The sequence below is a fragment of the Mytilus galloprovincialis genome, chromosome 10 (assembly GCF_965363235.1).
Source record: "Mytilus galloprovincialis chromosome 10, xbMytGall1.hap1.1, whole genome shotgun sequence".
NCBI classification, from domain to species: domain Eukaryota; kingdom Metazoa; phylum Mollusca; class Bivalvia; order Mytilida; family Mytilidae; genus Mytilus; species Mytilus galloprovincialis.
In genome coordinates, this window is record NC_134847.1 from 79,203,460 (window position 1) to 79,432,304 (window position 228,845).

Here is a 228,845-nt window from a genome sequence, read left to right on the forward strand (position 1 = left end):
ATTCAAAGTTTTGACCTTTTTGCATTGTTTCCATGGTAACTACAGATATTTTGGAAATTCCAACGCCAAATGCCACATCTTCCAATGTTGCTCATCGTTACTGTGAAGTTTCATGAAGTTTGGAGCATTTTGATATTTTTGAAATTTTTGTTGTAGTTTCCATGGCAACATAGTAGGTCCAATGAGTGCCAAAATCATCCAACACCTGTATATAGTGGGCACCTACATTGTATTAAAATATGGTGATTCTGAGTGTAAGCATATTCAAACAGTTCACCAAAACCAAAAACTAGATTTTTTCACATTTGTTCTGTTTCCATGGAAACGGTAGCCATCTTGAACCATTCCATGCTTACTGCAACTCTGCACGTGGGGGTCCTTATTATAGTAGAGTTCCATCGACATTGGTCCATTGGATTTCAAGAAATCCCCTGGACAAAATTTGTTGCAAGAAGAAAAATAATAAGAAAAAAAAGAAACGTAGAATAACAATATGTCACCCCAACTCCGTTGAGGGTGCCATAAAAATAACTAGATTTGTAATTGCCAGCAATAACGGATGGCACCCTTCCCCAATTGCCATGACAACGGCAGCCATTTTTGAAATTCCAAAGTCAAAGAGCACATCAGCACATGCCATTTACCATTTTTGTAATGTTTTAGAAAGATTGGAGCATTTTGAAAATTTTGAAAATTTTCACATTTTACCCGTTTCCATGGCAACGGTAGCCATCTTCACCATTTCAAAGTCAGAGGGACAACTTCACATGGTGGTCAACATTATATTATAGTTCCATCAACTTTGGTCCATTCTATTCCAAGAAATGCTCCGGACAAAAATAGTGGAAGAAAAATAATAATAAAAAAAAGAAAAAAAAGAAACGTAGAATAACAATATGTCACCCCAACTCCGTTGAGGGTGCCATAATAAGAACTGACCAAAAACAATAAGTCTCCAAACTTTGTTTGGGAGACTTAATAAATAAGAAACAGCACGAACTTCACTAAAAACCGGGAGTGAAATAAGGTGCTCAGGAAGGGTAAGCATTTCCTGCACCGTATACGGCACCCGTTGTGTTATTTCTTTCGGTAATGATGGAAGATTATTATGACTGAGGAAGAATATCAGATATGATTTCTGACACACTTTTGTTATAATAGTGACCAATCAGCTCATGATGGCGACCGTAAAATTTCTTGAGTGATGACATAATTTGATTGATTCATAGCCCTGTCTTAGCAACTTGTGAGAAAGCAGTATTCCTCGTTCAACAAAATCAACGCACTTTGAGCTAGCTCTAGAGTAACGTATCAATTCAGACACATATACTCCATATGCTGGTGCCAAAGGGATGTTGCTATACAGAAATGGAAAGTTGACTATAGGAAAATTCAAATCATCGCGTTTGTTAAATTTTGGTATTTAACCTACCATCAGTAGTTTTTTCGAGAAAAAGGTCTAAATATGAAGCCAATTAATCTGATTCGGTTGTATCTTTAATTTCCAGTTCACTTGGATATATTTTCAATGTAAGTGATCACTGAATCTATTAATATTAAGAGACAGTGCATCATCAATATACCGAAAGGTGAAATTAAAAGACTTGGCTAATTTCTTTTCTCCTTTCTGTACAAGCCCTTGGACAAATTCTGCTTTATAGGAATACAAAAACAAATCTGCAAGTAGAGGAGGGCAATTCGTACCCATTGTGATTCCAATAGTCTGTTGGAAGACCAAACCTCCGAATTCAACAAATATGTTGTCAATTAAAAAGTCCAGCATGGCAGTGATATCCTCTTCGGTGTATTTTTTGCTTGACTCTGTATGATTTTTCACAAAGTAAGCTGAATTCCTACCCAAAAAACGTCTAGTGCCCTCTTTGTTAAAGAAACATATGCTAACGAGTTCTTTCAGTCGAACTTTAAGCTAAGTATTTGGAATAGTGGTATAAGGAGTTGAAAAATCAAAGATTTTAATGTTGGTACAATTTTTTAATGATTGAGATTGTAAATTCACCAATAGCTCTTTTGGATTTTTCGGTATCCACATCTGATAAACACCAATTCCTGAATATACCATTTCGGAATATTTCTGAAGTCCTAATTTAACTGCAGTGAGTATGGCAGTAAGAACTTTAGAAAGGGATTAAGTGGAACACTTGGAAGAACCTGCAATATACCTTTTCTTATAAGGATTCTTGTGAAGCTTAGGAATCAAATATTAGGATGGAAGATCCTGGTCTTTATCCTTTAGAGTAACACCAAATGAGATTAGAACCGATTTGTGGTTTTCAAGGATCTCATGCTTCGTAAGCGTACTTAGTGTATATGTAGGATTTCCAGGTGTGTTATTTATCCCGAGTTCCTTAATCAGGAAGTCAGTGTAATGTTTCTTGCAAACAAACCAAAATTGTTTGAGGACTCGTCAGCTGGAACGACAATATATTTGTCATGGAGGCAAGACAACTCCTCTACGACCTGAGCTTTGGTGCTCATTGACCCTAATAGCTTACTAACTCTTATCTAAATCAATGACCTCACTGATTTTACCCACTCTAAAAGAGTGTCAACTTCAACCCTTTTTTTCTGTTTGGCCAGTCTTTTGCATAATCCTCAACAGAATCCATTAGTAGTTTGAAGTTCTGCTACCAATTAATTGGCTGTGGCTCTCTGTATTTCGGACCCTTGGACAAAAGTTGTCTCAACTTGTAGTTATTCACTATGTTTAGGTCTCCAAAAATTACATGGCCATCAGGATTATACACGAAATGGGAATGTGAACAGGCACAATCAGGTGGTTTAGCTTTGAGGTCATCAATATTTAGATTCTGCAACACTTTTTTGTGATTATTTTTTTTTTAGATGCAACAGGGTTGGTGTAGGAATACGATACTATAGGAGAAGAGTGATCCTTTAAGTAAGAAGGGATAATGCTTTTTACTCTTTTATGGTGACGAATATTACTTATATTTATAGCATCAATACTCTTGCTTGTCAACTTCAAATTGAAGAATGAACGTTTTTGAAGTTCCTCCAAATGTTCAAAAACTGGTTTAAATAATCTATAGTTCGCAATATCCATCATCATGACAACTATTTTATACTTCGTAGATCGACTATCTGTAGCTTGGCATTCTTCACACGCTTTAAATAGAGAGTTCAGTCTAGAAAGCGGAAGGGAGTACAGTTTAGAGCGAATGGGATGAATTCTAAGAGGTTTATTGATATGTTCGCCAAAGCCATCTATAGAAAGATCATGCATATCAGGTAGATTATAGCAATGGCTCATAGGCCGACGAAGAAATTCATCAAAACTACAGATAGGGCTACTCAATTTACCTACAGTATCTATTTTATCGTTACATCCATAAGGTGTTGCAGTAGCTAATTCTCTGATCCAGTACTCTTCTCTTTGTCTGCGAAACGGTGTACTTAATATTGGATTATTGGTGTGGTGATAAATTATTTTTTCTAAAATGCGAACTTTAATGGAATTTCCTGAATTGTCAATTTGATGGAAATGTTGGTTAACGATTTGTTTGTTATGAATATCGTTCACACTTGATTTATGTCCATTCATTCGGGTGGTTAATCTGCTCTTTGTATTGCCTACATAAATAAATACACACAAAGTACACTCAATTCAGTAAACAAGATAAGAGGACTTACAATCCAAACCATCATGACTACGTGTATTATAAGTTTTGTTAGTTAAATTACTGGTAAAACACGTGTTCGTTATTAACATGTCACTCGTTTTACAATTATATCTAGAATTACACTTAGATATATTACAGTGTTGTTCGTTGTCATTGAAATGTAAAACGCCTGTTAATTTAACAGTGCAAAAAAAGTAAAATCACAAAAAATACTGAACTTAGAGGAGAATCCAATCGGAAAGTCCATAATCACATGGCAAAATCAAATGACAAAACACAAAAAAAACAAATGGGCAAGAACTATCATATTCCTGCTTTGGTACAGGCATTTTCAAATGTAGAAAACGGTGGATTAAACCTGGTTTTAAAGCGCTAAATCACTCACTTTGATGACAGTCTCATCAAATTCCGTTATGTTTACAATGATTTAAACAGACATAATAAATAAAATAGTCAAAATATTAGTACAGCAGTCATCAACGTGTAACAATTTTAAAAGGAACAATTTAACAAGACTTTATATTGAATTGACTGTAATTTTTGCTCGAGAGCTGAATACTTTGTAATTGTGAAATGGCTTTGATAAGTAATTTCTCTTCTACTTGTGAGTTAATGAAGTAAAAGTTATTTCTACTAATGAACGCTGAAGATATGTTTTTTTTTTGTCTCCAAAAGTATATTTGGTTTACAAACTTTACTTGATACTTTGTATGTTTATACCTTCGAATGGTCACTAATTATTTACATAGCAAAAATGAAACGTTGTTTTTCGAAAAGAAGTAAAAATCTATGACAATGAGAAATGGTTTTAAAGATCTAGGAAATAGAAGTAGACAAGTTGAACTATATCGGAATATTGTTAAAGATAATTGGAAAATATTACTTGTTGCGGCAAAACAACTCAGAACAAGGTAAAAAAAAAACCTGAAATATAAAAAAAATGAATTTCACAACACTTTATTTTTATCGCAAATCATTTAATGGTATATGTGTGATTTCAAGTTAACATTTTGATTCCGGGTTCTCATTTCAGGAAATAATAAAGTTACCACATAGATTGAATCTTTTATTTCATTTATATTATCCAAAAATGCCACTTTGAGAAATAGGCTTTCTGTAAGTGTAGTAGCAAAAATGTAGAGTAGGATCACTGTGACTATTCCAAGTACCAAAAGGATGAGAACCAGAAGATGAATCGTGGTTACTGGAATCTTCTGTATCCATTTTGAAAACTTCCTCAATAACATCCATGCTATGAACAGTTGGACATTATCCTGTATGTCTCATGAGATAAAACGGTTTATCCACAGGAAGCAAAATAGGTCTATTGCCGTCATTTCTATAAACAGACAGTATCGACATTAATTAAAACAACTAAATACAATACCGTTATAATATACGTCTTGAACATACACAAAAAAGAGTCTCCATATGCTTTGTTTTTCAATTATAGTGTGTGATAACATTTTCTGAGGGAATTCGATGTTTGTTATTATTTGACAAAATCTATAAGAATTGACTGTTATGATATAGTATTTTTACTGAAGGTAGACTTGCTACAATTTCCTTTCCTTTGTTTCTTTTTAACTAAATTATGTTTACTGAAAACTCCTAGTATTCTGATTGCCCTTGCAGATGTCGGTATTATGGTAATCTCTTAGTTAGAGCAGTAAATTTGCAACGCCTGAACAAGGAGTACATATCTCCGATTTGATACAGTATCCCGGGCCTGTATTTCCTATCATGATTTCCTTGTTAGAGAGTTGCTGCTCAAAAGGACGCCATTAAACCAAGAATTCCAAATGGTGAAGTTGAAATCATCCCTTCGTAAATTTTACGGACACCATCACGAGATGGTTGGCGTTATGGAATATCCGTTTCACACATAATATCAGATATGTTCCTCGTGTCGTAACTACAATCCCGTTACCTTTGCACGAATGTGACCTACCGAATGATACTAATTTCCGGGGTTGTTCTACATGTTGAACAGGATCTGCTTACCCTTCCGGAGCACCTGAATTCACCCAATTTTTTAGAGGGTTCGTCTTGAATAGTCTTTAGTTTTCTATGTTGTGTGTTGTGAACTTTTATTTGTCTGTTTGTCTTTTTCTTTTTAGCCATGGCATTGTCAGTTTATTTTTGATCTATGAGTTTTACTGTCCCTCTTGTATCTTTCGGTGATCCCGTGCTGTGGGACAGGAAGCAAGTCTATACTGAAGGCAATGAAGCATTATTTTCTACAATTATTGGGGTTTTTTTTAACTTTTTTGGATTCGAGCGTCACTGATGAGTCTTTTGTAGACGAAACGCGCGTCTGGCGTATATACAAAATTTAGTCCTGGTATCTGTGATGAGTTTATTTATTGGATACTTTCTCTGCTCGATTTGAATATAAATTAGGCATGTTTTTAATGTTTGGGTTGTTTTACAGTAATCATTTTTTTTCTTTATAGCGGCTTGAAAATCGTTCTGTAGCCTATGATCATTGTTTTCTTGACTAGATCGTGACTTGGATGGATAGATTTCTCATTAAATACTCCTACCTCATCTACTAACTTATATATACAAAGCACGATTTAGAAAACCTAAATGGGCAACATGACTGACACTAAGATCCTGGGGACTTAAAAGACAGTAGCTGTTCAATACAAATACCTCGTAGGTATATTTTGAGATGAAATAACTTAGAAGTAACAGACGGACTTCATCGATGGACAAAAGTATTCAAAATATGCTAAGATATTATTCGTCCTTGCTTTTTATTGCACATTTTTTTTTTAGAATAATGAATGAGATGTATCTTTTGTTTTTATCAGATCCGGATTCAAATTACACTTACAGTGCAGACAAGTTTGTGTCAATCGTTCCAACACATTTGGAACATACTTGAAATTAAGTAGTGTTTTCAGTACCATGATATTTGTGTTTTTTTAAAATACGGGTTTTAAAAAGCGCATATTTTTTTTTTGTATACTGGACAGTGGTCACTTCATTGCAAATTTTAATGTTTCACGTAGGCATGGGTACAATACATATCAATGGGCAAAACATGTTCAACTATGTTAACAAGGCTCAAAAAGAAAGTCGAATTATGAAGCCAGTAAACAATGTTTTTAATCTGAGAATTCAAATTGAAGATTATGTTATATATTTTACATAAAACACATTCTCCGAACTAAATATTTATTATGAGAGTTCAAGTCACTTTACTAGTTGACAGTTTTTCCACTGATTCCACGTGTTTTTAAGTTATAGTAAACTCGTAGTAGCCCACAATGAATTGTAGTTCCTGAGATGATTTGTCAGTTTTTCAAGGTCATGTTTACCTTTTATTTGAAAAATTACTATGCAAAATTAGGCTGACGTCAGGAAATCTGAACTGTTCATGCACGTTCTAATTAAACAGGCCAGGAACTCTAACCACAACTGTCCCGTTTATCAGAAGGGTATATTCACGATTAAAGGTGAATTGTAGCATTTAAGAACAGATTAAGCAGCTGGACTAAACATTCGGACAGCGATGGGGCCGAAAATGGCACCGTCTCACACCAATAGTTTCATGGCAAATTAGGGAAACAAATCATTTCAACACCGTTATCGAAACCTCTGTACTGGTTCCGTTTCATCGATGATGTTGACATGAAACGGAACCAATCAAAAAACAAATTGGATTATTTTATAAGACGTGCTAACAACGCCCACCAGTCAATTAAATCAACATATGAAATGAGTGTTGTTCAACTGTAAGATGATGTAAGTCGTGTGGTAAAAGATGATGTCTAACTTGCCAACAAATACTGAATACTCAAACATTTACTTGTCCCTCTACTTGGTCTGTGTACACTATATTTTGCAATGTAACTTGCAAAACTCAGAATGTTCTATACCTTCTTCAGTGTCGATGTGGCATGCAGTATGTTGGCGAGACAGAATAGCCATTCAACAAACGACCTGCAAGTAAGTCGTCATTTGATATCACCAGGGTCACCCAAGCTGATTTCAAAAACCTTACCATCACAATCATCGTCTACAACGAGGGTTGGTCAAGGGCCGAAAGACTTCCTCGGGAAAAGAATGCTTCTACTTTGTAGTGCTAAAATTAATGGCAATGCGGTCTCGTGCATTTTTTTTTTTTAATAAACAGTTTTGACAAATTCTCCCACACAATAATTGTACTACAATTTGTAGCTGTAACCATTTCAATATGTCAATCTAATATCATGTTTCTTTTGATTAAATATCTTGTTTATGTATTACCTGCAGCAGAAATCCATTCTGGTGTTACTTCCATATGAACCATCTGGTAGCGTTCCTCCATGTCCGTTTGCATTTCTACTGTCTTCGTCATCCCAATAGAGCCATCCACTGGAAAAATCTACAAGGAGCATAATTAAAAAAATGCTCATCGTTCTTCAAATATTTTTATATAGTCAGTTAATATGGAATACTTCATACACGGCAAACATTACCGGTATCATTGTTTGACAACTCAAGTCAATAATCGAAATTAGAAACTTCATTTTTAAGATAAACAACTGTTAAAATTGATTAGTAAATCATAGTTAGGTCTTACTTGATGAACGATACTAAATGAATATTATGAATTTAATAATAAAGAAGCCTTAATATGGCTTCGTACAGAATGACCATCCGATGATTTCTATTTCTAAACATTTATAATTATTTATAAAAAAAAAATAATCTCACATGGAGACCGCAAAATTTAAAAATTGTATGAATTGAGTGTTTCACAAAATGAGATATTTTTAGGATTTTGTAATCTTTTTTACAAGTCTGCAGTAATTTTCTTAACAGTTCATAAACGGTCCAGTTTTGGCTTTACATTTTAGTCCCGTCATGTTATAATGTTGCTAGAAAGTTCGCATAAGGGCATGTTTCCATCGATGGAAATTAGTACACAATCGGGAAACATATGTGTGGTCATCTGTTTCACAGACATTTAACAACGACGATCTAGAAAGAGCTATGATAGTCTAATTCTTACTTGATGGACAGTTTCCTTTCTTAAGTATGCAGTAGTCCCCATCTGGCCAATTGAAATAATATCCTGTACTTGTGTCTTCTACATTTTTTATGCAAAACTCAAATTGCGGCTTATTATGCTGTAAAACTCCTGCAATATACGTTTAATATAATCAATGCTTACCTCAAAATTCCAAATATAAAAGTAGAAGATAAAAACAAATCGAATTGGTTTGATCTATTTTAAGCAAAATGCATAAAATTTTGTATTTTGTATTTTGTAATTGAGATTATCACTCCAATGATAAATTGTCCGTGTTATTATATTTAGGCAAATTAAAAAATTGGAAAACCATCGGGAGTACTTGATATGTCATATATTCCATCATTGTCTGGCTGTAACTTGACTGATCCTAGAGTATATGAGAGTCTATATGCATGCTTCGTTTACCATCTCATGTCGGATTAAATCGGAAATTCTCTTATTCAATAGAAACATCAAAAGCTCAAAACATCAAAACGGAAAACAATGTTATATTCCTGACCTGGTGCAGACATTTCCGCATGTAAAAAAAATATGGATTAATTTTAATATTATTTTGACAACATTCTGCATGATAAGTGAACAAAAAAACAGCCGTTATAGGTAAAAATGTCAAAATAGGGTAAAGCAGTCAACATTGTGTTATATAGAAGAGTAACAAAACAAGAGAACGATGCTTATTTTATGACTTAAATGACCGGCATAACTGCAGACTGAAAAGGATTTTCAGAGCTAATACATTAATCTTACTTTTTTACCCGGTATATGTCATTTCCCACGGGCAGTTTTTCATTAAATAGAAATAAAAAGACAAAGTGATTTTTTTCTTTCAAAATGCAACATTACCAACCGTTTCATTTTGTTTCGTTTAATAGTCCATCACACTCTTGGATTGGTATATTGATGACGAGTTTAGGTACTAATGTATATATATTATAAAACTTTGACTTCTCCTTTTTTGCTTTATTTTTGTTTGCTTTCAATCAGTTTTAAGAATATGCACCCTGTTCTATTTGGTGGTAACATTGTTTGTTAATTTACATGGCATCGATATCTTCCAAATTTGTCTCGCTCATTAAAGATTCCTTGAATATCATCTCATGTTAAACTTCACTTTATACAGTTATGTGACTTCTCCAGCTTGTTTTTTTTTTCTAATGAATATACATTTATCGCGTAATTTTATATACAATAAAACTTTATGACCTTACGGATTTATTTCCTCTGACGATACGATGAGGATTCACTTTAAACTTGTAAATTGACGAATCCCTTCGTAAATTTTACGGACGCCATCACGAGTTGGTTGACCGTTATGGAATAACCGTTTCACAAATAATATCGGATATGTTCCTTACGTCGTAACTACAATCCCCTTCCCTTTCATGAATGTGACCTACCGAATTAGACTATTTACCGGATTTGTTATCCCATAAGCAACACGACGCGTGTCGCATGTGGAGCAGGATCTGCTTACCCTTCCGGAGTACCTGAGATCACCCCTAGTTTTTTGGTGGGGTTCGTGTTGTTTATTCTTTAGTTTTCTATGTTGTGTCGTGTGTGCTGTTGTTTGGTTGTCTTTTTCATTTTTAGCCATGGCGTTGTCAGTTTGATTTAGATTTATGAGTTTGACTGTCCCTTTGGTATCTTTCGTCCCTCTTTCAGAAATCCAACCTAATATTGTTAGTAATTTTGGCATTTACGTATGTTAGTTTTGGTATTTTTGTATCACAGTTTAGTTCAACAATGCTTTTACAAAGAATTGACGGTTCCATTTGTTTTCAAAAAGACATTTCATCGTGTTTTCTTAAAGTTAAAAAGACATTTTGTCTAACAAAGAAAGTTAAATTTGAGCGAATAAATGTAATTCCCGGCACGAATCTACGCAAAGTACTCCACTAATGCTGGCATCCTCGCCAGCTTTTTTTTATATATCTTAGTCTGTTCATTTCTTTTGAATTGACTGGTAGTGTGTTCTGCTAGCCTAAATTTAAGAACGCGACAAAGTTCTACATTTTACTTAATCGGACGAAAGGCTCCAACAGATATTAAAATTATCTAAACGAAATTGAGAAATAAAGTCAATTAATGTTCACAAGTGTTTAAAACCAATGCACTTTAATACAGGGCTTTTTCTGTTATTTTCTCAACTAAGCAATCCGATAAAAAATGATTTAACGATGAGTTGAATGTTTTACATGTACGAGAAGGCTTCTCCTTGCCTGTTTTATGTTATCATTGCAGACTTGCTTGTGCATAAAAAATATATGTTGTCTCACCAATTTTGGCCAAATATCGGCCTACTTTATCAGCAGAAAACAAGACAAGAGATCAAGTATTGAGTTCAGTATTTCACTGATTTCTGAAGTCTTTAAGCAGCTTACAATTGATATGGATAGTTTATGTTTAAACCTTCAATCGTGAGGGTATTTATTTCTAACTACATGTACCTGACGACAAGATGTCTAAAGTCTTGGCAATAAAAATGTATACTACATTAAGCAACTGTCTTTTTATACCATTGCATCTACAATAAGAATTAAAACTACACCATGAGTTTGGATAAAAAAAATGTAAACAACAATCTACATTTCCTTGGCTTCCGTGCATGATACTCGGATATACATAAATATTTCAGTTCAATACATTAGAAATAGGTAAAATGTTAACATGACTTTTTTTCTTATTCACATTATGGTGTTGCTGCATTTGAAAAAGGTGTTCATATAATATAAGCGGGAGCTTATTAATTTTGACATTAATATTGAGACAACTGATGGTAAAAAGATTATTCATTCTAGACTTATGGCTGTCTTTCAGTAGAAAACAGCGCTTTAAACGCTATCATAATTTCCTTTGAAATCTAACTTGAACTAGACAGATCTCTGACGTTTGATGATTCTAATAGCAAACAAATGAAAACTACATTGTAACCGACAAGCTTATGCTTATGGGGAGATTTAGTTTTGTTTTAATAAAAAAAAAAGATACTTCGGACAGTTCTTATATATATATATATATATATATCCAACTTATTTCAAACAAAACGTAGATCCAATACCTTTTTCTGCAGAACACACTGACAAAGTTTTTTTCAATTCGAACCAAATTTCACAAATGGCCATCAAAATGCAAATTTTTATATACGTTTCCATCTTATGCACCAGTCACCAAAAATAGCAACAGTTGATTATACATAGCACTATGCAGTAATGTTTGAACATGTTAGCAAAATAGTGTCCAAAAGTTTGACCAGCAATTGCATGCTGATGCCAAATAAGAACTATAGTCTATGGCAGACATTTTATAGTTCCACATTATAAGAATATGAGAATTTCATGAGCTTCTATCTTTCTTTTATAGAAGGTAAGTTATTAACTTTAGCTGGACTATATGTCATATGTGTTGAATCTGCAGTATATGCTTTAAAAAGTCAACATATTCTCATTTTGGTGGGGTGCGTGTTGTTTATTCTTTAGTTTTCTATGTTGTGTCGTGTGTGCTGTTGTTTGTTTGTCTTTTTTCATTTTTAGCCATGGCGTTGTCAGCTTGTTTTAGATTTATGAGTTTGACTGGCCCTTTGGTATTTTTCGTCCCCCTTTGCGAACAATCTAATCGTATGTTTCTAGAATTAATACTGTCCTATGATGCTAACAGGGTTCCCTTTTTCTCAAGTATTTTTAAATTATAGAGAAGCATAAACTGTATAAAATTCATTGAAACAAATGTTTTGACGGCGTTCCTTTACCGCCGAATTTCATGTTTTGTCCTGCACTGAAGGCAATGATGATTTCTTTACTGTTTATACGTTATAGAGATCACACATTCGAGTGAAGAATTGAGAACAACACATACCGTGTTTCTTCAAGATACTTAAGTCGTCATATTTCCCTCAATACCTTTTTATATATAATGAAGAAATGCTCGAAATAAAAGTTGTGTATACAACACACAGAAAAATAAATAGGCAATTGGTGAATACAATTTTTTTCAATTTGTCTCGAAAGTGAACTGCTATTGTTTATTTTTTCGTTTAAGGAATAATGTGTTGCCTATTGTACAATTGATATATTATTTCCTGACTTTTAATAGCGCATTGGGATATATTTAACGCTAATTGACAACTTAACTTTCAAACTTTGGACTCAAATTTTACAAATTTGCACAATTGTTCGATTAATTTAATTCTTTATTTATTTAAAGAGGATTGCCAACAACGACCATGCAAAATTTTAATTCTCTCAACGTGAATATATAACTTAGCTTGCAGTAATAAAAGTTGAAATCTATTGGCTTGGTAACCCATTAATAGTCTTAATAACCATAAAAAAATTGTCAACAAAGAAAAACTTGTTGTACTGTAGTCATTTTCTATATTTCTCATCTCAAATTTTTACTTATAAAATAAAATTGAGAATGGAAATGGGGAATATGCCAAAGAGACAACAACCCGACCATAGAAAAAAAACAACAGCAGAAGGTCACCAACAGATCTTCAATGTAGCGAGAAATTCCCGCACCCGGAGGCGTCCTTCAGCTGGCCCCTAAACAAATATATACTAGTTCAGTGATAATGAACGCCATACTAATTTCCAAATTGTACACAAGAAACTAAAATTAGAATAATACAAGACTAACAAAGGCCAAAGGCTCCTGACTTGGGACAGGCGCAAAAATGCGGCGGGGTTAAACATGTTTGTGAGATCTCAACCCTCCCCCTATACCTCTAGCCAATGTAGAAAAGTAAACGCATAACAATACGCCCATTGTCTATATGTCATTTTGTTGATCTGTTTGTTTTGTTCACACATTGATGTCAATATGATGGCCTTTTCTGCGATTGTCAAACAAGAAGGTTAAGTTGGCTATAAAACCTGGTTTAATCACCACTTTCGACATAAGAAAATGTCTGTATCTAATCTTGAATATGTCAGTTGTTTACCATTTATTTGATGTGTTTGGAATTTTGGTTTTGCTGTTTGAGGGTTAATATTCTTAGAGTTTCCTATCTATAGTCCTTAAATTATCTAGACCTGTTGGTGACCTTCTGCTGTTGTCTGTTCTATGGTCAGGTTGTTGTCTCTTTGACACATTCCCCATTTTCATTCTCCATTTTACTTAAATGAACTATAATTCATTTTACATTTTCAATACCAAATAATTTGAAACTTGAATTGGAATATAAGGGCCTTTGTAGCACAATCCTTTCAGGAAAATCAACACAGATTCGTTAGTGAAAAAAAAATATTATTTCATCTCCAAATTTAAGAACATGTATCTGTGCAGGGTCTTTGTTTTCTAAAATAATTTCTGTGGTGTATAATATTTTGTTATTGTTTAAATGAACGAATTAACTTTTAAAAGATATGAGTTGCTCCAAATGAAAAACATGAAAACTTTAATATTGACAAGTAATGTTTCAATCTTAAGAGTATGCTGTGGGATGAAGCTAGAACATTTTTTTTTCGTTTTCTAATCAATGCTTATTGTCATCTTCCATTACATTTTGATCCCTCATATATTTTATACTTAGATTTGAATTAATCGTAAGGCAATTTGTATATAAGTAAAAGGTTATATTGCTAATTAATTTGTTACTTTCAAAGTTTTGAATTACATTCATCATGCATTGTGCTTCAACACACTTAGCGACAATGAAAATTTTGTTTTAGAAACTGGTTATGATAGGTATACTGATGTAAATATCAAATGTTTTATTTCCTACGACTTTGCCCCCCCCCCCCCTCGCAGAGCTATAGAAAAACAGTACATTAACTGGTGTTACACGGACTCTTTTTAGACGATACACGGACACTTTTTAGTTGTTACACGGACACCTTTTATGAATAGAATCACTTGCGCATGATCAGTGAGTTCATGGGCACTGTAACTTTAAATTAGCATTGCACTTTTTGGTTCATCGACTTATTTTCCGTCTTTGTATTGAACAAAACATTTTCGTTCGCATCAATATCCTTCAAACATTTCTTGTTAAATACTATTCATTTCAGTACACTAAGGGATTAAACATTTAACTTCAAAATGGGGGTATGGTTTTCTCCTAAAATAGATATTTTGATCCCAAATTTAATGAGAAAAAAAAATATTATGGTCAAGCAGATGACAAATTAATGTTTTCCATGATTCCTGATTTTCCGAATACCGTTAATAGTGCTAGTTTAAACAAAAACATTTGGGTGATGGCGTTGAAAAGTAAATAGTTAATATACTCAAAAAAGAACATACCGCCCCCTTTATGAAGCAAAATAATCGGTCAATAAATGTTTTCTTCAATATATGGACATGAATAGTATTTTGGAATATGCTGAAAGTAGCGAAATGATGATACCGACGTTTATATTTCAATAAACATAAGACAGGAAATAAGTTAAATAAAAATCAAATCTTATCAAAAGATAAAACCCCTATCAACTCACCAATGCACGATTGATCCTATAAACAAAATACACGTCCAAATAATCAGCAAATCTAGAAGAAAATCATTCAACTTTATGTCATCAAGTTTGGGTAAGCTGCAATTGGATCATATATTAACACATATTTAATCCCGATCAACACTTGCAGATCTAGAGACGAGCATGAATTTAAAAAAAATCAAAGTATATGCCTGAATATATATAATATTAAGACAAAATCCATTTTTTCATAAACATTTCATTCACTAATGAAGTAGGAAGTTCATTCTTTTGATACATTTATATATGTTGGCGGATTCAGGTCCAAATCCAGGACAAAACAGGGGTGGGGGTGGGGGTCCAACTGTATGTCCCCATTTAAATGCATTGATCGTCCAAAAAAGGGATGTTCCAACCCCTGCGACCCCCACCACTGAATATTAGATTCGTGTATTTGGCAACAAACGCGCGATTTTTACGATTTTTTTTTAAGGTGGAATGGGGGCACATCCTGCATTTTTTCATCAAAAATAAAGATCACAGCCTGTTTCTCTTAAAATGAATTAACCTTCCACCTCTCCGCTTTCCGTTTCATTCATAAAATTAAACGTTATCTTGCTAACCACTAAAATATTTCTTTAATTTATTACTTTTTTACGAAGTTGCATTTTAAAAAGTCTTAAATGCGTACAACATTTATCTTTTACATGAAATGGTTCTTTTTTTTATCAAATTATTAGATTAGAATCTCAGTTGAAGGGAAATAAAAAAAATGTGTTTATACTATAACTTTTGTTTACTGCTTTATGGCTATCTAAGTGTCTCAAATGTTAAGTCTTGCTAAAAGTATTATAATTACTTTCTTGAAACGTCGTACAAGTCAGATAAAAAACAAAAGAAACAAGCCGGTTACAACCAGCCGAATAGTTTTTTGACTTGTTGTCAGGTCAACCTGACTACTCGTGCAGAAAAACTATCCGGCAACGGTTGTTACCGGCCTGTTTCTTGTTACCTTTGTATTTTATCTAATACATAATCCGTTCGTATAAGGCATTACGTAGATTTAAAATATCATTCCATATGTAACAAATAGAACAGTAATTACTATTGTGATGATCCTCAGCATCCTGGCGGCTCCACCCCTCCAACCATGTAAATGGGGACATCGGGCATCCGGATTTAGGTTTATAAAATCCATAACTTCCTTTTGGCCACATAAGAGCGACTGTTAATAATGATTCTAAAATATATTTTTGAATATGCAATTATACAGAATAATACAAAAAGGGCGAAAGATACCCAAGGAAAATTCAAACTCATCAATCGAAAATAAACTGGCCACGACATGTCTAAATAAAGTAAAAGATAAACAGACAAACAGTAGAACAGTAGAACACAAAACACAACATAGAAAACTAAAGACTTAGCAACACGAATCTCGGAGCCAGTACATAAGGTACTTCGTTCTTCATATATTTCCTGTCAATGAAAAACGGTTAAATTGAATTCTGAAAGTGTGCCACGTCAAAATATAAAATAAGTTAAATCACAAAAATACTGAACTCCGAGGAAAGTTCAAAAATGCAACATCCAGCAAATGTAATCTATTCCTGAGGTAGAAAAGATTAAAGTTAGTATTTCAAAAATTAAAAGTTTGTAAACAGTTAATATATAATTATGAACATGTCAATGATAAATCAGGCGAATACAGACGTGCTCACTACTGGGCTGGTGATACCCTCGGGAAATTAAAACTCCACAAGCAGTGGCGTCGACCTAATGGTTTCAAATTATAGTTTCTGGAATTAAAATATCACATTTGCGCCAGATGAACGTTACGTCTACAAATGATAGTGCCGATATAACAGCATTCAAATACATGTACCTAATGTTGATTTTAAATTGATATCATTGAAAAAAAAATATGTAGGACTCAAATCTATTGTGAGCTCCAGATCTATGGCAGATTATAATCTATGATAAACCTCACGTCATGTCATCCCCTATTTATAGCAGTTTTTTAAAGCCTTATCTTTGACAATTTTTCCGTTTACTGATCTATGGCGTATTTCCAGTTTTCAGATCTAGATTAGAATTTCTTAAAAATGAAGGACCTGTCCGTACATGTCTGACCAATGATTTCAAAGTCGCTTTAAGCAAGTCAAAATGGCCAAAGATAGCAGAATGCTGCTTTCATTTGAAAACATTTTCTTCTCTGATCTTGGTACCTGTTTTAACCTTCATTTATCCCTCAAAAAGCCCAAAAAGCAGTTTGATTTTTTATAATATTTATTGGGACATTGATATAAATATTTTTTTACTGATGACGATTTAAGTCAAAGTCCTACAATCAACAATGACTAACATCAAACACTTAATTTCCTTTAAAAAAATCCTTATTTCTCCAATAGTACAGCTATTCGACATACGTATAGCGGAAAATCATGTAAATATTCATTAGAAATCTATGATACATTTTATTTGGTCTCCAAATCTCATGAAAGCTTTGCTACAATAACACAGGTAGTCACTGTTTTGTTGACAAAATGCTATTGGTTATGTTACATCTAAAAGAATATTAAAAGAGATCAGAGAGTTAAGAAAAGTGCAAGAAACTACAAAAAAGCAAACCGAGATGCACAGTAAAAACTCGTACAATTAAGGCATAGGGCATCACAAGGAACACAACACGAAAACAAGAAAATGATGAGCGGAAACAAACACAATTCTGATATCAAAATTACTTATGGATTACGGTCCTTAAAAACTGGCTTTTTCTTTTCTTCTGTGTAACTAAACCGTCATTGTTAGCGGTAGATTGAAAGTTATCTGACGTTATATAATTGTGACGGCAAATTACGTAATATTCAAACCTGCCATTTAATTGGAGAAAACCAAAAACTGCCATAGATAAGTGAGTGTATGGCATTTGTGACGTCATATTTATCATAGTTTATGAATTTGCTATTGCTCTGAAACTTACATTATTACCCTAGCTTTAGGTTTGACACCCAGATTTGAATATGCATTCCACAAAATAGAAAAATTTCAAAACCAAATACTGGAATCTATGAACGAATTTAGAAGAATATTAGTGTAATTCATTTGAACGAAATCTAAGACTTAATAATCTTCCGGTAATTAATTTAATAATGCATTCATTCATTCATTCATTCAATTTATTGATACAAAATAACAAGAAATTAAGTACAATTGTATATGTTTTTTTCATCAACTTTGCTATTGTGTCTTTTGATTACTAAGTAAGAATATCATTGTTTAATGTTTTGTCTTTAGCCTTTTTTGGCAGTTGCAGATAGGAACAGATTGACAATTATACTTCTCGTTTTTATTATTATTACAGACTTGACTATGCTACATTTTAGAGAGTGATGATTGGTATATGCAATTAATATTTGAGGACCAGGTAAATAGACTATACGTAAACCCACAAGATCATCTATCAAATGATAATTTAATACAATACCATTCTTTGAGAAAACTGTTGTCAAATTTTGATAATCAATTATTTGAGATTATTTTCGTAGGTTTACAAATTTGTTCAAAACTTAATTTTAAACATTGCATTAGATCTGTACAGCTTTTTTACATATATTGTCAGTTACAATATTAATCCAAGCAAACAATGTTGTATGAAATCTCTTAATGTTTATTGCTGTTTAAAAGATATTCATGTATTTAGTAATCACATTGATGATTATGAAATGTTACCTTTTGGAGGTGATTGTATTCCATACAGTCGTGGATACTCTGATAAAGCTTTAATCACGTTGGACTGGAGACTACTCAAATTTCGTGCCTGTCCGCTACAAGTTTCAATATTGATGCCATTGTTCCAAAATGAGTCATCAATAAAATAAGCAATGGTAGCTAGCTTATATGAAACAGGTTCGGGATCGCTTTCCAGTCCGACCTTTAACGTTCCGACTGATTTACCTCCTTTTAAATTATGCAAATCAATATTGTGAATTTGCGTTGGATTCATTATAATAACGGTTCCATATCCCATGTAGTTTTTAACAACAGATGTTGCTCCTGCTCCTTCCTGCAAGTTATATCGCCACTATAGACTCGTGCATTACTGTGTGATGTTGATTTTTATGACAATCCAGTTCTTATACATATTATAATAAAATTTGCAAATGAACGTACTTTCTTAACGTCATCATGTAACCAATATCGGCTATTATTTGTTCCAATGCGTTTTGCTCATTGCTTAAGGACTTCGTCGTCCGCATGATTGTCCTAATATGTTCTGATAATTTTTTTTTTTCCACTAATTGTTTTATAATCAAAACAACATTAAACTTAAAGCGTATTATCTATTAACAAACTTTCAATCATTTTATATACAAATGAAATTTAACTCAAATCAAGTAGAAGAAAGACAGAAAGATACAAGGCAAAACAATGAAAGACAAAAATAGTCTAAATTAGTTTGTCTTTCACTAAATAATTCAAAATTTGGTGACTATGTGGAACGCATCTATCCAATCGAGCTAGAGATAAAGGATACTACAGATACAGTTAAGTCGGCCTCATATCTTGACTTACATCTAGAAATTGACAATGAGGGTCGGTTGAAAACAAAACTTTACGACAAAAGAGATGATTTCAACTTTCCAATTGTGAACTTTCCATTTCTAAGTAGCAACATTCCAGCTGCACCTGCATACGGGGTATATATCTCCCAATTGATACGATATTCCCGTGCTTGCATTTCCTATCATGATTTCCTTGATAGGGGGTTGCTGCTCACAAGGAAGCTATTAAACCAAGAGTTCCAAATGGTGAAGTTGTAATCATCCCTTCGTAAATTTTATGAACGCCATCACGAGTTTGTTGACCGTTATGGAATAACCGTTTCACAAATGATATCGGATATGTTCCTTACGTCGTAACTACAATCCCCTTCCCTTTCATGAATGTGACCTACTGAATTAGACTATTTACCGGGTTTTTAATCGCATAAGCAACACGACGGATGCCGCATTTGGAGCAGGATCTGCTTACCCTTCCGGAGCACCTGAGATCACCCCTAGTTTTTTGGTGGGGTTCGTGTTGTTTATTCTTTAGTTTTCTATGTTGTGTCGTGTGTGCTGTTGTTTGTTTGTCTTTTTACATTTTTAGCCATGACGTTGTCAGTTTGTTTTAGATTTATGAGTTTGACTGTGCCTTTGGTATCATTCGTCCCTCTTCTTTGTCTAAGTCTTATGTAACAAACAAAAAAAGACAGAAAAACTTCATAATGTTCCGCCATTTGTGGTAGTCCTCATGAATTCTTGTTTTTAAATATGTAGTCATCCTGCTCCACATACGACACCTATCGTGTGGTTCATGGAAACTACATATTCGATGTTGGGACTTATTTGGTGTTGTCACTATATAGTTCACGTAAAGTTCAGTCTACTTTAATACTATGAGTCATTGGTTTAAGAATTTTCTTGTAAGCAGCAACTACCTTTCAATTATCATTATGGAAATGGAAGCTCTGGGATATCAGATCAATTGTGAGAGATACATTATATAAGAATGTGGTATTTGAATAATAAAAACGGAAAGTTAAATCATCTCTTTTTGTACACTTTCTACATGGCAAACTATGCTTACCCGTATAGCCGTGTTTGCTAATTCTACCATTAGGCGGTCATATCTGTTTACCACTTTTGTTCCAATTCCTACGCTAACAATGACATGCTGTAAAATAAAATTGACAAACATTTGCATGTCTTTAATCGATAAACAGTATTTATTAAAAAAAAAAAAAAAGCGGTGTGCCAAAAACTCATTTGATGCAAAAGGTATATAATATCAAAATTTAAAACAATTTAAAATGTTAACAAATATTTTAATGCAAGGAAAAAAATCGAGTTTAAGATTTGTTACTGGATTTCAGATGAAGAGATTTATTCGTCTGTACATCTCAATTCCAATAAAAAACCTTAGACTGGAAAAAATGTGTCCATGGAAGGATGACTATTTGACAGAAAAACTTAATAATGTTTCGCCAGTTGTGGTAGTCATCAGGAGATAACGAGACCCAAAGTTCTTGTTCTTGTTTTTAACAGGTTTTATTCTGGTGACTTATTAGTTAAACTGAAAAAAAATATAATGTGTCCACTGTGACCTACAGTGTCTGCTTACACAGTTTATACTGATTTTATTTAATTTCAAACAACAAAAACCACTTATCTATAATACTTAAATAATGAGGTCCAATCTGTCAGCCATCATGGGGAAAAAACGACAAATCAAAGAATTTAACTTTATATATATCTAAAATAATACAATTGTAATGATTAAAAATTACACCACTCCAGACCCTTTAAATTTTGTTTTCAACATAATTAATATTGCCAATAATTAACAAGTTCCAGGTCGAATCCGATACATATACCAATAGTACATTCACCTGTTACCTATTACCTTATCTGTGCGTTCTGCATCTGACAGGCGCACCGCCAAACACTATATTTAGGATTTTGCTATATACACGGGTTATATTCACAGGGTTGACACTGCTAAATTCAATCATTGTCACATTGTTCCCTATTGTAGTATTTAAATCAGTATAACTTTCTAAGGTGAAAATACTAATACTAAAATTCTAGACTTAAAATAAGGTGTATAGGTACAGTTTTCAATTTGTTAGGTGGCATGACTTAAAACAGCGAATCAAAGAATTCAACTTTATTTATAACTATCATAGGACAATTGACTGGTTCAAACAGAAAGATTTTGAAAGCAGAGAAAACTGTGCATCTTATAATCGGCATGACTTTATCAGAAGACAATATCAATACTAAAATAAGGCTTACGCATAGTTATATAGTTTAATTCAGTCACGGCCCCGCGATATCACGGATGTGTTCTAGTGTTTATATATATATGTTTGCATTGTAAGTGTGTTTTAATCTGACTCATTAGAAATATTGGAGCAAATCGTACAAAATTAACCGTCTATTCAAAGCGGCAAGAGGAACATCATTCCGCCAAAAAATCAAAGTTTGTGAAATGTTTGCACCGTTTCGTGTTTTATATATAAGTCCTGAATATATATTATATGTTGCGAATTATGTTTGATACCATCGGATTGGTGATAAGATGGAATATCTCATTTAACTAAGCTTAGTCAACCACATGTATATTTCCTAAATCAGGAACCTTGCCATGCATATGTAATATGTTGAATTATATAACTCAATTTTGCCTGATGGCCTATCTTTGGTAGTTCTTGTTGATACATAACTTGTTTTTCTTGATTCTATATATGAGAATAAAATAACCCGTGTTATGCCAACAACTGGTTTTTGAATAAATGTGTTTAGTTCCGATGCAAAGACCCTATAAGTGAATCAATATTAACGCCAAAATATGCAATCTTTAATGACCTGACAACATTATCGTAACTATATCTCTTATGTTCATATTTGATTCTACTGGGAGTTGATAAGCTGAAAAGTTTTTCAATTTATTCTACTGTATAACTCTGTATAATTTATCTTTTTTTAATATAATCACCATTGAAAATATTATTTTTTGTCCTAATAGACCCACATAAGAATAGTTAAGCTATGTACACGTATGCTGTAGTAGCAAAAGCCACTGTGAATTCTAACAGTACTCTTTTACTTACTGTTCCCCAATTATCTAAAAATCGACGGTATGCATCTTGGTTATACTCCACGGGTAACTGACACACTGCACTTGCAAACTCTGGGGATATTTCGTGCAGATAAGGATACGTTGGTGGTAGGATGTATCTGGTTTGTCCTTCGTTACATACAGTTATATCATCCCTGTATACATCTTGTTTGTCTTTTGTCATATGTTCCATATCTTTGAAAACTATAATTAATAAAACAAACGTATTAAAAGTAGTTATCTGCCTTTTTTTTAAGTTGGTAGAATTAAAGAATTAATTGCATGTTTCTCACCACCAGCACACACCCGACACCTGAATACTATGATTATAAGCGTCAGCAAACACAAGAAACAGGTTTGATTATGCATTTTCTACATAAGGAAATGTTTATTTCTTGTCAGGAATAAAATAGTTTCTATTCGTTTAATGTGTGTGGGCTTTTGATTTTGTCATTTGATATGGGACTTTTGATTTTCAATATTCCTTGAATATTCCTTTTATGACAGCGAATGTAATATTATATTTTCAAATTGTACTTATATGACAATAGTCTGTAGTCTGTAGACGAAAATCGAATGGATTAAGAAAACATGTTCCTTAACAATTATAGAAGACATGAATAATCTATATCATGGTAACACCTAGTATATGTATTGTTAAGTACTACCGAACCTTTACATAAGTATTGACTTTATTTTGGATTACCATACATTATTACAGTTCTGAATCCGGATGAAGAAAAACGCAATTAATCTAAGGAGTACACATATGACAACTTTGTGATAGACGTTCCTACATCGAATACACTTTGGTTATTTTGGGCCATATGTTTCACCATAATTTATAAATATTTCGTCTCAAAATTTAGCCAAACAATGTAAGATCGGCATATTTGTGTTAGCAATTTATTTCAGTGGGATTGGAACCCCTGCATTTGAGACATTGTGTGTCCAGCGCCTATATTTATGTTGAGATTTTTTAACATGCTGGCTAACTTGAGAAGTGCATTTTTTAAATATATCACATTATGTCTATTGAAGTGTTTGATGAAAGTTGAAACCAAAGATGTTTCGCAAAGATGGCTAGTTATTCAAAACACAAGAAATCCTTTTATATATTCAGTTATTTTTTTATTCGAACAGTTTGTTCTTGTGATTTATACGTTACGTTTTTGAAAGTCTTGTGTTAAAGCCCAGTCTCTTAAGGTGGGTTTCGATTTGACTCAGTCATGCTTTAGGGTTTTTTTCTGTGGCTTTTTGGGAGGCCCTTAGTACAATTTGCAGGTAGGAACCGTTTTTGGAACAGTTATTAGTGAGGTTCAGTGCATTTTTAAATGAAACCTATGTTATAGCTGATTTTTGCAATGACAAATAATTTTTATGGTGTTTGTTTACGGGAACAAATATATCTTTATTTATTTTCATATGTAATGGAATGTAAAGCACAAAATGAATGGTCAGTAAGCCTTTTGTTTGAGAAGCCGTATTATACAGTTTGGGGAATACGAATGGATTAATATTTTAACAAAAACAGAAGCACTATTTTAACATAAGCAACTGTAAATCTTTTGTTTGGGATTGAACTTATGTTGAGATTAAATGTAAATAGGTTAAATATGTCTATTGAAGATTTGATAAAAACCGACGTTTATGTGACGATATATTAGTACTTTTATATATTGACATGGTAAATGTAATGACTAAAATCCAAAGAAACATTTTGTTCAAGTTCTTAAAAAAAATCATACATTTCGTTTGAATTTCACTAATTTTTTTCTATCTATTTAATTTAGATAAAAACAAAATATTGACATGGTGAATGATATCTTTGCAATCATAGCACATCTCCTTACTTTTATATTTCATTAAAGAACACTGTGTCATATTCTATTATCGTGTCTTTAAATGTGCAATTTAAATATATAAACGTATTCTATTTGAATCTTTAAAATGCTATTATACTACTCCTAAGAAAATATAACCTACGATTAAACAATTACTAACATTTAAACTTTTACTTACATAAACTTGCTGTGAACGCATAAGGCATAATAGAGCTATCACCGGGACCTGAAAGTTAAACTCTTGATAAAAACATGCTTGATCTTCTTTGTTTTTGTCTTAAATAGCATGCCGGGCAATACACGACAACATAAATATATGCAATTTATATTATACCTATTACATGCATTTTTTCTTGCTTTCAATTTTGTATGTCATAACATAAAATGAAGTATTGTTACCTATGTATGACTATTTCTTAAAACTACTTATCTACCTTATGTCATCTTTATTAGCAACATCTGGCATACTCTTAATTTTTAATAGTTTGAACTGGTGCATCAATTTAAAAGAGACACCAATCATCGCAATGTCCATCTGGTGTTGTAAAATAAGAATCATGCGTGTAATTTTTTTTTTTTTTTTTTTTAATCTTAATTTCAGTGAAATCTATCGATTGGAATTCGAATATAAGGCTAAAGCGAACGCCAATGTCAAACAATATAAAATGCAATAAATAATCTCTGAATACATGTTGTTTCCGTCAATTGACCTTTCTGACTATAAACAAAGTACATTGTAAATTTGTCAGTTCTTCGCCGGCTAGATTCTTTGTTGTGTAAACGTTCAGGGAGTGCTATATATTACATGGGGTAATTCATGCTACGAATATACACATCTAAACAAACAGTTTTGAATGCAGTATACGAAATTATTACCAAACGTTACAAAGTCTCCTACAATGTAGTAAATACTTTTGGTATGATTTAGCATCGTAGAATACTGATTTGCTGGTGTGTGTAGTACAATGTGTTCTACCATCCATCTCAATCAGCTGAGAAGCTTTGTCTGGTGTCAGTTTAAAAATATGTCTGGTACTTTTTATTCCAACATCTATTCCAGTTTGGGAATGATCTCCTCCATCTGGATTTCCAATAAGAATATTGTAGCCAAGTCCAATAAACCTGGTCCCATTACCATAGTGGGATGCACAAACTGCATATGATGTCAGGATGGTTAAAAGAACAACGGTTTTACATCCAATGACAAGAACCTTGAAACATAAATAGCTTAAATTAAAATAATGGAGAGTTTACAACAATACAGGGTTATCTCGTGCTTACAATATCAGCCAAGACGAACTTTCACAGCTTAAAGAGAAAAAGGTCAACAAAAGAGTTCCATTTTAGTTGATTATTTGTCATACCTTATCTGTGAAAACGTTCAGGACATTTCCTGGGCAATCCATACTGGCTTTTCGTAGTCCCAAAAGCCTGAAAGACATGTTGCTAAGAACTGTTGTATCATCTTCACAAGGCTATTTCTCAGTACGCTCTAATGATGGTTGTGGGAACAAACGATGCCCAACTTGCAAGTGAATACCGTACAAGCAGAATTTTTTAAAGTCATTTGACTGATACGACACACACTTTATTTTACAATGTTATTTGTAATTGTACCCACACTGTGTATGTTCGCAGAGTAAATGTGGCATAATGTCTGTTGGGGAATCAGAATAACCATTTCACAAATGTATGAAAAGTCATACATCCCTGCCAATCGACATGTGAGAACCCATGATCCCTATAAGGCACATCGACGCCGGGATTCCAAAATGTCGTATATGACTTTTTTTGGCTAAAAATACTTTTTGACACCAATGGTCTGGGTGGGAGGAAATCGTTGGTAAAACAAAATAGCATACAGTTATACCAATCAGAATGTGTGAAATAAGACATAAATTTTGCCAATGTCAGTTGTTTGTAAAGTTTGCTTCAAAAATGTTGTATGAAAACGTGAAAATCGTTGTAGAATGGCTTTGGAAAACAAATAATTGTACATTTCTTTATTTCTGTGAAAATAATTTAAGTTCTTGGATAAAACTTTTTATGAAACTTTTCGTTTTTTATTCTATCTTTACTTTTTTCAGACGTTTATTTTCTTTTTTTTTTATTGTGTACACTGTCGTTCTCTATAACGACTCCATACATTCGTAAGGATTATTCTAGGCAACTTTTTAGACGCTTTCGAATAATTTATGATTTAGCCGTATGATGAGTGAGTAAATAACTTTCAATTTCTTAAAACAATTAAACTAATAAAAACAATATTAGACTTATTAAATGGATTCACACAAATTTAAGAATAACCAATATAGAACTTCAAATATTGTTAAAACATAAAGGTAACCATAAAGACAAGTAGACAAATATAATATACTGTAGATTCATAAACAGGGTACGGATGGAGGAGTTAAAATGCCTTATGAACCATCAAAATTATTGATTAACGCTTCATCTCAAAATTCAACAATAATATAAAAACTAGTAAGTGTTCACCGTGTGAAAACAAATCTTGGAGTGAAGAAAAGGGGTATTTAATTTAACAAGCCAATGAAAGTGAGTAGAATTCAATTGATATTTCAATAAGAAAAGTTATGACAAACATAGGATGACGAAAATTAAGTAGTTAAGTAGCAATTCAACAAATTTAAATCATTTAGAATATAGCAAAGTGCTCTCGACTAATAAAATTGTAAAATAAAATGTCTCTGATGGAATGTAAATCATGTTCTTAGTAAAGAATAACTCTATTATGTAGGCTTATCTACAGTTCAAAAGAGAGTTTCTATATTTGAGTTACAACTGACCTGAAGCACATTTATCAGATAGAAATTACTTATCACAGTGATTGAAACTAACTAATAGTTGAATTTTGAAACAAACCAAAAATTCTGAATTAGTTGAAGTTTAATGGTGCAGTAAGATTTCTACCTTTAATGTAGTTATGAAAATATTAATAACTTCAAACTACATTGGAATTAAACTATTTGAAAGCAACTCTAAAGAAAAAGGTTTCAAAATAAAAAAAATACCTAAATCTCTAGCTTTCCAAAAACTCTGTTATAGATAATGCATAATATAAAGTTTAAAACACACCTCGGGATGTCAGGATTTCCTAGGGGTGTTCTACGACAAGAAAAACCTATTTTTATTAAGATTTGCAAAATTTACCAGCCTATTTTACCGACCACACTAAAGTGGGATATTCCTTTCTGATGCGTTTAGATTTTAATACGCCCTGCGGCTCATCAAGAATATGAAATAAATTCACTAATAAATCTAGATATAAACCTTAGAAATTATTATCCATACACAATAAAAAAAAATATTACTGTAACTGCATGAAGAAAGGCACAGGTGAATGTTTACCATCCGATAACGGTATTTGAAAAATACAAGTCACTTTGTTAGTTATTCATTGTACCAACTTAGTTTATGGGAAAAAAAGGGGGTGCTATGTTACTATTTTTTCTATTTTTAATGACATATCTATCGCGGAAAAATGATTTTTTTTTCAACAATTATAATTGAATTGAAAGAAATACTCAGAATAATTTTCTTTTGAATAAAATTACAATTTGTTTTTCAGATTATCATAATATACTTTTATTCCCCCCGTAGCCCCTTCCCCCCCCCCCCCGCCCCCCAAACTCGACCTAATTGTGAGGTACGTGGATGTTATTCAATATAGTATATAAGAATATTTTATTAACTGATCATTTGATAGAGTAAGAACTGGTTTACACTTGTAAGAAATTGAATCGATCTTAAAAACATCAGTTTGCGTTTACATTGCACAAGCAATATCGATCGAGATCGATCTTATTTAATCAAGTCCGTTCACACTGACTACAACATAAAAAGTAACCGATATTTCGTAAACAAATAATCCTAAAAATAGAATATTAAAGGACATTTTGCATCTCGCATACAAAATGATGTAGAAAATAGTTTACTTGTTTGGGATTTCGTATGGATTTATTCATTATAATTTTGGTTCATACACTACAAGTCATTACACAAAGATATATGTGTGGACTTTCCCTGAAAAAACAAACGGTCAATGTGTTTGAAGACGAGAGTTTGAAGCAGAGAAATAGAACTTATCGATTGAGAAGATACATTTTGTGTTATTCAAAAACAGCGGAATCTATGTTTACTTTTCTTATGCCATCCATCGTTTTGAAACACGTGTGTTTTTGACGCCGAACATGCGCAGATTTATCATATCTAAAGATAGCCTTGACCTGAAAAAAAGGTCGATCGCGATCAATCTAAGCGTTTACACTAAAAGACAAATCGATTAAAATAAGATCGATCTTTTTAAAACCCCCTCTGGAGGTAGACTTTTAAAGTCCGGTTGAAGATCTATCTTTCCCGTTTACATTAGACCAAAGATGGATCTTTAAAAGATCGGTCTCAGTAAAGATCAATATATTTTGCTAGTGTAAAAGGGGTCTAAAAGGTATACATCAATATTAAGAACAGACACATAGAGATCACGAAATCGTGATACATGTACATGTTACACGAAAACAAATATCAATACATGTAGGTTACAGTATGATTTCCTATTCAGTGCAAATCAATAAGATTTTCCAAATTTCTCCCACAATATGTAATCTGGCTTTTTTTATTAAAAGTGTTATGAAAGTTTTACATCAATCTTCATCTCAAATATATGATAATATTTTTGTATTGTAGCGAGAAATTAACAGAACTTCTCATTATTTGTTTGTAACATTTAAATGCGGGCAATGACATATTTTGTTAAGCCAATCATAAATTGAACTTGAAAGGGACACTAGCTACGAGATATATAAAAAAATCTTATATATTATTGTTTTTACTTAATCATTATTGAAATGCTAATAGTAAAATAATAATTCGCTTTAAGCAACTAGTATGGTTCAATTTTGTCAAAATAACCTTAAAAACGTGATTATGAATTATTCACTTACAAGTGAATAATTCGACCTCATTGAATCCGTATTCATGTGAACTTCAATTTAACACATGATAATACATGAATTACTTGTGTCAAGTTATTAAAAGGAAAAGAATGTCTATATTGAAAGTGGAACAAAGGTGAATCATTTGATTGACTGACTCGATCCAAAAACAATCATTCTTATACTGGTAAAAATGATGATAAACATTTATTTTGTATCTAAAATATGAAATGAAATAGACCTAGAAATATTCAACAGCATGAGTTTGCTTAATCTATGTATATCTATATTTATGTTAACTTTGCATCGCTTATATGGTTATCGGTACCTTTGATAACTATTTACACCACTGGGTCGATGCCACTGCTGGTGGACGTTTCGTCCCCGAGGGTATCACCAGCCCAGTAGTCAACATTTCGGTGTTAACATGAATATCAATAATGTGGTCATTTTAATAAATTTCCTGTTTACAAAACTTAGATTTTTCGAATAACTAAGGATTTTCTTATCCCAGGCATAGATTACCTTAGCCGTATTTGGCAAAACTTTTTTTGGAATTTTGGATCCTCACTGCTCTTCAACTTTGTACTTATTTGGCTTTATACATATTTTGATATGAGCGTCACTGATGAGTCTTATGTAGACGGAACGCGCGTCTGGCGTACTAAATTATAATCCTTGTACCTTTGATAACTATTTAGAGGTCAAATTGATAGTTAATTAGATGGCGCCTAAACTAAAATAAAAACAAAACGAAGTTACATATTTCATACCCGTGACCTATTAATTGTTTATTTCATACTTTTAATAGTTTGGATAAATGTTTTACATAAAATTCCCAAATTTGAAACAAAAAACTATCAGACGAATATAATTTTGAAGTAAATTAAATTTTGCATTTTTATCAAGGAAAATAATGACCTTACACATGCAAGTCATTATTTTATGCCTTGGAGCACGTTTCATTGGAACATGGTATTGTCCGGGTTAATTCTTTGAAAGAGTGACCTATCGTTCTAAAAGAAAATATCTATAATACTTTTAAAATAACGAGGTAAAATTTGTCAGCCGTCATGTGGTAAAAACGACAAATCAAAGAATGCAACTGTATATATAGCTAATATAGGACAATGGTGTTGATTAAAAACTACACCACTACAGAACCTTTTGTTTTTCACATAATAAATATTGCCAATGATTAACATGTTCAGGGTCGACTCCGATAACGATACCAATAGTATATTCACCTGTTACCTATTACCTTATCTGTACGTTCCGCATCTGGCAGGCGCACCATCAAACGGTATATATCGTCAACCGTATAACCCTGGAATACTTTTATTTAAGACCCTAGGTCCTAACTAAGAAAATGAGGTCAAGGTCAAAGGTCAAGGTCAAGTTCTCAATTGTGACGTTTTGCTTGTTTTTGCATTTTCTCCGACAATTTGAAAGATACATATAAAAGAACAAGTGAAAAATGTTTGCTTTATTGTAATGAAGATATGTTACATTTGGTCTGATACATTTTAAGGGCATCTAATAGGAGTTACTGTCCTTGAAATGTCTTTATATAAGGTTATATGATTATGACTTCAACTAAGTTCATTATAAAACCATATGACCTTGTACAAAATATTAGGTGAAAAATGACAACCGGAAGTAACCCTGAGAAAAGCTTTTTTGGCGCTTTTTTCATATAAAAGTACTTAGAATCGATATTTTTTGTAATTTACATACATTTACTTATCACTAAAGACTAGAAGTGATTTCTGTTAATCGGAAGAGGTCAATTATATCCGGGTTTACAGGCAAAAGTATATAAAACTATATATTTTTGGAATCAGTGTAAAATAAGCTATCATTATTTACAGTGCTTATATAGCGCTATCTAAGCAAACATTTACTCAAAGCTGTTTACAATGCATAAAAAAACAACGATACAAGTATATATAGTATATAAAAAAAATCTATGTGTCAATGTTTCAATTAAAACAAAATACAAACCTTAAAACAAAAGTATATGAAAATTAAAAATTATTTATCATTGAGAAATATTAAAAGAAAATCAGCAGAAGTGTAAAGGAAATACAAATGCAATAAAAAGTAAGTAATATACATCTAAATATATACTGAGATCGAATAAAAGTATTATATCGTCCGAATAATAATTATGTGGAAAAGCCTGTCTGAGTAAATAATTTTCATCGTTTTTCCTGAAAGCATTCATACATTCCGTGATTGGTAGTTTTTTCGGCAAGTCATTCAATAAAACGGCATGCAGCCGCTCTATCAACTCGTCTTTCACTGTATGTTTTTGTTCTAACTGGTGGTTTGACTAGAATCATGCTGTTTTCGGACCGAAGAGTTCTTTTTGGCTTGTAAAAAGTAAAATCACAAAAATACTGAACTCCGCGTCGGAAAGTCCATAATCAATGACAAAACACATCAAAATACGAATGGACAACACCTGTCATATTCCTGACTTGGTACAGGCATTTTCAAATGTAGAAAAGGTGGATTGAACCTGGTTTTATACCGCTAAACCTCTCACTTGTATGACAGTCTCATCACATCTCGTTATATTTACAACGATGCGTGAACAAAACAGACATAATAAATGAATAGTCAAAATAAATAATAGATACATGTTATCTAGTGTTTGCACCTGTCCTAAGTCAGGAATCTGATTTTCAGTGGATATCGTTTGTTGATGTGGACCATAAGTGTTTCTCGTTTTTTATACAGATTACACCGTTGGTTTGCCACTTTGAATGGTTTAGAAGTGAGGGATTTAGCTAACTATAAAATTCGGTTCGATCCACAATTTTCTACGTAAGAACATTCTTGTACCAAGTCAAAAATATGACAGTTGTTATCCATTCGTTTAATGTGTTTGTGCTTTTGATTTTGAATTTGCCAATTTGATTATGGAATTTCCGTTTTGAATTTTCCTCGGAGTATTTTTTTTATTTTTCTTTACACTGGTCATATTGGGCCTTATACAGCTTGCCGTTCGGTGTGCGTTGAGGCTCTGTGTTGAAGACCTTACAAACACAAACATAAAACTCAAGAACATGCGACACACCATCTAACTAAACTTTGAAATCACCGGACTATGCAAGTATGCACTGATAATTTCAACCAATTAAGGATCTTTTGTGAACCTGCATTACGATTGTCTCCTTCCTGTATTCATGTTATTGTGAATGCTTATGATACGGAGGGCTGCAGAGTGTACTGTCGTAAATTGTTAAAATAATAAGAAAGTAATTCTAACTTCAAATAAAGAATTATTTACCATGTTTCCGTCTTTGCTGGAGACGTCCTTCGATTCTATATTAAGATATGTTATCTTTAAATATTTGGCTCAAAAGCTATCGTATTCATCACCTTTCTGTACGCATTTTGCATGTTTTAATCTATTAATATCTCACATGTCCAATTCTTAAACAAGCTATAATATCAACAAGAATCTAGCTCACTTTTTTGTTTTTATTTTTGATTTTTTAGGAGGAGGCGGGGTGTGTTAAAATGATGCTTATCACTTATGCCTATGTCGCCTCAGTCGTCTGACTACTTAATGAAGAACGTAATTATTACAAACAAAACGAATTAAAATGTATTGCAAGAAGCTCATAAAAGCAAACGAATGCTTTCACACCTTTGAAAGTCCTTGATTTTCCAAGGAAAACCGCAAATATGATCCGGAAAACAAAAGAACAAGAAAAGAGAGTCGAAATATATTAAAGGAATATTCAAGCATTATATCTTATAAGTCGAAAACAAATTGACAATCCCATTGCAAAATACGAAATTCGACAAAAAAAAAGACTATGCAACACAAACCCTACCATAAATCAAGAGATTTCAGGTGCTCCGTTAGGGTAACCAGAATCTGCTCCACATGCAGAGTACAATGTTATGATATGGTAAAGTTTTGAGAACAATTAAATGAATTCTAAAAAAATCAGTTACTTGCAGATTAAGGCGAAGTGTACGTAATTAAACTACACAATGGATTGTTTCAAAATTTTACATGTAGATTCTGCTTGTAAAAATAAATCGGAAAATAAAATAAAAAAAGGGGGTAACCGTTTTCGTTTTTGAGATACGAGCTGTTGAAGTTAACAGCATCATACACCAAAATTACAAAGGATATATAGGGAAAATCGTGAAATTCGGCAGGAATTGTTACATTTCCAAGATTTTCTATTATTTTAGACAATCGATTTTTTAAAAAATTTATGAGACGATTCTAAAATGTCTGAGGAATCGATTGGTGCAAAGAAAGTCCTTAGCAACCGTGCTACTTTTCAAGCTATACCCTGTTAAAGTTGAATCTTGAGTTTAAAAAAACAAAAAACAACGACAACGTTATTGACGTCGCCGTAACAGTTACGACGCTTCATATAGTCCTATACTTGTATGAAATGTATACCGTTTTGTTGGAGTTCGTGTTGCTCGGTCTTTAGTTCTTTATGTTACGTTTTGTGTCCTATTGTATTGTATTTGTCTATTATATTCGGGTGCGTGCGGAGATCTCCAAGCTAGAAAACGGTTGACATTTTCTTCATTACGAACTAGAACTATTTTCGACCTTGGTGCCTTATTTTTTGTTAAAATCTAAACACTGCGACGTGTTTTCAAAATCTTTGTTCCCATAAAACTTCATTTCATCAAAGTCTCTTCTCAGAATATCAGCCATCTGTCTGGCACAGGATAACAAACCAATAGTTAAGTAAATTTAAGTTGCGTGGTAATTCTTAGTACATTTGGGTAAATTAATCTTATCTTTGTGCCGCATAAAGCATCTCTATAATTCAACACATCCCTGAGGCACGACATTATATATTTTATGCATTGCATGCGCTTTTTTTATCACAATCCAGACCGGCTAGTAACCGTTGTATAACTTTACACGTCTGAAGAAGAATATTTGCGTGAAACATTTTTGTATGATTTTTATTTCTGGAAATCAATCTGAAATCTACAACAGTACATTTCCGAAAGTCGGGCTGGACCTTTACTTTTATGTGCATTCGGGATTTACACAAATTGTAACCCGAATAATTCAGCCGTATTATTCAGCTGATGTACGAATGCTACATTTCTCAGTCGTGTGGAAGAAAATCGGACATGGAAAGGGCTTGAATTATTCGAGTCACTCAAATTGAAACTTGGGAATATATTTCTAGCTGTTCAGAATTCGCGGAAACAAATGATTGTTTTTCGGCATTACGGTATTGAATCAATAGAGATACCAATTATTTCTTTTAACAAATTCGAATACCAGTCAGTTTATAGGACTTAAGTTTGAAATAGGGGCGGCAATCCATTCATTTTATCCAATCGATTGGAAAGGGGGGAAGGGGGGGGTTCAACATTGACAGTCAAAAAGCCTTGAAATATTCGATAAAAAACGTTTAATGTAAATTATATGAACTCCAAAGTCTCATATTATAAGACTAGTAAAACACAGGCTTCTCAATTCTTGTATGATCATGAACTAGGTGAAAACCTAGAGCTGACCGAGTGCGAGACCCTCATGGATAATCATCGAGGTCGTTAAACACCCCTTGCAGTAAACTTTGGTTAAATTTAAAAAAGAATCGAAATGTAATAGTCTGAACACATTTCACCTCTCATTCCACTAAATATTGAATTGCAGTTACAAGTATCACAAAACTTTCCTGACCTCTTTTCTTTAACCATAATAGAGGGAGGAGGGAAGGAGGGATCCAGATCCCGAAATCCCTGGCTTAAAAACACGAAATCCGGCGAGGTCCCCAATTAAAAAAAAATTAAATTCCGACTACCCGAAATTCGGAAATAGAATTCCCGGAGTCCGAAAGGGTCATCCCGAGCTTAAAAACAGCCGATCTGGGAGTTCCGATAAAGGTCCTACCCCCCCCCCCCCCCCCGTTATTATATATTCTATTCATTCATAATCTTGAATTGAGACTTGATACTTCAAAATTACATTCTCTTATTTTGAATGATGCACACAGGCACAATAAAATAAAACAGATTTCGCTATATCTCTTTGAAATTGGAATTGGTGAAAGAAGAAATGACATGTTATATTTTATCTTACATGTGTACTTTCAATTTCACATATGGTTCTAAATTTAGATTTAGTTTTCCCATAAATTGCGGACGGAATAGAAGACACCTGTTTATTTTCTGCACATGTAGAAAAAGTTGAAAACTGGGAGTTGAATGACATAATTTTTACTTATTTTAAGATAAATGTTAGAGTGAGACAAATTTTAAGTTACTGAGTAATTTTTGGGGCATAATTTGTTTATTTTTTGTTTGTTTTCCGTCTTTGTTCTTCCGACTGGTAAGTTTTGCACTAGTGGTCAAATTATTCTCTTGGTATCGTCTGATTTCTTATATGAATATAAATCATGTCCTTAAATTTTCAATTGCACAAAATACGAACATTTCAACGTCTTTTTAAAATTGTAAAAACAATTAAATTCACACGTCTTTCATTAATTATTTGTAACCTATTATAAAACTTTACATTGAGTACTGTGTTTTTCGTTCAAGACTACGGCTTTTTAAAACAATATTGTTGGGTCAGGTTTCATTTTAATTAATTTGATATCAATAGAAGAAAAATTGTTACATGTTTATTTGTTTATTTGTTTATAATTTTGTTGTGAGGCGTTTTTTCTTTCTGTTGATATCATATACACGAAATGCCTTCTCCTACGCGTCTAAAAAACCCTGTGTTTTTAAGTCAGGCTGCAGACAGAACAACGTACATAATGCTGTGATTTCTAATTGGAGTTATTTAGATAATTTCTATGAGGTTTAAGACAGCACAGGCGTGCTTGTTGGATTCATTATAGACCGCAGAAAGTAGTTTCTCTTTCGTGTGTCCTTTCTTGGAGTAAGGGAGATAACTTGCGTAACTAACGACGAACGTTTTTAATCCCGTATTCCGCTAGAGGCGTGCAATTACGTACACTTCGCCTTAAATGAATATTTGTGTGACTATCTAGAACACCCCTAGAATAGCAGAAATTGTAACCTTTGTTCTTTTGGAGGAAATGGTTGTCAATCTCTGTGTGCTGCAAATATAGATTTGTTGTTTGTCGATATATAGAAAGCTGGTTTTAATTGTTATCAATGGTCTGTCTGTGTTTTCTGAAAGTACTGGGTTATTTTCTGTTAAACATTAAAGGTTAGAATTTTTTTATATTTCTGGCGTTACTCAAACAAGTTTGAAGTTATAAGTACTTCCATAGTCTATAATATCGTCAGTGACTTATATTTTACATTTTCTTCTTACAATAAGAATGTCATTAATAATTAACTACACAATATCTTTTTTGAAAAGAAAGTTTGTCCTGGTTTTCGAATTTGATGTCTGGACTTTTTTGGAAAGGATGGACCTGGAATATCCTCTAAATTTCCAAATAAAGATGCAATGGTTTGTTTCTCAAAATGCACAGGTACAAAGTTCGGAATTCTGTTGTACTTTTGTACATGAATCAAGGTAGTTTCTTCCTTGATTATTTGTCTTTGTTTTTCTGCTGCTTTAAAATCAACAACAGCATTTTTTGAATTTGAAGCTTCCATGAGGCATCTTTTCTGTGTCTGCAATTCTTTTTCCTCTTCTTTAACATTATTTTCATCGAATTGTATTGGCCTGATAAGGTTTTCCCATCTTGCATTAAGTTCGTTGTGAAGTTCCCCAGACTGTTCTTTTATCATTTTGTGTAGCATTGATTCCTGATTACGAAGTCGTTGTTTTTCCATTGAATACTTGGAATGTTCTTCTGTTCTAATCTTCTGCAAGTTCAGCATATTTGTTGTTGTTGTCTGCAGATTCTGGTCTGTTCTGGAACAACTTTCTAATAAAAACTGATTTGTCCATTTGAAACCTTCACTTATTTCAGTCATTGCATGCGTATTATGAACTTTAGTATTACACAGAGGGCAGACAACTTCCTGACAAAATTTACAAAATAAGCAGCATATTTTCCCGATGTGTTTGTCACATTTAATGTTATTGAAATCATTAAATTGTTCCCATTGTTTAAGCTCATATGGATAGTGTCTTATGTCCACAATTTTATGTTGTTCGGAAGATTTGAATTTCTCATGGATTTTTCTGCATTTTTCACATATGAAGAAATTACACTGTAAACATTTCCATTGAATTCTATTTTTTTCTTCACACATCTCACATGGTACAACAGTCTGTCTTATATTTGAATATTTTGAAGAAGACATCCTTTGTGCAACTTATTATCACAATGACGTTTGAATCAAAATATACAATGAATGTTATCGATAATTATATGCCATATTTAAATGTATATACGTTTGTGACTAACCTTAAACATTGAACACCATAAAATAAACAGTTTTGTGTACAGAGTACAGTAGATACGTTTTTTAATCTATCTTATCTGAATATTGCATGATATACTTGATGGGTAAAAATTGGGACAGTAAGGGTTAAGATTAAAATTAAACTATATCATTATCTTTTCTAATGTTTGTATAAAAAAAAACTATTAATTTATGTAATCTGTGATGTTAGCAGGATTATTTGTCAAATTGTGTTTTATTTTACTTTTGACAAATCCATTTCTTTTACATGTAAATAAATAAACTCATCATAAAGATAAAGCAAAAACATTGACCGAATGTGTATCATTGATAAAAGGAGATTTTCTAGAACTCGTGTTCAAAATATTTTTGTGTTTTCTGTCAGATGCAATTAATTTTTTGTCCATTCTTTTGTTTTTCACATATATTTACATTTTACAAGACAAAACAGACCTACTTTTATAATTGACAGGCATATATTGCCGTGAGCAAGGTAAAAAGTTTATTGAAATCAATTAAAGTACTTAAAAATGTAAATAGAAGAATTAAGGTATTGAAAAACTTATCTCGTTATTAAAGTTAATTGAAAACCTTTGAAATTCAGCACAATACGCCCCTAAAAATATTATGTAAACTTGTTTTGTCCAACATTAACACTTTTAAAACATTTTCGATTACACCAAAAGACAAATTTTAATAAATGTTTGGCTTAAATGACTTTCAGGGAGAATTGGTTTGCAATTAACGTTGAGAATGGAAATAGGGTATATGTCAAAGAAACAACAACTTGACAGCAAATACCAGCATAAGGCCACAAATAGGTATAAACGCGGGGCTGAACATGTTTTGTGAGATCTAAACCCTCACCCTATACATCTAGTCAATGTAGAATAAGGAAACGCACAGTAAAAATAATTTTAAAATAAGTCCCGAGTCCGATGTCAGAACAGGTAACAAAAGAAACCATGCAAACTGATAATGATACATACATTAACAAAGGGCTTCTAGCAGACACTGACATGCCAGCTCTGGGCCTCAATTAAACTGGTTAAAAGATTGTTTTCATCATAGGAATATCAAGTACAATGCCGTGAAGATTGTGATGAGTATGTCTTCATCATATGCTTGTTCTTCTGATGGAAGCTACAATGTTGTAAATCATCCGATTTCTCAAACAAATGTATATCTGATTACCATACCATATAAGGACAATATTTTGAATTTAATCTATGTGGTGTGTACTTTTAGGTACAATTTAATAACAAACAAAACCAGTTCCTTGGAAAAACTCAGCTGATCGATTTGCATCTCTTTATGGTAAAGATTGTTATAATTTTTCTTTAAATTATGTTATAAGGTGGTATATATGGGAGTATAAATCAAACAAATAATTGTTAATGCTTTGCCAAAATGCAGTATATATCTTAACTATCAAAATTGTCTAAACTTGCATTTAAATAAAAACAGGACAAAATATCGAAACTTAAATTTTCTTTTGAAAAGTGTATTTGCCAAAAGAAAACAATATATAGCACTCTATTAACCTATATGAGTTTTATTTTATTTTATTTTAATAAAGGATTATTTCTACTTTTGTTCATTTATTTTACTTGAGTCTGTATGTGTGGTAATTTTCCATGGAAAAGTGCTTGCATTTCAACCATGACAAGAGTTTTTATTTGTTTGTTTACAAATGATGTCATATGAAATGATGTGGAAAGTTATTATAATAAAAGTTCATTCTATGATTAATATTTTGTTCCTATTAAAGTTTTCAACAGTGTTCAAACTAATTTAACCATACAAGATATATTTGTTAAATATATTTTACAGACGTCTATGTCAAACAAACGAGCGGTTAAGATAGCTCTAAAACCAGGTTGATTCCACCATATTCTACATGAGATAATTGCCTGTGGCAAGTCAGGAATATGACAGTTGTTATCCATTCGTTCGATGTGTTCGAGCTTTTTATTTTACCATTTGCTTAAGGACTTTCCGTGTAGAATTTTCCTCTGAGTCCGGTATTTTGTAATCTTACTTTTTGATAGTATATCTTATTTCTTTCTAGTTCATCGATCTTTCTAGTTTATAGCTTGAAATTGTAGAATGGTGTATGTTGTTGAAAACAGTATATGTAAATCGGCTTCTACTTTGGATACATGTGGTCATATAAAAGACTTAGGGATGACAAATTTTTTAAAAAATCCAAGTGGAAACAACTGCTTGCATGCTTTATGGTAATGGGTAGGTTATATTCCCACTTTTTGTGTCAGTTGTCAATTGTGAGACTGTCATAGAAATCACATAGTCATTGCTCTGTTCTATGGTATACTTATATTTTAAATGTTTGATTCCTCAATATAAGTTACGACATGTATGCTATCAGGCTGGAAGTAGAAAAATAAATAGTATATCATTTTTAAATCTGCTTTACAATATATCATATTATTTTTTATATATTTTTTTAATATATCATAACTTTGATACAGTTCTCCGTCGTCAATTGCCATGTTTTCTCTATTGAGTGTACACTAGTATCATAGATTGAAGGTTAACCAGAAATGTGAAAAACTTATTACCACATAAATTAAAAACACAGAACTACTTAACCCCGTGGAATATCCAAACCGAAAAGTCTCTAATCAAATGGCAAAATCAAAAGCTCAAACATATCAAACGAAAGGATTACAACTGATATATACCGGACTTGGTTCAGGTATTTTCTTATGTAGAAAATGCTGGATTTAACCTAGTTTTAGAGCTAACTAAACCGCTCACTTGTATGACACTCGCATAAAATTCTATTATATTGACAACAATGTGCGAACAAAACAGCAGACACAACAGTTGAAAATATCAAAAAAAAGGCGACAGCAGTCAACATTGTGTTACAATCTTAATCACTATAAAAACTAACAAATACATAAGAACGAAGCAAAACTGCATATAGAAAAAGCACATTAGCAGAAATGAAATACAAAAAAAAAACCATAGCACAATAACAAAATGACGGGATGTATAAGTACAGAGCCACGTCATATGTAACAAAGAAATACGAAAAGGCATGTAGAAAAAGCACATAGGACAGATGGTATAGAATTGACATTGTTGTACGTATCAGTCATTTATTGTGATGCTTTTCTACTTAGATATATAAATCAATAACGCAAAAAACAAACGTTTTATATTCAACGTATGACAAACATTTGTTGTTCACATTCTTTTATGTTCTATATATTTATTACTTACTTGTATTTTCCAATATTTCGTGGGCATCGTGTAATATAATATGTTATTGCAATCCTTTTAATAATATAAACGGATCAAACTGGTAAATATTTCATACCATAACTAAAACGCAAAGGGTCATTTTGCCGCTTGAAGTATTCACGATGTTCAATCGCAATATGAAGCTTGTGTGTTTCATATTAGTTACGTGTGCTATCCGAGTTATAAATTGTGATATGGATCTTAGTTCTTTAAATAGTCAGATTCTCACAAAAAAATCTTGGGGATTTTACAGAGAAACTTACTGTTTCATTAATGGAAAATATTATAGGGTTACAGCAACCATTGCTCTTGTTTGTTATCGAAAACAGAAGTGTAAATGTATCCACTCCCGCACACTTTGGAGCGGGTGAATAGTTGTGATTGTTTCCTCACTATGAACAGAAATCTACTTTACCAAATACAAAATATTCATTATAATCAAATACATATGTGTGAGCCATCAACAATATATCAATACATGTACAACGATGACAAATTCCCTAGCATAGAGTTTTACAAAGGTATTTGTGTGAACTATTACTTGTTTCATAATCTTCATTTTAAAAAAAAATATATACGAGTCTTTTATAGACGCAACATCGTCTGTTGTATAAAACAATAAGACTGGTATCCTGATGTGTAAACAATATATTCATATTTATTTATATAACTGATAGTTAATAAACACTAATTTCTTGTATTTTTGACATTTTTGAAAAACACATGTATATAAGACAAGTTATCGGTATCGTTATAATTGGCACAACGTTTGCATTAGTAATTTTTTATAGTCTCGGAAATAGTGCTCTTTCCCATTTAGTAAAATGTATTTGAAATATGTGATGATCTATATATTTGGCAATAAAAGTATAATTGTTCAAGAAAATCGTACCAATGTGTTATTATTTTAATATATCGCACATGATGTTTTGTTAATTTCTATTGCATTTACGCTTTACACTGTTCATGTTCATGTCATGGAGGTTGCCATGTTGTAAATCATGTTAATAATATGCAGATTACCATAAAGAATAATAACACTAATATGTGAACTTATATTTTGAAGTTAACCACGATTACATGCAAACAAAATTAGCTCTCTTAGAAAACTCACATGATCAATCTTATTCATTTTCTGATTGATTGATTGATAGAGTGTTGGCGTTTTAATGCTACTTTTGAGCACCGCAATAGGCTATTTCGTGCGCCACATATATGGTGGAGGATGACGGAGTGTCCGGGGAAAACCAACGAACTAAGAATAGAAAACTGACAATCCTTGTCAATTAATATTGGAGTCGAGTGCACACGCGTGAGTGGGGTTCGAACTCACAAATGTAACCAATTTTCAGGTTATGAACAAACAAATACATATTTTGTTTGGTTATAAAGAGATTAGGTGAACAGAAGGTAAACTGAATACATGTATTAGATTTTCGAAATAAAATTGTGTCGTGTTCTTATGTTATAACAAACCTGGTAATAAATCTTATTTGGTTGGTCAAATACGGGAAAAGGGTACGGGATTGTAGTTACAACAATAGTAATATATTTTTATCAACTGTGAAATGGTAATTCTCTCTCGATTAAAAGTCAAATCACAAAAATACTGGACTCCAAGAGAATATATTAAACGGAAAGCCACTAATCATACTTGGTACAGGCATTTTCTTATGTAGAAAATGGTGGATTAAACCTCGTTTTATAGCCAGCTAACATCTCAATAGTATGACAGTCGCATCTAACTCTATTATATTGACTGACAACGATGTGTGAACAACACAAACAAACATGATAGGTAAAAATGTCAAAAATAGGGATACAGCTGTTAACCATAACCATAACCCTATAAAACAAGCAAATGTGTATCAACGAAACTCAAAAAGACAAAGGACAGTAGCAAAAAGCAAAATGAAAAACAAGAATACAAGAATTATCATAGAACAATAACACAATGAAAAGATATACTTACAGAGTCACGTCAAATGGATATCACAAAAAAAAACAACCTTAACAGTAAAAGTAATATTCATAAAGATAAATAAAAGAATAAGCAACTCATGATGATTTCCGTTAAACTTCGCCTATTGGTTTAATAGATTCCTTAGATAGCAGCAACCCTCTATCAAAGAAACCATGATAGGTAATACAAGCCCTTAAATATCGTATCGAATAGGAGAAATATACTTCATATGCTGTATTTATGCTACATAGATATTATGGATAAATGGAAAATTTCATTGTTAGGGAGCTGATATCATTTTTTTTTTTTTTTTTTTTTGTTATAAAGTTTTGTTTTCAACAGACAATAAGTGTATCCTTTATCTCAAGTTCGAATGGATAGATTCGTTCAAAAAAGTCAACACACTTCGAATTATGTAGTGAGAGAACTTCATCTATATAGCGGAAACAAAGGTTAAAGACTACTGCTAACTTATTGTTCCTGTATGGAATAAACTCATCATAGATACCAGGATCAAATTTTTATATTTACGCGAGACGCGCGTTTCGTCTAAAAAAGACTCATCAGTGAGGCTCGAATCAAAAAAAATTTAAAAGGAAGTCAGCTTCATATAAAGAAAGTAACAAGTCGTCTAAAAGAGGGACACAGTTTTTCTCCATGGGAACGTCGATTGTTTGTTTAAAAACACGACCTCCTAACGGTACAAATATGTTGTCAATCAAGGAATCAACCATCTGAATAATTTCGTGTTCAGAAAATGTCTTGTTAGAGTCAGTGTGTCTTTTTTTTAAGGAATTCAATCATAATATCAGAAGAAACACCCTGATGTTTTACTGCTGTAACTTAAAATAAAATAACAATATGTAGATTCCTTTATATTTCAGACTCATCATCTCTTAATTTACTAATTTACCAAAAATCAAATCAAGAAAAAAATATTTTATTGTTAAAGAAATTATAATCTTAAAGGTAAAATCCAATTATTTTATTCATCCAATCAAAACCGTAAAGGCATTATTGTAGTTAACTTTTCTGAATTCAAAAGGGGACCTATTATGATCTGCAATTTTACAATTCAAGATGGCGAAGCATACCCGTATGATATTATTTTGATGCTTCCAAAAACACGTTACATGAGGGAAGCGTTTCTTTGTTCAAATTAAAAATAACGTTCTGAATAAATATCCCAAACTGCGGGTCAATGGTTCAATCGTTTCCGTATTTGGTAATAATATCGACAGAAATTAGTTTGTCTATAATAATGATACACGCCCTCCACGCCCCCGCCCTAATACGCCCCTTCATTAAGAATATAAGTTATATGGTTTGCTACTGACCCCCACAGATCCATATAGAGTTAGTATAATCCAAAGGGATTAAGGCCGGAGACTGAATCCAGTATGGATTTTATTCAACCTATATGGTCCGCTATCGGGGTCAGTAGTCAACCTTATATCAAATTTATCGCACGCTGGACATTTTCTGCTGCGCTTTGTTGAAAAAATAAACAATGAAACTCAATATATGACGTCAACATTAACAGTAAACGTGACGTCATGAACACCGTACAGATCCAAAGGGGTCACAACGTAACACTTTAAACCAATCAAAACATGTTAATTTACCCGGGTTGCGATAAGTTACAATGAGGGTTGTAAACAAAAAAATCTATCACTATAACACTTCTCTGTCGTTAATTTTCATAAATATATCTCTATTGAGTTCAATCGGAGTATACTGTTACATTCCGTGGTTTTCAAGTCATGATACATATGATACTTATGTGGGCCTCTGGTAAAGGAAATGACAATAAAACCCAAAATGGAATTTCATGGATTCTATTATTTTCTGCTTCAGTAATATACAATACAATAAAAATAGTGGTTCATTAAACTCATGAAAAGAGAACTATATATCATATGTGTTCCTACTAGCTCTTGGAAAATCTAGTTGGTGTATAGAAAATAATTTGGGACCCTGCTTCGTGCAGGTAGTATAGATGATTTAAATCATAATTTCTTAAGTATACATAACAGGGTAATACTTAAATATTTAGACGCTTGAATAAAAATACCTCATATTGCTGATATTTGTAAGAAATGTCATAATAAACTGAACACTATCTTGAGGATGCGACATATATTACCTAGATTATGCATTGAAAAATTATATAAAACATTTGTTCGTTCATTGCTAGATTATGCAGATGTCATCTATGATAACTGCACAAGCGCCGATTCTGCAAACATTGAACATGTACAGAGACGTGCCTGCATTATATCTACTGGGGCAATCAGGGTCACAAAACATGTCACTTTATTGAAAGAGGTTGGTCTTGAGCTTCTCAAAACACGCCGTCAAGTTCATAGACTTACATACTTGTACAAAATTAAAAATCATCTTGTCCCAGATTATCTTTGTAATTTTCATCCATTGTTCCATCATAATACTGAAAACTATAACTTAAGACGACATGCTAACCTGATACCCATCAGGTCAAGAACAGTAGCATACTATAACTCTTTTCTTCTAGCTACGATTAGAGACTGGAATAGTTTGTCAGCTGAACTAATTACAGCAACATCTTTGGCGAGTTTTAAAAGGTTGTTAAAGAAGAATCTCAATTTGTGTAGTAAAAAAATATATTCACGAGGACATGGTTATGAGAAAAAGATTCATACTAGATTACGCTTAGGGCTAAGTGCTCTTAATGACCACTTGTATAAATATAATCTAACATTAAATAGGTTTTGCGATTTCTGCCCAGGTAACTGCATTGAAAACACTGAGCACTATTTAATTCATTGCGCCCGTTACACGAACTATCGGATTACTCTTCTACTTGGAATTAAGAATCTGCTTTGTCCAGATATAAATATAACAATGTTGCGGGATCTATGTCCCAACTATCTGAGCAAAATATTAATAGAAGGTAGTGATGATTTGTCTGATGATACTAATTTAGAGTTGTTTGAGTGTGTGTTTCGATTTATTAAATCTTCGAACAGATTTTCTCGATAGCTTAAAAACCTTTTTTGACCTGATTGTGCTCAAAATTGTCTTTCCATAATCACTATTTTATATTACTGAATCATACATGTTTGTTAATTCGTGTGCATGTGAGTAAGAATGAGCGAGTGATTGGATGGGTGTGTAGTATTTGTATGTCTTGTCCTGTACATATTGTCTTGTCTTGTGTTTAACATGTTTGTATTCAAAACTTTGATAATTGTGAATCTGTATATATCTATGTTGAGGAGATCCACGCGTAGCTTCTGGTTGTTGGCAATCCTCTTTAAATAAATAAAGAATTAAAAGTACCTTTTCAAAAAAGAATTTCACTTGGTGCATCATCGAACAAATCTGCGTGATGCTAGCCTGAATCAAACACTGATTACGCAGCTTGGTGCAATATGGCAAATGACGGAGTTTGGGGTAGCCTTCGATTAATGAATTGAAATAATGTTATCATGTCTAAAAATAGAGGAAGATCAATTTCTGTCCAAAACTAATATGATTGTGCGTCATTATACATCATTTACTATCTTTTGCTTGGTGCAATGTGATTTTTTTTTCCTAATATTTAAAACCGAAAGACGTTATCCATGTGTGGGGTAAAGCCTAATCGGTGCATGCATGTATACGTTTTGCTCAGCCTACAAAAGACATAATGCACAACATAAAAAATAGTGCCGGAAAAGTGAACTTAGCAGAAATATAGACAAATTCACCTTTTAAATGAAGATGGTACATCTATATAATAGCATCTATTACAGGAGCACTAGCTACAACATATAGAAAAAAATAAAATTGGTCTTGTTTTTGTTAAATCATAAATGACAGTGAAACAGCAAAATAAAATTTCGCTAATGGCAGCCAATTCGGTTCAGTTTTGTTAAAATAAGCAAAGAAACATGGCTAATGGGTTTTTTAATTGCAAGAGACTAATTCGACCTCATTTAATTCGTATTCATGTGCGCTTGAATTGTACTACTTAGTTAGAGATTTGTTACACATGCACAAGACGTGTTCAACTTTAGATAAAAGTGAAACAAAGGTAAACCATTTGATTGACTGAATCGATCTACAAATACTCATTCTTATACAGGTAAAAATAATTATAAAACATATTGTTATAACAAATAATATGAAATCAAACAGAACAAGACAAATTGCGCATTATGTTTATTGATACAGACGTATCAAGTCAGAACGTATTTCATATTAATACTGAATCGCAGATTTATTTTGACGCTTGAACCATTCACGATGTTAAATCGTAAAATGAAGATTATGTGTTTCATTCTTTTTACAACTGTTATTCAAATTGTAAAATGTGACAAGGAATTTAGTTCTTTAAGAAATCAGATTATTACAAAAAAATATTGGGGATTTTACAGAGAAATTTTCTGTCTCATTAATGGAAAATATTATAGTGTTTATAATACCATGGCTATTGCTTGTTATCGGAATCATAAGTGCAAATGTACTCACTCTCCAAAGCATTGAAGATTGTACCTAGTTGTAATGTTTCCTCGCTAATACCAGAAATCTACTTTACCAAATAGAAAACATTGATTATAATGAAATACATATGTGTGAACTTTTAAGCACAATACAGTGCATGTGCAAATATGGCAATTAAATCCAGCAAACATAGACAATAACAAGATTGAAACATACCAAACAATGAATTTGTGTGAACTATTACTTATTTCAAAACGTTTAGTTTTTAAAACTTTTACAGGAGTATTTTGTAAATAGAATAAACTCATTATAGATTCCAGGATTGAAATTTTATATTTACTCCAGACGCGCGTTTCGTCTACAAAATACTCATCATTGACACTCGAATCGAAAAATGTTAAAAAGGACAAATAAAGTACGAAATTGAAGATCATTGAGGACCAACAATTGAGATACACGCAACTGCTGTACACAATAACAAGTCTTGTATCTTCAATGTGGGAACAGTATCCATATCTATCTATCAATAAGAAAAAATGTGACAAACAGTTTCAATAAAACCTAATTTCGATGCCTTTTCGACAGTTTCAAAACATGAATGTGTAATAGGTTATAAATAAACACATTGTTTGCATTAGTTTGTTTTGTATTTATTTCATGAGTGGTGGTAAAAGTTTTTTTCACACTTACAGACAACTTTTGATAAAAGTAAGCAAAAAATGTAAAGATCTATATCTTTGACAATAAAGTATGTTTGTCACAAAACATCACCGACAATGACTCTCATTATTTTCATCAACTGCTAACGATGTTTTGTTGTACCCATATGTTAATGTATTCATGAGATTTTAAAACAAAACAGTCAACTAGCGTTACCTATAAATTACAGTGAAATTTCTCAAATAAAAAAGAAAAAGAATTTTTTGAATGAAACATGTGTCGTCAAAATTGAAATTGGGGTATTGTATTCTATAAGAGTTGTCCTTCCGATTAAAGAATTGTCTACATGTATGCACATTAATGCTGTATATAGATGGAAATCGTTTGTATATTAATTTTTTCACAGGTAAATTAATGTTTGATATGAAGTATCTGATGAAATGATATATAAATAAAAACTAAACTTACAAAAATTATTCTAACGCTATTCATCCGCATTTGAAGAGAAAACAAAAGCTTGATGTTGACCAGATTTTGATGAAACTTATATAAGACTAACACTTCCATATGTTACCGTTGTTTTGCTAATGTAAGTACCAAACTGGTGGTAGTTCTAATCATGTGTTATAGTTTTGTTTTATTTGTGTTTGTAAATTGTTGGTAATATCAATTTGACGTATGCATTCCGTCATTGTGTTATTGTGCTATGGTTCAGACATTTTTACATTTTATGTCTGTTTTTTTGTTCACTCATTGTTGTCAGTTTATTGGAATTTTATGCGACTGTCATGCGACTATTCTTATCCCTTATTAGTTTTGTATCCTCTTTTCTATCACCAAGTTACTACCAAGAGCAACAAGTGCCATATGTAGAACGGGATATGCTAAACCTTCTTTTAACAGAAAATGAGAGCAACCTCTGGTACTTTGTTTTTAAGAATAGTCGCCCGATTTTGAATTAATGATTGATTTCTTTTCCCAGTTTTGACGTTTTTACTGAGTTTATGATGCAGGAGACACGTACCCTGTGAGAAGAACCCTTTTTGAGTTCATACGATTCCCTCAGTTTAGGTTCCCTACCTGTTATGCATCTTTTTAATCTATTATCAAATTTTAAAAAAGGATCAACAACTAAATATATACGTATTTAATTTCGGATTACTACAGTCATTTAAGTGTATACATAGTTGAAGGGACAAAGCGTAAAATCACAGGCATGTCTGATTTTTTTACTCGGAATGTTTCATTTCGATTTGATATCAATTGAGATCAAAGATTGTAAATTATGTTGACAGCTTTCCAATTGTAGACTATCTGGTGTATGATTGGAGGAAAATAATATAATTGTTAGCGTAAAAATAAATGTCTTGTTAAATATTACGTCATGTACAGCAGGAGAATGTTTAAAATGTGCATCTGAAATCAAATCTATCGTATAACAGTTATATTATCTAAATAATATTCTGGATGGCTGAGAGGTCTAGGTACTTTATCTAGGTTGCAGTCTTGTAATTGAATGCTCCATAGGCTTACATGTTAAACAGCTGATCTTCAAAAAAATTTTATTCAAAAGTGCTACATAGAAAACATATTTAGTCTACATATCATGCATTTAGTAATGTTATATTATGATTTCATGCAAAAGAAATGGCACCTTGCAACGAAGAATAAAAAGTTAATCAACCTCAATGTCAAAACTCTCTTTTTCTACTTTCTGTTTGCTGTTTTCATCCGACTGCACCACTTCTAGTAAACATGAGATCCTTCCACCTTCCTGTTTTAATTTCTGAAAAAAAGATGACATATTTTTGTTACATTTAAATAGTACTTTCAATTCATCACAAAGTTTTAATCGAATAGTTTATAGGCATTGCAGAAAAAAATTCAGAAAAATTGGGATTATTTTATTACACTCCATGTTTTGACATGCACCGGAAACTGAAAATGTAATACAAGACTGGTACCTACAACCGATTCAACATTGCTCGGAAAATTACCAAAAAAAATTATTTAAGAAAGAAGAACCATATTCTGACTTGTATGCCAAATTATTTTTGTATTTCTATTAAATTGCGGCTAAAATTACATTTTTTAGACTTGTACCCTTTTTTAATTACTGTATTGTAAAAAAGTTGCTTTTTATCAAATAAAAGTTAGATTGTTTTCTTGGTGTTAGTTTTAATTCTTCATAATTAGATGACTCTGTGTAGCAGAATGTGTGTACTAGATTCTTTTGACTGCTTGATGGTTTTATGGTACTTCACACCAAGGTTAGAATTGGGTCTTTAATGTCATGTGGTGGAATTCTATTGAATTGTCATTATCATCCCTAAAGTTCTAAGAGGCTGTAATATCTGGCATTTATATGCAATCAGTTGCATTTTTGTGGTATTTTGACTTTTGACACAGTTGATTAATGATGTTGGAAAAGTATAAATTCAGAAGTATTTTCAAAATAGGCATCAGAGTTCAAAGATGCCATATACAAGTAAGTCCAAAAGTGTTCCGTTTAAGAAGGGAGGTGATGATAGGAGACTAATTCTTGTTGTTGAGTGGGATAAAAAGACTGAAATAAGGAAGAAATATGTCAGGCCAGATGCTGCCAAGACCAAAAAAGAAAGTTTGAATGACAAAGCCTTGACAATTTTGAAGGAAAATGTAACCAAGGTAGATAACTCAAAAGTAATATCTGTACTGAGACCACAGCCTGGGGAACCCAGTGTGTTTGAAAGATATACAGACAACTTAATCAGAGGAGATAGGAACACCTATAGGTTTTTGCATGCAGATAGAACCTGTAAACTATTCACCAGAGCCTTTCATGAACATTTGGAGCAGTCACCAGGCTGTCATGGGAACTTTCAATTTGATTATGATACCGAAGAGCAGAGAACCATGTGTTGGAGAGAAAAAGTGGTTTGTACCTTGTGTAATTACAAGTCCTTGATGTACCCCTTGTATGAGGAGATAGAGGAGGAAGGAAAAAAGGGCAGGAAAGCAGGTGTTCCCAACAGCAGGTTGCAAATTTGACTTGCAGATATAGGTATTTCAAATACTGCATGGTGCCAATTAATGCGTACCGTTAGCCATCAAGCTCCATCAAGGACCGACATGCAGAGACAATCCAATGAATGTGGTGATATGTTGGTCGATATGAACAGGGAAGATATGAAACAGCAACGACAGATTGTAAAGCAAGCATTGGAGCGCTCAGGGTTCCCAACCGACACACCGATACCAGCAGAATGTGACAATCGATACAACAATCCGCTGTTTGGATCTCGAACGAGGACCCCGTTTCAACCTGGGACACAAGCGACAACCACCATTGTTGAAAATGTGACAGCTAGGAAGCAGATCATTGCTGTACATGGTGCAAATAAGCTCTGCAAAACAGCCAGCTATCTAAGGTCAACTGGGGAAAATGCAATTTGTCCGGGACACCAAGGCCACTGTTCTGCAAACTTAAATCCATGGGACTCTATTGGTAATGAGGAATTGTATGGTGAATTACTGGCAGACCAATTAGCAGAAGATGAACATCCTCTAGTTATTGGGCAGTTAACAACAGATGGGGACAGCCATGCCTACAGAGGTTTCAGCAAGAAACATAGTGAAAGTGTTAACCTGACACCAGAAAACTTGCGGGACCCACGACACTTGGCGTCAACACAATTGCGGAGCATTGATAAGGCAGCTTTTAGTGAATTCATGTTTGACGGAAGGAAGAAAGCAAACCGTGAGAAGATTCACAGGAGATTTTCCTTGGATTTAACCAACAGATGCACTGTATAATATAACTTTGTAATCAAGGAGGCTGCTGGGAAATTGGATAAACTTGTAAATAGACTAAGTTATGTAGCTGATTGTATTATTGACTGTTACACAGGACATTGTGGAGATACATGCCGTGCCTATTCATATATTTGTAAAGGGACAGAAAGTGATTTCTGGGGAAAAGAGTTCTTGCCTGAACATGACAGATGCCTATATATGACAGAGGATGATGAAAAACTAGTGCGTGACTGTATGAACATAAGATTTGGGAGGAAAAACTTGGAGAAAACGCGATTCGGAACAAGTACCCAAAAATGTGAAGCTACAAACAGAGGATATGATAAGTCAAATCCTAAGGATATTACCTACCAGAGAAATTTTCCTGCTAGAATTCACTCCACTATACATAAAATTAATCATAGACCTGGAGAATCAGCTGTTTTAAAATGTGAAGCTCTTGGTGTACCACTTTCTCCAAATTCACGTCCGATTCATCAACTGAAAAGGGAAGACGAAGTTTATGAATACCACCAGTTGCGTAAAAAAAATCCTGTTGTTAAACATGAACGAACTGTTTCGAAACTTGAAAGATTTGAACTTTACGATGAAAAATCTGTAGAAAAAGAGACATATCAGAAAGATCTGTTGGATTCAGAGAAGACTTTAACAAGTAAACGGAGAACTCGTGCTGATCATTCTTATACAAAGTGATATTTCTGTATTTTACTTACTTACTGCAACTAAATTGTGCATTCTGGGTACATTCCATGTGTCTGACAGGTTTGTGGAACTAAATGTTTACATACTTGTCTGCTATTATTTATATTGGGAGGTTCTAGAGACAAATGTTCAGGATTTATACACAAACTATTGTGACATAGGTGCGAAACATGTAAATTCGCAGCCATCTCTGTTAAATCATTTTGTAACATAAACATAAATCTATAAGCCATATAAAATTTTGTTCTTCCATTTGGCCACTTTACTTTAAGGCGACTATATTTTGGACCACGAGTTGAACCCCTTTCTCTTTGATTGACTGAAAATACTGTCGACCAAAATTGGCAACCCTTGGAATTTTGGACATTTTGATCAATTTTTGAAATTAAGCCTGCAAATTGCACAACTTTCCACTGAGGGTTCATTTTAAAAATACCATGAGGTAGTATAGTACCCAGAATATGTAAATCAGTTTCAGCATCCTGGGAAATTTGCATTTTTAACATGAAAAAAAAATTCCAAAAAACTACCCAGGTTGCAGTCTTGTAATTGATTGCTCCATAGGCTTACATGTTAAACAGCTGATCTTCAAAAAAATTTATTCAAAAATGCTACATAGAAAAAATATTTAGTCTATATATCATGCATTTAGTAATGTTGTACTATGATTTCATGTAAAAAAAAAATGGCACCTTGCCACGAAGAATAAAAATTTAATCAACCTCAATGTCAAAACTCTCTTTTTCTACTTTCTGTTTGCTGTTTTCATCCGACCGCACCACTTCTAGTAAACATGAGATCCTTCCACCTTCCTGTTTTAATTTCTGAAAAAAAGATGACATTTTTTTTTTACTTTTAAATAGTACTTTCAATTCATCACAAAGTTTTAATCAAACAGTTTATAGGCATTGCAGAAAAAAATTCAGAAAAATTGGGACTATTTTATTACACTCCATGTTTTGACATGCACCGGAAACTGAAAATGTAATACAAGACTGGTACCTCTACTTTATCCGGCACTGAAAGGTGCATTCGAACTTCAACCTTAATTGACGAGAATTGTCAGTTGTCCTGTTGAAGATCATTGATTTTCCAGTTTTTTTAACAATAAAACTGGCCATTACGATATATCTGAACATACAGAAAGTGGAGTTAAAGCCCAATATAAAATCAATCATTTAAATTTTTTTTTTTTTTATCAAATAGCTCCTATTCGAATGGAAAACACACTCCAGTCGCAAGTTCAATTTAAACTATACTTTACGAATGTCATGTGAATCAATACTTGTTGCTGGGTCTTACAGATGATATTCATTCACATTCACCAAAAAAAAATGTTCTTATTTATTTTTTTGTCTCTAATGTATTATTACTTTGCGTTTTTGGTTTGGTTTTGTTTTTTTTTTTTTGTTTTTTTTTTTTGCCATGTATTAGTATTTCCTTCTGTCATTTTTCCCCTTCTTTATCATTATTTTTCAGACTTTTGCCGTGAAAATACAGTTATCAAATAAAATGACAGTCAGAAAATTGATAGCTTCAAACCCCAGCTGCCATCTGATTGCAACGTTAATGTTTGGTTCAAGATATTATTTGTTATATATAAGGTTTCTTCGAAGTCAAACATATGATTTTATTGATTCACATTCACATATTAGTAACATGGAGTTAAATACATACCTTTTCCAACATATGGCCTGTGATTATCCCATGATAATCTCCGTCGCCAGGGGAAACAAAGTAGATAATTTTTCATTATTGAAAGTATACAGTTACATCTTTTCAATGATAACTGGGTACAAAATAGTGTGTTTTTCCTGTAAAAAAAGTAAAATCACAAAAATACTGAACTCCGAGGTAAACTCAAAACGAAAAGTTCCTAATAAAACCGCAAAATCAAAAACATGAACGAATGGATAACAACTGCCATATTACTGACTTGGTACAGAATGTGAAAAATAAAAAAAAATTAAAACAAAACTCTGATATAGTGTTAACTGTGTAACAAACAGTAAGATAAACACGCCTAGTAAACTATCAAATCTCAACCAAATAGTTCTGCGTGATAAAAGTTTACTGCCACTTCCTGTTGAAATTTTCTGGTACAAAATATCAAATATAAAGTTAGGGTGGGCCGTTTCGTCATTTTTTGACACTCAATATTGTGTTGAAATTGAGATTGTCATGCCATAGATAACTAACAAGTGCTTGTCTCGTTCGTTACTCGGACAATATAGATTAATATGACATCGGAATGACTTTTCTCCCGCAGATAAGTGCGGCCAGTTCAGTGAGGTTTTTTTAAAAGGATAGAGTTCATCAATACAAAACTTATATATCAGTATATAAGTGTTCTTCTGTATCAATATAGTTTTTATTTTTTACGAATTTAATTTTATGAGGATGAATATGTTATGAAGTATGCCGGGTTTAGATTGTCTGGTATCAGTTGTGATATTCTAGAACAATATCGAGATCAACTGTTGAAGAAACTAGTAAAAGAGGAGCGAAAGATACCAGAGGGACATTCAAGCTCATAAACTAAAATAAACTGTCAACACCATGGATAAAAACAAAGACAAACAGACACAAACAATGATACAAAAACACAATATAAAAAATTACAGCAACCACTCAATTACAGGCTCCTTAATTGGGACAGGCACATCTTCAATTTTCTGATGTAAACATGTTAGTGGGCAACCAACTCTCCCCTAAACAACCTAAGATAGCAAACAAGCCTAACAATTAAACAGATATAAGAAGACAACTCTCCATTCAAGTCCCTACTTGTAAAAGTAAACCATTATAGGTCAAAGTACGGTATTTGACACGGAGCCATGGATCACACCAAACATCAAGCTATAAAGAGCCCCCAAAAAGACCCTTAAAACTAGGACGACGTATTCATTGTAGTATGGTCATTTTAGTATTCTTGTCTTTTATTTTTGCTTATATACCTTGTGTATAGTGTATTTGTATGCCTTCTTGTTTTTCTTTGTTTGAAATGGATTCTGTTTTATAGACGATTGTAACACAATGTTGACTGCAATATCCCTATTTTGGACATTTTCCTATTATGTCCGTTTGTTTTGTTCACGTATTGCTATCAATATGGTGAAAATCTATGCGACTGTCATACAATTGAGAGTTTTTGTTAGCTATAAACCATGTTTAATCCGACATTTTCTACATGAGCAAGTATTTGTACAAAGTTAGAATATGACAGTTGTTTTCCAATTGTTTGATGTGTTTGAGCCTCTAATGTTTGCCATTTGATAAAGGATTCTCCGTTTTGAATTTTCTATGGAGTTCGGTATTTTTGTTATTTTACTTGTTTAACAATATTAATTTGGTCTTTTATATCCGGATCATTAGATTTTTTAGTTGCATACATACGTAGTATTATTCAACATCAATACTAAACTGTATGAGTACTTCAGAGAAAAATATAATTCGGGGTAAAATTTAGAAACTGAACATAAGCAAACAAAGTTAATTACACAGACTTTAATGACACCATGCGGGTCGGAGAAAAATGAATCAAATATAATTTTCATATCTGCTTGACAATAAATCACCCACGATTTATATGCAGTTATCTGTCATCAATTCCATTGTTCCCCCTATTGAATGAACGGGGGTTGTATATTCATATCCATAAATGTGAACATCTCACTACAAAAGGACAGATGGTATCGAATTGAAATAATTTAACGTATTAATCGTTATAATTTCCTAATAAGGAATATATTAGTATCGCAATATATATATTTAATATACAATGTATGAAAAACATATTATAATACACATTCGCTTTTGTTGAAATATCTATTAGACATGGCTGGATTCTTATGCATCCTGCCATTGTGTTTTGGTGCTTTGACACATTTTGGTACTGTTACCTTTCATTTTTGTTAATGTTATTTGTCTTTAAAATTTTCATTGTTGACATCTTTGTTTGTTTTTATACACAATGCGGACTTTTGTACAAGGTGGTTTTTTTACATTATTACCTATCTTGTCTGTTTGTTTTGTTTTCATATTGTTGTCAATATAATGCAATCTTATGAGACTGTAATACAAGTGAGAGGTTAAGACAACTATAAAACATGGTTTAATCCGCTATGTTCTTCATAATAAAATACCTGTACCAAGTCAGGAAGATGACACTTGTTATCCATTCGTTTGATGTGTTTGAGTTTTGCCATTTGATTAGGGACTTTTCGTTTGAATTTCCTTAGAGTTTGTTTTATTTTTTGTCATTTGACTTTTTCGGTAGTCACAATCAGGAAAGAGAGGACGTTATTGTGATTACATATAAGTCGTCATCTGAGAAACAGATGTTCCATAACGTTCAACAATCTCGTACTGGGGTCCGTATTTGGTGTTTCTTTTTTTCAATTTCACCACTCTGGACTAATAGTTCAAAAGCTTCATCGTATGCAGCATTTCTCTTTTAAAACAAATATGATAAGAAATGCATCAACCGGAACATTGTCCCAACTCTGACATATAATATGCAGGTGCAGCTGAAATGTTGCTATATTGACATTGAAAGTTTACATTTGTGGACTAAACTCATATCTTTTATTAGTTTATTATCATCGTCTGGAGCTACAATCCCGTGACATCACCGGAAAACTTATCACGTACCATGACTAACGCAACGAGTGCCAAATGAAGAGTGTGGTCTGCTTATCCTACGCACACACCAGAGCAACCCCTGTTTTTATATCTTCATTTCTAAACAAACCAAATTACATTGATATAGAGATAGAGTTTTTATGTATAGTCATCTTATTTGGAATGCCAATCGTTTCTTATTCCCAATTGTATCATTTTGACTTAGTGTGCATAGCAGGAGACGCGTACCCTGTGGGAAGCACCCGATCTGGCTACTTTTTTGTAGTTCAAACAATTCCCTCAGTTTTTGTTCCTCATCCTGATTTGTATATAAAAAAAAGAAGATGTGGTATGATTGCCAATGAGACAACTCTCCACAGGAGACCAAGTGACACAGAAATTAATAACTATTAGTCACTGTACTGCCTTCCACAATGATGAAAGCCCATACCGCATAGTCATCTATAAAACGCCTAAAAACACAATTCAAACACGATAACTAATTGCCTAATTCATGTACAAAAAATGAACAAATAACAAATATGTAATACATCATCAAACGACAACCACTGAATTACAGGCTTCTGACTTTGGACAGGCACATACATACATAGTGTGTTGTGTAACAGTACAACATAAGAACGAACTATAAAAATCAGTTGAAAAGTTCTAAATGGTTAACTTTAATGAATTGTGACTTGTGGAGAGTTGTCTAATTGGCACTCACACCACATCTTCGTTTATCTATTAACTCATCAGACGGATACAAATAGAAATATAGCATCTAAAAAAACACAGAGAGGACTTGACCGGGTACTTCCCAACAACAAAAAGACACTAGAAACAGATCTGAGAGTACTCGCAGTTACTGAAAGCTGGTTCAATGCCACTAACAACTAATAAAAAGATTATTCATCTAGTAAGAGTATCTTTTTTAAAAACGAATTATTTGATTCGAAAAAGCGATCAACTACTTTAAAATTTGCGTAAATGCCCTAGTATACATATTTAACTTCTGATTACTACAGTCATCTTAGTTTGTACATATTTGAAGGGACATAACTCAAAATCACAGGCATATATGATTTAATCCAGTAGGTATATTTTCTCTTTGGTATCATTTGACATCAATGATCCTAAATTATGGTAATAGCGTTTCCATTGTTGACTTTCTGTTATGTGGTTGGTGTTAAAAAATACGTCTTTTTTAATATTTCGTGATATACAGCAGGAGAATGTTTATAATATACATCTGAGATAAAAATAAAAATAAAAAATGTGCGTATCACAGTTATATTATCTAAAATGGGGGTCTGGGTTGCTGAGAGGTCTTATAGTTTATCCACTGTATCAATGACACGTGAAATGTTCATTCGAACTTTAATCACAATTGATACCGAATTCCATGTGAATTAAGAAAGTACCGAACAAAGTTATATTGGTAGCAGGGTCTTACAGAAAGTACATTTTCACACTAACGAAAATGAATGTGCAGCCTGTAAATTAGAAAATTACAGTTTTGTTGGGGTTTTTTGTTTGCTCGTATATGTCAGGTAAGTTTTCGTTGTGTTTTTTTTTTTTTTTTTTAGGGGGGTCTTTTTTTCTTTTGCCTTGCAAGTGTGTTACACCTGCTATTATTATTTTTATATGATTTGTTTCATTCTTTCATCTATCATTGTCAGACTTTAGCCTGTCCAATTTACCGTTATAAAATGTAATATAATGAAGTCAGAGCAATGGATAGTTTGAAACACATGCCATTTGAATGCAACGGATATGTTTTGTTCAAAACATTACGACTTGTTATACATACTGTTCCTTCGAGGTAAACATATGATTTTATTTATGCACATAAATATAGTTTATGACATACGTTGTGATATTTGTTTTTATTTTAAAGATGATATGCCAATATATAAACAGAGACCTATTCGTAAATATGTACCCTTCCATAAAATTAACATCAAGACTTTTCCAATCCAAATGCACCTATCACTCGGTCGAAAAAAGATCTGGATTTTCGTTTAAAGTCTATAACCTCCCTACATAACTGGAAAAATGCATCAGTAACATCCTTTAAATCTTCTGAAGCCGATGTTTCAACAAGAGAACATCCAAATTCTTCCGCCATTTGTTGTCCTGTAAAACACATTATCAAAATATATTACTAGCCATATGTGTAGGTATTATAGATTTACTTAGTTATGAATTATATTATAAGGAAAAGTCGTGGTTTTTCTTTTCAATAAGACATTCACCCATGTCTGTAGTGACATGTTCTACTTCAATTACCCTTCTATATATAAAACAAAACGATAAGGAAGTATGGGATATTTCCAATCCATTAATTTTCAAATAAGGTGGGTGAAAGCAATTACAGGCCTTTTTGCATAAACTCAAGTCGGACCTTTAGCGGTTTACAGATGGTACGTTTTTCGGTCAGTTACAAATACATCAATACCGTAAAATTCAAAAAAAAAAACTGTCAATAAAGGTTTTTGGGTTAACTATTTACATAATTGTGTATATTCAAATTCAGATTTCTAAATGTGAAAAAGAAAATAAAAGAACTTAACCTTCTTCTCGTGTAACTTGGCGCATATGGGCCAAATCACATTTATTTCCTACAACAATTATTGGAACTGTAGATCCCTTTTTTATGTCGTCTATCTTCTTTTTTAATTCATATAACGAATCAAATGACTTCCGGCTAACAACAGTGTAGACCAGCATATATCCATCCGCCCATTTTAAAACATCGTCTCGACCACCACAATCATCCTTCTGAAATATACACAGGTCTACTGTTTATTACATATACATATGATTACTCAAAATTTGGTATCCTAACATTTTCTGTATTTATATTTTTAAGTTTTATACGATTCTAGTTTTTATAAAGACAGAGAAAAAAACTTTAAATGTTCAGATTTGTTGTTTATCACGGCTAAATATAACGATACATTTTTATCAATTTTGAAAAACATAAAAATTTTATTTTTATGGGTTTTTAAAATAAAAGTCCAAATGTCAGTTTAAAATCGCCGACAAAATGCAGAAACTAATTTTAATGCATATAAAGTCTCTTAAAATAAGATTTTAAGACAACCTTTGAAAATAAACATTGATGTTGTATTATGTAAACGTTCCTGGATTATACTTAAAGTTCTTGTTTATTTTTGATAATTTTTACGAGGACGTGTCGACTGCGTTACTTTATTTTAAAATACGTGCATGGACGAGAGATGTATTATATCTGAATTCTTACATTAGGATAACTAACTTTGAAACATATGTTTACAATTTGTTTGAATGTTTTGCTGTTGCAAAAGCTGTCCTTGGAAGGGGGTAGGGATATGGTTGAGCTCTCACAAACATGTTTTACCTCGTCATGTTCTTAATCTGCTTGTACCACACCAGGAGACTGTAATTCCGAGGTCGTCGCTGTTTGATCTTGGCCATATTTGATATGCGTTTATTGTTGTAAGCATAAATAAGCATTTTGGTTTTAAAATTTTTCCATTTTGTTGTCTCTAATAGCTTTCTGTACGGTATTTATTTTACCTATATCTGAAGGCTGAACAATGTCTATGACTGATAGTTGTTATTATTCTCGTCTGATAGTTGTTTAGTTTAAACATATTCATTTAGTTTAAACATATTTATTTATAGTGGATTGGGAAACAAGTTTGTTCAAGTTATATTAATCCCTTTCCACTTTGCGGGTGCGAGTGCTGCCTTGTAGCGGCATTAGCCTGCTCTTTTTCGAAATCTACAAGGGAGTCTTTAAGGAGGCTCGCGGGTTTAAGATTTTCAGAAAAAAATAAACATTTATTTTTCATTACAAATTTTATTAATTACCTTTAGTAGTTGTTACTTTATCATATGGTACAAAAATAATCCCAAAAATTCGTGTTGGCCCCAGATGACTTTTAAAATGTAGATATCATTGAAAAAGCTCAAAATTATCTCCCTTTGGTGCAAAAATGCCATTTTTTTTAATTTTTTTTTTTTTTTTTTGCCTTACAATTGAAATATCTTTTTCAACTCATCGGTGACCTATATTTTTTATTGTTGTTTTCGAATAAGCTGTACATAAACTAAATACATGTAATTGTAAAATTTAAGCGATTTCTGTAATTTAATTCTTTTTTTATTTCGATATTACCGCTTTTTTTACTGTTAGTTCAACAGAAAAAAGGACATTATCAAAAATGTATGCTTCTTTCGAAGGCAGATTGTGAGCGTAAATGAACGATGACCCCATTTTATTGTTTCATTTTTCTATATAGTATAAGATAAAGTTCATTTACAGAAAAATATAGCGAAATCCTATACTAAATTAAAAATTGGATTTAGACCCGCGAGCCCCCTTAAGCGTGCAAGAAATTTGACTCTCTCTTAACACGGGCCAGCCATTTATCGTCCCCTTCCGACGGACTATCATCGTTTCCTCAAAACAATACTCGCAAATGGTGTCAAGGGAGAGCCGAAAATTCAGTCCCTGAAATTTTCATCCCGAACGGAAATCGAACCAGGAACCTTGGTGTCCGATGCACTAACCACTACACCACGGGTCTCATACTGATAGTTGTCTGGCTGGCAATCATACCACATCTCTATATAAGGAAAACGAGGACAAAATCAACTTCCATCCTATTAGTATATGCAACGATGTATCAACAATTGTGTTCTTACATCACTGATAGTATCTAAGACTTCTATCGTCACTGTTTCTCCGTCTATTACAGCACTGTATTTGTATTTCGATTCTACAATGAGACAAAATATTATCATAAGTATAACATTAACATTTATAAGATTAATCAAATGAGAGTTTCTTGCTTATTGTTAAGGAAAATAATGCAGAATCTTGTTAAACTAAATATTGATATTTAATATTTATAACTCTCTTTTGTTCTACGTATACATAGATCGACTTAACTTTCAGTCGAATTTGTTTGAACTTAGATTATACAGCAAGCAGAAACATAAATGAGTTTGATACTCTATTTTGAATTGTTTCACGTGCTTTTATGTCGGTACCTATTATGGCTTAGTTATGCGGTATGGGTTTTGTTTCAATTTAAAGGCAATATAGTGACATGCAGCTATCACATCCTGGTCTATATTTGATAGTTGTCTCATGGACAATTATTATATCCACTTCTCCTTAGTTTTTTATTAATATAAAAAAAAATGTATAAGATTGGGATAAGTAAATGCTGCTGATCTTCCTCGTTTAAATGCTTAAACAAAAATCTTTTAAGTTTCTGGTTTAACCTTTTATAAGCATATATCAATTTAATTATTTCATATGGCCAGACATATTTTTTCCATACATTCAAACCTAGAATCTTATTTTTCAAGATTGTCTGCTTATGTAATTACAGCGGAAATAGGCGCTAAAAATTATAATATACTTGTGAAACAAGTCATGCGTACTATAAAATAAATCGAATATCGGCTATTCTGTATCTACTTTCACTGCACTAATGCGATGGTACGTATCCGTTGTTTTATTCATTTTTTGCCAATTGTTTATTTGATTGCAATATGTATCTTTTATACTATACCCCTTCAAAGATTGAAGAATCTTATGTAGTAGTTTTAATGAAGAAATAGAACATTAGAAAGAATAGCTATAACGATTCCTGGTGGCAAAGCCCGCAAAGACAATTACAAGAGCTGAGGCCTTTTTGTGGTAAGTTTATAATCTTTCAAACTAAATAAAGAAAATTATTCAAGATTGTATATTGTCAGCTGAGGTAGAAGGAAACTTTTGTGTTAACTGTATTAATCATTTGTACACAGAAACAGTTAGATTATAATTCTTTGTGCAACCGAGTAAACAAAATCCAAGTAGACTATGATTAGATAAGACCATTCGAATGACGAAAATGAATACTTGACCGGCTCTTATCTGACATGGCCAGTCTACTTCTTGCTTACCTATTGTTTGGTCATATTCCCCAATAAATCGCTTCGTCAAAAATCTAACAGACAGTGCTGAAATAGAAACAAAACCATGGAACAATCATTTAAACATTTAGATTTAAACAAAGCATAAACTACAATTACATCAGCGCTTTTCCTTTGTACTTCAAAGACAATGAAATTACTCGACATTCCCATTGGACAGGTGCTTTGAAGGGTTTTTAATTGGCAAGATTTATAACGATCATTAAAGATGAAAATGTTTCCATGAAGTGTATTCCTACTGTCTAAGGTATGTCTAATTCAATGTTTACTTAGTTACGCACACTCATGACTGCCAATTCAATGCCAGTTCCAATGTATAAAACTTTAACCGAAATAATTCACGTTTGTAGACAAGATATTAGAATATACATTATGGACATCAGAACGTTTCTAAACACTGTGTGCACAATTTTTACTAATTTCATCATAACATAGAGCACCTGTTTAAACAAATATATATGTCTGGTTCATAACCTCAGACTGTCTTGTATGCCATTTTCATAGCTGCCAGCTATATAATTAGAACAGAACATTATCTACTCCGTGTAAGAAGGTTTATGCAATTGTTTATTTCTGTTTAAACAACTATAGGTCATAGTGTCCGAACTATTACACATTTATTCAATAAAACATTTGCTTGTTATCAGCTTCCTATTGCTGCTTTATTTCTTGTTATTGTATCCGAATAGATTTGTTTCTGAACTTTTAGGAACATGCTCCATTTTTCTCAATCTGTTACAATATAACCGAACAAAACAACTGCATGATCATAGAATAATTATATGAACATTTGGAATAATTTTAACTTTTTTTCAAAATCAGAAGATCAGTACAAAAATTAGGAGACGTGGTTGACTGCCAATGAAATAACTATCCATCGATCAAAAGACAAAGATGTGATCACTTCATGGCCTTAAAAATTGAGCAAAACCCATGACGTATAAAAAGCTGTAAAACACTTTATGACAGACAAACAGGCAACTGCAACCGGCTTGGAACATTAAAATGATGAAAAATGTGGAGGGATTTTAAATATCTTTTGGCGTTCAACCCTTGCTTTTCCATTTACATTTCATAAAAGAAAAGACTTCAAAGGTGCGATCGAAATCAATGTGGTCGAAAAAATTAGACGTGGAAACAAAACAAGGCACATGAATGATCAAACAACACAACAGTAGTGTAAAAAAGCAACACGATGAGACAAAATGATTCAATAGTGTGATCAAAACAACACAAGGAGACTAAACAAGTGAAAACAACAGTAGAGCCAAAACAGCACGAGTAGACAAACACACGTTAATAAAAAAAGAAAACTCTAGTCTTGCCTATACAAACTTAGCTGCGAAAACGTAGTTCTTAAGGTCCTTTTGATGATTTTTGATATTTGCGGACCATTGATCAATGTCAAAAAAAAATTCAAAGGACAATAGAGCTACGTTTTCGCAGCTAACACAAACTATTTCTATATCCTAGGAGAACTCAAACGTACACATCAAAAGTAAATTGATCCTGCACGTCTAGTGACACCCGTTGGATAATTAACAACTATCAAAATCATTGAAGTCATATACAAGAATCATGAATTTACCATTCAACTATACATTCCATTTGTTATTATAACTTAAAGAAATGTATTTCATAATATTCACTATTACGACATTGAAATAACAAAAAAGTGTAAGCTTCGGTTTCATGTTACAGGGTGTACTAGTATGTGACTATAAGCGTAGTTCATTTTGCCGTTTTATCGTGTACAAGTATAGATGCTCTGTTATGAACAAACGCACTTTATTCTTTCACTTCTACCGAACCAAGTAACAAATGTTAATTTGAAGACTGTATGACATCTTGATGCCTTTTTGTGTTGTGTTTCTGGGTCGATAAAAATACGTCCGACAGGTTTTTAAAAAGTATGATTTAAAAGTTTGAAACGCCAGTGATCTTGTTATTTGCTTCACCATTAACAAGTTTTACACTTAAAGTTCTCTTATCTGAAGATCGATTACATGTCATTAATATGAAGCACAGAAATACAAAATGTGTTTCGGTAAACGCTTTTACAACCCAATAAAATTATGAAAACAGAAGCAATCAATTCTTATTAAAGATAAGGATGGTTTTAATAGTCATCACTAGTGAAACGGTTTTATCAATTTACCTATATGTTATCAGCATACACATTATTTTAAACTTTTCTTTGACTGTATAGAATATCTACAGATCATACTATTTATGACAAAAAAATCTCATTGGAAATCAGGTTATTCTTCGAAAATAGTTTGAAACACATAATAAAAAAAACCTATCGATCAATATTTGTAAGTAGGTGCAATTAAAACTGGTAAAACAATTTACCCTAGGGTATAGAACCGTGATGGTTGAACAAGTAATGCATCGTATAATACATAGAAACGTATTTTAGGTAATACCATTCTGATGATTTCTAGCTTTAGATCTAACGTTCCTTTTTTTCTACAACACCTGTGATGAATGGATTGGACAAATAAAAAAAATCTAATGGTTTTGTATTACGTATATTGTACAATGTCTTTTCTTGGCGAATAAGAGTCTACAGATGTCAAAATAAACATAGAAGAGCGGTGAAGGAGAGGAGAATATGTTATACATAACAGATGGTTATCTATTTAGATGCGTGCTTCACTAACGGATATTGATCTCAAGAGCCTGTCTGTCATTCAACGCAACATTACTGCTAACATGTGATGTAATTCAATACTAATTAATACAAATAATCTGACAGAGAACTATCAGAAGGTTACAAGACTTTTTTAAAGGTGCTGGCTTGACCAAAAAGTCGATAGACGGACAGAGTATTGTCAGATAATGTCAAAAGCTCCCACTTGTGTTTTCAGCCTTGATTTAGATACGATCTGACAGAGGAAACGGAGAACATATAAAATACAAGAAAAGCCAGATTCAATAATTTTTCTAAAAGTGTTCATATGATACAAAACAAAACGGGAATGTGGTGTGATTGCCAATGAGACAACTCTCAACAAAAGACCAAATGACACAGAAATTAACAGCTGATTAATATAAGTATATTTGTGGAAAGATAGAATGTCAATATGCATGCTTGATTTTTGTTTTACACGTAAATCGCAAACTTGGTGTATTATTTCTGTGTGGTGGCATATTGCAAAGGAATAGCGGTATAGCATGCGCTACGACAAGAATTTTGACAGATCGTATTTGCATCACACATTATATTAAAAGGAGCATTACAATGTATAAAAAACGTGAATGAACAAACTACGTATATCAAACTTTATTCTTTCAATTAAACAACTGTTACATTCGAATCGTATTTTGATTTTTATCAATTGTGTTTAATATTAATTTCACGGGAGGATCTCCCAAATAAAATAATATAACATCCCAATAGGAAACCGATTAGTCGAGTACCATTTTGGTAATCGGTACTCGGTACTACCGAGTGATACTCCAGTACTCGAGTACTCGTTGACATCGCTAGATGTTAAGCGAGGTTTTATTGTATTTAGAAAGTTGAGTGGCTCATTGATTTCCAGTTTAATCAAATTTGTAATCTCTGACGAGAATTTGAATTGGTTACTATATTTCGAAAATTAAATTTCAAACCATAAACAAATTAATATACTTGGTCGTATTTTTTATATCTTTTTTTTTATATAACACTTCAAGCTAATGAGAGACTTTAAAACTTGACAACAAATAAACTATTATATCCATTCATTTAACTTCATATTACATATTTATTTACAGTTAAGTAAAAACTGTCTTGATTTTTTTGTCCTTTTGTCCTTCAGTTAAAGGTCTACGAGATTATATATATATTTATATATATATATATAGGAACTTTCTTATACGTTGATAAATTCTAACTTTTTTTTCTTTCTTTTTTTCTTCAAATTGGAGTTGCTAGTAATTCTATTTATAAGAAATATATTTGTATCCACTCACCACTCTTCCCCACACCATGTTGTCCTAGGACGGCGATTTTAGTGTCTCCAAACGATGACTTCTTCCTTTTTATGTAAGGCCTAAGAGTAGAACTTCCTCCTGTTGAGGGGTCACTAAGTCCCCCTCCCGAAGTCATTACGCGTTAAATCCGGGGTTTACATCATCACCTGACACAAAACAGAACTTGTACGTAGTAATTCCTAAATGTACATTCATTGAACATATTGACTACACTTCTTAGACAATTATCTTATTTATATATAGATCATGTCGATCAGTGTATTATTTATGTTGTTTTCAGATACAATTAATTATTTCCATCTATACAGTTTAATGAATAAAAATAATAATTAAGTAATTTCTTACTTTCCCTATCTCTGCCAGATCGTTATCAATTGTTTATGTATATTCCAATTGCTATGATAAATTATACAGGTTCGCTGTATGATAACGATAATTGGTTTCATTCATGCTGCTGCCGATAATAATTTATTGAACATTTGATTGCAGTAACACAGCACAGAACACATACTTGTAAAGTATTATCAAAGAGAAGTTTTATCACATAAAGTGTGGGTTTTGCCGTGTTTCCAATAGATATAATTTAATACATATGTATTTCTGCAGATATGCTTCCCCGCAATTTTGATGTGCTTTTAACTTTTTTCTCTCTGAAATATGCAGTTCGAGTTTGTCTGTAAATTGAAAGATTAATCCATGCAAATTTATTCGTAGTCTGTAAACAAAAAAATGCTTGAACAACTCATGATACAGAATTCAAATCACTTGGAATATCTTAGTAAAAAAAACAAGAAGATATGGTATGATTGCGAATGGGACCATTCTTCACAAGAGACCAAATGACAGAGACATTATCAACTAAAGGTCATTATACGGCTTTCAACAATATGTTACATCCATACTGCATAGTCAGCTATAAAAAGTCCCCGAAATGCCAAATGGAAAATATTTCAAACAAAAAAACTAACGACCTGATTTATAAACAAAACAAATATGACATACATCAAAGTACCACAATTTTACAAAAATAATTCGAAGGTATTATAATATCTGATGTTTTTTTTTTTTTTTTTTTTTTTTTTTGTAAATAAAGATCTACTCAGAGTTTTATCTAGATTTCAGATTTCATACAAATGTAATGAACCAAAATGCCTAAAATGCTGCTCATTTTCAAACGTTTTGACCGTGACAATAGTTGACTGGAAAATGTCGGTCTTTTAATAGAGACAAATCTTCCTTAGCAAATCTTATTTATTAAGCTGAATTGATGCAATTGTTGTATTACATTCTTCGATGGTGGCAGGAAAGTTTTGTATGAAAAGTAGAAGTGATTTTGCATCGCGTTTAGAAATTTTTATATCACAGTTTCTGAAACATTAAATATTGGAGAAAATTACCCTGGGGAAAGCAAATTCTTGTCACTATAATAACAAAGATTAACGTTTGAGTTCAAAATCATTTCGAAAGAAAAACTCAAAACGGTTTTATATTTTCTACGTTAGCATGTTGTCTGTCAAGTGTTTTTTTTTTGGTGGGGGGGAATTCTACCAAATGATGTTTTATCATATATATAAGGAAATTTGAGACAATAGTATAACATCACAACATAGAAAATCACACGATAAAATATCAATTGGACGGCTTAACTACGGAAGCGTATTAGCGCCACACATTTTTTTTTTTTTTTTTATTTTTCTTCCTATGTTTGCGTTATAACGCAAACATTTGTTTTATCTTATTTCTTATTTAAGATTCAAAGGAAACAGTAGTTATTAATGGAGGAGGCCGGATATAATAAAATTTATCACCTTTGTAGTAATTGCAAAGTAAACTGCTTGAATAATTAGATCATATCAATGACTAATAATGAGCAGAATAATATAAGAAGATGTGGTATGAGTGCCAATAAGAAAACTCTCCATCTAAGTCACTATTCGTAAAAGTAAACCATCATAGGCCGAATTACGGTCTTCAACACGGAGCATTGGCTCACACTAAACAACAAACTATAAAGGTCCCCAAAAACGATATCCAAGTTACTACTAGTATATATATTACAAAGAAAATTGAGTAAATTGAGGTTATACCTAAGAAAAAAAAGTTTTGATCCTGTATTTACAGTTTGATGAAAATTTCCGTATAGGCTAGTTTTTGCCTGGTTAAATCAAATATGTAATAAAAAATATACCTTCATGTGCTACTTATTGAGTTAAATGAGGTCGAAATTTCGTATATTTGCTCAAAATTCGGATTTGTGGCCGTATTTTCCCTTTCGAAAGAAAGCCATAACTTTTTTGTTTTAAAAGATAAACACAAATTGTTTTTTGTTAAATAATTTGTAATTTTTGTATTTTATAAGTATCCTAAAAAAATATGCATTTTTATTCAGAAATAACTCATATTTATCAAACGGTCATGAATTAAGAAAAAATCGCATTTGTTTGCTGTATATTTATCAAAATTAAAAAAATTCGTCTATTTACAGTTTTATAAAATTTGGTCCACATAATCTCCCTGCAAATTGAAACAAAATGTCGTTTTAAAAAATAAGGGTCCATGCACTCGTTTTCAAATTAAATCAGTTTGAATGATAAAAAATAGTCGAAAAATGCATCTTTTCCCGATATGTCATAGTTCGACGTCGCGAAAATAACATTTTACGTTAGCAACGTCATTACCTCCCCTGTAACTGTATCGTATGCCCTTAACATAGGACCCTATGGGAAGTACATACAAATTTCTTTTTTCAGAGAACCACTGAATAGAATGAAATCAAACAAAGCATGAATGTTCCTGATGAGATGCTGACCAAGTGTTGTTACTTTGTAGCTGATCCATCATCCAAGATGGCCGTCAGCGGGGGAATGCATTGTATGCATTTATGGGAAATGCATACAAAAGTCTTCTTCTAGAGAGCCACTAAATTTAATGAAACCAAACAAAACATAACTGATATGATTTCAAAAACCCAAGTAGAGTCAGGTGAGCGATACAGGCTCAGAGCCTCTAGTTTTTTTAGCAATTGTTTGTTAAATACATCGGCGCTGTACATAACCCTCTCCCTGATTATATTCTTTGAATACTTGTAAATATAATAACCAATTGTTGATCATTTAGTCATCTGTATATGTAAGATGGGGTGTTTTATCTGTTTGTAACAGACGTTTTGTTTTCATAACTTTACCCCCCTTTATTTCTCCGTTTGCAGTAATATTCTTCTGTAAAGCTAAACAAAGAGCTTTATATACAACCAATTAGACATTTCGAAACAAATCAATGATATATACACTTGTACACTCAATAACAGAGATTTGATATCTACCTAGAAATTGACGAACACCTTACTATAAAAAGACGGGAAAATTTCATTTCGTTTTCGACAAATTATTAAAGTCAATATCTAACAAATATCTTTAAATCCTACTCTAAACGAATTGAATATTAAATTTTCAAATTTTGAAATTGAAAAGGGTGAAGTTCACTGTTATTCCACAGACATTTAAAAATTTAGAATTTACACCCTATAGGTAAAGATTTTTTTAGATAACACAGTTAATCTATTCATTTTTCATTTGAAATATCTCTCTCAACTTATTTAAGACCTATGTAGCCGAATGGTTTTAGTAGGTCATCTGCATCAAGACTAATGTTTGGACCCCGCCCGTGACAAGCGGTGGTTGTCTCTGGTCATAATTAATTAAGATAGTCAGTGTTCCTACCGCAGGTCAGTAGTTCTATAATGACACTCCTACTACCCCCACCTATAAAACTGAGCACTGTGATGTAGGCCACATTTTGAAAGTAACGTTGAACAAAATTAATCTATCATATAACTTGTCAATCTGCACTATTATATCGTTTATCGGTAAATATAATACAACAACCACATATACTGTATACAAAAACAAAAATGACACTTGTGCACTGATTATAGTGAATTTATATGTAAATTCAATATAGAAAGAAAATAGAAGAAACATTTGAGATGAGGTTCAAGTTACCTGGAATAGCAAACTGATATTCATACCATCCAAATGATAGAAACACATGCAATGATTCAACAAATTTATATAAGGATGATATTGTTGATGCCTGGTAAAAGTAAAGTTCCGATCGCACAACACCCTTGCATCAGCTCCTCGGGAGTCCGAAGGACACTTTTTTGCAAAGTAAAATTACTGATCGCATCAAACTTATGCCTTCATGTTCCAGCGGTTGCTCATATTAGCAACCATTCATCTTGTTCATGCTGCCTTTCGCAACGTTTTAGTTGTTACTTAATGTCTGCCCTAAATATGCCTGAGATATCGCACTTATTGTTTTACAACTGTTTGATATCTGCAATACGTCTTCTAAAACTATTATGTAACAACAGTATTACAAGTATAGAAATCCGATCCTTCAACATGTTCAATGCAGAATTGTGCATTTTTACAACAGAGAAATAAACTCTACGTAAAAATGAAACATTAGAACATTACCAGCAGGTTATGTTTTATTCATCATTCTTACATTTCTAGAAGTTTGTTGACCCCGTTTTCTTATTGTACTACTTTTAACAAAGGTCTCCTTTACTGAATCGACTGACCTTAAACTCCAATCTGTCAAACTTTACAGATCTGTCACGAATTAGATCATTGATAATATATATATATCTTAAAATTCAAGTCTATCTTATCTAAAGATGAGGGTACTTTTTCTAAAAATGAGGGTACTTTTTATATGGCCTTCCAAATACCGTTTCGATCCCTAACATCACCGAAGAGACATTTATTGTCGAAATCCGGATCTGGTGCACTAAAAAAATATTGACACCGTATGTTTGTGGCATAACATCGTGGCCACAAGTTAAAATTGTTTTCTGTTTAGTATTAAATTTATATTAAGATCCATTTTGTTACATCTTATGATCAATTTTATTTGGCAATCGCCAATGGCAGTCAGCAGGGTTAAAGAACATCAGTTGTTCGACCTGTTAGTCAAATGCGTTCTGTTTAAATATTCTTTTTCAATTTTTTGGTTTTTGGAAAATGTTGTTTGTGCTGTTTTTAGACCCTTCTACAACAAAATTTGTTTTACATACACACGTATAAAAATTGCGGTTTTTATCCAACGCAATCATAGGTTTGAACGTAGTTTTTAATTTAGACTCGTGTGTGTGTGTATATATATATATAATGTCTAAAAATAGCAACAATCAACATTCAATCTATTTAAGCGTGGATCAGTTTGTGAAAATAAACTGATACAGTTACTGAATTAAAATTATATAAATGTCTAAGAATATAACTTAAACACACTAATTAATACATTAAAAAGTTCTATTAGATGTTAAATAGAAATACGCAATATTTCGCTAAACAAATTAGCTTCATCAGGCGTGTGCATCTCTCAATGTGAAATCGGATGCATGACAAAAAATATTTTTGTAGCTTAATCTATACAAGAGTTGAGGAAAAGTTTAACATATTGATTGATGTTGCATAAAATATGTTTGTAGCTACAACTACATGAACTTGGAATAAAAGTTTAACACATTTATAGATGTTCGATTAATTGTATGAATTTCTATAAATTAATTTGTATGATTTCAAGATAATTATGGTTTTGATTTGTTTTTAAATCTTTTTTTCGTCTCTCTCATTGAGTCCATCAGGTTCAAGAGTTTGTAACTGGTGCATCCAAAATCTCTCTCTTTTTTGTCTTCCTTGTGTATCCCAATTTTGATTTTTCTCAATGATTTGAAATGTGACGTTTTCAAAATCATGTCCTGCTCTTAAAAGGTGTCTTGTAGTTGGGCAGTTCCTTTCTTTTGTATAAAATGACCGATGGTTATTTAGTCGGATGTTAAATGGTGTTTCTGTTTCACCAACATATTGTATTTTGCAAGTTCCACACGTTAGAACATAAATGCAATTTTGCGTTTTGCAATTTGATGTTATGAATATGTTGTATTTTTTCTTTTCTATTGCGTATTTCTATTTAACATCTAATAGAACTTTTTAATGAATTAATTAGTGTGTTTAAGTTATATTCTTAGACATTTATATATATATATATATATATATATTACAAACAAGTCTAAACAAGTGACAAACCATACAATATACATGTCCACTGGATCTAAGAGTGATATAGATACAAGGTTAATGCAAACATTTATATAAGTCTGAAAATTACACCAAACAGTGTTAGAGTTAGATTTTATACTGACAAATTTTTGTCCGTCCCTCAGCGGGATTCGAACTCACACCTTTGATACACTACAGCACCAATCGCTTAGCCTCATGTCCAGCGCTCTAGACCACTCGACCACATCCGCTATATAAAAATATAACTTCAATAGTCGTAGTGTTACCTTGTCACGGAAGGTGAATCTAGAGATAGACATGAGACACGTGTTTTTTAAGCGTGTGTAGATGTTATATTATTATTTTCATACACAATGTATTTATTATTTGTCAGCAATCTTACTCAACAATTTTTATATATATATATATTTCACTTAATGCTGGGCTAATCCAAAACCTTTTCCTAATTCTAATCAAATTGACTTATTTACGTGTACATGTTCATAGTTCGATAAATAAAAGGGAGGGGAAAATTGTAATTAATTAGTAAACAATTATATTTAACAAAAGGTTTTGACAACAGGCAACATCTGGAGGGAGAACACTTGAAAGTATTTATAAAAAGTAAAATCACAAAAATACTGAACTCCAAGGATAATTCAAAAAGGAAAGTCCCAAATCAAATGGCAAAATCAAAAGTTCAAACACATCAAACGAATGGATAACAACTGTCATATTCCTGACTTGGTACAGGCATTTTCTAATGTAGAAAATGGTGGATTGAATCTGGTTTTATAGCTAGCTAAACCTCTCACTTGTATGACAGTCGCATCAAATTCCATTATATTGTCACCGATGCGTGGACAAAACAAACAGACACAATAGGTAAAAATGTCAAAAAAGGGTACAGCAGTCAACATTGTGTTATCATCTTGATCACTATAAAAACAACAAATGTAACGAAGAAGCACAAAAAGGCATACATCAAATTTAACATCCTAATTTTGTTTATATTATACGATTTCATTTATCTATGTAAAATGCACCCATCAAGGATGGAGGGTTATAAGTACTGGTGTAAAATTGCGCGTTTGAAATTCGCACAGGTAGACATGAAATAATTTTGTCGTTTAAAGTAAGACGGGATACAAAAATACAGTCACGTAAAATAGATATAACAAAAACTAACTTAACAGTAAAAGTAATAATAATAAATAAAATAATAGTGTGGTTCAAAGTATGACGGGATACATAAGTACAGAGTCACGTCAAATGTTTATCACAAAAAAAAGACTTAACAGTAAAAGTAATATAAATAAATAAAATAATTTTGTCATTCAAAGTATGACAAGATACATAGGTACAGAGTCACATCATAACATAATTTTGTCGTTCAAAGTATGATGGGATACATAAGCACAGAGTTACGTCAAAAGAATATCTAAAAAAACAGACTTAACAGTAAAAGTAATATTAAAAAAGACAAATAAAAGAATAATATAATACGTTATTAAGATGATAAACAACGTCAGTACGCAAAATCTATATTCCAAGACCATCGTGTATTATTTGTGAAGTTAATACGGAATATTTATCAACAAGTTCTTGGTACCTCCCGATGAACTTTTTTAGACAAAGGACGAGACGTTCTTTGACATACCCCTGGTTCATCAACTTTCTGCTCAGACACTAGTGACGTTTTACAAAGTCTGAGTAGGAGCTGCAAGCTCTTGAATACCGAATAAGTTGTGAAATGTATATTCCATATGCAGGTGAAGTTGGAATATTGCTACTAAGGTGGGGGAAATTGATAATTTCAAAATCAAAATCGTCTTGTTTGTCATAGATTCTGGTACTGAGATGACTGTATATGTCAAATTCGAGGTATAAGTCTAAAAATGAGACAGAGGAAGCCGTGTCTGTTGTCTCTTTTATTTCCAGTTCTGGTGGATATATTAATGGAATCCAATCAGAAAAGTTCATGCTATTTGTCTAAGAAAAGCTACGGTACATGCGGTTCAACCGTCTTAATTATGTAACCTGCATTTTCAAGTTCAATTTAGCCCAATTATATCTGTAAAATATTTTTGACTTAATGTGGACCTGCTGGTGGCATATTATTCCACCGAGTATCATCCGCCCAGAATTTTGTAGATGATACATTGCATGTTTAAAATCCAGTTCATAAACTATGCTATTGTGTTAAACCTAACGATTTTGCTCCCTCGTGAAAAGTTGACGGTTTGGATATTTTGTATAAATCATTTGATTCTTTTTATGTAAGTGGTGGGGGGAGTGGTGTAAGTGGTGGTTCTGGGCTACTTTGTCTAATGTTAACCCTATGGGGAAATTTTAGCCTCCTTAGAGGTAGCCTCCCGATGTTTGTTTTGCCTACACGATGAAGGGTATTCCAGAAACATGGAGATTTATGTTTTTCTTTTGTCAGCATGTGGTTTTGGTTGGTTTCTATTTGATATACGTATTGTGTTGTTAAACCTTGAGTACGATTCGATATCCAACTTGTTCAAGCCATAACGGTTAAGAGCAACGGTTAGTTGTGTGTGAGATGCAATTTGAAGTCGTGTCGGTCTGGTACAAAGCAGAGTATTTTAAAATCATAGGTCTGTTCTGTGTTCCTTTGGAATTTCAACCAAAGATGAAGAACTGGATCTGCCATCACTGTATTGGATACTTAAACTACATAAGTGTCCTTACAAGCAACGGTATATTGCTGGGTCTTCCAAGTGCTCCACGAAACCCTTTTCTAAATTATTAACATCTATTTTATCAGCAATCAAAGACGGGCTTCAAAGTTATTGTGAAACTGCCTATTCTAGAGGGGGCGTGAATCAGATGTGGATACTTAAAAATTCCAAAGATCTTTTAGAGTACATACAATCTAACTCTCTTTCATCTTGTAACAGTATTAAAACATTTGACTTTTCTACTCTGTACACTAGTATTCCACATTCCAAACTAAAATACAAATTGAAAGAGTTGGTATTGCTTTGCTTCGTAAAAAAGAATGGCCAACGTAGATACAAGTATCTTGTCTTAGGGAGGGATAAATCCTACTTTGTAAAGGATCACTCTGATTCGAACAAAAAATTCTCTGAAACTGATATTATCAAGATGCTTGATTTCTTGATTTACAACATATTTGTTACGTTCGGAGAACGTGTTTTTCAACAGACTGTCGGCATTCCAATGGGAACAAACTGTGCCCCTCTACTTGCCGACTTGTTTCTTTATTATTATGAGGCTGAATTCATGCAGGAACTTCTTAGGAAGAAAGATAAGAAGTTAGCAATATCCTTTAACTCTACTTTTCGCTATATAGATGATGTTCTTTCACTAAATAATTCAAAATTTGATGACTATGTGGAACGCATCTATCCAATCGAGCTAGAGATAAATAATACTACAGATACAGTTAAGTCGGCCTCATATCTTGACTTACATCTAGAAATTGACAATGAGGGTCGGTTGAAAACAAAACTTTACGACAAAAGAGATGATTTCAGCTTTCCAATTGTGAACTTTCCATTTCTATGTAGCAACATTCCAGCAGCACCTGCATACGGGGTATATATCTCCCAATTGATACGATATTCCCGTGCTTGCATTTCCTATCATGATTTTCTTGATAGAGGGTTGCTGCTCACAAGGAAGCTATTGAACCAAGAGTTTCAAATGGTGAAGTTGAAATCATCCCTTCGTAAATTTTACGGACGCCATCACGAGTTGGTTGACCGTTATGGAATAACCGTTTCACAAATGATATCGGATATGTTCCTTACGTCGACACTACAATCCCCTTCCCTTTCATGAATGTTACCTACCGAATAAGACTATTTACCGGATTTGTTATCACATAAGCAACACGACGGGTGCCGCATGTGGAGCAGGATCTGCTTACCCTTCCGGAGCACCTGAGATCACCCCTAGGTTTTGGTGGGGTTCGTGTTGTTTATTCTTTAGTTTTCTATGTTGTGTCGTGTGTGCTGTTGTTTGTTTGTCTTTTTCATTTTAACCATGGCGTTGTCAGTTTGTTTTAGATTTATGAGTTTGACTGTCCCTTTGGTATCTTTCGTCCCTCTTTTATGTAGCATTTGCCGTAAAACGTTTATCCGATAACAACTAACTAATTAAACGGATGAAAAACACTGTTCACGTTTCACGATCCTTTTATCTCTTCCAGTGATTTCCTGCTGTCACTACGGTGAATTCAATTGGATATTAAGTGTTCCTGTTTTACTATTTCGTATGTATTGCTGTCTGTGTTACAATACATGTAGCGATTGTAGTGTAATAAATTTTGCAATCGTACACTGCACAAAAAGATGTTAATGTGATGTGTTTTATTCATAAATATAGATAAGAAATGCGGTGAGAATTTGTATGAATGTGAGAAAATTTGAAAAGTTCACCTACTTATTCCATTCTGAGAACAATTACAGACAAATGCATTTGCCTTTGAAATTGAAGTGTTTTTAACATTTGATAGTTTATTTTATCTGTTGCGGCCGTCAATCTTACAATTTATTTTTGTATTTTTCTCGTTAACTCAAAGATAAGAACCGTACAAATTCCCTGATAAAAGTTTACAAAAATGGGATTTTGATATTTAGAAATTGAAGTACCTGACATCACGACACCTAAAATTATGTTAAAACTATTCGGATGACGCCAAATGGTGCAATTGCTGTATTTTTAATGCTTTATTAAATGTAAGAATGTGTAATGGCAAACGGACGCAATCCAATGCATAAACATCAATTACGTTTTACATGCATATTTAATAGAAATAATATATGATGCATTGATTATATTAATATATCAATTGCATCATTCAGATTTTTCTTAAACATACAATTTCTTTGATATTCATCATAAGATATATCACTTAATTTTAGACAGAGGCAAAGAATTATCTAAGACGGTATTTTGGTTGCAATATTGAAAAATGTGATGTTTTAGCCCAGCAGTCAGCACTTTTTGTGCTGGCATGAATTGTCATTGATATGGTTATATTTATAAATTTACTGTTTACAATTTTTTGAATTTTTTGAAATACTAAGGCTTTTCTACACAGGCATATATTACCTTAGCTGTATTTGGAAAAACCTTTCGGAATTTTGTTCCTCCATGCTCTTCAACTTCGTACTTTATTTGACCTTTTTAACTTTTTTGGATTCGAGCGTCACTGATGAGTCTTTTGTAGACGAAACGCGCGTCTGGCGTATATACTAAATTTAGTCCTGGTATCTATGATGAGTTTATTTATGATGGCTTTGGACCGCATTTAGTTTTGTTAAAGATTTGTTTAATACAATATTCATGTCACACATGTGTAGAAAAATAAAGACAATAACAAGTATCGGACGATAAATGTCGGTACCAATTATATTGTCGGTATGTCATTCCTGACCAATGATTCGTTTACAAACAGGACACTGAAGATGAGTTGTATTTACCAAAGGGATATTCAAACTCATAGATCGAAAATAAATATACAAATCCCACAAACCCTACCATAAACTAAAGGTGATCTCAGGTGCTCTGGAAGGGTTAGCAGATCTTACTCCACGTGTGGCACCCGTCGTGTTGCTTAAGTTATTACAAACCCGGTAAATAGTCTATTTAGACAATAACGAAAACAATCAATACCAAACAAATATAGACGATGTAATTGAAATACGTAGTATCTGTATCATTCAAGTCTAAGTTCAGCAATAACAACTAAAACTAGATTCATAGTTTATTATAATAACAACTTAACAAACGAATACACCACTGTAACTGTTTGGTCATAACTATTTATTGTAAATATGTTAGTTCTTATAGATATTGTCTTTGTATATTGTCTATTTGTCATAAATATGTGAACATTCATTTACCAATACTTTATCATCAAGCCTGAAAAATTTCATTACAACATCAGCTTCCATCAGCTTCCTGCCATCGACGTTTTACATTTGAATCACTAATGTAAAGATGAACATGGTAAAGGTCGGACAATCTATGCTATGTTTAGATAAAACAAATATAACATTTCATTGATACAATGAGATAGCTACGTGTGTCACACTACTTTTAACAGTGAGGTATGTTACGTATAAATATATGATAATGTATACAACAAATACTTCCGGAACCTTTCTTACTTGATGTGTAGTGTTCTAAACAAATACGTATTGACTTCCTGTCCATGCAAATAATATAAACATCAAAATAAAGTTGAGGTGGCTTGACCTAGTAATCCTGCAGACATATTAATGGCTGGACTGTGCAAACTTGAGGACAAAATTGCTCTTATCACTGGTAAGTAGAGATTTCTATGCGCGTTGTACTTGACATGCTTGATAAGCCATCATTTCATATCTGATTATACATGCATAAATACATTAAACATAAAAGTAAGGCGTTCATTCTACAGTAGGCTACGGTGAACTAATTTGTCCGGTCACTCAAATCTGGTGGTCACATCCGTCATATCAAATATTGTAAAATGTACAAACGTGCAAACGTACTTGTCATACTTTTTCGTATTTTAAAGGTAAAGATATTATCAAAATTATTTCAAATCAATAACATCAGGGGGTTAAATAACCAGTTTTTGACAGTAGCTATTAAACAAATATCAGTTTTTAATGGTATTTTTTATCTTTTAATTATCTGAAAAGTCTGTATAAAATTATTCACATTTAAGCTTTTCAACAAATTGTTCGATATACCAACTGCGGTTAATTCAGTACTGTTAGACATTTCGATTATACACATTTAGACAATTAAATACAGCATTAGCTTTTATGATAATCCAGCGTATGGCGCAAATATAAATTTTTAATCCTGGTTTCTATGATGAGTTTTGATAACTTATTGCTCTGTCTTTTACGAGATGTTCATATCTAAATGACTGTTTCAGATCCACTCTGAATTTTTGCTGTAAACGGAACCCAGCCGGCCTTTCAGATGTGTTCCTTAATACATGCATTCTAAAAATCATCCTGACTTCTCTTTTATTCTAATGAGTTTCGTTTAAAAGAATTATATTAATTAGTCAGAAGAATCTTAAACACGGTTTTTCGTATCGCATCATATGAAAAAATATGCAGAATATCTGTATTGTATTTAAATATCCCGAAATATCACTCATTTGGTATTTTTTCTGTAAATTTAATTTTCATAGAATGTTAAAGTCTTTTTGAACAAAGTTATAAGGCCCTACTGATACGTTTGCGTACATTACAGTATTGACATGTTATATTGTTTTTTTAAATAACTAGGTGCCAGTTCTGGAATTGGTCAAGGAACTGCGATCTTGTTTGCAAAACTTGGCGCGAAACTTGCAATCACAGGTAGAAATGAAGAAAATTTGCGGAAAACATCTGATGAATGTGAAAAACAATATGGGCAAAAGGTAAGTGGTAGCATTAAGAAAAGAAAAAACTTGTCGTCTTGTGAGTCTTAGTGTTGATTATATGTAATCTTGAAAAGTAGCATAAGATGTTTGGCGGTATATACATGCAACTGTGACCACTACTGGGAACTTTAAAATATCGAATCCGTGCCCAAACCTGGCCATCTTTAGGTGTGACAATAAGCAAACTTTTATTTACAGATCAGGTGATGAACGATTAATTGTGGGTATTATGTATGGCTAATTTTTTTTATAAAATCTTGACATCTTTTCAAAAACAGAAGAAGATTCATATTCAACTTATTATAAATTTAGGGTTAACAAAAGAATCAAAATATGTTCAAATACAACATTACAAGCGGGCATCGATATTCCGATATGAACTTTCCTCCGCGATTGGTATTTTTGTTATTTTACTTTTTTAATATAAAAGCTTATTAATTATAACTAAAAGTCAAATCTAGTTTCTCTTGAATATACATCGAATTTTTTTTTTCGAAAAGATATTTCTGTATTAGATTTTATTTTGTATTGAAGCCACTGATGATAGTAGCAGATCTTGCAAAGGAAAGTGAAATACAAAAAGTGATAAACGATACCACCAAAGGCTACGGAAATATTGATATTTTAGTAAGTTGTTTCTAGTACATATATGTAAAAACCCTATGTTGTCAATAAACGTGTTGAATACGATTTGAAATTGCATTATAATGATTAAAATGTTATCCATCTGAAATCGAATAAAAAAAGATGGAGAAATATAAGTAAAAAAATTGAATACCGTGGGATGGAAAGACACACATTTGTACGTTAAAATATTCAAATTTTAATTTAAAATTGACCAAAACAGTCAAACAATATATCTTAATATTTATCTAATCAGAAAAAAATGACAAACGATGAGCATTTTTTTTTTCTTCTCACATTTATCACCTGGACTTTGTTTTAATGAAAATAGTACTTATTTATTTCTATTACATTATCTCATCCTTTATATATGAAAATAGTACTTATTCATTTCTATTACATTATCTCATCCTTTATATATGAAAATAAAACATAATTTTAGCTTCTTTGTATTTAATATTTAACAATACAGTTTCGACGCATATTGGTAAGATTTGAAAATTGTTGCCTAACGTTTATGTTTGTTTTTGTTTTCATGTATATTTTCCCGTTAATGGTATGATTGAAGGGTTTGAAATCTTTAATCAAATCAACAGTATGTTTCTTCTGTATTTAGGTTAATAATGCTGGCATTGGTATGATGGGAGGGATAGAAACATTGACCCCTCAACAGTATGATGAAGTAATGAATATAAATACAAGGTGATTTAGTATTGAATTAGTTTAATTACCAAAATATCTTAATATGACCATCAGACAAACTTTGTAGGGGAATCTAGGTTTTTTTCAAAACAAAACAGTAAAATGAGCAAAAATACCGAAATCAAGGAAAGTTCGAAATGCCAAGTCCTTTATCAAATGGTAAAATCAAAAGCTCAATACAACTGTCATATTTTTATTTTGGAACAGGCATTTCCTCATATAGAAAATAGCGGACTTAACCTGGTGTTATTGGGCAGCTAAATCTTTCACTTGTCAGAAAATCTGAAAGTGGTACTTGATTACGAAATGATTGTCGAATAACTTACCTTAACCTTAACCTTACTTCTCTCCGCGCCAGAAGTCGCATAAGGCCTCCACGCTGCTTTTCCACCCTTTTCTATCTTTTGTCGCTGTTCTGGCTACGTTCCAACTTGTCCATCCTTGTTTGTTCCTTTCTCTCTCTGTTGTTCTTCTCCATGTAGTTTTTGGCCTTCCTCTAGTTCTTTTCCCGTCAGGTGCCCATTGTAGAGCTACATAGTTGTTGTTGTCTCCTTCGTGCCTTAATATATGTCCTATCCATGTCCACCGTCTCCTTCTGATTTCACAACTGATGTTTCTGGTGTTAGCTATTTCGTTTACTGTTTTGTTCGATGTTTTACTTTGCCATCTTATTTTTAGGATCTTTCTTAGGCATTGGTGTTCTACGGTATTTAGTTTCTTTTCTTCAATGATTGTTAGTTTCAATGTTTCACATCCATACAATAATACAGGTCTAACTAATGATTTGTATAGGTGTATTTGTGTTTTTCGGCCGATTCCTCTTGCATACCATATATTTCTTAGGCGATGGAATGTCCCTCTTGCTTTATGTATTCTGTTTTTGATGTCACATATACATGTTACATATATATAAAGGAAACAGCAAAGAATTAAAAATTGAGCAACTCGGACACCACTAAAAACTGGGGTGGTCTCAATAGCTCAGGAAGGTTAGTTTATCATATTTATGATTTCAGATCGATTTTCCTTCTTACAAAGCAAGCTGTTCCGCATATGAATCAGAATGGCAGTATAATTAATGTATCTACTAATGTTACAATTGGTCCGGTAAGAATACTTATAAGTGTTCTCCGTTCTTGCTTTTATGAGTTAAACTTATTGCATATATATCCCTAAACAGACGATTGTTTGGTGAACTGTGTAGATCAAAAACACAAAATACGATTACCATTTCGTTTACCAATTTACAAAAAAATTAAGTCAGACTGATTAGTAGCTGCAAATATTCATTGTTTGTTTATATTAAGGGGAACTTTTTAGATTGAAATAACAGTTCACTGACCATGCTGACGTATATCATGTTTAACCAGACCAGTATCTGAAAAGGACCTAGTTTTAGAACATTTGGTTAAAAAAAGACACAGTAGGCTCGAAACTGTCCATTACAGTCAGATTCATAAATCAAAGGAAAGCTGACAATACAATTACACAAACTAAAGCTGAAGAAAAGCGACATATCAAACAATTCACAAAACATTACATAGAAAATTAAAGACTTAGATATATAATTCCACCAATAATCCTGAGATGATCGATTGTACTCCTGAAGTTTAAGTGGATTCTGCTTTATGTGTGGCAATTGTCGTGTTGCTCAAGTACATGTTTATTGATGTCATAATTGTAGTGGAAAAGAGGTTATTGTGGCAACGACAATTATAACACATCCTTGATCATCTGTGACACATATATTCAGTAACGATTCAACTATGAAGCCTTGATTAAATAACGTTTTTGTAAACAGCATATCGCTATATAGGAAATAATGAAAAAAAAACCGCAAGCTCTCGACTTTCTCTGTTACACATTCTCAGGTGCTGCCTTTTGGTACCCCACCGAACATCATAGTTGTTTTCTATATACGAGGCAAAGTAAACAACATCAACTTTATTTGATGAGACAGAGGCGTTCCAACGTTGAACTCTAAGTAATTGAATTCATATTTGAAGCGGACAGTGAAGTTTAAGGATAATGCTAGCTTTTTTAAATTGTTCTTGATATACAATGTCCTCCAAACAATACAAATAAGATTTCAAACAAAAAATATCAGGTATTTTAATGATTCTTGTTTAGAATATTTTTTGGTTGAAATCAAAACAGTTTACTTTTACAGAGAAGGGTGTTTTCCTTCCCTAAAGAAAGTATTTCTTCCTACAATAATCTAACAGAAAATTTGTAAATTGTGAAAGACTCGTATATATGCCAACGTCTTTGAACATCGATACACTACTGTTGCCAATATTTAAGTGCTCTTCTTAATTTTGGCGAGTCTATATTCATGACATGTATGACGTCTTATTATTGATGTAAAGACTAGATTTACTAAAACTCCAATTCAGCTGACATTAATATCAATAATTTTAAGCAAATACTAGTATACATAATTATGATACAAAATTAGTAAATTAGTGCACCTGGCAGATGTTTTATAAATTTACAAACTGCAAAGTTTTATATTTGTGTCTGTTTTAGGTTCCTTCGTTATTAGCATACGGCATGTCTAAATGTGCATTGGATTATTTGACAAAAAATGTAGCAGTAGGTAAGTTATACAATAGTAGTGGTTTTTACATTGATTACAAATGTAGCAGTAGGTAAGTTATACAATAGTAGTGGTCTTTACATTGATTACAAATGTTAATGAGCACCTGAGATCACCCCTAGTTTTTTGGTGGGGTTCGTGTTGTTTATTCTTTAGTTTTCTATGTTGTGTCATGTGTGCTGTTGTTTGTTTATCTTTTTCATTTTTAGCCATGGCATTGTCAGTTTATTTTAGATTTATGAGTTTGACTGTCCCTTTGGTACTCAGCTTTGGTATCATTCGTCCCTCTCTTTTAATGAGATTCTAGCTTTTTTCCAGATTAATGGAAAATGAAAAAAATAACACTAGTAATGAATCAACCAGAAGGGGATATAAACAACTACAACAAACATTAGGTGAACTTAAGAAACCGTTTCCATGCAAAAAGTTAAATCCTAATATATTACTTTTGTTGGAATATGACAAAAATATTTTTACTGATCTGTAAAACGATTCAGTTCGTAACGGCAGAAATACTTGATTTCAGCAAATATATATATATATGTCAACTTAACGAGCTATTTTGGAAATACATAACTACTGAATTCCTTGTTCTTTTGTGATTCTAGAAATTGACTTGAAACTCCGATATTTAGGCCTTTGTCTAACAAATCTCTTAGTAGACATTTGTGGAAACTGTCATACGATTATGATTACAATGTGTAAAAATAAATGTAACGATAATGATGTTTTAACTGTAGTTGAACAACGATTTCTTTCTAATATATTTCTAGTCTCGATAATCCAGACGCTCCATATGCATATGTAGAGTCTGGATTCAATCGGTTCGAATGACTGTAATGAGAGGGCGTGTCCAAATATGCAAACACAAGCGTGAGATATTTTCGAAATGTTTCTAGACTTATCGTTCCTTTGCGGTAAAACTAGATAAAAACAAACGGAGGAAGTAGCAAACACCATGCCTGAAATTTGCAAAGCTAGGTAATTATATCTGAAGTTTTGTGCATTTGTAAATATACTTTGAAATACTTCATTATATCTAATAAGAACTAGGTACCTTTAATGAAATAAAACACTGCATACTCAAGTACATGCATTCATTTTTTTTTAGATACGTCTGTTTGTTATTTACAGTCTCCTTTATCATTTATGTTATTATGATCCTAAAAACTCAGTGCATTTTACAAAAAATGAGATATTCATATCTTGTTGAAAAAAATTGTCTAACAAAGCAGCACTTGGGAGAAGTAAAACTGAGAATTTATGATTAGTGCTTGTAAAATCAAAATGCAAACATACAGCAGTCTTCTAAGCTCAGTTTCTTTCGTCAAGTCTACAAAATGGGTCAAAGACCATCACTAAACAATTTAAATTAAATAGAGAAGCAATATGCAAAATAAGCATAAGTGCACATCCTTTAATGATTGAAAGGGGAAGACATCATATAAATATTTCTATAGAGGGAAGATACTGTCCTGTCTGTAAAGTGGGTCTCATTGGGGTCTAAGCGTGACGCAGGATTGGCGATTATTTGTAAGCGTGACAAGCGAAAGTCAAATTATTGTGCTGTGAAAACGGGGAATGAGGTATTGCGGGACCCGCGAAATGACAAAAAAATGAGAATTGCTTACGTATATAGTGTAAGCGGGATATATGGGAATCTGACAAAACAGTAAGTGGGATCCGGGATCGGAACCCCCCATTAAGACCCCCTGTTAAAATGGGGAGATTGAGGATGAACAACAATTCTTATCAAAATGTAAAAGATTTACCTCAAAGCGAGAAATATTAGAAAATAAAACAAATGTTATATATTTCAAATACAGCGTAACATTACCGTTGATGAAAAAATATCTCTATTGGTTAATTCTAGCGAATCCGGGTCCGTTCGCGCCCATTCACGTTCGCACCCACTCATGTTCGCCCCATTTCACTTTCGCACCCAAAGTCTGTTCGCACCCTACATGTTCGCGCCCAATTCTAATTGGTTTTGTATTTAATAACTTTGCAATTTTGTATGTGTTGAATAAATCTTAATCATGTTTTTGAGAGTGTATTGTTTAAAATAATAATATTCCTTTCTAATTTAAGTGGGAATCTGTCAACGTTTTATTTTGTGTTGGATAACACTTAATCATGTTTAACTTTTGTTTAGTGTATTGCCTATAACTTTATTTCATTGATTTGTTTTAAAATGAAGTGAGATTCTGACTACGATTTTTTTCTTGTGAGTTGAATAAATTTTATCATGTTTTAGTTTATATAATAGTGTATTGCTATATTTTATCATTTCATTGTTTCAGATCGGACCAAGCTGTTAAAAACAATTATCTTTTGGGTTTTTCAGTTAAAATATTCAATCTTTTACTCATACCAAGCTATAAATACATTCAGTATTTACATCAAATCAATTAAAAACAACAATCCAAGGCCGTAACTACCATTGAGGTAAGTGAGGCAATTGCCTCACTAAAATTTCGACACTGATTTTTTTTTATGGTAATTAAATACGAAACTGAATGGTCATTTGTTGTTCTGTCTCAACCTTAATTTCTATAACTTGTCATTATTCCTTTTAAATTAGTTTTCCTTGATATAACTCAGCATCTCAACGGGTGATGTTTCTCGATTACATTAACCTAGTAACGATAACCATCATGGATCGCTGGTAAAACGGACTCTTGTAGAAAAAGGAAAAGCGATACTGAAGGTAAAGAAGGAATAGTTCTAGTAAACTAATGGTGTTTGTGATCACAACAGGGGTTAAGAGTCTGAGTACTGAATATAACTTCATTGAAACTAATCCAAAAACTATAAATTGACTGACAAATCAAGCACTGGGCATCGCAAGGGGCATATTCTCCGTTTCACCAACTTTACTCGTTCTCTTACATATAAACAAAATATACATAATATGAAACATGCATGGATTAGTTTTTATCCATGTTTCTTTAACCTTATACATTGAAAGAACATCCCGTGTTCCATTTTGACATTATTTATATGTTGTCTCTTCTAAATCGGGACTTCGGAATTTCGTGTCATTATATTCGGGTTTCGGTATCGGACACCCTAAACCCCTAAATTTATCGATTCTTGAACTGAAAATATCTTACCACTGACTATTTCCAGAAATAATTTAAAATCACGGAACTATATGGAAACGGCAAAAACACCAGTTTTATTCCCCTGTTCCCATATCATACAAGTCAACTAACTCTAGATAGAATCATCTATACATGTATCTTATCTCATTCTATCCATGCATAGTTTGTTTACTCTTTGTCAGCATAAAAGCGAGTTTGAAATTTGTAACAACGACTGTATGATGGTGCTTACAGGAAAGCTTAATTCCCTTTTGCAAACAAAACTGTTACTACCGATGCTGCTACCGAATTGCTGATTGAGAAGGAATCGGAAGAAGATGTCAATCATCATGATCATTGTGTTGATGATAGTGAGCTACCTCTAGAACGACAGGCTCCCCTGAAACGACTGAAAACTTGGGAATAGGCATGTATGAGTGGCAACAGATTGTGCTGTCTTCCCATGCTCAATATTCATCGCGATAAGGATGTCAGCAGACCAAATATATTGAAACGATTTGAAGAAACCGGCCATAAAAAAATTGGCAAACTTTACTGAATCGATGTTTGTTCTATGTTCTGGTGACACTCAAATTGATATTTGGATGTTTATCTGACATATAAATCTAAATAAAGTTGTAAAAAATTTGGTGTTAGTAAATGTCTTTAAATATGAAAAATTTATATAAAAAGTGTCCAAACATAAAACATTGTCAAACTCTCTGGAAATGCCTAGAATGCAGGATTTTGCACCATTCATTCCATACCCTCCCAAAAATTTTTCGCCTCGCTTCGCTCGGCTCAATTATTTTGCCTCACTAAAATATTAGGTCTAGTTACGGCCTTGCAATCATGATTTTCCAAATATTCAACTGGAATTTGAATTTAAATTGGGCGCGAACGTGTAGAGTGCGAACGGACCTTGGGTGCGAATGTGCGAGGTGCGAACGTGTAGGGTGCGAAAGTATATTGGGCGCGAACGGACCTGATACCAATTCTAGCTCAGCATTATTACTTAGACTGTCTTCCTCTTTCATATCAGAGTGTCTAAATATAAGATATAGTGAACTTATATGATACATCATTTTGTAACTTTTCATAATTTAGTATGATATGTTATCATGGAACCTTTCATTCTACCATGTCAATTATTAGTTATATGTAATGCCATAGGTCTTAACCATTTATTGTTAATGAGTTTGTGCCAATAAAAATATTTGTATTTGTATTTATCATTATAAAAGTTACAATTTTGTCATTTAAAGATTAAATATTTATTTTAGATCAATTTTGCACATCTTAGAGAGAAATTAAAACAAATGGAATGTGGCAAAGTGATGAGTGCTGAATATGGAAATTGTTTGAACAGCAGTTAGTATACAACTGCATGTTGCCTTTATTTGATAAATTTAATGATATGATGAATCGTTAATTGTTTATTTTAAACTGACTTTTAAATAACCAAGAATTTCCAAAACAACATGTAAAAATGTACATGTAGTTTCTTTCATTTACAAGCTGATTTAATCATTTATAATGTGATCAAGCACAGAATCCTATATAAAGTGGTGGTCCAAAGATTTGAAAATCAAATATTTTAAAGGACTGATATATGACTTTGCTTATTTTTTTAATAGAAATTATAGATCATTATAGTAAGGACCAGCAGGTTTTCTTGCAGGACCATCAGGGGAAAATATTTTCAAGATTGAAGAACTATATCGTCTGCAAGCATGCATACCACAACTCACTGGTCAGTGATTTTTTTGGTATTTCAGATCATAGAAAATTGCCAGATATTATGATGATCTTATGAGGTGGGATAGGAGGGGTCCTGATCCCGAATTCCCCTACTTTAAAAAACGAAATCCCAAGGTCCTGAATTTAAATAAAGTAAATCTTGACGTCCCGAAATCCGAAAAAAAAGATTCCCGGATCACGAAAGGGTCAATCCCGAAATCCCGAGCTTAAAAAAACCCGATCTCGGATTCCCGATAAAGGTCCTATCCCCCCTGTCTTATCAATAAAAGATATATTACGGTAGTAATCTTTTATTTTGTTCTAACCACAACCATATTTGGCAATGAGTGAATATAATTTTATCAATTCATAATTGCTATCAACATGATCAATATAACATGTATTATGGCTGTGAGGTATTATTCATTATTTTGCAACCCTGCAAATTAAAACAGATCTAGAGACATTGTTCATTGTATACTCATTAAAATTTACCTTTTATAATGATAAATTGTTACTCATAAAATTTGATAGTTTTTAACTAATGATTATTCCATTATTGTATTTTCTAGCACTTCCTTTTAACATGATGGAGTTGCAAAATTTACCACGGTTCTATGGTCAACTAAAGGAGACTAATTTCATTTATCAAAGGACAGGAGACTTTCCATGCCTCAAGACTTTAAAAGCTGAAATTGTAAGGCTTTAAGGAACTAATGTATATGTATATGGTATTATCTTAAGTTTCCATAAAAAACATTATAAAGTATAATTTAAGTCTTTAACTTTTTTATTTAAAAACTTTGTTCAATGCATCTGCTCTATGGTCAGGTTGTTGTCGCTTTGACACATTCACCATTTCCTTTCTCAGTTTTACTTTTATAATTTCTTCAATTGGAAGAAATAAAGCACATAATTTGTACACAATAACCTTTTTGATTTAAGCTTTCGTATGAACCTTTCTTTTAGATCATTACATGAAGCTTACACTGTTTGAAGAGATGTGGGTATATGCCAATGAGACAGCAACTCAACTACAAGAATAACCAAAGGAACAAATCAAGATACTTTTTTAACTGTCTAATCAAACATAATGCTCCCTACAGTCAAATACCAAACAATTAAAAGAGTAAATGCATGCAGTAATTCTTTAAATACATAATGTTTGTCTCCAATTAATAAAGCAGTTGTCTGAATTTGTGTCATATCTTTGTAGGGAAATAAGATGCAGAGAACCATTCATGAAGTGTATACATGAAACAGATATTTACAATGTTCTTTAGAGCTATAACTCTAGCCCTTAAGATTACATTACACTACTATTGCTTGCTAATTCTACTATCAACAGTAAAAGAGAGAAGATTCAGGACTAAGAGTGATTTTTGCAGTTTGCTGTGGATGAAATTTGGATGTATTGATGAAATTAATACAACAATAACAGTTAATTCTTTGAACAAGAAAAAGCTGTGCAATGGTGCAAAACAAAAAACTTATGAACCATAAAATGATTAAATCTGTGTTGAGTTTTCAATTTTTATAAAAGTGACAACATTTACCTACATGTAATGAAATATAATAAACCCCAAAGATGCTTTTATTTAGATTGATTGTAAAGTTTACATGTCTGGCTGGCATGCATCATCTGTCTTTGTTCATGGTTCAAAAGTCAGTGTAACTTTTCAAATGGTGGATACTCCTCTAAAATATTAGAAACAAAATGTCTCTAAATGTCTATTTGGTTTATGGAATGATTGTATGGTGAACAAGTCTGCCAGGCTTGGTTTATCTGTCAGACCTTGACCTCATTGTTATAACCATTTAAAATATCTTTAAAATTGTAGTAAACTTTTATCTGTTAAACGAATAATATAAAATCATTTAAGCAGGAAACACATTTCAGCTTGATTTAGGCATCAATCTCTTGGTGAAATTTCTTACAAGTCTTGAAAAAAGAATTTCTTGCTTCATTGAAGACCTGTTGGTCAGAGGGGGATTTAGGGGGGGGGAGGGTAGGCCCCCCTTTTGGGGAAAAATTTGGTTGCCTATATAGGGAATCACTGAAGCGTGACTGGAGCGGGTCCCCTCTTAGGTCAGTCAGTGGGCCCCCACTTATGAAAATTTCTGGATCCGCCACTGTTGGTGACCTTCTGCTGTTGTTTTTTCTATGGTCGGTCTGTTGTCTCTTTGACACATTCCCCATTTCCATTCTCAATTTTATTCAGTGCAGAATATTCTATTTCAATAACAACTAAATGTGACCATATTGCTTTCAACAATGAGACAAACCAACATTGCATAGTCAGCTATAAAAGGCCACAAAATAGAAATGTGTAACAATTCCAGAGAGAAAACAAAGTCTGATTTATGTTAAAAATGAATTAAATGCAAACATGATATACAGCCACTGAAGAACAAGCACATTCAGAATTCAATAGTGGTTGGTCAGCGCCAAACCCCCTTTTAACCTGGGACAAAGATTTAACAGTACCATAGATGAATTTGAACTAGGAAAATCAGTTGATTAGGACAACTTGTTTTGTATTTACTGTCAGTTACCGAAACAACTTGTAAAAATATCTGTTTCTAAAGACTAAAGTATCAATCAGCACACATCCAATCAATTTAAGTGTAAAGCTGTCATTAACAGTCTAATTTATGACTGCTGTTATGATATTGTAATTATTATGTTTATTTATGTTGGCCTAATTTGTGTTGTATGGCCTGATAGTTGTTTACCAAATAATCTTATAACTGTGCAGTTTAGGAATCACTGGAACAATCACAGAATGATTGGAACTTTCTAGAATGATCCTTATAAAAGATGCGTAATTTAAACTTCTACGTTATTCCAGAAACTTCCGTTGTAACTTTCCAGGATTTTCCACAATGTTCCATTATAGAGTGTTCTAGAATTTTCCATGACAACACTATATATACAGACACTAAAGTTAAACTCTTACTCTTGGACTTGGACTTAGACATCGATAGACATTATCATTCACAGCATTTGGATTGACACTTTTATTCTACAAGCAACATCATACTGGATTGTGACCGTAGTAGTGAACGTAATATTCAGATTGGATTCCGAAAGATATCCGGATACAGACAAAGATAAAAGATTGGACTCATATTTTGACAGTTAAGTTGACAGTAATATTTGTGTAATACTTCTTGTAAACTTTTGTATAATAAATATTGTTAAATTTTATTATTGATTTGTGTCTTTTGTTGGCTACAATTTAAAGGCGATTTCTGGCCGTAACAGAAATTGGGGGCTCGTCCGGGATCTTAAAAATATTTTATTCATAATTTGTTTAGTATTTGTATTATAACTAGCCAACAAAATTCTACAAAATGGCATTTGATGCTGGTAAATTTTTGAAAACGCCAGACCTGGAGAGTTTTGATAATTTAAAGAAAGAGGAATTAGTGTTGCTTGCTAAACAACTGAAATTAGTTTTTAAAGTATCTATGAGAAAACAAGTTATAAAAAATTTGGTTATAGACAAATTAGTTGAATCAGAAATTTTAGGTAAAGAGGCTCTTGATCTTAAGGTTGAAAACGTTGACGCCTTTAAACTAAAACAGCTTGAATTAGAACATGAACTCAAATTAAAAGAACATGAATTTAAATTAAAACAAGCAGAACTGGAAATGAAGGAAAGGTTGGAAATAGAGAAAAAAGAAAAAGAAGATGAATTTAAATTAAAAGAACTTGAAATGAGAGAAAGGCTAGAGATGGAAAAACTGAAAATTGAAATGGTCAAAGAAGAAAGCAACACTAAAGTCCAGTCGAAATCAGAATATTTTGATGCAGCAAAAAATATACGTTTGGTTCCCAGATTTTGTGAAAAAAACAGTCGATAAATATTTTCCACAGTTTGAGAAAATTGCTCATAATTTGAATTGGCCAAAGCCATATTGGACTACAATGCTACAAAGTGTTTTTGAGGGTAAAGCCGCTGAAATATACTCCGCACTTCCATCAGAAAAAAGTTCCGATTATGACACGGTGAAACAGGAAGTTTTGAAAGCTTATGAGCTAGTACCAGAAGCATATAGACAGAAATTTAGATCTTATAAAAAGTTTGATTCACAAACCTATGTGGAATTTGCTCGGGAAAAAGAAGATCTATTTGATAAATGGCTTACTTCAAAGAAAACAGATAACAATTTTGATAACCTAAGACAATTGATGTTATTAGAAGAGTTCAAACAATGTGTTCATTTAGACTTAAAAACACATTTAGACGACAAAACTGTTGAGTCAATACATGATGCAGCTGTTATTTCAGATAATTATACTCTTTCACATAAAAGAAGTTTCAAGGGTCAAAATGTTAATACTTCCAGTGGAAATTACAAAAATCAAAGCACTGAGCATACTGATAGTAAGCCTGTTCCACAGAATAAGAGTCAGTCCAGTTATAATATGTCTAGTCCAAAATTTGATACTTTTGAGAAGAAGTCACTGACTTGTGCTTATTGTAAGAAGATTGGTCACCTGATGGCTGATTGTTTTAGACTCCAGAAGAAGAATGAACGAGATAATAAGCCAAAGACCAGTGCTTGTACGACACCTTATATTACCAGTACATTGGAATGCCCTGCGCGTCAGGCTTTTAAGTCCAGTTTTTGTGATTACATGGAGGAATACAAACCCTTTATGTCTGATGGGTTTGTTTCTATTGTTGATGATTCCACTCTTCAGCCTATTAAGATTTTACGGGACACTGGAGCTTCTCAGACTTTATTGTTAGAAGGTGTGTTGCCTTTGTCCGAGAATACTTCTGTTGGTGCCTCCGTTTTGTTACAAGGTGTAGAGTTAGGTTGTATAGATGTTCCTCTCCATCGTATTTATCTGAAGTCAGATTTGATAACTGGACCAGTTGTTGTAGGTGTTCGTCCTAATCTCCCTGTTGAGGGTGTTACCTTATTGCTAGGAAATGATCTAGCTAGGAACAAAGTGGTTGCTGAACCAATTGTTACCAGTGAACCGGTGGTGGATGTTAAATCACCTGAAGATGATGCTGAATTGTATCCAGCTTGTGTTGTTACTAGGGCGATGGCTAGAAAACAACAAAATGAGAATTTGCAAGAAGACAAGTTTGATTACATGGACCTTTCTGACACTTTTATAGCTGATATTGAAGATCCTGGTAACTCAGAAAGATATCCAGATATCCGGATACAGACAAAGATAAAAGATTGGACTCATATTTTGACAGTTAAGTTGACAGTAATATTTGTGTAATACTTCTTGTAAACTTTTGTATAATAAATATTGTTAAATTTTATTATTGATTTGTGTCTTTTGTTGGCTACAATTTAAAGGCGATTTCTGGCCGTAACACTGCAACAAGAAATATTACAGAAATCCACTGAAATTACTGGGTCAAGTTAGAGAAATTTGTAAGCATCAAGAATGTTCAGTTAAGTACTATCTACTAACACATCACCATCACCAAAACACAATTTTCTCATGAACCCATGTGTCCTTTGTTAGATATGCACATAGACCAAGGTGAGCGACACAGGCTCACAAGAGCCTCTAGTTAAAATTTTTATTCATTTGGTTATGTCGGATCTGGTTTAGACTAAACGGTAATAATTGTGTTCATTGATGTCGTATGGTGGGCTACAATACTTAAACCAAGGACATTTCTTAGATATTTGTGGACCGAGTAATAGTTGAGCCCTTTTTCAAATATCCGTAAAATTTTCTAAATTTTCCCGTTTTTCTATGTCATGAATTAAAATATACTACAAATAACTTTTTTTGCTATTTTCTATCAATTTCAAGTTAAGTTTCCACATCGGTCATACTAATTTATTTGACCTTGTTTATTAATTCCCTACTCTGCCTTAGTGGTCATCATTACTTTTTCTCTAATTTTTTTTTTTTTTGGTTAATCACTACACGCATATACAAACAAATGGACAGCGCTGTTTTCTTCTCAAAACCAGTGAGGCCGTCAACAAGGAGCAACATTGAACAATTGGATCTTTTTCGTGCGATGATAAATCCATTCCCCCCTCTTTCTTCCCAAAGATATAGAGAGGGGCCTTTACCATCGCATGAAACTATTAGCCGTGTAAAACAGCGATACAATGTTAGCTTTTAGAAAAAATCTCTGTAAACTGAAAGACTTACAAAAATTGAACTAGAAGTGTTTTATTAAATCTTGATATATGTCAATGTGAAAAATATTCATTTTATTAATTTCAAATGCAACCCACCTCCCCAGCCGAATTATTCTAACTTAATTATATACAAAAAAAAGCACCAGGAAGTTTAATTTTAAGTATACATGTAGCAGTTATGTCCAATTCTACCGTGTCAGGATAATAGCAAAACGGAAAACAAAATAAAGTCAATATGATTAAATCTATGAGGTTTAATTATTTACTTAGAAAGACCCTTTCCATTTTGGAGAGAAGATTGATTAGTTGTTAGGAAAATAGTGCATGCATTTTCCAGAAGGATAGAACACAACTCCTTGGTTTAACGTCACGGTCAAAAGTATACAAAAGAAAGAAAATAAATAAATCAGGTAAAACATTATTTTTTATATCAGTAATGAACAATCGGTATAGCTGCTTGGCATATACAGCTTGCATCCTCTGGAAAATGCATACAGGAACTATTTTCCTAACAACAAATCAATCAGCTTTCCGAAAATGGAAGGGGGAGTAAAGGCACTATCATTAGTTGTCAAGATAAACACAATATTCGATATTGTATTGATACTGACAAATCAGTGATTTGTGTACCCATTAAAACCCCGATCATTTTTGTTGATATAATACACAAAGCGTGAATGCTTGTCAATATACATGAAGTGGTCGTGAGTTGCGTATCTAAAAAAAATCACCGACTGTCTTAGAGGGGCCGATGCAGACTACTGTGGTAAGGCTATTCCCTATATAATCAGCCCATATATTTTTTCCGCATTAAAAAAAACGAGAGTGGTGCCAGCAATAGGCTTAATTAAATCTTGCTTTTAAAAATAGGGTCAATAATTCATCTTTTGATGAGGTTGAGAATGGGTTCGAGATTTATAATGCTTCTTTTATACCAAAGGCAATATCAGAGACATATTTTATATGTCTTTGGCAATATATATATTATTTTTAACCAAGGATTTATATGGAAATACTTATAGAATGAAAATATTTTGTTCATCTTGCTTTTAACACAAATCATTAAATGCATCTAAATAAAAGTCAGATAAAACTCTCCTCTTTAAAATAAAACATCACGATACACGTGCTCTTCGACCACGTTGTTGTTATTGAAGTAAGGGAGGATGTTATTATTCAACATGTAAATACCATCCAATCGCGTATTAGGAAAAAAAATCTTAAACTGAAGGCGAGGCTCATGAATATAACATCCATCTCTACAATTGGATCCAGACGTTATTGTAGGCTGTAGGAACGATAACTCTGGTGCATCGAGACTAATATATTTCACGGTAGGCATAGTGTCCGGTTAGGATCGTGGTTTTTCGAGTGATTTGATCGGGCTTTTTCGAGTGTGACCACTTTTTTTTCGAGTGAATATGATAAAAAATGTAAACAAACAGACTTCTTTTCTAACAAGACGTGATATAGAAGCTTCAGTTGGATAAATAAGGTTGTACATGATATGTTAGCATTTGAGATATAAAGATAGTATCATTCTGACATTACTTTTCGTTTAAAATGTTAAATTTAGCCTTAAAATTCTTTTATTCCAAAGTACCGAATAAAGCCATTTTCTTACACATACCAATGCAAATGTCGACGGAAATGCATACATGGATTCTATGTATCTTTAGATATACAGACACTTTACAAAAATTATTGTTATTGCATTGAAAACGACATTTTGAGAGCAAATTCAGTCATGTCCGGGTTTTTTTTTTTAGAGCAGTCCGGGCTTTTTCGAGTGTGTCTTTTTTTTATCGAGTAATTATACACATTTCTTATAGCTAAAAATCTTATGTGTTTACGTTTAAAAACTATAAAATAAAGGCTTAAATTAAGTACTTTCAAGGCACATGGTGTATCAACGTTTTATCATGAAACCAGTATCGTTCATTTGCATATACTATATTCATTTTCTCAATCTTATAAATTGTATGTGCAGTATATATCCGTGATGTCAACAATCTAATGTGAGTGTTCCGGACCATATAAGTATTTGGACCTCATGGGATGACTATAACTGAACAGCAAAATGTCGACTTGGAAGATAACTTCCAAAAATATCTTAATGAACTATTAATCAAGAGTTCAACTGTTTTACTAACTGACAAAAAAAATCGATATGATAAAGAGTCTAATAATTGATACTAGAGACGGAGAGAAAACAGATACACCCAACTTAAGACAATTAATTGAAAGACAATGGGTTTCAACTTGTAACTCGTGCCGTTTTGGGTAGCCTTTGAACTTTAAAATAAATACATTTCTTGTAAACGTCATTGTTATAGATAAGTTTACTGTTTTATTGAATCGTTTCTAATGTATAAAATTGAGAATGGAAATGGTGAATGTGTCAAAGAGACAACAATCCGACCACAGAACAGACAACAGGTCTTCAATGCAGCGAGAAATTCCAGCACCCGGAGGCGACCTTCAGCTGGCCCCTAAACAAATATATATATACTAACAAAGGCCAGAGGCTCCTGACATGGAACAGGAGCAAAAATGCGGTGGGGTTAAACATGTTTATGAGATCTCAACCCCCCCCCCCTATACCTTTAGCCAATGTAGAAAAGTAGAAAAGTAAAAGCAAAACAATACGCACATTAAAATTCATTTCAAGAGAAGTTCGAGTCTGATGTCAGAAGATGAAACCAAAAAAATAAACAAAATTAAAATAGTACATAAATAACAACAGACTACTAGCAGTTAACTGACATGCCAGCTCCAGACTTCAATTAAACTGATTGAAAGATTACGTCTTCATCCTTTGAATATCAGGCAAAATTCTTCCCGTTAGGGGTTTAGTATCATACCATCATAACATATATGAGAAGATATACCTATATATATATGGTTCCAAATTGGGGTTCCCCTTGGGCACTTATTTTTTCGCCACTCTTTCGCCAAAACAATATGTTTTTCGCCACTTCATTACTTTTTTCGCTAAATAACATAACTATATCTTTTTTTTATTTTTTTCTACCCCACCCCACCCCACCTAAACCGTTAGTTTTCCCGTTTGAATTGTTTTGTACTAGTTTAAGGGGCCCTTCATAGATTGTTGTACGGTGTGAATCAAGGCCCCGCGTTGAAGGCCGTACCTTGGCCTATAATGGTTTACCTTTATAAATTGTTATTTTGAGGGAGAGTTGTCTCATCAGCACATATACCACATCTTCCTATATCTATCATATGGTCCGACCATACGCGTACAGTTTGACCATACGAAAATACGCATATGGTCGTGACCGGTTCTAAATTTGTTGTAATACTTATATGGTCCGGAACATAATCATAGACAATTCGAATTGAGACGAACATGCTTATATTGTATAAGATGAGATGTATGTTCTTAAAAGAGTATACATCTTAGGATATATTTTATGATCTATTTGTCTTGTATCTTGTATTATTTATTCTATTGTTTAAGAAATGGAAACCGAAAATGACTAAATGCTACAATTGTGAGGAGGAGTCTGATTATACAAATATAATAATTGGTATACAGCAACTAAACACCATGATAACTCCCTTGTAATAAAAGAAAAGTGTCTAAAAAGTGGAAAATATAAATATTAATCAAGACATTAAAATGTTGTTCCTGGTGTCGTTCGATGCATTGGACAATCTTGCTGGTGATAGCATATGATATCCACATTTTGTATTTGTCTATCATTGCTAAAGGATCATATTTAGGCTAATGATCTATAATTCATTTCATTGTTGATTTTATCTGAAATTTTATTCACATTTTATGTTCAATGGCAATAAAAATGGGAGGGATTAAGTGTGTGTGTCTTTTTTTTTTATGTTTTTTTATTAATAGGTGTCTTTTATTAATCTTCGGAGTTCACCACAAGAAATAGTATTAACTGTAAAATCAAAAGTAGCATGAAATGAAGTTAAAATGAATATGAGACCCCTGCATAATGTTCTAGACACTATTTAGTTAAGGATCAAGTTATATCTAAATGAACACTGGAAAGTAGTTGTGTAACGCTCTCCAAACAGAATATTTGCCTTAAATTGAAAAAAAGATTCATTTTGATATGTTTTTGATGACTTATTGGAAATATGATATTGTCCTTCACTTAATTACAGTTATAAACTAGAAAAAATCATTTTTTAAAGCCTAGAATACCTTCAAATTTTCTGTAAAAAAACCCGGACCATTTGTCTAAAAACCCGGACGAAATCACAGTTGCTCTCGAAAAAACTTGGACAATAAAAAACACTGATTTATTAAATAAATACAAGGAAATTGAGATTCTTTGTTGATCAAAACATATATAGTACAGTGGCGGATCCAGAGGGGGGGTTCCGGGGGTCCGCACCCCCTCTTTATTTTGGCCGATCAATGCATTTGAATCGGGACATATGTTTGCACCCCCCTGCACCCCCCTTTGCCCTGGGCTAGCACCCCCCCTTTCGAAAATTCCTGCATCCGCCACTGTAGTATTCAATATAAGATGGGTAGTAATGTTAAAAACTGTTATAATTACGAAATATCCGTTAATTGAACTTATCGCATGTTTTATCACTCGAAAAAGCCCGAACTACACTCGAAAAAAATGGACCAAATCACTCAAAAAACCACAATCCTAGCCGGACACTATACCTACCGTGTATTTGCACCAATAATTAATTATTGTATACGGTGTTATCCGGGTTGAAAATGCTGTAATTGTACGATGTATGATAGAATGACCTAAAATTATATTAAAATAAATTTAACATGAGACACACGAAATATTGCAATTGTTGTTGCAGTAGCTAGATTGGGACAATTGCTGAAAATAAGCCAGCAATACTTTATGATAGGAAAGGTGAAACCAACCATGAAGCATGTTAGCATGTTTATGCTAAGAAATACTTTGTCTCTTTTATTTTGTTTAAAAAGAGAATGAGGAGATACAGCGGACGGATGTGTTTGAGCTACTTATTCTTCATGAAATTTCACTTGCCGTTCTTTTATTTTCCTGAATAGGACGAACACTTTGTCTACGTGTTTGGTTTCAATAGAAAATAAATCACAACTACAAGAACAAAAGCAAAAAAAAACAGTTATCAACGAACAGCGGAAATATATGTTAGACTGTTCGCCAGACTCAGTTGAAATGTAAAAATAGGTGTACTAAAAAATTTAAACCTTTGCTATCTATGTTTTCAACAGCAACATAATAAAAATGACAAACGAGTTCCAAATTCTTCCATGCAATTATTGTAATAGAGATCTTCGGCATCATTAAGTATGGACAGTTTTTTTCTCGATGTCGATAATTATCCCCCATGAACTATGGGTGGGACTGGTATGCTCAAAACATGAGCTTTAACCCCTGTTCCAAAACTGGCACTTTTTTCATGGAATTGTAACATAGAGTGCACTGACGACACAGGCGGAGATCTTGCAACTTTCAAAAGGAGATTAAACCCAAGGTAAAAAAAGGGGGGTCCGACCATATGTCCTTATTCAAAAGCATTGATCGGCAAGAAAAGGGGTGTGACAACCCCTGGAACAGCCCGTAGTCTCTCACTGGTACGTTGTTAATTTCAACACATAGGTTATACGCAAATCTATCCAATTGATTTTTATGGACAAAAATGCAAAAGTGTAGCAGACGAGAAGAATTTCTTTAATTTGTTTAAAAAAATACAATCTATTTAAGTCGGCTAGGCAACAGTTGCGGATACAAAGTTGTAATCGTGCATAACAAAAATGACACCAACATTACAATTTCAAATGAAACAGTTTGCAGAGAACAATATTTTTGCTGGTTTTCGTATACTAAACATTGCATTAAAAGTACCCTGTTTCGCGAGAAAAGTCTATTGCTCCTGTGGATAATATATCAAATATCTATCTACACCTTCGGTCCTTATAAGTCCTTATCTTCAAATAGTCGGCTTTGTGCGGTCCTGATGGTTAATCCAGAAAAGCGCCTCGGACACCTGCAATTTTAACGTGTTCTTTACATCTTTTTTTTTTATAGAAGACACCCTCTGCTGTTTTGTATCGGTAGTGTTGGTTTGTTTGGTTTTCTTTTTAGATGACCCCTTATTTTTGTCACCTGTAATCGTAAGTCTAAAGCGTAATCCTAGGTATAGAGCTAGTTTCCGCAAATGTCTAGTTATTACTTGTTTACAATTCTAAGACACCGGCTATATCCGGACCAGCAGAACTATATTTGTATTTTGACAAGGGTTTTCGATAGATTTTGATGTATTTAACTTAAAATTAAGTAGAATAGCAAAAATACAAGACTCCGAGGGAAATCATCAACGGAAAGTCAATATCAAAGCAAATGGCAAAATCAAAAGCTCGATCAAATTAAAGAAATGGATAACAACAATCATATTTCTGACTTGGTACGGTCATTTTCTTTGTTTCGTTCTTGTCTTTCGTTTTTTGCTAATGTACTTAGTCTATATAGATATGTCTTTGTGGCTTTTTTTGTGACATATTTATTTGTTTTTATAGTGATTACTATTATAGTACAATGCTGACTGTACCCTTTTGTTTACATACTTACGTTTAGTTTGTTTACGCATCGTTGTCAATATATTGGAATTTTATGCGACTGTCTACTTAAGAAAATATCTGTACGAAGTCAGGAATATTTGTTATCCATTCGTTTAGTGTGTTTGAGCTTCTGATGTGCGTTTGCTTTAATAGGGACTTTTCCTTTAGAATGTTTCCTAGGAATTCGGTTATTTTTGTTATTATACTTTTCACACGATATATTTTAGTAATTTATGCGCTCTTACGTTGACGTATACTACACCCCGTTTACGTTTAAAAATTCTTTAAGTGTAGCCGTTTATATCTAATTATTTTCCGTTTGACTAATTATAAAATAAATTTTATTTCAGAACTTGCACCGAGGAAGATCAGAGTCAATAGTGTAAAGTAAGCGAACAAATGTATAGATACTTAACTTCTTGGTACTTTGATTCTTGCAGTATGAAAAGCTTTTATAATTTAAAACTCACATTTGGTTTTTATTTTTGAGTTTTGTGATTTAACCATAACATTTCAATGTAGTTCTAAAACTTAAAACTGATTGATTAAAGGCAATTAAATATCAACTTTATAAAACATTTCATAACATTTCAGCCCAGGTGTAATCGTAACAGAAGTCCATCGACGAATGGGAATGGATGAAGATACCTATCAAAATGTATGTTTTCTTCATTCCCTGCTTTATATTGAAAAAAATTATTTCTGGTATACTCAAAACGAAATGTCCTTTATTAAATGGCATAATGAAAAGCTCAAAAACATCAAAGAATATAAGTACTTTTAAGCAGTATTATTTCGCACTGTTCGCAAGACTAAAGCTATGAATACCTTTTTTATACGTCAAACTACTTTACCTAATTTTCTGATTACAAAAAAAAAAAAAAAAAATAAGACAGATAACGAAAAACCAAGGGGCAATCAAAAACCTTAAGAAAACCTACCAATGGCCAATAGATACATCAAAGGGCAAAATATTAATTAACTAGTTATTTTATTTAAGGAATGACTGTAATATTTTTTCTGTCTATGAAGAAATAACATTAAAAATTTGGTGCACACTGAATAACACGCGTAGCGGGTTATTTAACAGTGTGCACCACATTTTTTATGTTATTTCGAATAGACAGAAAAAATATTACAGTCATTTCTTATAATTTAATTCTAAATTCCATTTTAAACCGTAGAAAACCATGAAAAAACGTTGATGACGTCACGGTCACAAGACTAAATTATGTCTATGGGCTCATAACAAAATAACGTCAGCCAATCAGAAGACGCATTACATCCAAAATTAAATTATTCAAAAATGCTACATAAATTAAACTCATCGCATATATCAGGGTAAAAACTTTTCGTTTAAAAAAAGAAAGGCAAAATCAGTGACCCTGGAATCCAAAATGAAAAAAAAAAAGCAAACGAAACCGAAGATAATAATCCACATTTTTGATAGGTTTTGCCAAATATAACTGCAAGGTTGTATATGTGCTTGGGAAAAAATCATGAGTATTTTGAAAAATAACCTTTTGATTGTAAAATAGCTCTACATAGATATCAGGATTAAAATTGTATTTATTAAGATCCGCTATTATTTGTTAGGGAACATGATATTTACTGAAGATTTTAAAATTGTTTTCAGCAAGTACTTGGTCGTTGTCATAGTATAAATGCCTTAGGAAGACCAGGACAAGTCACTGAAGTGGCAGATCTAATAGCTTTCTTGGCTTCAGATAATGCATCTTTTATTACCGGAGCAATCATACCTATTGATGGTGGAGCAAATATTATTACAGCGTCATAAAATTTTGGAATATCCTTTTGTTCAGTGTTCAACATGTTCAAGCTATACCGTATGCAGACTTTTGTCATATGTGTGTGATGCGGAATATTATATGACTAAAGAAGTTATTGCTAATTAGAGTTAAATATATTAACAAAAACGGGTGTTCTTTCATTAAATATATTAACAAAAACGGGTGTTCTTTCATTTACTGTTTTAGTACATGATTAATGGATTTGAAATTTATTCATATAATTTTTCGTTCATAAATGACAGTGCCTCATAAACCTCTAAACGCTGGTTGGTATAAATATAAATGTTAACTGACTGCTTATGTTTAAAATTGTAATATATCATATTTCATGTATATGTACCAAGTTGTACTTTAGAATAAAAATATCTATCTATCTAGTACTTCAAAGGTAAACGAATAAAACTGAAACAATGAAGATTTAAACAAAACAGATGATTTTCTTTAAAAGATACATATTGTACTTTTTTTTATTGTTGTGTCTCAAAACAGGAGCTAATGGTACTAGTAAAATGAATATGTTGGTCAGTGTTATTGTTTTTATAATAAGCTTATGGTCTGTATATGCTACATATTACAGAAAATGTTTAACTGATTTTAATAATCATGTTTTTGTATTCATCTGTTTTGTTTTCTTTCCTCTCAAAGATAATGAATTATTAAGCACATTAAAGTCAGTATAGACATACCCATAAGTTGAAGGTCAACAAACCACTTCATTGCGAAATATATTAAAATAATTGACAGAAAGACATGCGAAAGTATACAAAAATAAATTTGACAACTAAAGACTAGGATACACGAATCCCAGTTTTTTTTTCGGAATGGTAAGAATATCTTGATCCACATGTGGCATCGTCATATACATGATACAGTTTTGTCCATACCAATGTTCGGTACATTCAGGCAAAGTAATGCTGAGAGCTTACTGAATACAACAAGACAAAAACAATAATAAATGATTTACAACTTAAAGATAGATTTGGCTCTTTCAAGTAAGCTGAAAATGTCGACTGAAGATAATATGACATATTTTAACATTCTAGACACTTAAGCATAGACGTGAGTGAGTAGTGAGTAATTTTTCAATCCCAAAATATCCAAAACAACTTTATTTCCGATATTTGGGAAGACTTTATAAAAACAAAAGCTATAAAGTAAAACACAAAAATATAGAACGCCTAGAAATTTTTTAAAAAATCCCAAATTAAATGGCAAAATCAAAAGCTCAAACACAACAAACGAGTGTATCTAATTACACAATTTATCAAATAAACAGCAAGTCTAAATTTGTACACAATTTTGACAGAAAAGAATGGCCTTACTTTGCTGGATCTAAGATACTAGTTTATTAAAATAAATCAGGCAAAGTAAGGCCTTTATTTTCTTTCAAAATTGTGTACAAATTTAGACTGTTACTGTTTATTTGATAAATTGTGTAATTAGATACATACAAAGGATTCAACTATATAAGACTACATGGCATGGATTTGTACTAGTCTCGAATACAGGTCCAGTCTCCTGCAGGGTCAACCAAAGAGTACAAAATAGATAGCATTGTTACTGCTTCTCAACAAAGCCTAAGTTATTAGGCAAAACTTGTTGGCACATAAGCATAATTATGTGTATGTCTAGCTTAGTGGAAGATATTAGCAAGCAAAATCGAGGGAATTGTGCAAATGATGATACAAGTATGAAAATGACCACAAAGCATCATTATTATATACTTTGTAAGAAATAACTGCTGGCCATTAAAAAAAGTATTTTTTTCAAGATGGCCACGACCACTTTCTAAAATGGTTGTTTTCTTTAGTTTGAAAATACTGATTTTTCTCGAAAACTTTTCTTTGAACTTCTTGTAGTAAAAACCAATTACCAGTTTTGGTGGCTACCTTCCTTACATCACATATTTATAAAAAATGAATATTTGACATATCCAGTATTTGCGCATGCGCAAAAAATGTAACAAAATTCTTTCAAACACATTTGAACTATTTACTATATATTTAGTGTTTTTGGATTTCTAATGATATTATGAATTGGTTTAATAACATTTTTCAAGGTTATGATACACGTGTTTCACACTTTTGCGCATGTGCAAACTATTTATAAACATCAAGAGCGATTTTTATGCACTACCAGGCAATTCTCAGGTATTTGATGATTAAGGCGAAAATGTGGTTAATTCCGGAGAAACAACAATTGTAACTGCAGATCAGCCACTTTTGGAAATGCCTAAGCAAATTCAGTGGGAATGGCCTGATTTGTAAGGAAAATATAAGTGTATCGTCATGTTTGGTGGATTGCACATTGAAATGACTTAATATAAAACTCTGGGTTATATATTGCTTGATAGGGGATAGACATGTTGTCTTACTGAAGCCAATATTGCAACACCAAGAACGGCAGATTATTTTTATTTATGTTCAAATGTAAACGTACCTAGGACTAGACAGGCGCATCAGACAACTGCATGTATTTTGATTAAAAATTGGTAATTTCAGATTATGAAAGCTAAACTCAGAATAAATATTTATATCATGACTCTGTGACGTTCAATGATTTAAAAGACTGGTGTAAGAAAATAGAGTCATCTCGACCACAGTTTAATTCCTGGCGTTCAATTATAAATTAAGAACTTCTTCTGATTTTGGTATTAACAATGCATGCTCATTTCATGAGTGAGATTTCGTATTTTTCAAACAGTTCATATTACATGTATAAAGCATGATAGCGTATTGTTTTAGGTCTTGATCGTGTAAATTATGCTCGATCGTTACCGACTCATCTCCGAGATATGACTTCCCTTCCCGAACATCACCCACAGGTGGCAATGGAATTTGAAAATGATAATTTCACTGTACGTTAAACCAGCAAATTTCTTTCTTGTAACACAATTGATCAGGCGCAAAAACAGAATAATGCAATTGATGAGTGCGATGTTGGTGCCATAGGATTAACCGAAGATCCCTTTTAGACAAATGGATGGTAGCTGGACCAGGAGTCAGTATACTAGAAGATTAATTTGAAAGATCTAGTGGTTTGGGTCATTCTAAAATAGACGAACGACATAATGAACACTCTACGAAAACACAAAAAGATTTTTTTAAACAGCTTTAAAGGCTTTGCAAAGTGATTTACGAGTTTGGAAATTCATTTCTAGAAGAGTCGTCAGATTTGTATAAAAAATACACCATTTAGGAAATTGTTGATTCGGAAACAAGTAAGATATGTAAATAAACTCCAAGATATTGGTCCAAACAATACGAAGATCTGTTGAAGCAAATGCAGAACCTGCTTTTTATAACCAAATAAAAAAGAACAACTTCCTATTTTGGCCGCAAAATGAAACTGGAAACGTCTTTGTCAAAAACAAAGCGGGAGAAGCTTAAAAGTGATTGCGAATCTTTTCTATACTTTTCATTTTTTGTCACAGTAGACAGTTTTACTTGGAATATTTCTTTATCCATAGAAACCAAACTGCTCCTCCGTCTTTATCTCAGGATGTCACTTGAAATAGTGGTATTAAATCGTTGCAAATGGGTTTACTTGAAACATTCTGCGATTTGCTGATCCAAATTCGGACGTATTTATCGTTGGTGGGGCATCAATAGTTAATTCCAGGTCACAAAGGTAAAAATATTTGATGATTATGCTTATGATGTCATACTGCCTTATATAAAATCTTGCATCGATAAGTATTCAAAAGTAGACATTGTATTTGATGTTTACTAAATGAATAATTTAAAGGATGTGACAAGACAAAGGCAAGGTTCTTGTGCCAGATGGAAAGGTGTTGGTTCTGGTAGAACACCAAGAGTATGGAGTAGTTTTCTCTGTGAAGATGACAACAAAACAAAATTGTTCAAGTTTCTTGCTGACAAAATTGCTTCTTAAGAGACTTATAAGAATGTGTATGTTACTCATGGTGAAAATATTCTTTGCAATTTCAATAAAGATACTTCCTATCTATCTCCTTGTAATCATGAAGAAGCAGATACACGAATGTTTTTCCATGTTCGGCATGATTATGAAAAGTGTTGTAAAATGTAATTTTAGGTAGTACTGACACAGATGTAATAGTATCAAGAATTGCAGCAATAAAAAAATTAGGTAGAACAAATTGTGGATAGGTTATGGAAGGAATAACGACTTTTGATGGCTTCCTGCTCGTATATCAAATACGTTTGGTCCTTGCTCTTCCTTTCGTCCATTCATTTAATGGATGTGACACTTTGTCGAATTGTCATGAGAAAAGCAAAAGGTCAGCTTGGCTAACAATAGAAGGTTTTCCAGATGTAAAGGACGTTTTTGTTTAGGCTTAAGTAAGAAGCGAGGCACGATGTGAAGTATTTGCCAGGAAGCAGCGGCATTGTTAAGCAAATCCGCCTACAAGAGGTTCTTTTCCAGAGCACATCAAAAGAGAAGTATATCAAAGAGGAGTTGTTTGGGCTTAGCCTGATTCATGTATTCGACAGGTACGTGTTCCAAGTCATGGACACTGGGGTTGGATGAAAGAAAGAATCAATGACAGTTGGAAACCAAAACGGACTTCTTTGACTGCCATTGCATCCTCGTGTCAGAAAATTTTGAAATGCGGAGGCGAAAATCCTGCTGTCACGTTGGTAACTGTAGATGCTACCGTTCTGGCCTTCCTTGTACGGGTTGTTGTTGTATAGGCAACTATCAGATAATTATAAAATAAGCAACCTGTCTTTCTAACCAAACTAGGCATTTAAACGTAACAAAGAGTGTTAACACTTGTTAAGTTGATGGAAATTATAAAAATATTTTCTACATATTTGCCGCCATTTTGGAACCAGAAGTCACTATTTTTCTTCATTTATGTGTTGTTTTGTCGTACTTAGGAATTTTTGTTAACGTTTTTACATTGGATTATACCTATAACACATCTTTCAAGGATTTACATCCCTTGTGAAGTTGCTTGAAAGTATAAAAATTGAAATTTTTTTTTGCCGGCATTTTGAAACCGGAAGTCACCTTTAGTTTCATTAATGTATTATCTAGTCGTAATGCAGGAACTGTCATTTACTTTTTATTAAATCTAACATTGGATTTTACATATAACACACCTTTTAAAGGATTAACGAATAATTGTCAATTTGTAATGACGCCATTTCCGAAATGTGTGGTGGCCATCTTGAAAAAATGATTTTTTCTGGCCAGCAGCGGATTTTTTTTAATTATCATTTAATCAACCTTTATACCAAATTTCATGCTTGTATCACGATTTGCACAATTATGTCCATAATATCCCCCACTAGCTAAGGTGGTGTGTCTTCCTTCAGACTGTCAAAAGTAATTTCGGTAATTTGCATGTTTACCTTTACTTGAAGTTCATCTTGGTGTACGCATTAAACATATTGATCCATCTTTAATTTTTTCTAGGAGAGCACATTATCCATATAGCAGAACAGTTAGTTATTGTGAAACTGCCTATTCTAGAGGTGACGTGAATCAGATGTAGATACTTAATAAACAGCTGCGCCATGAGCGCATGATACGCCCGACGTCTTGTGTGGAAGTTTTATGCAATAATCATAAATAGTTTCTGAGAAAGGATTAAGCAATAACCATATATTGTGTTTTAGACACGGCGGGACATGTGAAAACCTCCAACCATGTTTTTTTTTATATAAAACTAAATATCACTAAAATAAAATTTTGAATCAGAACCAAAAAGTATACAGATCATTAGATTAATATAACAAAGAAGTGTGTAAAGTTTTAAGCAAAAATCATAAATTATTTGTGAGATACGGCGTGACATGTAAAAAAAACCTTCCCTGTTTAACAAAATACTCAACTCAAAAATAAAAATTTTGAATCATCACCAAAAAGTATACAGATCTTTAGATTAATATAACAAAGAAGTGTGTAAAGTTTTAAGCAATAATCATAAATTGTTTTTGAGAAAAGGCACAACATGTAAAAAACCCCTCCCCCTTTTTTACAAAATACTAAATATCTCAAAAATGAAATTTTGAATCATCACCAAAAAGTATACAGATATTAAGATTAATATAACTAAGAAGTCTTTGATGTTTTAAGCCATAATCATAAATTGTTTTTGAGATATGGTGCGACATGTAAAAAAACCCTCTCTTTTTTACAAAATACTCAATAACTCAAAAATGAAATTTTGAATCATCACCAAAAAAGTATACAGATATTAAGATTAATATAATTAAAAAGTCTTTAAAGTTTTAAGCCATAATCGAGAATCGTTTTTGAGATACAGTGCGACATGTGAAAAAAACACACCCCTGTTTTAGTTACAAAGTGCCGTAACTCAAAAAGTTTAAATCCGCATTTTTGCGCCTGTCCCAAGTCAGGAGCCTCTGGCCTTTGTTAGTCTTGTATTATTTTAATTTTAATTTCTTGTGTACAATTTGGAAATTAGTATGGCGTTCATTATCACTGGACTAGTATATATTTGTTTAGGGGCCAGCTGAAGGACGCCTCCGGGGTGCGGGAATTTCTCGCTACATTGAAGACCTGTTGGTGACCTTCTGCTGTTGTTTTTTATTTGGTTGGGTTGTTGTCTCTTTGACACATTCCCTATTTCCATTCTCAATTTTACATTGTCTTAGGGAGGGTTAAATCCTACTTTGTAAAGGATCACTCTGATTCAAACAAAAAATTCTCTGAAACTGACATTATCAAGATGCTTGATTTCTTGATTGACAACATATTTGTTACGTTGGGAGGACGTGTTTTTCAACAGACTGTCGGCATTCCAATGGGAACAAATTGTGCCCCTTTTTCTTGTCGACTTGTTTCTATATTATTATGAGGCTGACTTCATACAGGAACTTCTTAGGAAGAAAGATAAGAAGTAAACAATATCCTTTAACTCTACTTCCCGCTATATAGATGATGTTCTTTCACTAAATAATTCAAAATTTGATGACTATGTTGAACGCATCTATCCCATCGAACTAGACATAAAGGATAGAACAGATACAGTTAAGTCGGCTTAATATCTTGACTTACATCTAGAAATTGACAATGAGGGTCGGTTGAAATCAAAACTTTACGACAAAAGAGATGATTTCAGCTTTCCAATTGTGAACTTTTTTTACTCATTTTTGTTGAGCCTGCCATTGACATAAAAAGTGGGCGAGACTGGATTCCGTAGAACCCTTACAATTTTTTCTTATCATAGAGAGTATGTATTTTTGAAATCTATATTAAGTTTGTTTTTCTTTTCTTTTTTTCACACGTGTAATCTGTGCTTAGTGGGTATTTATTGTTGTTGTTGTATGAGATATACAGGTACCCAGCCATGTCCACTCTGTGTAGTATTTCTGATTGTATCCATTGGATGAGTTAAGCCTCTTTCAACTGATTTTCATAGTTCGTTCCCTATGTTGTAATGTGACACCACTGTCCCAGGTTAGGGGAGTATTGGGATCCTGCTAATATGTTTAACCGGGCCAAATTATGTATGTGCCTGTACCAAGCTTGTCATTCAATGGTTGTCGCTTGTCAATGTGTTACATATTTTTTTCATTCATTTTTGTACATGAATAAGGCCGTTAGTTTTCTCGTTTGAATTGTTTTACATTTGCCATTTCAGGGCCTTTTTAAGCTGACTTTGCGGAATGGGCTTTGATCATTGTTAAAGACCATGTGGTGACCAATAGTTCTTAATTTCTATCACGGTCATTTGGGTTATTGAGGAGAGTTGTCTCATTGGCAATTAAATCACATCTTCTTTTTTATATTAGTATTATTATTCAGACACACGACGAACGCAGAGTAACAACATAACCTAGCATGAGACATTGAGCTGAACAGCTTGTTGCCACTTAAATACTGACTACTAGTGACAAAGTCGTTAAAAGCAAAAATAAAATAAAACCCTTCCACAATTCAATTTGAAAATAAATCATGAATAAAAGTTGCAAAAGTAATATCATATATTGGAATTATAGATTTAACCTATTAGATCAAAGTAGAAGCACATACAACTCAAAGATATTGTGTTGTACAAGTTATTATCTTTTTCTCATCAAAAATTGTACAAGTAATTACTGGTACAATTATATTTGTACCGGTAATTACTTGTATGATGGCATCATACAAGTAATTACTCATACAAAGTTTTTGTACCAGTAATAACCTGTACAAAATAATAAAATGTACACGACATATATATAGTTGATTCACATTGCCACAACAGAAGGTTTGGCACCTATTCAGTTAGTTGGTACAAAGAACTGCTGTTGATCACTGTGTCGTTAGGGGTCACAAAAACGTTTTTCGGTCAAAAAATAGTCTGGTGACCCATATTTTTTAAAATTCTTTTTAAAGCTTATTGTTTTGACCATCTTGTGTCAAATTTATAAAAATTTCGTCCCTCTTTTATAAAAATATTCATTGGACCATTTTTTGGAAATTTAGGAAAAATAGAAATTTTTTACAAAATCTGTGTATTTTGTGTGGAGCAGTGTTGATGAAATTTGAGCCGAAATTGATAAATATAAATAAAACTGCCTTCATTTGTGTTTTATTTACATTTTTAATAATAATTTTGTAATAAATGAAGAATAATCCTTTCAAAAGACTTTCAAAGGCTTGAAAAAGATCCAGAGTTTCTACATCAGGTATGTATTTATGCATACACGTGATGTACCAACTTTGGTGACCATTACCATGGAAACGAGTCTGGTGACATACTATTTCTAACTCAAATTTTTATAGAGGCCATTGCATAGTATATGTATGCAAATTTTAAGAAAAATTCAATGGTGAAAAAAAAATTGCTATATCTAGGGATCCACTTTTAATTCAAAGACTAGGGTGACCATCAATGAACATTTGTGTCACAGGCAACAATGATAAGGTGGAATTCTTTGTAGCTATGATCGATTCCTCCTTTCGTCTTTTATAATGTGTCAATGAATAAACCCATGCATACTTAAGTTTTCCATTATGAGAGCCACTTTTACCAGTAGCAACTAGTAGATGTCACTTTTCTGAAGTACCTGAAATAACCGTCAATTTTCGGTTGGAACAATATTTTATCAGTAAATCTGAATTTTTCTTTTTTGTGAATTGTCTTCTCGCAATTTCTGGTATGTCCAGATTGTAGTTTAACCTACAATTCTTTATTTTTAAGATTTTTTAAGAAATTTAGTGTTGACGGGTGATACTATATAAAGGTAGTATCTGTAAACTTTATTCTTATCTAGTCTGGATTTGGGCAATTTTTTTTTTGGCAAATAATGTATACTCTTGTTTGTTGTAAGCCTCTAAACATCATGTCTGACTTTATTGTGTAATCTGTTTGCTGCCTCATTGATGTTGCCACAAAAGTCAATTTATACCTTTGTACTTTTAACATAGCCTTTGAGTACTATTGGTAATAAAAGTAAAAGATCCTCCTTTTGTGGTAGGCTATAAAATGCCTGATATTAAAAAAGAATATAAATTAACACGTATTTTATTGAACCAGTAATAAATCAGTTGAGCAACATGTAAACATAACAAATTAATATATAAAACACAGAAATAAAATATAAACTTTGGTTTTAACTTGGTATAAATTGTCCATTGAATGGTTAATATTATCATAAAAATAGAGATTTTGATCATGAGAAAGAATATAGTTCATGTTAGGAAATTAATGATTAATCCTATAAAAAAACATATTTGAGATGTTTTAAATTAGCAATACATCAATTAAATAGACTTTTGCTTCAGATCATAATATTATTACAGATAAATACTTTTTTTTCAGACCAGAAAAATTAAACATCACATATATGTGAACATTTTCAATAAATATATCATGTTTGTATACACATTAATCCAAATTAATTCATTGTCACCCAAAAATTAAAGATATCTGCAGTTTTAATTTTATAAGTATAATCATATGCTATTAAAAACTACAATTTTGAAAATATAAATAGATTTTTTCCATTTATACCAGTTTACTCAAGATAAGAATCTAAAACAATTCATGATACAGGCCATATATACAATAAAATCATTTAAAGTGCTTATTAACACTATAATGGTGGTAAAGATTACTTTGATTCTGCACTGTGAAATAAATATTGCATTGTATTAATTTTAAACACATATTTGTGATATATCTATAATTTGTAATAACTTGCCTGATATTGGGATAAGTATATCATTCTAAGTGTTGTGAACGTTAAGTATCGCGGCAGTACCTTTTTGTAAACGTAACGTCGTTCCCGGCAAATTTAACAGTTGCCGATTTAACATTACGAAATTCCGCCAACATGTGGCGTTCTAATAACATCTTTGTTTTCTAGCTTGTTATGAATCCTACATTTCTTTAGTTACTTGTATTTACATGCTTTATATTGTTGAATCAGTATCAAGACTTATGACATCGTGCTTGCTTTCTTTATAATTCATATTTATTTACGCACTGACAGTTATTTACATGATAAACCTTGACCGGCAACTGACTATATTCTTACACGCAAGGATAAGACATGCTAAGAACTATAAAAACCGGACTTTTCTTATAACGAAAGGATTTTGAACTGAGCTTGAAAGAATCCAAGAGGTAATAACGCATACACGAAAAACACATTCAAACGTTTTAACATATTGTATTTCTTTAACATGTATTTATTATTATTGACAATAATAATCTCTGATACTTTTAAAAGTTGTTTAGGCCAAATAAAAAAGTATGTGTGGTTCCAGTTACATCTGAAAATAAGTTAGGGTAGGTAGGCAGGGATTTTTTTTTATTTTATGTTTTTTTTTTACATTGAGTCTATGGGAGTAACATTCTGACTTTAACAGTGATTAATGAAAAATGACAATAAAATCTTTAGGGTAGGCTATTTTCAAGCCGAAAAAGTAGGGACGGTAGGGTTACTGGAACCACACATATATTTTTATTTGGCCTTAGTCATTATTAATATCCAGAAACCAAAGATATTGTTTTAAATTAAAGATTGGCAACAATCTTTACACTAAGCATATACACCTCAGTACCATGCTGTTAGTACTTGCAAAAATTGCTAGAATTATACAAACCCAAAACATATATATTTATCCCCGGCTTAGTATATATCTAGGATTTTGATTGGTTAACGCACGTCTTTACAAAACCCATAGCCCCTGGGTGTTGCTAACCCATATCCCCGGACGTTGCTAACCATTATCCCGGGGAACTTCACGCAAGTTTTCCTTAGTTCCATGATTGCTCCTTGTGAAATATTGAATTCTGTAGATTATCCATGATGTTTTTAATTAAATATTTAATTCATTAACGATTTTGTCCTATTATGCCGATCATTTACACTCATTTCATTAAATGCATCACTTAACTGCCACATTTTCTAGGAATGGGACTACTGACCTAGCTATGCAAATGACCCACGTTGACGTCACACTATCTATGACGTAACTCTCACAACATTGAGCGCCACATTTGACTCAATCCAGTTTCTCTGTCTCTGTATTAAAAACGTCTTATATTTGACTACCTGTAGGGTTCTACCAAAGGTAGTACCCTACACCCGTAAAAAATATGTAAAATTTCCAAATTTCAATAAAACTTTTTTAGAAAATGAAAAAAACGTTGTTTTCACGTTACACTTTGTATGCGAATTTCCATAAAACTCGCCCGATTCGCACTAAGACCGGGGATAAATTCGTTATCTACGTTCATATCCGTAGATATGGATATTTTAACACCCTTCAGTACCCTGTACACCCTTCGGCTACGCCTCATGGTATACTGGGGTACTTCAGGGTGTTAAAATATCCATATCTACGGATATGAACGTAGATAACTTATAATCAGATTTTTATGAAAATGTCTGGATACGATGATGCAACACTGTTCACATATTGCACAAGGAAGGAGATTTTGCTTTTTCTTTTTATTCCCTTACTACTTGAATGAATGTTACTGATTAATATCGAAATATGTGTACAAATATAGTATATTTCCCAATGTTTTATACAGTTAATTTCTGTTTTGAGACAAGTGCAGTATGTAATCCATCAGTGATTATGGGGATTTTATTGCACTTAGTGCAAACTTTACGAGACAATGTACCAAAAATATGGAATGCAATTCAAACATTTAATTTTTACTAACTAACTAAAAGAATGCAAAACTTTAGCAGATTTAAGGATGTACTTAGGTGAAATTAAAAAAAAAAAGATTTAATATTGATGCTACAAGCCAGAATCAGTTAAGGAACAAAACAAGCTAAAAATATTGATAGGTCATGGAGCTCCTTTTCAAGATATTTGATTTTTTAAATATGGCAGGAAAAGACTGACCCAACTTTTACCTTATATTTGCAAAATTGGTCTTATTTGGGTCTCAAATCAAAAAAAGAGAAATCATGAATCTGCTTAAATTTTGGTAAATTACCTTTTATGAGCCATCAAGTCTTATATGAAAATAGTCTTATATCGTGTATATGAAAATATAAATGGGGTTTATGGGGCAAAATATTTTACCTTGTATGGTAGAAAAAACTAAGTAAGGAGTCCAAACATCTGACACAAATAACAAAACCTCACCTTTGTACATCTCAAAACTTAAACTTACTAAATTTACACGAATTAGGTTTTTACATAATATATGTATATAACAAATATAACAAAATAACAAAATAACATTGATAAATACGCAACAGAGTAAAACAGTTAATGCTCATTTTGGAATGCTCACATATCAAATATATAAATGTCAGGAATATGAGAAAAATTAACAAATTCTTAAACTGTTCACATAGCAAAGCAGAAAACATCAGTCAAATGCACATTTAAAGCAACTAGCATCATCAAACTTCAAAGCTTAAGGTGAAGTTACTAAATTACATCCAATTTATATATGACAAAATGAAATTATTTAAGGTGGTACCTAACACTACAGGGAGATAACTCTGTAAAGTCAGCTAAACGTTTTAATTACGTTGTGTTGTAAAAGGAATATTAAGCTTCTCAATGTTCAAAATTTGTGTTTGTCAAACTGCTATATAACCAGTGTAATTTTTTACAAAACAGTTGGTTCAAAATTTGTGAAATTTTCATATTTTTGTTTTAGGGTCAAAATAAATACTTTGACAAAATTTTATGAAAATTAAACGAGCCAAATTAATTTTAGTGAAAGTGTTGGGTACCACCTTAATATCTTTTTCTGGCTAAAAGATCATAATCTTCATTTATTCTTTTTAAGTTCTAAAGCTGAAAACAACCTTGTCCATAAGTTATGTAACAAAAATAATTAAGGTAATGAACAAACAAAATATTCAGTGATCATTTTAAGTACAATAAGAATTTTATTATATAAAGATAAAAAACTTTGATTTTGATTTTAAACAAGATAATGAATTGGGATAGCATTGATGCAGTTTTTATATAAAGCTATGCTGTCTTCCCCCCAAAAACACTATTTGTTGCCACATCCATATAGATGTTAAAAGAAAAAGATCAAATATTTCAAAATATCAATTATGCAAACAATTGTTTTTTTGCATAGAAAAGCTATGTTTTGCTTAAAACCCAAATAAACTGTGCATTGATAACAAAATCAGGCATAACTTTTACATAACTGATATGGTAAGCCTAAAAAATATTGAAATATAGAAAAACCCAGTTTAGACTGTACATGGGCAAATGTTACTTTTTTGTCATCAAAAGTTGAAAAGCTGATTTATTTATCAATTTAGTGCAAAATGATAAATAAATATCATTAATTTTTTCATGCGTAAAATTATTGGGGATTTGATTTAAACCTCATTTAATATACAGAAAGTTTTATTTTCAAATATATTTGAAAAATAATCAAACTTTTGAACAAATTTAAATATGTAATGTATAATAGCTATCTTCTAGAAGTAGCAATAGTAACAATGATACCAACAGCACACACTCCTAAAGTAGCAAGAGTTCTGATGCTAAAAAATCTTGCAAACATGTCAGAACTCTCATTACTCGACTGTGTCTCATAATGATAGTGTGCGTGATGGTCACCATTGAGTGATATGTCTGAAGTTTCATCATATTCTATCATCTGTTCTGGAGGTATATCCCCATGCTGAGTTTGACTTTCTACAGTCTCCTGGTGAGATGTGTTATTGTTAGAAGAACTATTTCTTTGAACAAATAAGACAGTACTATCAGAGTCTTCTCTTTCTGATGCATCATAAATATGAGAATCATTGTCAGAAATACTAATGTTACTGGCATCATAATGATTGCTGCTGGACGGGAGATCACTAGAAGAACAATTGCCATTATGCTGAGACATACATTGATCATTTTTCGGAGGTAAACAAGTACTTTGATTAATATTGTGGTCTGATTTGTTCCCTTGGCTTACATCAGGACTAGAAACTGTATGATTATCTTTGTCTACTAATGGTTTTAATGAATTATTGTTTTCTGTATCATCAGTGATTCTGAATTGAGCACACTCGTCCATGGGTGGTTTAAAGGTCACATGACAGTCAGCTGATCTATCTGATGTTTCACCAGTTATTTGATTATTTTCTTTATGATCAGAAGATGAAAAGGTCATAAGTATATCGGCCAATGATACTGTTTTGTGCTCATCGTGAGAATGATGATTTTCATTAATGATTTGATCACATGCAGACTCATCTGGTGGCGGAACAAAAGTCATATGATCTCCAGAAGATTTATCCTGCACAGAAATCTTTTGATTTACAGACACTTTGTCTTTTCCAAAAATAACAAGTTTAATCTCTTCTGTCGTTTGATCAGGCTCTTCCCGAGGTGAAGTGTTTTCCGAAGAACTATTATGTGGACTGAGAGAGGATGACAGGCTGGAATCATACTGCATTACAGCTCCCTGAAGAAGATTAAGCATTAAAATCATCGTACCATCTATAATTCTCATTACATACATGTACATTGACATATGAATGATCCAGGTAAACATGTAAATCCCTTGAATAAACATTCTAAAAGGTTTTGAATTCAATACTGTAATTATATATTTAAATATTGTTTTTATTGGTATAAAATATTGATTTTATTACCAATAAATTAAAACAATGCTAAATATTATTGTTTACACATATGCACTGCTATGCCACTACAATATGTTGATACCTGTATTTTGGCATTGCCCCACAATGTCATGTTTTTCACTGATTGTCAATGACATCTCTACATCAAATCCATGGATTTTGGATGTGTTCAGATTGATGTATTAATCTTAGAAACAGGATTGTTTTACTTGTCACAGGCTTTAAACTAACTGGCAGTACTGTTTGATATTTTGGGGATGTATAAATACCCTTCCACGTCTGGTCTGTGTTGTTGTTAGATGTTTTTCTGATTTGTATTGATCTGTTGAGTTAAGCACTTTTTAACTGACTTGTATAGTTTGTTCTTGTGTGTGCTGTAACACCATTGTTCCAGGTCATGGGGAGGGTTGAGTACTCACAAAAATGTTTAACCCTGTCACTTTCTTCCAAGTCAGGAACATGTACATGTAGTTCAGTGGTTGTATTTGATATTTTCCCATGTCTGCTAAATTTGTTTTTCATAAATTGTTTTGTCATAAATTAGGCCGTTAGTTTCCTCAATTGAATTGTTTCATATTTTTCATGTCTGGGCCTTTTATTGCCAACTATACCGTATGAGTTTTTCTCATGGTTGAAGTCTCTAAGGTTGCCTATCATTGCCTGCATCCAGGTCATGAGATATTTATTGATAGTTTTTTCATTGGCATTCATACCATGTAAAACTAAAAGAATCTGCATTTAATGACTTTAGAATGGATATTTATTAATAGCAAATACATATCATGGAAAAGAACCTAAAAGACCTTATTTTGGTTATTTACATATTCCAGGCAAAACAATCTGAAATCCCTAAGGGCAAGGGTAGTTATTTCCACTTACCCATCCTCCTTGTGATGTGATAAAGTCTGAGTATAACTCTGAGATCAATCGGACTGTGTTGTTTACCAGGTGTCCAAACTCTGTGTACCCAAACTCTGCTACTCTCCAGGCTATACTTTGTCCATACACCAACAATAAAGCTACCTAAAAATGAAAAAGTTTGTATTGTTATAAGGACAAAACAGGCATTTTTGTGTGTCAGTTGAACAATAAACATTCAATTCTTTACAAATGTCTTTGTCCATTATCATGAATATATTAATAATTACAATAAGTTATTATGTGATTGCTGTATGTCTGCTTTAAATGAGAGGCAAATAGTGTTTAAGAGAACATACGTGTACAAATAATAAATTCAATAGGAAGGTTTTACAATATGGGCAAACAGAGGTGCAGGGCAGGGAAACAGATCTAGAGATGCAACAGGTAGAATAAGAGGATATGTTGGTTAGTGGCATCAAATTTGACATGGAACAGGCCATATATGGGTTGTTTATATATTTTGAAAGGGATGTTCTATGTGTCGAGAGCATTGTACCATACCTACACGAGGCATAAAACCATTCCAGCAATTGCAGTTAGTCATGTTAGTCCCCTAGGTTTTTAATAACTAAGTGGAAATTGTTGACAGTAAACATGCTATTTCTACCTGTTGTAAAAATAAACTTAATTGGCAAGTACTTATTTATTAGAAACATAGTTCAACATCCAACAAAGCCAAAAAGACAACTTCTAAATAAAATTTTGCTGCAAGACAGATGTCACAATATTACTATAGCTATTCATATATCATGTATATTTGACCTTTTTAAATATAAAGCAATTTTAATTAAATATAAAATAAAAACATTGTTTGATTTCTTTTAAAAATACTATTTATTTGGAAGGCATATATATGCAGTCCCTATTGTCATGATTGTAATTACTTAATCTGTGTCAACTTTTTCTTTATTTGTTATTTCAAACTAATTTTTTCTTCTGACATAGGACTTTAAATTAAATATCAAGTAAAACTAAATAAATGAGAGAAAAGGTGAACGGGTAAAAAAATTGAGTGAAACAATGGACAAGCTTTTGAATATTAAATTAAATTAAACAAACTACTATACCTGTATGTAAGATACTTAAACTACCAAAACTTTGAAGAGACTAACTAACAAGAGGCTCTCAAGAGCCTGAATCGCTCACCTGGTAAACAATGCCTTATTGAACATATTGAACCATGCCAGGCAAACATGTACAGCTAACAATTCTTCAATATTACAAATATATATGACTTACTGTTTATAAATAAAGAAAATGAGACCAAAACACAAACACTTAAAACTTAGCAATGGACTGTGAAAATGAGGTCAAGTTCAAATAAAACCTGCGTAACCGACATATAGATCATAAAATATTTTCATACACCAAATATAGTTGACCTAATGCATAAAGTATTAAAAAAATAGACCAAAACTAAAAAATTTAACTTTGACCACTGAATTATGAAAATGAGGTCAAGGTTAGATGACACCTGTCAGCTAGACATGTACACCTTACAATCATTCTATACACCAATTTTAGTAGACCTATTGCATATAGTATAAGAAAAACAGACCAAAACACAAAAACTTAACTATAACCACTGAACCATAAAAATGAGGTCAAGGTGAGATGACACCTGCCAGTTGGACATGTACACTTTACAGTTCTTCTATACACCAAATCTACTAGACTTATTGCTTATAGTATCTGAGATATGGACTGCTGATCATTTTTGCTGTTTACAGTTTATCTTTATCTATAATGATATTCAAGATAATGACCAAAAACTGCAAAATTTCCTTAAAATTACCAATTAAGTGGCAGCAACCCAACAATGGTTTGTTTGATTCATCTGAAAATTTCTGGGCTGATAGATCTTGACCTAATGAACATTTTTAAATGCTTCCGTTTTTGAGATATAAGCCAAAAACTGCATTTGACCCCTATGTTCTATTTTAAGTAACGGCGGCCATGTTTTTTGACGGATCAAAAATCGAAGCACACACTTTGTGCAGGATAATCTAAGGAACAATCATTTTAAGTTTCATTCAAATCCATTCAGTAGTTTCAGAGGAGAAGATGTTTGAAAAATTGTTATCGACGACAGACGATGACGACGACGACGGACGCCAAGTGATGAGAAAAGCTCACATGGCCTTTTAGGCCGGGTGAGCTAACAATGTGTTTACACACCAGTGTCTGAGCAGAAAGTTGATGAACCAGGGGTATGTTAAAGAACGTCAAAAAAAAAGTTCATCAGAAGGTACCAAGACCTTGTTGATATATATTCCGCATCAACTTCACAAATAATACATGATGGTCTAGGTGTATAGATTCTGTGTACTGATGTTGTTTATCATCTTAATAATGTGTTATATTGTTCTTTTATTTGTCTTTGTTCTATTATTACAGCCTTCACAATTATCTTTTGAATCCACAAGCCATAAGCTCAATTTTTTGAAAATTTTAGTTCGATTCTGTTGGCTTGTAAAGTAGAATTTTATACGCTGTAAGCAATTTTACAAGCCTGAAAGCAATTTTACAAGCCCGAAAACAATTTTACAAGCCTGGGCCGTAGGACTGGTGGTTAAGCATGAAGACTGTTATAAATATTACTTTTACTGTTTGGTCTATATTTCCATAATACCCATTTGATGTGGCTCGCTACTTATACATCCCATCAATGTGTTTTGTACATTTTAACGTCCCGTCAGTATGTTTTTGTTCTATTAAAATGTCATTATCTTAATGTTCTATTATGATTTTTAAAATACTTTGAACTACAAAATTATTTTATATCAATGTGTTGTTTGTAACATCTATCATTTTTGCTGGTGGGCTTTGTATGTGCCACTTTTTGTGTTTCTTTGGTACATATGACGTAGTTTTGTACTTTTAACATCCCACAAGATATGTTATTGTTCTATTATAATGACATTATGTTATTGTTCTATTATAATATTAAAAATACTTTGAATGACAAAAATTATTTTTATATCTCTTCCTGTGTGACGTAACGTTCAGTAACATCAAACACACAACTCTCTACTCCAGTTGATGTGAACCTTGCCATGCAGTCATTTGGGTTGATTTTGAATACATCTATAAGTAGCAATGCATGTAGTTGTTGAATTTTATATTTCCTTCTTTGTGCTTCTTTGTTATGTATTTGTTTGTTTTTGTTCTATTGAGATTGCGACACTGTGATGATGGCTGTATCCCTATTTTGACAATTTTACCTATTATGTCTGTTTTGTTCAAGCATAATAGAATTTGATGCAACTGTCATACAAGTGAGAGGTTCAGTGCTATAAAACCAGATTCAGTCCACCATTTCCTACATTTGAGAATGCCTGTACCAAGTCAGGAATATATGTCAGTTGTTGTCCATTTGTTTGATGTGTTTTATCATTTGATTTTGCCATTTGATTAGGGACTTTCTGTTTTTAATTTTCATAGGAGTTCAGTATTTTTGTTATTTTACATGTTAGTATACAGAAATTTCTATTGATAGTGTTTGTGTTGTTGTTTGACATAGTTATACATACTTGTCTCCAGCCTGGAACTTCTTGGTCAATCACAGAACAAGCTACACATCTGAAATTTTCATAAGAGACAACAGTTTGTTCTTCTGTACACAGCCCTGCCACTGCTGTAGTCAAACGGTCACCATAGAAATCCTTAATCTCATCACCAATTCTGGCTAAGGTCAGGGCTGCTTCAGTATGAGGAGACAATGGGGCAATAAAAGGGGATTCTCCAGGGGTAATTAAATGTCTTCTGATAGCTGAAAAATATCAGTTATGGTTGGTTAAATATCAGAGAGAATAAAGTCATGTATGATATCATTTCTAGTCAAAATATTATGCCATGTTATGTACAAATTGTTGATCAAAGTTTAATTTCAACAGTCAATAGTGATATAAAACTAGTTTTATTCCCTGAAGAAATTAAGAAATGAAAAATAAATAGAACTACATGCTTTTAAGATCTATTTTATCTTGTTTAATCTTATTTCGATGAATTGAAAAATTCATTCTCAATTTGGACTGGAACATATACAAATGATATATTGGTGAATATATTTTTGTGTATCCTGTATCCTGTAGGGGCCACCTCTGGGTGCAGGAATTTCTGGCTGCATTGAAGACCTGTTGGTGACCTTCTGCTGTTGTCTGTTCTATGGTTGGGTTGTTGTCTCTTTGACACATTCCCCATTTCCATTCTCAATTTTATTCATCAAGTTTTATCTTATATCATCATAAACTTAAAAAAAAGGGTTTGCTTAGACTATTTACCCTCATCTACTTCTGATTCCAAAAATAGCATCTGTGTATTGACTTCATCTTGTACAGTGGAAAGGACTTGACGAATCTCTGTTCTCTGTTCTTCTTCCCATTCCTGCTGGTCTCTGATAACTAAACGTAACTTGCTACGATCAGCTGATCGATCTATGGTACCACTACTGCTACCAATACCTAAGGATACACTCTCTGATTCAGTTACTCCTAACCTTTCACTACTTGATGGAAGATTTTCTGTAGGTGACTGTAAATTTTCTGGTGCTTGATTGGAATGCGTAGATAATTTTCCCTCATTTCCAATCTGTGCTATGCAATATTGTTCTTGTCTAAACATAGGTTGTTCTTCCTGAAAGATATCATCTTCCAGACCAACTCCATCAGTAGAAATGTCACCAGCCACTGTGCTAACATCTGTTTCCAATTCACTCTCACTCTTCACAATAGACAACCTTTGATCTCTGCTCCCACGCCCACCTGGCTCAGTAAAACTGCTAAATAAACTGGATGTAGTAGACTCATACTCATCATCAGCATCACTAGTGTAACTTAGATTACCTACTTCACTACTCAACTCGCTCTCTACTCTAGATCGTCTGTAGTTCAAGAAGGGAGTACTTCCAGAAACAAATGGCTTATCAACATCAGTAACTGGGGAGCTATCAGATTCCTGAAAATATCGGCCCTGGTTAAGACCATGATCAAGGGAGACAGATTTAAAATGTCTTTTATCATGAATTTTATCAGCAGATGATGATTTGGTAGGTTGGCTGTCACCTAAATGTCCTTCAAATGGTTCTACGGATGGCTCATTTAACTTCTTGTGTTCCTTCTTATATTTATAGTTTACATTGTCCTCCGAGGCATGAAATGATGAATCTAAATGACCTAGTTTATGTGTTTTAACTAGTTTACGTGGTGATGTTGGAAAGGACTGATGACCATTCTTAGAATGAAAAGGAAATGGATTGGAGTCTGATGCAGCACTTGATGTGGTAGATGAATAAACACAGCCAGGATGCCTTTCGTGTGGATTCTGACCAATAAAATTCAGGACAATAAATTTGGTTTCAAATGCAAAACTTTCGGGTGAAGGACTGGAGGTATCAGTTGATGGACTGAATGATTTGTTGGAATGATGTAGTTCCTTGCTTGCCATGGTCTTATCATCATTCTAATCCTGTAAAAATAGACATACATATATGCAAAACCATTTGTATAAACATGATAAAAAAAAATGTATTTTGGTAACGTTACTAAGATCATGAAGATGGGCCTTTAATAACATTCATCATTGCTAATCTCATGATTTTTTTTCCATGATGGATCAATTATCTTTTGAAATGCTAAAGGGCCATTAATCTTTTATCTAGATCCTGAAAAATATGCTATTTTGTACCCCAAAAGCAATTATTATATATATTGCAACCTGTAATTGAGTGGTTGTCCTGGTTGTCTTTGGTTCATGTCTGTCATACTTATTTTCTTAAATTGAATTGCTATATATCAAATCATTAGTTTTCATGGTTTTCTTGTTTGGAACTGCCTCACATTTTTAATGTCAGGGCCTTAAAAAGCTGGCTTTAATTAACTTACAGTACGCCTTTTCTAATACACCTTATTGCTATTTGTTCGCCATTACTGGACATCATAAACAATAATAAAGATTTCCCTAAAATTTTGACAATCAAAAACATCTGACACCACCACTGTATGACGTCAATAGTTCAAGAGGTGCACATTCTCGGTCAACCATATCAGATTTCCAAATAGTGATAATGTCTATTGTTGAAGGCAACCTTATCACTATTTGATTGTTTAATTTAAATAGTGGACATTACAAAGGTTACAATACCTAATAATTTAAATGTTGCAATAGAGAATGTGTGACGCCACAAAGGAAAAGAGATTGTTACATATGACGTCAATAATTCAAGACTTGAAGTTTCAACGATTCCCAAATACTATGATACTGAATAAAATAGGACTATGGTATTTTTCAAAAAGCTGATACTAAACGAAAACCAATAGCTATATTGTTCAGGACAAAATATAAAGCATAACTATTAACAGCCAAATCGTGGTAAATTCAATATAATTTCAAGCCCTAATGCATAAACCTTGTATCGTAAATTAGTTTATTTTTACACTGTCTGCAGGAACGGGAAAAAAAAATGACAATTAAAATCCAAAAAACATTTCTTTCTTTCTGATATATATACAATCACATTAAACTTTTAAATATCTAGTGGATGTCAGGCCTTAAAACTTTTCAAACTGCACAGGTAAGTTTTTTTCTGTGAAAATACAGCCATATTTTTTACCATTTGTTATGAACCTTAAAGCCTTTAGACTGTCAGTCAGGGGTACTACTTGTAAAAGTAATTTTTATTTACTTGAAGAAGTAAAAAAATAATACTTATATCATGTATATAAGTAAATTTGTAGGATAATATACAAATGAATTTTATTTACTTATATAGGTAAAAAAAAATGACTTAGTTATGTCCCTTAAAACATTCAGATTTTTTTACTTATATAAGTAAAAAAGTGGGTACTGCTATTTTGCATGTTGCATGTTGCATGTTGCGTGTTGCGTGTTGCGTGTTGCATGTTTGCGTGTTGCGGTGTTGCGTGTTGCATGTTGCATGTTCCATGTTGAATGTTGACTTAAAGGATAAAGTTAATTCTTTATTTACTTTAACATGTTTAAACAATACAGTTTATCAGTATAATATGCATAAATATACAGTTTACAAGTTGTATAGCGTTAACATACACATAAATAACAAACGTCAGAAATATCAGTCACATATTATACAGTTTGTGAGTTTCAATAAAATTGAGAGAGGAAATGGGGAATGTGTCAAAGCGACAACAGCCCGACCATAGAGCAGTCCACAGCCAAAGACCACCAATGGGTCTTTAATGTAGCGAGAAACTCCCGCATCCAGAGGCGTCCTTCAGCTGGCCCCTTAAAATATGTATACTAGTTCAGTGATAATGGACGTCATACTAAACTCCAAATTATACACAAGAAACTAAAATTTAAAATCATACAAAACTAACAAAGGCCAGAGGCTTGGTACAGGCGCAAAATTTTGGCGGGGTTAAACATTTTTGTGAGGTCTCAACCCTCCCCCTCAAACTACATATAATAAACATAGGTCTAAAATATTATTCCTGCACTTAAATGCATAGAGTAAGTACTTTCCTAAATTACAGAGTTCCTTAGTATTTTCAACAGAAAGCAATAATTTTGTACTAATTTATAAGTTGACGGTCCTTTAATATTTCTTGATAAACTTCTTACGCATATCATTATAATTTGTACATTGTAAAATAAAATGAAATTCACCCTCTACTACATTTTATCACACATTATACACATTCTACTATTTCTACTTATTCCATAACAACGACCAGTTTCAATGCATAGATTATGTGAGGACAGGCGAATTCTCGTTATCCACTTACAAGCTATTACAGGAATACATTTTTTTAAATAAAATTGTAATTCTACATTTGAAACAATATACTTATATATTCTACCCTTTGGTGATGTTTCAAGCGTGAAATGCAACTCGTGTTTAACTTGATCATATATCCGTTGTTTGGTTGATAGTAAAAAGGAACTATCCAAACAAAGTACCCATTGGTTGTCCCAATAATAATTCATTCCAAGATCATATAAAATTGTTTTACTGTGCTTATCCAGTGACCTTTGGGGTATCACAATAGCAATGGCCAAAACAGTTTACCAAATTGCAGTTAGATTTCTTCTCCAACTAACTGATCAACTGGTAAAATATTTTAGCAGATTGCTCAAGTGAAATGTTGTTAGTATGAAGTGAGTGCTGTAAAATCAAAAGTAATACTTACCATCCAGATCCAGTTAGTTGATATCTTTGTCATTTGTTTCAAACACAAAAATGACTTACTTATATAGTATGAGTCACTGAATAAGAAGGTCTAATTTTGACATGGAAACTTCTATCATAAATAGATTTTATAAATAAATAGTTGAAAACATTGTTTTGTAAGTCTATGATTTATAGCTCCGTTTTCCAACAACAAGTTAGTGCATAATTGTAATTTGGATTTTTTTTTCTAAAGCAATTACTTATCTGCTACCATTAAAGGGAAATAATTTACATTACTGAAAATCAGCAAAATGTTGTCACAATTTTTGTCTGACAAATATCAACTTTCCTCATTTAATTTGTTTGTAACATTACTTTTATGATTATTAAACTTTTATCCTCTGTTTTGAAAAGAAACAATGAAATTTATTTTTAAGATGATTAAAATTTTAAAAAAAATTGTAGGCAAAATCAGAAGCCAGGTATCATTGATTAATTTTTTAGTGTATAATAACTCAATAAAAATTATTTCCCTTTGATGCCAGCAGATCAGTAATTTGTATAGAAAATATTATACGAATCATAATTACACAATAACTTTGTCTTAGAAGACAAAGCTATAAAATATACATCTACAAAACAATGGTTTGAACTATTTATTTATAAAATCTATTTATTATAGAAGTTTCCATGTCAAAATTATACCTTCTTATTCAGTGACTCATACTATAGTTAGTCAATTTTGTGTTTGAAACTAATGACAAAGATATCAATTACTGGATCTGGATGGTAAGTATTACTTTTGATTTCACAGCACTCACTTCATACTAACAACATTTCACTTGAGCAATCTGCTAAAACATTTTACCAGTTGATCAGTTAGTTGGAGAAGAAATCTAACTGCAATTTGGTAAACTGTTTTGGCCATTGCTAATGTGATACCCCAAAGGTCACTGGATAAGCACTGTAATACAAGTTGCCCAATTTTTGCATTTTTTTTACCAGTGTCTGTAAATTTAACTTTTTTTATGTTGAAGTACATGAAGTAACAGAATCTAAACTAGAGGCTCTAAAGAGCCTGTGTCGCTCACCTTGGTCTATGTGCATATTAAACAAAGGACACAGATGGATTCATGACAAAATTGTGTTTTGCTGATAGTGATGTGTTTGTAGATCTTACTTTACTGAACATTCTTGGTACTTAGAATTTTCTCTATCTATAATAAACTTGGACCTTTAGATACAGTGAAAAATATTTTGTAAAAATTTACAAAAATTTACCAAATTAGTGAAAATTGTTAAAAATTGAATAAAATGGGCAACAACTCCTTAAGGGGTCAACCGACGATTTTGGTCATGTTGACTTATTTCTAGATCTTACTTAGCTGAACATTATTGCTCTTTACAAGTTATCTCTATCTACAACAATATTCAAGATAATAACCAAAAGCAGCAAAATTTCCTTAAAATTACTAATTCAGGGGCAGCAACCCAACAACAGGTTATCCGATTTATCTGAAAATTTCAGGGCAAATAGATCTTGACCTGTTACACAATTTTACCCCTTGTCAGATTTGCTCTAAATGCTTTGGTTTTTGAGATATAAGCCCAAAACTGCATTTTACCCCTATGTTCTATTTTTAGCCATGGCGGCCATCTTGGATGGTTGGCCGGGTCACCGGACACATTTTTTAAACAAGATACCCTAATGATGATTTTGGCCAAGTTTGGTGTAATTTGGCCAAGTAGTTTCAGAGGAGAAGATGTAAAAGATTACTAAGATTTACGAAAAATGGTTAAAAATTGACTATTAAGGGCAATAACTCCTAAAGGGGTCAACTGACCATTTCGGTCATGTTGACTTATTTGTAAATCTTTTTTTGCTGAACATTATTGCTGTTTACAGTTTATCTCTATCTATAATAATATTCAAGATAATAACCAAAAACAGCAAAATTTCATTAAAATTACTTATTCTGGGGCAGCAACCCAAAACCGGGTTGTCCAATTCATCTGAAAATTTCAGGGCAGGTAGATCTTGACCTGATAAACAAATTTACCTCATGTCAGATTTACTCTAAATGCTTTGGTTTTTGAGTTATAAGCCAAAAACTGCATTTTACCCAAGGTTCTATTTTTAGCCATGGCGGCCATCTTGATTGGATGGCTGGGTCACTGGACACATTTTTCAAACTACATACCCAAAAGATGGTTGTGGCCAAGTTTGGATTGATTTGGCCAAGTAGTTTCAGAGGAGAAGATTTTTGTAAAAGATTACTAAGATTTACGAAAAATGGTTAAAAATTGACTATAAAGGGCAATAACTCCTAAAGGGGTCAACTGACCATTTCGGTCATGTTGACTTATTTGTAAATATTACTTTGCTGAACATTATTGCTGTTTACAGTTTATCTCTATCTATAATAATATTCAAGATAATAACCAAAAACAGCAAAATTTCCTGAAAATTACTAATTCAGGGGCAGCAACCCAACAACAGGTTATCCGATTTATCTGAAAATTTCAGGGCAGATAGATCTTGATCTGTTACACAAGTTTACCCCATGTCAGATTTGCTCTAAATGCTTTGGTTTTTGAGTTATAAGCCAAAAACTGCATTTTACCCCTATGTTCTATTTTTAGCCATGGCGGCCATCTTGGATGGTTGGCCGGGTCACCGGACACATTTTTTAAACTAGATACCCCAATGATGATTTTGGCCAAGTTTGGTGTAATTTGGCCCAGTAGTTTCAGAGGAGAAGATTTTTGTAAAAGTTAACGACGCCGGACGACGACGGACGACAGACGACGGACGACAGACGACGGACGACGGACGCCAAGTGATGGGAAAAGCTCACTTGGCCCTTTGGGCCAGGTGAGCTAAAAATAAAGGCTAAACATTTTAAATATTCATTTGTTAAATGTACACGAGGTTCAATTTTTAGGTTTATATTATAACTAAATGTGTATGAGTCAAATTTATTCTGCACTATATTATGCTTGGTAACATAAAATGGACCATACATGAAACTATCTGTTGACATAGTGGATACTTCAATTCATTTGAAATTTATAATTAATCTATCAACAAAAGTCATCAAAACTTGGATTCTGGAGACTGATCTATAGTATTAATTAGATGATATGGGATAATTTGATAGAATTTTATGACCTGTTAATTATTTTCAATGACAGAGATTTTCTCTCAACATAGAGATTTTTTATATTCGGCTAACAAAAATTTAAACAACTTATCAAGCTAAAGGTGAAATGATCAATTGTTGTATGGGGTCATACAACAATTAAAAACAATTAAAATTAAGGAATGCCCATGTGAAATGGTTTATTTTAAAAAGAAGAAAAGCGAAAGGAAGACAAACTTAAGCTCAATGACAGTATTTTAAACTTTAATTAAAAGACAGATATTGATAAAAGTGCAGACTCCATGATGTATGTCATAGATATAAGGGTGAACATACAATGACTGATAAAAAAAAAATACAAAAAGTATTTGTATATCCAAAAATTCATCCAATTTTACAAAAACTGTAAAAGAAATAATGGAACATCATGCAACACGCAACATGCAACATGCAACACGCAACATGCAACACACAACATGCATACTAGTCAATTTCTAAAAAAGTCATCTTATCTTCATTTCTTAAATTCTTAGGATTTTTTTGCTCTAATATAATTTTAATGAGTCTGCCCACTGCAGATGTCTTTACTAATCATTAAAGTGTTATTTCATGGACCCATTTGTCTGTTACATGTATCTTCAGAACACTGGTCATTTACAAGCCCCAAAGGAGCAATTTTTGAAGGCTTTGCCCAAATACTTCAGATCTTTGCACATTCAGTTTCTTTGTTGAATTAATGAGATGAAACATTGAACTCTAATAAAAAATTATGAGCTAACCTGGGATAAATCAATAAAGGCATGATTTTACATCTCAAAACTTGAGAATTTTGGTGGGATTATAAAAAAAATTTACTTACAGTACAGTAAATTTTTGAGGAAATTAAGGGGAGATTATTCACACATTATAATTTACTTATATATGTTTATTTTTTTTACTTCTTCAAGTAAATAAAAATTACTTGTACAAGTAGTACCCCTGACTGAATGTCAATGACTGTTTAGTTTTGAAACGTGGATATCACCATTTGACCTGAGAATTTGTACCTCTTGAACTATTGAGGTCATACAACAGCCTCTATTCCATTGTGGCACACAATATTTTCTTATAACTTCAAGATTTTAGGGGTAAAGTTAAGTAAAGTAATCTTTATTTAAAGTCGGGTTGCATACAATGTATATACATAATGACAAAGAACACAAGCTCTAAGAGCTCTTTAAACCGACTGATATTAATAAACAAAACATACATGTAATAACATCAGATACACATACAAGGAAGCAAGTTAACTCGTACCACCGAAAACTCGTACCATGTTAACTCGTACCAAAAAAGTTAACTCTTACAAACGTAAAGGTGTACCCTGGGAAGTCGACTCGTACCATTAAAAATATATTAAACAAGAATGTGTCCACAGTACACGGATGCCCCACTCGCACTATCATTTTCTATGTTTAGTGGACCGTGAAATTGGAATAAATTCTCTAATTTGGCATTAAAATTAGAATAATCTTATCAAAGGGAACATGTATACTAAGTTTCAAGTTGATTGGACTTCAACATCATCAAAAACTACCTTGACCAAAAACTTTAACCTGAAGCGGGACAGACGGACGAACGGACGCACAGACCAGAAAACATAATGCCCCTCTGCTATCGTAGGTGGGGCATAAAAATACGAATGTTTATTTGATGGTGTTTTTTCTTTGTAAACTTTAGTAAAAAAAAAGTTGAATTACTTGAATTTATACTGGATTTTAATGAAAACTTAGACAAAAATTATTGTATTTTATAACATAGACACTAATATAAATGTAATTTCTTAATTATCCAATACACAAGGAACATTAGCTACAAATTGGTCATTGTACTTTCAAATTATATACATTTTACAGACTTAAGAGGTACATTGTATTGAGTGAAATAACAGTATACATTCATCATTAAACACCAATCAAATGCATTTAAATAAGTTGGTACTAGTTTGCATTGATACGAGTTTTTTTTTTAGTGGTACGAGTTGACGTTGGTAGGAGTTTACAATGGTACGGGATAACTATAATTCCACATACAACAAAAACATACAGACAGACAGCACATATATATATATATTAATACATAGATAGCACATGCAGAATAAAAGCTAAGCAAGATATATTAAAACAAATGTCTAATATCAGCACATATAAAGGGGGAACCTTTGAGATGTCCTAGTGCATGTAGTATACACCTTATTGATATTTGTCCACCATTACTGGATATCACACAGCTTCCCGTAAAATTTTGACGTCACAAAACAAAACATCTGACGCCACAATGGAAAAATGATTGTTGTATGCATCAAAAGTTCAAGAGGCTTGTTCAGCCGGGATTAGCGATAAGGTGTATTGGCGGACAAATAGATAAGATGAATTATTTCTTTTTAAAACTAAAAGTATCAGAAGTTTAATTTACACATTATCAAAATAACAACACATTTTGTTTTTAATATTTTTATACCACCAATATATCTTATATGGGAACGGAGTCCCCAATAACAGTAGAAAATTCAATAAAAAAAAAATACAGGAAAATTTCCCGAATTTTTCATTCAATGTACTAATTAACTCAAAATCGTTCAAATTTTTTTTGTCGTGTTTTGAAATCCCGGACCTGCGCAGAAATGTACAATGTACTTCCTTTTTCCGGTCTCGTTTGTATGAAACTTTGAGTAAAATATATATTTATCAGTCCAGTATAAAATAGGAAGGAACGCGCAATACCCATTTCATTTTTAATAATTCCTTGATATGAAAAAACGTTACCTGATGATAGCGTTTCTTTGTTTACATTGCATATGACGTCATAATTTAAATAACGTCACAACTAAATCCCTAACAACAGAACCAAAATGGGAAACGTTACGGTATTTCCGTTTCTTTTTTTTTAAACAAATATTTAAGTTACAAAAAAATAATTCACACAGACTTCGTCTCCATTTACAGGTAATGCCTGCCTCATATTAATCTTCTAGATACTATAAAGTTATAATCATGTATGTTTGTCAACCGGAAACAAGTTTTACCAGCAAAATTTATATAGTGTTACTGGGTTGATTCCAAGCAGTATCAACAGTGTGTGCTACCCATTTAGAAACTTTTTTTTAATGTGCAAATTTGCGGTAAAAAATCTACCGGTATTTGATTTATTGTCTTTACCGGTGATTTTAGTTTGTAACAGTCTCCATTCTCATCGTCATTTCAAGCAGAATACTTCTCTTTCGACAAAAACTTTCGTCTGTTCTAAAGCGGAAGTTCCAAAATGTGAAATACGTCATAGTTTTTGAGGTCGACTGCAATCACGAGATTTTAGACGACACATTAACCGAAAAGGAACTGAATTTCTTGGTTTATCGCTGGTAAAATGGCTCTCAGTGATGCAGACGTCCAGAAACAGGTATGAACTGTTACTTTGTAGAGTTAATTTCAAGTATACGTTTCTATTTGTCGTCAACCTCGATTATTAAGTTAGATAAGCGAAAAGGGGTACTGCTAAAAATCATAATTTTATTAAATTGTTTTCAAACCCTGCCTGGATAAAACAATATTGTGAGACAATCATTGAATATACTAGTATTTTGAATTTACTATGTAGTTTACTACATGTATATATCAAGTTATGAGACTGCCAGCAGTCTTCTGTGGTCATCTAGATAGTTATTTGGATGGTGTCTAGACTTAAAATTCTGATTTATTTTATCAATTACATGCATTGTTTACTGTTTATTTCAGACTTATTGTAATACATGTAATAGGGCTCTTCACAGTTAGTCCTCAGGATTTTACCACCAAAATTTTGCAAAGGACTGACACAAATTTAGCATTTTTCAAAAGAAATAATAGTGAGGACCAGTAGATTTTCTTCAAGGACCACCAGGGAATAAAAGATTTCACGAACTCAGACGGAACTCTGGTTCAGACATATTTGATAGGGGCAGATTTTTTTGAAAGAGGTGAAAATAAGTATCAAGGTGTGGGAAATCCTATGCCTGTTTCCAAGCAACTGCTCTGTTTTAATGATGTTTTCCCATATTTTTCACACCTTTTTTTACCTCCATTATGAAAATCTGCCCCCTGTCCAACATGGCTGACCTAACGGTGAAGAGTCCTATTTGACAGCTAATGCCCCTTTAAATGTAGTAGCTATTAAAAGAGACTAGTTCTAGGATACCTGACTCAACCATGAAATGCTATTTGTTCATTTTCTATCTTTTATGTTAATTTCAGATTAAGCACATGGTTGCTTTTATAGAACAAGAAGCAAATGAAAAAGCTGAAGAAATTGATGCCAAGGTAAAGTGTTCTCTTAATCATGATTATTGTCATTCATCCATACTATCTATGCACAATGCAATTTAAGATGAATAAGAGACATACACATGTACATTATGTACAACCATCCTTTGTTAGAGCTAAAATGCCTATTATATACATGTACATTGTACCTTTGTTTCATCATGATCATAATTGATAGTTCAACTTTGAACTTTGATAGTCAACAGGTTGACACTTTTTCACCCCCCAAAAAAGTCATGAATTTTTCTGTTGAACTTAAGTTGATTTTGATCGTAAGACATTTGATAAAAATAGTCACTGGTTTGATTTAATTCATACACGTCAGGCCCCAAAAAAATATATATGTCATGTATGTCTGTTTACGGTTACCTGACCGACCTTACTTTTGAGCGCTGTCCCCAAGTCATTTAATTCCGTCGTAAAGTGAAAAATAAACTGAACTTGTGTCAAAATTGAAGTTAGTGTTGCCAATAATATAAATCAATTGCCTGATACATCCAAATGCTCACAATCTTGAATATGATAGCTGTTTTATGGAAATTCACGACTCATGTGATGAAATAAACACTTTGCCGCCATTTTTTTACAACCATGAACAAAAGGAAATAATCCAATCATTAAAAATACGAGTAAACTTGGTCCATGATCAACTCGGACCACAACAAGACGTAATGGCATGACTCAAAATCATGTCACAAAAAATAAAATGAAAGAATAAATTAAAATGGAAATACAGACCTACTTACCCTGTTTTTTTAAAGTATGTAACCTTAAACAGACAAATATTTGTTTTGGCCTCATATATATTCAGGCAAATTAAGATAATACCATGTATACTGTGGATTCATTCATTTTAAAAAGTACCAATTTTGGTTCAATGGGGGAAATGGTAATCCATGATGAATATTCATGATATTTGATTTAAATTTGTGGTTTTGTTAAAGTTTGTATACTACCCCATATATGCATGCTAGCCTGTATAAAACCTTTACTTTGTTAATGATTTCAATTCCTGGTGTACACTGTACTATACCTAGCAAATCCTTGAATAAAAATGAATACATGGTTGTTATCAAAGATTAAGTGACAGTTATGATTTCTTTTGACAAAGATAACCAAATTACACACAAGCTTAACATTACATTTTAACTTAGATTCACAAAAAGTAGAAAGTTGCAAAAAAAGAGTTATACCCAATAACTTTAATTTTATGATGTATTTACAGGCCGAGGAAGAATTTAATATAGAAAAGGGAAGACTTGTACAGCAACACAGAGTAAAGATCATGGAATATTATGAAAAGAAAGAAAAACAAGTAGAACTACAAAAGAAAATGTAGGTGGACTTTTGACAACAGATCATCCTTTAATTAGATATAAGAAGATTTGGTATGAGTGCCAATGAGACAACTCTCCATCCAAGTCACAATTTATAAAACTAAACCATTATAGATCAAAGTATGGCCTTCATACAGAGTCTTGGATCACACCAAACATTAGGGAATGAATTGTATATATGTATAAACAAACATACAATGAACATGATATAGATGTAAGCTACTATACAAATTTGATGTGAGTGTAAACATATGCACAAACAATTATAAGTATACTAACTAACATCTACACATGAACATCATTGAGCAAGCTTACCACATCATAATTTGGCTTTAAACTTAATATTAAAATTACTTACATGTAGAGCATCATTAAAGAAATGAAAATACTAGCAAAATTCAGACTGAAACTTATATAAAAAATACAAATATAACTCACCTTGTATTTATGGATTGCATGTACATGTGACTTTATTTATAGGAAACAGAATGCTGCAGAATTCGTTTTTTTACCCAGAGAAATGATTAGATAACAAAAAAATATCAGTATAGAATTGTACAATGGTTTATTTTCAGCCAAAACTCCAACATGCTGAATCAGTCAAGATTAAAGATTCTGAAGGCAAGAGAAGATCAATTAAAGGTAAATATTCAGTGAAACTGTATTAATCTCAAATTATTTGGAAAATCATATGTGGCATGAAATATTTTTAAAAGTTCTTAACTCCTTAAAACATGCATGTAGAAGAAGATTGTGCAGTGTCTTTGGTTCTATTTGACCAGCATTACTCTGGATGATAATCTGTAAAATGTAAATACTGCATAATTTGGTTTTCAACATGTTCATGATACAAATGAGTAATAACAAATTGCTTAGACTTTATACAACTTCTCTTTTTTAGTAACTGAAGAAGCACATTGTATTAATCATAATTACATAACTGCATACATAAATAGTCAACCTGAACTTGCAGTAAGATTTGGGATTTTGCTCAGAGTTTTAACACCTCACTACAACTATTCAAGAAAAGAAAACAAAGGAACAAGTGCTTTGCTTGTGAACTAGTGCATGTAGTAATTTCATGTCATTGACTTATACTGTGCATCTTGTCCTTTTCGTTTCATTCTTAAATGCATTTGCTTATCTGCATATTCTTTCAAATTGTAGGTTTACGTATATTGGGTAGTTAAACTCATAAATCATGTTAACTCATAAATTTCTTGAAGGACTATAATATTCAATTAACAAAAGAATGTTACAGGCATAGAACAATAACATGATATTCTCTAATTTTCTTTCAGGAACTTTTAGAAGAAGCCAGAACTAAACTACACAATATCACAAAGGATAAAGCTAGATACAGGAAATTATTGGAAGGTCTGATCACTCAGGTAAATTTACATATGCAAAGAGTTTAAGACTTTATTGTATAAAGGGATGAACATTTTAAAATGCTAAATTTTGAACATTTTATGATTACTGCATTATTAACATGATTAAAGAAATAACAGTTCTTTGTTTGAAAAGTTTCCACCATTAGTTTTGGATTTGAAGGTTACTAATATCCATTTTACTGATTTGGGTACAGAAATTCTTAGTGCATTGGTTATTGTCATTGTACATGTTAAACAATGGATAAAAATGTAAGATAGTCATTGCCATTTCAGGAAATCACTATTTATATATTTTATTTGTGACAGCATTTCTTACAATTTTCTAATAATAAATTTACAGAAATGTCTAAAATTTATAGTAAAGCAACATTATTTTTAGCATTGTATGTATATCTTGCTTCTTATACGACCTCAAAAAGATTTTGCGGTCGTATATTGGTATGGCGTTGTCGTCGTCCGAAGACACATTGGTTTTCGCACTATTACTTTAGTTTAAGTAAATAGAAATTTATGAAATTTAAACACAAGGTTTATGACCACAAAAGGAAGGTTGGGATTGATTTTGGGAGTTTTGGTCCCAACAGTTTAGGAAATAGGGGCCAAATAAGCATTTTTCTTGGTTTTCACACCATAAATTTAGTATAAGTAAATAGAAATCTTTGAAATTTAAACACAAGGTTTATGACCACAAAAGGAAGGTTTGGATTGATTTGGGGAGTTTCGGTCCCAACAGTTTAGGAATTAGGGCCAAAAGGGTCCAAAATTAAACTTTGTTTGATTTCATCAAAAATTGATTTTTGGGGTCTTTGATATACCAAATCTAACCGTGTATTTAGATTCTTAATTTTTTGTCCGGCTTTCAAATTGGTCTACATTAAAAAATTAACTTAGTTTGATTTTAACAAAAATTGAATTCTTGGGGTTCTTTGATATGCTGAATCTAAAAATGTACTTAAATTTTTGATTATGGGCCTAGTTTTCAAGTTGGTCCAAATCGGGGTCCAAAATTAAACTTTGTTTGATTTCAACAAAAATTGAATATGTGGGGTTCTTCAATATGCTGAGTCTTACCATGTATTTAGATTTTTAATATTTGGACCCGGTTATCAAATTGGTCCACATTGAGGTCTAAAGGGTCCAAAATTGAACATTATCATGATTATTTGATTTCATAAAAAATTGAATTCTTGGGGTTCTTTGATATGCTGAATCTAACCATGTATTTAGATTTTGGATATTGGACCATAATAGGTAAATGACCAATTTAAAAATTTCAAGTTTTTAAGTTTAAGTTCTTAGACCACATTTATTCTGTGTCAGAAACCTATGTTGTGTCAACTATTTAATCACAATCCAAATTCAGAGCTGTATCAAGCTTGAATGTTGTGTCCATACTTGCCCAAACTGTTCAGGGTTCGAACTCTGCAGTCAGATAAAGCTGTACCCTGCGGAGCATCTGGTATATCTATATCAAACTGTATATTCAGGATTTATTGTTATTTTTTCAGGGTCTTTTCCAGCTGTTAGAGGGAAAAGTACAAGTTATGTGTAAACCAGAAGATACCAGTGCTGTACAGGTTTGTCATCTCAACCATTGATTTTGTGATAACTTGCTGTTTTTGTCGAGCCTGCAACTTTTGTTGCAGAAAGCTCGACATAGGGATAGTGATCCGGCGGCGGCGGCTACGGCGGCGGCGGCGGCGGCGGCGGCGGCGGCGGTGTTAGCTCACTTCTTAAAAGCTATATATTTAAGAATGTGGAAGACCTGGATGCTTCATATTTTGTATATGGATGCCTCATGTTACGAAGTTTCCGTCAGTCACATGTCCATTGTCCTTGACCTCATTTTCATGGTTCAGTGACCACTTGAAAAAAAAGTTCAGATTTTTTGTAATGTTAAATTCTCTCTTACTGTAAGTAATAGGATAACTATATTTCGTATGTGCGTACTTTGCAAGGTCCTCATGCCCGTCAGACAGTTTTCACTTGACCTCGACCTCATTTCATGGATCAGTGAACAATGTTAAGTTTTGGTGGTCAAGTCCATATCTCAGATACTATAAGCAATATGTCTAGCATATTCGGTGTATGGAAGGACTGTAAGGTGTACATGTCCAACTGGCAGGTGTCATCTGACCTTGACCTCATTTTCATGGTTCAGTGGTTATTGTTAAGTTTTTGTGTTTTGGTCTCTTTTTCTCATACTTTATGCAATAGGTTTACTATATTTGTTGCATGGAATGATTGTAAGGTGTACATGTCTAGCGGGCAGATGTCATCTGACCTTGACCTCATTTTCATGGTTCAGTGGTCAAAGTTAAGTTTTTGAGTTTTGGTCTTTTTATCTAATACTATATGTCATAGGTCAACTATATTTGGTGTATGGAAATATTTTATGATCTATATGTCAATCGTGCAGGTTTTATTTGACCTTGACCTGGTTTTCACGGTTCATTGCTCAGTGTTAAATTTTTGTGTTTTGGTCTATTTTCTTAAACAATAAGCAATAGGCTCAACTATATTTGTCATGTTTGTTGTATGGAAGCATTGTTAGCTGTACATGTCTGCCTGGCATATGGTTCAACTGACCTTGACCTCATTTTCATGATTCATGTTAAGTTTATGTGACAGTCGTAATAAAGCTTTATATTTAGGAGTATCAACATAATATCAATGATTAGTAAAGAAGGCGAGACATTTCAGTGTGTGCACTCTTGTTATTTAGATTTCTTGATCCTCCAATTACTTAAAAATGGATTTAAACATATGTATGATGAGAGATGTATTTTTGTCAATGCAACAGGAAACTGAATCTTAGTATATTGGCTGTGAGGATATTCTTAGCATTGCTTAAAACTTTTAATCATTCTTATGTAACATTTTCCACTGTAAAGTCTCAAATACATACCTTATTCAATCAAAGTGGTCTCATACAGATGGATTTTGTCAGATTAGGTTCATCAGAAGATGAATTATGAATTCATTTACTGACAATAGTGAGATGATTTATACTGAAGTCTTTCATTGATTATTTTATTTAAACAAATCATGTAACAATACTAACTATTTAAATGCTTGAACTTACTTACTGTAAAAGCAGAATTTTTCGTGCAGGATTTAATTTTGTCTATTAAAAATATGTTAAATGGAAAAAATATATCCATGAAATTAAAACCGGCATGAAAATTTAACCTTCATATATTATCACTTCCATTTACCGGCAACCATAAAATTAAATCCACATGAAATCTTGTATAGACAAAACCATGAAATTTTAACCCAACTAAAATTAATGATTCTACACTATATAGGTATTATAAGCAAGCCAGGTACAAATATCTGTAATTAACATAAACAATTTGTGTAATTTTTATTTATGCCACATATGTTATTGTTAAAATTACTATCTTGTAGGAATTACTGCCATCAGTAATTAAGAAATACAAAGATGCTACAAAGAAAAATGTTATAGTAACAATTGACCAGGAAAATAGATTAGGGCCAGATATGTAAGTATCAATGACGGACAAATGTTCCATCATTAAAAACATGTATTCAGAATTTGTTGGTGAGAATAGAAGAAAACAGAAAGAGGGACATGTTGTTTCTGTATGTAAATTACAGCCATTAGAATAAACAACAAACACCATGCTGTGCACAAAGTTCAATGATCAAGTTTATTGGTTGCTTTGACAATATCAAATTTGCATGTTGCATGTAATTGTCACCTGCAGCTCAAATTTATTAATTGTACCGTACATGATTTTATTGAGGACCACAAATACACCAACAAAACATAAGAACGAATTTACCAGAAATAATCAATTCTTAAGCATAGGATACATCCTTTAAAATCATTACAACTATATAGCCACTTTGTCTATCATCAGAGTTTTAAAAAGACCTATCACAGAATTACTTGTGGAAAAAACTTTGATTTATTATCATTTTAGAATCTCTTAGAATTATATTTAACTTCAATCTTTAAGAGATATACATCTGCTATATCAGAAGCAATACCTACTGTATTGATTGAATGAACTATGTATTCCTCCTTTTTTCCCAGTCAATAATGTAATTCCATCTATTTACAGATCTGGAGGTGTTGTATTACTAGCACAGCAATACCTACTGTATTGATTGAATGAACTATGTATTCCTCCTTTTTAGCTCACCTGGCCTAAAAGGCCATGTGAGCTTTTCTCATCACTTGGCGTCCGTCGTCGTCGTCGTTAACAATTTTTCAAACATCTTCTCCTCTGAAACTACTGAATGGATTTGAATGAAACTTAGCATGATTGTTCCTTAGATTATCCTGCACAAAGTGTGTGCTTCGATTTTTGATCCGTCAAAAAACATGGCCGCCGTTCCTTAAAATAGAACATAGGGGTCAAATGCAGTTTTTGGCTTATATCTCAAAAACGAAAGCATTTAGAGCAAATCTGACATGGGGTAAAAATGTTCATTAGGTCAAGATCTATCAGCCCTGAAATTTTCAGATGAATCAAACAAACCATTGTTGGGTTGCTGCCACTTAATTGGTAATTTTAAGGAAATTTTGCAGTTTTTGGTCATTATCTTGAATATTATTATAGATAAAGATAAACTGTAAACAGCAAAAATGATCAGCAAAGTAAGATCTACAAATAAGTTAATATGACCAAAATTGTCAATTGACCCCTTAAGGGGTTATTGTCCTTTAATGACAATTTTTCACAATTTGTTCATCATATTTGCTAACTTTAGAAAATCTTCTCCTCTAAAACTACTAAACCAAATTCAACCAAACTTCAACTGAATGATCAGTAGGATGTATAAAATAAAGTTTGTGCTTTATTTTTTATTTCGTCAAAAAACATGGCCGTCATGGCTAAAAATAGAACACAGGGTAAAATGCAGTTTTTGGCTTATATCTCAAAAACTCCAGCATTTAGAACAAATAAGACAAGAAGTTAAAGTATTTATTAGGTCAAGGTCTACCTGTCCTGAAATTTTCAGCCAAATTGGGTAACTGGTTTTTCAGGTATAATGCCCCTGAATTGATGATTTTAAAGAAATTTTGCAGTTTTTGGTTATTATCTTGAATATTATTATAGATACAGATAAACTGTTAATAGCAAAAATGTTAAGCAAAGTAAGATCTACAAATAAGTCAATTTGACCAAAATTGTCAATTGACCCCTTAAGGAGTTATTGCCCTTTAAAGACTTTTTTCACAATTTGTTCATCATGTTGACTTACTTTAAAAAATCTTCTCCTTTGAAACTGCTGTATCAATTTCAGCCAAACTTAGGCTAAATGAGTTTCAGAGTATCTAGTATAAATTTTATATTTCATTTCCTTGTATGTCAGAAACATAGCTCCTATAGAACAAATAGAACATAGGAGAAAATGATTTTTTTTTTGCTTTTGAAATAAATAGGACGATTCAAAGAACATTTAAATAAATTGAAAAGCCAAAATAATCATTGATGAGAGATTTAACCAAAAAAATTAAGGTGAGCGATTCAGGCTCTTGAGAGCCTCTTGTTTCCCCAGTCAATAATGCAATTCCATCTATTTACAGATCTGGGGGTGTTGTATTACTAGCAGTTAACAACAAATTGAGAGTAGAGAATACATTAGAAACCAGATTGGATTTAATTAGTCAACAGGTAAATAGTAAAACTGTTAAAATGTCATCTTGTGAAAGTTTCTGATTTCAAATGATTTAGTATTTGGTGAGGACTTTTTTAATGTTGTCTTGTGTCAAATCCATTGATATGCTATTTTGACCCCTTCCCAACGTGTTGAGATGGACATGGAAATACTGGGCTACTGTCAGTCTGTCCAATCTTGTTTTCACTCTAACTCATACAATTCTTGCCAAATTTTTATGAAACTTATATCACGGGTTTAAAAGTATAAAAATCAGCTCTGATGAATTAATTTTAAAGAGTTGTGTCTCTTGTAAGTATTAATTGTACAGAAAATTGCATTGTTTGCGCTCTCACATGTTCAATTTTTATGCAGCTAATATCAAAGGTAATATCAGCAATGTCTCGAGACAAGTTCAAAAGTCAGTGCTGATCAATTATTTTTAAAAGAGTAATGCTCCTTGGAACAATAATATGGAAAATGTATTGCAAATGCTTTCACATATATGCAATTTTTGTCAGATTTTTATGAAACTTATTGCATAGGTCTACATCAGAAATATCTCAGGACAAGAACATAAATCAGTGCAGATTAGTTATTCTTTAAAGAGTAATGCCCCTAGAAAATATAAATGATATGGAAAATTGCATTGTTTGAGCTCTAATGTGTATAATTCTCATATAAAATATGTACAATGCAGGGAATAATTTGACTCTGCTCTTTTATAACAGTAATTTACCAATGTTCAAAACTTGTGCAAATTCATATTATGAATGCTGGAGATAAAATCCTTATTAGGTTTCTCATGTTTCTACTGAAGTTTTCATTGACCTTTGAGTTTAATGAATAAATGTTTCTAATCTGTGTTTGTATTTTCAGATGGTACCAGAATTAAGGAACATTCTCTTTGGAAAGAATCCCAACAGGAGATTTATGGATTAAGGATGCAGATCTTATTCAACATTCCATGACTGATATCTTAGGCTAGATTGAGTAATGAATATTAGTATGAACACTTCTACAGTCAATTTCCAAACTTATTAACTTGTATTTATAGTAGTTACTGTCTTTAACTTAATTGTGTTTTTCTTGAAACTGTGCCTAATGGATAATATCTAAGTTGTTGTCTGGTAATTGATGGGACGTTAAATTATGTCTCCTGAAATCTATTACACATAACATTGAGTACAAATGAAAAACATATTACAAGTTTAAATTTTGGTAGGTATGTTGTAACAAGAGTGCAAGACAAAATTGTGTAGAGGTTTAAAAGAAATCTGATGTCAATTACTCAAAACATTTTATTCAGAATTTATTGTCGTTGCAATCATTATTCTAGTCAAATTGCAATAGAAACGTAGGATTAGAGCCTTTAAAGTAACTTCTATATCATTGGAAATTGGAATGTAATATATATATACAATATTTTGTTGATATTAAAAAATCTGTAATAGTTTTACCAAACATACAACCACTATAAAAGTAACATGTTTGCATTTGCGTAAAATAAATAAATAAGTTTGTGTATGACAGGAAAATGTAACTTTAAAGATGGACAATTGAACATTTATAATGTAATGGATAAAATACACACAAAGTTTAAAGAAACTATTCCTATGGATAAAGTCTCAAAATATGAATTAGGTAAATTGTAGTGACTGAATGATTTAAGACAGTTTAAGATGTATAGTGAAGTATGTTAAGTTATATGTAATCAAGTTTATATAGATATTTTCATTTAAATCATGTGATCATTTCTCTGGTAGAAAAAAAATAATTGTTTATGTCTGTATGTAAAATAAATATAAAAAAGTAAACAGACTTATTATTTTTGTAACATTACACATGAGGATTAGTATGACCTTCATTATCATTGAACTTTTATATGTTGTGTACAAGATGTAAGTTTGTACAAATTATAATTTGTACAGGGTTTTTGTACAAGTTATAAGTTTTTTGACACATACCTTCTTGCACCAGGTGATACAGTTTTATCTTCTAAAATGTACCATTCAAATTTATATACTTCAACCTAACATTTAATGCAATTCTCCTTGTCCTCAAACTGGAAATGAGGATATGTGAATGGTTTAAATTCTAATTTTATTTTTTTCCTTATACCATATTCATATCCATATCAAGTCTTTTTATGGTCTTGTAATTTTTTTGTACCAATGCTCAGTATTATATAATTTAATATAATTTGTACAACATTACAACTTGTACACAACATATACATTTTTGTTTAGGGGCCAGCTGAAGCATGCCTCTGGTTATGAGAGTTTCTTGCTGAATTGAAGACCCATTGGTGGCCTTTGACTGTGTTCTGCTCTTTGGTTGGGTTGTTGTCTCTTTGACACATTCTCCATTTCCATTCTCAATTTTATTATACAATGTCATTAAAATAACTTATTCATGATTAACAGAAGTATCCTATTCTTCTAGAAATCAAGTGGTGCATCTATTTCAGTTTTTGTGTCCCATTTGATAAAGTTGCAGAGGAGTAATGAGTATTACTTTTCTAGCAATGGCACAAACAATAAAATATACCTTCATATCTTGTTCTCTCTTTCCTGTAGGTAAAAACAATGTATTTTTCATGTTTAGACCTTTTTTAGACAGTATTTGACAATTACATGGCCTTAACCTCACTTTCACACCTGAGGATCCAAGTTCAGTTTAAAGATTTGTGATTGTTCCTATGATATTACACAGGACAGGAAAACATGTACATTTAGTATGTGTAAGAAGTTTGTGTAGAAAAAATAGATTTGATAAAATTTCCAAGAGAATATTATCTGCAAAGGATCCAAAGACAGGGATGTGGACAATACATTTCAAACTTTGAACATCATATAGAACTTCAACTTTCAACTAAGAGCAAAAGCCTCTCTATACAATGAGCAAAAGAAGGCCACACAATGACAAATTGAGAAACATTTCATAAGAGAAAATCTGCTTTAAACAATGAATTATTGGAAAAGAACAATTGGGACAGACCACAAGAGTTTGACAACTGCTACCTTACAGGCTTTTGACTTGGAACAGGTACATATAGAACGTGGCCATGTTTAACATGTTTAACATGTTTGTGAGCCTCCTCCTAACCATTGAAGGTTGTGTAATGTACCAACAATAGAACAAACTTTAAATTTAAAATGGGACAACTGGACTTGTCAGTTTAGTTCTTCTAAGAACCAGCCTAACAGTAAAGAGTACTCAAAAGTTACTGAAGGCTAATTCAAAGAACATTGCTAGTAATAAACTGGCCATGTTTTCCAGATTGTGTCTTTTGGCAATGGTCATGAAATTCTTTTCAAGCGCAAGTACGCTGTTTTTTTTCAGGTTTTTTTACATTGCATGCATGTAAATAAACTTTGATCGTTGGCTGTTTTAGTTGATTTCTATTGAACAAGTCAGGAGACTGTAGTTCAGTGGTTGTTGGTTCATTTTGGTCTTATTGTTTTGTGTGAAATGTTTTGTTTAAATTAGACTTAATTTTCTCAATTGAATTGTTTCATATATGTCATGTCTTGGCCTCTAATAACCAGCTATAAGGTATGGATCTTTGGTGTATAGATTACAAGAAATATGATCATAACTCTTATGGTAATGACTTGATATATATAGTTTTCGAGGTTTATTACCACCTTTTATAGTTCACAGCACCCAGTAAAGAGACTAAATTGTTTACGTCCACTTCACTTGAACTTTGGTGGATAGTTGTCTCGAAAGCATTCATACCACTTCTCCTTGTTTTTATATGTAGCCTCAGTTCCACAAACAAAAGATAAAGCATTGGCAACCATCTTGTTGGTCTCTTGGCTTTAGTGTGGGATGTGGTGTGTTCAATCCCAGAAAATCAAAACCAAAGACTTGTAAAGAAGGAGTTTTCGCCTCTCCACTAAGCAGACCTCTTTGAGAAGTTAAAGATCAAGTAAAAGTGCTTTTTTCGGAAATTACATAAGTCAGATCACTCAGATGAATAGATGTTATGTGTTTTCATATATTTGAATACAAGTGCTGAAAGGTATAATAAATTTAACCTTGATATAATTCTTTAGTGCAATTCTTGTTTGAGTGCAAGCAGATTCAGTATTCTTCAGAGAGGAGGGACCAAGATCTTAAAATGATCACAACTTCCTTCTTAACAATAACACACACACCAACCAGTGCCAGTATTTATCACTCTTTTTCTCTAATGCTCATAACAAGCTCCTCATTAAAAAGCTAAAAAAAAAAAATTTGTAAGGGTTCCACAGAACCTGGTGTCTCGCCTACTTTTGCTGTAAATCGCAGGCTCAACAAAAATGAGGAAAAAAATCAATAAAAATATTCCTCTAAATACTATCTTTTGATTGTAAGAAGCTTCTGTCCAAGTTTGGTAAAAATCCAGGATAGTTTTTGAATCTAATAAATGTTTTAAAAACTTTTAACTGCAGACTGTATGTAATGTTAACTGGAGGAAAATCTAAGTCCATTTAAGAGTAAAATACGAAAAAAATGGATTAATTTTTTTTTAAATTTACTTCTGGATACTATCTTATGATCATAATCAAGCTTCTGTTCAAGTTTGGTACAAACACAGGATAGTTTAAGAAAGTTATTACTGTGCTTATCCAGTGACCTTTGGGGTATCACAATAGCAATGGCCAAAACAGTTTACCAAATTGCAGTTAGATTTCTTCTCCAACTAACTGATCAACTGGTAAAATATTTTAGCAGATTGCTCAAGTGAAATGTTGTTAGTATGAAGTGAGTGCTGTAAAATCAAAAGTAATACTTACCATCCAGATGCAGTTAGTTGATATCTTTGTCATTTGTTTCAAACACAAAAATGACTTACTTATATAGTATGAGTCACTGAATAAGAAGGTCTAATTTTGACATGGAAACTTCTATCATAAATAGATTTTATAAATAAATAGTTGAAAACATTGTTTTGTAAGTCTATGATTTATAGCTCCGTTTTCCAACAACAAGTTAGTGCATAATTGTAATTTGGATTTTTTTTTCTAAAGCAATTACTTATCTGCTACCATTAAAGGGAAATAATTTACATTACTGAAAATCAGCAAAATGTTGTCACAATTTTTGTCTGACAAATATCAACTTTCCTCATTTAATTTGTTTGTAACATTACTTTTATGATTATTAAACTTTTATCCTCTGTTTTGAAAAGAAACAATGAAATTTATTTTTAAGATGATTAAAATTTTAAAAAAAATTGTAGGCAAAATCAGAAGCCAGGTATCATTGATTATTTTTTTAGTGTATAATAACTCAATAAAAATTATTTCCCTTTGATGCCAGCAGATCAGTAATTTGTATAGAAAATATTATACGAATCATAATTACACAATAACTTTGTCTTAGAAGACAAAGCTATAAAATATACATCTACAAAACAATGGTTTGAACTATTTATTTATAAAATCTATTTATTATAGAAGTTTCCATGTCAAAATTATACCTTCTTATTCAGTGACTCATACTATAGTTAGTCAATTTTGTGTTTGAAACTAATGACAAAGATATCAATTACTGGATCTGGATGGTAAGTATTACTTTTGATTTCACAGCACTCACTTCATACTAACAACATTTCACTTGAGCAATCTGCTAAAACATTTTACCAGTTGATCAGTTAGTTGGAGAAGAAATCTAACTGCAATTTGGTAAACTGTTTTGGCCATTGCTAATGTGATACCCCAAAGGTCACTGGATAAGCACTGTAAAATTTCAAAAACTTTAACCACAGAGTGAATATTTTTTAACGCCGTCGTTGACGACGCCGACGGAATGAAGGATCACTTAGTCTCGCTTTTTCAACTAAAGTCGAAGGCTCAACAAAAATCATCCTGTATCAAGGCAAAATCTTACAATATCTAATTCATTCAAAAGGAGATATCTATAAGACAACATATATTAAAATATCACTTTATCTGTTTAAATTCATGTATTAAGACATTGTTGTAAATGTAATATAAAAAGCACAAACACTTTTAGTGTTAAATATTTAGCACCACAATGATATAATAGTCTATAAATGGAAACATTATCCTGGTGGCCAATCCATTTGTCGTCCTCCCATTATATGGAGATGTAGATGGTAAACTGACTGAGAGCCATCTGGTCCATTGTTAATTACTGAAAAAATAATTAAATCAACTTTAAATCAATATAATATTAAGAATACAAGCTCTGTTGTTTTATTGAATTGTGTAAAAGTAAAGACCTTTTGGCGAGCCTTCGACTTTAGTCAAAAAAGCAAGACATAGCAATCCTACATTCCATCAGCGGTGGCAGCAGCAGCATCCACATATATTCACTCTGTGGTTAAAGTTTTTGAAATTTTAAAAACTTTCTTAAACTATACTGGATTTCTACCAAACTTGAGCAGAAGCTCATTTAGGATCATAAGATAGTATCCAGAAGTTAATTTTGTAAAAATTAAATTCCATTTATCCGTATTTTGAACAGCTATTTTGAACAGATATATCATGTTAAGGAGGGTTATTTGCGAAAAATACCAGTCGAGAGAATGTAAATTTTGCAAGCCGTAAGGCGAGGGAAATTCATTCACAAGGCTGGTATTTTTCGCAAGTACCCTTCAAGAACATGCTATATCTGTTTAATTACACCGAATGTTAACGTTCAAAAATGCAATGATCGTGACGTTACAAGCATCCAGTCGGATAGAGTATTTTTTGGCAAATACCACAACAGAGAGGGTAAAAAAGGCATATCCTTTTCGCATATACCCTGGCAGCGTTAAAAAATAAACAATATTCATTTGATAACAGTAAATTGGTGAAAAATACACTGGCTATCAACCAATCAAAACCCAGGATTCTTACATAAGGTGTAATTATACTTAAAAATGGACTTAGTTTTTTTGCCAGGCAACTTTACATTCACCCTGTGGTTAAAGTTTTTAAAATTTTAATAACTTTCTTAAACTTTTTTGTATCTGTGTATCTGTATTTGACTTTTAAATGGACTTAGTTTTTCTTCCAGTTAACATTAATATTACTGCATTTAAAGTTTTTAAAACATTTATTAGATTCCTAAACTATCCTGGATTTTTACCAAACTTGAACAGAAGCTTCTTACAATCAAAAGATAGTGGAAACCTTACAATTTTTTTTTATTGTCTCTTAGTTTTGCTATAAAACATAACTTATCAATTTCTCACACCTGTATCACCTGGCTAATCTTTAAGTTAGATATCATATATAATGTCAAACTATTTTAAATTATTCCATCCATATGAATTGGCCACCTATGTAACAAAATCAAGGTAGATAAGATTAACCCAAATCCATCATGAATCTGATGTTCAGTGGTTGTCGTCTGTTTATATGGTTCATAAGTGTTTCTCGTTTTTATAAAGATTAGACAGTTGTTTTTCGAGTTTGAATGGTTTTACCCTAGTAAAGTGTGGGGCCCTTTATAGTTTGGTGTTTGGTATAAGACAAGCCTCTGTGTTGAAGACTGAACCTTGACCTGTAATGGTTTACTTGTATAAATTGTTACTTGGATGGAGAGTTGTCTCATTTGCACTCATACCACCTCGTCCTATATCTATATGTTGTTCAAAATATAATACACACATTAGGAATTTTATCATTTTGATGTTCTTTGCTCAATAAACGGATAACACAGAGAAATATTTTTGATATTATACCTATTCTATATCCTTTCTCCAATTTTTCTTGTTCTGCAACTTTCTTTGCTACCAAAAGTAAGTGGCCTAAAAGCTGTAAAAGTCATTTAATATCATTTGTAAGTACATATGTATTCGATTACAATGTAACAAACAAATCTAAAGTACTTGATCACTTATCAAAACAAAACACAACAATAATATTTGTATTTCTACAATGATTACTGTACACCTGTCTTTTTCTAAAATGTTTTTTTGTACTGCATCAAAACTATTATAGTACACATAAAAAAAAGCAGCAAGTCTCATTTCACACAAAAACTTATGATTGATTGTTGTCGTAAAATTCTTTACTTTTTATTTAACATAGATTGATTAACTGAATGTTGGTGTTTAACAGCAGCAGCACTCGGCGCTATATTGTGGTGGCCTGTTTTTATACGCCCGTCAAAATTTTGACGAGACGTATTATGGTATACAAATGTCCGGCGTCCGTCCGGCGTAAACAAAACGCACCGTAACTTGAGAACGACTTATTTAAATTTCATGAAACTTGATATAGTTGTTTTTTATGATGGTCAAATGATCTGTATACTTTTTGGTGAAAATAAGATTTAAACTTTTTGAGTTACGGCACTTTGTAACTAAAACGGGGGGGGGGGGGGTGTTTTTTTTCACATGTCGCACCGTATCTCAAAAACGATTCTTGATTATTGCTTAAAACTTTACACACTTCTTAGTTATATTAATCTTAATATCTGTATACTTTTTGGTGATGATTCGAAATTTCATTTTTGAGTTATTGAGTATTTTGTAAAAAAGGGGGAGGGTTTTTTACATGTCGCACCGTATCTCAATCAAAGCGCGAAAGCGCTGTAAAGGCAGTTAATTACAGGTTGTGTGTATTTCTAGTCCAGTTATATCATTATCTTCCATAGAACAGAGGTGGTTTGTAGTATTTAAGATTTAGAGTTCTCTTGTACCTAGTTCACCTATATCTATAGTCTACTGTTTACAGTATATTTTCTGTACCTCGCCATGAAATGCATTTTTAAGACATAAGAACTTTTCCTTTTTAATGTAAATAAAACTATTTTTAATTATTGATTATATACACATATTCAATTACTCCTATCCTATGAAAAATAATTCACAAAGATTGACTAGTCTCCGTTCTGTGTGTATTGCTAGAACATCAAGTAACATAATGGTTAATGTACATAGTAACATGTCAACTCTTTTGAAGACAGAACTTTTTTAAAATTCTCCCTTCAAGCAAAATTATTTTTCAGTATAAACATGATAAAGTTATCTACCTGTATTAATGACCTAGAGACTCTCAAGAGCCTGTGTCGCTCACCTTGGACGGTCTATGTGCATATTAAACAACGGACACATATAAAATGACAAAATTGTGGTTTTGATGATGGGGATGTGTTTGTAGATCTTTCTTTACTGAACATTCTTGGTGCTACAATTATCTCTATCTATAATAAACATGGCCCAGTATTTACAGTTGAAAATATTTTTTAAAAATTAACAAAAAATACAAAAATTTATGAAAATTGTTAAAAATTGACTATAAAGGGCAACAACTCTTTAAGGGGTCAACTTAAAATTTTGGTCATATTGACTTATTTGTAGATCTTACTTTGCAGAACATTATTGCTGTTTACAGTTTATCTCTATCTATAATAATATTTAAGATAATAACCAAACTCTGCAAAATTTCCTTCAAATTACTAATTTGGGGGCAGCAATCCATCAACGGGTTGTCAAATTTGTCTGAAAATTCCTGGGCAGATAGATCTTCACCGAAGAAAGAGACAATTTCACCCTATGTCAGATTTGCTCTAAATGCTTTGGTTTCAGAGTTATAAGCCAAAATCTACATTTTACCTGTATGTTCTATTTTTGCCATAGTGGCCATCTCGGTTGGTTGACCGGGTCTAACCACACATTTTTTAAATTAGATACCGCAATGATGATTTTGGCTAAGTTTGGTTAAATTTGGCACAGTAGTTTCAGAGAAGATTTTTTGTAAAAGTTTATGGACGACGAAACCAAGTGATGAGTCAGGTCAGGTGAGCTAAAAAGGAGTTTTTAATCAAGGTAACAATGACATCTGGTGGCCATAAAAGCTGTCTCATTAGCATTTTAACCACTTCCCATATTTGCTTTTAAGACAATAGAAGAAAATTATTCAATGCAAAAACAAAACTTACTTGTATATATGAAATTTTCTTTACAGTATGAGTTTTTCTCATTGTTGGAGATTGTAAAGTAGTACAGTCCTGTAACTGCTAAATACCCATTTCTTATCCCCTTTAGTTTGATAAACTCACAGAATATCATATATTTACATTGTGCCACATCTCCTTATTTTTATATGCATTACAATAACATGAACAATTGTAATTCAAATCTATATATCAAAGCAAAATGAATTTCACTACTTTCATTCATGCATCCTTTGGAAAAATATAACTTCTAAAATGACACAATATATGTTTATTTATATAAAAATAATATTTAGTTTTCGACTCTTAACAGGTATAAACAAGAATGTGTCCCCAGTACACGAATGCCCCACTCGCACTATCATTTTCCATGTTCAGTGGACCGTGACATTGGGGTAAAAACTCTAATTTGGCATTAAAATTAAAAAGATCATATCATAGGGAACATGTGTACCAAGTTTGAAGTCGATTGGACTTCAACTTCATCAAAAACTACCTTGACTAAAAACTTTAACCTGAAGAGGGACAGACGGACGGACGAACAGACGAACGGACGCACAGACCAGAAAACATAATGCCCCCTACTATCGTAGGTGGGGCATAAAATTGCACAGCTGTGTCATGATTTGTGAAATCTGTGCTGAAAACATAGGCATTTATGGTGTTTGAGTAATTCCATCTGTGAAGCTCAACATTAGCTCGTCAGTTGGTGGTGGACAGCTATAAATCTTTCCTGCAGGATGAATGTAGGCCTACATCTGTTCAGGAAAACCAATTTCACAAATTCAAAACTTTCCTCTAGATTTCTCCTACAATATTCATCCAGTTTAGTTCTTTTGGTTTAACGGGACACCGTCCTGATTTTTAATTTTGTAAACCATTCAGTCTCTTGCTTACAAATGGTGCATGAAAATAGGATGGGAATGCATGGCAGTAGACAAGTCTCTATAAAGACTAAAGTGGGTATGTGCCCTGAAAAAAGTTTTATAACATTAGCTTTTTTGAAACTTGTGAAAGACTTGTGCAACACACATACCTAAATAACTATAACATAGGTGGAGAGCATCATTCATGTCAATGTTTTGTTCCTGTTTACATTGTCATTGATATTTTTCAAGAAAGCCCGAGGCATAGGTCTATTCTTGTCATTACAACCGAAATTTACATAATTACTGCTAAAATAATTATCAGTTTAATATATCTCTTGTAGAAAAACCATACAATTGTAGTATTAACCAAAAAATGTCAAACAGATGATATTGAATCGTAATCCCAAAAGTTATGACGTCTTGAATTCACTCCCCTTTTTATTCTAAAACGATAATTGCGGTTGCAAACAGACTTTGGTTTACTTGCATGGCGATTATATAAATAACAGTATATATTTCTTAAAGAAACTAAAGTTTTACCATGAATAGTTTCCTGAACGTAGTCGTTTTCAGTAAAATGTGCCTTGCAAACAACAGCTGATTGATATGGGTTCTACACGATTACATCGCACATGACAATCTAAGTTTGAGCCATGGCGTTGATCCAACTTTTCCTTCTTATTAAGTCATTTAGAAATGCAAGTCCTCCTCTTAAATGACACTCGGGTACACACCAACAAGGACTAGGCATCGTTAATTGTGACTGTGATTGTTTTGCAGTGCAAAAAACGGAAGTTAAGGACGGAACTGACTGGTCTCACTAATAAGAGACAAGAAGAATTTTAGAGACAAACAGCGACAATAAGTTTAATTTAGTGACGAAGCGACAATAACTAACAAGGGACAAGCGAATCGTAATTCTCTCACGAGGCTATTCTCATTTGATGTGATAGGGTGAAGCTACACCTATCAAATATGTCCCTATGAAAAAGAAGAATTTCACTGTTAGAAAGGAAATGATATTGCATGGTTTTGATTCAATAAATTCTTTAAAAGGAAATTGAATTTTTTTTTGTTTTGATGGCCAATTTTGAGCGTGTGCATAAAATATATTTTTTTTTATATCTAATAAAAACTAATCCCTTTCTTCTTAATAAAAACATATTTTTATCTATCAATGTACAGTAATATGAAAAATGTTTTATAACCGCCCCTATAATAAAAAATAATGCATGTTTTTTTTAATATCTATGGGGAATCAGTTGTTGCAATGACATTTTTTTTATTTATGTAAAGTCGCTATATAGTCTTCTTGACGCTTCTTCTCGCTAAATTAATTATATTGTCGCTTCTTATCGCTATTTTAATTTTATTGTCGCTTCTTATCACTTTTTGACGCTTCTTGTCTTTAATTAGTGGAACCCTATTCAGGAACGATAATTTCATATTTTACATAACTGAGACCGAAATAACTATAACGTCATACGGCTTCACGTACAGAAATACTTTAAATTGTGTATTATGCAATATAATTCACGGTCAGTCGACTTTTAATTATAATATCATGTTATATCAACGAGTGAAATGATTTTAAAATATCTTTAGATCGCAAATAGTACTCGAAATTGAACGGACCTCTTTCCACACGGAATTCGAATAATGATAGTTTGTAATCAGATTGACTGCTTATAATGCAAAAGACACATTAATAAACAGATTTTTAAAACGAACAATACACACTGATCGTTTCTTTGTTTCCCAATGTAAATGAAAGGAACAAAAACCAATACATACCACAAAAAGTAGAGGAGAAATTTAAACATTTCCGGATCTATTTCTTGCAAAATGACCCCCAGCAAAAATTTGCGTAAGGAAAGATGAACCTCATGACTTGAACGTCAGGCCTTAAAGCACTGCCTTTAAAAACTATTTACGATTATTGCTTAAAACTTTACACACTTCTTTGTTATATTAATCTAAAGATCTGTATACTTTTTGGTGATGATTCAAAATTTCATTTTTGAGTTATTTAGTATTTTGTAAAAAAGAGGTAGGGGGTTTTTACATGTGGTGCCGTATCTCAAAAACGATTTATGATTATTGCTTTAAACTTTACACACTTCTTTGTTATATTAATCTAAAGATCTGTATACTTTTTGGTGATGACTCAAAATTTTATTTTTGAGTTATTGAGTATTTTGTAAAAAAGAGGAGGGTTTTTTTTACATGTCGCGCCGTATCTCAAAAACAATTTATGATTATTGCTTGAAACTGTACACACTTCTTTGTTATATTAATCTAAAGATCTGTATACTTTTTGGTTTGATACAAAATTTTATTTTAGTGATATTTGTAAAAAAAAACAGGGTGGGGGGAGTTTCACATGTCCCGCCGTGTCTCAAAAGCAATAAATGGTAATTGCTTAAAACTTTCTCAGAAACTATTTATGATTATTGCATAAAACTTCCACATAAAGCGTCGGGCGTATCATGCGCTCTTGGCGCAGCTGTTTATTATTTGTCAAGGAAGCACTTTTAAAAAATTTCATTTACAGATTTAGGTTCAATCTTTCAAATATCATACACTAATTCAAGTATCCTTGGATCAAATTACTTAAATCTAAACGCATTTTATTATCCCCCATTTATAGGCATTATGTTTTCTGGTCTGTGCATCCGTTCTTTCTTTCGTCCGTTCGTTCGTCTGTTCATTCATTCGTCCTGTTTCAGGTTAAAGTTTTGGTTAAAGTTTTTGGTCAAGGTATTTTTTGCTGAAGTTGAAGTCCGATCAACTTCAAACTTAGTAAACATGTTTTCTATGATATGACCTTTCTAATTTTAATGCCAAATTAAAGATTCTATCCCATTTTCACGGTCCACTGAACATAGAAAATGATACTGTGGATGGGGCATCCATGTACTTGGGACACACTCTTGTTTTCTTTTGTTTTTAGTTGTATGCAAAATTTACCAATTTCTATGACTTAGCCTATTGACTGTTATTTGAACTTTAGCAGCTATTGAAAAAAAATTGCTATTTAGTTATAAAAAGTGAGATGATTTTTATCAACAGTTGTCTCCCTTTTTTGCCATAAAGTTTGTTCTTTATGTATGGATGAATTCTGGTTTCCTCTTACTTGTGAGATTTATTTGTTTGCATTGAAATGTAATTCTAAAGTAAGTAATTGATCTTAATTGTATTGATACCTTCTCATCGGTGTCTACAGCATCATCTATACCAGTTAATGGTTTCCTAGGAATCACTAAGAAATGGACAGGTGCTTGTGGACTGACATCTCTGAAAGCTAAACACTGTAATGACATAGAAAACTTGTATCAAAATCCAGACTGATACATGTTACATTAATAATAAATTATAATTAAGGTGTAACACCACTTATTCGTGCCCGGCCAGAAAGCACATACCAGAAAGTAGTACATATTTAACACAAACTAGTTCATATGCATGAGTGTAACTTTCAAAATATGTAGAATATTTAGGTATTTTTGGTATCAAATGAAAGCTGAAGGACTGGTGATCATTGTAGAACACTTATGGACTTTTAATTTTGAATATTAAAAAAACTGCATCAAATTTTAATAAGAGGGTACATTTTGTATGTTTGTCAGATCTGATGTACCTGTTTTGGTACATCTTAAGTTCCGGGAACCAGTTCTTTTTTATATGCCATTAAAGGTATGTTGATTTTTTCAGTACAACACCATAAAGTGTTGCTTTGAATGGCAATGATTGACACTTTATTTGAACTTAAAATAAAAGAGGTGTGCCTGCTTGAAACGGAGAAATTCAACATAGAAAGCAATGGGACCATGAATTAGTGGTGTAATTCCTTAAGATTTATAGAGTTATCTCCCATTTTCAAATTAAAAATTATAAATTTCCAAAGTTATCTCCCATTTTCAAATTAAAAATAAAAAATTACTTCCCATTCACAATTAAAATTCACAAGTGAATGCTGATCTCTACATTGTCTAGGTTTTTATTGTTGTTTTTTCATCTGTGAAGTAAGAATGCAGTCTCTTTGATTTATGTACCAACATAATTTATCAAGATTTTTTTTAATCCATTTTGTTATACCTTTGATTCTTAAATTCAAATCCAAATAATATACCTTACAATGATATACACCAGTAGCAATAAAAAAAAAATAAAAAAAGTATACCTCATTATCTTCATAAATAATGTCAGCAGGAATAGATTTGTCTATGATTTTACTGAAGATTGTAGGTTCCCTTGATTTAGTGGCAGCCTGAGCCTTTTTCACTTCGTCATTACAACTGACAGGACTTGTACACACATTCTGAAAATAGTAACATAATGAAAAAAGAAAGGATGTGGTGTATCACTTTATAAATCTCAATGACTATATGCAATTAAAATACTAAATGCAAAAGGTAGCTATTCTTCATCTCAAAATCACAATGAGAGCTAAGCCCATCACGGTGCAAAAGCTCTCATCTCCTTGCAAGTTCAAGACATCTAGTTCTGGTTTAAATGTATTTATTTAGCTAGCTACTAAGTGTTATTATGAATTCATCATTATATCTGGCAAAAAAATAACTAAGTCTGTCACAAATTGCTTGACAGATTATAAAATACATTTTTGTCACTTTCATGACTTTAAATTGCTTGTGATTTTTTGTAATTTGAACCACTAAAATTTTTTAAGGGAGATTTAATGTAGTGCACTTAATCAAGCAGATTAAGCTTCATTTAAAAAAAGTGAAAATAGAAATTTGATATTCAGATAAAAATTGGAAATAAATACAAAATTTGATAAAATTTTAATAAAACTATCTAACTATGCTTATACGCCTTAACAGAATATTTAACAATTTCTAAACTGAAGAAAAAAATATGTGTCTGTCTGTGTCCACAGTAGATAATAGATAAGATAATTTTATTAACACAGTAAATCAATAGGCTACATGTATTTGCCAATTCCCGTAATTGACCCTGTAATTGGAGATCCCTGTTTTAGTTGTCTCCCTTATGAGGGACATTAATTTTTATTTACAATGGAGAGCTAGCAGAAAGAGTCAATTTACCTGAGCGTAATGTGAGTAATCTGTAAGGTTTAAAAATCTTTTAATTACATTAATTTGTTGTTTAGCTTAATACTTTTGATATCAGAAAATGTTTTTCATGAAAAATTAGTAAAACCTCAGATACATCACTTTCAATTCATCATTTCATCATGCTTTGCATCGGCAAATGCCAATTTTGTCTGGTATAGAACCAGTCTCAATTGACAAAGGGTAATTGGTAATTGGCAAATGGACTATTTCCTAGGATGATAGGAATTGAATTTACAAATTCAAAATCTGTTCAACATTTGCAACTTCTTGCAAAGAAATGATATCAATGTTGATAAGATAAAAATAGAATTATTGACTAACAAGAAAAAGTTCACACATCTATGGCTTCATTAAGACTTGTTAAAAATATTTAAAAAATGTATACACAGTACAACATGTACAATTAAATAAGAAGAAAGATACCTGTGATCCAGACACTAAAAGTCTTGAAGTTGTACTTGCTGTCAGTAGGTACTTAATAGCTACTGGAATTATGTTGATTCTAGATGCAGCTCTTGTTACAGTCATCAACATACTGTATTCTACAAACATATCTATTCATAAAATAAGATGTAAATTCACTACATTCTAAATAAAAGAGTTGATTTGAAAATATGCAACTTAGTTTTCCATTTTTTCTAGAAAATTGAAGAGAACTTGACTTATGACATAAAAACCACACACTGCATCTTATTCATTGTTATTGGTCCAGTTTAGACTATATAGTTTTTTATAAATATTAATGACAGTACTTGAATTATAATAAAACTTTGCAGTAACATTGGATTCTTCTTAATTTTTTATTTACTAAAATGTAAGTTTTATCAATATAAAAAAATATAAAATGTAATAAGTATATTGGTATATATATTAGTGTTAATTGTCACTGACATGACTGATTTTTGTTTTTTTTTGGTTTATAATATTAGATCAACTTCAACAGTGACATCCTAATCATTGTCCAAAAAAAATGTGATGCAGCATTTAAACATACACTACAGGGAAAATTAATTGCTGTGCAAATGGGATTAAACAATTATTAAAAGAGAGAAGATGGTTTTGGTATGCCTGGATTTAATTGAGTGTTATGGGAAAATGCACCAACCAGGGTATTCCACAATTCTGCATATCAGCTGCTGTACTTCCAAGGAGATTCCATTCCGGCCCTGAACATGCTGAACAACATCACAAACATAACTTTTCAGATCTACAGTCATTGTTTTATATTAAGTTATACATACATAAATAATGGAGGTTTGATGGATAGCCTATATATATACTTGTGGCGGTTATGGCATAATAGATATCTGACTGAATTACCAAAATACAGAATTGTTGTCTAGGAACCCTGCTTGACTTCGTCCTTAGATAAACTAGAATGTTTTAGGTATGTGGTCAGTTTACCTAAAGGATTTAATATATTGTGTTGTTTGTGTTTTGGTTGGTTAATTACATACTCAAACTTGATGTCCTTATGAAATTAATAATTATGGTCATAGCTCATACAAATAATTATGACATCTGGCAAGGCTATTTTATTTTATTTCTGAGACGCCGGACGTCATAATTATTTGGACTGGGTCATAGCATGAGGAAAGGGTAGTCCAAATAATTATGACGTCTTGGAAGGCTATTTTGAATTTTTGCTTTGACGCCTTTCTTCGATGTACGGCGTCAAAAAGAAAATATGATAGCCTTTCAAGATGTCATAATTATTTGGACTAGAGGAAAGGGCTGATAAAAAAAAAACTAATTTTTTAAAGCATAATACACAATGACAACCCAAATAAACATGCACATAAGGATGTAACGTGTAAGATGGTTTCGTGTACATATTTAAGAATAGCCAAATTAACCATGGAATATAATAAACGTTTTTAATTGTAGGCCCACTTACACTTTGTTTACCTCAAGGGAGATAATTTGACAAGTACCGGAAGTAGATTTACACAGGAAGTGGTCAGATCAACAACACAGATCATTGTCCTAAAACTTTACCCATCGCAATATGACAATATATTTATTATATGACGATTACTTAACAGACATCAGGGGGAAATAATGCCAAGCAATGACATTTCAGTCTCAGTCAACCCGATTTGCGGACTATTTCGTCGTATGTGGCTTGGATGTGAAGTCTGGTTTGGAACCAGATCAACTGTCTGGTTAGATAATTTTGTCTACTTTTAAAAGCACTTTCTTTGGGAAATAAGAAAAAAAGCAATAAGTAAAACTAAATGAGTCTAAGGTCACCACTTTTGTCCCTTGTAACAGTTAAAGTGTGATATAGGCATTCACTAAAATTGAGAATGGAAATGGGGAATATGTCAAAGAGACAACAACCTGGCCTAAGGCAAAGAGCAGACAACAGCCGAAGTCCACCAATGGGTGTTAATAACGCAGTGAGAAAACACCACACCCAGAGGTGGTCCTTAGTTGGTCCCTTAATAAAATGTGTACTAGTTCAGTAAAAATGGACGCCACACTAAGCTCCAAAACATATGAGTTAACAACATGAACAATGATACATTTTAAATGAACTCAAATTATAAAACATACAAGACAAACAAAGGCCACAGTGATATTGTTGTCTTTTTTCAAAACTACCTCTACCGTTTTTTATTGGGAAAATTGCATATTTTTTATTGAAATTGGGAAATTTGTATATTTTTGATTCTAAACACATCTCCGATTTTTTGCTGACCTTTGCTGTCTTTTTTGCACTGTTTTTTCATGTATATTTTGGTTGTCAGACATTTTCAACCTGAAAGGTACTTTTCGGAGAGGGGAGTGAAACCAAAACAATGATGGTACTTCAGTGTTCTCCCCAGGATTTTTGGATAGCACCAGGGTAACGCGTGACGAAATGAATTTTACAATATTTTGTGTCGCGTTGCGTCGCTTATTTTTTTCTTGTTAGTTTTTGTCATTACCTTTTTGCCTTTGTTTTGTTAACTGTGGTACTGTGTTGTATGGACTTTGGGTCAGAAAATTATTGGTAGAAAAAGAAAATCAATAAACAGTTTGTATACTTTAATATCTTTGAAGAATAAATAAAAGAAAGCACAATTAGTCTTTAAACTAAAGTCACTTCTTATATTTTGATCAAGCCATTTTGTCCTGATACATGTACTTGTAGTGACACTACACATTCCCCATGTTAGATTTCACCATAACAATTAACTTTGAACAAGATTAAATTTTGATACAGAACCTTCAGTAGATTAAAAATTATTTTCCATAGTTTTAGACCTGATTCTTTTAAACAACATCAAATTATTTTTATAGTTAATTTTTTGTTTCAGACATGAAGAGTACTTATATAAATATATCTATCCACTAGTTCATATTTAGCTATAGCCCAGCTTTGGATTCTATTATAATTTTGGCAGTAGGCTTGTCAGCCCTGGCACAGTCATATATGTCAAAATTGAAAAATCTACTAATTTAATATAATATGTCTGTGCATCAATAAAAGTATGATTCTCAAAAATAATTTTCAAAACATTTTTGTTGGTATGTTCTAAGAAAGTTTTTATCCTTAATGTAACATTCTAATATAATTTTGCATTCAATTTGTAATTTATTTTTATTTTCAATGAGAAATTATATTTGAGGAGCATTTATTTGTGATAAGCAAAATCAGGGGAAGTAACTCCACAATTAATTTCCAACAGGCAAATTATTTTGACTCAAGACTGGCGTAATACAGTTCATTAACAAATGTCTGCTTGTCCCTCACAAGTCTGTAATTAAAATTATGATCTCTTAATTAATTAATACACAAAAGAATCATATACATGGATTAAATCCAATCATCAAGGTTAACCTCAAAAGGTAAATCATCACGTGGTGTAAACAATCTACCTGTCAGATCTGGATTAAACTGGTTAGAACTGGTCAGTTTTCATGTAAAATTTTAAACCTCACGAACAAGTCGTCTCAAACTTTACCGATTTACGATTTTATTACCAAAAACTTTAGCACCACGGAGAAAAATTATACATCGCGGCAAGAACGATACCACCGCGGTAGAAAATTATACATCGCGGGCCCGTGGTCCTTTAAGGGCCTGGGGAGAACACTGGGTACTTAATGCATTGAAAACCATGTGTCTTACAAACACCATGATGATTCTGATCAGAAAACTGGATCTCAAAAGTGCTTTCTAATATCAAAATAATAACATGAATACGAAATTTACAAACATTACTACCAAGCCATCACTTTTTTGGGAAAATTTTGAACTTTTTGGGAGGAATTTTAAGCCATTTTTTTTAGTAATTGGGAATTTTCTCTAGGGGAAAAGGCCGAATTTCGGCTGTAATTTGAGGCAAACAATATCACTGGGCCAGAAGATCCAGACTTAAAACAGGCACCAAAATGTGGCGGGGTTAAACATGTTTTGTGAGACCTCAACCCCTCCCCTATACATGCTACATTATACCACCATGTATACATGCCATACCTCTAGCCAATGTAGAATAAAGAAACACATAGCAATATGCACAGTAAAACTCAGTTTAAAAGAAGTCTATTTAATGTCAGAATAGGTAATAAAAGAAACTAAAAAATTGACAATGATACAGAAATTAACAAAGGCCTGTTAGCATTGTTAGTAGTTACTGACATGCCAGCATCAGACCTTAATTATGTTAATTAAAATGTGATTTGGAAGATTATGTTTTCGTCATATAAAAATCAAGTACAATTTCTCCAGTTAGGAGTTTAGTATCATACCATCATAAGTTATACAAAAAGAACATAACCTGTATACATATCAAGCCAACAACGGGTTTTAGAAAAAATGTGTTTATCATGTTTATTTTCTGATGCAAAGACCCTGTGAATGAACTAATATTAATTCCAAAATATGCAATCCTCCATGACCTGACAAAGGTATTGTAACTATATCCTTTCGGAATAAGTCAGTTTAAAAGTTTGGTTTCCCTTTTGAGGTGAATGCTGACATTTTTGTGCTTTGTAAAGAATGTATGTGAAATACCTGACCATATATAATGTCTGCATGTTGATTCATATTTACAAATAATTTCCTTGTACCGATGATAAAATTTAGTAAATGTTTTGACTAGTTATTGATATCGAAATTCCTGGTGTAAACTTTTTCAGTAATTTTGAGATTCCTTTCATTGAAATCAAATACGTTGGTACAAACATGTACAAGAGCAAATCAAACAAGTTTAGAATCAGATATATTAACACCACTTTGCTGTTTGTTTTCATCATGATACATGTATATGTGAACCTTATTTAGTAATTAGTTAAAGGCATTGGCTACAGTTATTGGTACATTAAAAATAAAATGTTACAATAATAAATGCCGGAATGCAGGGTTGGGTAAGGAACTGATTAATGACAAGTGTAATAATACAGTGGGGGATGCATACATTTATTAGTTGGAGGGGGCCCACTGACTGCAATAAGAGTGGGCCTGCTTCAGTCATTCTTCAGCGATTCCCTTCATAATCAACTAGATTTTTCCCACAAATTTGGAAGGGCAGTGGTGTCACTTCCCTGGATCGGCCTATGCAATATATAATATAAGAATCTATGGTTATATTAAATTATTAGTACTTGAAATGTGTTAAATTTATGAAACTTGAACCTTCTATATATATAAAAACGAAGATATGGTATATGATTGTCAATGACAACTTTTCACAAGAGACCAAATAACACAGAAATTTACAACTATAGGTCACTGTACGGCCACTGAGCAAAGCCAATACCGCATAGTCAGCTTCAAAAGGAAATGAAATGACAAATGTATAACAATTCAAACGAGGAAACTATTAAACAGCCTAATTTATGCACAAAAAAACAAACGAAAAAACAAATACATGTATGTAACACATCAACAAAAGACAATCGCTGAATTAGAGACTGCTGGCTTGGGACAGGTACATACATACAGAATGTTGCAGGGTTAAACATGTAAGCGGGATCCCAACCCTTTCCCTAACCTGGGACAGTGGTATAACAGTACAACATAAGAACAAACTATTACTAAAAAAAAAAAAACAGCTGAAAAAGGGTTAATGCATCAGATGGATACAAATAGAAATACATCTAACAAAATCACAGAGTGAACATGGCCTGGTACTTGTATATCCCAACAACAAAAAGACACTTAGTACTGATCAGAGAGTACTCACAGTTACTGACAGCTAGTTCACAACTAATAAAAAAAATCATGCATCTAAGACTAAATTATCAATCAGTACAAATCCAAATGAAGAAATATTTGTACAAGTACATGTAGTACCCGTGACAGTCATTTGCCTTAACCTCTGATATACAGGCCAGGAAATGACAACTGTCATATTTTACATTTATTGAGTGATAATATATCATGTATATGTAGGAAGGAATATTACATTCAAGGTTTGTTTTGATATAGACATATACATGTATGAAGGAAGGAATTTAAAATAATTGTTTTAATATATTTTTAGGTGAACATTTGCAGTGTCCTCCTTTAGATCGTCCTTTTAAGTCCAAGGTATTGGATCATTATCCTGAATCAGTGCCATGGAATGCATTCGACAAAGTAGCTGTTGGAATGGTAATTATATACAATTAAACACTGCTGTTCATGACACAAAATTAAATCATACAGTTTGCAATACTACTTGTAGATAATTTTTTTGGAAATATTTTTTGAAAATTATCGCTTTGTAGAAAAGTAGTTAAATTGCTTAGGGGTTTGGCTGAAACCAGTGTTATTTAAACTTCAGTCCTGTGATCATGGTGATCATAATATTTACTTAACAAACTGCCAAGCTGGTGTTTTATAATCTCTATAAAGAGACAGCATAAATCCAATATACATGTATATATATATATATATAGTAACTTTACCACCTGAAATTAGATACTTGGTAATGTGTACTGGTATTCAACTAAATTAAACATCATATCTGGGAACAGTATATCTATATGTTTCTGATCATATTGAGTTGGAACTATATTACTTTGGAAATAAAATCTTTAAAACTATGAGTCTATGTTCAATAATGAAAATCTCTTTTTTGTTTTAAATTAGTTTTGAATATTTTGAAGGGCAGTAATTGAAATTTTAAGCCATTATGCATTTGTACATGTCGTTTTTGAATGTAATAAGCAATCTTTTTAATCATACTTGTAAAATAAGAGGGAACGATTCATCAATAGTTATTTAGTATGATTATAATTTTTTATAAGGTTTATTTAAAATATAGTTTGAAAGAATAGATACACGTTGGTGACGAACTTGTCTGTAAAATGGTAATATAATCCTGTAAACAAAATACATGTAACTAAGTCAGACAAACAGTGTGTCTCAGCAAATATCTGCATAAAGATATCACACACTAAGAACACATAAAAATGTAAAATGACTTGAGGAAATTTGTGAAGATTTCTTTAATAAATTCTTTTGAAATTCCTTTGATTCACTTTTGTTTCATTTTAAGTAATTAAGTTGCTTCAACATGTTCAATATAGTTTATTTTTTGTCTGTTTAATTTTTAGCTCAGTTTTCCAAGAGGTTTATCCTTTTGTATACAGAAAGCTGACAGACAGCCAGACTTTCATTCATTTATCATCACTAGGGAAGATGGCACCAGAACATATGGGTCTGCATTTATTTATTATGAGGAAGTTACAGATGACAAAATCTTGGCTGCCATGCAGACATTACAACACATGTTCCTAGCAGAGGTTGAAACAGATGTGTCAGATACACTACATATTGAACAAGTAGGAGGAAATCTTAGATTTAGTCCTGGTACTACAAAGAAAAGGACAATTGACGATTTGAAAATTTACAAATCAAACAAGGACAGACTGTATGTCACAAAATGTTTATGTTTAATTACTCAGCAACCATTTGTTCAGCCGACTCAGCAGTTTTTACAACAGTTACATAGTGCTGTATTAAATCCAACAGAAATAGAGTTCTCATTAGAATCGTATATTTATAATGTTTTATATGAAGTACCATTACCTCCACCAGGGCGCAGTATGAAGTTTTATGGTATAAAGTCACCAATATTTTGTCAGCGTCCAAGTAAGTATATGAATAAAATACAAACAAAAATAATGTTATGTTTACATTATATGGATAAAAAAAAATTATGATATAACATGACAATACGGATGTACAATGTACTTTTCTTTCAAGTACATGTCCACACAAAAAAACAAACAACTTTCATGTATATATATGTTCCTTAGAATTAAATCAAGTAAGCCCTTAAATTGTTTTTATATCATCTTTTTCAATGTATAATGTACATAAGTTGTATAAATACATAACATTGTTCATTTCTAGGAAAAGTGCATGGTTTGCATGTTAATCTAAAATTTATGAAGGCAAGATTTATATCAAGAATAAATATGTGTTCATGTTCAGTTATTTGTTTTATTTTTCATGTTTTATTAAGAAGGATAAATATGCAACATCTTTGATGTATTGAAATAATACAGGCTGTATATTAAATAATCTGCTTTGGATGACATTACATAAATATTAATGCAGCTACAAGAATATCATGTCCACACATGTACACTTCTTATTACATGTATCTGTTACACTTTTCAAGTCACATAGGATACAAAGATATGTGAACATTACTAGATGATGACATATCAGAGCATATATATAGCCTTACCTGTTGGCTGACTAAATATTAAATATCTCACAAAAGCTATAGACTAGCATGTACATATAAATATTAATTATGAATTACAATTATAATCTTTGGAATGCTGTATGAAGTAGATTTTATATTTATTTGATTGGATGTTTACAGTGGACTGGCGAGAAGTTAAAGGTTTGTTTGTACACTTGGGTGTTAGTGCTTTGGATGTTGTTGCAAGCTTTGTCAAAAGATATAATGATACTTAATTTAGTGGGCAAAAAGTAATCAGATTAATGCTAGTTAATCAAAAGTTATAAGTTTTCTGATAGAATTTTTTTATGTACAACTTTTTATTATCATTATTAAAACTGGTCAAGAGTACAATTAGTTATTACATTAATATTAATGTTACTCAACATACTTATACTTCTTTTTTTGTCCTGGTTTTTTTTTTTTTAAGAACTATTTAAAAATGTGTATTTCCCCTCCACCATTTGTTCAAACATGATAAAATTAATTAAGCATTTAAGCTAAACTTCATTCACCCATGAAAATAAAAAAAATAAAAAAATAAGTAAGATTCCTAATCTCTGTGCAGTAAAACTGAGTAGAGACAGCATACATTTATTGGTTAATGACTTTATTTCCCATGTTTACTATTGCTGTTTTCAATCTCCCTTATATCTGACTGAGATAAGAAACACTAAGCAGATGTGTCTTAGATAGTCACGATAGTAACACAAAATGTTAGTGCATATTACATATATTTTATTAGTTATACAAATGTATAAATATGTTCCACAATTCTGGCAAGAATAAGCACAGAGTGGAATCTAGGGGAAATAGATTCAGATGTTAAGACAATTACTGTACTTGTCAAATGTTAGCAGGTAATGAAGCCTCTTTAAAAACCTTTGTAGAGAGTGATATATTCAAACATGTCATAGGTATCTAGCTATGAACCCTTGACACTCATATTAGGAATGGTGTTGGTTTTTCATTGCAGCAATGCCTCTCACAAGTTTTCTTTTTTTGATAAATTATAGTTCTCTATGAATTAAATCTACTGATCATGTACATGTTGACCAGGTTTATTTAGATACAGTTTTGCACCCATAAAAAAGATTAATTCTTCTAAAGCTTAAAACATATCTTGCTACATTTATTTTAATGTTTTACATATAGATGATCATCTACATGTACTATGTAAATATATGATTATTTTAATATAAATTTCCCATTCAAATAAAACAAGTAACTCCCATTAAATAAATCCCATAATTTTAGTCCCCTTGATGTCATGCTCGGTATTGTCAAGATGTTGTCAACAAAGTTGCATCAAAATGAAAGGAGATGGTTGAGAAATGATATATTTTCTTGTAATATCTTCTTAATTTACATGTTAGCTCAATATCTTAGAAAATCCTAAGAAATTAAATTATCTCACATTAGGGAAATAATGTGTTGTTCAGTGACTGGTTGAATATTTTTTTTTCAATTTTACTGGATTAGTTATTCTATGATTATTACATCTTGTTGAAATGCAAAAGAAGTTCAAGTATTACTCATGTTTCTTATAGTCTACTGTATAAGTAAGATATGAGAAGATAAATCTATACTCAAATATGTATCATTCATTTACTTCTCTTGGTAATATATAACTTCTCTATCACATGCTTCTACTTTTCTCTGTCAATATTTTGGCTGTATGATAAACAAATAAATGAACAATAATTTTACTATTGAATTCCTGTAAGATTAAGCTTAACAAGAATATTTTAATAACTACAGTGTATGTTGTACATATTTCAGGTGTAAGTGAGCTGCCATTGTTTGACTTCTGTCTTTCACAGTTATTTGATTACCTTGACATAAAAGATATCGTCCAACTGTTTACAACATTACTGTTAGAACACCAAGTCTTATTGTATTCTTCTGGTAAGAGACAAAAGAAATGTTTCATTAATAAATTGATATGAATTAAAACTAATAACATTTATTGAAAGTTGGGATATATACAAAAATTTTACAATAATACATATACAGTGTATATTGCTCGATCTCTTAATAAATAGGCTATAATTTTAAGAAGCAGACTTGATACATAACCAATTCAAATCTGAGGAGCGCTAACAGCCTTTTTATGAACTCAGAGATCAGCCCATATGAAAAATATGGATATTGCAGACCCAGACTTTAAGGGCATACGATACAGTTACAGCGGAGGTAATGACGTTGCTAACGTAAAATGTTATTTTCGCGACTTCAAACTGTGACATATCGGGAAAGGATACATTTCCGACTTATTTTTATAATTCAAACTGATTTAATTTGAAAACGAAATGCATGGACCCCTATTTTTTTAAATGGCATTTAGTTTCATTTTTCCAGGGAGATTATGTAGACCAAATTTTATAAAACTGTAAATAGTGCAATTTTTTTAATTTTGATAAATATACAGCAAAAAATGACGTTTTTTTCTCAATTCATGACCATTTGATAAATATGAGTTATTTCTGAATAAAAAATGCATAAAATTTTATGATACTTATAAAATACAGAAATTACAAATTAAGTTAACAAAAAACAATTTGTGTTTATCTTTTAAAACAAAAAAGTTATGTCTTTCTTTCGAAAGGGAAAATACGACCACAAATCTGAATTTTGAGCAAATATACAAAATTTCGTCCTCATTTAACTCAAAAAGTAGCACATGAAGGTATATTTTTTATTACATATTTGATTTAATCAGGCAAAAAATAGCTTATATGGAAATTTTCATCCATTTTTAAATACGGGTCCAAACTGTATCGTATGCCCTTAAGCAGCAAGTTTTAGTCTGGAAATCATTTTAGAACTGTTTTCAAGTAAAGAAATCATACATCATTTAACTCCTTATTCATTTATCTATATGAATCTGCACTTTGATTCATGAATATAAGGACATGTGGGTAAAATTTTAGATTTCAATGTAACAATTTAGAATAAAAGACAGCTATAACATATAAGATAAGGCAAGATTCAGTTTTAACAATGCACAATTTTTTGGATGATTTACTTTTGATTACTGCAGGGGTTATCCTGCTAAAACAAAGATATTCTTTTATAATTCTGATTATTGTGTTAATATATAATTTATGTATATTTTTTCTCTTTTCTTCATAGATTACCAGAAGTTAATGTTAGTAGCAGAATGTATGATGACCTTGATATTCCCATACCAATGGCAGCATGTTTATGTACCTATACTGCCAGCATCACTCACCCATTTCTTAGATGCTCCAGTACCATTTGTAATGGGATTACACCATGGTAAAGAGAGCAGATCAGAACTTCAATTACCTAGTGAAGTAAGTGATATATCTATAATGATAAATAAAAGGAGTTGTGGGGTAGCTGTCAATGCATCAGCAATCCAACAACAAAAATAACAATAAGACATCTTGATTATATACAGGTGGTTATGCATTGTGTGCAAGTATGTCTAGCAGTATTGGCATCTTCCTTAGTCAGCCAGCGTCATGCTATCACATGATATCAGGGCTCACGCTACCAGGCGACTTGGGCGAAGAAGTCGCTTTCCAGACCGTCACTTCGCTTTCCCCGACCCCCAAAAGCGAAAACAAGTCGCCCTGTTCTTGACGATACTCGCTTTCAGTCGCCTCCGTAATCGGACATTTTCAATTTTTACCAAGTTGGTGAAACATCAATTTTTTATTGATAATTAAAGAAATTTAGACATAAACGATTCATTCTCTTAAGAAAAGAGGTTGAAGCATTGTCTTTGCAGTGTGTAGCAGGTTATTTGATAAAAATACAACTTTTTATCACTTCGTGCATTTCCGCAAGTTCCCGGTGCTTGTTACTCGAAAACGTACATCAACCTAAATTTCGGCAGCAAAATAAGTTTGTTACTTCATTTAAACGTGATAAAAGTTGCCTCCAGTAAATGTTTAATCCATTTATTGCATTAAAAACGTCATGTTCCTTTCCAAATAACTTGTCAAACATCGTTTATTTTGTAAATTTTCTTGCATTTGTCCGCCATTGACCGATTTCTAAACTACGGATCTGAACCGGACCAGCTATGACCGAAATCCGTACTTTTACAATAATTACTACGGACAGACGGATGGAACAGCTGACAGAAGAATATTGATCCCAAAGGGGAAAATTACATATTCCACACGCATTAAGAGACTTTTGGTTACATCTAATTGATTGGTGTATATATAATTCCCTATATTTTTTTATGGATTGTTTCAAAGTTGCTTAACTCTGAGACTATAATTATATTATGGCCCAGCTTAATAACTTTATTTTTTTTATGAGAAACACTGAATTTCATACACAAGATAGATTTGAATTAAATTGTAATTGATATATTAAAATTTCTTTACATTTTTTAAAATAAAAAATTTTTTTTACTGCTAAATATTAAATATTTAGTTGGTAGTTTCTCACAAGAACCTTAGTAAAACTTAAACAACTTTTAATTTGAAATGTTACTTTAATTGTATACTCAGATATGAATTGAATAATATAAAAAGAACATTAGTTACATATGACCCTTTATACTATAGTAAAATCCAAACATTGTAGCGCACCGCGCGAATGAGCACTTCTCTTTCAAATCTCACCACTTCTCCCTATCAGTTTCAAAAAGAGAAGTCACTTCTCCCTATAATTCTGAAGTAGTGTGAGCCCTGGATATCATCATCTGAAAATAGACTTTGGTCAAATTTCTCAATTTTGGCAACTGTTATTGCACTGAAAAAAGTTCCTTTACTTTATGCATGGTATCTGTTGAGTTAATTTAAAAAAAAAAAAAGTTTCTGCTTTCCTTTAAAAATGCGTTAAAGAAGTGAATAACTCCATGGCCAAAATGTATTTTGGTACTATTGTTAAAATTTGTTTCAGGCCAATATGTGTTTTTGTTGATATTGTTTATTTCTGTTTCAGGCCAATATGTGTTTTGTTGATATTGATGCTAGGACAGTTGAAGTTCCAGAAGATTTACCAAACTTCCCACACTCACAGGAATTGATTGGTGAACTTATCAAAGTCAAAAACAAATTCCGCCATGCCAACGAAAAATCTGTAAACATAACCACGCGAAAGTCTTTTTCAACCCTAGACAATTTTGACAGTTCATTGAAAGACTCCAGATTAAGTAACCAGAGTTGTCCAGATCTTCAAAACAAGCTAGACATTCTACATCAAAGTGAAGCCTTCAATAGAATCTCTGAGATTGCCAAGAAAACAGGGGTCTGGAACACTATTGATGAATTCTCTGATAAAACAAAAGATGTTTCTACTCAAAATGATGACAATGATCCAAGTTCTATGAGTGAACAAGAAATTACACAACTTAACTATAACAACACTGTTAGAGAAATCTTTCTGAATCATTTTTTACACATATTTAGTTCATATGACACATTTGTTATTCCCCCGAATCAAGACATGGAATCATGGTTAACAAATCGGGAGTCCATGCAGAACTTTGATAAAGCATCTTTTCTAAGTGATCAGCCCGAGGCTTACCTCCCCTTTTTGTCATATTTCACTGAGACACAGATGTTTGCCACATTCATTGACAATAAAATTTTATCTCTGTGGGAAGACCCAGAACCCAGTTTACGGATCTTTGATGGAAGATTAAAATTGTTAAAGGAACAAGTTGGAGAACATGTCAGACACACCTATGCACCATGTAATACTATTGAAGATACAGGTAATTATTTTTTTTAATATCAGATGTGAAGATATTGTTCCTTGGGTGAAGTATGATTGGCTGAGTCAAAGGGTCATAACCTTTCTCGGCTCCCTGAATTGATCAAAATGTTCCAACAGGTGTTAATGAAATTGACAACTTCATGGAAGGGGATTTTGGTTTAGAAAAGAAGAAAAATTATCGTTTAATCATTAAAGAAACAAATTATTACATAGTAACGCATGGATTATCGGATTTATCCAATCGAGATAGTTAAATTATCAATTTTAAAGTCCGAGCCTATCTCGATTGGATAAATCCGATAATCCACTTGTATCAATGTAATAATCTATATATATATAAAATTGAGAATGGAAATGGGGAATGTGCCAAAGAGACAACAACCCGACCATAGAGCAGACAACATCAAAAGGTCACCAACAGGTCTTTAATGCAACAAGAATATGTATTTATTCAAAATTCCAATCATATATAAAAGCCTTCTAAAGTTCTATCAATATGAAATAACAAGAATATTTCATACTTGCTACTGATTATATTCCGCAGGGACTGTTATGTTCAATACAATAATAAGAATTATGTTTTTGTTTTGTTTCAGAGAATCTATTGAAGAAGAGAGTGATTTATGTTGATCATGTTTCCCCAAAACCCCACACTCTGGAGGGATTAACTGTGTCTACAACTATAGAACCTGGAAACTTTCCACAGTTAAACGAAAAAGTTCTCAACACAGAACCAGTTTTCAAGTAAGAATTATTATATATATGCTCATCTTGTTCAATGGGGACATTTTTTATTTCACTTCAATATGGTTGACAACTTTCTAGTGTGGTTCACATAGGATGACATTTCTCCTGGTTTGAAGTAAGGATAAAAAAGTACATTTCATTTTCGTATAACACAAAGTCCATATCAGCAAAGCCAAGGCCTTGGTACAAAATCAGAGTCAAATGATGATACAGATTTGACTGGAAAATTCCTTAAGCTCAAATCTGTTTTTAAAATTTAAACACACACCAATTTATTTAATATGTGTAAGAAAATTTATCTTTATGTATATTATAATACTCCAAGTTTAATTTATGTATATTAGTATACATTCCCTTACACTGTTCAATGTTGGCAGTTTTATTAACTTATCATACTTGGATTTTTTAACTGACCTTAAAATGTTGACATACAATGTATTAAGCATTCTAAAACAAAATAACATTAGTGTCTTGTGATATTCGGTGATTAAATGTTTAGCTTCTATTTTTAGCTCACCTGGCCCGAAGGGCCAAGTGAGCTTTTCTTATCACTTGGCGTCCGGCATCGTCCGGCGTCGTCCGGCGTCCGTCGTCCGTCGTTGTTAACTTTTACAAAAATCTTCTTCTCTGAAACTACTGGGCCAAATTTAACCAAACTTGGCCACAATCATCATTGGGGTATCTAGTTTAAAAAATGTGTTCGGTTACCCGGCCAACCAACCAAGATGGCCGCCATGGCTAAAAATAGAACATAGGGGTCAAATGCAGTTTTTGGCTTATAACTCTGAAACCGAAGCATTTAGAGCAAATCTGACATGGGGTTAAATTGTTTATTAAGTCAAGATCTATCTGCCGTAAAATTTTCAGACGAATCGGACAACCGGTTGTTGGGTTGCTGCCCCTGAATTGGCAATTTTAAGGAAATTTTGCCGTTATATGGTTATTATCTTGAATATTATTATAGATAGAGATAAACTGTAAACAGCAATAATGTTCAGCAAAGTAAGATCTACAAATAAGTCAACATGACCGAAATGGTCAGTTGACCCATATAGGAGTTATTGCCCTTTATAGTCAATTTTTAACCATTTTTCGTAAATCTTAGTAATCTTTTACAAAAATTTTCTCCTCTGAAACCACTGGGCCAAATTTATCCAAACTTGGCCACAATTATCTTTGGGGTATCTAGTTTAAAAAATGTGTCCAGGGACCCGGCCAACCAACCAAGATGGCTGCCATGGCTAAAAATAGAACATAGGGGTAAAATGCAGTTTTTGGCTTATAACTTAAAAACCAAAGCATTAAGAGCAAATCTGACTATTAGAAAATTGTTTATCAGGTCAAGATCTATCTACCCTGAAATTTTCAGATGAATCTGACAACCTGTTGTTGGGTTGCTGCCCCTGAATTGGTAATTTTAAGGAAATTTTACTGTTTTTGGTTATTATCTTGAAAATTATTAAAGATAGAAATAAACTGTAAACAGCAATAATGTTCAGCAAAGTAAGATTTACAAATAAGTCAACATGACCGAAATGGTCAGTTGACCCATATAGGAGTTATTGTCCTTTATAGTCAATTTTTAACCATTTTTCGTAAATCTTAGTAATCTTTTACAAAAATCTTCTCCTCTGAAACTACTGGGCCAAATTAATCCAAACTTATCCACAATCATCTTTTGGGTATCTAGTTTAAAAAATGTGTCCGATGACCCGGCCATCCAACCAAGATGGCCGCCATGGCTAAAAATAGAAGATAGGGGTAAAATGCAGTTTTTGGCTTATAACTCAAAAACCAAAGCCTTTAGAGCAAATCTGACAGGGGGATAAATTGTTTATCAGGTCAAGATCTATCTGCCCTGAAATTTTCAGATAAATCGGACAACCCGTTGTTGGGTTCCTGCCCCTGAATTGGTAATTTTAAGGAAATTTTACTGTTTTTGGTTATTATCTTGAAAATTATTATAGATAGAAATAAACTGTAAACAGCAATAATGTTCAGCAAAGTAAGATTTACAAATAAGTCAACATGACCGAAATGGTCAATTGACCCCCTAAGGAGTTATTGTCCTTTATAGTCAATTTTCAACAATTTTTATAAAATTTGTAAATTTTTACTAACATTTTCCACTGAAACTACTGGGCCAACTTCATTATAGATAGAGATAATTGTAAGCTGCAATGATGTTCAGTAAAGTAAGATGTACAAACACATCACCATCACCAAAATACAATTTTGTCATGAATCCATCTGCTTCCTTTGTTTAATAGTCACATAGACCAAGGTGAGCGACACAGGCTCTTTAGAGCCTCTAGTTGTTTTTACTGAGATGGATGATTTATTCTATGTAGGGCCAAATCCAGGGAGGGTGCAAAATGGAGAAAGAGGGACAGACAACTTCAACACTCTGAACATCTTAAAATGAATCCTGAACAGAGAGAGGTAATCAAAATACATTTTCACTGTAAGAATAAAGAAAAAACAGTACTTTAAACATTGTTAAATTCACAAGGAAAACAATTTACAGGGTTTTCCCAACTTTGAAAAGCAAAAGATATTGCCCACTCAAGGATTGTGACGACAGGAAAATTTTCAAAATTAATGATTTTGGATTGATAACTGACACCAATAATAAAAAAAAAAGAAATGCAGGCCGATATAAAAAGATAGTATCATATCTTCAAAACAAATTTGATGATGATTATACATGATTTTGCTTGTATAAAGAGTACCTAGCTAATATTTAAAAAAAACATTTTAGGTTTTTATGTGCAGATGATATTGAAAAGATTTGTTTCACATGTGGTAAATTGTTTCTTAATTACATCAGCTTTAAATTAACCATAATGCTGATTTCTTAACTTAAGCTATTTTCGAATTGCTTCGAAATTCTTTTCTTATGTTGAAAGATCCACAAAAACTATAAAGGAGTAGGTCCGGTAAGGGCCGATTTTGGCCGCAAATTTAAGGTTCAACAAACGAAATATGTTGGACACTTTTTAAACACTTAAGTGTCTATTTCAATTGATTCAATTAGTTTATGTGAAAGATTTTAACTGATTAAGTCATTTAAAAAAACACTCTGAATCAAGCTTAAATGTGAAAAATCTATCAAATATGCAAAAAATCGTCACTTTTCAGATGGTTTTTGTCAAAAATGAAAGTGGCCGCATCCGTGTTCATCCTCAACCTTTATATATGTTATGTATAATCATCAAATACAACTTACATTTCAATATTATGAATGAACACGAATGCGGCCACTTTCATTTAAGACAGAAACCGTCTAAAATTTAACGAAAATGCTAAAATTGTGAAGATTTCAGTAATTTAGCATGACTTAATGATGTTAGTACCCGATATATGTGCATTGTATTGTCAAAAACAGCCCATATTTGTGTAGCAGAAGTATTCCACTTTCCAATAAATAGCTTAAAGATTACATTTTCACAATTTTGTAAAACTGCTATATTTTGGGGCCAAAAAGGGGTCTTACTGAACCTACTCCTTTAAATAAACCATAAAATTTAGATAATTAAATCAAATTATTAAGTGAATTCTAATTTGAGAAAAATGTTAAACTGAATTTTAGCATTGTTTTGGTACCATGTATATGAAGCTAAAAATATTGTGAAGGTATGCTCAAGAAATACATGTAAATGTGTTTTGTAGTTATATACCCTTTGTCTAATATTTTCATATTTTAAAAATGTAAAAGTCATATATTTATTTTAAACATGTGTCAAACATCTACAAATATCCACCATAGGTTGTTGAAAAACATGCTAAGCTCTGGCTAGTGAGTAGATTTTGATTATTTAACTCCAGAATGGTTCATCTAGTCTTTCTTACAAACACAGGATTTGGTAAAGGAAAGTCCTTTATGTTTCTTACATCATTTACTGTCATTTTAAACTTGAAGTACCGGTACATAGAATTTTCATGAAATTTTCAAGTATGTGATGATATTCACTTATCTCTTTATAAATTCTCTAAAGGCACACTTTTACATTTTGTATTTATTATTGCTTATTTTAAAACAGGGAAACAGTTTTGATACTTATTTCTTATCATTTACTTTAAATCACTTTTTTTTTTAAATTGCACAATAGAAGAACCAATCTGGAGTTTCATCAACACTTTTACTTGATGTCATGTGCTTACTTTTGATATGCACAATGTACTGAATTCATTCATCTTAGGCAGAGCAAATTTCTTTGTGATCAACTATGCTTCCTATCTCAAGCCATATATACTCACTTCAAAAGAAACATTCAAAAACGCACAGCTGATTGGCGAGGTTATTTATGATCATTGTCCAATTTTTCTCATATGATTCTTGAGGAGAGATAATCATGTTTGAGTCCTATCTGTTATTACATGTAAAAAGCCTCTGAGTCAGGTCTTGGGTCTTCAGGTAAAACCAGCTTTTTTACTTTCAGCACTGCTTATGATGTTGACAAAGATGGACTGTAAAAAGAAGAAAACATAACTTAACAAAATCAAATCATTTTATTTTATTCAAAAGATACATTATATTACAGTGTAAAGTCTAATAGCTGGTCAAACCTTACCCAATATATCATCAGCTCTCTGGAAGACTGGACGTAACACACATTCCTATAATTTTAAGTAATCATTATACATGTATCAATATGCAAACACATTCAACCATAAAACAGGGATCTTCATGAACATAATGTAATATTTTCCACTCTTTTCCTCTTTGAATTATTTCTTTCTTATCTTTTCCCAATCATTTCACCATTTTATATATCATCGGTAAGTTCAATATTTGTATCATTGTTAGATATAGAATACTGTTGTCTCAGTGTGTAAATATTTCCCTTTTATTCTATAGAGATGTGGAAAGGAACTCTGTTGTATAAATGCTGTATTAGCAATTATTGTTCATGTTTAACGAATGAATATGTTGTTTCAATATAAGAATAGTGTTCATGTAAAGTTGCTGTATATTCTGATATTGATTCATTATTCAGTAAAGGCAGGATTTTTAATCATGTACTTTGGTGTGAAATGGTTAATGGAAACCTTAGACTTATTCCCAAAAAAGACATAAAAAAATGGTGTAATACTTTACTGCCTACTACATAAAGAACAGTTGCTATGCATGAGAAGATATATATATAAGTATTGACTTGCTTGGCTTACATAATAACATTAATGGATTATGAAAATTCAATGATGTAGTTTCTTTAAAACTTTCTTACTTTCCTTCTTTTTTCAAATTGATTGAACTATATGTTTCAACCATATGTTTTGTAAGTTGGAAATAGATACCATATACTTTCATTCTGCTCCATACTCCATAGTTATTTGTGACATATATTATATTCTCAAAAATAATGTTGGAAAGCAAACAAAAAAGTATGTTACTTTGTGGCCGAAAACGTGTTCTGTAGTTAATTATGTTAAAAATTTTGTGATTAGAAATAAGAACTGATGAATAACACTCAAATCCATTAATTTGGTGGCTGAATTAACCCAGAAACCATATTTACACACTTTGAATGTAGGGTGAAAGGATAAGGTGCATTGACGTCCTTATTTGTTCATAATATAGGGAAATATACAAACCAAAATAATGTAGAGGATTAGATCATTTATGGTTACAGTGGAGTCACAGTGTCCACACTGCAAGTGATGTCGTGCATCAGCTGATTTTGTCATATCCACACAGTAACACAAATAAAATCTTTCTTATGATTGTTTAAGCCTTCTGAAGGGATAGAAAAGAATAAAATTGATAAGTTCAAGAGTTAAAATTATACCATATTTAGCCAATTTCCATTAAAAAAAAATACATTGTCAGATAAATTTGTTTTATTTAGGTCAAAATTTTATCAGATAGAAATAAATTTTGCTTTGCATCCTTGGCAGTGTGTTTGGTTTAAATTTAACTATATTCCGTTGTATAAAATCTTTCCCTTATTCATAATAAGCTATTTTCGGATGGCATACGCGAAATCACCGTACGTTAGAGGAACTCTCAAAACAGGTTTATTTCCCAATTTTGGACTCACATTTCACAAAATCTTGAGCGTGAAACCATACAAACATAATATTTTATGAAATAAAAAATATGCTATGAATGTCTTCACACAATATTATCCCATTATTGGTTTTATCAGTTGAATGAAGTGAAGTCATAAGTCTTATGTGTGTGGATAAATCAGACTGCACCATACTTTAATTTGGGACCAAATGTCTGTCCCAACTTATATGTGCAGATGTAGATTTTTAGAGATTGTTTTATTTCATATATATTAAAGACTATAGATTCTAGTAAAGCTCTTTTTTAAACACTTGTTATCTATTTATAGAAATATCTCCAGGAAGCACGAAGTAAAAGCATGAGACAACCAAAGTTATCTGATATGTCAGCTTCAGCAATGATACAGACCAACTGGAAATTTGTAGAAACTTTACTGCAAGAGGGGAAAACTAAGGTACATACAAGTGTTTATTCGATTAATCATTTGGTAAATCCAGAAAAAAAAGCCATAAAAGGAGGATGTCCCATAATCCCATTTTTGATTTATCTTAATGATGAGACGTTCTGTTTACCTTAACATCAAGATTAGCAAAGGTTTATAATTGGCAAAAAAAATAAACATAATTTTGTGTAAAATAAGTTAATAAGGTATCAATGAATGATATCAAAATTATTCACTGTCATGTGGAAATTATTCAAATATTCCATGGTAGTCCTGAATATACATGAAATATTTTCCCTTCACATTAAAAACAACAATCAACCTCATATTGTTTTTACATGATTTGATTCAAAGTGATTAAAATAAGGTGCAATATCATGGTATGTTCAGTGATGATACACTAGTCATTTTTAGGTCGAGAGAAAGTAAGCAAACATAAAACTATAAAATTAGGTCACTGTAACCTACATCAGATCACAATTCACTGTGATAATATTCAACTATTCCAGACTTAGAAAATGCTGGTACTCCCTGGTAGATAATATTGTACATGAAGTTTTAGAACTAGGTCACTATGATCTCCATCTTATCACTCTTTATACACTAAAAATATTCATTTATTTTATACAAAAAGAATGTTAGATAAAATGGGACATGAAGCTATAGAATTAGGTCACTGTTACCTCCATTATATCACTTTTCACTGACAATGTTTAATTATTTCATACAGAGAATGTTGGTAGATAAGATGGGACATGAAGCTATAGAATTAGGTCACTGTGACTTTCATTAGGTCACTATTCACTGACAATGTTTACTTATTTCAGACAAAGTGAATTTTGGTAGATAAGATGGGCCATGAAGCTATAGAATTAGGTCACTGTGACCTCCATTATATCACTATTCACTGACAATGTTTAATTATTTCAGACAGAGAATGTTGGTAGATACGATGGGCCATGAAGCAATAGAATTAGGTCACTGTGACCTCCATTATATGTTTATTCACTGACAATGTTTAATTATTTCAGACAGAGAATGTTGGTAGATAAGATGGGACATGAAGCTATAGAATTAGGTCACTGTGACCTCCATTATATCACTATTCACTGACAATGTTTAATTATTTCATACAGAGAATGTTGGTAGATAAAACGGGACATGAAGCTATAGAATTCGGTCACTGTGACCTCCATTATATCACTATTCACTGACAATGTTTAATTATTTCAGACAAAGAGAATGTTGGTAGATAAGATGGGACATGAAGCTATAGAATTAGGTCATGGAGAGGTCAACATCACTGGTGTGGAGGAAAACACACTGATAGCCAGTCTATGTGATATGTTGGAGAGAATCTGGTCACATGGATTACAGTCTAAAAAGGTGAAAATTTTGAAATGTAAATCGTAGACAAAAGTGTTATTTCACTATTTATAGACATGATAGATATGCTACCAAAAAATGAAACAATCATACAAATAACATTATTCCTTGCTGGCTTGTTAAATAAGGAGTGATTTAAATTCTAGTTTTATTGTCGAGCCTGCAACTTTTGTTGCAGAAAGCTTGACATAGGGATAGTGATCCGGCGGCAGCGACTACGGCGACAGCGTTAGCTTACTTCTTAAAAGGTTTATATTTTAGAAGGTGAAAGACCTGGATGCTTCATACTTTGTATATAGAGGCCTCATGTTACGAAGTTTCCGTCAGTCACATGTCCAATGTCCTTGATCTCATTTTCATGGTTCAGTGACCACTTGAAAAAAAAGTTAAGAATTTTTGTAATGTTGAATTCTCTCTTATTATAAGTAATAGGATAACTATATTTGGTATGTGCGTACCTTGCAAGGTCCTCATGCCCGTCAGACAGTTTTCACTTGACCTCGACCTCATTTCATGGATCAGTGAACAAGGTTAAGTTTTGGTGGTCAAGTCCATATCTCAGATACTATAAGCAATAGGGCTAGTATATTTGGTGTATGGAAGGACTTGAAGGTGTACATGTCCAACTGGCAGGTGTCATCTGACCTTGACCTCATTTTTATGGTTCAGTGGTCAAAGTTAAGTTTTTAAGTTTTGGTCTTTTTGTCTTATATTATATGCCAAAGGTCAACTATATTTGGTGTATGGAAATATATTATGATCTATATGTCAGTCCCGCAGGTTTTATATGACCATGACCTCAATTGCACGGTTCATTGAACAGTGTTAAGTTTTTGTGTTTTGGTCTATTTTTCTTAAACTATAAGTAGTAGGTCAACTATATTTGTTGTATGGAAGCTTTGTTAGCTGTACATGTCTGCCTGGCATGGTTCATCTGACCTTGACCTCATTTTCATGGTTCATTGGTCTTTGTTTAGCTATCTTGGTTAATGTTAAGTTTATGTGACAGTTGTAATTAAGCTTTATACTTAGGACTATCAACATAATATCAATGATTAGTAAAGAAGGCGAGACATTTCAGTGTGTGCACTCTTGTTACAGTTTGTATAGTGTGAAGGTTTATTAAATATATACACATTCTAGACACTTTTATATATGCCAAACTTATTTTTGATGTGACAATCAAGAGAGACATTTATAAAATTTCTCTATGCTTTGGTGGGTAAGAGAATTTGTTGACAGCAGATCATGAGATAAATTGATAAAGGGATTTGGGATTTGCTTGAACTACTGATATTGATTAACCAACCAATAATGGTTCTTCAACTATTGGAATGTGTAATATTGAATCACAAATAAATGTAAAAAAGGTATGGATGAGATAACATAAAATTTTCTATGTCTAAATTTAGTATTGCAATTGTACTATAATGTTGTTTCAGGGGAAGTCAGCTTTATGGTCTCATCTTACAAGTTTCCTAGAATTAGAAGAATGTAAACAAGGCAATAGATACTTGGATCCTAATTTATTGTCTCCTGGTAAGTTAGCTAGTACAAACTATAAAGACAGTGGCGGATCCAAGGGGGGGGGGGGGTTGGAACCCCCTTTTGGCCGATCAATGCATTTGAATGGGAGCATATAGGTAGAACCTCCCCCCCCCCCCCCTTTACTCTGGGTTTTTAAAATGGCTGGATCCGCCACTGAAAGATAAGCCATAAAATAGTGGAATGGGAATTTTAGACTATATTGAGAAAAGGTATTAGGGTTGAATATGGTAGACTCTATTAAACAAAAATTCTGATGAAAATGGTATAACATGAAAGTTAATCTTACTGTATCTGTGATCCTTCGGATTTTGAATATGCCTTGTTTATAGTAAACTTTATCCATCCTTCTAAAAATAAAGGCATGCCTGTTATTCTTTCTATCTATTGATCTATACACTTTTGGAATATTTCTTGCAATCTAGATGAGTATTAGGCATCTATTTGACTGTTTTTGAGAAGTTTCAAAATGTAAAGGGCTGTATTTGATATTTATGCTTCCGGGGCAATTCTTAAGCAATATCATATTTCTTATCTTTCGTGGTAGCTGTTATCTCACTTTTATATAAGAATTGTACCATAAAACCATTATTCTTTATTTTTGATGAAGCATGACTTTTTCAAACAAAATTATGTTGAAGTAGATTTATATACATTTATTTTTACAGTGACTTGACTGTTAGTGTTGCTATTCACAAATTGCAACTCATTCAAAATTTTGACCCAATTGCAATTTGTTTTATTAAATCAAATTGTTCAACTGGTCAAAAATTTGAACAAACTGTTCAGCCAAAATGTGAAAGTGCAAAGTGATAAAATAAATCATACTTACAATCCTATAAGTCTGTAACTCCACTGTATTGATGTATTTCCTAAATCAGTCTATCAATCTGTATAGTTATATTATTGCCATTACCATACTAAAGGTGAAATGTTTTTATACACATAATGTGTGATACTTATAAATATAGAATACTTTTCGAAAGAAAAACTCTATAAAAGCTTAGTTTTGACATTTTTATAGCAATTCAAAATAAAACAGTTCACCTTTAGTATGGTAATGGCTGTAATATAACTATACAGATTGATAGACTGATTTAGGAATTACATCAATACAGTGGAGTTACAGACTTATAGGATTGTAAGTATGATTTATTTTATCACTTTGCACTTTCACATTTTGGCTGAACAGTTTGTTCAAATTTTTGACCAGTTGAACAATTTGATTTAATAAAACAAATTGTAATTGGGTCAAAATTTTGAATGAGTTGCAATTGGTGAATAGCAACACTAACAGTCAAGTCACTGTAATCAAAATGATAAAAAGACTCTTCTGTTAATTGTTTCCCAAAAGTATTTATCCAAAAACTTACTTTAAGTCAATTATTTTTTTTCATTTTGGAAAATCTCATGCACTTACTCTTAGAAATAAAGACTCCCTACGCAGTTTTGATATGTAAACTAGTCAACGTATATGTATTGTGTATGTGTATGATTATTTATAACAGAGATAAAACCTAAGAATGACCTATCGACCTCTGTCATGGATTTATATATGTCAATTTGTAGTAAGTAGTATATGCATGTGCCATGTATTTATTTTATTACAGTATGCAAATATTTCATAGTTCTGTATCCTATATCTATATTATTATAGCTACATAAATGATGGCCACATTTTATAGAATAAAAAAACATTATTGGGTTCATTGAGAATCAACAACTTACAAATTGGTATATAAGTTGAAAATCTCTAATTAAATGTATGATGTATGATAGTACAGTTAAACTTTGAAGTTTGTCAGAATAGCAGTTCAATTTTAACTTACTTTTTAATACTTTAAGTATTTAATGTAAGAATTTGGTTGAATTAGGTTATAATACACCCAATACAAAAGAGGCAGAAAATTCCAAGGGGACAATTTAAATACAAGATACAGTTTGTTGTTAAAAAGGTTACATTTTCGTTTACATTAGTTAGGAGGAATATGTCTTAATTAAGTGATTTATTATCCCCCTTTACCTTGATCCTCAAATATGCTTTAGATAACATAGCAGTCCAACACATTGTTCAAAGATTCTAAACTACAATAGTTGATGGTCCCTTGCTTTTGGTTTTGTTAAATGAATGTAGGGAATTTTGTCATGAAATAATACACTGTATTCCTTCTTTTACATTTGAAAAAGAAAAACGTTATTCCAATGATAAGTACTGAGATTTAACATAGAATTTTATTTTATAATTGAGAAGTATGTCTGTATTAACAGTGTAACATAGTTGACTAACAGTAATTGACAAGATATTTATGCTTCTATTTCTGCTATTTTATTATTAGCTATGGCTTGGTGTGTACTGAGAAAACAGAACGAGAGTATGTCTTCCTTGTCCATGCTTACAATTGTCATATGTAGTATTAGGCTCTCATTTATACAAACTTACACAGCTAGGGAACAAAATTAATTAAAAGCCAGAATTAGAATTTTCTGTTTGGATTATGTGAAAAAAGTTTGGTTTGATGTGTAATGTTATAAAAAAATACTTAAATATTTCCATAAACAATGAATATTACAAATCAGATAAGTAGCTACCATTGAATAAAGAATAATATATTACACTTATTTCAGATATGAAACTTTCTGTTTGACATAGCATTTTTAAAGACCAACTCTCTTGAAAATATCAAATTAACATGTAGAGAAAATGATTCTCACATTTTGAATAGTAAATTTTATCCCTTAGCAAGTGTGAGTTTGTATGAGTGAGAATAATGGCATGGTCATATCTGTATGCATGTTGGTACATACAGAATTATTTCCTTAAACAAAAATACTTTGTTGGGGATTTTTGTAAAGCTACTTGCATGTTCAAAGTTGTCTTTTTATTATATTTTTGAATAATGGTCTGAAGTTTTAATTTTCCTTATCAGTGTATACTTGGTTTCGTATATGACTGAATAATACTTTTGGGAATTTCATTTTTTATTTTTTAAGGATTTTTATTGATGGTCTTCCTGAAGCTTTACATGTATTTTAAGTTTATTCCTATATGAATGTGGTTATTATTTTCCCATGCTTGAATATAACACAGTACAGGTGTAAACTTTAATTATTTTTTGTAATGGGTTGTTAAAACAATAAAGTGAATATATACAAATGAAACTTTTTTTCTAATTTTATAAAATACATAGATAATATAAACTGTGCCTTTAATAACACAAAGTTAACATTTTGTTGATGATAATCTTGTTGCTGTGAAAACAATTTGTTTTACAGTGAGATGCTTGTAGGTGTTACTGTAAAATTTTACCTATAGCTCAACCTGTTTTTAAAATTGTCAACACAATAGGGACATTTAAATTGACCAGTTGGTATTGTTAGATTTAAATCTACCTTGATGCTACCTGTAAAAAATATTCAAATTTTAAAGTAAATTTGGATTTTATTAGATAAATACTTACCATCATAAATTCTGAGTGTAACCCCAATTGCGTCATAGGTCAGATGGAAAATCCCAACTAAAAATAAACGTACTCTCACTGGTCCGGACATATACCCCTGTTTGCCCATATTCTTCCATTCAATTTCCTCAAGACAGAAACATAAGGAAAGGGGATGAAGGGGAGGTGGGTGGGACCTATAATTTATGATGGTAAGTATTTATCTAATAAAATCCAAATTTACTTTAAAATTTGAATATTTTATAGCTATAAATACGTTACCATCATAAATTCTGAGTAACAGAATCTAACGTAAAGCTGAATCCCCTGTAACAGAAGAAACAGGAGGAAAGTTCAATCTTTGTGCTGAAACTATAGGTCCAAGAGAGTATAAACTTTCGGCAAAAGTAGCCATAGATTGGAGGTAGTGAGATATAAAAGAGTTCTCATTTCTCCAGAAACCTGCAGACAGTACCTCTTCTAAAGATGCACTGTTAAACAGAGCCCAGGATGTAGAGATACCCCTAACATCATGAGCTTTAACATTAAAACTATTTAAAAGTTCTGCCTTAGAAGAACCATAAGCTAAAGATATGCATTTGCATATCCAAGTAGAAATAGTTTTAACAGAAAGATCTGAGATTCCTTTTTTAATAGGAATAAAGAGTCTTGAGTTAGAAACAGAACGTAAACTACACGTTCTTTCCAGATAAATAGATAGGATTCTTACTGGACATAAAAGTACAGAAATAGAATCGCTAGGGAGTGCAGGAATCACAACTGGTTCTGCACCCTTATCTGGAATCTGATTCTTTGCCAAAAAAGCAGGATCCGTTAAAAGAGTAACAGAAGATTTATCCCTGTTAAATCGAAGGCAAGCATCAGAAATAGAGAAGGCATGGATTTCACTCCTTCTCCGTCCAGAAGCCAAAGCTAAAAGAAAACAGCATTTATAGGAAAGAAACCTTAAATCTATTGTTTCTGCTGGTTCAAAAGGAGGAAGTTTTAAAAAGGATAAAACTAGTCCAAGGTCCCACTTAGGAACTAAAGTTTTTTGTCTTGGTCTTTCAAGACTAAAACTACGAACCAAAAGAGAAATATGTTCATTGATTCCAAAATCTGGGCCACCAGAAATATGAATAGTTCTTGAGATAGCTGATCTATATCCCTTAATAGTAGAGGGACATAATCCTTTGGATTCAAAAAGAAAAACTAGAAAGTCTGCTAATTGTTGTACAGTGACTTGGAAAGGATCAATTTCCCGCTCACTACACCAATCTGAGAAGATTGACCATTTTGCATCATAGACAATGCTAGTGGAGTCTCTGACAGACTTTGTGAGATGCTTGGTTGCTCCTTCAGAAAAACCTCTCTTTCTGAGGCTAACCCTGAGAGAAGCCAGGCGTGTAGATGAAGTTTTTCTGGATTTTGATAAAGAACCTTGCCCTTGATTTGAGACAGAAGGTCTGGTCTCAGAGGTAGAACCAGAGGACAAGCACATGATAGGCGCAGAAGGTCTGGAAACCAAGACTGTTTTGGCCATGCTGGAGCAATAACTATGATCTTGCAATTTTCCCCTGCTATTTTCTGAAGTACTGGGGAGAGAAACCTGAAAGGAGGGAAGGCGTACCCGAACATTCCTTTCCAAGATAGGCTCATTGTGTCTACCGCAAAAGATTTTGGATCTGGAACCGGAGACACAAATGTTAGAAGTTTGTGATTGAGACTGGTCGCAAACAGATCTATCTGAGGTGACCCCCAATGAAGAGTCACAGCTTTGAAAACTACTTGAAGTAGTTCCCACTCCGTGTTTACTGGAGCAAGGGATCTGGATAGAGTGTCGGCTAGAATATTGAGGTGCCCCGCAATATGTCTCACCACTAGATGAACCTGGAGTTGAAAACACAGAAGGAGAATGTCTCTGGCTATCTGATAAAGAGAAGGTGAATGAGTTCCTCCCTGATTCTTGAGATAAGCTACAACTGTTGTGTTGTCCGTGGCCAGAATGACAGACTGATTCTTTAGAGACATTTGGAAATGATTCAGTGCAAACAGAACTGCTTTCATTTCCAATACATTGATATGCTCTTCCAAAAGATCTGGACTCCAGACTCCCGAGATTGTAAGCCCCTCCAGATATGCTCCCCAACCGAGGGTGGAGGCATCTGTGAATAATGTTAGACTGGGAACTTGAGGGGACAGACATAGGCCCCTCATTACATTTTCCCGTACTAACCACCATTGAAGGTGTGGAAATAAAGGCTGAGTGATTGGAATCAATGCTTCCCATTCTTGTGAAGCTGCAATCCATAACTTGTGCAGATAAAACTGAAGCGGACGAATGTGAAGTCGTCCCAATGGAATTACATCTGCCAGAGAGTTCAATAGACCCAGAAGTTGCAAGAATTGACGTGCTGTGACTGATTGAACCGTCAGGAATAAATGTATTTTCTGACATAGTTTTGTAAATTTCTCCTCTGGTGGGAGGACTAGGCCTACACTGGTTAGGAAATGTTCTCCCAGGAAAACAAAGTCTTGAGACGGAATTATCTCTGACTTTTTCCAAGAGATAAGGAAGCCTAGGGACAGAAAACAATTGATGACCAAGTCTGTCTGAACCCTCAATTTGATTGGGCAAAATTCCTTGAGAAGGGAATCGTCCAGATAGGAATGAATCTGAATAGACAGGGAATGTAGGTGAGCTATAGCTGCCTGCATGATTTTGGTAAAAGCCAAAGGGGCTGTAGACAGGCCAAAAGGGAGAGCCTTGAACTGGAAAACTTTGTTGTTCCAAACGAAGCGAAGGTATTTCCTGTAAGTTTTGGAAATGGGAATGTGGAAATACGCGTCTGAAAGATCCAGAGAAGTAGTCCACATTCCTGGAAGGATTGAAGCCCTGATGGATCTGTTTGTTTCCATTTTGAAGTGGGGAACAATAAGAAATTTGTTCAGAATAGATAGGTCTATGACTGGCCTCATTCCTCCAGTCTTCTTTGGAACCAGAAAAAGACGGGAATAAAATCCCGGAGACAGAGTTAAGATCGACACCTCCTCTATTGCAGCTTTTTGTAACATAGTGTCCACTTCTACTGATAGAAGTTGACACTTGACTGGGTCTTGTGTATGAGACAAACTTATTGGAACTGCAGATAGAGGAGGTGGGTTCTTGAACTGAAGTGTTAATCCCCCTCGAATTATTGACAGCACATAACAGTCTGAGGTAATTTTCTTCCACTGATTTAGGAAAAAACTTAACCTCCCCCCTACTGGTATTGATTTTTGAGGAACTTGTTGTAAATTTTCCCCTGGGGAAGCTGTCAATAACGTACGAGGGGGCAAGAACCTAGGTACTAGACCCAGGTTTCTTGGAACCCTTAAAACCACCAGAAGGCTTACCTGAGCTTTTTCCTGAGTTATTGGGTTTGTTCTGCGGTTTGCCGTAGTTATTCTTCCTTTTCTTAGCAGAAGAAGGAGGACCACCTGAAGCAGAAGTACTATTAGAACTAGATGTAGCATTAACCGACCTCTTGCCATTAGTAACTTGTACACTAACTTTGACTGGAGGAGGGTTTTTGCTGAGTTCCTCTTGAACCCGCTGTAAGGGTAAACCAAACATCTTGTCAGAGAGTGGAGATTTCAGTAAAGAATCTTTCAAAGGCTCAGCGATAGAAATGTTTTCAAGAAACTCTGCTCTTTTAGATAGGGTGCAATTAGCAATAGAACCCATTAAAAGCAACTGAGATGAACCTAAAGCTTTATCCAGTTGAAGTAAGAAGGATCGTACTTCTGCTGGAACAACCGAATCTTCGCTGTTAAGCAAATGTCCGGTTGCAGCTAGAAAATGTTCGGCTGTGCCAAGAACTTGAGAAGCACTACGAAGGAGATTCTCAGTCTTTGACCAAACAGGTTGAGTGAGACGAAGACCATCTACTGGCTTTTTTCCCAATAAAGATGACATAGATTTGTCACAACTGGGAACAAGTCTACCCAGTGAAGAATCAAAGATATCAAAATCCTTGTACTTAACCTGATCAGAAAAGGATGACATTCCAAATCCTGAGATATTGTTATTAGCAACCTTTTCACTAGCAGAATTAGCGATACCTTCATTAATAAATTGTAAAGCAAAAGTCATATGGCCAGATTCAGGAAAAGAATTGTGAGAAGTCACAGTATCCTGAGAAATACCACAGGAAGCTTCAAAAGTTGAAGAAGGTTTCTTCGGCTTGGAAGGAGAGAGAAAAGGGATATGTGCTTCATCCCTCATCAAGGTATACACCTTATCCCTAAGATCCTTCAAGGAAGGAGGATCCTCAGTCTCCTTGGTGGGAGGTTGTTGAGCTGACTTAGAAGAAGGCTCAGGGGCCGTCTTCGATACCTTGGGAGAAGAAGAACTTTCAACATCCTCATCAGTGAGGAAAGCCCTTTCATGACTCCCAGGGGAAACAGAAAGCTCGTCATCCTCCCTCTCATCACATTCTACAGACTTAGCTGGAGAAGGTTGATGAGAAGAAACTCTATTTTCCAGTAGAGTCATACGACTGGATAGAGTACTAAATTCAGCCTTGAAAGACTCACCAAAGTCTAAAAGTAACTTCTGTAAACCATCCAAAGGTGATGCATGATCAGAAACCTGAGTACCATGAGAAGAACTAGAAGCTTGAGAGTCAGGTACGGTGGTAGAAGGAGCTACTGCAGAAGTCAAAGATACTGCTACGGGTAGAGCAGGAGCTAAAGGTGGTGCAGTAGCTACCCCAGAAGGGGGACCATAGAAATTGTCCCTGTAAGGCCAAAAACCAGGTTGGTTTGGCATAAACCCACCATAAGGGTAAGACTGTGGCCAAGGTGGCTGAGACCATGAGGGTAAAGGTTGTGTGCCCGTGTTGGGAAGCATATACCCACAATAGGATAATGGGGGTCTAGAACCTGGCAAGTTCAAGCCCATAGCTGTACCTGGGACAGAACTAATAGTACCCGCTGAATTAACAGACCTAGATAAAGTATGAGTCACCGAAGTTGACGTAGGTACCCCCCCAAAATGCATGGCCGAACCTTGTGAAAGGGTCGGATAGGTAGCAATACCAGACACCGTTGTCGAAACTCCGGTCAATGTACTGGTAGTTTGGGGGGGACTTAAAGGTAGTGACCCATCTAAGAGATAGTCCGAACCAGGAATACTTACATACGGACTATTCAAATTAAAGTCCATAATAAATTTTACTTTAGTCAAAAACACAAATAATTTGTTTAGAAATTTAAACAAAACAAGGGAATATATTTCCAATAAAATACACAATATATATGAAAAGCAATTAAGCTATTCAAAAAACTAAACACTTCTCTGTTGAATCTGTAAAACTTGATGTGCACGTGTGACCGATGTCGCAGATGGAAATTGAATGGAAGAATATGGGCAAACAGGGGTATATGTCCGGACCAGTGAGAGTACGTTTATTTTTAGTTGGGATTTTCCATCTGACCTATGACGCAATTGGGGTTACACTCAGAATTTATGATGGTAACGTATTTATAGCTATAAAATTTTATTCACCTAACCAAAAGTTTCAGCATGCTTTTTTCCTGAACTTTTTTTTACCTAGGATTATTCTGTTGAGAGATTTTTATTTTACTGTCATTCAAAATCTTATGAGTGATCAAGCCAAACAAGAATGACTATATCATATATTTTATTTTCTTGCAGTTGTAATTTAAAATTGCATGACCTAAAATGCACTACATTTCATCTAAATGTTTGCATAGCCACTACTAGCAGTGTTTAATACCCTAAATAATCCAGTTGTAATATTTCACTCACTTTAATGAAACCTCAAAATCATATTGAATAAACAATTTCATTTATTTTTTTACAACAATATTTGACATCTCAACCAGAATTCCAAAGACTTTAAATAATTCCCAATTTCATTCATTTTTCACTACTTCACTAGATTTTTTTCTAAATCCATAGTATAAATTCTGATTAACTTCCAATGATATACATCCTAATTTAACAGGTGCAGAATCTATACATAATTCAGAATCATTTCCATTACTATATTCCAAATAGTTATCCTCACTTATATTTTGTAATATTTTATTTATATTTTTACTATATATCACCTGATTTTAATATATCCACAGTAAACATTGTATTTCATTTCCTATAATAAATTTCCAAATCAAACAATATTTGATTCAGAATTTTATAATGACTATTTCCAATTTCACATTCACTGAAAACATTTCCTCATGTTAGGAATATTTTAGAATATTTTACTTTCATTTTTCACTTTATCACTAAATTAGACTATATCCGCTGCATTACTCCAACATTTTATTTCATTTCCTATAATAATTTCCAAATCAAACACTATTTGATTCAGAATTTTATAATGACTATTTCCAATTTCACATTCACTTTTAAAAAACATTTCCTCACGTTAGGAATATTTTAGAATATTTTACTTTTATTTTTCACTTTATCACTAGATTAGACTATATCCACTGCACTACTTCAACATTTTATTTCATTTCCAAGATCCCATTTAAATAGGGAATCATCTTAAATTTGTAATAGATCCAAAAATTAATAATGAATATTTCAAAAATCACATTTAAAGCCACAGAAACATGTTGGATGAACACACACTATATCTCCTACTTGAATTCCAGTTTTGAAATTTTTAAATCTTTAACATAACTAAATCCCATCGTATGCAAAATTGAATTTCCTTTAGTGAACACAGCATTTTATGCACAAAACTCCCACTAATATTATAATAGATTTCAAATAAAAAACACATCAAGGTATACTCCAAAATTATTTCTAATTTTATATGTACAACATCATATGTAAGCCCCACAAAACGGTTAGAATGAATTATTTCCTCCTTGATGTCCGTCATGACAATAAAATCTTGAAAGAAACACATCACATTTTAAGAAGCAAAATTGCTAGTGAATTCAAATAAAATAAATCCAATATTGTATGCACAATGACACCAAAAGATTTAAAACATTGCAAATAATAATCCAAAATGAAAATCTTGAAGGGTCATGTGAAGAAAAGAACAACATATCCCTCTGAAAATTTAAACTGTAAACACCTGAGCAGCTATTTCTTGTTTCACTGGCAGCTGGACAATACTATATATAAGGGTTAGAATTTTAAAGAAGCATTTTGGTGTAAAAACAGTTTAAATTTTCAAACATAGTAATACATATTTATTTTAATCTTTTACTGATTTAGAATTTTAGGTAAAAAATAGATAAATCATATATATCAGGGATTTAAAACAATGAAAACCAAAACTTTTTTCTTCCCTATCAATTTTAATAGAATAATCCTAGGTAAGAAAATCTTCAGGAAAAAAGCATGCTGAAACTTCGGGTTAGGTGAATAAAAATCTGTACAGGTAGAATCAAGGTATATCTAAATCTAACAATACCAACTGGTCAATTTAAATGTCCCTATTGTGTTGACAATTTTAAAAACAGGTTGAGCTATAGGTAAAATTTTACAGTAACACCTATAAGCATCTCACTGTAAATACAGATCCTGTATCCATGCTATGCTTACAAGGTTCTGACAACTCTTTGTTCTTCTTTCTATTTTAAAATAAATTTCGAGATCCTCTAGATCTGGTTTGATTGTACTGATACACACCTTCAAGAATTTTGATGGCTAGTATAATAATTGATAATACTGAAAGTAGAGCAAACTGCTGTCAGATCCATGAAAGCAAAGCATGAACACATCATTTTTCTTTCAATCAGATTGTTTCTAGAATAACAATTACTTACAAGTAATATAATCAGAATTAACAGATAATCTTTTTGAGATATTGAATCATCTCATTTTTTGCATGCTAGTAAATTGATTTAATATAAATAAATGTCTTTCTGAAGGAAGAATGCTGTAACACAATAAAACTTTCTGATCTTTTCAGATGTAGCAAATTTGGCATTGGATGATTTTCATCTTAAACCAACTGAAAAAAAGGGTCATAAAAGAAAAGGCAGTTCTGGCAGAATAGAGTTACCTACCCTTACGCCACTACCTACTTCCATTACTCATGACTTAAGGTTTGTAATATACACTCTAAGAACGGAAGTTCTGGCAGGATAGAGTTACCTACCCTTTCACCTCTTCCTACTTCTATAAAACATGATTTAAGGTTAGTACATCTTGGCAAAGTTCACTTGAAACTCTAGAGTTGACTTAAGAGTTTCAAGAGTATAACCCTGGCTCGATGAGGGTTGGAATCAGGGTAAGAGGGGTTCAAGAAAATTCTGATTGTTGGAACCCGAGTAAGTAAAGTTAACTCAGGAGATCCAAGTGAACTTGGCTCTACACTCCAAGAAAAAAAGTTCTGGCATGATAGAGTTACCTACCCTTTGACCACTTCCTACTTATATAATTCATAATGAAATGTTATTACACAAAAACTTGACTTTTTTGAGTGATTGCTGCATGACATTAGAAGGTTATTCTAATCAGATCTGGGGTCATTTGGAGCAAATTCAGACAAATGATGGCTCTAAATTTTAAAGTTGTCATTTGCCTAGGAAACTTATGTAAAAAAAATAACATTGAGTACCAATGCAAAGATTTACCCTCCACACAAATCAAAGAAATGATCTATTTTTTTTAAAGCAAAAATTTGCAAGTAAATCAAAGGTTATTCTTCATATACTTGAAAAAAGATTTTATCCTAATTCTATGAGTATAACTATTTTGCAGGAAGGTAATCCAGATGTCAGATATTCGTACAGATGTAGGACAAGCCAGAGCTTTTGTACGACTGTCTTTAGAAAAGAAGGTCCTAGCTACTCATTTAAAGACTCTGCTGTCTGATGCTGACCTACTCAGGTATGGACAATGTTGTGTGATTAATATATTAAGTGTTTTGTAATAGTCTAACTGAGAATTAATTATTAAAACATATGTTGGGTTTTAGTAATTGAGGGAGTAAACAAGACAATTACACCTGTTTCTGAAATAAGACTAGAGATCATCGAAAGGAAATCGACTGAAAAGCACTTTACACATTTCTACTAAGTGAAATAAATCTACAAATATTTATCTCCGAAACAAACAGAAAATAAGTATTTCCCTGTATAATTGCAGATGATAAATTAAGATTGTGACTTCGGCTTTTACTGCTTATTGTATACTTATTATTATTTTACAGAACTTTATACAAGAGATATGCCTTCCTGAGATGTGAAGATGAAAGAGAACAGTTTATATACCATTTACTATCATTGAATGCTGTAGACTATTTCTGTTATACCAACTCTTATCCTAAAACTGGTAAAAATTACTGTTATACCAATTCTAATTTAAAACTGGTAAATTTAGTATGTAAGTTTTATCCTAAAATAGATAACATGGATAAACTAGTCTTATCCTAAAATTAGTGACATTAGAATTCTTTTTATAATTTTCAAAGGTAGAAATTTGATTGATTCATATATTATTGAACTATAGATCAATAGATAAGCTTAAAAATAGTTGGAATGATGATTTTTTTTTCATTGAAAATGAGGCTGTTGTTTCCTCAAAGGAAAAAATAAGTTTTAGCCTATTATACAGAAGTCATTGATATGCATCTCCTGTTATATTGCAGTTGTGCCATACAAAGTAATGATTTATCCTAGTCCAAAGTTTGGTTGTTCTACAACAAGTGCTAATCCCTGGGTGTGTATAGCTGGACAGTTAGGAGAGACTGGACCAATAGAGACGCCTAAAGGATTTCTAGAGTTTAATGTGGAGGTGAGAATTGTAAAGAGAAAAGTATTTATATGATTTCTAGATATCTACTGGGCCAAAGAGACATCATGGTCTATTGTTATCATGTAGTATTTGTGTCTGTCATCCTATTAAGTTTTCCCTATTATAAATGGGATTACATGAACCAGACTTTGTTATCATTGACCTGAAGAGGTCTCCACTTAATAAATTTAATTTGATTTTTGAGAATGCTTTTCAACCACTGCAAATGTTAAGGTACAAATTTCTGCAAATAGTACTAAAAATCCCATATTGGTCCAACTGCTACTGAACTTCAGATAATTAATAAGTTTGTGATTTTTTTATATATAGAAAAATCAATATGGATACCAAGAGTGGAATACAAAAGCACTTGTTCAATAGTTTGCCTAGGTGAAATTAAGAAGGCAATTGTCAAAGTACTTTTAATTCTTTGTTCTTTTCCACAGGAATTATTCTACAACTATTTTATATTCTAAAGATTTCCTCTCTGTCTATTTAAAATCAAAATATCCTGAATATGCATGAAATATTTGTAACAGGAAGTTATGCAATTGATAATATAGAGAAAAGAAATTAATGATTTGATTTTATATATATTTCAGCATAAAAACTTGGGTGTATTGACAACACTAAGGATAGGTCATGACAACAGCGGGATTACACCAAGATGGCTGGTAGAATATGTTCTGGTTAGGAATGAACTCACTGGTCATACATACAGGTTAGTGCTACATTCAAGAAAATATATAGTCAGGGATATAGGTTGGATTTACATGTAATATTCAAGGGGGTGTTACCAAAGGAAAGTGGAAGAGGGTTATTGTTAATCAATATTTACCTCACAATTTTGGTTTATTGACTTTTAATGTTTGCATGTTTTACATGGTTGTAGATTAAAGATAGTATATGCCTTTGATACTAAGTCAGCTTTAGGAGTACAATGTACTAAACAAATAGTATAAATATGAATTACATCAAACTTTTAGTTTTTTACAGTTTCCATGATTTATAAGTTATTGCTAGATCAAATGTGGTCTCCGTTGAAATACAAAGAATTAACTTTATTTTTATTAGAATTCTATGTTTTAGGTTTAAGACAAATATAGGTTCAAAACCTTTTCACAAATATATGCTTTCAATTATATACCTGATGTAGTCAGTACATTAATATTTGATATGTTAATTACAGGTTTAACTGTGGTAGATGGTTAGGTAAAGGGGTAGACGATGGAAGTACAGAAAGATTACTGGTGGCTGAGTTATTGTCACGTAATATGGATATTTATGGTAGGTATTGTAGTATGATGAAACACAAGAGCATGTGATGTGATAGTCTGGTGAAGTATTGGTCTGAGTTTAAATATAATTTACCCATGAATATATAAACAACTCTTTATAAAACAGTAAGATAAAATGTTTCATCAAATAATTCATAGAAGGATAGCATGAGTTACCAAAAACATTAGACATTTCCATAGACTACAACGATCAACACCTCACTCCTCTGGGGAAATAAATATACAAACAACAACATACAACACATGGGTCAGATATCCCAATATGGTACAGGCACAAAATGAAATGGTGTTTACACACTTTTTCATGTGTGCATGTAAAGTGATTAAAATGTCCTTATTAAAAATAGCATTTGAAGTCATAATCAGGCTATATTAGGATATTTCATTAACGATAAAACATTTATTAAATATATTTTGATTAATTGAGGTGTGAAGAAATATTTGTTCAAGGGTTGTGATTCAGAAATAGATAAACCTCTGTTTCAGATTTATATTTTATTGTAAGTTGTCAAACTGTTGTATCTTACACATATATTTCTATCAATATTTATTTTAGATTTAGATCTGGCTGTGCATTACTCATCGCCACCTAGATTGGGTTCACCAAAGTCACCAAAGAGGAACACAGAACAAAGTAAAGTTTTTATATGTACATTGCATATGAAACATATTTAAATTTAAATAAGAGCATTCCTAAAGTTGTAATAATGTAAAGGAAAGATTTGCTGCAATTACTTTTCCAATTTGTTCTTTACTTAAATTTACCTCACTTCAGGAAAACTTGCTTTTGACAAACAGATACAGTATTTGTGTTTTCAAAATAGAATTAAGGAAACCTTTTAGTTTAATTAAATCCACACAGATTTCAAAAGTATTTTTAAATATCCACAAGAAAGCTGAAAAATAAAATAAATTGACTGCTAGTTAAATAAAAAAATAAAATTTTAAATGAATAATAAAATAACCAACTTGCCAGATGCACATAGCTTCAGCATTACAATGATTTAAAAGTTGTCTTTTCCATTCAAGGTTTGAAAATTCCACAAATTCAAGAGGCACTGGGCCATGCAGTTAATAATCTTGTTAAACATTATTATAAACCAGAAAAGGAGGTTAGTGCACAAACTTTATAATCTAGTTAAATTAAAACTTGTAGACTTCAAAATTTTTCTATCTTGACATATATACTGCATCGATAATATTATATTGAAGACCTGATGTTGACTTCTATAGATGTCTTCTAATATTTTGTGGGACCAAAACTTTCAAGTCATCTCAAAATGACCGAATTATATAAAAAAAATCTGGATCCTTGCTGTTGACATGGGTCATCTCAAAATTACCTCATTTTCACAGAATTATAATGTTTTTGTATATCCCTATGCACTCATGATAAGATTATCCATGTGTTTTGCAGAGAGGAAGTTTGACATTTTTGTTGTGTGGAGAACGTGGATTGGTTAACTGTTTAGAACTTGTATTTAATTACGGCTTCAGGTCATCAAGGTTGTTCCGCAATAAAATGTTTGTCTGGGATTTCCTTGGTAAGTATGTTGTTTTGCAAATGAAAAGTAACCTTCAAATAGTTATCAAAGGTACCGGGATTATTATTTAGTACGCCAGACGCGCTTTCGTCTACATAAGACTCATCAGTGACGCTCATATCAAAATATTTATAATGCCAAACAAGTACAAAGTTGAAGAGCATTGAGGATCCAAAATTTCAAAAACTTTTGACAAACACTGTTATTTATGTAATATATAAGAAGACGATTAGATGTATATATGCATTGTACATTGAATGAAATTGTTTGTGACTTGGTTTAAAACTAGAAATGTGGAGGAACTTCAGAAGGACACATCCTCAGGAAATGTTCTAAAAATATGTAAACTTTCATCAATATATGTTTTATTGTTGAGGAGAAGTTTTATACTGGAAATACTGTGGATTCATTATTATTCGTTGATAACAATTTTCGTTGGTTTCGTCTGTTACAGGTGAACCATGAATTTAAATGTTCGATGAATATCATATTTTCAATTGGTTTTGTATACAAAGATTGGCAAAACCAAGAAATCAAATATCTTCGAATATACAAGTTTTCAACAATCCATGAAAGTTAATGAATCCACATTAATTAAAGTTTTCATGCATCACAGAACTTTAAAGTGGCATATACTACAGATTTATTATACTTCATTCGGTTCGGATTATTTTTTTGAAGATTTCATGTGAAAAGGTTCACCATTGAATTTAAGCATTCAATTAAATACAAATTTCTGTATTTAGCCCCATAAAATCAAGTATCCATCAGAATACATGTTTAATACAATCCAGGAAAATTATAGCATGTACCTACCAAAATAAATTATAGCATGTATCTACCAAAATAAATTATAGCAGGTACCTACCAAAATAAATTATAGCATGTACCTACCAAAATAAATTATAGCATGTATACCAAAATAAATTATAGCATGTACCTACCAAAATAAATTATAGCATGTACCTACCAAAATAAATTATAGCAGGTACCTACCAAAATAAATTATAGCAGGTACCTACCAAAATAGATTATAAATAGATTATAGCATGTACCTACCAAAATAAATTATAGCAGGTACCTACCAAAATAGATTATAAATAGATTATAGCAGGTACCTACCAAAATAGATTATAGCAGGTACCTACCAAAATAGATTATAGCAGGTACCTACCAAAATAGATTATAGCAGGTACCTACCAAAATAGATTATGGCAGGTACCTACCAAAATAAATTATAGCATGTACCTACCAAAATAGATTATAGCAGGTACCTACCAAAATAGATTATAGCAGGTACCTACCAAAATAGATTATTGATTATAGCATGTACCTACCAAAATAAATTATAGCATGTACCTACCAAAATAAATTATAACATGTACCTACCAAAATAAATTATAGCATGTACCTACCAAAATAAATTGTAGCATGTACCTACCAAAATAAATTATAGCATGTACCTACCAAAATAAATTATAGCATGTACCTACCAAAATAAATTGTAGCATGTACCTACCAAAATAAATTATAGCATGTACCTACCAAAATAAATTGTAGCATGTACCTACCAAAATAAATTATAGCAGGTACCTACCAAAATAAATTATAGCATGTACCTACCAAAATAAATTATAGCATGTACCTACCAAAATAAATTATAGCATGTACCTACCAAAATAAATTGTAGCATGTACCTACCAAAATAAATTATAGCATGTACCTACCAAAATAAATTGTAGCATGTACCTACCAAAATAAATTATAGCAGGTACCTACCAAAATAAATTATAGCATGTACCTACCAAAATAAATTATAGCATGTATCTACCAAAATAAATTATAGCATGTACCTACCAAAATAAATTATAGCATGTACCTACCAAAATAAATTATAGCATGTACCTACCAAAATAAATTATAGCAGGTACCTACCAAAATAAATTGTAGCATGTATCTACCAAAATAGATTATAAATAGATTATAGCAGGTACCTACCAAAATAGATTATAGCAGGTACCTACCAAAATAAATTATAGCATGTATCTACCAAAATAAATTATAGCATGTACCTACCAAAATAAATTATAGCATGTATCTACCAAAATAAATTATAGCAGGTACCTACCAAAATAAATTATAGCATGTATCTACCAAAATAAATTATAGCAGGTACCTACCAAAATAAATTATAGCATGTATCTACCAAAATAAATTATAGCATGTACCTACCAAAATAAATTATAGCAGGTACCTACCAAAATAAATTATAGCATGTATCTGCCAAAATAAATTATAGCAGGTACCTACCAAAATAAATTATAGCATGTATCTACCAAAATAAATTATAGCATGTACCTACCAAAATAAATTATAGCAGGTATCTACCAAAATAAATTATAGCAGGTACCTACCAAAATAAATTATAGCATGTACCTACCAAAATAAATGAATATACAGTATCTGACTCATAATGAAAACATACATTTATAAGGACAAAGAAGGGCATGTGTTGAAAGTTCGAATAGTACTAGACAGTTTTCATGATAACTGCACTTGAACAAACTACTCATTTATTATTATCATTGTAAATTATTTGATTTTAGAGAAAGTGAAATCTCATGTAGAATGTGTAATGTCTGGACAAGTGAGAAAGGCGGCTAACAACAGTTTATTTAAATTCTGTGATCTAATTGATACAATCAATGCCTCCGCAGAGACTATCGGGAAGGATGGAAAGTTTCAAGTGTTTGTTTGTGTAGGGATAAGGTATGTATTATAGTATACAGTATTTACACAGGACAATCATTGCCTTGGAAGAAAATTTCAAAAAAAGAAGTTGCATGATAATTCAATTTTAGTGTAATTTATACTCTAGGATTGTACAATTCCATCAAGAGTTTCAAAAAATAATGTTATCTGATACACAAAAAACAACAGAATGAGACAACTATCGACCAAACAAATAAAAAATAGATACGGAACTGCAGATAGGACATGGATACTTAAAGGTTGAAGCCATAAGGATATTTTTTGTAAATCTTAAAACACTGAGTTTCATGATTTTTTCAAATACCAAATAGCATTGCATCAATTTTTTGTTATCATAATTAGTTTTCATATTTTCTTGAATAGTCATTAGATATCGATCTTTTTTTTTATTTTGTAGTTATAGAAAACTAAATGACAATAGAGCATTTGTTTGGAATAGTTGGTTTAGATTGTCATTAGATATCGATCTTTTTTTTTAATTTGTAGTTATAGAAAACTAAATGACAATAGAGCATTTGTTTGGAATAGTTGGTTTAGATTGACACTGTAAATTTGAAAGAAATTACATTTTTGTAGTACTAATTCAATAAAAAAATCTGTTTTCAGAGACCATACATTACAGAAACTGATGCCAATTATTGCCAACACTCCAATCACGGCACAGTTGTACGAGGAGTCATCATTCCTACGTAGTTCTAGTCATATAAACTATCTAGTCCATATACTCAGCACGTTGGACGAGTTTACAATCACTTTAGAGTCCTCATTACTACGAGGGATAAATATCTGATATTAATACATTGTTAATTTGTTAAAAATGTTGTGATAAGAATTGTGTTTGTGAATGTAAATATCTAAAAATCAAATATTTGTGACTTTTTTATGTAAAATACTTAATATATTCAAATGATTCTAGGTGTTTATTGAACACCTGGATACTTATTGCTTGCCATTGGAGATAAAGTATCCCATAATCAAGACTGATTTTCATTTTTACCTTCAATGCCCTTTTAAACAAGAAAAATTAGATATTTTACAATTCTTAAATTTTATTTATAGTACTGTGATAACTTGTGTTTTTATAAAAGATATGCTACAATGTGCTGGACATGTTGGTTTTATGATATACCTTTGTCATCTAAAGGCCAAAGTGTGTGATTAATGCATAATATTTGGATAAATGAGATCCTGATTGATAAGTAATCTGATTGGTTGTATGTTATGGTATGATAACTCTTATAGGTCTTCCAATGTTTTTAGAGTAAATGAGTATATTGGGTGATACCACCAGTTTATTATAGCCCATCTTGGTGGAGTTATTATTAAATGATAATTAGTGCTGTGGATAATCTTTCTATTTAATTCTTTCAACACTGCAAATGTTAAAATGTTATCTTTTTGGTTGTATTACTACGTATGAGATGAAGACAGAATAAAAAATTGATCACAGAAAGTTTTCAAAAGTATTAAATTGTGAGTCATTAACACAGGGTAGAAATTAAAGATGAGTATATTCAATGTATGTATGTTATGTATATTTTTTATGTGTTGTGACTTTAGTTTTGGTGCATAGTGAAAATATTGTGCTTGATAATCTTCAAAACCGTTTTAACATTGTTTCCATGTAGCAGTTTAATATGTTGTGCTTATCAACATCACACTGTTTCAAAATTGTCATTGAGTCTGGTCGAAGCTAATATGAATTATGTTGATATTTTAGTCATACACAATAGCTCTTATCACAAGTCGTTTTAAGACATAATTTATCTTTAGACTCATATTATTTTTCTCACCACAAATTTATGTTGCAGAGTCTTCAAGCTTTAATGTAATATATTAATTTTGCGTCTGTCACTTGCACATAAAAAATTAAGATGGAGTGCTTCTTTGTCAGTAATTGTGCCATTCATTACCTAGCTTATTGTCACCTTTCAATGAACCTTGAAATTCAATTACATTAGCTTTACCATACTTTTGCTTCATGCCAATGCTTTATATAATTTTAGCCAATTTAGCTTGGTGTATATTCAGCTTTCTCTTTTTTTTAATTGATTTTTTTTAACATAAGCAATATTAGTTTGTTGGATTTGATTTTTCGTTTTTACATTTCTTCAATATTGCATCCCCCACTGAATAATGAAGGAACATTTCCATTTTTAATTTTATTCTGATCGATTATGGGGTTTCCCCATAGTAAAATATAGACTCAATTGTGTGTGTTCAAATTGAATCAGAGGAGGTTTGAATTTGCAAATTCTAGTGAATTTAATTGGCTTTTTCTTCTGGTTCTGGTACAGATAGTTTCAATCTTTTTTTTAAAAGCATTTTTGACAAGTTAGCACATATTTTTATTGCAATATTAATACATTTATGATATGATTGAAGATAATTAAAACTTGTATAAAACATTGTCAGTTGACTGAAAGTTTATCTGTTAATATTCAAAGTTCAATTAGTACTTATTGTGTTCTTTAAGTGCAATAATTTCTACTCATATTCTGTTGAAGAAAACAATGTTTGCTGTCTACAAAAGTAGAACTGGCCATGTTTATAAAAATCGTTACTATATATACCCTTTCATAAAAATTTCAAAATAATTCATATATATTATCAGTGTGTATGAATGTGACAAATTTAAATCTGAATGTAGTCTTGTTAACAGTATTATCTTTTAATGGCATGTTAAATGAGTGATCATTTATTCACACAAAGTAAAATAAATTAATAACAAAAGTTATTCCAATACACTACATGAACATTTTAATAAAAAAGAATAACGCAGAATGAATAAAATAAAAATTGACGGATTCAGTTTGAACATATTATTGTAAATTTAATTTTACCCCAAATGAAATATAAAGTTTTCAGATATAGTTACATCTTCATAGTTGTGAATGAACGTTTGAAAGTATATGCATCTTTTTTTGTTCAATTAAGTAGTAATTTAAACATTTGTGTATGAGAATATCAGATTTTTCCTGTCAATGACGTTATTGTTATTTTTATCAGTATAGAACATTGTTTGTGCCAAATTTGACATTGTTAATTTTAATATTGTACTTCGTTTTTTATGTCCATAAATATATAATGGTATATACCTTTACATTTCCACAATAGTTAGGAAAAAAAGACACTTTCTGTATTATAACACTTATAGTTACTGGAACTTAACCTAATTACTTTGAAGTCTTAAAGGATTAGGGGTATTTTTAAAAGATCTGGTTTTGGTCCAAGAAAATGAAGATGTTGAGAACTTTTCAAATTTGGATATAATGTACTGAATTGCATTAGTTCAAGAAATATAAATTAACTAGACAAGCCGCTTTATGTTATGGCGTTTTTAGTTATGTACTGTCAAATATTTGCATTTGTAAGAGGAAACTAAACTCCTATATCTGTGCAACTTATCCTCCTTTACCCAGAAATAAAATCAATCCTTCATCAATGATTCTGTAGTAAATATTCACTTGTAGGTGTATGGACAAAAGGAAGGAAATTCATACTGATAGGAGGATAACAGTTCTTTTTTCCAAGAATATATTTCCTGAATATTTTACTTTATTTTGTTCTTTTACATGACATTTTCATAACTGCTCAATTTTGTTGATTGTTTGTTTATACTTTTGTTGTATTTTATAAACAGATTATTTAGATTTTCATATACTAGTTATAATTGTTCAGTTTTGTTAAACCATAATGCCTGTAAGCAAACAATTTAAAAATCCAATAATTTAATCTGTCTGCTTTAAAATGTGCACATCCACACAGATGCAATATTTTTACATCTTTTTTAGACGGTAATTGATCAATAAATCCCTAGAAATGTTTTTGCTTATTATTTTAAAGAAATGAGGTTGTTTAAAGTAAAATAACAATAATACTGTACAGTTTCTTGAAATCTAGGTATCTTTGCTTTCTATACTACAATTTATTGGATTTGTTTACAGGACACACATGAATGACAATGTATACCTTCCTGGTTGATTTAAAATCAAAATTTGTTTATTTTGATCTCCTTAGTTCTTAGAACATTTAAAATAAAAATGTAGATACCAATATCTTTGTTTTGTTTATCTACTAATCTTAATATAATCTCAATGGTATTATTGTAATATGTTCGCTCTAAGTGTTGAAAATTGATGGTTTTATCCTCACCTGAGTAAGATTAAAGACTTTAAAACTAGTATTTGATACTTCTCTATCAAGCTCACTGATTTGTTTAGCAAGACAATAGACTTGTTATATGTACAATCAAAATAATGTGTCTGAATATGATGCTGATTTTGCAGTCCTGTGGTACAAAACTGGTTACTTTACATAAAATACAATGTACACGCTATTATCCTTTTATAAGGGCCCAGCCAATTAATAAGTGGTTTGTCTTTTACAAATCACGTTTGATCTCTTACTTTGAAACCCCTTTTAGTTCATGGATAAAACTAAGTGTGTGTATATACATGTATGTTGAATAACCCTGATTGAAACACAATTTCCTTATTAACATGCTGTGGGGCCCTCATCACAATCCTCTAGTTTGTGTTTAAGCACCCAATAATCAATCATTCTATACACTTTCACTGAACATTTTTGTACAACACATAAATAGGTTTCGAACTGACTGTTGTACAACCCTTCATCAAAATAAGAAGTTTACCAGATATACCATGGTACAAGGACAAAGACATTTATACAAATGTAAGTGTTGATATAATACTGTGTTTGGCCCTCAGTCACGATCTATTGACTTAGAAACTTTGCTGATTTTATGTGTATTAGTTTGTGATTAAATCAGTTTAGGGAACCATATGTGGTAGGTCAATGATATTTGGTGAGCAGTTGTATAAGCATCGGTATATCTCATTTCCATTAGAGACATTTGGCTCCACCTCCTTAGTCATGGTCTATTGACTTTGAAACTTTTGCTTAATTTAAATGTATTAGTTTGTGATGGGAACCATTAGTGGTAGGCCAATGTTTATTGGCATTCATATGTATAAACATTAGTACATCGCGTTTCCATGAAGAATATTTGGCCCAGTCCCCTCAGTCATGGTCTATCGACTTTGACACTTTTGCTTAATTTAAATGTATTAATTTGTGATTATAACAGTATAAGATGAACTGATAATGTTTAGTCATTGTTATTTGGTATGCAAATTTATTGGCACTTGCGAGAATTGTTTCAATGAAGATAATATATCCCAACCCCCTCTTCCTGGTTTATTGACCTTGAAACTTTTACATAGTTAACACAAGTTAATGTGTGTGTTTACGTTTGTTTAAATGGAAGGACTTATAATAAGTTAATGGTATTTGATATGCAGTTGTATTAGCATTGGCACATCTATTGTTTAACCATGTACCTCAGTCATCGTTCATTAACTTTGAATATTTGCAAAACTTATGTAACATGTTAAAGTATTGCTTTTTTGATTTCAACATTGACTTTGTACTTGTTTGGCTTCATAACTATTTTGATCTGAGCATCACTGATGAGTCTTATGTATACGAAACGCGCGTCTGGCGTATTAATTCAACAAGAGTGCACACACAGAAATGTCTCGCCTTCTTTATTAATCATTGATATTATGTTGATACTCCTAAATCTAAAGCTTTATTACGACTGTCACATAGACTTAACATGAATCATGAAAATGAGGTCAAAGTCAGTTGAACCATATGCCAGGCAGACATGTACAGCTAACAATGCTTCCATACAACAAATATAGTTGACCTATTGCTTATAGTTTAAGAAAATAGACCAAAACACAAAAACTTAACACTGAGCAATGAACCTTGAAAACCAGGTCAAGGTCAAATAAAACCTGCACGACTGACATATAGATCATAAAATATTTCCATACACAAAATATAGTTGATCTATTACTTAAAGTATTAGATAAAAAGACCAAAACTCAAAAACTTAACTTTGACCACTGAACCATGAAAATGAGGTCAAGGTCAGATGACATCTGCCCGCTAGACATGTACACCTTACAATCATTCCATACAACAAATATAGTAAACCTATTGCATAAAGTATGAGAAAAACAGACCAAAACACAAAAACTTAACTATAACAACTGAACCATGAAAATGAGGTCAAGGTCAGATGACGTCAGATGACATCTGCCCGCTAGGCATGTACATCTTACAATCATTCCATACAACAAATATAGTAGACCTATTGCATAAAGTATGAGAGAAACAGACCAAAACACAAAAACTTAACTATAACCACTGAACCATGAAAATGAGGTCAAGGGCAGATGACACCTGCCAGTTGGACATGTACACCTTACAGTCCTTCCATACACCGAATATACTAGACCTATTGCTTATAGTATCTGAGATATGGACTTGACCACCAAAAATTAACCTTGTTCACTGATCCATGAAATGAGGTAGAGGTCAAGTGAAAACTGTCTGACGGGCATGAGGACCTTGCAAGGTACGCACATACTAAATATAGTTATCCTATTACTTACAGTAAGAGAGAATTTAACATTGCAAAAAATCTGAACTTTTTTTTCAAGTGGTCACTGAACCATGAAAATGAGGTCAAGGACTATGGACATGTGACTGACGGAAACTTCGTAACATGAGGCATCTATATACAAAATATGAAGCATCCAGTTCTTCCACCTTCTAAAATATATAGCTTTTAAGAAGTGAGCTAACACCGCCGCCGGATCACTATCCCTATGTCGAGCTTTCTGCAACAAAAGTTGCAGGCTCGACAAAAACGGTACATTTGATTACTATTTGCATAATCAAAATTACAAAAAGGCGAGACATATCCCTGTGATTAGAGTTTATTAAATTACTGTTTCTTTTTAGGTCTACTGTAAATCTTCTAAAACTAAAAAGATTCATTATTGGGGTTGCTACTCATAACTGGCCAAATTTTTTAATGAAATTATGTATCATCATAATGCATCCAGAGATTCGGTTACTGAGACATTTGCTAAAAGGATCTATAAATGTATAAAATGCACGAAAAAGCAACGATGAATTACCATTATCTATCCAAAACTTCAAAAACCCATCCCTGGGAACAGTATGTCAAACAAGGTTATTTCTATCAAATTTCTTTTTTATAAAACGGAAGCGTTTACAGGAATACAATTTTAAATCGATTAAGAGGGCTTAGTAATTCCTGTGAACAGTATATCGATATATGTGTTCCTGGTACTACATTATCATATAGGAAACCCACCACTTAAACACAATCGAGTTTTTCGTAATTAGCTCCTGCTCTTCTGTAATTCTTCCTTGTTCAATTTTGATGTTGTATTCATATTTGAAAGATACGTTTGAACTAAATTATCAATATCTTATAATAGGTTTTTTTAATTAAAAATGTTGAAATATTTCTTCGGAATATATTGCATATGTGTAAGTATATATGTTTAGACAGTGGCTATATTGCCGGCTCTGATCAAAATACCTTAATTCAAGCCGGCAAAATCGCCAATTTCTTTTGAAAACGGCTATTTTTCCGATACCAGCTATATAGTGAATTTGTTAATTAGCCGGTTCTTTGTGAAGAGTGAAATTTAATATTTACTTCTGAAAAGTAATATGAAAATGTGCACTGTCAACATAAAAGAATCCACTAATTACTGATATACCAGTAGTTAAATAAGAAAACAGCTTACCTATCTGAGATACCTATAATAGCATCATTAATTTAATAACACATTTTAAAATGTAACAAAGTCGACCACATAGCTTCAAAAATAAAAAAATGGTAAAATTAAATCTGCTTTTGAAATAATAGTTAGTTCTTTAAATTGTATATGTTAAAACATAATAATTTGCAACATAGCTTCTGCTTACCTAGAGAAAACAAAATAACATATTTTCTATTTTCCAGTTATGGCAACAAATTCACTATATTACTGGTGCCGGCACAAAGCAATTTCAATAGAAAAAGGCTATTTTTCCGGCTTGAATTAAGATATTTTAATCAGAGTCGACAATATAACCGCTGCCATATGTTTATTACATTTTTTTGTAAATCTTTACCGAGGATTTCCCCATTCAGCTTAATAGTTAAAAAAAAAATAGTTACAAAGATTTGTTTTAAACTAAAACATATCACATACGACAATCATTTATCGTTTCTGGTCATGGTATTATCCGTTTGTCTTCGGCTGATGACTTCGATTATCCCATTGGTATCTTTTGTTCTCTTTCAATGACCATAAAAGCGACGGTTCCGCCTCTAAATCGCCCTTGACATATGTAGTTTCAGTTCAGAATCTGCCAGATGATGGCGATATAGTTGTAGCCTTACTTGGTGGTATTACAGATGTTAATTATGAAATCTGTGAACTCTGACAACCAGAGAAATATGATGTGCTGTTTGGCAGATCGAATATATTCCATCTGTACGGAAAATTTAAAGGTGAATTATCTCAGCATGGATTTAAACACTAAAATGTTTGATATACATATTTCATGTAAAATGTGTGAGTTTTATTTTTAATTGTAGTTTGTAATTATATGTTGCTCTTTTCTTGTTTAAAATTGTGTTTAATAATGTAAATCTTAAGTATAATGGAGGTAATAAAGTGAATCAATAATTAGTAACTACAAAGCCCGGTTTTGATTGCTGATATAAAAAGACGTCATCAAATTTATAGCATACAATTCATATGGCTCAGTATAACAGTAAACCTGTTACTCATTAAAACATTGTTAATGATACATTGTATGTATTATACAGATCTTGATTCAGATGTAATTCATTTTTAGAGATATCATTATTCTCAATGTGAGTCATCAATTTAATATAGCTGTAAATTTTGTTTTTCAGTTTTATATATCGGGTATCTTGAGTAAGAGTACCGTTACAACACAAACTTCCTGGAATCGAGGTGAGGTATTATAGAATAAGGGAGCATATATTTGTATACCAAAGGGGCTGTTTGATTTTGAAATTAAGCAAGCTTGCTTGGTACGAACTGTGAATAAGTAATTTTGCCCTAGACAAGATGAAAAGTTTAGTCTTAAACATAAAAAAGTAGTAAATATGCTCCATCATGTATACATGTATTTTAAAACAGAACATCATAATCACATTAGTATAAAAACTTCTGTAAATAAAATGACCGACATTATCACAGCAAAATACTGCAATATGATTAAATCAAATACCATGGGACACATCTAGATAAAATTATCAGGCAATAATGTACGAATACAGCAAAGCAAGCACCTCGAATAGTTGTCTGCATAAAAGATGTTTGATAAACAAACGGGTTGCAAGAGGAAAATGAAGTAGCTCACAGGGAGAGTTGTCACTTTAGTAAAAACGTAACTGTGCTTGTAAAATTATAGATAACGCAAGTATACCGATAACGTCTTGGATGCATATGTTGTTGGAATCATCGCGGATCTGAACGATTCCTATTTTTGTAAAAAAAAACAATAGTTATTTGTTAAACGAGACGATGCATACATATTTGGAGTGTCAAATATTTTACGACAGTCGCTGTTAGAAGTATGTACTGAAGAATTGACAAGCCTGTAATATGAATTAAAGTAGACTATCAAATCCACTGGGTATAACACATGTGCCTTTAATAAATTAGGACAAGTCTAGATAACAGTATCAAGTTATAGCGGCATTTACATTCATTTAAACCAAAAAAATACTACTCTCTACTCAACCGCTCATTATCAACTCCGACTGCTTTCCCTGTAGGTGCTAAATTATCTATTACCACCAATACTGTCAGTGATGATGAAGATGTAGAATTAGATGGTTCTGGAGAAGGACAAAATGATTTAGCAGATAGGAAGATAATATCAAAAACAGTAGAATCAGATGGTTCGGGAGAAGTACAAACAGACTTCTCAGATTGGAAATTCATATCAACAACAATAGAATCAAATGGTTCTGAAGAAGTACACACAAATTTATCAGATAGGAAGAAAATATCAACAACAGTAGAATCAAGTGGTTCTGAAGAAGTACACACACATTTATCAGATCGGAAGACAATATCGACAACAGTAGAATCAAGTGGTTCTGAAGAAGTACACACACATTTATCCGATCGGAAGACAATATCGACAACAGTATTGAAACTGCAAACAACTATTGATTCAGGTATAAAGAGACATGTCTTTAAAAAATAAGGGAATTTTGGTATGATTGACATGCAAAGAGGTAATTATCCTATAGGGTCCCTTTAGGACATTTTAGTCCAGCGAATGGCCTTCAATAATTAGAAATAAAACCAGTGGTACCAAAAATGAAGAAATTGAGAAAACAAATTCAGACGGCATGATTAATGACAAAACAATAAACAAAAAACAAATATTTCAAACAGCAATCAACAACGACAACTGCTTTACAGGTTCCTGAGTTGGGACGACCACATAAAAATTATAGTAGGTTTAACGTGTATGTGAGCGCTCAATCCACCCCTAATCTACAGGACAGTGGTATATCAGCACAATGTAAGAACAAACTTTGAGTTCAATTGGAAATGGCTAAAACGATGATTTTTGATATTATAGTGTTGATAATTCATTCTCTTGTTGAGTCTTTGCCATGTTTTGATGATATAGTTCAGTCAACAAAGAGTCAGTTACCTCGCTGTGTTTGTAATTTTTCATATATGGGTGTTTTTATGGAATGTAATGTTCATGTCATATCTTGGCAGAATTGATCGTTTTTGTCAATTTTAATATTAGGCAGGCGTAACCTGTGAAAGAGGTCGAAGTCCGTATCAATTTTATTTTTAATTCTAACATAATTTTATGTTAAAAAGAAAAGGGAAATACTGTAACGTTTCCGATGTTGGTCGTGTTAGGAATTTGAGATGTGACGTCATTTTTGTCATTACGTCGTTTTCAATGTAAACAAAGAAACGCTCTCATCAGGTAACATTTTTTATGTAAATTTGGCCTAATTGTTCTTTTTATTTCATACATTTTTGTCAGAGACATGTACTCAATTGGTACCATTGGTTTTTGCTGTTATCGGATGGACCCTTGCCGTCGTATTAGCTGCTACAACTGTATTTTACAAAAGGTATTTTGTCCACCGTGGAAAAGACGGGTTTTCGTTTCGGCTCAGATGATAGTTTTAACATAGTATAGGATAACCTTACACATCACTAACACATGTACAAGGAGCATCGGGGGCTGAGTGGACTTAGTAGTTACTACTGTAATCACTGGCCAGTCAACACTGAGGTTGTGAGTTCGAACCGCGCTCGTGCTGGTGCACTCGATTCCAATCTTAATTGACTAGGATTGTCAGTATTCCTATCGAAGGTCGGTGTTTTCTCCGGGCAGTGCGGCTTCCTCCACCAGTAAAAATTGGCCGCCCCACATAGCCTAAATGCGGTTCTTTAAAGTTGCATTAAAACACCCAAAAAATCAATCACATCATTAACACGGTCATTTTTTGGGGATAAAAGAGGGACGAAAGATACCAAAGGGAAAGTCAAACTCATAAATCTAAAACAAACTGACAACGCCATGGCTAAAAATGAAAAAGACAAACAGAAAAACAAAAGTAAACATGACACAACATAGAAAACTAAAGAATAAACAAAACGAACCCCACCAAAAACCAGGGGTGATCTCAGGTGCTCCGGAAGGGTAAGCAGATGCTGCTCCAGATGTGGCACCCGTCGTGTTGCTTATGTGATTACAACATTTTAATCCGGTAAATAGTCTAATTCGGTAGGTCACATTCATGAAAGGGAATGGAATTGTAGTTACGACGTAAGGAACATATCCGATATCATTTGTGAAACGGTTATTCCATAACGGTCAACCAACTCGTGATGGCGTCCGATAAATTTATGGTCGTAAAATTAAATAATTATTGAAAACATTATTTTACACCGAAATTAAGTTTCTATTCACAAGATTTTGCATAACTTTCAGTTTTGTTTATCATTGCTTGTTTAATATATCATTCATTCTCACTGGTGGTGAGGTAATAGTGATTCATACTTTGTTGTTACATTTCAGAAAACTGCTTAAAAAGAAAAGTAACGCGTCAAATGCCATTTATTCCGACTTGAGTGGAGCGAGAGAACTTACAAACTACAGCACCATCGATATTCAAGCTACCAACGAACACTATGAGGATATCAATTTAAAAACATGAAAACACTGAATATACTTGTAGATGTAATTAACATATTATTTCAAATATTTCTAATTTTAAAATCAATATATATATTCATACAATTACAGTTTAATTTTGCAATAGTTTGTGATCAGCAGCTGCTGCATAACCACTGCCTGAAAATAATTACGCTTCAACAAAAAAACATATGATTAGATCGTAAGATTGTATAATAAAAAAAAAAAGACGAAGAGAGCGGAGCAAACTATTATTGCAAGTAAAAATACCCTTAATCTTCATTATTTTGACTTGTGTATCGATACAAAATATACAAATAAAAAAAAAATGTTCGCTACCTTTTTTTGTCAGAAATTGAGATTCCTCTAGTTTTATTTATGTTGTGCAAATAAAATATTTGACCAATGATGCTGACTTTTCGTTTTCATAATTTATTCACATATAGTATAAAAAGCGATTTACGAAAATCTTATAAAATCTTTGTCACTCTCTCTTAGTTTTTCAAAGCAAATAGGTGCCTATATTAACAGAATTTTAAAAAAGGAAAAAAAGGACACGGACTTTTTTTCTTGTTTTTAAGCTTCATTATTTATATCCCATCAATTTATAACATTCTTTTGAAAAGTTTGATATTTTTAAACAGAGTTTTATCCCATGGTATCATATGAATACTATATCTATTCTGTTGACATATCACTCATAATAGTGCATAATTCATTTGAATGAGAGCATCGCAGTCTGCTAAAGAATAACAGATGTTCACATATTTCACAAGCCAAACACTAGAGTACTATACTTTTATCCATAAGTCATAAACCCACAATGCCATATAAATTACTGTTCCCCCTGTTTTTTCAAATTTGAAAATATTACCTCCTTTATATTATAGCCCCACATTCATAATACATTCTGTTATAAAATATATTATGATAGTGCCAAGCTTAAGGTTATCACATAGAGTAGTCCTGGGCACAAACAATAGTTGATGTAACAAACTTGATGATTTTGTTTCGTGTCATGAACCAGATAATGTGTTTTTTTTCTATACCTATATGTGTTTTTACAACTAAATGTACTACATGAATCAAAAGCAACATGTTTTGATACCATGAGTGCAAAGTTGTTAAAGATGTCTTCTCGTGCTATTTCACTACCACTTTGTCACACTTTTAAAAAATGTATTTTTCCATCTTCATTTAAATTGGCAAACGTCATACCAGTTTATAAGAACACAGGTTCAAAACAGGATTTTTTTAATTAGGCAGCAACCATTCGGCGAAAGACAATCTATTATTTTGGCGACAAGTCGAAAACTATTTTTTTCTTTCAATTTTAGCATCACATCTATATGCAGCTGAGGCTGAAACAAACATTTTTTTTTCTCAGGGTCAAAAAGAAATTATTTTTTTCTCCAAAAAAATCCATAGCCATGGATCTAGCAAAAGCCTTTGATCTTCTCTATCATATAAACTGCTTATCAAAATATTAAACAAATACAAATTTTGCTATGTTGGTTTACATCATATTTGGCTGACATATACTAGATGGTATCTATTTCAAATACATTTTCCGACGTACAAAACCAAACAAACGGGTGTAACTCAAGAATCTGTTTTAGAACCTGTTTTGATTTTTATAAATGATCTTCCGTTATCTTATCCTAATCACAACACCAATTTGCTGATGGTAGCACCATATCATTCATTGGGCAAAACAAAGGTTGAATCAGTCAAAAACTTACGGTTTTACAAGATATTTTTTCGCTGGTGTGATGACAATCAAATGGCTGTAAATGTATCTAAAACGAAGGCTATATGTATTGGCTCTAAACAGAAGGTTCAGTAACATCAAATGCAAACATGTAAGTCATGCTTTAAATGGACAACACATTAAAGCACGTACACGTAAAAAGGTTCTGGGTAATTTTGTTGATGCATCTTTATCTTGGTCGTCTCATATTGATTATATTATAAAAAAAAAGTCAACTCTTATTTAGCTTTACTAAAAAGGAGAAAGAAATACTTAAATCATAAAGCTAGACAACTGTTTTATAACGCTAACCTTAATTTGATTATTGTTGTTCAATAAAGGGAAACTGCAATAATACTTTAGTAGATAGTTTGCTAAAACTGCAAAAAAGGGCAGAAAGAAAAATTTTAGACGAGCATAATTACACCAAAACTTCAAGCGAATTATTTCACGAATGTAAGATTGTGCCGAATACATTGTCATAAATCATTACTATTAAATGTATAAATTAAAAAAACAGACCTTTTTTATGAAATTTTTATATGCATCCAGAGATTTCATAAATAAGAAATTTGGGTAATAGGTCTATAAATGTTTAAATGCACAAAAAAGCGACGAGTATTTACCATTTTTTTAAATTTAAAATTGCTATTTTCAAAAACCCTTCCACATAATTTTATTTTGAATTGTCTTTATAATTACGATATGAAAATAGTAGGGGTCACCGGATTTATATTTTATGTCCAAATCTTTTAGTAAAATTGACAATGGTAATGGGGAATGTGTCAAAGAGACAACAATCCGACCATAGAGCAGACAACAGCAGAAGGTCACCAACATGTCTTCAATGCAGCGAGAAATTCCCGCACCCGGAGGCGTCCTTCAGCTGGCCCCTTAACAAATATATATACTAAGTATGGGTAACATATGAACAAAGATGAACAAACATTTTACCGTGACTCCGTGATGACGTTATGACCCATGTGTCGTGTTGGTACAATTTTACATGACCTCTATATATCGAGACAAAGTTGTTTCTAATTGAAAAACGAATTTCGTATCATTTAAACGGAAGTGCTCGAAGGAATAAAATATAGTATGTTAACAAAATTATAAATCGTGTCAAAAGACATGGTACTACATAATCATATAGGAAATCCACCACTTAAATACAATCGAGTTTTCTATGATAGCTCTTGTACTTCGGTAATTCTTCCTTGGTCACTTTTGATGTTGTATTACAATAACGATACTGTTGATTCAATTATCCACATCTTGCTATTCTAAACGCGTTTTTATTAAAAATGTTAAAATATTTCTTTGGACTATATTTCCTTTGTGTGAGTATATCGCTTTATACTTTATATGTTTATTACATTTTGTTAGATCTTGAAGTCTATACCAAGGGTTTCACTATCTCAATAGTTAAAGATACAGCTAAGTCTGCCTCATATCTTGACTTACATCTAGACAATGACAACGAGGGTCGGTTGAAAACAAAACTGAAGGACAAAAGAGATGATTTCAACTTCCCAATTGTGTATATATCTTTCAATTGATACGATATTCCCGGGTTTGTATTTCCTATCATGATTTCCTTGATTGAGAGTTGCTGCTTACAAGGAATCTATTAAACCAAGAGTTCCAAATGATGAAGTTGAAATCATTCCTTCGTAAATTTTACGGACGCCATCACGAGATGGTTGACCGTTATGAAATATTCATTTCTAAGATGATATCGGATATGTTCCTATAATGTCGTAACTACAATCCCGTTCCATGCATCCACGACTGTGACCTAATAAATTCGACTGTTTATCGGGTTTGTAATGACATGAGCTACACGACGGGTCCATGCCACATGAGGAAAAGGAGCAGCCGAACCTTCCAGAGTATTTAGATCAACTTTCATTCTCTTTCAAGGACCATAAAAGCGACGGTTCCGCAGCTAAATCGCCCGTAGAATAGGTTGTTTTGCAATAACTTCGAAGCTCAGTGTGTGCAGTTTTGATTGCTGATAAAACAGATTTCAACAAATTAATAGAATAGAAAACATAAAGCTCAGTATAACATACTACCTGTTACACATTAGAACATTGTTTATGATAACTTTTATGTACATTAAAGACCGTGATTCTTATGTATTTCATTGTAAGGGGTATCAATAGTCTGAATGTGAAGTATCTATTGAATATAACTGTAAATTTTGTTTTTCAGTTTTATATGTCAGCTCTTTCGAGTAAGAGTATTGGAACAAAAAAGACGTCGTGGAACCGAGGTGAGGTTTTGTAGAATACGGGAACATATGAATGAAATCAAGGGGGCTGTTTGATTTTGGAAATGAACAAGTTTGCTTGGTACGAACTGTAAATAAATAATAAGATGAAAATAATAATCTTAAACACAAAAAATAGTAAATATACTCCATCGTATATTATATAACATGTATTCTAATATGACGTCATGGCTTCCTTCGCTTTGTAAACAACACAGTGGCAAACTTCTCGATATATCTATACTTAGCACAGACTTCGAGATCAACATTATAAAACATACCTCCATGTACATCTATCTACATGTATCGAAAATAGCTCTCAAAGGTACCAGGCTTATAATTTAATACGTCAGATGCTCATTTCGTCTACTTAAGACTCATCAGTGACGGTCAGATCAAAAAAGTTATAAAGCCAAACAAGTACAAAATTGAAGAGCATTGAAGACCAAAATTTAAAAAAGTTGTGCCAAATACAGCTAAGGTTATCTATGTATGGGATAAGAAAATCCGTAGTATTTCGAAAAATTTATACGTTTGTAAATAGGAAATTTATAAAAATGACCACGTTGATATTCTTGTCAACACCGAAGTGCTGACTACTGGGCTGGTAATACACTCATGGACTAAACGCCCACCAGCAGTGGTATCTACCCAGTGGTGTAAATAGCTAACAAAGGTAGCCTATGTTGAAACGCTATGCCAATTTCGCTTTGTTAAAAAGTACAATAAAAAAACCAGACTCTTTACTCTTATTCTGAGGCATAGCTTAAAAGAATTAATTCATGAGAGATCGGAAAAATGTACAAAATTAAAATAATTTAAAATTCCGCGAAATTACATTACTATTTTTGGTGCATTAACGTCAAGTCAAAACATGACGTCATACTAATGAAAACGACAAAGCGGGATGTTTTTCAATTGCGTTTACCTTGTAAACTCGGATAACATTGAATTTAAATTTAAATTTTTAGGTAGGTGTTGCTTTTCGCTATTCTAATGCATTATTCCCACATTTACTGATTGCAGCACGTCTACAATGACGGCTCCTTGGTTAAAAAATGCCAACAGTGAATTTGACGATAGTTTACCAGAAAAAAATGTAAATTAAAAATGGCAAATGTTGGGTTTGAGAATTAAGAGAATCAAAAACATGTTTTTCTAGCGGTTATTCAAGAAATGATTCATTCAAACTACAGATTTATTATATTGTTTTACATTTATGTAACAGTGGGTAATATAGAACAACCACACACACAGCAGATCCATCCTCGCTCTACTTTTTTATGACCGTATCTGTCCTATTTCAATCGAAATAATTCATGGAAGCCATAAATTTGTTTTAAATGTATCACCTGGGCAGTGATATTCGAATTTTATCCTGAGCGTTATTAGCTAGGGATAAAATGAACGAATATCACGGCCCAGGCCATCTGTAAATTTACTACAAATCTATGGCTTCCATGGATTATTCTTAATTCAGAAACATCACAGTGGGAAAGCAACCCCGGTTTGACCCCCATTTCTTAAAGCAACAATGGACGTCATGTGAATGCCATATATGGGCATTTTTTTACCAAAAAAAGTGAAGCCCGTTTTTTATAATTTGTAGTTTTTTGCATGAATTAAAACTAATTTCCTTTTAAGTGAACATTCGTGAGTATTTAAGAAATATATTACTGAACTCAATTATGGATTAAACTCATTTTTTCTCTCAAAATATGTCTTCAAAGTCAAGGTGTTGACGAAAAAAATTGGTCAAAGAAAATTAAAATCATAATTTTCTTTCTTAACTTCTCGGGAAGCTATGCTGAATTTAAATTATGTTATGTAACATAACTTGGACTATGATATGTCAAATTTGTGGCACTTGTACGCTAAAATACGCAAATGTGCCACTTCAATGTGTCGATATTTCTGACAAGCGGGGCCGACGGAGTTACGTCCCTTTGTTTGACACTATCATGAACAAACTATTGTTATATCAAGCACCATATGCTGTTATTTACATGTGGATATTATTAAAATAATCTTATTAAATATATTTTGTTACTGTAAACATGTGCAAAAAAATTAGAGAAACACATTTTATCACTTTTCAGAACTCAGTCCCAGTGAAATAGGCTCTATGTGTCCCTATGTGCCATAATAGGGATAATAATTTAATATTAATTTATTATTCTAAGAGTTAATTTAATATTTATGTTTTGGTAAGTATTTGTACTGCTGTAATCAAATTCATTTAACACAGAAATAAATTTCTACTCAATTAATACAAAGGGTAGTCAAAATATTCATGAATAATGCGGGATTAAAATAATAATAATAACAGGAGTTCCTTTTCATTACTGATATCTGGTCCTACCTTTTTCATTTAAACTTAAAAGAGATCATAATGAAAGTATTCTGAATGTAAAATCTTCATTATTTCAGATAAAAGGAAATAGACAACTCTCGAGTTCGATGCATTTCCGTCAAAAACTCTGGTTTTAGTGAACGCCATTTGTGCGTTTAGGGGCGTCGTCACTTCCATTCTAATGTTGAGCGAGTGGTTGGAAAAATATAATTCTATATTGTACAAATTATTGGGCAAATTGAATTCGCAAAATTGATAATCAGCACTGCTGTCATTAGGGAATTGTCATTAAGTACCTACAGAACAACCATTATTTCTAGTTTATCCTGCACAATGACGATCACTACGACGCTTGATGAACGTTAATAGTGCAGGGATACAGGCGACCCCCTCTAGCTGGTAAATGACGTCATAAAGGCGCGCATAATTGTCGAGTTTTTTCCGGTGACGGACGAACTCGAAAGTGGTCTATTAGTTTGCAATCCTTGTATGAACAAACTAAATATAACAATAAATGTTGTCTCATTGATTTCATGCAAGTAACAGTTCGAATGAATGGACTCAAATTATAAAGAAAAACACACTAAACCAATAAATAAATGGTGCTAATCATGAACTTGAAAATAAATAAGAACAAAAAAGACTCAGATATATTTTTTTTCTTCTATTTGAAAAAAATAATAATAACATTAAAAAACTATGCATTTTTATATTTATATAAAAGTATTTCAGAGCAGTTTCTGGGGGCTTACAGTCAACAATTATGTTTTAGATCACAACTTGGCACAAGTCAAAATTAAGTCATACTTCATGTCAGAATGATCATGCTTTGAATAAGATTGATTGAAATGCTACTTTGAAAGAGATTGATTTAAGGCAGCAACCATTTGATTTTCGGGGAGTGGGTGGGGGGTAGGGGGGGGGGGCTATGGATTTTTTTCCAGACAAGTCGAAAACAATTCTTTTTCAATTTTAGCATTTCATTTAATGGCAGCTGAGGGTAAAACAAACATTTTTTTTTCTCAGGGTCAAAAACAAATTATTTTTGTATCCAAAAATTGAAAACCAACTTCTTTTCTTCCAAAAAAATAAGTAGCCCCACCACCAACAGAAAATCAAATGATTGTTGGCTACCTAAGTTCAAATTTAGGACAATACTTTTTCACTTACTTTTGCAGGATTCCTTTATCACAAAAAAATTATATTATTATAAACAATGAATGAGTTTTGTGTCAGTCATCTAAAGCAGTTACGGTTGTGCAAAGACAGTATGAGATTTCCTTACCTTGTTTTTAGTTAAGTCAAACATTTCAATGACTTAACGAGAATTGTTAATCCAGTCAAACATTCACAGCTGAACTCGCCATTGTTTTTTTCAAACAAACACACTAAATGTGTGTACATTGTGTTGTGATGCAAGTTGACATCGATGTGTAAGACCAAAAAACTACAATGTCAAAAAATGTCTTTCGTTTTGAATTTAGTTCCAGTGGGGACTCCTAAGGGGTGATAGAACGTTAGACTTGGGTTTTTTAAACTTTGAGATACGTATTAGTTATCTTTTATATAGTATATATAATCTTTGTTTATCTGTGAAATAAAGAAGAAAAATAACACTATTAACAGACAATTTCGCATAATCATTGATCATCATTATAAACGTCGATCAACGGCGTTACGTAATTGTTAAAAGACGGCCAAATTAACATGTTTAAGTACTATTTTCTTTAATAAGAAGAACCATGATTAACCATGCTTTAAAAAATCAAAGGAAATCTATTTCTGACCTTAATGGCAATTTAAAAACAGACAAAAGAAAAAATTCCAAATTGGCGCCAAATTATTTTTTTCCGCGAAATTAACACAATTTCAGAATGGTGGGATTTAATATCAGTCCCATTATTGTCTTAAGAAAGTAGCAACAACTGTCGTTTCTAAGAGCTTACTTTCCGACTGATCATATTCACAGTATAAAACTACTGTCAAATTATCCATGTGTCACAGCAAAATACTGATATAATACAGATAATAAAACAATACAGAAAACATCTTGATAAACTTTTCAGGCAAAAATGTACGAATAAAGCAAGTAATTGGAGTTGTCTACATAAAAAACTGTTTGATAAAAAAAAGAAAAAAGGAAAAAGGCGAAAATATTACTTTAGAAAAAAAACGCCATTGCTGCATGTAAAAATATAAAAGTATACGCCAGTATACCTAAATCGTCTTAGGTGTAATTGATGTTAGAATCAGTACGGATCTTAACGATTTCTATTTTTGTAGTGAATGTTTTGTTGAATAAGAAGGTGCATTAACATTTGGAATTTCAAATAGTTTACCTTATTCGCTGTTGGAAAACTGACCTGAAATATTGACTAACCTGTAATATAAAATAACAAAAATACCGAACTACGAGGAAAATTCAAGGGCAACATCAATATCTCAAACTCATCAAACGAATGGATAACAATTGTCATATTCCTGACTTCCTGCAGGTGAAAGCAGCAAAGATATAAATGTTTACATTAAAAACTGGTACAAATTACTCAACCAATATTTTAAGCCGTTCATTATCAACCCGACTGCTTCCCCTGTAGGTGCTCAATTATCTATTACCACCATTACTGTCAGTGACGATGAAGATGTAGAATCAGATGGTTCTGGAGATGGACAAAATGATTTATCAGATTTCGAGATAATATCAACAACAATATTGCAACTGCAAACAACTATTGAGTCAGGTAAGAGAGGAGTCTTTAAAGCTAGGGAGATTTTGGTATGATTTCTATGCAAATATTCCAAAGGGTCCCTTTATGCAACTTTAGGTCAACGAATGGCCTTCAATTGTGGTCAAAAACTGTTTACTCGCTTAAAAGGTACCAAAAATGAAGTAATTGAGAGAAAAAATCCGACAGCCTGATTTATGACAAAACAATAAACAAAAAACTAGTGTTGTCAAATCAAACAGTTTTGACTAAACGGTTACTCGGATACTCGTTCGACCGATTAAGCGATTAACCGATGGTTTACGTTGATGTTTGAAGACGTTCTCTTTAGAACCCTACAAATGTACGTTTTTAATAATACGATGAAGTGAAGTTTGTCCTTTGATATTATTAGACTCATTAGACAAAGTTTGACTTTTAATAATCTAATACTACCGTATCTAATACGGCGTTAGTAATAACTTCAGATTAAAAGATGAACAAACTTCTTCAAAATGTCTGAAATCAATGATTCCTTCATTTTCTCTTGATTTCACAAAAACAATGTGGAGTGTTTTAATTTGAAATGATTAAGCGTGTTATTTGTACGGTCAAGCATAAATTAATTACGTTCACGTTGATTTGCATTTCACAATTTTTAAGTTGTCCTTTCGTCTACAGTATGACAAAGCCTTGCACGATGAAGTTTGCACATTCAGATGAAAGTCTACACAATATTAGATCAAAAATAAAACAAAGAATGTCGTAAAATTAATTCGGATGACTTATTTAAAGTTACTGTAATAAGTAAACAAATAATTATTGTTCTCCCAGATTACAGTATCTATCAGTATACAACTAACAGCTTTGTTTTAAAGACAACACGCAACTGTACGAGAAAAAAATGACCTTGTGTAAATTCAAATATCATATATTGATGTTTTCTATGGAATATAATGTTCATGTCCGATTTTTGATAGTTTTTGTTAGTTCTATTTAGGACTTATATTTGCACAACCTTTCTTACCGCGAGACAAATATGAATTTTATATACGGTATTTTAACTCTTATATATATACATCTGTTGTGTGTGTTTGTCACTTGGTTGTTGTCGCTCTCATGTATATTTCATAGATCATTCTATTCATATCAAAAATTCGTTTGAGATTCGGCTCCTTATATCTTAAAAATCATTTGTGCCACCGGATATTTATGCAAATTTGACCTAATTGTTCAAATTCTTATATGTAGTATATTATCAATGAATCCTGCGGGTTCGAAGTGTCATTTTAGGAGCCATCTATTATTCATTGCGTCTGTTTCATTTTCCAAGACCCATATTACGTAAAATTTAGCGAGTTTTCCTCACGATGATATATTTCAATGTTTAAGTTTGATTATTTCGTTTCTTTTATTTCCCTTTTTTTTCAGAAACAAACACTGCATTGGTGCCATCGGTGCCATTGATGCTATTGGTTATTGCTATAATCGGTTGGACCCTAGCTGTCATATTAGCTGGTACAACTGTATTTTACAAAAGGTATTTTGCCAAAAACGTCACGAGGATTTTTGTCCACCGTGGAAAAGAAAACAAGATAACAATTGAAGGATCATGTCTGCGTTGCTTCCTACAGTAACAGTCTGGCCTATTTGTTGTCATGAAAAAGTATTTCAATTTACAAATTTCTGATTAGGTCAAGTAAGTTGGTCAAAAGAATTAGCCTTTGGTTTACACGATGGCTTTTAAATTAGAGCAGCATCTACTTACCTTCCAGAGAAACTAATATTACCCTCTTTTTTTTGATTTGGTCCTTGTCTTTAGTTTTGTATGTAGCTTATTGTGGATTCACTTGTCCTTTTTGTCGTTTTTTGTCGGTTGTTTTGCCATGGTTTCGTCAGTTTGTCTTCGGCTAAAAAAAAAATGAACGCCCCCTTGTTATTTTCCGTCTATATTTTTCAAATTAGTAATTCCTTTCTGGTGCTATATCTGGCAATCATTGTGATGATTATCGTAGTGAAATCTTAGGCAATAAGTCCCATACATTGGTGTCATGATTGCAGGAAAAGGACGTAATTGTAACGAGAGAAATTCGAAAATATCCATATGGGCTTAACTCATTGTTGAAGGCCATATGGTAACCTATAGTTATTAATTTCTGTGTCATTTGGTCTCTTGTGTGAATAGTTGTCTCATTGGCAATCATACCACATCTCCTTTTTAATATTATCTGTGATACAGATATTCTTTAATCGTCAACCGTGAATTCGTTAAAAACTATAAGGGCTGACTTCAAGTTTGCAACCTTTGTTTCAACTAGTTTTTGTTTCGGCGCAGTTGGTTGACCGTTATGGAATAACCGTTTCACAAATGATATCGGATATGTTCCTTATGTCGTAACTACAATCCCCTTCCCTTTCATGAATGTGACCTACCGAATTAGACTATTTACCGGATTTGTAATCACATAAGCAACACGACGGGTGCCACATGTGGAGCAGGATCTGCTTACCCTTCCGGAGCACCTGAGATCACCCCTAGTTTTTGGTGGGGTTCGTGTTGTTTATTCTTTAGTTTTCTATGTTGTGTCATGTGTACTATTGTTTTTCTGTTTGTCTTTTTCATTTTTAGCAATGGCGTTGTCAGTTTGTTTTAGATTTATGAGTTTGACTGTCCCTTTGGTATCTTTCGTCCCTCTTTTATAGTAATTAAAAATACAAAAACACACCCGCGAAATCGCGGGCATTCAGAGCCTGGTTGAAAGTATGTAAAGTGTTGTAGGATGAATTTTTGAAATACATTTAATGACTGAAGAATTTCATGAAATGTATCAAAAGTCATGGGTAGTTTTGGACAGGATAATTGTATTTTTACCCCGTCCTCCTTTTTTCCAAAATTCCCATTTGTTTTGTATTTCAATATTAACATTCATTACTATAAATAAAGTGTATTTGCTTTTTACTATCTCTGTTCACGAATTAATCCACGGCGGTCATTGGTATATTATATATACCCTCTCTATTTAATATACTAAGTGACCCGATGAATTTTTGTAAAAGATTTTATGTCAGGGGAATTTCAGAAAAGGTATCAAAAGGTACTTTGGGAAAGGACAATGTTTTTCTAGCCCGGCTCCTCCTTTTCTTTCCAAAATTCCCTTTTTATTCTATTAATTTCAATAATGTTAGCGTATATCTGTATATTATGAACATTCATTACTGTAAATTCTCAGTTTACTAATCGGTCTATGGCGGTCATTGGTATATTATGTAGAACATCTCTATCTAATAACTCGTTGACCGCCGTGGATAGTAAACTAAAAAATGAGAGCAGATAGCAAAGACACTTTATTCATAGTACATGTATGTTCAAAGTATACAGAAAAACGCAAACCGGAAGGTAAGTCTGACTTAAAATTCCGTCGAATGACCGAAAAAATATCCGGACGCCTTTTTTTTTCGTTTTCCTCCCAAACTAACCCATACGGAATAATCATAACCAAGGATGACAAATGCGGCTATGCATGGTACTTATAGGACATAGAGGCATGATGATTAATTTCTTGTAGAAGGAAGAGAAGCGACACACAAAATGAGGTCTCCTCATTTCATAGTACAGATAGAATAGCATAGCATGGCATAAAACATCATTAAACGGCCATTTGATTTATAAATTTATAGTCGTAAATTAAAACAATTACTGTAAAAACTGCATTAGTTTTTCCCCCATAGGTAAAGTTTCCACAAGATTTTGCATTACTTTTAATAATGTTTATCATTGCTTATCAAATATATCATTCATTCTCACTGGTGATGAGATGATAGTTATTCATACTACGTTATTATATTTCAGACAACTGCTTAAAAAGAAAAGTAACACTCCTGTTGCGTCAAGTGCCATTTATCTCGACTTGAGTGGAGCGAGAGAACTTACAAACTACAGCGCCATCGATAATCAAGCTTCCAATGAACATTATGATGAAATCAATGTAAATTTCTTTATGTAGTTTACATATTATTTCAAATATTTCTAATTTTAAACCAATACATATATATTCATATAACTACAGTTTAAGTTTACAATAGTTTGTGTGATATGCAACTGATGCATAACCACTGCCTGAAAATAAATACGCTTCAACCAAAAAACATATGATTCGATCGTAAAATTGTATTAAAAAAAAGGTGAAACCAAACATACTAATATAAAGAATATTCGCCTCCCTTTGTTTTTTTTGTAGTTTTTGGTGAAATAAATCAGTTGGAACGAATTGACAATTGACTTGGTACGAATTGTCCAAATCTGGAACGAACTGGTTT

At 32.3% G+C, this 228,845-nt stretch overlaps 7 protein-coding genes, 4 long non-coding RNA genes and 2 pseudogenes across 23 annotated transcripts; 6 read left to right on the plus strand and 7 right to left on the minus strand.

Annotated features, from left to right (window-relative positions):
- Window positions 1-4,712: 4,712 nt before the first annotated feature.
- On the minus strand, window positions 4,713-8,806 carry LOC143048493 (uncharacterized; annotated as a pseudogene).
- A 7,323-nt stretch (window positions 8,807-16,129) lies between these two features.
- On the minus strand, window positions 16,130-32,961 carry LOC143049588 (uncharacterized; annotated as a pseudogene).
- Window positions 32,962-49,830: 16,869 nt separating this feature from the next.
- On the minus strand, window positions 49,831-53,604 carry LOC143049366 (uncharacterized). The gene is made up of 3 exons (XR_012970201.1): window positions 53,500-53,604; window positions 52,427-52,555; window positions 49,831-50,066 (listed from the first exon to the last, which is right to left on the minus strand). It is a non-coding gene; the product is annotated as an uncharacterized LOC143049366 (long non-coding RNA).
- A 5,666-nt stretch (window positions 53,605-59,270) lies between these two features.
- On the minus strand, window positions 59,271-67,716 carry LOC143048494 (ras-related and estrogen-regulated growth inhibitor-like). Its single transcript, XM_076222175.1, has 5 exons — window positions 67,346-67,716; window positions 63,353-63,409; window positions 62,099-62,172; window positions 59,977-60,184; window positions 59,271-59,539 (listed from the first exon to the last, which is right to left on the minus strand). Exons 1-5 carry the CDS (start codon window positions 67,479-67,481, stop codon window positions 59,364-59,366), a joined length of 651 nt encoding a protein of 216 aa, XP_076078290.1. The 5' UTR covers window positions 67,482-67,716; the 3' UTR covers window positions 59,271-59,363.
- An 11,826-nt stretch (window positions 67,717-79,542) lies between these two features.
- LOC143048495 (putative oxidoreductase MexAM1_META1p0182) lies at window positions 79,543-104,757 on the plus strand. Its single transcript, XM_076222177.1, has 9 exons — window positions 79,543-79,761; window positions 80,727-80,860; window positions 81,398-81,490; window positions 82,104-82,189; window positions 83,206-83,296; window positions 84,719-84,788; window positions 102,683-102,719; window positions 102,927-102,990; window positions 103,969-104,757. The coding sequence occupies exons 1-9, from the start codon at window positions 79,716-79,718 to the stop codon at window positions 104,128-104,130; spliced, it is 783 nt and encodes a 260-aa protein (XP_076078292.1). The 5' UTR covers window positions 79,543-79,715; the 3' UTR covers window positions 104,131-104,757.
- LOC143048496 (uncharacterized) lies at window positions 84,811-91,131 on the plus strand. 2 transcript variants are annotated; one of them, XR_012969867.1, is made up of 4 exons: window positions 84,811-85,769; window positions 89,158-89,245; window positions 90,187-90,311; window positions 90,831-91,131. It is a non-coding gene; the product is annotated as an uncharacterized LOC143048496 (long non-coding RNA). The 2 variants fall into 2 exon arrangements; XR_012969868.1 differs by lacking the exon at window positions 89,158-89,245 and having other exon boundaries at window positions 85,538-85,769.
- Window positions 104,758-117,884: 13,127 nt separating the features above from the next.
- On the minus strand, window positions 117,885-134,700 carry LOC143048497 (uncharacterized). The gene is made up of 5 exons (XM_076222178.1): window positions 134,592-134,700; window positions 124,386-125,568; window positions 123,636-123,874; window positions 120,061-120,204; window positions 117,885-119,000 (listed from the first exon to the last, which is right to left on the minus strand). The coding sequence occupies exons 2-5, from the start codon at window positions 125,545-125,547 to the stop codon at window positions 118,011-118,013; spliced, it is 2,535 nt and encodes an 844-aa protein (XP_076078293.1). The 5' UTR covers window positions 125,548-125,568; window positions 134,592-134,700; the 3' UTR covers window positions 117,885-118,010.
- On the plus strand, window positions 134,680-145,913 carry LOC143048498 (V-type proton ATPase subunit E-like). Of its 2 annotated transcripts, XM_076222179.1 has the most exons (9): window positions 134,680-134,829; window positions 135,660-135,725; window positions 136,954-137,063; window positions 137,641-137,707; window positions 138,367-138,456; window positions 139,968-140,036; window positions 141,874-141,968; window positions 144,026-144,113; window positions 144,976-145,913. In XM_076222179.1, exons 1-9 carry the CDS (start codon window positions 134,797-134,799, stop codon window positions 145,036-145,038), a joined length of 681 nt encoding a protein of 226 aa, XP_076078294.1. In that variant the 5' UTR covers window positions 134,680-134,796; the 3' UTR covers window positions 145,039-145,913. The 2 variants fall into 2 exon arrangements, with proteins under 2 accessions (XP_076078294.1, XP_076078295.1); XM_076222180.1 differs by lacking the exons at window positions 144,026-144,113; window positions 144,976-145,913 and adding an exon at window positions 142,554-142,614.
- Window positions 145,914-150,020: 4,107 nt separating this feature from the next.
- Window positions 150,021-161,919, minus strand: LOC143048502 (putative HIT-like protein Synpcc7942_1390). 3 transcript variants are annotated; one of them, XM_076222190.1, is made up of 6 exons: window positions 161,871-161,919; window positions 160,397-160,515; window positions 159,058-159,195; window positions 158,081-158,185; window positions 151,787-151,859; window positions 150,021-150,246 (listed from the first exon to the last, which is right to left on the minus strand). In XM_076222190.1, exons 2-6 carry the CDS (start codon window positions 160,505-160,507, stop codon window positions 150,155-150,157), a joined length of 519 nt encoding a protein of 172 aa, XP_076078305.1. In that variant the 5' UTR covers window positions 160,508-160,515; window positions 161,871-161,919; the 3' UTR covers window positions 150,021-150,154. The 3 variants fall into 3 exon arrangements, with proteins under 3 accessions (XP_076078305.1, XP_076078306.1, XP_076078304.1); XM_076222191.1 differs by having other exon boundaries at window positions 161,882-161,900; XM_076222189.1 differs by lacking the exon at window positions 161,871-161,919 and adding an exon at window positions 161,079-161,205.
- Window positions 154,262-155,630, minus strand: LOC143048499 (uncharacterized). The gene is made up of 2 exons (XR_012969869.1): window positions 155,415-155,630; window positions 154,262-154,977 (listed from the first exon to the last, which is right to left on the minus strand). It is a non-coding gene; the product is annotated as an uncharacterized LOC143048499 (long non-coding RNA).
- LOC143048500 (DENN domain-containing protein 5B-like) lies at window positions 161,918-207,378 on the plus strand. 7 transcript variants are annotated; one of them, XM_076222181.1, is made up of 26 exons: window positions 161,918-162,138; window positions 166,450-166,559; window positions 167,507-168,044; window positions 168,790-168,810; window positions 170,431-170,556; window positions 171,784-171,968; window positions 173,581-174,355; window positions 174,954-175,101; window positions 177,456-177,546; window positions 178,874-178,903; window positions 181,449-181,574; window positions 182,796-182,948; window positions 184,391-184,487; window positions 186,002-186,061; window positions 186,830-186,865; window positions 195,880-196,015; window positions 196,674-196,802; window positions 197,125-197,246; window positions 197,563-197,708; window positions 198,311-198,429; window positions 198,898-198,995; window positions 199,563-199,640; window positions 200,036-200,118; window positions 200,424-200,550; window positions 203,157-203,319; window positions 203,929-207,378. In XM_076222181.1, the coding sequence occupies exons 1-26, from the start codon at window positions 162,045-162,047 to the stop codon at window positions 204,110-204,112; spliced, it is 3,975 nt and encodes a 1,324-aa protein (XP_076078296.1). In that variant the 5' UTR covers window positions 161,918-162,044; the 3' UTR covers window positions 204,113-207,378. The 7 variants fall into 7 exon arrangements, with proteins under 7 accessions (XP_076078296.1, XP_076078299.1, XP_076078301.1 ...); XM_076222184.1 differs by lacking the exon at window positions 186,830-186,865; XM_076222186.1 differs by lacking the exon at window positions 186,002-186,061.
- A 3,234-nt stretch (window positions 207,379-210,612) lies between these two features.
- LOC143049367 (uncharacterized) lies at window positions 210,613-215,851 on the plus strand. 3 transcript variants are annotated; one of them, XM_076223031.1, is made up of 5 exons: window positions 210,613-210,720; window positions 212,147-212,207; window positions 213,038-213,445; window positions 214,285-214,375; window positions 215,329-215,851. In XM_076223031.1, the coding sequence occupies exons 1-5, from the start codon at window positions 210,685-210,687 to the stop codon at window positions 215,465-215,467; spliced, it is 735 nt and encodes a 244-aa protein (XP_076079146.1). In that variant the 5' UTR covers window positions 210,613-210,684; the 3' UTR covers window positions 215,468-215,851. The 3 variants fall into 3 exon arrangements, with proteins under 3 accessions (XP_076079146.1, XP_076079145.1, XP_076079147.1); XM_076223030.1 differs by lacking the exon at window positions 210,613-210,720 and adding an exon at window positions 211,148-211,735; XM_076223032.1 differs by lacking the exons at window positions 210,613-210,720; window positions 214,285-214,375 and adding an exon at window positions 211,148-211,735.
- Window positions 215,852-219,414: 3,563 nt separating this feature from the next.
- Window positions 219,415-228,510, plus strand: LOC143049368 (uncharacterized). Its single transcript, XR_012970203.1, has 4 exons — window positions 219,415-219,473; window positions 224,421-224,564; window positions 225,960-226,068; window positions 228,379-228,510. It is a non-coding gene; the product is annotated as an uncharacterized LOC143049368 (long non-coding RNA).
- Window positions 228,511-228,845: the final 335 nt, after the last annotated feature.

What these genes read in the sequence shown, in the direction of transcription:
- LOC143048494 (XM_076222175.1), bottom strand. Translation starts at nt 67,481, where the DNA reads ATGACTTCGGGAGGGGGACTTAGTGACCCCTCAACAGGAGGAAGTTCT. An exon ending in TCTTAGATACTATCAGTGAT is followed by an intron (nt 60,185 to 62,098) that starts GTAAGAACACAA and finishes TGTATATTTCAG; the next exon opens with AAGGATGATTGTGGTGGTCG. An exon ending in CCAAGTTACACGAGAAGAAG is followed by an intron (nt 59,540 to 59,976) that starts GTTAAGTTCTTT and finishes TGTGTTTTACAG; the next exon opens with GACAACAAATGGCGGAAGAA.
- LOC143048495 (XM_076222177.1), top strand. Translation starts at nt 79,716, where the DNA reads ATGGCTGGACTGTGCAAACTTGAGGACAAAATTGCTCTTATCACTG. An exon ending in ACGGAAATATTGATATTTTA is followed by an intron (nt 81,491 to 82,103) that starts GTAAGTTGTTTC and finishes TTCTGTATTTAG; the next exon opens with GTTAATAATGCTGGCATTGG. An exon ending in GTAATGAATATAAATACAAG is followed by an intron (nt 82,190 to 83,205) that starts GTGATTTAGTAT and finishes TTATGATTTCAG; the next exon opens with ATCGATTTTCCTTCTTACAA.
- LOC143048497 (XM_076222178.1), bottom strand. Translation starts at nt 125,547, where the DNA reads ATGGCAAGCAAGGAACTACATCATTCCAACAAATCATTCAGTCCATCA. An exon ending in GGAATCAGAAGTAGATGAGG is followed by an intron (nt 123,875 to 124,385) that starts GTAAATAGTCTA and finishes GATATTTTTCAG; the next exon opens with CTATCAGAAGACATTTAATT. An exon ending in AAGTTCCAGGCTGGAGACAA is followed by an intron (nt 120,205 to 123,635) that starts GTATGTATAACT and finishes TTTCATTTTTAG; the next exon opens with GTAGCTTTATTGTTGGTGTA.
- LOC143048498 (XM_076222179.1), top strand. Translation starts at nt 134,797, where the DNA reads ATGGCTCTCAGTGATGCAGACGTCCAGAAACAG. An exon ending in AAGATACCAGTGCTGTACAG is followed by an intron (nt 140,037 to 141,873) that starts GTTTGTCATCTC and finishes ACTATCTTGTAG; the next exon opens with GAATTACTGCCATCAGTAAT. An exon ending in TGGATTTAATTAGTCAACAG is followed by an intron (nt 144,114 to 144,975) that starts GTAAATAGTAAA and finishes TTGTATTTTCAG; the next exon opens with ATGGTACCAGAATTAAGGAA.
- LOC143048502 (XM_076222189.1), bottom strand. Translation starts at nt 161,190, where the DNA reads ATGACTGTAGATCTGAAAAGTTATGTTTGTGATGTTGTTCAGCATGTT. An exon ending in TTTTAGTGTCTGGATCACAG is followed by an intron (nt 159,196 to 160,396) that starts GTATCTTTCTTC and finishes TACTATTTTCAG; the next exon opens with AATGTGTGTACAAGTCCTGT. An exon ending in CTGTAGACACCGATGAGAAG is followed by an intron (nt 151,860 to 158,080) that starts GTATCAATACAA and finishes TGACTTTTACAG; the next exon opens with CTTTTAGGCCACTTACTTTT.
- LOC143048500 (XM_076222181.1), top strand. Translation starts at nt 162,045, where the DNA reads ATGACATTTCAGTCTCAGTCAACCCGATTTGCGGACTATTTCGTCGTA. An exon ending in TAATACTATTGAAGATACAG is followed by an intron (nt 174,356 to 174,953) that starts GTAATTATTTTT and finishes GTTTTGTTTCAG; the next exon opens with AGAATCTATTGAAGAAGAGA. An exon ending in TGCAAGAGGGGAAAACTAAG is followed by an intron (nt 181,575 to 182,795) that starts GTACATACAAGT and finishes TAATTATTTCAG; the next exon opens with ACAAAGAGAATGTTGGTAGA.
- LOC143049367 (XM_076223030.1), top strand. Translation starts at nt 211,640, where the DNA reads ATGTTAATTATGAAATCTGTGAACTCTGACAACCAGAGAAATATGATG. An exon ending in ACAAACTTCCTGGAATCGAG is followed by an intron (nt 212,208 to 213,037) that starts GTGAGGTATTAT and finishes CTTTCCCTGTAG; the next exon opens with GTGCTAAATTATCTATTACC. An exon ending in ACAACTGTATTTTACAAAAG is followed by an intron (nt 214,376 to 215,328) that starts GTATTTTGTCCA and finishes GTTACATTTCAG; the next exon opens with AAAACTGCTTAAAAAGAAAA.